The 227,365-nt window shown below is 35.4% G+C and overlaps 6 protein-coding genes and 1 long non-coding RNA gene across 36 annotated transcripts; 2 read left to right on the forward strand and 5 right to left on the reverse strand.

Moving 5' to 3' along the window:
* Positions 1-10,619: 10,619 nt before the first annotated feature.
* LOC140156005 (cholinesterase-like) lies at positions 10,620-32,342 on the reverse strand. Its single transcript, XM_072179064.1, has 6 exons — positions 31,402-32,342; positions 18,064-19,231; positions 16,175-16,413; positions 14,800-14,987; positions 13,567-13,760; positions 10,620-12,111 (listed from the first exon to the last, which is right to left on the reverse strand). Exons 1-6 carry the CDS (start codon positions 31,414-31,416, stop codon positions 11,957-11,959), a joined length of 1,959 nt encoding a protein of 652 aa, XP_072035165.1. The 5' UTR covers positions 31,417-32,342; the 3' UTR covers positions 10,620-11,956.
* A 17,351-nt stretch (positions 32,343-49,693) lies between these two features.
* LOC140156006 (uncharacterized) lies at positions 49,694-56,574 on the forward strand. The gene is made up of 4 exons (XM_072179066.1): positions 49,694-50,324; positions 52,694-52,856; positions 55,919-56,093; positions 56,296-56,574. Exons 1-4 carry the CDS (start codon positions 49,767-49,769, stop codon positions 56,534-56,536), a joined length of 1,137 nt encoding a protein of 378 aa, XP_072035167.1. The 5' UTR covers positions 49,694-49,766; the 3' UTR covers positions 56,537-56,574.
* A 1,952-nt stretch (positions 56,575-58,526) lies between these two features.
* LOC140156007 (deoxyribodipyrimidine photo-lyase-like) lies at positions 58,527-70,984 on the reverse strand. The gene is given in 13 exon segments (XM_072179067.1): positions 58,527-59,306; positions 59,940-60,005; positions 60,008-60,098; positions 60,721-60,842; positions 61,268-61,420; positions 61,805-62,003; positions 62,815-62,973; positions 63,624-63,806; positions 64,340-64,485; positions 65,377-65,575; positions 66,264-66,326; positions 67,238-67,390; positions 70,908-70,984. Coding segments are annotated over 11 exon segments (1,518 nt in total). The 5' UTR covers positions 66,315-66,326; positions 67,238-67,390; positions 70,908-70,984; the 3' UTR covers positions 58,527-59,157.
* A 2,747-nt stretch (positions 70,985-73,731) lies between these two features.
* On the reverse strand, positions 73,732-81,322 carry LOC140156008 (dehydrogenase/reductase SDR family member 13-like). The gene is made up of 4 exons (XM_072179068.1): positions 81,120-81,322; positions 76,042-76,284; positions 75,348-75,768; positions 73,732-74,164 (listed from the first exon to the last, which is right to left on the reverse strand). Exons 1-4 carry the CDS (start codon positions 81,247-81,249, stop codon positions 73,996-73,998), a joined length of 963 nt encoding a protein of 320 aa, XP_072035169.1. The 5' UTR covers positions 81,250-81,322; the 3' UTR covers positions 73,732-73,995.
* Positions 81,323-92,476: 11,154 nt separating this feature from the next.
* Positions 92,477-102,830, forward strand: LOC140156009 (uncharacterized). Its single transcript, XR_011859450.1, has 4 exons — positions 92,477-92,660; positions 98,394-98,642; positions 100,939-101,286; positions 101,540-102,830. It is a non-coding gene; the product is annotated as an uncharacterized lncRNA (long non-coding RNA).
* Positions 102,831-112,714: 9,884 nt separating this feature from the next.
* Positions 112,715-184,776, reverse strand: LOC140156010 (uncharacterized). Of its 23 annotated transcripts, none has more exons than XM_072179070.1 (58): positions 184,426-184,776; positions 173,871-174,102; positions 171,529-171,599; positions 171,289-171,381; positions 164,123-164,236; positions 162,285-162,410; positions 161,818-161,943; positions 161,058-161,183; positions 160,238-160,363; positions 159,346-159,471; positions 158,489-158,614; positions 157,603-157,728; positions 156,747-156,872; positions 156,446-156,547; positions 155,620-155,739; positions 153,086-153,196; positions 152,701-152,799; positions 151,562-151,672; positions 148,212-148,322; positions 146,404-146,502; positions 145,915-146,025; positions 144,749-144,856; positions 139,426-139,548; positions 139,176-139,304; positions 138,448-138,567; positions 138,038-138,166; positions 137,713-137,820; positions 137,183-137,299; positions 136,531-136,644; positions 135,875-135,991; positions 135,160-135,288; positions 134,810-134,920; positions 134,419-134,538; positions 134,002-134,118; positions 133,359-133,472; positions 133,065-133,187; positions 132,801-132,917; positions 130,080-130,193; positions 128,742-128,861; positions 126,320-126,436; positions 125,354-125,479; positions 124,515-124,628; positions 124,071-124,190; positions 123,066-123,182; positions 122,541-122,672; positions 121,654-121,773; positions 121,229-121,357; positions 120,910-121,020; positions 120,627-120,755; positions 118,079-118,189; positions 117,669-117,779; positions 117,208-117,318; positions 116,854-116,955; positions 115,764-115,886; positions 115,305-115,412; positions 114,732-114,833; positions 113,419-113,532; positions 112,715-113,231 (listed from the first exon to the last, which is right to left on the reverse strand). In XM_072179070.1, exons 1-58 carry the CDS (start codon positions 184,625-184,627, stop codon positions 113,053-113,055), a joined length of 6,990 nt encoding a protein of 2,329 aa, XP_072035171.1. In that variant the 5' UTR covers positions 184,628-184,776; the 3' UTR covers positions 112,715-113,052. The 23 variants fall into 23 exon arrangements, with proteins under 23 accessions (XP_072035171.1, XP_072035170.1, XP_072035178.1 ...); XM_072179069.1 differs by having other exon boundaries at positions 145,915-146,028; XM_072179077.1 differs by lacking the exon at positions 162,285-162,410 and having other exon boundaries at positions 145,915-146,028.
* A 7,931-nt stretch (positions 184,777-192,707) lies between these two features.
* LOC140156013 (uncharacterized) lies at positions 192,708-221,705 on the reverse strand. 8 transcript variants are annotated; one of them, XM_072179094.1, is made up of 26 exons: positions 221,227-221,704; positions 218,309-218,540; positions 218,042-218,115; positions 217,546-217,659; positions 216,755-216,865; positions 215,802-215,906; positions 214,832-214,939; positions 214,398-214,505; positions 212,968-213,099; positions 211,619-211,735; positions 210,106-210,231; positions 209,486-209,608; positions 209,159-209,293; positions 208,274-208,465; positions 207,675-207,824; positions 207,089-207,235; positions 206,102-206,278; positions 205,112-205,288; positions 204,556-204,669; positions 204,255-204,374; positions 203,910-204,017; positions 202,078-202,200; positions 200,920-201,033; positions 200,473-200,595; positions 199,838-199,966; positions 192,708-194,876 (listed from the first exon to the last, which is right to left on the reverse strand). In XM_072179094.1, the coding sequence occupies exons 1-26, from the start codon at positions 221,417-221,419 to the stop codon at positions 194,665-194,667; spliced, it is 3,564 nt and encodes a 1,187-aa protein (XP_072035195.1). In that variant the 5' UTR covers positions 221,420-221,704; the 3' UTR covers positions 192,708-194,664. The 8 variants fall into 8 exon arrangements, with proteins under 8 accessions (XP_072035195.1, XP_072035200.1, XP_072035197.1 ...); XM_072179095.1 differs by having other exon boundaries at positions 194,734-195,604; XM_072179099.1 differs by lacking the exon at positions 206,102-206,278 and having other exon boundaries at positions 221,227-221,705.
* Positions 221,706-227,365: the final 5,660 nt, after the last annotated feature.

A 227,365-nucleotide genomic window follows, 5' to 3' on the forward strand; every position in this document is an offset into this window, starting at 1 on the left:
AAATTATTTTGTGTGACAGTAATGAAAGAACATTTTTTAGAAATTTCAGAAGGTGCATAATTTAGATTTTTCTGCATAAAACTTTGTATTTTTAAAATCTACAGTGCAAAATTAGTATATTTGCGTGTTTATGTAAGAAGTAATGTAATTTACTGAATAATTAATTTAAGGGGGAAAATGAAAGGTTTGCCTTATCATTATAGAAACAATTTGATATTGTTTTGTTTACATTTCTCACCACAGTTAAAGGGGTATACAGTCATTTAATTTCAACACCCAAAACATACGACCAACTTATTGATCAATATTTTGATAGAATATGTAAGTTGTGATTGTGATGACTATTATACTAGTCTCTGAGAAAAATATGACCCTGCTACTGAATCATCTTCTTTATATTTTGTTTTGGGTTGATATTGTTCACCTTCACCTTGAATTAAACTTATGGAACTTTTGGTGTGAAGCTCTAAGGTTTTGTTTTCATTTAAGGATGTCAAATTGAATTCTAATTTTGCAGACAAAATGACTGTATAACCCTTTAATATTTGAATCCATTTGTAATGTGCAATAAACATTTGTATAACATTGTAAATAGCAACACCTTTGATATTTAAGAAGCTTTGTGTGTGTTAAAGCTTGTTTGTTTGTATATTTGCTATACCTGCATCTTTTGATAGTATAATTTGGGATTAGTACATCAAGCAGACCAAAACAGTGTTATAATACTATCAAAGAATAATTATACGAATGGCATATACTATAAAAGTAATGATACTACTTATCTTTTTAATTTATGCAGTTTCATTTGTCCATAATATGAGAAGGTATAACATGGCTGCAGTGGAACTAAGTGGTTCAACATTTCTTGTTTGTTCTTCCTGCTTCTAATGTTCTCTCTCTTGTTTTTTCCATGATATAATTCTGCATTCCAGTTGATAATTGAAGATATTTTAATATTTATTGATTATAGTGTGATTATCAAGGCAATTTTAAGTTGCTCATAACTTGCTTTTAATTTGCTTATTATATGGGAGCTAAGGATCTTGCATATCACTTTCAAAAGTAAGCAATAAGTGAGATGTGAACTCATTTTTGAGAAAAAGAAATTCAGAAATACTGTTTATTTTTGTTTACCAATGATCATTTGTAATGAGAAAAGGGTGATAATGCTTATGAGTATTATCTTTTGTTGTACCTTGTAATCCATAGTACATTGTCCTGGGAGTTTGGCTTTGGGAACAACCCAAAAGTTTGATAACATCCTATAAACAAGACTTTTTGACTCCTCCCTCCATTAAATGAAAGGAGTTTTGCTTTATGTCATTGAACTTTTGGTTTGTTCCCTTACAGAATAAATCCCACTTTGTATTTTCCCCAAATTTGAATAGCAAAATAGTATGTTATAAAATGTCCATGCTAATTGACGTCTGAATATTGTTTTAAGGTCAAGACTCCCTTTTTTCTTTTTTTGTGAAACCATAAAAAAAAAAAAAGTGCTTATACTTGCCTTGATCATATGTATTTCGATTCCAGATGTCTCAATATTTAATGATTCAAATCATTCTGTTATTTATTATGATAATATGAACTTGCAATAAATATGACTTGTCCATTCAAGGAAAAAAGTATACTTGTATTTTATTTAATATGTGTATTAGGCTATTTGATAATTCTTTGACTTTTGTTGCACACATTATTACTTGCTATAATGGTATATTAGAGTAACGGGCTGGTCAAATATAGGACCGGTATATTTTCACAGCTGTAACAGAAGAGGTACACATTTTTTACTGTATGTTTTAAAGATGGGTGACCCGATTGATACTTCTTAATTTTCTAATAACTCCTGTGAAATTTTAGATCTGAGATTTGAATGGTCTGAACAAAAATGAAGTAGTAACCACATCACTCATGCATGAGTATCAGAAGGTAAAAACATGAAAATATACAAACCAAAAAAGATAAATAAATTCAAGAGTCCACACGATCAGGCTCTACGTAGGATATTTTGCGGACCTTAACCCCCCCCAAATGCATGCAAACTGTTGTTTGTCTTCACCCCTCAATTTAGACATTCTTGGTCATTCATTTCTACCCTGTGTATCATATATTCCAATGATAACGGTAAAGCAATATCTTAATGCATAACAGGTGTTTCAGAAATCTCCGCTTAATAATGCTTATAAAGCACTCTAAGTCTTTGGGAGCGTTTGTTATAAATACTTAATCATTTTGGAATCCTTGCAGTAGAGTTGATTGTGGCTCAGGTGGTTATTGCCATTGCTGCAGGGTGGTGTGTCATATCTTGTAAGAAGATGTTTAAAACGGTTTACAAACATGACTTGGGAAACGACAGCGTGTTCTACGTGAAATGAATAGAAAATGACTCAACCCATGATAAGGGGTTGGTTGCCCTTCCAAGATCCTCTTTTTTTCTTCTTCTTTTTTTCATGAGCACTTCCTCCAATTTTCCTCCATTTTGAAAATGCTACATGTAGTATTGACAAATTCTAGATCATTCTACATTTTTTTTTAAATTGTGTGTTTTTGGACAGAATTTAAATGGAAATACTTCTTATTTTTAATCAAATATGTATTTAAAATGTCCTTGATACTGTCCAAATTTAAGGTTTGCTAATGGGGTCCTTTTCAATATAAAATATTTTTGCAACGCATGTTTCTTGCATCTTTTAGGAATTTATTTCAAGTCTCTTCACACAAAATAAAAGCAAATGTAGAAGGGAAAGCTGCAAACATATTGTGTAGGCCTAATATGAAAACTCCAAATTATAATATTGTGTAACAATGCATTGAACACTAAAACACATGCCTTGAACATGAATTTTTCCAGCAAAATTTATAAACCAAAGTGACTGCTTCCTTATTTATTATGCTGACTGTGTATTGATAAAAGGAAGATGTCGTCAGCCAATACAATTATTTGGATTACCTAAAAAGCAAATGAGAGCATGTATGGTTTGTTGGGGTGTGTTTTTATTTATTTTTTATTAATTAATTTATTTATTTATTTATTTATTTATTTATTTATTTATTTATTTATTTATTTATTTATTTATTTATTTATTTATTTATTTATTTATTTATTTATTTATTTATTTATTTACTTTATTTATTTAGTTGTTTATTCACCCTATCTACAACTAATATTGGTACTGTAAAACGTGATTTAAAAAAAGTAAATTTATCACTATGTAAAGATAAAATCAGATACTAGCTGTTTTCATTCATTACTTTGTATAAATATACATTTGGAATTGCAATATGAATTGTTCCATTTAACAAGACGATGGTAAGATTGTACTATCATGATTTAAGCAGTTAATATCAGAATTCAGAAACAATGTGATATGGCTGCCTTCTGTATTTTTATCTTAATGTTGTTATTTTATGTAAAGGGGTACCTTTTGTAATGTAAAATTTGGGAGGGGCACCCAATACAGAGAATATGGTATTGATATCCATTCATAAGGTGATGAATGGGTGGATGGACTTTTCAAGTAGGTTCGGTTGGTTGGGATTTTTTTTTATGGAGGCTAAAATGACCCTAACATATCATATAAGATTATTTGGATTACCTTGGATTTGGATTATGTTGCACAGATTGTGTGAAATTAAAGACATAGGCCCTAATAATAATGCGCGGACATCCTGCGCATTGGAAGTCTACATTTCTAACAGGATTGTGATTTATAAACCCCGTGTATACGCTGTATGCAAATCACAATGCTGCTACTAGCCTACTTATAGGGCCACATAAATTTGAAATTGTTTCACGTCCCCATCTTTTTGAAAAAGTGGGGAGGAGGAGTTGTTTTTTTTTTTTTTTTTTTTTGTTGTTGTTGTTTTTTTTTGGGGGGGGGTTTTGTTGGGGTTTTTTGTAGTTGTTGTTTTTTGTGGACGGCAGTTTTCATGTAAAATTTACATTGCTAGCAGTTTTCTTTTTTATTTAAGATTTTGACAAAAAAAACACTTGCAAGTGATTTATGCTGACTGACACACTTGTTTACCAGTATTATCAGTTTACAAAAGTATTAAAAACTTAATATGAAAATTGGAAAAAATATGGATTGATCCCACACAGTGAGGAGGACATCCTGCGCATGGTAAGTCTACATTACTAGCAGTATTGTGATTTGTAAACGACGTGTATACGATGTACACAAATCACAATGCTGCTACTACTTATAAACACGATAAAGGCCACATAAATTGAAATTCGTTTCACGTCCCCGTGAGAGGGAGGTTTTGTTTTTGTTTTTTTGTTTTGGGACAAAATACGGCAGTTTTCATGTAAAATCGACATTGCTAGCAGTTTTCTTTTTATTTAAGATTATGAGGGTTTGACCCCTTAGAGTTCCACAAAAACAATTGCAAGTGATGCATGCTGACTAATAAATTGTTATGATGATGTTTGTGTGGGGGTGTATTGGTGGGGGTGTGCGGGATGTGTTTTTGTGTGTGGTGGCGGGGTGTGTGTATTTTCGTGGGCATTTAACCCAGGGTATTTAACATATCTACGTATCTGATTTCGATCTTTTTGCGAGGATAACCTAACTAGCATGGTAACTATTAATTAGTACCGGTAGTAGTATTGTAGTAATTATGCGAGGACATCCTGCGCATGGCAAGTCTACATTACTAGCAGTAGTATTGTGATTTGTACATCACGTGTACACGCTGTATGCAAATAACAATGCCGCTAGTACTACTTTAAAATCGTTTCACGTCCCCATCTCTTTGAAAAAGTGGGCAGGGAGGGAGGTTTTGTTTTTGTTTTTGGACATAATACGACAGTTTTCATGTAAAATTGACATTGCTAGCAGTTTTCTTTTTTATTTAAGATTTTGAGGGGTTAGACCCCTTAGAGTTCCACAAAAACACTTACAAGTGATGCATGCTGACTAATACACTTGTTTATCAGTATTAACACTTTACTAAAGTAAACACATCACAAGAAATAAGTCCCCCTCTGAAATTATTTCTTGTGCTGTGTTTATTAAAACTTAATATGAAAATTGGGAACAAATATGGATTGATCCCACACAGTGAGGAGGGAGGTGGACGCGAAAAAAAAGGCCTAATGTAGACTTACCGTGCTAAAGGTGCCCTTGCACATTTCCATAAAAACGCGTACCACACCGATACATCCGGCATGAAACACGTAACAGCTGTCTACAAATCCCAATGCTACCACTAATGTAGACTTACCATGTTAAGGATGTTCTTGCAAAAGTTTCGCAATAGTAAATGATATTGCGGAAATTTGAAGCGTCCGGGGTGTGTGTAGGGGTGTGTGTGTGCGCACTTTTAATGGAATGCAGGCCTAACACATAGGCCTACTCTATTTTAAGGGATACCCTGCTAAGCATGTATGTTTACACCCATAGTATCAACCACAAAATGACACTTAATAAGATATGGTTATGATTCGTGTTTATATTAAAAAAGTGTTTTATTTCCGTATTATTTTAATTCTATACGTACACAATAAAGGGTCAGTTATACAAATGAGATTATAATACGACGTAATAAGTATCAAATCACAAACGTTTTGTCTGTGAACAATTTGAAGTATTTTGACACATGTAGAAATAACAAGTGACAGATATACACATTATCCATAATCACTGAAATTGCACTTTCAATATATTAGATATAAAGTGAAATTCACAGTAAAATATTTACTTAAATATTGAATACTTATTTGTTCCTAAATGTCTAACTGAATTCTATAACATCGACTTCGATCAAGTCAGTTGGAAACTAATGTTTTCTCAATATACAGTAAAAGAAAAAGTATGGACTATTTTTTAAACAGCCATAGCTCGTATACCACCAAACACCTGTCCATATGTAAAAACACAGGCATAGATCCGATAGTCCAAACTTTTTTCTTAGACTCTATAATGTCGTCTGGTATTATTTTGAATAACGAGTTTTTTATCGGGTTTTACTTGACTATTCTCTTTCGTTAGATTTAAATTAAATTCTACATTACAAAGTTTCATAAGCTTCAATATTGTTATTTGATTAGTGCACACTGCAAAAACGGTGTTTAGAAATCGGGGCAAACCGGTGCTTAGAATGTTTAGCATTTAAACACTTTATAGTGTTAGATCCTAAACACATTTCATATGATTATGTGTTTACATGTTTAGGATCTAAACATTAAATGTTTAAATGAAAATTTAACTTTCATAACAACAATCTGTCCACTTTTTCTAAACAATGTTTTTGCAGTGTATAAAAACTATGTTATCATGTCCAAAATATATCTCGTCCACAACACAAAATTACGTTTTTAAAACATTCCGATACATCATGTGTAGGTATAGCAAAATACAGTACAGTATAATGTTAGTTGAAGGGACTTTTTTCAGTTTTTGAAACTTAATTTACTAAATACGTATTTGCAAGAGCAACAAGACGTGTATTCTTGAGAGCAATGGACATCCTTTGGGAACATCGACACAATAAGTTTCACATTAATTTGTTACTTTTTACATTGGTATAAAAGTGATAATCGGATATTATTGGTAACTTAAAAAATGAACTCGAAAACGGACCAACGCATTCGACGATATTACAATTATTGCAAACGAACAAAGTGTAAGTAAAAGAATGAGCTGAAAGTCAATTCCTTTAAACATTATAAAAATAGAAATTATACTTGAATACTATATATAGTCACTAAATACAATATATCGAGTCGTCGGGGCTTAATATTTCAGATAAGATTAAACCAATCTGCCTTCCATATTGGATTAGTTTTAATATCTTTGGAGTGTCACAAAGTCGTATCTCCAATGGCTACTTACTTCATGTTATATTAGGTAAATAAGGAATACAGGAACCAACATTAATAAATTGTTCCATGAGAAGCTCTTGACGCGACTGCCCAGGGAATAGGGCTGCATAAGGGACCGTTCACAAACACTTTTAAAGGAGGGAAAAAAATGAAAAAAAATTTCATCGCAAATATTTTCGCCCCCCCTTTTTTTCAGATCTCAAAAATTTCAGAGCCCCCCTCCCTTTTTTTTTTTACATAAAAATTATGGGTTAACCCCATAGAAAATCATATAAACTCAAGTCCCGGGAAACTTTGTGTTCAATTTTTTCAAGGCGCCCCCTTAGGAGGGTCAAAACTTTTAAGGGCCCCTTTTAAGCCCCCCAACAAGTGTTTGTGAACGGTCCCTAAACTGCTCTATCAAGAACCTTGAGCTATGTGAAGGAAGTGGCAAGAAAGAATACACGGCAGCTATTTGAGTTGCGAATGTTTGCACTGACTGACATGACATGTCTGCAAAGTCGATGCAAGGACAAGAAATCCAATAAACGTATTCCGAGAATACGGATTTGTCGGGATCTCTAAGAGATTGGTATATATAATACTGATCATCTTAACATATTTGGTAGTTTTATTTCATTTCTAAACTAGAAACGTCGCAGGTTTCGACGCAAGGCGTCGATTGGGATGCCTCCACCATAGAGCGATTTAAATTCGGAAAGATTGTAACCTATAAATAATTATATAAAATTGGATCGATTGAGCCCATATATATTGGTCGAGCTATGAGTTTAAAAATATTGGACGAGACGCAGTCGAGTCCAATATTTTTAAACTCATATTAGCGAGACCAATAATTTGGGCGTAAAGCATCCAATTTTATCATTATTATGTTTTGGATGTAATATTTTCATACACTTGGATTCATCAAAACATAATGATTGTATTAGGATTTAAACTGTTCATGTGAGATCAAGTTGTAACCAAAAGTCTTAAATAATGATATTTTACAAATGCCCTTTGACCTCAGTATACATATGAACTTGAACACCACCAATAGATGAGGGTTCCCGTAGTGCAGCTATACGACCTACAGTTTGGTTGGAATATGATTTGAACTGTTCATGAGACACTTTTAATTTACAAACTTGTTGACCTCAAATGACATTTGACCTCAGTATATGACCTTGAACAGAATATATAATATGAAAGAAAGTAGCCAGCGTTTCTGACCATTTAATACCCACCTGAAATCTGAATTCAATCCGCGTATCCATTCACAAGATATAGCATCCGGAGGAACGGAAGCATGGACATTGAAAAAAAAACCCAGTATGCCCCGCGGTGGAGGCATAAAAAACCAGGGATAAAAAAACACCGTTTTGTCTCTCTGAGCATAACTTGACACATCTTCACATAATTTGCGTCATCATAAAAACATAACATATGTGGCGAGTGCGTTCAAGTTTGCAACCGTACAAATTTGTACAACTACCTGCCATGCCTGCACAACTTGCCAAGTCTGTTCAGCATGTTCAGTCTGAATCGATTCAACAATGTTTCCCATCTTGATATAGACATAGATTTTGTACTAGAATTCTGCATAGGACAAATGTAAGCTTACAGCAGATAAAACTACATTGATGTAAACAAATCGTTATATAGACAGACGGTTAATGTATTAACAATTTCATGTAGACAAAAGTATAAATTTATTACAAAATATCATATTATATAATATTTATATTATTATAATATAAGCACCGCACAAAAATGTTTTCACTTCACACTATTTTGTTTGAACTACAAGCATGTCAAGTGTAATCAGAATGCAGTACATTACGACAGAGGCAATACCTTGAACAACTCTTGTGTTTAAAATGAAAGCATGTTCCTGTATACATTCTTATGTGCCTTATTTTGACATGATATTACAACGTGATCATACATAAAGTTATTATTAATTTGGAGAAAACCATTGTGGTCTTTAATTAATAATGTCTATTTTGACATGTGACAAAATACCAAACGTTACTGTATTGTACGAAAACAATCTGCATTTGTAAAAACATTTTTGTGCTCAATGAATTTTCAATTAAATATCAATATTTTTCATAAATTACAAAATATGTAAAAATACATTCTAAATACTGTTTCCATTTTAGCATCCCGACTTGTAATCTCGCATCATTTTCTTTATCATTGTTGGCATTAAATTCAGACAAATGTGTATCTGATTGCGAGGGGGTGCTATTGGAAACATTTCAAAATGTTTGGCAAAGAGATCATTTGTTCGAATTCTTCCACATACATTCTGGTTATATATACCGCCGCTGGTCCTGCCTAACACATATCATGCAAATATATTTTTTGCTTCGACGTGACTATTGGCAAGAATGTTGATAAGTAGTCCTGTTATAATAATGCCCAACTTGTTTTTCCTCTATAAGCATACAATCCTCATCGTTGTCGTGATGCTGGAAATAATAAATGAGTTGGCCTAATATGCATTATGAAGATACCCTTTGATTTTCATCACTCTTACATTGTTTCCTCATCCATGCATAGGTTAGATTTATTTATTAGAAGCCTGTAAACATTTTACACTACCAAGAAAGTTGAACATTTCTAATCGTAAATCTAAGTAAAAAAAGTTTTATCGTAAGGTTACACATACAAAAGACAGACACGTTTCACAGCGTCATCATCACTATATCTTCATGTCAAAAATTGCCGTGACCGTCTCGGACGGAATCCACTAGTTCTTCAACAGTCACGCATGGCGATTTTGTTCGAGATAGGCAGAGCGGCTCAGGCTAAGCACACCACATGTACGATAAAATGATACGTATCTTTCCCACTACGAATGCGGCGTTCCCATTCATCAGCTAATTTTTACGATCTGCGCATGCTCATTACCCTCTTTAACGTTACTAACTCAAGAAAATTCATTTTTTGTTTTCAATACACAAACTGGAAGTTCAATCCACTGACCAGAAGATTACCATATTCTTTCAACACACACATGTATATTCAACTGCAAGTCCAACAACGCTACTACATGTTTTCCTTTTTCCAGTTATAGCTATGAATAAAATTATCTCAAGTGGCTGTCTTTTCAAATCATAAGCTCTTGTATCTATTGTATAAATGTAACTATGTGTGGTGGTCTATGTGTGTCAATTCTACAGACACAGCGAGAAAGTGCAAGCTTTCAATTGTCCTCGTAATCAGTAGGAGTATGGAATGGGAAAGACACCCCTTTAGGTGAATTTAAATACATGTTATTTGTAATCTGGCGCTTGATGTTATAAACTAGCGCTTGATGGTGCGTTTACATTTCCACGTGATTCGCTACGGGACGTATTTCTATTGGTTCGCTTCCGTCTGTACAAATATAATTATTGAGCTGGTGTTGACGATGTGCATTTCAGGGTAAAAGATGATGACGGTAAAAATGTTGGAGATCCAAACCTTTTCTCTGTGTGTGTGATTTCACGTTTTTCATTCCGACAGAAATGGTAATAAGTTGTCTAGAACTCTTGCAGGCATAACCATTACAATCACTTTCTGGTCACCATGTCAACAAAGTCTTACAAAAATACTGTTGGGTGATTTCATGATTTTGATTCAGGTACAATTTACGAAATCGCATGATCAGAGCAATTTCTGCAGCAAGAAATCACATTATGATACTTGCATAATGTCAAAAAGGTAACAATATATTTCACTAATTATGTGAACATACGTTTGATATTGATAGACAGCTATGTCCATGTGGTATTATAAGCTATACTTTGTCTAGAAAATACATGGTGAGCGCGCGCCGCTGTCATACTTAAAATACGGCGACCATTAGCACCGGTAATTATGTATAACGATTGCGCTAAGTGGCCATTACTATACCTGAAATGAGATTCATAACAAGTCCAATTCATATACATATCACTTCGGATAAATTTGTTTAACCATCTTATTTAAAGGGATGAGCGCGACAGAGGTATATTTTATTAATCCACCACAACATATTAACAGTAGAAACGTTGTGTATACTAACAAATGATATAAAAACAGTTTATAAAATATGTATTAAAACAATCATATAGTAATTAAGTATTGATGCCAAACAATCAATATTATTTCATATAACATCTGATCTATTATACACATTTTTTAACATAAGTAAAATATTGCTATGACTGTTATTAAATTCGATTAAACAACCCATACTGCCATAAGTGGCTTACTTACTTATAATATAACCTACAAGTTCAGAAAATACGATAAAATGACCTTGTATATTCCATTCTGAATATATCTATATTATACGATCTATTATATCAATTTTGCGTGGCTGTTATTGTTTTAAGTCCAAACTATTAAATAGCCACGAACTGTTCGATGCCATTCCACCGTTGGCAAAGGAACATGTTGCGGGAGAAGGGCAGTCTCACTTATTCGTAGAGTAATTTAGAGAATAAAGGTATTGTTTTTAGCCGCCATCATCTCATATAACACGCAGGCGACATCATTATTTTATGCACGACTGCGGCTAAAAACAATACCTTTATTCTCTAAACACTTCAATTCAAATTAATATATTAATCACAAGTATTCCAAATTTTAATCGAATTAAATCCTACATTTGACATGGAATTACCTTGGCCTTAGAATCGAGCAGTCCCGTTGATGCACCTCCGGTTGGTTCAAATAGCGCGTATGAGTATCGCGTCGACTCGCACGCGCTAAAGTGTGTGATATCGTGTCATATCACACGGGTAAGAACCAATAAGATTGCAAGAACATTCTCAAGTGTTTAAGAATAAATTACTAAGTATTGCAAAATTCACCTTTTGGCTAAGAGTGTAAAACATGGCAATGATTTATCCCTGGAATTATCTTGGTATTTAGCTACTTTTCTAAGCTGAACCAGAATCACGGTTTTATTTATGTCTGTATGGCTACGAAGTTCCTTTGCAAGTTTATAAAAACCAACATTATTGCAACAGTTACACACATGCTTTTTTAAACATCTTTTGTATTATATATAATCGATAATTGCACTACTCCTACATTAACTACGAAGCCTCAAGCTTTGGTCTTCATTCATGATAGATACATATTTACCCTATTCATAATTTGGTCCATTTATTGAGTGTCATTGGATGATGTTGATGTAGATTCACATTCTTGATCTTTATTGTACACGTAGTGGTTAAATTCAGCCTTCCAGTCGACCATGTACTTAGTACTCCACATATGAAATTGTTCTTTCCATATTCGCTCTGCTTCATTGATGTTCGCTGTTGAAAGACAATAACACAACATTAGTTTGACAGTAGGACGGAACTATTTTATGGAACCTTCCTCCCGTAAGTGTGTTTAGTATTTACACAAATTCATGTTTGTATAACATATTTAGAACTAAACATTATGTCAGTGTCAACTTGCTATATATCAATGTTGAATTACTGAACATTATCCACCAATACTCTAATATAGTTAGCAATTAAATATGTTTCCAAGGTGATAGTAAGAACGCGTTTTGCAAAATAAAACCGGTTTGTCTATCTATCATGCATTTCTCTCCTTCCACCTATGCTGCATGCGGCTTACCAGTATTCTAAAAAAGCGTGATGTGCATGAGATTCACTTTTAATCAATAAAATATTCAATCTATGCCAACCCTCAGATCGTTCAACTTGTTATCATAACAATTTAAATAAGTAATATTTTGCAATACCTTAGATATTTTGTTACCTAAGTGCCACAGTGAATCCTCCTATTGGCTGTGACCTATTTTGCTGTTTTTGCCTTAGTAACAAAATGTCACAGATAGTACAAACTGATTCTGTTTTGGATCATTGCTATTATAAGACAAACAATATGGTCAAAATGGGAGGAAATTTCAAGGTCAGTTTTGACCAGTGTGGTATGGAACCCAAATTTGGTCTCGGCCTTCGACTCCAGGACGATAAATCATAGATCAACTTTGAATTTTGATCCCGGTATAAACTTTGACCTCGGAGTTCTGGGATTGCACAAAGGGCTGACGTTGACCAACGTATTTTCCCAGTAAGAGACCACAAGGAGAGTAAATGCCAGTTCTACTGAGTGTATCGCTTGTGACTACAAAATAATACAATGGCTTCTTCCTCTTCTTCTGCCTCCTGCTCTTCTTCTTCATTTATCGTCGGCGTCTTCTGTATTCTCTTCTTCATTTGTTTCTTCAGTCGTCGGCTTCCCCGGCGTCTTCCGCTTCTTTGTCGTCGTCACCTTCTCTTTCTTCTTCTTCTTCTGGCTCTTCTGCTTCGTGCTGATCTTGTTAAGTTGTTCGTCCCCTCAAGTTCCGAGAATACGATAAAATGACCTTGTATATTCCATTCTGAATATTTCTATATTATACGATCTATATATCAATTTTGAGTGGTTGTTATTGTTTTAAGTCCAAACTAATAGCCATGAACTGTTTGATGTCATTTCACCGTTGGCAAAGGAACATGTTGTGGGTGAAGGGCAGTCTCACTTATTCGTCTCCTTTTCAATTATATAGCAATAACAAAACTTTCTGTTCGTAATTTACTTACTGCGATTGAACATTTAACTGATTCTTACCCAAAGGACTTGAATGTACAACATGCTGTATCACAATGAGTGTTCTCATTCGATGTTTGAAAAGCCTGCCTCTTACAAATGCACCATAAACGCCATGGATTGAGAACTATCATTGTGATACCTTGTAGTGTTATCTTTCATACCTGTCGTTGTGTTCAGCTTTGGGAGATAATCATTCCAGAATGCACATCGCTTAGCCCATGGCCAGTTTATTACTTCCGGGTTATCAATTGTGGATGTATCTAACAAGTATGTTAATTGGCCAGTTTCTTCATCAAAATAAGGCCATCCTTCAGCTTCTTCATCCGGGTCATTGGGGTTTCCCTTGTTAGGGTTTCTGTAATGCAAAACAATGGTATGTTAAAATTAAGTCATCAACAGTCAACAACATCTTTATCTAAGTTTAACATGTTTAAAGACAACATAATGTATGCGATTATGCTACAGTTTGGAATTTGTATACAGCTTCAAGGTGCCGTTTGATCTTTGACCATACTGTCATTTTCGTAAAATTCATACATTTAAAGTGCTCAAGATGTTGCACCAATACCGCAATAGGTCCCCTCATATTATTATAGCACAGTATTCCATATTATGCATAGCAATGTCTGGTCTTGTAAACCTGAATTTTTAACGAAAACAACGTAGATATATGACTGCACATTGTTTAAATTCATTGCTATGCTCTCAATTCCTTCTTCTGGGCGCTCAACTGATGTTGACTACATAGATATTGATAAAACACGCTCAGCATAGTAATAACTCATGGAACATGAGAATCATACCCATATACCTGACAGGAATCAATTTATAGCAAGGTGTGCCAACGACATTTTATGCGATATTGTAATTAAGATAACGCAAACCGATACTAAACTCAGTGTCTGTAAGGTTTCCTAGCTCTTTTTCTTATTTAGCGATGTAAAATATAACATCTATCAGAGCTTGTGGCTATTAAGATATATCGAAATAGAGAAAAAAAAATTTTTTATAGAGACAAATTTATTTCGGCAATTTTAGCTTTTGACGCAGGAACCACAACAACACCTAACTGCGATTTAAATAGTTGAGTTCTATAACATAGTGTCTATAAGATGAATGTACATTTTTTTATTAATAGTTCTTTTTAAACACACCAAGTTGTGTTCCTAACCGCTGGCAAGGGTAGTACACAGAGAAAACAGACCATGTTGGTAATACAGAAAGCCTTTGGTAACAGTGGGTAAGTTGGTAGGTTGGTGACTAACTGAGAATACGTTATCGTCGGACGTTGATGCGAACATCGTTACTGCGCAGTTCAACGTACGCAGTGACAATGTGACATCCACCAACGTACTTGGCAAAGTCTGAGAATAACCAAAAAGGGGATTTCTTACCCGGTTTTTGCAAAATTACTCCATAGCCGCATCATCTTCGCACTCAGGTGTTTCTCTTGTACGCTGAAGCCATTTGCTGCATCGAGTGGTTTACCGAAAACAAATGCCACTTCGTCACCATGTAGAACACCCATCCATTCACCCCACGGATTATTTGTGGTCCGTTGATTGAACTTATACATATATACCTGTTGGAGTCAGAATATAAACAATTACTTAAGGGGTGGGGTATGAACGTTTGGACAGTATTTATTGTGGGACATTAGAGCACATCAGACATATCGAATTGCATTCTGAATACGAAGAATGTCCTTCTGATATCAAATAATTTTGATTTTTTTAAATTCGCAATGTAATACACATTTTATGGCAAATGATTAAAAATTGATATTTTTGATATATAACAGTACTCGAAGTAAACTTTATAAATCTGATGATGTATTCTTAAAGTGTATGTAGGTGGGATAAAAGGCCGACGATCAATTGAAAATTTTGAAGATATGGAATTTTTTTCCCAAAACACCAAAAAAAATTAGGTCTTTTGGGGGGGAAAAATCCATATATTCAATATGAAAGGTCAAAATTTTCAATTGATCGTCTGCTTTTCCTCCCAGCTACATACACTTTAAGAATATATCATTAGATTTATAAAATTTACTTCGAGGACTGTTAGGCCTATATATCCAAAATGTGAAAAATATCCAATTTTTATAATTTGTCATAAAATTTGTATTATATCGTGAATTTCACAAAATGAAAATTATTTGATATCAGAACGACATTCTTCGTATTCAGAATGCAATTCGATATGTCTGGTGTGCTCTCATGTCCCACAAAAAATACTGTCGAAACGCTCAAAACGCTCATTCCAGATCCCTTAAATGACACAGAATCAAAGAAATTATGACAAGACATTATGTGTGTGATGGGATGTTAGTTTGGAGGAGAACGTGCCTCATTGGTAATAATGTATTCATCTCTGGTGCATTGGACTTGAAAGATGGAACTTAAATGCAGACCTCCTCTCTCCCTTCGGTAAAAAACAGATTTTTGTTGTCAAAAACCGAACCCATGGCCCTTTATTTTTTTTTTAAATGTACCGAAGAAATAATCAAGTTGCTGTCTGTCTTTTCTTGTGCCGATGTTGTATTTGTGTGTATGAGGAGGGGTGGGTGTGGAACGGAGGTCATTGTGTGAGATTTTCAAGTGAGTTCAAGTGAATTTCCTTGTGTCATGATCTGTGTACATCGCTAAATGTTTTTGACATTATTAAGCATTTTAGGTGTTAGGTAGCGTTCGTGAAGAGTGTCAACTGATAATTTGTGATAAGCTGTTATTTGTACAGGAGCAATCAGTATCAAAGACAAGAATTTACCTTATTTTTGGCTGCAACGTAAGCTTGAGCTAATCGATGTGAAGGGCAAACGATATTGTAGTCTGCAATATAACTCTCAGTTGCATCCCGTAATTTAAACACATCGTCAGGATATAACCAGTCTGTGTATTGGAAGGCGATAGCACTACGTCCAAACTCATTGAGATGTTTCATTGTCTTCTGGATGATCTTATGGTACATCGTCCGATTGATTGGGCTATTTGTATCTTTATTAAATTCTTTGTGAACAAAGAGAGGAAAAAGAACAAAGTACGCATTAGACAATGTGGTGTGAATTGATAGTAGAAAGAGACGTGTACGTCTAAAACAGAATGCTACGATAGATGTTTATTTTCATGATTTTATAATTTTTATCTTGATTTTTCCCATACACCTTCATAATACTACAATAGTATAGCTTAGTATAGTGGAGTAATAGACTCTACAAGACACGTAGACACTGAATACACTAACATTATTTTAAGTTTGTGTTCCAGTTATTCCACTTTGTAGTTTTTCAACTATTTTGTGGCGACGTAATATTATCATGTGCAAAAACTGCACATTATTTCTATATCGAAGGATATATTTTAGCGGTTAACCATCGATTTCAGATAGTAATTGGACAATGTTATCAAAATTGCGGCGATTTTTCTATTGTCCCGTCATTTGTGCATGAGTAGAAAAAGTTGATATTTCTATAGTTGCGGAGAAGTACAGCAATTGAAATTTCGGTGGGTATGGTGGGTGAAAGATGAACACCTTTTTCCAACATGAACAATACAATGCGCAAAATAATTAAGGTACAAGTTATGTTCATCTCATCCCTGTATATCCTAAACAAAGACAAATATGTCCAAATTTAAACAAGCAGCCAATATTCTTCTGATTTAAGACCTCATTTGTTGAAATTAGTTGAGAATTAAAGAAACGATGATCTAAAACCTAAGGAAGGAACGAAATCAAAAGTTGCACATTTATGTTCTAATTAATGAAAGCACGACGCTAGTTTTAAAGGAGTATTTCGTGATCCTAGCATCCTCTTTTTATGACATTTTTCAGTACATATCCACGAAAAAAGCATATTCCCAAAATTTCAGTTGATTCCAATTTTGTGTTTGCGAGTTATGCATGATTATGTGTATTGCACTGCTCCATAGACAATACGTTGTAATTTCGTTCTGGTGCACCAGAACGAAATTCAAATTTCGCGATATCTTTGCTAAACGAATTAATCTGCAAGAAATATTTTGTACATAAACATTATGTAGCCAGAGTATTCCAGTGATATAAAATCTCAATTTTTTTTTAGAAAAGTGGGGGGATGAGGCTGTGGATCACGAAATGCCCCTTTAATGTGCTAATCAATGCCCTGCATAAACTTTGACCTTGGAATTTATTGGATTGCACAAATGGCTAACGTTGGCTATTTTTCCTAATAAGTGTATATACCAATTCTGTTGCTTGTATCACCTTTGGTTCAATTGATTCGCTATCTGCATTACTAGGAAGCAAGACCTTGTGCAAGTCGAGGCTTCATATAAGCTGCGTGGATAATTGTTGTAATACACACCAAAAATAGAAAAACCTGTACTCATATGTGATGCGATCAAGCAAAATCAGTCGGAACTCGGAAATATTGATTTTGAGATATAGCCAAACAAAGGAATTATTTCCTTTTGTTTTCTTTTGTTTTGGAGACTCTTTAATTGCTCATATCTTTGGAACTAGTTGTTCAATTTCAATGGGGTTTTCTGTAAAATGCAGCTTTGTAAATCCTTTTTACTATCCTCTAAGAAACTGAAAATTTAATATTTCCGAGTTCCGACTGATTTTGCTTGATCGCATCACATATAACCACCTCAAAACAAACACATGTGATGGCTTACCTTCTAAAGAATATGGCATGAAGAATGAACCTTCGTTTTTGTTAACTCCAAGTAAAATATCTGTATTTTTAATTGCGTATCTCTCCAACGATGAAGATGGGGTTTCAGTTAAAAATGTGCCGTCTACAACAGGAATAAATGGGAATACATAAACACCGCTCACTACGTACTCATGAAGAAGAATGTCAAGCTTGGCATCTCTCGTACGTAAACAAGTCAACATTTCCGGTATGGTTTTATTCGGACTACCTTCTTTATGTTGTGTGCAATTCAACCGAGTTGCAAACATCATTGCACGCCTATTTGCTTCTTCAGGACTCACAATTGCCCAAGGAGTTACAGGTGAACCACTCTGGAAAATTGCCCGATTGAAAAGAGGCGAACTCAAAGGTGACAAAAGGTGGAGACCGACGCTTGCAGCACCAGCACTTTCGCCAAATATTGTAACATCGTCAGGATTGCCACCGAAGAATTTAATGTTGTCTTGAACCCATTGCAGAGCTAAAGTTTGATCCAAAAGTCCCATATTGCCTGGCGCTTCCGGTGTACCAAATGATAAGAATCCAAACGACCCTACTCTGTAATTCATGGATACAACCACCACTCCATGTGTAGCTGCTAAATAGGAACCATCATATAAAGGAAGACTTGCACAGCCAGAAACAAACCCACCACCAAAAATCCACACCATAACAGTCATACGTTCTGATACACGTGGTTCGGGTGTCCACACATTAAGAAATAAGCAGTCTTCACTCATTTCAACATTAGGATTCCATTGTTCGGATCCCTCGAATCCTTCATAAGCATCATCAAGTGGTGCCACACACGCATATCCATAAAAAGTAGCATTTATGGGACCACTCCATGGTTTAATAGGTTCGGGCGGCATGTAACGTCTTTCTCCAACAGGAGGCATGGCATAAGGTACTCCAAGAAACGCAGTCACGTGATGGTGTTGGTGAAACCCGTCATAAACGCGTTTACGTGATCCAAATATTTTACCGTACATAGTGTTAACTGTATTTTCCTGCTCTGTCTGCGCTGCTTCACATAAGATAATAATAGATATGGCAAAAACCCATCCGGCTAGGTTAATGGTACTAATTCCTATTGTGCGAGATATAACTCCAGAAAGATGCATGTTGAACGGAAGTAAATTGTACGTCTGGAATGAAAGCAAAAAAAAACATACGTTATTGTTCGCTTTAAAAACACTCTTAAAGCCATAATGTACGATCTTATGATATGAAATTAGTTTATTTTTTTCAAACCTGATTTCTTGTCATATTTGCAATGTTTACACATGTCCCAACTTACACCTAAATGGAATCAGCCAAACGTGTCCGCCATTATAGAACTCCATGTAAAACGACCAAATTAGCCAGTGTGGTTTCTTTCACTTTCCCTGTTATTTAAGCTTATAATGGACAGAAAGCCTTCCCGGTAGTTATTACTAATACACAAAAAAGAAACTTATAACGTTTCACAAGGTCATATCTTAAAATCCTGTGCAGCAAAATGAACCAAAATTACACACAGGATTACTTCAATACTCTACTCTAAACACATGTCAGTAACCAAGCAGTTGTGCAACTGACACAACAGCAAAATTGCACTGACATTGAACAGCTTCCTGGACAACATTCACAGCCCAATAATTGACACCCAGCACAAAAAATCTGTGAGAATGCGTATAAGATCCTTACACATATGATAATTTCCAAAGAGTAAGTGAAGTAATGTGGAACGGGCTGATTTCTGCTTTCCACGCACTTTCTTCAAGAAACAGGTCTTGTTCTACACTTACTCACAGATTTCTTGTGCTGGGTGCCATTTATTGTGCTGTGAATGTGGTCCAGGAAGATGTTATATGTCAGTGCACTTTGCTGTTGTATCAGTTGGACAACTGCTTGGTTACTGACATGTGTTTAGAGTAGAGTATTGAAGTAATCCTGTGTTTAATGTTGGTTCATTTAGATGCACAGGATTTTACGATATGACCTTGTGAAAAATTATAGGTTTCTTTTTTGGCTTAGTGTAGTATTTCAACATTTTGGGTAAAGAATAACACAATTAAATTTGATGAAAATCGTACATTAAGGCTTTCGAACACTTAAACATTATCATGGATGAAGGAAATCGATGACAATAAATTCCAAGCTTATAACTACATATCTATCGTAAACAGTCAAAGAACCCTTACTAAGTCTATTTTAAGTCTAGCTGAAAAACGGTCTATCAATGTTGTCTTGAAGCAAATAGTGTAGACAATTTAACACACGAGATCTCTAAAGCTTCATCGAATACAATATAGATGAATAACGGGCGACAGACATGCCATAAGTTACAGCTTTGACAATATATGTTCAAAAAGAAAGCCTGGAGACTATCGATTGTCAGTTGCTATTCCATCGTCATGCATAAACCTTCTGCCCCAATCCCGGTAATCCAATATTGCCATTAGCTTACGGGGTAAACTTAAACATTGGAGCATGGCAGTATGCATCCATGCCTATACAAATTGAATTTCACATGTACACATCATCATGGATTTTACTTGTGGTAGAATAACTTTACCAATGTGTATGCATATTGCAATTACATTAGCAATTGCGTGTCAGTTAAGTCAAGTGAAAAATCCACATAAATTATGTATGTTTCCTTATTGGAGAAAATGATATCAAAAGCAATGTCAAAAAGCGTGTGTAAGAGCTACTCAAAAAACATGATGGCCTGTCAGGCCTGAACTTAAGGAACATAAGTCCTTTTGCTAGGTTATCATATACTATATATCTGTATCAGTTTTTGATTCGGATTTCAAATATGAAAAGCAGGTTATTTGCGTAATGTTATTATTTCTTGTTTCTGCACCAAATGGGAGGTATTCCTTATAGATATTGCATGATACGTTTTGATTTTGATATCTTTTAAACTGAAAAAGACACCCGTGCATTATACCCAGACATTACACCTATTCATTTGAAGCTATCAACAAAAACATTCACTACTTGATTAAATAATAAAGTATTTCAGTATTGCAACTTTCAATTGCTTTTTTTAATCACAAACTGACAGTGGTTGATACAATGTAATCATTGGTAATATTGGCTCTTCTCTGCTCCGAGCAAAGAATGGCAAGAAGAAAATGTCATGTCCAGCGCAGAGTACCCGACTTACTAGATGTGCAACCTAACCTGCTAATTTGTTGTGACGCTAGTTGGCCATCTGCCATAGTGGTGCTATGGTATTGTGTCAAGAGACTGGCCACTTTGTAATGCCAGCCAAAATCTAACCGAATGCAATACCAAGCTACAATATTGCCACAATATCTTGAAACATGATAGATACACACTGCTGTCATGTCTGATAGGAGTTATAATAGCCTTTATGTATGATAGGAAGTAAAAGCCAAGAGCAATTCGTTATTTGGTTTATCATGGACAAAAGAAGTATGTCATTGTATGTGGGCTTATTGCTCCTTTCTGTGAAATTGACGCTATAAACTGACGTCCGACATCTTATGCGCCCTGACAAAGATACAACTTGTAGTGTAGCAACTACTATCAAATATTAGAAAATTAATTCATTCTAGAGCACTCCGTTACAAGACAAGAATTGTATAGAAATCATCACGACCCCTCTCTGTGTATGTCCCCAAAAGCTCCAAAAGTGCAACCTCGCCAGTTTCTGGAACCGAAATAGTTGAGTAGGAGAATAGCATAAAATTAGCCTTGTTTGCAGTTTTTCTATGTCCTATTCAGTAGAATGCTAGTCATGTAAAGTATCTGGTACCTTATTTATTTGCGCACTGTAGTTTGAAGATGTCATATGTAGTAAACGGAGCCTGTGATTTTCTTGTGATGCCTATGGTAAAATCTAAGCCATCTCTCGTGCATAAAACTACCAACATTTTAGTATCAGATTATCGATACATTTCTAGACAGACCGGTGTTCTCTTTGAAGTGACTATACTTGAAAGTTCTTAATTGGTCAGTTTGGTTGTGTTTTGCCATTACCTCAACATATTCAACATCGAGATGAATAATTTTATGCTTTATAGCAATACGATATTGAGCAGTGTTAGCAGAGGTCTGGAGCGTATTGTTCAATATTGATCTAGGGAAAATAATTTAATTGGTAATAGCCAAAGATTAGATCCCAAATTGTAAATTTATATTGATTGTGTGTTACTGATCAAAACAGGTGTATAAAACTGGCACATCTAGGGCAAAATATTGTCACATACGAACCAGTTTTACATTACATCAAATGTAAACCCATGCAAAAAATGATTGGAGGGTGCATAATCATAGTATGAACAAAGAAATGAAACAGCAGGGTACTGCTTTGAAAAAGAAAATCGTCCAATATTGTGCAAAACTGCAAAGGAAGTAATTTTAATAGACGATCCCTTTCATTTTCTATGGAGATGACAACCTAATTCAATATAGACAACAGCCTTTGAGCAGTCGTAATTAAAAGCAAACCTGGATAGCACATAGACTGGGTATACCTGGGCAACATTACCTAACAATCTGCGCTGTCCCTTGTGTTTAACGGATATCGAGTGGTACTTATCATTATAAATTATTAGAAAAAGAAATCAAGAACCGCTCTTAGAAATTTCATTCCTTGATTGTCGCCACTCGACATTATTTTACTGCCAAATTGAATGTTGTTGAGCGATAGATCTGTACATCGGAGTCATATTCACTACTTCAAGAATTCACATTGTATTGTTTTTATGGTATTTTTAGCGCGTGAGGAAAGCAAGTGATGCACTTGTCCGTTCTCAAGCGCGGAAATCAGGGAACGTGTCCAGGTTCGAATGTCATATTTAAACGTATTTTTACTGCACTTCGTTTCACTCTAAACGTCAGGCGGCCGGTAAGATATGTGTATTACATCTTGGGGTACTCATTTTGCCAATGCAAGTTCCTTATCCTGGGGATACTGACATTGTCCTAATGATCGGAACCAAAACAGTTTCACACCAGTCTTACTTACTAGTAAACATTTGTGGTAAACACGATTAAACTTTATTAATTGTGGGCGAAAGTTAAATGTCAGTATTTAATAATCCTCTTATTTTTAAACAAATCTCAGGTAGTCCTTTGGGACTATCAACTCCTTTTTATGTATTCTTATGCAATATTACTTTTGTTTTCAAGCCTGATTTTTGTCCGCTATTGGGTCATGACTGACCGAATGTGTTCTATATATTTTGACACTTCAAGGTGCTGTACAATTTACAATCAATTTATAAAGATCACGTTGCTCCAAAAGTTACGAACTCCCGTACATATATTGCGTTCAAGGGAATGCTTGTATCCGTATTTAACAGTTCACTATAATGAATATCAAAATATCCTATTCCATTTATCCTATTCATATGCTCGGGAAATCGGGGCACAAAACGACAGACAAATCGTCACGTAACATTAAAGAAGAAAATAACCCACCACCATGACCACTTGCTTTCAACAAGCAGGTGTAGCATCTAACTATATATAACTTTTGGACCTTTTATTGTCAGATGACGGAATATTGCTGACAGTTTCAAATGATATAAGGAATACAATACGATGAGTAGATGACAGTCCTACTTAAAGTGTCGGCTGGCATAAAAGGTAGAACAGTATCGTGTACATCTCTAATGCATCCTTCATTGTAATATGTAATGTAATTATGATGTAAAATGTAATGTATAATGTCAATTTTACCTTGTTAATTTAAAGCCTATAACAATAAAAGTTACTCAGTTGGAATTCTATCCAAGCACACGATTCGTAACTCGGTACTTAGCGCCTCAAAATACTTGTTAGATATATGCAACCATATCCACTGCTGTCATCTTGTTAATACGTGTCAAAACAAGAGATGATATCATTATTAGTCTCCTCATTCCATATCAAAATAGTAAAACAAAATCGACCGATGGTATGGAAGCATTTGCATTTTATATTTTTACAGTATGTTTCCTTGTAAATATTATATTACTGCTTCGTATTCATTCGTGTTAATAACAGCCATCACTATTATTGTTTAATTATACGAGTACAGTCTCACATTCTAATCTAATTGTTTTTGCTCTGTCAAATTAAGGTCAATAACGATTTGATTAAAGTTTAATTAATAGGAATGTTGGTTTCATATTGATTACTGTAATTACACAGGAAGAGTGACAAATCGTTATTGTATTCAGCTGTATTTTTCAGGTATAAAACTTGAATGACATCTCAAGCGTTCACGTATAAATATTTCATCATTCACAGAAATTAATTTACATTTAGGTTTCCTAAATAAATAGCTATAAAATGTCCCTCAATTATAACACCGCACAATTGTGATAAGATGTACCCGTAAAACAAAGTCCAATATAGAAACTGGTACTTGTCTCATTAAGACAGACCATCACGATATGTTAATTAGGGTCAGGGATTACTAATCTTAAATCCTAACCCTAACCCTAAAATAATTAACATAACAGTAACCCCTGACCCTAATTAACATATCCTGATGGCCTGTCTTAAAGACCCATTCAGTGATCCCAGCGCAAGTGTAAAAAAATAATATGTTTATAACTTGCTCAAAAGTGAAGGATAAGTCATTCAAATTGTCATTTGGTATTTTTGAAATGACAAATTTGGCAAAAAAGCGAAGAAAACAGCAGTACTGATGAAGTTGAAGCCCCATTCAAATACATGTACATGTGGCTAATTTAGATACTGTCAGTATCTAAATTACAGATTCGTGTAAAATGTCTTATTTTGTCTTAAATACACGGCTTTCGGCTGAACCACTCGTAGGCTATGTTAGCACATCAATAACAAAGGTACCAAAGTCTGAATTTTGATGATTTTTACGATCGTCCGGATGAGCAAATCACTGAACGGTCCTTTAAATGAGACATCTACCTAGACACTGCATGTACAGCATTGGGTGAAATGTGATCCGTCCCTGAGTAGATGATGAAATTGTTTAAACATGTTGATAGCTATTAAATATTTGTATTGAAATAAAAGTCATAGAATTAACAACTGAAGAATTTTGTCAACGGCATTTTGTACCAGTACTTTTATGTAATCATTGGTACAAACAGGTATGCTCAAATTATGTTACACAAAATACATAAATAACGAGTTGTTATTCGTTCTATTTCCTCTTATCTTTGATTTATTTCCCTGTTTTCTTTCCTTTGTTGGAAATATCAAAGGCATTTTCAAACTTTGGAAAATAATACAATGGTCGGCTTTGTGATCAGCATTAGAATCAGAATTAGAGTAATAGTAAAAATGATTATGAAATTGGCGTTTCTTGTGTTTTTTAATTCATTCTTGAAATATCTTCCGATGAAACTAAGGCAGTAGAATGTTGTGTGTTACCAAAATAACAAACCTGTTTCACATTCCAAAATATCTACATTTACAAATTTAAAGTCATGTAAAAAAAGCTTGAAGGAGAAATACTCACAGTATAAGCATAGAAATGATATTAAAAGTACGGTACTCCTCTGGTAAAAAAATCATCTAAATACAGTGCACAATTGCAAACAATGTAATTTGAATAGGTGATCCCTTTTATGTTATACGGAGAAGCGAACCGAATTCAATCTAGACAACAGCCCCTGAGCAGTAATAATTAAAAGCAAACCTGGATAGCACAGGGACTTCCAGAAAAGAAACGTAAGTAAAATGGGTACCTGGGCAACATTACCTAACAATCTGCGCTGTCGCTTGTGTCCAACGGATACCGAGTGGTATTTTTCATTATTAATGAATAGGAAAAGAAATCAAAAACCTCTCTAAGAAATCTCACTTCGTCGATTGTCGCCACTCGACATCATTTTACTGCCAAATTGAATGTTGTTGAGCGATAGATCTGTACATCGGAGTCATATTCACTACTTCAAGAATTCACATTGTATTGTTTTTATGGTATTTTTAGCGCGTGAGGAAAGCAAGTGATGCACTTGTCCGTTCTCAAGCACGGAAACCAGGGAACGTGTCCAGGTTCGAATGTCATATTTAAATGTATTTTTACTGCGCTTCGTTTCTCTCTAACCCATCATACGTCAGATAAGATGTGTATTGTGGGATTTAATTACATTTTTGCTAGACTTTGATGCCGCAGCGTTGTTAACAGCAATAATGGTTGTTATGATTATATCAATGATGTTTCAGTAATGGGTCATTATTGATGATGTTCATTATGATTTGCTTATCACTCTATCATGTTTATATGAAGAGCTTTGTTTCAAAACCCCTTACATCCACTTGCCCAAAAACTGCTTTTGTTGCAAACCCCCATATATCAGTGACTTTTTTGATGATTTTTTGATGTGTTCTCAAAAATGGGCAAGTGGATGTAAGGGGTTTTGAAACAAAGCTCTTCATATAGTATATTTTGAAGGCCACGCGGATCATCTTGGGGTACTCATTGTTGCAATGCAAAAACCTTCCTTATCCTGGGGATAAATTCGTTATCCTAATGATAAGAGTCAAGCATTGGTCACACCAGTCTTACTTACTAAACTTACTTTTAGTACTTTTGGTAAACACGATTCAACTTTATTAAATGTACGCGAAATCAATCCCTCTTATTTTTTAAATCTCAGGTAGTCCCTCGGGACCATCATCTCCTTTTATTGTTTTATCTATTTCTGTGCAATATTTCCTTTGATGGTGTGCAAATGTCCCTAAGAGGTTTTACCAATCAATTCCACTACGTTCTAGAGCAAATTTACTTTTAATATTCACTCAACTTCCCCAGCACCTTGTTCATTGAGCACAGCAGCATCTTTTCAATCCCGATGTTATTCTATATATTTGATAATTCAAGGTGCAATTAAATAAACAATAAATTTAAAGGACCATGTTCTTCCACATGAATATGTTAACAGAACTGAAAAACACATTTACGGACTCAAAATCGAACATTTATATATACTTTTCCATCGAAAACAGCAATATATCCGATTCTATTTACCCCCATCCATAATGCTCGGAAACATCGTGGTACAAAACGACTGACATATCATCACGTACCATTAAGAAGAAAATAGCCCACCACCATGACCACTTGCTTTCAACAAACAGGTGTAGCATCTTACTTTAACTTTAACAATTAGCTGAATTTGAAAGGAATGGCCCAGCAATTATGATTGTCAGGGTACGGAATGTTGCTATTAAACAGTTTCAAATGAGACTTGGTATATGACGTTGAAAGTATGAAATATAATACAATCCCGGAATAAAATGAGTCGATGACAATTGATTTACTTATACGCTATCGACATGTATCATGTGTTTCTCTCAGTACATTCTTCTTTTCTTGAAAGATGATTCAATCAACAGAGTTCATTGTCCTAACAATAACACCGGGCAATAACAGCACATCGCCATAGCTATAATGCAATGCAGTGTAATGTAATGCATAATATGTAATGTATAGAGTAATGTAATGTAATGTAATGTAATGTAATGTAATGTAATGTAATGTAATGTAATGTAATGTAATGTAATATGTAATGTAATATAATATAATGTAATGTAATGTATTGTAAAGTATTATAATGTAATGTATGTGATGTATAATTTGCAATGTAGACTATTACCTACTTAATTTAAACCCTAACAAGTTAACAGCCTACGTAATTGGAATTCTGTCCAAGCGGACGATTCACAAAGACTACTCGGAACCTAGCGCCTCAAAATTACTATATACGACACCTATCCACCACTGCTGTCAACGGGTTAATAATAATATGTGCTACAAAACAACGAGAGATGATATCATTATTAGTCAGTCTCATCACCCTTGTCAAAATCATCAAACTAAATTTTAAAAAAATGACCGTTTGTGTGGACGTATCCTACAATGTTTTACAGTTTAATAATGATTTGCAACGTTCAAATAATTATGTAAAACGCTGATGTTTTACGGAAAGGGTGTTTCCATGGTTTCTCATATCTCGCAGTCTCGCCTCAAGCAGTGAAAAGGCAAACAGACAAAGGCGTTTTTCTTTATTTCACAAAGAAGTGTTTTTTAATTAATTGCAGAACTCTTTGAATTTTGTTCTTGGAGATGTTGAGAGAATATGTCATAATGGAGAATCCTTTTGTTTCAAAAGTGCATAAAAATTTTGGTGCTCAACAAAATAAGTTACCTATCGTGCATTGTCAGACTATTGGGGTCAATAATAAAATAACTTGCACAATTTCTATAAATCTAATGAGTAATTACAGATTATCCTTCTCCTTTCCTCTTTGGTTTATCTGTTTCCTTCCATTTTCTACTGATTAATTTTGGAGAACATCAAAGGCGTTTTGGAATTAGGATCTAAATCCTCAATAAATCTTGTCACAGGAATATCTGAATACAGCCAAGTTACGCGAGCAAAATCCCTAATCAGACACCACAAATTATACTCTGAAATTAAAAAAAGGTCGTTAACATTGAAACTCAGCCAATACATCTTCATCTATGATGAGTATAGTCATTTTGAATCTGCCAAGAGGAATTAAAGAGAGACGAATATCTGGGAACTGAGGGAGGCAATTTGATCCATCTTATCATTATCGTCATATAAGTAGAGCGGAAAGACGACTCACTGGTACATGCAGTATGGTTATGGATTGATTGAAAAAAGCTTCAATTATTACAATCAGCATGGATTAAGACAAGGACTAGGAGCATATATATTTTCATGTTGAATACCTCATTGGATATAATTCTTGCAAACACTTTTATAGTGTACTACACGTTTAGATACTACATCCAGACGATAGATACAGGGTGACCCTGAAAGAACTGATTCGTCGGAAACTGAATTTTTTTTTTTTTTACTCATAAACCAAACATAACTAAATAACCGATGTGGTTGATGAATATATCAGCTATCACATACTTTTTGAATTTTGACAATTGACCGCTTCGTTTTTTAAATAAAAGAATTTTACGAAACTACCTCATTTTCAATCCGTTCCACGGAGTCAAATATATATTAATGACAATAGACGCCTCACGCGTTGATGATCCACAGTGATTAGCGCTCCGAATACAGTCGATCTATTGATATTTGAATCCGTGGAAAGGTTTGAAAATGAGGGAGTTTCGTAAAATTCTTATATTTCAAGAACGGTGTGATCAATTGTCAAAATTCAAACAAGTATGTGATAACTGTGATATTCTTCAATCACACCAGTTATTTAGTTATGTTAATTTGTGGCATTAAAATACCCACACAATTAAGTTGCTGACGATACATTGTACAGTTCTTTCAGGGACACCATGTAGAGATAGTCAGTTGTACATCGTAAATGAACATAAATATTATAATTTAGTTATTACAGCTAAAAGCGTAAAGCTTAATAGCCGGTAACTTACGCGAACCTTATATTTGTTGGTTTTAAGTTCGTAGTTATACCAGAGTAAATTCACACAGCCACGTTTTATATTCTTATATTCTTCACAAAATTGATACTATAGAATTATGGATTTGAATGATAATGGCATTTAATAAGACACTAGATAGTTTAGTGCAATTCTCCATTCATTTTTACAAATGGAATAATTTTTAACTGCTTTGCACTGATAGTTAAACAGTTGTATGAGTTGAATTGAACAACATTGGAAGATGGTGGTGTGTCTGCAATCCGTTTCAATCTTCTATTTTGCATTGCTGTCAAAATCACTTACCTATTTAACATACGTATATGCATGATACTTATTGTATAGTGGGGAAAAACGTGAATACTGGTAGATTGAGCTACAGGAATGTACATATTATCGTGTTACATTGTGTATAATAATTCATGTTCAAGCTTGTACTCAGTTGAGTTGTGCTCTCACAGAAATGTAGCTGGAATCATAGACACTATATACATTATAGTACTATAATATATTCTATGTTGTGAACATATCCCTGGGAAAAACTGTTAAATCCAGCTGAACAAAGATACCATGTACAGCTGCAAAACTACGCTTCAAGTTATGCTTTCTCAATTAATTTTTCTTCAATCATCGCTCTATCTCTCATTTTTTGTCTTTCTCTCCTCTCTCCGTCGCTCACACTTTCTCTTGTACTCTTCCTTTGCCTTTGTACCAGATTTGTATCTACCAATGCCGAATAAAATTATGTGTGTGTAACATAGCACGAAGATAGACTGTAATGAAAACTACTCTTCTAAAACTCTATTTTATGAGCGCTGAAGAAATCAGTTTAAGCATACATACCAAAATATATAATATTAATGTTATACGACAAGCACTTTAAAAAAATCTACGCAGGTATCTTTAAGTTCAATGCTGTAAACACGCTACTTTGACATAATATATAAGTGCGTCTCAGCATGTTGCATATTTCCAATTACATTTAAGACAAGTGGCGGGACAAGAGGCAAAATTGGAATAACTAGGACGAGAAAACACTGACCTCTTGAGGTCTCAGGGACCTGGGAGCATAGACTTTACGCTTTAGTCATGTTAGTGTCTTTTGACTGTTCTTATATGGATTTTTAATGATTTGCCATAAAATGTGTATTAAATTGCGAATTTCAAAAATCAAAATTATTTGATATCAGAATGACATTCTTCGTATTCAGAATGCAATTCGATATGTCTGATGTGCTCTAATGTCCCAAAATAAATACTGTCCAAACGTTCATACCCCAGCCCTTAATCGTACGCACATGAAACTTGAATTTACATTAGGCACGTTCACATTTATATCTACAAGATTGTGGTAATAAGCCCGATCATGTTGGTGTTAACAATTTATTTTCAAGTGTTGAACAATTTATTTTGTAATATATAATTATTTATATTTATAAGATAAAAATATACATTTAAGTTACATATTTTATCTGCGGTGGATGTTGTGTGGCTATCACCTATTTGTATTTTCCTTTCATGTTTCGTAATTTGATAATTTGAATGTGTGGATGATACTGATAGATAGTTGTTTGATTGCAGTGGTTTGGATGTGGGTGTGGAAGTGGTGTAAGCAGATGACGTATACAGGTATGTATGGGTTATGTGACAATTGCGGGTTATTGCTCGGGTGTTACTGTGTGTTGTATAGAATAAGTAAGGTTCTTTAGTGTGGTGCTGCAAAATGTGGGAAAAGTACGCTATGCGGGCGGGCATTGGTAGGGGTGGGATAGGGGTGTAGGGGTTTGGCAAGATAGGAAACAGATTGCTGAAGATGAAAACACTATTTTATACAATTTACCTTTATAGAACCTGATGCCTCTCAATATTAAATGCACAAATTACATTTTCTAAAATCCATACAATAACAAACATCGAGAAATTAAAATACACATCATTTACCTTCATTATGATCATAGCAATCAGCTTAGAATTCCATGTATTGGCATACACACCAAAACAGCACGGCTTAACTATTCAGCTCAGCGCACCTGCTATGTGTCGCCTCAAAGGGTCGGTCACTTGCCTTTTAATTAAGGCCCCTACTGCCTACAGGCTTTCCTAATCAGTCTGCTTCTTAACTGCTGCATAGAATTTGTTAAAGCATCAGCAGCAACACACTGACATTGCAATAAGGGCAGGTTATCAAGCGGTGATGATGAATTACAAAATAATGCGTTTCCTTTCTCAAATTAATGCATCCCACTTAGAAAAATACCGCCGCTAGATTATGTTTATTGCTTCATCCATGTACGAAAAATAATTTCACCAGTGCATCTACAACGTTAAGAAATGTTGCTGCTGGTAGAAAGAGGTACTAGTATCCAATGCAACATAAAACCACCTTTGCATTTAAACGTTGGTCACAAATACACTTGCTATGTTGGAAACACGTTGCTGTTGTAATGCAGTGCTTGTTGAAACGTAGATGGTTGAGAGCATTGGTTATATGCCAATTTTCCCCGGGCATTAAAAATCTGCTGCCATGTATTTATGAAGCTCTCAACTGGGTCGAATCGTTGAGCATTTGAGAGGTATGTTATTACAGCTAGCACAGCACAGACTGATGCAGAACTCTATGATATAACGATGCAGTGTACAAATGTAAAATTGTGAGCAAGAGAGGTCGGTCGAGAAACTCCTAGACAAGAATGACTATCAGGTTCAATCAGGTTGTGGCAGTGTGCTTACATAGTATCATATATCTTTCATGTAAAAGAAAAGCGTGCACCGTATCTCATCTGCACCTCAGAATCACTCAACAAATTTACCCCCTTACATGTGTCTTGTTCCACGAGCCGCCGACGATTATTAACTTACGAGAACGATATAAGCTTTCGGTGGAAATGGTTTTTGTAATTCAGAATAATGCCGTCAGAGTGTTTCTAGTTGTTAAATATGCTTATTACTTTTTCCCTTTTTAGTTTACTACGAGGGGCAGTCAGTATGTAATGAGAGTTGACTGTTAACCCCATTTATGAATTGTTTTCATGACATTTCTCTGTGATCACATAAACACTGTACCTTTGTCTTTCAAAAATCACATGTAAAATCTATATCACACACTTGATTGCGTAACAGCATTAGCATAAAATCAATTGTCTACAGTCACTGGCTGAAAATGAGTCGTTTTGTTAAAGGAAATAAGAGGCTGAAATGAGGTATTGTTGTATATTTGAGATTTTCTCGGGAGAAAAAGTATGGAGAGTGCTGCCTTTTGAAATAGTAGTTGGGCTGGAATGTGTGGTCAGATTCGGTTATTTTTGACAAAGACAATGCTTTTCTTTCTATAAACATTTTGATATCGCCAACAACTTTTTTTGCCAGTTCTGTTGACTAATCTCCAAATATTACAATAGGAGTCTCCCTAGAAAATATGTTAAACCGTGATTAAAATATAAGTGTCATTCTACTCTTGTTACATTTTTACCAAACGTATTGGTACAGAGAGAAAGGTCATCGTTTGAGTGAGAAATTTACTTTTTCTGTTCATTTGAGGTTGAGATCATCCATAAAAAATCACATGAATTGTTAAATTTCTATTTACATAGCATTTTGTAATGTTTTAAGCCCTATTTACATGAACTTTTCATACATTTCCAGCATGTTCTATCGGTCATCCCACCTACGCATGCGTAGTTTGTTGTTTGATTTGCATCAGTAATCATCATACTGAGTACTAGCTCTCACATGTGACCAGTTATTATTTTAATCCGTTTCGGTTTGCAGATAATTAATGTCATTTATAATAACCGCATTTTCATTTTCGCCATATTTGCAGAATAATGTTGCTTATCTTCAAGTCCTAAGTTGTTAAAGTTCAACGACATCGCATTGCCACCCAGGTTTAATAGCATGTCTCATATTTTACCAAAAGCAGACCCTGGACCTAGTGTTTATACCTGCCGAAAATTAGCCATATGCGCCATGTTCTCGTGCTGTTCTCGGACGTTTTAATCACATGTCTTTCCTGTAATTTAAAAGGCCCGTCTTTTTGCGTGATTTGACACTGACACTAGTCTAGTCTATTGATTTTAGGCTAATGTTGTTACGTAATGGGTTGTTTGACAGTTACAGTGTTTATAAGATCACGGAGAAATGCCATGAAAATATTTCATGGGTTACCAGTCATCTCCAACTCTCATTATATACTGACTGCCCCTCCTACAAGCAACGGCTAGTCTCAAAGACTGAAATAAGGGTATGAATTTACAGAGACACGTTTGCTTCAGGCTTGTGAATAATGGTGCATTGATTACACATAAATCAGGATTGGATTCACGAGATAAGGCGAACAGGTCAGAAATCCAAGCTGCATATGATAATCAAATAAATCACTTGAATATAACAATTAGTCAAACCATTTATTTGATTTCGAGAGAATGAAAATATTGGTCCAAACCTAAAATGATCTACTTGCGACGAACGGAACTTTTAAAATTGAAAAAAAAAAAAATTGAAAACGTAATTCAAAACATCTTCTTGTGATCGTTGTATATATGTGATAGAATTGAAGAGCCCCCTTTGAGAGACAATTTGAGGTGCAAATCAAGTCGAATATCGTATGTCTTATAATTGATTCTGCTTGATATTCCCGGAAGGCAGAAAATGAATTTTGTGTTGACAGAGAATTCGAATTGCGTATCATTCCTTTCAACAAAAATGAAATGACATATACCATGTATAATACTGTCCGCAATTGTTCGCAGTTGTTCGTCTTAAAAAATGATTTTTTACTACAGGGATATGCTATTCTTTTATATTTATTTTAACGTCCGCCTTTCTTAAGCAAATATTTTGTTTTCCAATTACCTTACGTATATGATATCATAATTTGCCATGCCATTAAATCGACTGTTGCGCTCTCATGCAACTACAGTCACCAATGATATCAGCAAATTTGACCAAGATATAAATACATTGTACTTGTAATAGCAATAACATAGCGAATACGTTGGGTCATTTTATGTTTCGGTAAGTCAACTTCGCAACATCTCAGTTCTATGTACTGATTTCTGTTGCTGCATTCAGTTGCATCACATGTAACCAATCAATAGAATATACCTCCAACAAAGGAAACCAATCAGACTATACTGATCTCTTTCTCACAATTCATTTTTGGTATAGATTTAGTCTATAAGCATAAGAACAGACCTAAATGTCAAAGAGAAAGTATGGATATGATGCTCACCACGCCATGCTCACCTCTGAATAGCTTGACAAAATCCGCAATCATCTCGTATGCTCCTTTGCATGTCATACATGTTTCATATTGTAATACATCGTGTAATACATTGTGATTTGTGATTTAAGTCGGTATTCTGTAATTGATTACCGGCTCCAAATTCCTCAGACAATCAGTAGAGTTCTTGACGTTTTGTAAGGATGGATTAATATTCCAATTTTTATATAGACAAAGAAGTTACACTTTAATCTATTAGAGAGCCCGCTTAACCTACATAACATTCAGTATTAGACAACTGATATTCACAAAGCATACAAAAGAATTCGCTTTACTTTCCAATTCCAGTCTACCAGTATTGCAGTACACATAGCTGCTAATAAGCAAAATTATTTTATACCAGTTTATTGTATCTCGTAGTTTTGAAGAAGTCGCGTATTCTTGATAAATTTATCAATAATCGAAGAGTTCAATTGAAACCTTGGACGTGTATTCACAAGTAGAAAAACAATTCTCCATTCTATGCAATTTTAAAGTTATTCGGAGATAATTACTTCTATAATGTTATAAATATTAAATACGCCTGAGACATTCTCATAATTATATTTTACCGTATATTCTTTTTTTTTTAAATTATATTATTGCGCTCTCATGCAACTACAGCCACAACTTTGACAAGATAAAAAAATATATACTTGTATTATAGCAGAGAAGATGTACATCTTCTCTGATTATAACAATAATGAGAATGCGTCGGGTCGTTTTATGTTTTCAGGTAAGCCAACCTCACTGCTTAATTGAGCATCTCAATTCTTCTACTAATTGCAACCATTGATAATGTGCAACTTTGACCGAGATTTAAATACATGTAATAGCAAATAGCTACAGAGCGAATGTATTAGGTCATTTATATTTTATATTTTCATAAAGTCAACCTCACTGTTTAATTCAACATCTCAATTCTTGTACGTGGTAATGCTTTTTTTTATACTGGGACCCTAAAAAAGGCATGCAGGGCTGTCACATTTTGCAAATCATTTTGTCTTCTTATTCCTATATTTTTGCTCAAATCCATCATGAACAAATGTTTTTGCTCTTATTTTGAAGAGAAATTGTTAATCTAATGAATTAATAACAAGTACAATTAAACAAATATATTAATTAATTGCAACAGCTTAATTAAGTTAATTATTCAGGGGTGGTGCCGGAAGTGGAGGAGCCGGAAGCGGAGGAGTGTAAATTTAATGGGAAGTTGGTGTGCATCAATAAAATTTATGCACTTCGGTGCCTAGACATAAAAATGCAGTTGCAAAGTGTGAATCTTATTTTTATATACTATAATTGCTTAATAGTTAATCTCAATGAACTTTAGTAATTAAGGATTTAACGAGCTTTTAATTAATGCAGTGGAATATGTCTGTCATGCAATCCAATGAGCATTAAATTTTGCATGCATGGAAAAAAAAGAATGAAAAGAGGAAAACTCTTTAAGCTTGTTTTTAATATGTTCATAGTACATAATACAAACATGACCACATTTCTGTTGCTACATTCTGTTGCATCACATATAATAGGATTTACCCTCAACAACGGACACGAATCAGACTATCTGTTTCTCGCCTCTACAAAGGAGTGATTCACAGTTCATACAGTGGTTTAGCCCGTGGTAAAGCACAATAATCTGTGGGTAAAGGAGCAGATGTTCCCCCTGTGAGGAGTCTTTCCCACCTTCTATTCCACTGCTGCATTCTGTTGCATAATAGGAGTTACCCTCAACAACGGACACGAATCAGACTATCTGTTTCTCGCCTCTACAAAGGAGTGATTCACAGTTCATACAGTGGTTTAGCCCGTGGGATAAAACACAGTAATCTGTGGGTAAAGGAGCAGCTGTTCCCCCTGTGAGGAGTCTTTCCCAGCCCTTATTCCACTGTAGGATGTTGGTCGCCCTGAAATTGAAGGTTTTTAGGCCTTTTTGTGCTTTTTAAGCCTACTTTTGACCATTTTCGTCAAATTTTCCTCCTTGAAAGTTACCTAGCCCTTCGTTCCCTACTGCCCCCTGAAAAAGTAAAGGCTTCGCTACTGAGTTCACACTTTCTTGAGTTAATCAATGGCGCTTGCTAACAAACCATTGGAAATTACAATAGGAGAACAAAAAAACAGAAACTTTAAGTACATGTATTGTTATGCAATACGACGAGAAATCAAAGAAGGCCTATTTCTCCCGGGCTATTTCTGGACTCCACAGATCATGACACGACAATTATTACTTCTCTTTTCTCGAAGTTAAAATGCAATCGTCAAGCATCTAACGGTGCTGTTTGCAGCAGTCCCTGACTCCCTTGTAGAAACTCTGCTTTGAATTACAGACAAGAAGCTATACAAGTAAAAAGGGCGGTGACTTACAGCTTTCAATGTAATAATAGTAGTGCAATAAAATCGTATGTCCCATTTACGCTTCCGATGTGTGAGTTGTGCATACGATGTTGCGGTTATTACCTCCTCTTTCTTCAGGAAACCCCGATTAGGAGTTCTGCATGTACACATAGACTGCCCTTTAGTCTACGGAATATCACAGTGGTGTACCCCTTGTCTGACAATATTCAGTTTAGGTTGCACATTTATCGAAGAAATGGTGCCTCTAAAAGAGTCGTTTAAACTGGATGTCTCTTTGGTGACTATAAAAAGAATCTTTCAAAGTATGTTGCAGCTATATATTGTGTTGAAGAATCGGTTATTATTATTATTATTATTGTTATTATTATTATTATTATTATTATTATTATTATTATTATTATTATTATTATTATTATCATTATTATTATTTAGTATTATTATCAGTATTATTATCATTACTATTATAATTATTATTAAGCCACGCTTATATAGCGCAATAACGTACAATTCATCTCAATGCGCATATGAAACAATCAAGGAAATAATTATATAATACAGTAACATGTATTACAGAGTAAAGCAGATTTAAAGTACAACATATGAGAAATACGCGTATATCATCAAATGAAAAAGAAAAACATTAGTTAGCACACCAGACATTAGTTTGAAAAGAAAACCGTAAAAAGCAAACCAGAAAATATTAAATCACCCTAAAGAACTGCTGATCACTGATGGGAATGTGTCTGAAATGAAATACCGGTATATAATTCTGGTGTCGAATTACTCTAACTCTAACAACATTATATTAACTTTCAAAATAGGCACGTATCTCTAAATATCAAACCCCGCAATCATCTCGTATGGTTCTTTTGCATGTCATACATGTTTCATATTGTAATACATCGTGTAATACATTGTGATTTGTGATTGAAGTCGGTATTCTGTAATTGATTGCCGGCTCCAAATTCCTCAGACAATCAGTAGAGTTCTTGACGTTTTGTAAGGATGGATTAATATTCCAATTTTTATATAGACAAAGAAGTTACACTTTAATCTATTAGAGAGCTCGCTTAACCTACATAACATTCAGTATTAGACAACTGATATTCACAAAACATACAAAAGAATTTGCTTTACTTTCCAATTCCAGTCTACCAGTATTGCAGTACGCATAGCTGCTAATAAGCAATTTTGTACCAGTCTATTGTATCTCATAGTTTTGAAGAAGAAAAAACTATATATAGTCGCGTATTCTTGATAAATTATTAGACTTTCAAATATATCAATAATCGAAGAGTTCAATTAAAACCTTAGACGTGTATTCACAAGCAGACAAACTAATTTTTCTATTAACCGCAATGTTAAAAGGGGGCTTTACAAGTGGACACAAGCATGCACGCTGCTTACATCGTTGCAATTTGAAAGTTATTCGGAGATAATTACTTCTATAATGTTATAAATATAATAATATAAATATAAGCGCCTGAGTCATTATCATAATTATATTTTTATCGTAGGAATATTCTTTTATATTTTATTTTAACGTCCACCTTTCATGAGCAAATATTTTATTTTCTAATTACCATGATTACCTTACTTTCCATGCCATTAAGTGGATTTCTGCGCTCTCATGCAACTACAGCCACAACTTTGACAAGATAAAAAAATATATACTTGTATTATAGCAGAGCAGATGTACATCTTCTCTGATTAACAATAATGAGAATGCATCGGGTCGTTTCATGTTTTCAGATAAGCCAACTTCACTGCTTAATTGAGCATCTCAATTCTTGTAAGTGATTTCTGTTAGTAAAAAGGATTTGATATGTGCAACTTTGACCAAGATAGAACATGTAATAGCAATAACTACAGAATGAATGTATTGAGTCATTTATGTTTTCAGTTAGTCAACCTCACTGTTCATTGTTCATTGAACAGTGTTCAATTCTTGTACGTACTGATTTGTGTTTCTCACCTCTACAAAGGACTGATTCGCAGTTCATACAGTGGTTTATCCCGTGGTGTAAAGGAGCAGCTGTTCCCCAGTGAGGACTATTTCCCATCCCCAATGTAGGATGCTGGCCGACCTGAAATTGAAGATATTTAGGCCTTTTGTGCTTTTTTAAGCCCGCTTTTGACCATTTTCGTCCTTGAAAGTTACCTAGCCCCTCTTGCCTCTAACCCCCCCCCTCTGAAAATGTCATGACTTCGCTACTGAGTTTACAGTTTTTTGAGCTAATCAATGCAGCTTGCTAACAAACCATTGGAACAATAGAAAAACAATAAAGAGAAACTGTAAGTATTGTTATGCAATACGACGAGAAACCAAAGAAGACCTATTTCTGGACTCTACAGATCATGACACTACGGTTATTACTTCTCTTTTTCTCGAAGTTAAAATGCAATCCTCAAGCATCTAACGGTGCTGTTTGCAGCAGTCCCTGACTCCCTTGTAGAAACCCTGCTTTGAATTACAGACAAGAAGCTATACAAGTAAAAAGGGCGGTGACTTACAGCTTTCAATGTAATAATAGTAGTGCAATAAAATCGTATGTCCCATTTACGCTTCCGATATGTGAGTTATGCATACTGGACTAAAAACTAGTTGTTGCTCAATAGGATGTTGCTGGTATTACTCTACTTTTTTCAGGAAACCCCTATTAGGAGATATGCATGTACACATGGACTGCCTTTAGTGTACGGAATATCACAGTAGGTTACCCCTTGTCTGACAATCTCCAGTTTAGATTGTACCTTATCGAAGAAATGGTGCCTCTAAAAGAGTCGTTTAAACTAGATGTCTCTTTTTCTACCGAAGATTTGGTTGTATGTTGCAGCTATATAGCGTGTTGAAGAATCGGTGGCCATGAAAAACGATGTTCAATTGGACTGTCCATGATCATCTGAGGGACAGGTGGCTCCGAAAAGAGTCGTTTAAAGTATTATTATTATTATTATTATTATTATTATTATTATTATTATTATTATTATTATTATTGTTATTATTATTATTATTATTATTAGGCCACGCTATATAGCGCAAAAATGTGCAATTCATCTGAATGCGTATACTATGAAACAATCAAGTAAATAATTAATATGACAAAATAACAGTAACATGCATTACAGTAAAGTACAGCATAGGAAAAATACTCGTTATATGCTCACCTCTGAATAGCTTGACAAAATCTGCTATCAGCTCGAATGCTCCTTTAAATAAATAAATAAATAAATAAATAAATAAATGTAGATATTTATATAGCGCTTTATGCCGTAAACTACCCCTAATAGCTTCCCATTGCACCTGGGTGGGGTGAGGCAAGCGAGGCAAATCGCCTTGCCCAAGGGCGCAACACGGTGGTGGGACGGGGAATCGAACCCACGCACGTTGAGCAAGCTGTCAGATTATGAGTCCAAGGCCGTAACCACTGAGCCACCGTGCTCCTTTGCATGTCATACATGCATCATATTGTAATATATCGTGTAATACATTGTGATTTGTGATTTAAGTCGGTATTCTGTGATTGATTACCGGCTCCAAATTCCTCGAGACAATCAATAGAGTTCTTGGCGTTTTGTAAGGATGGATTAATATTCCAATTTTTATATAGACAAAGAAGTTACACTTTAATCTATTAGAGAGCTCGCTTAACCTACATAACATTCAGTATTAGACAACTGATATTCACAAAGCATACAAAAGAATTTGCTTTACTTTCCAATTCCAGTCTACCAGTATTGCAGTACGCATAGCTGCTAATAAGCAATTTTACACCAGTCTATTGTATCTCATAGTTTTGAAGAAGAAAAAACTATATATAGTCGCGTATTCTTGATAAATTATTAGACTTTCAAATATATCAATAATCGAAGAGTTCAATTAAAACCTTAGACGTGTATTCACAAGTAGAAAAACTAATTTTTCTATTAACCGCAATGTTAAAAGGGGGCTTTACAAGTGGACACAAGCATGCACGCTGCTTACATCGTTGCAATTTGAAAGTTATTCGGAGATAATTACTTCTATAATGTTATAAATATAATAATATAAATATAAGCGCCTGAGTCATTATCATAATTATATTTTTACCGTAGGAATATTCTTTTATATTTTATTTAACGTCCACCTTTCATGAGCAAATATTTTATTTTAAATTACCATGATTACCTTACTTTCCATGCCATTAAATCGATTTCGCTCTCATGCAATTACAGCCACAACTTTGACGAGATGAAAATATTTGTATTATAGCAGAGAAGACGTACATCTTCTCTGATTAACAATCATGAGAATGCATCGGGTCGTTTCATGTTTTCAGGTAAGCCAACATCACTGCTTAATTGAGCATCTCAATTCTTGTAAGTGATTTCTGTTAGTAAAAAGGATTTGATATGTGCAACTTTGACCAAGATAGAACATGTAATAGCAATAAATACAGAACGAATGTATTGGGTCATTTATGTTTTCAGTTAGTCAACCTCACTGTTCAATTTGTGTACGTACTGATTTGTGTTTCTCACCTCTACAAAGGACTGATTCACAGTTCATACAGTGGTTTATCCCGTGGTGTAAAGGAGCAGCTGTTCCCCCAGTGAGGACTCGTTCCCATCCCCTCAATGTAGGATGCTGGCCGCCCTGAAATTGAAGATATTTAGGCCTTTTGTGCTTTTTAAGCCCACTTTTGACCATTTTCGTCCTTGAAAGTTGCCTAGCCCCTCTTGCCTCTAACCCCCCCCCCCCCTCTGAAAATGTCATGACTTCGCTACTGAGTTTACAGTTTCTTGAGCTAATCAATGCAACAAACCATTGGAAATTACAATAGGAAAACAATAAAGAGAAACTGTAAGTATTGTTATGCAATACGACGAGAAATCAAAGAAGACCTATTTCTGGTCTCCACAGATCATGACACTACGGTTATTACTTTTCTTTTTCTCGAAGAGAAAATGCAATCCTCAAGCATCTAACGGTGCTGTTTGCAGCAGTCTCTGACTCCCTTGTAGAAACCTTACTTTGAATTATACAGACGAGAAGCTATACAAGTAAAAAGGGCGGTGAGTTACAGCTTTCAATGTAATAATAGTAGTGCAATAAAATCGAATGTCCCATTTACGCTTCCGATGTGTGCTCAATAGGATGTTGCTGGTATTTACTCCGCTTTCTTCAGGAAACCCCTATTAGGAGTTCTGCATGTACACATAGACTGCCTTTAGTCTAATATCACAGTGGATTACCCCTTGTCTGACAATCTCCAGTTTAGATTGCACCTTATCGAAAAAATGGTGCCTCTGAAAAGAGTCGTTTAAACGATATGTCTCTTTTTCTACCGAAGATTTGGTGACTATGAAAAGAATCTTTCAAGGTATGTTGCAGCTATATAGCGTGCTGAAGGATCGGTGGCCCTGATAAAACGATGTTCAATTGGACTGTCCGTGATCCACTGAGAGATAGGTTGCTCCGAAAAGAGTCATATAAAGAATGGTGCCCATGCACTCCCATGCATGGTATGGGCCTAATTCGGAGGCTCTGGATACAATCTCCTTCTGGCAAGATTGCCATGTGTCAGATTATAATGAATTCAAATAATAATGTTCTCTTCACAACCTGTCAGCTCGCAAGAAATTAGTTTTGAAAACATGTTCGCATCGTAGATCTCCCTGTGGAAGAACATCTTCCCTCAACCAAATTCAGCCTTTGGCACTCCGTTGGAGCAGTTGGTGCCACTACTATGTTCCATCGATGGTAATGTTCCGGAGCTATATGTCAACTACTTCCTGACATGTCCAACTCCAGACTGACCCTCGTCTTCGCCGCTCCGTTAGATCTCACGACTTTGCAAATTAAACTCCAACATCTAAACCTTGTTAGCCATGAACGGTCCTTCATTCCATCTTCAGCCCACATATGGAATGTTTTCTAAGCACATATTCCAGGAATTGTGAAACGGACCAGCTTCAAAAAGAAGGTTAACAGCTATCTAGACGCCAACCTGTCAGCTTTACCGTAATGATAACAGCTGCTGATGCCTTGATATGTTTGACATAATAAAATAATGCAGCGTACACAATAAAATTAACTAGTAAATGATAACTAAAAATTATTTATTACTATTATTTATTATTATTATTATTATTATTATTAGTATTATTATTATTATTATTATTATTATTATTATTATTATTATTATTAAGCCACGCTATATAGCGCAAAAGCGTACAATTCATCTCAATCTTGAAACAATCAAGCAAATAATTAATATGACACAATAATAGTAACATGCATTACAGTAAAGCAGATTTAAAGTACAACATATGAAAAATGCTCGTATATCATCAAATGAAATTAGTTTAAAAAAATGAAAAACCTGAAAAGCAAATCGGTAAATAGTCATCCTAAAGTACTGCTGATCACTGATGGGAATGTTTCTGAAATGAAATATATAATTCTGGTGTCACTTTACTCGAACTCTAACAACATACATTAAATGTCAAGACAAGCACGTATCTCTGAATATCAAAACCCGCAATCATCTCGTATGCTCCTTTGCATGTCATACATGTTTCATATTGTAATACATCGTGTAATACATTGTGATTTGTGATTTAAGTCGGTATTCTGTAATTGATTGCCGGCTCCAAATTCCTCAGACAATCAGTAGAGTTATTGACGTTTTGTAAGGATGGATTAATATTCCAATTTTTATATAGACAAAAAGTTAAGACTTTAATCTACTAGAGAGCCCGCTTTACCTGCATAACATTCAGTATTAGACAACTGATATTCACAAGAATATGTTTAATCTGTACTTTCAAATTCCAGTCTGCAAGTATTGTAGCTCAGATAGCTCCTAATATACAACTTCATACCAGCTATTGCATCTCATAGTTTTGAAGATAGGAAGAAAAAACAACAACAAGAAGAAAGAGGTCTGGGGCCTTTCAAGCGGGCACGTTGCTTACAACATTGCACTTATTGTGTGACCCTTAAGGGTATCCGTAGGGAGAACACTTTGTTTTACGGCCAGGTCTGGCCAGGTGCATGTTTGTTCGCAGTCTACAGGTGTAACTAGGTTGTTGTATATTCTATAATTTTCCTGGTGTGTTAACTGTGATTACATCTAGACACCAGTTTATTTTTTATTTGAACGGGACCCTAATTTAATGAGAAAAACGCCGAAAAAAAAGAGGCCCGGCAAAAGCCGATTTGCAGACAATTTTGTAGCTACAGACAGCTCGTATTCCATATAACAACTACGGAAACCAATCAGTGCCAGAAGTGTTGATTTATATTTCATCCACTTAGGTTTGGCTTAACCCACTAAAAGGTAAAACTTTAAGGCTGATCATTTTAATTATAGTGTGTGTGTAAAAGTATATTTCTCAAAATGGAGGAGAGCGCCTATGACTATTGTCCGTTCTGTCTACATGGTCTATGATAATTATTTTCTTACCGAAATATATTCACTTAACACAGACCACGGTTGCCAAACAAATGAGGGCAAACCGCGGGTCAAATCATTAAAAAGTCGCCCAATATTTTTTTTATCAACCGTTGGTTTCTATGAGATAAAAAACTACCAGAAGTCGCGTAAGCCAATGTTGAGAAGTCATGCAATATTTTTCTTAACCATCAATTGGTGTCTATAGGACAGGAAATTGTCGCGAGGAAAATCTTCAAAACTCATCCTATTGACCTAGGCCTATTACATCGCGGGTTTGGCAACCCTGCAATATATACAGTTATATAACATCGCACCGCATTGTGAGGTGAACGAACTGAATGTTGACATTGTATTCAGGATTTAAAACAAGAACTGTCTTTAACCAGACAATGCGGTTGGTATAAAACATAGCGTGTGATATCATGATATCAACTTCAAAATCTAAAAACAAAAGTAAAGAAATAATTTAGGGCGAAATAAATAAACAGCGTACAGCAGGTGCTATCTTGTCAATAATGATAAGAGGAACATGAAAAAACCAGCAGCAGATGTCAGCATGCACCCCAGTAAAGAGTTAAATAAAGCAAGGAAAAATCATAATGTGCAGAAGGCCTACTTTTCGGATGATATTCACAGAAACAAAAAAAAGAACTAAAGATCTAAAAACAAAAGTAAAGAAAATGAGGGCGAAATAAATAAACATCGTACAGCATGTCATGATAATTATACACTTCGACCAAAAATTAAAAAAATACTTAACACGCGACATAAATAAACAGCCATCTATCAAGAATGACAAGAGGAACATGAAAAAAAACCACCTAATATATGAGAGCATGCACCCCAATAAAGAATTGCTTTAAAATAAAACAATGAAAAATCATGACATGTGAAATGTATGTTGATACACTTATAAATATTACTCAAGGGTGAAATAAAAAACACCTTATCTACCGATATTTCCACAGTTAAACATACTCAGTGATCACTTGTACTAAAACAAAAATAAAGAAATACTTCACAAATGATAAGAGGAACACATAAAAAATAAATAAGCGAGCATGTCCCAAAAAAATTAGTAAAAGATAAAATAATGATAAAACGTACAAGAAGGGGCAAAATATTTGTCGCAAAAACTTATTAAATGCTCATTTGCTCTAAGATATTTAATGTTTGCAATTTACTCCTAGTTTATCATTTATTTATTATTTATCTAGGCTTATATATCTTTTATTTATTTATCTATTAATTTATCTATTTATCAATTTATTTCAATATCATTATTATTAAGTGCCTATTTATAATGATATTTAAATCTATCAACATTATGCTTACGTCATCTAGGAGTTATTATCCCACTTGAAATCGCCATATTATAAACACAAATTAATAAAGAAATACCCAATGGGTGAAATAAAAAGCATGATCTATCTTTTCAAGAATGAAAAGAGGATATAACAAGAGCGATAACCGCACCATAGCTGAACCATGTGGCTTTGGCAGTATATTGTGGTAGGCCTATACCACTGTCATCATTGCATTTAAATTTCAGCTCAATTGAAGCATTTTGAAAACTTGACATTTGACCCCTTTATTGGCCCTTAATGACCTTAAATGAATTTTAAAATATTTTAAACATGTTTAGAATGTCATAAGGATCATTGCGTTTAAATTTCAGCTCAATCGGAGCATTTTGGAAAACTTGACCTTTGACCCCTTTATGACCCCTTAATGACCTTAAATGAATCTTAAAATGTTTTTAAAATGTTTAGAATGTCATAAGGATCATTGCATATAAATTTCAGCTTGATTGGAGCATTTTGAAAACTTGACCTTTGACCCCTTTATGACCCCTTAATGACCTTAAATGAATTATAAAATATTTTTTAAATGTTTACAATGTCATAAGAATCATTGCATTTAAATTTCAGCTCAATTGGAGCATTTTGAAAACCTTGACCTTTGACCCCTTAATGACCTGAAATAAATGTTTAAATGTTTTAAACATGCTTAGAATGTCATAAGGATCATTGCATTTAAATTTGAGCTCAATCGGAGCATTTTCGGTTAAAATGACCTTTTTTGACCCCTGTGACCCCAGGATGACCTCTGACGTTTGGAAATATTTTTATTATATTCTTTATGTTTTCCTCTTTCATATGACACCACTCGTGGCGTCATACCTTCGTGGCATTTAGAGATATCTCCATTTCAGACCAAATGGTTAGTCAGTTAGTAAGCTAGTAAGTAAGTAAGCTAGTAAGCTAGTAAGTAAGTAAGCTAGTAACATTCACTCATATAGGCTGATACCATTTCATGGTTCAGCAAAAATATAACAGAGCATGTCCTATAAACATGATAAAGAATTATTTAAAATCGTACAAATGTGAAACATGTAATATGACATATACTTAAGGGATCTGGAATGAGCGTTTTGAGCGTTTCGACAGTATTTTTGTGGGAAATGAGAGCACATCAGACATATCGAATTGCATTCTGAATACGAAGAATGTCTTTCTCATATCAAATAATTTTCATTTTTTGAAATTCACGATATAATGCAAATTTTATGACAAATTATTAAAATTTGATCTTTTCAAATTTTTGATATATAACAGTCCTCGAAGTAAATTTTATAAATCTAATGACATATTCTTAAAGTGTATGTAGCTGGGAGGAAAAGCCGACGATCAATTGAAAATTTTGACCTTTCATATTGAAGATATGGATTTTATTTCCCAAAAAGACCTATTTTTGTGGGGGGTTCCATATCTTCAATACGAAAGGTCAAACTTTTCAATTGATCGTCGGCCTTTCCTCCCAGCTACATATACTTAAAGAATGTATCATTAAATTTATAAAATTTACTTCGAGGACTGTTATATATCAAAAAATATCAATTTTTAATGATTTGTCATAAAATGTGTATTACATTGCGAATTTCAAAAAATCAAAATTATTTGATATCAGGACATTCTTAGTATTCAGAATGCAATTCGATATGTCTGAATGCTCTAATGTCCCACAATAAATACTGTCCAAACGTTCATACCCAGCCCTTAACATAAAACAAAATAAAACGGTCATGATAATATGACATTAAGGGCGAACACCACTAATGAAGCGTCTTGGTTGAAATGCACGTGAAAATTAATGTCTTTCTTTGCTCAATTTGAGGCCTTTTTGGCTCTCATAGTTGCCTGATGTACCCCGTTACATTTTATTAAGAAACAAGGTAGTATAGTTTCTCTCCATTGATTTTGCAATAGCGTCTCCAGGAGGGGGCTCAGAGGGGCTTTCAGATTTATGCGGTGGGGGGGGGGGGCTTAATGGCTAAAATCGCCAAAAACCGCCTGATTTTACATATCCCTCTAGCGTTGGTTGTCAGTAGATTGCAGTCACTCCTCATCAAGTGTTGACAAAGACAACAGTGGTTGTTGAAACGTACACAGTAAGTGCATTTTCTTGGATCAGATACTACGAACTCTGGTTTACTAGTTTACTCTACCGATCCTGATGAATTTGTTCAATCAATAACGATATCTGGGGACCAATCACAAGCCAGATTCATTTAAAGATGCATTACATCATGACCAATTTTAGTTAGGCCAGAAATTGGCCTAACTCTCCATAGAATCCCGTGTTAAAAAGTTATCCGCAATCCAAAGTCAGTAGTCCACTTGGGAAGCTAACAAACAGAGGGCGTACGGTGACTGAAAAGATTAGATGTGAAAATCTATCAATTGTGCACAAATAATAATCAGAGTTTTAAGCTTAAATGCAATAGCCAGAAGCACAATTGGCAAGTGGAGTACGGAGAAGTCTAGCTACACCCTGGAAGGAAAAAAAACAGTATTTGAAACGAGGAAATGTGCAATATGACTTAATGTAATACATTAGAAAAGGCTTAAAAGGCAACTATTAGGCCCTGATTCATATTTAATCATCATTTAGGCCTGTAAATTAGATTGTCTGTGTAAATTTAGCAGGATCCGACTTTTTATGACGACTTTCAAAATGTGTTACATTTCAGAAACACCAAGCTGTTTGTGAGGTGGCGTTAGCTGTATGGGTTATAGGTTGAACTTTTTACAATATTTCTGGAAAAAAATCCTGAAATCCATATATTAATTTTTACAATGGATGTCGTCATCTGACCTTCTGCTTGCAGAAAGGGGAAGTTTTGAAGAACTGAGTTGTTTTCCCGGCCCCTGTCTGTACAGAAAGTCAGTGGGGGTTATTTACTGGTGTGCACCCTAAAAGGCCCTTGTCATAACCAATGGTGGCGGCATGATTTTTCCGTGCATGAGGGTTTAGGAAAATTAAATTATATGTCTAAACTTGAGGTTGCATGTGTAAAACATGGTCTTTTTTTTAACGCATGTTTGGGGTATTGAAATGATATTTTTTGGCTTGCACAATCATGGTAAAGATCCATGTCATACATAAGAGATTATAGGACATACAATACTTGGTAGGCCTTATGATAATGCGTAAACTTTGTACCTGTTAGGGAACTGAAATCAGACTGAAAACACAAACGTCATTCGAGGCTCTGTCTCACCAGTTGCATTTACAAGGCCCTTGTTATAACCAGTGGTGGCGGATGATTTTTTCTGGGGGAAGGGTCACACAAGGTTCTGAACAGAAACGTCACATACGGACCAACCCACACTACCGAGAACCGCGAATGCCGAGAACCGCGAAAGCCGAGAACCGCTCTAGTTTTCACCTTTATTCTAAAACTTTTCGGAGATATTTCCATACTTATTATTATTTGAGTATTAAATATTAACTTAAGCGCCCGAGTCATTAGCATAATTATCTATTATAATGATTGAGTTTTGTTTTCCTCGAGCACTCCATATAAATAAATAAATCATAATAAAGGTGCATTAATTAATTATTAACATAATTTACGCAGCTTAAATCCTGTGAGTGGATTTAGTCTAAGCTATAGTGCAACTATCCCGACCATATAAAACAAATAGAAACTGACCTTTAACCCGGGGAAAATATATGATATTAGACTACATAACAATATAAATATACGTTGCTTCACAATTGTACCAGATATTATGCAGAGTACGTGGTAATGGTATTGTGTTGATAAGTTCCACATTAAGGAGACTTTTAGAAACTCTAGTGATGAGCGAGTCGTATAGCTTCGTATGTCGTGACTAAATTTATGACTCTGCAATTCAAGTTCTTGGATATATTTTGATTCATCTCAAAAAGCCCATAACATGGAGCAATGTGTTGCAATACTAAGCTTAATTGCACTGTTATCAACTATTTCCTTTGCAACTCATTTTGATGGTTCTTCTAATGATATCTACGATAGACTTGACCATTCCATCATCACTATCCTGGTGGCTCGTTTTGATTCTTTAGAACAACAGATGACAACGTTAACTCAGAGATGCAATGAGTTAGAGGAACGTAACCAACAATTGGAGGTACTTGTGGTTAAACAGACACAAGATTTGTCGGAACTGGCAGAGCAGATTGACCACCAAGAGGACAGGTCAAATTTACTGGAAAAGGCTCTAATGGGTGTACTTTCTAAACAACTCCATGCTTCTTGGAATGAAATTAGCATTCGGGCATTCAGTGACGTTAAGAGCAGCTTTCCTCAGGAAACATTGGAAGAATTCCTCGGTAACAGGGCAGCAGAATTAGTTGCATACTCGCCTTATTTTGGAGACAGTAAAACAAAGACCGCCAAAAGCACGATGAATAGTGACTCTGTTGCCAAGGCACTCAATCTCATTACAGAAACAAACCACAAGTTGACGAAAAAGGTAACCTATAAAAAGTTATTAATGCATGTAGAATAACTGTACCGGAAATATGATTTACGTGAAAGATGAGATTTACGTGAACTCTATCTGTGAACAAAAGCTAACAAAATCGCACTCTGCATTGGATTTTACATGTTTATCAGAACCAAATGCAGCAAATTTTAAATTTTAGAAGTTTAGAAGCCCGTTTTGGAGGGAAATTTTGGCTAATCTTGCATGACAAAAATCTGTTTTGTTATATTATCAATATCTTGTGGAACGTTATTTTGGACATCTTCGTACTTCGTACTTATGCCGTCCACACCACCAGTGGGCTATGTGATGGCTTCTGCTTCACAATGTCTTGCCATCTGCCTCGGTTGGTTGTTAGCCTGCTCATTTCTGTTAAGGTTGGTATTCCTCTTGCTTGCCCATCTGCTTTAGCACACTCCAGCCATCTTTTACTTGGTCTTCCTCTTGGGTCGTTCCATGTGTTTTGCCCTCAATGGTTATCTTTGGGTATCTGTTTATCTCCATCCTTTTAGTACTTCAGTCTTCTTTCTGAGATAGTGTCTAAAACTGTGTGTTCTTTGCCTAGGGTTTCCCGGATAGCCTGGTTACGTATTTTATCTAGTCTGATGACTCCAGCAATTCGGCGGAGGCATGGCATCTCGAAAGTCAGAAGCCTGTTATTGTCCTGCTTTTTGAGGATCCAGGACTCTTATCCATAAATTAGTACATAGAGGATGAGTGTTTGGTATAATTGTAATCTTGCTTGATGTCTTTTACTTTCCAGATGCTGTGGAGACTTTGAACTGCACCTACTGCTTAATTCGGTAACTCACATCTTCCTCACATGTCCCATCTCCAGATATGGTGCCGCCCAGATACACAAATGATTTTACTTGTTCCAGCTTATCTCCTCCAATTATAATATCCAGTCTGTGGTTATATTGAACTTGAGTTTTGGCAATATTTATTTTGAGTCCACAGTTGCTGTTTTCGTTGTGAACTTTGTTTACCAGTGTTTGGAGTTCTTTTGGTGATTCTGCTATTAGAACTATATGTATGTTGAAAAGCTGTGGCGGGATTACACAACCCTGCCTCACACCAACCTTTGTGTGGAACCAGTCGGCCAGTTCTCCATTGACTCTCACGGCACTGTGTGATATTTCATACAGTGATTTCAGTTGGCAGATGATCTTCTGTGGGTATCCATAGAACCTCATTGCTCTCCATAGTCCTTGTCAGATGGAATCAAATGCTTTTTGGAAGTCTATGTAGCATAGGTACAAGTTTTTATTCTTTCAGGTATTTTTCAATGATCTGCCTGCAGGGGTGATTGTTGCTTTCCCCCAGTCTGCTGGAAATGTCTCTTTCCCAGATTATCATGATTATATTGCATAGTTTGTGAATTATGTCTGTGCCTCCTTCTCCTGCAGCTTGGATTTCTTCTGATGATATAGCATCAAAGCCAGGGGTCTTTCCTTCTCTAAGTTTGTCTATAGCTGATGCTACTCCTCTTTGGTTATTTCTGGTTCGATGTCGTTGGCATCTGTGGTAGTGCTTCTGTTGCTTCCAGGTTTACTGGGTTTCCTGCATTATATATACAGTTCTTCATAATTTTCTTTCCATCTGGTTTTCACCTCCGTCTGTTCTGTTAAGACTCTGCCATCTTTGCTTTTAATGGTCTGCTTTCTGATGGTTGGCTTCTTTGTGATTACTTTAATTGTGGAATAGACTTCTTTTGACTTAGCTGCTTGGTGCGCCTTCCCCACTTTCTTGCAAAGTCCTTGGATCCACATGTCTTTACATCCCTTTGTTTTCCTCTTGATCTCACGGTTGAGAGCTTTTTAGGGCTCAAGTATAGACCTATCGGAATAGGAGACTTTACTCCGAGTTTCACGCCATAGGCGATTGTCAGACGACACGATGGAGAAAATTTGGCTTGACCACCATCCCCTTGGAATGGGAGAATATATATTCCATGGTGTTAAGAGCCAAGCAAATACAAAGTCTGACTCCCTTGAAGAGTCATACATTTCTCCGTCGACGACTCTGAATGTAGAGTCAATTGACTCTACAGGTAGAGTCAACTGACTCTCCTGTGATAATCAGGTGACTCCTTTGGAGCGTCAGTGCTAGTTTACTCCACTTATAGAGTCACTTGACTCCATTCTGGCTATCAGTGTACCAAAAACATTATAACGTCTTGAGTTTATGTGAAATGTTTGGTTGATCTTATGCATTAACAAATCTTATCCATTAAACATGTTGATCCTTTACAAAATTTCAAATGCTTTGAATATATTATTTATACCTGATTAAATAAGCTAGAAGCGTACTATACACCTGTCTCCATAGCATTTAATATTCTGATTTGATTTCAGATTGAGCATCTAGAAGGCTACATAGAGGCAGGTGGGGAAATGTCGGCAGGTAAACATATCGACCTAGATAAGCAGATGTTACAGCACCTTCTAGACAGAGTTTCTCATATTAAAGACGTCCTCAATTCACCAGATGATATTGTTACCAGAGGTGACATAAATGGTATGTATCGCGATCATCAAGTAGGATATTTTGCATGTTTTTTTTCGATGATGCAAGAAGAAGAGTAGTATTTGGTAGAGATTGTTTTAATTTATTAGTTTCTATATAAACCACAAAAAGTAAATATATCTATGAATATTCTTATTTGTAACAAAATGTAATATAAAAAAGTATACATCGTTGGGGGGAAAATGGTACAAGGAAAACATTACCAAGTCACCAGAATTTTGAAGAATTCCCACAAAAATTTGGCAGGACATTTTTAAAACCACATTTTCAACCAACATGTAGCAAAAATAATAATCAGAACACACGCCGACATTCTTTGATATTCAAGAAAGTATGGATTTGTGCATGACAGCGTTTTGTGCATAAGTTTCTTTCCCAATGTCATATGTACAAATAGTGTACATCTTTGTTTCTTTATGGTGAATTATGACAAACAATTTTCTGTCTAATGCTACCCATCATCCTGAATCTTTAAAGCAATACATTCGCATGTTGAAATTAAAGTTGTTATTGAAATGTTACAATACTGCTTTAAGTTAGGGATTTAGTTTCACAAACAGGGGAGGTGGAACTTTATACAAAATACTTTTATCCCGAGATAATTCTTTACCCCGATATAATTATCCCGAGAAAAAATTTATATTTGAAACTTGTCCCTTCTCGGGCTTCGTAAAAACAATTATACAAATAATAAGTATAGTGAAGTAAACATTATTAAACATGAGTAAATAACGTCTATTTCTTTTGCTCTGACTTCGTGACCCATTGTTTATCGCATTCTATAGCCACAGCTGAAAAATACTGAGTAATTCATCAGTACAGGGGAAGTGTTGCTCGTTTCATATCACACTCATGCCCGCAATTAAAGCAAGGTTTCCTTAACACTAACAGTTTAAAGTTATGACAAAAACAAAAATGTATCCTTTCCCAATAGTTCCTCGAAATGCACGTGCACTGCGGATGATTTTTCTATTTTCATTTTTGTTGTGTGGTCGTAAGCGTGGGATAGATACGATCTGATTGATTCGACGACTGAATCGCCTCTTACAATAATGTATAATTTGGATTGCCATATATTATGAAATAAAAGGCCTTCGCTCTTTCAATAATGTAGTTTTACCACATTTGGATTACCATTGTAAAACACCCCTCTCTCACAATAATGTAGTTTTACCACATTTTGGAATACCATTGTAAAATCCCCCCCCCCCCTCAATAATGTAGTTTTACTACATTTTGGATTACCATCGTAAAATACTCCGCTCTCTCAGGAATGCAGTTTTACCACATTTTGGATGACCATTGTAATAAACTCCGCTCTCTCAAGAATGTAGTTTTACCACATTTCGGATGACCATTGTAAAATACTCCGCTCTCACAATAATGTAGTTTTACCACAATTTAGATTACCGATATAAAATACTGTGCTCTGACAATATAGTTTTACCACATTTTGGATTCCCGATATAAAATGCTTAAGATGTATTTAATGTTGTTGCGCACAATCTAACGAAAAATGTGAAATAATAGAAAGTTAATAGAACGATTGACACGATTCGTTCGTTAGAATTCAATATTACAATCAAATAAATGAAAAACACATTTGGAATGCCTTTACCCACCAACATCAAGGAAAGTAACTCTAGTTTCAAAAAATGTCTGAAGACCAATTTATATTCTGGGCTTTACTTTAAGGATTCCGTGCATATATTTATTCTGATTACCATGCTATTGAAATTCCGAGTGAGAAAAGATGTCGTGTTGTCACCTGTATTATCATGTTCACAAGTTCACTCTACAGTTAACGATCACCTCGAGCTATTATGATATTTGTCACGATTATTTTTTTCTTCAACCATCCATTGAATATCGTCTTTGATTAGGCAGCATGCTCAGTGCATGTTATTCTGTTTAAATGTCGTCTAGGAGTTTGGTTTACACATTGAATTCGAATTCAATTCAATGCGGACTGTCTAGATCCGAGCCGAATTAAGAATGTTACGCGGTAGCGCTTTTTTCAAGCGACTGAGATTCGTGAACATCCATTGTCAACATCGTTGCATGCAAATACATCTTGCATACTGATCTACATTAATCTAATTTATTTATAACGAATCAATCTAGATCTAACTCGTGGTTGAATAGCATTTGTACTAAATTGTAGCGAGTCTTTTGTAATAATATGCTACATGTGTGATATTGAACGTGGGGTACAGGACATTCGTACTGGAGGAGGTAAAATACATAGAAGAGGAACCGACAGGTGTTTATATAAATTTATTATGCTAATAAATTAAAGGAGTATTTCGTGATCCTAGCATCCTCTTTTTATGTTATTTTTCAGTAGATATCCACGAACAAAGCTTATTCCCAAAATTTCAGTTGATTCCGATTTTGCGTTTGCGAGTTACGCATGATTATGTGTATTACACTGCTCCATAGACAATGTGTTGTAATTTCGTTCTGGTGCACCAGAACGAAATTCAAATTTCACGATATCTTTGCCATTTGAATTAATCTGCAAGAAATATGTTGTACATAAACATTATGTAGCCAGAGGTTTCCAGTGACATAAAAATCTCAACTTTTTTGAGAAAAGTGGGGGATGAGGCTGTGGATCACGAAATGCCCTTTTAAGATAGAAGGAATAGCTTTTTTGAAAGTTGGGCGGTCCAAAATGTTGATAAACCCATCTTTTCATGCTGTGATGGGTGAACTCGAGGAGGGGGTCGAAATACGGGGCCCGAAAATCACCCATAGGTCTATTCATCGTGTCTGAACAGGGTTTCTATGTTCAAGGCAATACAGCTCTCTATTTTTGTTTTACCATCACCCCGCCCATCAATGCTCAGTGGGAGTTTTCAGCATATTTGCCTTCCGTCCACCGAAGTAGGCCCTATAAATGCAGTTTCGTCAAATATATAAGCTATATAAACAGGTAGCGCCCTTCCTTTATACTACGAAACATTCAACTTGATCGCATCGTACTTTATTTATTACAGTGAAGATACGACACTAACAATTCATGTCATTTTATTTGATTTTTCATATAGGCGAATCCCGTAAATCTGCCTTTTCAGTGGCGGCAACAAGACCTCAAATGGGTAGAGATGGCGCCATGACACCTCTCTTACTAGATCATGTGTTTCTCAACAAAGGAGGGGACTTTAATGTCACTAATAGTACATTTATCTGTGAAATTCCAGGATATTACTTCTTTACATACACGTAAGTTTAAAACATGATAAAGAAAGATTGCGATTTCCAAACGTAATATCGAACGCACGCGCACGTAAACCAGTCAGGGTTTTAGTTCGTCTTTCGCGTATGGTTCAAGTTTCGTCTAAAAATAACGTTAACACTGCACTTTCTTAGTTGCTTCAAGTATTCAACGAAATGTTTTTGTTTTGTTTTGTTAATCTTTTTTCAGAATGCGTACATATTATGGCTACACGTTAGCAGTTAACCTGGTGAAAAACCGCGAGTATATCGTTGCCTTATTCAGCGACGATGATGAACGCAATGTAATGGACAGTCAAAGCGTTATGCTGGAATTAGTACCCGGAGATATAATATATTTAGCTCTTGGATCTTCAAAACAATACGGTTACTACAGTGACACGCATAATCTGTCCACTTTCAGTGGATTTCTGTTGTACAAAAAGAGCTAATTATACGCGAGCAAAACAACAGACATTTTACGTCCATCTAACGGGTTCAAATTCTGACTCATGTCAATAGTGTGATTCAGATATTACTGATGGGTCGGATTTATCTTAAAAGGTACATGTTCAACTATTTTCGTCCAACAAGTTAAAGTCAAGTCTTGCATACAAACGCCACTCTACACTTTAGCGGTGTCTTCTGCAGTGTCTCAAAATTCAGCTTCACCACAGAAAGAACTACAGGATATGTCTCATCTTCAGTAATTTGAAAAAAAAAATCCTATATTTTGAGGATGCTCCAATACCTATGGCCAGTATACATGTTACAATAATTGATAGGACACAATCATTTGCAGTGCATTGACAATACACTATATGACCTATCTTTTATCATAGATTTTAAATCTAAAATATTTACACTAATGTAATTCTTCCTGGGGATCTTCCATTAAGTATCTGATTTGTTGAAGTTCCTGTTTGTGAGTCTATAGTATTAGAGTATTAAACAGAGTTCTTTATCACTAGAGATTTCAAGACAATACTGCAAGCCTCGCTGCAAACATGTTCCATGAGCAGAATACATTGATAATGACTGAAATAAACAAAATATCGGCTTACACAATTTTTAATTAATAATATTCTGACTGGCGAAAAGGGACTTTGTGAACAAGTCTTTCAGTATTATTTTGTTTCTCATACCAGTTTTGTTTATATACTGAAGATCGATCTACAGTGTGTACTAAAGCCGCCCAATGCCGGTCAATTCATTATCCTTATTGTATATAACTACGAAACATGAAAGGTGCACACAATCTGCCAATCTAGGTATTTTATTCACAATACAAAAAATATGTCTAAAACTAACGTACAAAGAATACCCGAGTATAGTTTCTACCAGATCTACCTTCTATATGTCACTTCTTGTACAAAATACTGTTTTGGTATTATGACACTTTTGAGATTAAATATATTTACATGAATACCTATCGCTCTTTTTAAAATAAGTTACACAAGTAGTAATGTTATTGCTACATTATTTAAACTTTTCAAAAGATATGTTGAAGGAAAGATATTTTAATACTTATACACTAATACTTATTACATACTTGCAATGCATAGTTATATAGTGTTATACAAAGGATATTGTTATCAAGTCCAACAGTGTTTAAGAAAGGATTGCTTGGAACAGATTGTTAGAGTATGTAGTAATACACGACTGTCATCAAAACTTTGCCAACATTTGTGCAGAATTTTTATCTTTCAAATGACAAGTACATAAAAGCCTATTTTTACTCAAATATTCATGTTTGGCAAAAAGTGTTTGACGTCTTTTCTTAAAGCATACCTTCAAAAAAATATATTTCTATCATGATCCACAAACTGTATAATAGTGCTGCTAAATGGTGCAGCATATCAAATCTATTGTGCATTTTGTGGCAAAAGAGGCTTCATGTGCTGCTATTAACATGTTTAAGGGCTGCATGTGGACCATGGGATGCAAATAGACTACCTCTACATTAAATACTATAAAGTAAGTCAAATTTAACAGAATGACTTTGCAAGCCACTGCAAACTAACCCAGACAATGACTTGGAACTTATTTCTCATTTGAACTTGTCCCTATGCTCCAAGCAAAGCATATCAAATAAAAATAACATAAGAAAAATAATACGATCATGGTAACGATTCTACAACTTACATTTTGGCATTTATAAACTATAATAAAAACAAAATGCAATTTTTTTCATGTTAAGCATATCTAGGCTTTTTACATCTGAAATCTGAGATAAATCTGACCAGTGACCTGGTGAAGGGGGTCGAGCATTTTTACAGGACGGGCAAGTGTAGCCAACAATCAGGCTTCCCTGATCGGAGCAAACTGTAATGACTCTAATGATTCTATAACTAACATTTAGGCATGCATAAACAGTAATACAAACAAAATCCTAATGATTCTAAAACATGTTAACAGAAACAAAACAAAAATATAGAAAACCTGAAAAACTTGAATAAGGAATAGTTAAAAATAGTTGAGAGGTAGAATGATTTCACACAATTCAATTTTGAAATAATTTGCACTAGTTAAATCTTCCCATCTTCCCATAGTTTATCTCTCTTACCACCCACCCTACCAGTTTTAGTTAAGACATGGAAATAATAATTAAGATATCCATGGTTAAGAGGGTGGTCGGTATGCTCACAATGCTGTTGGCATATTCATGCCATGTGTTACCGAGTCCAATACAAAAGCCATTAATTTCAATCTACAGCAACCACACTCTGTGCATGACATCCATCCTGCAGATCAACTTGTAACAACTCTGTCTGTACCCTTCACTACATAAAAATATGACTTTTGACATCCATAAGATACGCAATTACTTGGAATGATTTTGATTATCAAAATTTTTAATCTATAGTCAGGCAAGAGCTTTTACTTGTGATCAAACACCATTGCAGGTGCTGGAACTGAGTTGACTGTACCTTATAGACTATTCCTATAATTAGCACTTTCCTACCCTTGACTGAGGTAACATAACCCCATTTGAAGTTCACATTCCCTGTGTCCCATCCTCCATAGTGGGTGTATGGATTTCAACTGGATTAAGCCATTAGCAACAACCTTATCAATACGTTTTGGCTTTATACTTTGTAACAAACTGAGCCACATTGAACTTCCTCTTACACCCATTGTAGTTCATATAGCGGATCTTGCCAAATACTGCCCTCTCTTTCCAGCCTTGATCATGAATGCCACAGATGGACCACATGCAACCTACGAAGGCAATAAAAAAGATGGTAAAACTGTGAATGACCATATAATATCATCTCTTTTGGTCAAATAGTAATAATTATCTGTTGTTTCTTTGTCTTTGTTTAGCACTACATTCTCAATGTAGCTGCGCTATATAAATGTTTAATATTTATGTATGTATGTATGTCTGCAGGGATGTAGGGGGGTGTGTATGTATGCAAGTCCTCATTCGTAAAGATCTCAGTCATGTTCATGTGTGGTATATCCTTAACTGGTTGACCTCTGATGACCATAGGTGAAATATGGGATGTGTACAATGAGAGCATTTCTAGTCCTTAGGACACAGTTACATAGTTGTGATGAATGTCTTCTGGCTTAAATTACTTCCATTTCCACCAATAGATATTTTCTGTCCCCTCCCCCTGTTCAATATTTCAATGAAAACAAATACTCAGCTGTGTTGTGTAAGTGTTTCAGCATAAGGATTTTGCCTGAGGAATCTGCAAAGTTAAGGAATCCACCAGGGATTGACTATAGTATTTTTTTTTTCTGCTTTTGTATGTTTTGCTTGCCTGGATTATCAATAGAGCAAATCATAGGCCAAACTCAGAAAACTCCTATAACACATACAAACAAACAAAATAACCCACATACCAACATATCCATTGGGGTCCCTGCCATCAAGATTATATTTATCATTGAGATAAATGGCAATTTCAGAGCTTCTTCTGGTGACTTTGTCCACTCCAAGATCTTCTTGGCCCAATACATGCGTAAGAAACCATGCATTTTACCTTCCTTAACCATCTGAATCTGTAAGAAAAAACAAGCAGAGGTAGTGAGTGAGTTGATGATTGTAACATGCCGAGAAATATATTACATTTGTACTGGTAGCTATAATAATTTTATTAATATAAGCTCACCTGGCATAATAATTCATTCAGTCATATGATGGTGGTACAACTATTCCCTAGTTCACTTTAAAGAATTACAATGTTTCAATTAGAATTTTTATGTCGCCCCATATTAAAGAAATCAGGGGAAACACTTGTGTACACCTGGACCAATTATCCAGTCAAATTCAGGAACCTTTTCTTTAGCATTATACATAAGTATGCAATCATTTCGTTTTGGGCTTCTTATAAAGCATTGACAAAACCTATAATGAATCTCAGGTTCAGATGTGTCCTGGTTATCTAGCAACCATTCCCAAAAGGTCACTTTCCAAATTTCACAACATGTGACATTTTGACATATTTAATAGTCCAGCTGCCACAGGTTGGAGTTTGATGTGCCCTTCAATTTATAGTCTTGTGGTAATGTATTGCACCTATTTGTTTCATATCCAAATATGTTGAAACTCAATGTCCAGAATTTATGTGACTTAAATTTGAATTAGAAAAATTCAAACCAAATTGGCTCATATAATATCTACCTGAGCAGCATTCCACAGGTCATCATGTGTACGAGATTGTTCCAATTGTTCTTTGGTATATATATACTCCCTCTTGTCTTTAGCATGGATCTGTAGTGAAGTCTTGGCCCAATCATTTGTTCCTGAAAAAGACAACAATATCACTTATTACTTGGGTAGTTAACATGAAATTTCCATTTATTTGCTAAAATGGGTTTTAGAAAGAATTATAAAAGGATCTTCACTGAGGAATACAGTTATTGCAATCCTGTCCAATAAACCCATATATCTCGTTGACTTGGAAGAAGGTAAAAAATGCTTCAACAATAGTTTTTTGTTATTACTACTGCATCAGTAAACATTATTTCAATTCCAAATTCTACTATAACTTTTGAGTAAGATGCATAAACCCACTGAATTCAAATGGACTCCTTATAAAAGCCTATACAACTAAATTTTACTTGCCCTCAACAAAACTGTTGTCATTGCAGAAGCACAAATTATTAGACAGTTTTTTCCGAACGACTAATACCTTTTGTAAAAGTACATACAACTGAATCTAACCTACCCTCAACAGAATCATATTTATCATTGTAGAAGCAGAAGTTATCAGATAGTTCTCTCCTTACAACTGACTCCTCTATGAATGCTTCCACTCCCTTGCTGTAGCGGCTCCTGTATGGCCGAACTGTTAAGATGGTTCTCTGTACTGACACCTGACCTGTAGATACATAACAAAAGTGATTTTAAAATATGCCTAGAAACAGATTAGACATTACATAATTCAAAAATGTGACACATGGCTATATACACCCACTTGGCATCCAGCTAATGCTTTCAAATGGAACAGGCGGTTACACATCTTTTGAATGGTGGTGGTCCCAACCTTAAGCTTGCAGATGAATTGAAAAATCATATCATCTGTGTGTTATACTAGCTGATGTTTGTGCTCAGTTCATCTGTACTATTCTGTATTAATTTTCCAAATTATTTGGTCCAATAATATGGGATGTACATGTACCAAAGAATAAGAATGTTTGTTTTGTTTGATTTTATCTCTCCTCTCCAACACATTTCAAAACAGATTCATAATATGCAATCTTACCAAAGTGAAACCATGGTGACAGGTTGCTAAGAGCATTCTTGGTAGGGTCATTCCTGTATCCATCAAAGTACTTGAGTCTATTTGTACAGAAGTCTTCCAACATTAGTAGTCCTGCTTTACTGCCAGGTTGAGCCCAGTCTACTTCAGGAACGGTTCTGTCGACTTGTAGGGAATCTAAGGCAGCTGTCCAGTCATTGGGCTGTCAATATGAACCAGACAAAGATGATGGTAAGAAAGATGAGATGAACAAACATTATGAAATAAGCTCAAATTATTAAGGTAAGTATACTACTGTTCCACTCTCCTTTGCTCCCTGATGGGCTACTCAAGGAAAATTGGACAGATGTGGTTTACTCTCATGTGTGTCCTCTCATTTAAAAGAATGTTGATGAACGATGTTAGTGCTATTAAAGCCATAATATATGATATGAAATTGTTAAATTTTTTTCAAACCTGATATTTTTTGCATATTTGTAATGTTTACACTTGTCCCAACTTACACCTACATGGAAGCAGCCATATTAGTGTCTAATAACAGGTCAACATAGCAATTTTGACATATTGTCATACTTCGCACAATAAGTCCCCGATACCAAAATAGAACTCCATATAAAAAACGACCAAAATAGCCAGTGTGGTTGATCTTTCACTTTACCTTGTTATTTCTGTTTCAAATGGACAGAAAACTGTCTTGACATTTTAAGTAAAGAATAACAAAATTAAAATTTAATGGAAATTCAAGCTATAAAATGTCTTTTCTTGGTGAAAGTTGCAGAAAAATACTTTGCAACATTATCTGAAGAGTCATCATGAGGACCCATTTGAGACAGATATGGGCACTCAAGCATACGCTGGAAAGTATGAAAACCAAATTTACCTTTACATTTATATCTTTACAGTCGTTGGTAACACTATGGTCCCCCTAAGGGACGCACCATCACCCTGATGGATAAAGCCAGTGGGATAAAATTAATGAAAATTAACATAATAATAATTTGCTGAATGTTTACCTCTGGCTTTGTCTGTGCTGGATGCGGATGCTTAATAACTGGAGGGTACTGTGTTAGATATGTTGACAAGACTTTGTGAATCTTTGGACGGATTGTACGAGCACCATATTCAAGTTTAGGAGAAGCCTCCCAACAAGGCACTATGTTGTGAGCATCAACCTGTCAAAATAAACCAATTTATAACATTTTATTAATAATGTTTTGAACAATCAATTACTATAACACACTTTTAATAATAACAAATTTTCAAATGTTCATCCTCATGTGAAACACAATTAATGTAATGTAATGTAATGCAACAGATGGCCTATCAAGTTGAGTTAGCAGTAAGTCCCATTTTAATCTAAGGTTATTTGTGAGTTTATAAGAGAGGATGATAGTGCAGTGGTGCAGGCTGTGACTCATGATCACAAGTTTTCAGGTTCAAACCACAGTGGTGCCATGCACTTGGACTGGGCTCTCCACCACCAATTGCTTCTATTCACCTTGGTGTGTAAATGGGCACATACACAAGAGACAAAACAGTTTAAAAAGAATCTTGGCAGGTTTATTTGCCATCTGTAAAAGACAAAGCAATATTTAGAACATTTGATGTATCACACAAACGTGCCAATGATTGTAACTCAATTATTGTGAATCAATCTGACCAAATGGGGCAATTATCAATTATTCATAAATTTGTGGTTTCTGTTTATAGTTGAAGACGACAGAGTATACAAGCAATCAGTCTTATTGTGGTGTTTTTTCTTTCTTTTTTGAAATTTTTTGGAAGCACATCATCATTGGCACCTAAAGTGTAACTTACTTACCTGACAGAATGGAATGTTATCAGGAAGGCCCTTTGCTACATCTTTCACCCACTCAGCAGGTACTCTCAGTGGAGAGAAATCTGTTACTACACCACCAATCTTGTGATCTTCTACAAATTTTGGAAGCACATCTTTGGCAAAACCAATAAGTAAATGGAATGATATATTAAGCTCTCCCAGTTCCTGTTCAAAATGAAAAATAATTTATCGTAAGTTGTTAACCTATTATAACCAGTAGATTTAGTAAATATAAATGAAACATCTCATCCCTAACCCAATGTAGCAATGAAAGTTTGCCATGTGTAACATTTGCTGCTGCCCCACGCCCAGATTTACTTTACCAGGAAGAATACACACAAAGCCATACAAATTTGCACTAAAATGGACCACAATTAGATTCATTTTGGTCTGAAACATGCCAAAAGGAAGGTACACATCCCACATGGGGGGGGCAATTACACACAGGTCTGCCGTCTGATCAGTGCATTACATCTACAATACATCTATATCAAATCTATAATACATCAAGCACAGAATTTAATTTCTTGAGGAACGACCGAGATGACCACGTAAAGGGACATAATATTCGATACCACAATTTTTTGTGTAGCAGAGCATGGCCTTCTGCCTCATTTTTCTTTAAATAATGGTAATGCCGTGATGTTTTAAGAAATGATACAAAACAGAGGCTTTAAACAATTGATTAAACATCCTACCTGTTCAACTTCTTGAATACCTTTTAACATAAACCCATATTGTCTGATGGTTGCCTCTAAGAATTTAGGAACCAGACAGAAGCAAACATGGAAAGGAACTTCTTGTTTTAAAGCTAGCCTCTGTGCAAACAGCATGGCCCAGTTGTCTAAATAATGCAAAAAGAACATACATATTGTTAATTGTTATAAATATGAACATTGTCAAAGTTATCTAATAAGTCGGAAAGAAAACGAAAGCCAACAGAGGCTGTAACATTTTACTAAATATTTTTTGGTCAAGTTTTTGAAAATTAAACCCATAATGTACAATCTTATATAAATATGACATTGGTTAATATTTTGGCATATTTGTAATGTTTACACAATTACCCAGATTTGTTGTGTTTGTGTATCAACAGAGCAATTTCTATATTACAAATTCCCATAGAACTCCATGTTAAATGGTCAAAATAGCCCTTGGATATTTCACTTCACCTAGTTATTTTGGGTTAAAATGGACAGAAACCTTTCCTGATAGTTATTATTAATATTATTTCATTATTTGTGGTAAAGAATAAGCAAATTAGGTGATAGTTTGAAATACAGTCCAGACACTTAATTAAGTACTACTGTCTTTAAAAGATTCTGTCTGCGGATGAAAAATGAAAAAAAAACCTGAAACCACCAATCTTTGCTCAAGATAATCAATAACATGGCAGTAAGCACAACATTTTTTTGGTCCTATAGCGCTATCGGTGCCCAAAGAGGTACCAATGGCACTTTTTATTGTACCCTGAACATTTGTACAGTGCATTCGTTTTTTATTTAAATGAAAAACAATAACACTATGCAACTGTTTATTATTAATATTACAATTTATTACATCTCCAGGGAGTTAAGAGCCATCGGTACCCAACCGGACACCGATAGTTCAATAGGACCAAATTGGATGTGGTGCCTAAGATGCAACAACCCAAACTGTCTTTATGACAACTGACCCTGGGTCAGAGTTCAGATAAGATTCTTACACCCATGACTGCAATGTGAATGACCTTTACCTTGTACCCTCTGATCTCTAGACATCCAGTAAACAATCCCATGGTTTTCGTCTGGTACATCTTTGACATCTGATATTACCCTTACACGCTTCTTATTGAATTTGAATTGGGCAACGGATGCTGCTGTTCCCAGCCGCAAATGGCTGACTTTGGAGAGGATATCATCTGGTTCTGCTGATGCACCATTTTCTGGTTTCACCTTTTATATAAATGTACCAGGAGAGAAGAAAACAATAGGTATAAGGTGAAGTTTTCTGTGTACATTGGAAGTGGATGTTGTAAAATTTTAGGCTTCACAGGGCCACAAAATGAAAAATGCTACAATTTTAACTAAACTGGTCTTAAATTTTTTTTTCATGTAAAATATACCAAATCTAGGAATGGTTTGCACTGTCTACAATGCTTTGTTACTACAGTAATAGAGTAAGATATTTACCACATCTGCATGGCAAAGCTCAAGATATCAAGAGTCAGCGCTACTGGGTTTTCTCAGTGTTAATCTTGTTTGAAATAAGGAAGCTTCATGACCCATAAATCTTTGTGTTATCAATTTTATGACCTCTCTATTTTAGTATAAAAATTATGACCCCACACATAGTTGGTCAAAGAAAATGACAGCCCCCCCTCTTTCCTAATTTTAAATGCACCACAGGATATCAGAATTGGCTTCCTGCTAAGCAGAGGATCCAATTTTCAGCTTTTTTGGAATATCGAGGACCAAATTTTACTGTGTGACCAATGTTTATGTACTCTCCACAAGGAATTACAACACTGATATTAATCTTGCAATATTGTCTAAATTTGGCATGTGTGTGAAAATTCTTCATCTTCAAAAGGTTATTTGTCTCATTGGAAGATTAACATGCTGTAAAAAACTTGTGGCTTACCTTTGGCTGTTTTGGTGAACTTTCTTCAGCCTCATTCTTTCTTTTAGACATTATTGGTGATGTCTGCAACAAGCAACATACCAAGAAAAAATCTTTAAACTTTACTCTCATAATCATTGAAAAGGCTCAAATTCTCCTGGATGTGGAATTTACAGCTGATTGTGCCTGTAATTGCCTCCAATAGTTTATAGTTAGAGAATAAAAAGTACTGTTTTGAGACCCAGCCATACATCTATTGCTTGATGGAACATGAAATGTTCAATGATGGCATCTATATCAGGCAATAGATACATGGCTGGGTCTCAAGACAATACTTTCATTAATGTTTTGAAACCTTACAACTATGCTGGATATAAATTTACATCCAATTTTGTGTCCCTTTTCATCAAGATCACTCCTGTGCTTGGAGATGACTCACTGATTCACATGCACGAAGACAAGATATGGCTCAGATCTATGTGAATAAGCCAATCACGATTATTATAGCCATTTAAAAATGTAGGATATTTAGGGTATCATCTTAGGGACAGGGCTTGATCCCTCTGCCAATGTGCTTTAATATTATATGGTCACGAGCCACAATAACAAAATGACAATCTGTACAAGGGTCAGACCGAGGCTATTGGGTTTAGCATATAGCGCACAATATATATCACCAGCCTTTTTTTTTAAATCTGAATGTATAGATTTTGAGAAGGGTAACCAAAAGTCTTCAAATCTACAATCAACTTGGAATGATTTTACAGTATTGATGATGTGATGTTATGAATAATCTATAATAAATTATATTATTGAACTACTAAATATTTCCCACATTGTTCATTATTAATTACATAATTGCCAAAGTGTGAAGTAAGCCTGTGGCAAAAAGTAGTGCTGAGAAATAAATGACAGTAATTGTCATCAAAATGTAGTATAAATACATCTTAATTTGTGCCTGAATAGATGTCTATAGATGCATAAATGTTACTTACTCGATATTGAAAAGTCGGTAATACAAACAAACACAGCTTCTTACAACTGAAGATGATACATCGACTAAGATATTGGTTCCTTCTGAAGCGTAGGTTTGTTACAACCCTAGCCAGAGTGATCAGCTAACAAATGTACGCCTAGCTAAATCATGACTGGAAAAAAAATGACACGAATTAAAATAAGTTAGAACAATCAGATTCTCTGCCCATGTAAGTTTGCTTTTAAACTACTCCCCCAAAACATTTTTTTTTCAATTGAATGTTTAGAACTTTGAAGAATAGCAATTTAAAAAAAAGTTAGAAAAAGTTTGTCAGTTCGAACGTTCGGTCGGATGAGGACAAGCAGACAATCTTTTTTCAGGGGGGCCTTACTCAAGAACTGTAGCTTCAAATTTGCACACAACAGTTACGCATGCAATGCTAGAGTATGTTGCTATCGTTTTTCGGGCGGACAGCATTGTCATTTTTTGCAACGGATAAAATTATTCTGTTGGTGTTAAAATTTGGGTGATAGTTATTTCGATGAGTCGACTGTATCTTTTGAGTAAATTTTGCCGATTTTGAACAGTCTAAAATTTTGTTGAACCTGAAGTGCAATTTTAGCAACATTTTGGATACGATCGCCCATCGTGATCAGCTGTTACTTCTAAACTTCCATTGCTTTACATGGTGTCATGTTTCAGTGAATGTGACTACATTTTGAATTTAAAGGTCTCTAGCCTCAAATGTGAAGCTATCGGTTAGCAAATTTGTGGCTAAACTTCTCGAGCAGGGGGCCTTATCAGTTGTGTTTTGGATCTGAACACTGCTGAAGCCTGAAACTAACCCTGAAAAAAGCTGAACTTGTTTAGGACACATTCAATAAGAAGATTTGACTCAAAGATACCATGAGCATTAGAACATATCGGTGGCGTCCGCAGGTTTTAAATTTGCCTATTTTGAACAGCCTAAAATTTTGTTGACAATTAAGTGCAATTTTAGCTACATTTTTCATGCGATCGCCCGTCGTGATCGGCTGTGTTTACTTCAGCTTCCATTGTTTTACACGGTGTCATGCTTCAGCGAATCCGACTAGATTTTGAATGCAATATTGGTCTCTGGCCTTGAATGTGAAGCTATCGGCGAGCAAATTCGTGGCCTAGACTTCTCGAGCAACACAGTTCCAATAATTGAAACTCCCGCTCCAAGTAATCTGTATTTAACATTATGACATTATCTGATTACTGAGTTACAGTCTATCGGTCTATTGATATCTTTTCCACAAATAAGAAACATCACAATATGTGGGCTCATTTGGGCTCTAAGGATGTTGCTGAGGAACTCTCTCAAGGACAGTTTGGGCATGCACTGATGATTTTAATCCCATTGTACCAGGGTTTGGGCGTGCGTGGATGATTTTAATCCCACAGTATTAGTCTATACTCACAAAGTTGAGGTAATTGATCTACATTGATCTCATCTTTTTCAGGTCCATGTCATTATGTTTATGATAAAGACTGAAGTCTTGCTGGCAGGACTACTGTAAATACGATTATACGATTGACCAATTCACAATAGATTTCACCCTCTATGTGTATGTGCTTGATGTGTTTAATGTGCATTCACATACACACTTAGCCGTTGGTACGAAGAAATCGTTGCTCCAAAAATGATTAAATTACACATTTGTAATCATTTTTCACCACAAAATATGATATGAAAAAACAGGTGAGCAATGTATGAAACCCCCCCCCCATACACAATTTTATCAGCAAAATTTGACTGCTGTCGACAAAACCATGTGACTGTCGGCAAATGTAGTCAAAGGTATGTGTGATTGTCGTCAAATAGTGAGAGCCATATATAACAGATTAATGTGTTACGAAATTGTGTTGTTGTAACATAAGGCTAATGAAAGTCGATTCCCAGTTTCCCGTTACCCTACTCCACTCAAATCAATTTGCTGGCCAAATATTTCATTATTTTGAATAAAATGTTGATTTCTAACAAACTTTAACATACAAATAAATAATTGTGGTTTTAAATATATCATAAATCTCTTTCTGTTGATTTTCAGGGATTTTCTTTGCAGTAGGAGCATGGTATATGGTTAATAATGAATTATTAATGAATACCTACTCAATTCTCTGTCCCGCACTTTTTGATCTGCTCTGATCTCATCCCGTAAAAAATATTGTGACACTTTTGATAATAGTTGTACAATCACCTTCATGTGGTTGTAAACTACATCTGTAAACTACAAACTGTGATTTATCACATATACATGGGTAGTTATTGGTTTACACCTGTAACAGATGCAATAATGAAATGGTATAAAATAATGAATAATGAATAATGAAATGGTCACCTACACAGTCATGAAAAATAATGTAACGGGAAACTGGGAATTGACTTTCATTAGCCTAATAGACATACTGTGAATGGTATTAGTTAAAAAAAAAAATTTGAAAATTGTTTTAACTCCTACCCCCCCCCCCCACACCCACTTTTTAGATTTCTGAGCGCCGTCCTGGCTAAAAAAATTTTGGGTCAACAAATTACAAAAAATTTCCGTCGGCAAACCATACTGTACACCCCCGAATCATATTGGTCGAGCGACGCCCCTGGGGAGAGGTCAAACAGGTTGTTAATTAGGCCAAGTAAAAATAAAAACATGTTTCTCGTCCGGGTTTTAAAAATTAGGAGGATGAGGGCTTTTTATTTTCTATTTTTATTGGAAAAGCGACGCTAAATACCTGTATTTGACACTATATTTTGGGTATTCGACATACAGATTGATATCTGAATCTGAGAAAAAGGAGGAGGCCCTTTTTATTTTATTGTTTTGAGAGGTGGACCCCTCTAGTGATCACAAAACTCTTCTTAAATGATGTATTTATGCATTTACAAAGCTGTAAAATAAGTTTCAACTTCTGAAACATCTTTTTCAACAAGTTATAACTGCAAGTTTAAAAAATAAAAGAAATTTGAAAAATCTTCAAAAAAGAGGAGGGCTGGACGAGAAACATGTATTTTTTTTTTACTCGGCCTTATTATTGTCAATATATAATATTTTGCGACATTTAACATGAAAACAATTAACACTGAAGACACCCTATGGCAACTTCTACAACTTCAGAACAAGTCCTCAAACGTTCGAAATTTGTAGTTACTACAAGTTAACTGCGAGCAACGTCGTCTATCAAGTTAAGGAGGTACTACACCCCTACCCAAATTTGTGCCTATTTTGCATTTTTCTTAAAAATTATAGCACATTGGGGACAAGTAAGATATGTATATTATAGGGGCAAGGACTACAACTACTGCACTGTAAATTTTATTTCAGCACAGACAACAGTTGTGGGGTTACAGTCAAAAATTAGGGAAAACCAATATTTGATCAATAAATCAATAACTACTTGCCGTGAGTTGCTGAATTTTCAGTACAGTAGTTGCAGTGCTTGCCCTATAATATACATATCTTACTTGTCACCAATGTGCTATAATTTTGAGAAAAAATGCAAAAAATAGGCTGATAGGCACAAATTTGGGTAGGGGTGTAGTATCCCCTTAACATGACCATGTTAATGAAGTTTAACTTAATTTTCAAAGTAACTTTAAGCTTATTATCGATCCCAAGCGCGAGCGATTTCATGGCAGCGCTCAGAACCTGATAACACTGTGAACTCACCGATTATAAATTATGTAAGTCGACTTACTGACACAATCATTATAACTGTCTTGATATTTTTAATATGAACTTTATAAACTTACCCTGGCTCAACAACCGCGTCGCGTCCCAAAAACACGCATCGTCACTTGGCTGTACACGTGAGTTACAAAATCAAAATATTAGTGTTGGACAATATCCAATACTCAATCTTCCGATGCGATGAAGTAGCGTTGAGCGATATTCAATACTTCAAACCTTCAAGATTCTAGACTATGCCATAGTCTATTTTTGATGTTAATCATGATGAAAGCATTCAGTTGAACTCGAAATTATACTGATATTAATTACATCAAAATACTAGTATAAAATTGTTATGAAAAAGTTTATATAATTATATTAGTGACAGTAAAAGTAAAGTGTACGTAGGTTTATTATTATTGAATGCAACATAATGTCATAATTGTATTGGCACTTCAATACTGAACAATTCTGATTTTAGAATCTGCCAGTTTATTAATCGCGAAATTCCATGTTAAAAATGGGAAGCTAACAAACAGAGGGAGTAGGGTGACTGAAAAGAACATATGTGAAAATCTATCAATTGTGCACACATTAATTAAATCAGAGTTTTAAGCTTATATCCAGAGTATGCACAATGGGCAAGTGGACTACGGGGTAGTCTATCAAGATTCAAGATTCTTTTTATGTGTGCTTTTATCCCGGGGCTTTTATTGTTCAAAACCTTACTAATACAAGGTACAGAACATAGGAAGCACTAAAAATTTCAGTACAGCACAATAATTTCAGTTATTTCAACAAAATACAGAACAATAATAATATAATATAAAAATAAACATAGGCGCCTATGCAATAAAATAGATTAGATTTGTACAACATTAGGAAGATGATCTCACAAGTTAATCAATGCTCTACCTGATGAATTGAATAACTGACAAAATTTAATACTGGACAGATTATCATAAAAATACTTTTTGAGAAATGATTTCCTTTCATCACTAAAGAAACTGCATTCTAAAACATAATGAAACTCATCACCAATACTATTACTATCACATTTGTCACATAATCTATATTCACTAGTGAAATATCCAAATAACTACCAGATAACAACAGGTAATTTACCCCCGGGAATTTACCATGTTTACTAAAATTCAGAACCTTCAATATCCTGCACGAAAACCTGCAGCATTGTCATGCCCCGGGGTGGGGGGGCACTCGAATATGAAAGTGACGTACCTGTGCCCACGTAAGGTCTATCAGTAGCTATCAGTGACATGACAGTGTAGACATTTTCTGAAAAAAGGGGGTCATTCCGGGTCATTCGGTGTTGGGAAGGAGAGCAAAAAATAGGGGGAAATGGGCAAATGATTAGGCTCGCACATAAATACTATACAACTTTTGATTAGAAATTGGGAAATATTTTAATCTTGCCCCTTGTGATTTTGGAGCAGTTAAAACTGCACGTTTTAAAATAAATAAAAAGTTGTCATTGTTTTGTAGCATAATTTTGGATTTTTTTTCAAAAAGATTTCAAAAACAGGGAAGTGATTTATAATGCGCTATCCAGCAAACACGAAACGTTTTTGACAGCATTCACAAAATGTTAAAAAAGGTTTATATGTCGGGTTATATAAAGGGTATAAAAACGTTTTCATAACAAAAACATCATTTGTGAAAACTTACTGCAAAATATTCTAACATAATGTTATTGAAGTGTTGACAAAATATTTGGCAAATATTGTTTGCAAAAATCATTAATTACAGTAACATTTTGACAACATTTTAAAATGTCGTTGTATAGTACAGAGCGTGTTTTAAAACCTCAGTACAGTTTACAGGAATTTGCTGACCGATGAGCCAGACATAGACACACCATAAAAAAACTTAAAACCATTAAGCAACTTTCCCCGTTTTATCTCTACATAATCATATGACCAATTTTTGCACGATTGCACGAACAAGTATATACCTGCATGCCTAAAGCCACCCAATACTTCCTGGCAACACTGATTAGTATATATTTCGATGCTAGATTATTTTTCGCGAGCAAGTCCCGCCTAGGCACGATTGCACGAACAAGTATATCTGCATGCCTAAAGCCAATACTTCCTGACAACACTGATTAGTATTTCGATGCTAGACTATTTTTCGCGAGCAAATCACGCCTAGGCACACAAGTAAATTAATACAAGTAAATTAATACACAAGTAAATTAAGCCGTTCAATTTCCCGTGAGTTTTTGACCGTAAAATTTAGATACTTCTTTTGTCTAATGAGCACGTACCCACGTACCTGGAGTTTTGAAGTCAAAAATTTACATAACTTACGAAAACGAATACGAATATTCACTTGCTTCAAGTTATTATATTAGTAAGTGACAAAAGGCTAGAATAAAAGATTGGTCACACCTAGGAGGCTAATAGCAATGACATTTAAAGGGGCATTTCGTGATCCACAGCCTCATCCCCCCACTTTTCTCAAAAAAAGTTGAGATTTTTATATCGCTGGAATACTCTGGCTACATATTGTTTATGTACAAAATATTTCTTGCAGATTAATTCGTTTAGCAAAGATATCGCGAAATTTGAATTTCGTTCTGGTGCACCAGAACGAAATTACAACGTATTGTCTATGGAGCAGTGTAATACACATAATCATGCATAACTCGCAAACGCAAAATCGGAATCAACTGACATTTTGGGAATATGCTTTTTTCGTGGATATGTACTGAAAAATGTCATAAAAAGAGGATGCTAGGATCACGAAATACTCCTTTAACGGAAACAGAAATTGAAAAGAAAGTGTTGCAAGTCCTCGAATCTTCATTAATCATGTTAATTTTATTTTGAATAGAAATCACAATAGGCATGGTAGGATATCTTTGGAATCTCTTTTCCGTCCAATTTGGTATATATTTTCGAGGTAAGCTTTCAGGCGCACATCCTCTCCTAGTTCCCCGATGCGATTTGGTGCATGCCGCCACTGCCCACTCAAATCACTGGGAGGGGTGTTGACGAGGACTAATAAGAGCGATTGATAAATTCATCGATGCCATTTTGAAATTATTTTTCTAATCCAGTCATTCTCATACTGTATTCATAAAGTTTTTGGCAAATGCATCGTCCCTTGCAAGATTGGATTCCTTTGCCACCTGACAACCTGTGAAATATCGACCTGATAGACTCGGGACGGACTCATCAACGGCACAGTAAATGGTGGTTTGAGCGCCAGCTTCAGGTGGCATCAAAAATGGCCTGCAGAGAGAAGAAAGAAATATTGTAATTACGGTGTTTTACAAGTCTTCTGGGCTTCTTCTCACCTCATACATCTCAATTTGTGTAAGTTTTGTTAATGCATGTTGTAACTTAAAATGAAGTTGCTTTGATTTTACTGATACGAACCACTATAATACCCGATGGGCCGATCCTAGTACAAGGAACAAATACGTTGTCCTCATTTTATAAACTGATACTAGCTTAAGGGATCTAGAATGAGCGTTTATTGCGTTTCGACAGTATTTTTGTGGGACATGAGAGCACCTCAGACCTATCGAATTGCATTCTGAATACGAAGCATGTCTTTCTGATATCAAATAATTTTCATTTTTGAAAATCACAATATAATACAAATTTTATGACAAATTATACAAATTTGATATTTTTCAAATTTTTGATATATATCAGTCCTCGAAGTAAATTATAGAAATCTAATGATATATTCTTAAAGTGTATGTAGCTGGGAGGAAAAGCCGACGGTCAATTGAAAATTTTGACCTTTCATATTGAAGATATGTATTTTTTTTCCCAAAAAGACCTAATTTTTTTTGGTGTTTTTGGAAAAAAATCCATATATTCAATACGAAAGGTCAAAATTTTTAATTGATCGTCGGCTTTTCATCCCACCTACATACACTTTAAGTATAAATCATCAGATTTATAAAGTTTACTTCGAGTACTGTTAAATATCAAAAATATCAATTTTAATGATTTGCCATAAAATGTGTATTAAATTGCGAATTTCAAAAATCAAAATTATTTGATATCAGAAGGACATTCTTCGTATTCAGAATGCAATTCGATATGTCTGATGTGCTCTAATGTCCCAAAATAAATACTCTCCAAACGTTCATACCCCAGCCCTTAATGGCGAGCGGTCCGAATTTTGAGCCATAAAAGTTTACGTGGTGAACTAGGCCGATCCCGGGGCGAATATACAAGTATAGTGTGGTTTGATATGGATACAAAGTAGGGCCTATACATATTCGCCGAAACGACAGACACAAACTGACGGTTCGTTTATGTTATATTATAGGTAGGCTTGTTTGGGGCCTAGGTTTAGAATAAGAATTAGGTTTAGAATAAGAATTAGGTGTAGAATAAGGATTAGGTCAAGGGCCTACAGGTAGTAGGCCTACAGCTTCATATTACGCCTACATACCATAAAACAACAATACTCGCTTGAAGCTTCCATCTCGTAAAAGCACTTCCTGCGTTTTCCATCCCGCTTTGCAACGCATTGGTCTGTACGTAACCTGGATGCAAGGAACAAGTAGTGACCCCGGTTCCTTCGAGTCTTTTGGCAAGTTCACGCATAAACAAGATATTTGCTGTTTTGGTTTGTCCGTAAATTTTGACTGTTCGTGTGCCAGGTTCTGCGTTCTTTTGACGAATATAAAAGAACTCATCTTGGTTTTTGACAGCAGAATGCATGGATGATGATACGGTAATGATTCTGCTTGGAGCAGATTCTTTAAGTTTGTTAAGAAGCAAGTGGGTCAGTAGAAACGGTCCATAATGGTTGACCCACATGATGAGGTCATGACCTTCTACCGTCACACCCGGTATTCCATCTGCAATTCCTGGGATATAAAGAAAATAATGCAATGGTGATTATTTCATTTGATATTGGGATATATAGGTCTAATTGTCCAGTGCATCGACTTAAAAAAGGCGGGCCGTGCCAAAAAATCAGGTTTGAAAAAAAGAAAAACACAATTTCATATTACAACATTGTACATAAGGCTTTAAGTCTAAATATGGTGATTCTTTGAAAGAAAGGTCTTATACATTGCGTTCAAGGATAGCTGTATACATCTTCTCTGGATGAGAAGGCCTACTATAGTAATATATACCTGCATTATTTATAAGAACGTCTAGTCTGGATTCCTCCTCCAGAAAGCGCTTAGCAAAACTTCGGATAGAATCTGGACTCGCCATGTCTAATTGTCGAAAGACTACATTCTGACTTCCAGACCTTTCCCTGATCTCCTTGACTGCAGGTCCTGCTTTGAGTGGGTTACGACAAGCCAGTATAACCCGTGCTCCACGCCTCGCTAGGTCTATGGCGGTTGTTTTACCAATGCCTGCATTACCTCCTGAAAGAATTTAATTTGAGTTAATTTGAGTTCCGGAATTTGAAGTTCATTCATTTCTTCTCCACCTTCAAACAGCACTAGACTCAATAATACTCACCCACACCTACACCTACATATCCATATTTTGTTTGTTTTTGGTCAGTTCTTTTGGTTGGATCGCCGTCGGACAAGTTTAGAACTGTCAAGCTTTCGTCAGGAGAGGCTCTGACTTCTTCAGGACAAAGTAGCTAAGAATGTGACATGTAGGCCGCCCCTTGCCTACTGGTGGCTCTGAAAAAGAGCCGTTCATTGAAGACTGCCCGTTGTCAACAGAGAACAAGCACACCTCGCCTATCTGCTAATGAAAAGGGTTTGGTGATCTGTGATTGGTTTTTGGTCAAAACCTCAAGTGTTCCCTTCATCCAATCAGAATTTTTTTGTATCGAACGAAATCTAACAAATAACAGCAAATAACGTAATTCAAGGCGAATGTGGTAAATCTGTTGAAAACTTTACCATTTTCGCCTGTTTTGTCACACAGTTGTAAATTCAATGAACTGTGATTTTGCTAAAGAGCGCTTACTAATTGATATGAGTAGGTTGCCTCGTATGCATCTTTGTGTGATTATTAAATAAATAGGCTACCCCCTTGCCTATATGAGGTCGGTGATCATCGACTGTCCTTGCTGTAAACATGGTAGATAGTGTTTATTATCTGGAGGTATCCAGGATGGACACCTTGCTATTTGAGGGCTGTGATGACTGCCTGGATCTCAATGCTATCAAAAGCTTTTTCGTGGTCGATGAATCCAAGGCACAGTGGCTGTCTATATTCACCCATCTTTTCAACAATTTGGTTGATGACGTGAAGGTGATCCATGGTAGAATAGCCGCTCCGAAACCCTGCTTGTTCGATGTCCCTAGGTTGGTTGAAGTCAAGGATGCTGGTAATCTGATTTGTGAGTAGGTGTTTGATAGTAAGCTGATGTGTATTGGTTTGGATACATAATTATCAAGATGAATAATGGCTGTTGCGTTTGTGTATATGTCCTCCATGATTTGTACATATCTAACAGACCTGAGATTTGCAGACGATGTTGCATTAACAGCTGCATCAGTTGAGTATATGGGCGGGACACATAGCTCGTAGACGACAATAGATGGACAATGAGGTTAACGTAATGGCAGCCAAGAACAGGAAAGAGAAGACGGGGAAGACAAAAACGAAGATGGCGTGATGATCTCACTGGGTACAACCTGGGCAAGAGAAGCACAGAACAGAAGCAAATGGAAGCTACTTGAGGAGGGCTACATCCGACAGTGGGTGACACAGCCTGTGAGGTGAGGTGAGGAGGTTTGATAGTAAGCTGATTGGTCTGTAATTCTTCAAGTCTTTGATGTCACCTTTCTTGTGGATGAGAATTATAAGCGCATTATTTCAACTGTCCAGTGTCTGGTTAATCTGGATACATAGTGTAAATAGCTTTGCAAGCTTTGCCTTTACTATGCGCTGCCTCCATCCTTGAGAATGTCGACTATAGCACTCTATCTTCTCCTGGTGCTTTACCTCTTTTCATGTCATTGAGAGATTTTTCAACTTCATCCTCTCCACTTGGTGGTATATTTTCTTCTGCACTCTCAACGTCTATAATTGGTGGGAGTTAATTGGACTTTGCTGGAGTAGAGATCTTGGTACAACTCTTCACCCGCTTAATGACTAGTTCTCTGTCTGAGATTATGTTTCCGTCTTCCCCCCTTCAGGGCTTTAATTTTGAGATTTTCCAGTGGCAAGTTCTTGCTTTGCTTTCTTGTAGCTTTGATGACTGCCTGGATCTCAATGCTATCAAAAGCTTTTTCGTGGTCGATGAATCCAAGGCACAGTGGCTGTCTATATTCACCCATCTTTTCAACAATTTGGTTGATGACGTGAAGGTGATCCATGGTAGAATAGCCGCTCCGAAACCCTGCTTGTTCGATGTCCCTAGGTTGGTTGAAGTCAAGGATGCTGGTAATCTGATTTGTGAGTAGGTGTTTGATAGTAAGCTGATGTGTATTGGTTTGGATACATAATTATCAAGATGAATAATGAATAATACCCATCTTTTCAACAATTTGGTTGATGACGTGAAGGTGATCCATGGTAGAATAGCCGCTCCGAAACCCTGCTTGTTCGATGTCCCTAGGTTGGTTGAAGTCAAGGATGCTGGTAATCTGATTTGTGAGTAGGTGTTTGATAGTAAGCTGATGTGTATTGGTTTGGATACATAATTATCAAGATGAATAATGGCTGTTGCGTTTGTGTATATGTCCTCCATGATTTGTACATATCCTTCATTTACTCCAATCTTTCATTTGTTTCACTGCCACTTCCACTTCTCTTACTGTTATACTTGGGAGGTCAGTTTGATCAGTTGATTTACAGTTTGTATCTGTCTTGTCCTGATTTGATTTTGAACTGTACAGATCTTGGTAAAATTCTGCACATACGTCTAGAATTTCTTCTCTATCAGTTGTGATGTTGCCATCCTTTTGTCTCATTTTGCTTATTCTGGTTTTCTTGCTGTTCAGTTTTGAAATCTGTTTTAGTCCTTTTCCGCTCATCAGGATGGTTTCAATTTCTTCATTTCTTCTCTTTCTGCTTCTCTGTCGCCTCTTCTTTCTCACTGTTTTGACAAGCTCAGCGTATTCAGTTTTCATTCCAATACACATCAAAAGAGGTGTAAGACAGGGTGATACAATTTCTCCAAAAATCTTCACAGCCTAAAACCGAGAGGAGTCAACATTGACGGAGATTATCTAACAGACCTGAGATTTGCAGACGATGTTGCATTAACAGCTGCATCAGTTGAGTATATGGGCGGGACACATAGCTCGTAGACGACAATAGATGGACAATGAGGTTAACGTAATGGCAGCCAAGAACAGGAAAGAGAAGACGGGGAAGACAAAAACGAAGATGGCGTGATGATCTCACTGGGTACAACCTGGGCAAGAAGAACAGAACAGAAGCAAATGGAAGCTACTTGAGGAGGGCTACATCCGACAGTGGGTGACACAGCCTGTGAGGTGAGGTGAGGAGGTTTGATAGTAAGCTGATTGGTCTGTAATTCTTCAAGTCTTTGATGTCACCTTTCTTGTGGATGAGAATTATAAGCGCATTATTTCAACTGTCCAGTGTCTGGTTAATCTGGATACATAGTGTAAATAGCTTTGCAAGCTTTGCCTTTACTATGCGCTGCCTCCATCCTTGAGAATGTCGACTATAGCACTCTATCTTCTCCTGGTGCTTTACCTCTTTTCATGTCATTGAGAGATTTTTCAACTTCATCCTCTCCACTTGGTGGTATATTTTCTTCTGCACTCTCAACGTCTATAATTGGTGGGAGTTAATTAGACTTTGCTGGAGTAGAGATCTTGGTACAACTCTTCACCCGCTTAATGACTAGTTCTCTGTCTGAGATTATGTTTCCGTCTTCCCCCTTCAGGGCTTTAATTTTGAGATTTTCCAGTGGCAAGTTCTTGCTTTGCTTTCTTGTAGCTTTTGTTATCTTCAAGAGTTTTCTGGATCATCTTTGTGTTGCGTGCTCGGATTTCATTTGTAATTCGCTTCCTTATGGTTTTGCATAATTTCATTTGTAATTCGCTTCCTTATGGTTTTGCATAATTCTGTGAACTCGATATGTTGGATTCCAATCGTGTTCTTCATTTCCCGTCTCTTTTTCTTCATTTCCTTTGAAATCTTGTCTATCTTCTGTGGGTCTTTTTTCCCTGTTGTCTTCAAAGCACAATCTAGTAGGATTGTGTTTGTAAGTGTCTCACAGACATCTAGGTCTTCTGCTTCATCCTTCAGGAGATCAAACTTGTTTTGCAGCTTCATCTGCAATTCTTCTTTGTTCTGTTTTAGTTTGCATTCTTCTCTTTTGTACTATAGTTTGTATCTTTCCAATGTCAAGTTGATGGAGATCCTTGCTCTTACTAGTCTGTGATCACTCCCAGTGTTAAAGCGGTTAATAACTGAGTTGTTATTGGGATGTTATAAAATTAGTGCATATATCGCCTAGCAAGATTGCAAGGACTATGTATTTTAAAATGTATATGAAAACTGGAGGTCGTCCCAGTATTGAGCCCTGGGGTACACCACTTACCATGCTTACCATGAAGTGATGTAACATTTTCATAATAAATATTGCTTTTTATTACATAGCATTGTTTTTGATTAAAACATTAAAGCATCCGTTGTGTTTAATTCGTTACAAAATTTTGGGAGAAGTCGGTACGACATGTATGCAGATGCAGATTTATACCCAAACAATTTATACATGTATAGGGGCCGTTTTTGTATAAATGAGTACAACTTTGCCTATTTTCATAGCATCGGGAACTGTTCCACCACTAAAAGCATTAACCAAAGTTTCGAGGAAAGGTGATAGGCCTATTTCATTTACAGTGATTTTAACATGTTGTTGTTGTGGTGTTGATGTTGTGGTGGTGGTGGTGGTGGTGGGACTGGTTTTTAAATAAGAATCGTAATTGCATTCTGTTGCAATACCGTAAAAACTCGATAGTAGGCCTAATATCCGGGAGTACTAATAGGCCTATCAGCATGCTATAGGCTTTTTAGCGTGCTTTGAGCCTGGTCACTGGTCAGGGCCCTATTAAAGCAAATCACACATACAATAAACACCGTATCATAATCATTGGTATAAACTTTAAATAGCCTACTCAATACAATTTATGATAGGCTAGAAGTCACATGGGGTCATAGCATAGACGATGTTAGCTGCACTGACTGTGTAGTACATAATTATCTGATGCATGTAGATATAATAGTATTAAACCAAAAACGTTGTACTTACCTGTAACGATAACGGTTTTTCCCGTAAGTTTTGCTTTACTGCGACAGTACTGTGCACGGAAGTATTTTATGTATATGAATCCTATGCCAAAAACAGCTGCAGTGATAGCCCAAATATTAGAGCCAACCATATTGGCTATTGCAGAAGTTTATTGCTGCGATCACAGCATTTAAATCACTAGCCCGGCTTGAACTTTAAAGCATTTTAGGTAACTTGAATCGCATGTACCTTAAGAACTGAACTTTATGAAATTGATAAATAGCTACACTATTAAACACACACATTGTGACCATTATCAGTGCAGCAGTGTTATATATAGTCCCGGTATATAGTCCAGTGCTTCTTTGTTGATCTTAGTTGCAGTGTACACAAGTGCTGTCTGGATTCATTCATAAGTGTCGAAGTTCAAAACTATGACCTTTGTTCGGTCGTCCGTTTAATTGTGCATGCGCGAGCCTGGGGAAACATCCCGCAAATTCGCAGCAACAAGCATAATTTATTTTCATGTCTATTTTCTTATGGTCTACGCCACACCAACTTCAAAAAATAATATTAAAAGTTTATTCGAGTTTATCTATAGGTTAACAATCACTCATAGTTTGAAATAATGGCTTAGAAATTTCCTCTTAGGCCATCTTCTTAATTCAATCCTGTGTCTCAAAGCTGCCGCTCGCATTAGTATAGTAAAATCGTGCGCGTAGTCCTCTTTGAAAATCAAGAAATTGTTTTTTTATCTCTTTTTATTTTTTTTAAACAAAAAGGCGAAAATAAAACTCAAAATTCGTATTTGATTTCAAGTTTTTGATTTTTTTGCAAATTTTGGACACGAAAATAATAAAAGAGAAGAAGAATCATAAATGGTTTGTAGCAGTGACCTTTTTGTCTACTTTTCCAACATTGGATATTTTTTGCACCAAATGCTTGTCCGAAATCCTGTACGGACACATAAACGGTAAAAACACCGCATTAGGTTTTCGATTTCTCACAAGCTTTGAGGCGCACATCCTCTCCTATTCCCCATCCAGAAGGGATTCCCATCCTGGGAATTCTGACTCAGATCGGGAAATCCTCCAAATAATGCTCAGATCGAGCGCCAAATAAGTTAGCAGTTCAGTTTTCCCAGCTTTCAAAAACAATAGGCAGAGCTGGGAATCGAACCCGGGATCTGTGAAATTCTAGAAAGAGCATTTCCAGATATCAGTTAATTTTATGGTAGGCCTAAGCTTAAAACACATTGAAAACGATCAATTGAAGTCACAACATTAAATCACCAAAGCGAATGGTAACGTATAGGCCCTAGGTATGTGGAAAAGAACTGTATAAACAATAACAAAGTGTGCCCTTCTCATAGGCTTAGGAACCGGGGGCTTGAGCCCCCTCAATAATTTTGGTGCAGGGGCTGGAATACCTTTCAGCCCCCCCCCCCCAATAATCCTAGGTGAACTTAAAAATTGTGATAAAATAGAGGGAAAAGGTGTCTTTGTGACCTACATTTTGTAAAATGTTCTGACTGCGATCTAGCACAGCATTTTTTTTTTCAAGTTTCAGGCCCCCCCCACATGTTGAAAATAAGCCTATGCTTGGCATGTCGCTTTTTTGAAATATCACCAAAAATATCAAATTTTTTAAAAACAAACATGAACATTCCAAAATAAATACCTCCCGCTGTGATCTGGAACTCGTTGCTTCCTCTCTCCAGTTATCTGTACTTCAAGTTTTCCCATATACCCCGCCCCTTAAAGGAGTATTTCGTGATCCTAGCATTCTCAATTTATGTCATTTTTCATTAGATATCCACGAAAAAAACCTATTCCCAAAATGTCAGTTGATTCCGATTTTGCGTTCGCGAGTTATGCATGATTATGTGTATTACACTGCTCCATAGACAATGCGTTGTAATTTCGTTCTGGTGCACCAGAACGAAATTCAAATTTCACGATATCTTTGCTAAACGAATTAATCTGCAAGAAATATTTTGTACATAAACATTATGTAGCCAGAGGTTTCCAGTGATATAAAAATCTCAACTTTTTTTTTGAGAAAAGTGGGGGATGAGGCTGTGGATACATTCTGCTGTTTGTAATAATTATGTCACGCTTGTCTTTGGCCCTGGTCTTTGGGGTGTACTAGTATATGATGTGGCTTATGATATTTGAATGCCATGCCATGTTTCCTGAATGCACGTCTCGCTCGATGAGAAAGTCCCTCTTTGTAAGGGAGGACAATACCTCTGGTGGTTGTCTGCGACTTGTCTTTTGCTGAGGTGTCGCATAGCCCCAGGGCTTCTTTGATTTTATTCTCTTCAACCATAGATTTTAAATACCAGGTATTTAAAATCTATGCTTCAACAAGCTTGTCTGTCTCTTCCGTGATAACTTTGTCCTTTCTGTCATTTCTGTACGAATGATACTGAGTTTGTGGTGTAGTGGGTGGTGGGATTGGAAATGAAATGAAGGTATTGATCTGTATATGTGTATTTTTTTCGGTAGACTAAAAGTTTGACTGAACCGCCCTGCTTTATAATAATGAACGTGTCAAGGAAAGCAATTATTTAGGAATGGAGTTGACAGCAAACTGGTAAATCTCATTGAGAAGATGTATGACAAACCAATCATTTGTAACGGGAAAACTCACTGTCTGGTTTGAAGTTTCAGTTAATGAGATTTGCTGTCAACTCCATTATTGATCTTAAATAATTACCTTCCTTGACACGCTCATTGCTACCCCCCAGGTGAACACAAGTTATGAATGGCCAAGTTGACCAAAAACTTAGACGTACGTGTAAGATGGCATCTTATACGTGTAAGATTGCATTTTGTGCGTTTAAAGGGGCATTTCGTGATCCACAGCCTCATCCCCCCACTTTTCTCAAAAAAAGTTGAGATTTTTGATATTGAGTAAAAATTGCCTTCAGATAACTGAGAAAAGTAGCCAGAAAGTGGGATAAATCGGGCTGTGACCATGACGAACCAACAGTCAATTCCTGCTGACAGAGTTTCGGCATATAATACAGGGCATTGTAGCACTCCGATACAAATTTAGAAAATGCCTCGTTTACGATGTTGGTGGCGAGTTCTCCTCGGCAAATAATATCGCGTATCGTTCATCACTAAAATCCAAATCTTACAGGTTTTTATTCATACGCATAAGGGATGGTCATAACACATCTACAGGATTGACCTCAGTCACGGCCAATGGAGTGATACGATTGGCGACATAAGGGTTGGAATTAAATTGCGACTGAAGTTTTTTTTTTTTTTTGCCTCATTTTGTTCAGCTAAAATTAGGCCGTATAAAATTAATGTTTTGGTTCTCGTCCAGAGGATTTGCATGAATTGATGAGGGAGGGAGGTGTTTTTTTGTTTTTTTTCAATGTAAAATTAGCATTGTCAGTAATTTCGGTCTTCTCCAACAGTGCTCGAGGAAACGATGAGGCCCTTTTTTTCAAATGTGAAATTCTGAGAGATAAACCCCCTAGAATACCACAAAAAGACTTGGAAGTGATGCTTGTTCTCTAACTTATTTATATGTATGAAGATTTCATAAATCATTCCAAAGTCTAAAAAAATTGAAAAATCTATAAAAAAAAAAAAAACAAATCTGACAAATCCCAGAAATTGAGGAGGGAGGGGACGAGAACCAAAATATTAATTTTACACGGCCTTAAAAGACTGAGGATATTTCTGAGAGTGGAAACTAATATTTTGTGGCAAGTAATACAAATCTATTTCTTATGGAAATATCACATGCATGGGTTTGTAATTGTAAAGATTATCAGCCCTACTGAAATATATGCATACTTATTTGCTTACTTGCTTCCGGACTTGCTTAAAGCCATATTATAACATTTGCTGAGGAAGACGCCCTCACTGAATTTTTAAAATTCCCTTTTTACACGATTAAATTGTACTTTATTAAACCAATATACCCTGCAAAAATCAAGACTCTAGGTGCTGTAGTTTTGTCAAAATCCGATATTTTGAATAAAACGCCGGATTCGGCGCTTTATTATTACGATGGAATTATTAGTCGAACGCATACACGACAGTACGTACACGGCGTGCGGGACGGTGATATACACAACAAAGGGTCGTACCACAACATGACCGAAGGAGTGGTACGTATTGGCGACATGTGCGCTGCTGGTAAATTCCAATTTTCTTTGCTTTGCCGTAGTTGTTCGGCTCAAAAATAAAGGGATATATCTGACAGTAAAAGCTAACATTTTATGGCAAATAAATGCTAATCTATTTTGTTTGAAAATGTTATAATATGGCTTTAATTCGAGCGGTGTCCTCGAACTGTGATGGCTTTCCATCTCTTCCTGTCCTCCATTGCTGTCCTGAAATCTGCTGCCGCCAGTCCAGTGTCTTCTTTCAGAATGTCTATGTGCGTCAGAGCATGTCTTACAGGTTTCCGGCCCATATGCTTAGGTATCCAATGAACCATTTTGATGCGGGCTCCTCTCATCTGGAACAGTGGCCAGTAAACCGGATTCTTCTTTCCCTGATCTTGAAGCTTACATTTGGATGATCTCCATATAGGTTTGCATTTGTCATATAGAAGAGTTCTTAGGATCCGGGTATAACAGCCATCCACCATCATTGCAAGTTTAGAGGTGGTGGTCCAGGCTTCACATTCATAAAGCAGCACCAACTCAACTGTTGCAGCAAAGATTCGAAGTTTGAAACTCTTGGTAAGAGTTGACTTCCATACGGTATTTTCTTAAGTTTACTGCACGCCCTCCATGCTGCTGCTTCACGTATCTTCACATCCCTTTCTGTGCTTTTCATCCAAGCGCCTTGGTATTTGAAATCATCGACCTCCTCTAGTACTACACCCTCATTTTGTTGTGATGCTTTCTATCCTGTTCTTTACTTCCGTTCATCTTCAGGCCCACTTTTGCAGCGGAAGTCTCAACTCTGTGAAGCAGTTCTTGTGCTTGTTGTATTTCCTCAGATAACAGTGCAATGTCGTCAGAACAAGCAAAGTCTGTCACCACCACTGGGCCAACTCTCCTGCTTTGCCTCTTTTCCAGGTGGAATCCTAGCTCCTTTTCACTTTCATCAATAGTCATTCTCAGTGCAAAGTCGAGGACAATCACAAACAGGTTTGGAGCAAGGGTATCTCCCTGAAATACCCCTGCTAAGATTTCAAACAATTCTGTCTCGCCACCTGGTGACCGTGATATTACTTTGGCTTTGGTGCTTTGGTATATTTTGCCAATAGCTTCAACAATGAGTTCCAGAATACCGTAGGCATGGAGTATCTTCAACATCTTGCCTCTACGGATAGTGTCGAAAGCTTTCTTTAAGTCGATGAATGTTATTATCGCTGGTATGTTGTGTGGCTTCACCTATTCAATCAGCCTACATAGTGCACGGATGTGCCCAACATAGTCGTTCTGGCAACTCTAAATCCATTCTGATTTGCGTGCACACCCCCTGGTTACACACCAACCTTTGCCCCAGCTATGGGTCAAATACATGTAGCTGAAGTAGTTCACTACCTAAAGAAGTACAAGAGATAGTATCCAGTAAACTGCAAGAGGGTGTAGTGATAAGACTTCAGCATACCGGCGAAAGACAAGAGTGTCCTGGAAACTGTGCTATTTCTTGTTTCCTTTGATTGGAGACAAAAATCACAAGAGTGAAGGGCGCAAGTAAGATGTCTTGTATGTACATTTTTCTACGGCCACTAGACAAGCGAAGAAGGAAAACTCTGTTAATAAATCTAGCTGTAGGAGTTGCGACTACAGTTATATTAGCAATCGAAAACCATGACGGCAAACCAAAACTACACTAGGTTTAGAGTCCCTAATTCAGTCTTAACATCTCCTGGTACAGACATCGAGTTGCAAAAATCACATGACGCCTTGCCTCGAAATCCAGATGGAAGGGACAAGTCTGATGAGGGTGTCTGCAGGGGAGAAACAGCTGGAAACCTTCTAAATTCTAAGAATGTCACCTAAATCTCCAGCATGAACGTACGGACAATTCGAGAACAGCAGTGTAGAGTTTCTAATCTCATTGAGTGCAATGTGGAAATATTGGGAATACAAGCGCACCGTATAATTCACGATGAACCAAAAGTACGAAAACATACTGGGCAGGACACTGATTACAACATCAGCAATTAAGAACGATGCGGGAGCTGTAGTTGGATGGGTTGGAATGCTAAACATATACTAGCCAGTGTCCCGGGCCAGTGTGAAAGATCACACAACAACAGAATTCTTATTGTAAACTTCCAGGGAACAACAACTGCTATCGTTACATATTGCCCAACCAATGTAGCTGATGAAGACATGGACACAATAGCCCGGCACAATAGAGAAACACTACGATAGTATGAGGAGAGCCACTGAATCCATCCCAACGCATAACCTCTTGATAGTAATGGTGATTTCAATGCTAGAGTTGGAAGGGAAGATGCTAAATTTACATAACATGACGTCACTAGCAGAAATGGAAAGTACCTTGTGTAACTAGCAACAGAGAGGAATCACAGTTTCGTAAGAAAACTGGAAAATTATGGACACTTACAAGCCCAGGCGGGAATAAATACAAACTGGACTATTATACTTATACAAAGAAAATGGAGGAACAATCTGCAGAACGCCGAGGTATACAATACATTTGCTACTGTGGGTTCCGATCACAGAATAGTGTCGGCAAGAGTAAGACTAAGCCTCAGAAAGAGCAAGACTTTACGAAGAAAGAACCAGTTTGATTGGAAATCCCTGAGCACGGATAGAAATGTTCAAAAGATGCACACCATAGAAGAGCGCAACAGGTTTGAAATCCTTAGAGACATATACATGATATAGAGGAAACAGTCACGGATAAGTAGCCGATTTATCGCTACCATCAAAGCAGCTGAGAAGATCAGCCCTGCAAAGAAACGATCTCGAAGGGCAGACTGTTCTCGTGATCCAAAAGTCATAAGGCAAGACACCATGTCAGGTAGATATGATGTATCAACAGGACACTACTGATGACAAACGAGAGGAGTATAAGAAGGCGAAAACAAACCTTGATGATGCGTACAACAAAGTTATTGAGGCAAATCTAAATAGCAAGTTGCAAGAGTTTGAAAGAGCACATGTCAACTCAAAACATGGTAAAAGTTTGAAACTGATCAACGACATCACTGTTAGTAAGGCATGCAGTACATACAGGTCAGTTGAAGGGAAACACGTAAAGTGAAAGGGTCGCCTATTGGTATAACCACTTCAAAGGCCTTCATGGAAGGCCACCTGACATTGATGATGAGGAAGAAGAAATAACACCGATCTTAGATGATCGCGCAACCAACAGTGCGTGGTTCATTATTATGAAATTCCTTGGTCCTTGGCCTTGGAGACAAAAGTCCTTGGCCTCGGAGGGTTGTCCTTAGCCCCGGATACCATGTCTTTGGCCTTGGCCTCGGATACCAAGTCCTTGGCCTTGTCCTTGGCATTGGCCTCGGATATGAGGTCCTCGACTACAACACTGAAACCAGCCACCTAAAAAGTGTACAGTTTAACACTTTGGTATAGGCCAATATTATAAGATAAATTCATTGAATCGGAGATATTAGTGGCCTGCACCATGTCGAGCAGTGTGGTTGTGTGGGGACCAGCAGTAATAAGCGCTTTGGGATGTTTCATTTATTATATTAAATACATACGTCCAACGTTTTATAAAAGTGATGTATCACTTGTGGGGAAATCCGTCATTATAACAGGTAGGTGAAGTATAAGTTACTAATTATGTTTAATTAAGTTCATAAATGATTATGTTGTATAGTAGAAATTGTGTTTAATAGTAAATGAAATCACGGAGAACATTATTTTGTAATCACGATCGGATCGAGCTACCTATAGACCACTTGACATCACTGTTTATAAACAAAGGCGAGGGACTCGTCTATCGAAATGCTCGAACGAGCCGCTACACTGTTCGATGGCTTTCCTGTATATGAAATGTGGCGGGCGATTTAAAATGCACGTGCCCTAAGCAGACTACGATGCGTACGCACACTGCAGGGCAAAGAACAATGGAAATTGCCATAATGCGCGCGCATACTGCCGGGCAATGACGTCAGATGCCAAGTGGTCTATAAAAATAGCAAAATGATCATTGTTACCGTAAGGTTGCTATTCCATTGTATGGTAGTAGTATCCAGGATGGATCGCGGCCCTTTACTATTCTGAACACTAACTCGAGATCATACTCTATCTGAAATGACATACTGCAGTTGCTGTACATTTTCCTATACACAATACACAGTGCTCTCACCATTGACGTGTGACCTCTACAAACAGTGTATGTTAGAGGTATAGGGCATATCCTAGTTAACGTCACTGTGTGAAAAATAACCAGCCAATATTTTTTGTACTCTCTGAAATTCTAGAAAATATAGTTTTGTAAGCTTGTAACATGTCCTAAATTTTTAGCTAATTTAGATATATCACTTGGCGGATATTTTTTGTACTTGCTGTCAATCAAGAATAATGTATACATTACATGTAGGCTAAAACTGAGACGTTGGGGCATCTGCAAATGTTCGTACCTCCCTGATATGTAAATGATAGATAACAGCAAAAACAGCTCCCATATCTGTCCATAACTTTGGTCAGTGCAGCGAGTCAGGGTATTTCAAGTGGTTGATTATTGAATGGCAAGTGTCATATTTGGGCATAAGTGCAGTCCATCATTCAATGTGGAGGATAGACGAGACTTTATCGATTGATTTTGCTGGAGTAGTTTCCTGTTAACCAGGTTTAAGTACTGCAAAGGTCGAATCATGTTTGCTGTGCAGCATAACTGCACTATGATAGGTTTACTAGGGGGTGGCGAAGCAAGCGTGTGGGCATGGTCAGGACAAAGCTTGGTCCAGGGGTCAAGGGTCCCGAGCAAAATGAAATTGAAATAAGGCCTGATAAAGGAGATGTTAAAAGGGCCCGCACTGCTCCTTGTCCATGGGTACCCGCGAACGAGATTTACATTTTATGATCAGACATTTTCTAACTGTATTTTAGCTATATATATAAAGCGCCAGTGCCGTACTAACGCTGTTACTTTCCTATTCGGCGAAGATGACAATTTTGACGTCCTTGTCTGTTTACAAACAGATCGAGAGGTAGACAAAAGACCTGTCAAAACTGTTCCGGTTGTCTACCACTCAACTATCAGAAGGATGGTCCTTAAAGACCCATTCAGTGATCCCAGTGCAACTTGGTGCCAAAAAATTAAAATTGTTTATAAATTGCTTAAAAGTAAGTCATTCAAATTGTCATTTGGTATTTTTGAAATGACAAATTTGGCCAAAAAAAACGAAGAAAAGAGCAGTACTGACGAAGTTGAAGCCCCATTCAAATACATGTAGCTAATTTAGATACTGTCAGTATCTAAATTACAGATTCGTGTAAAATGTCTTATTTTGTCTGAAATACACAGCTTTTGGCTGAATCACAGGCTATGTTAGCACATCTATGACAATGACAAAGGTACCAAAATCTGAATTTTGATTGATCATCCGGATGAGCAAATCACTGAATGGGCCTTTAATAGAGTGATTCACGGAACAGGGATTAAAAACCTGTCAAAGTGGTACCATGGTACCATAGTCCGTCAGGAAAGCCCACGCCTTCTTGACGGATTATTCTATTGTCCAGTTTACCATCAAGATTTTGAATGCAACCAGAGCACGATCGACAGTAAATAAATATTTTGTTACCGGACTAATAGAGCGCCATGTGTCAGAAACCGTGGGGTCTCATTTTAATCTATTTCAATCATAATCATTGATCAGCTTTATAGTAAGCCAAATAATTAAATCAAGGTACCAGTTATGTTCACCCTGTATATCCTAAACAAAGATGAATATGCTAAAATTAAAACCAGTAGCTAATACCTGTACCCTTTAGCTCTGATATAAGACCCCACTTGTTGAAATTGGTTGAGAATTAAATAAATTGTGTTCTAAAACCCAAAGAAATAACGAAATCAAAAGTTGCACTTTCATGTTCCTATAAATGGAAAGCACGTCGCTAGTTTTATGTGCAAATCAATGGAAACACGGCGCTAGTTCTCTTGTTCGAGAATGCTTTGTGTACAAATCAATACTAGGGCATTTAATCAGGTAATGGAGCAAAACTGCAACTTTTGAATTGGCATCTTCCTTAGATTTTGGATCATTGTGGCTTTATTTCTTGACCAAATTTAACGAGTTGGGTCTTAAATCCGGGGTGAAAGATGCAGCTATTGGTTTTTGGCTCTAATTGTGACATATCCGCCTTTGTTTAGGATAACAATAACTGGTACCTTAATTGTTTTGCAGACTGTATTAATGGAATGTTTTGCAATGCAGTACGACGCAGGCCTTGCCGTTTGAGGCGAGCGATCGCTCTCGTAACATCATAAGTACTAGTAATCGATAGATAACAAAAATAGCGCCAAAACCTTTTCCAAATAACTTTGTGCTGAGTGGTTATTAATTTAAAATAGGTTGTTTTGTCAAAACTTAAAAAATCACCATTTTTACGCAATATTCTGTACCTTTTTTTAAAAACATTCGATTTTTAAAATCTTAAATTCTTATAAGAAAGCTAAATATATGTAATATTTAGAATTCAAATCAATACGACTATATAATAACAATGAAATCATACCTAACAAATTTAACTTTCCCGGTATGGATTATTCTGGGATACCCTGTAGCTTAATCTATTTTACCCCTATCCACCTGTAGTGGCTTTACACAACCCTTAAAGGTACAGGAAAGGAAGTATGGCGTATATAATAGCATTATCATATTAGATTTAGTCATATGAAATACAAGCGATAACTGCAAATGAGGTTCATCCCAAGGATAAGAAAACACTGAGCAGTATATTACCGGGATATTACTTAGTATATAATTAACTCCCATTGTGTGCTCTCGCAAATTACCAAACTATTTCGCACTGTAAAGCAAAATAAATAAGCTGAAAATAGAGTCATACAGGTCCTATCTCCATAATCAAATACCCACCGTTTTTGTTATATTCCTTGTTTATCAGAAATTAATCGTGGCGTGAAACCCATACTTTCTGCTCACTTTAGCGGGTCGTGTTTACAATGTGTTTCACTACAATAACAATACAGATGTCGTTATCGATATGTCATGGGACGCACCAGCTAATTTGAATTATTCTATTTGTGCAAATTATCAACAACCTTTCAGCTTACTTTCACAAATACAACAATCACATTCCCTGACGTTCAACACTGACTGCGTGTTAACAAACCATAAAGTTGTTTAACGCAACATTTTTGAGACACACTGTACTGTAAACCAGCCAACTGAAAAGTGTACAGTTTGGTATAGGCCAATATATAAGATAAATTCATTGAATCAGAGATATTAGTTGGTGCACCATGTCGAGCAGTGTGGTTGTGTGGGGACCAGCAGTAATAAGCGCTTTGGGATGTTTCATTTATTATATTAAATACATACGTCCAACGTTTTATAAAAGTGATGTATCACTTGTGGGGAAAACCGTCATTATAACAGGTAAGTGAAGTATAAGTTACTAATTATGTTTAATTAAGATAATTAGTTAATTAAGGTCCCGGGATAAATGATTATGTTTTAGAGTAGAAATTGTGTTTAATGGTGAATGAAATCACGGAGAACATTTCTAATCACGATCGGATCGGATCGAGCTGCCCTCCGTATAAAACTAGCAACTGAAATGTGCAAATATTTACTTGACTAGAGATTAGATGGGAATCGAAAAGATTATTAAAGTCTTACCGTTGCTATTCCACTCTATGGTAGTGGTATCCAGGATGGATTGCGGCCCTTAACTATTCTCCACACTAACTCAAGATACTCTATCTAAATTACAGGTTTATTAGGGGGGCGTAACAAGCATGTGGACAGGGAGGACAAATCTTGGCTCAGGGGCCCCGAGCAAAATCGAAATTGAAATAAAGGCCTGATAAAGGATATGTTTAAAGGGCCCGCGCTACCCCTTGTTCATGGGTGCCCCCGAGGGAGGCTCTTAGTACATTTATGATCGGACATTTTCTTACTGTATTTCAGCTATATAGAGCGCAATGAGTCGAAAACTCTGGGGCAAAATTGAACAAAAAATGTCATGTCCATCGTCTCTTTTCACCATGTTCATTAGTGACCGAGGTTTGAATGGTAGAGATTTGCATCTCATGAATGCGCACCATCGGAAATTAGACTGCCCGCGTTTTCGACGTAATTAGCTCGTGTCTGTTGCACACCGTCGAACTCGAATCAAGTATCGAACATCCTGAATATACCTCATAATTGTTATGAGGTTTTCTTAATTTAACGGTATGAAGACATGCACGATATCCCAAGTTAAGACAAAGGTTCAGAACATCACGTTCCCGGGATCACGTTATTCGTGTTATTAGACCACGACTATAAAGATAAGCTAAGATACATGAACAGCACAGGTAAAGAAACAAATATAACACACTATAAAGTATACTGATAACAGGGAAAAAATCTTTTTTCTCTGATAAAACAACTTAAAGCTGACTTCGATGATCAAATTCAGTAGCAAATGTTAATTTGGACAAGAAAATTCAAATTTAGCAAAACATAATACTCTTTTCTCTAAAATAACCAATTCTGAAAAAGATTAAAATGAGGTTTATCCTTAGTGTAAGAGAGCACGAAATACTTATTGGATTAGAGTTCGGGTTAGGGTTAGGGTTAGGGTAAGGGTTAGGGTAGGATTAGAGTTAGGGTTAGGGTAAGGATTATTTTTGTTTGGCATTCTCTTACACGAAGGATACACCTAAAATGAACTATCATATGCTCAGCTTATATTGATGGAATGTTTTGTCATTTCAATTCGTTACCATTTTTAAAAATTAGTTTACCAAATTAAGTTTCATTTTAAAATGGAGCGAATCGTCAAGTCCTTTTCTAGAGATCATTATTCTAATGAGACACAACTTTAAGGGGGTACTACACCCCTGCCCAATTTTGTGCTTATTTTTGCATTTTTCTCAAAAATTATAGCGCATTGGCATGATTGGTGACAAGTAAGATATGTATATTATAGGGGCAAGGGCTACAACTACTTCACTGGCAATTTTATTTCAGCACAGACAACAGTTGTGGAGTTACAGTCAAAAATGAGGGAAAACCAATATTTGATAAATAAATCAATAACTGCTTGCCGTGAGTTGCTGAATTTTCAGTGCAGTAATTGTAGGCTTTGCCCCTATAATATACATCTTACCTGTCACCAAATGCGCTATAATTTTTGAGAAAAATGCAAAATTGTCCAGGGGTGTAGTACCCCCTTAAGCAATAATATTGATACGAGTAGTAGTGAGAGTGTGCCTTTTGAGCCTAGTACTATACAAAGTACAAAACATCCATTTAAAATATGTAAATCAAGTCTTTTTATAATATGTAAATTCAGTTTTGAAAAAAAGGCAATGCAATTTATCCGAACAATTGTGTAAAAACACTAGGTTTTGACAATAAAGGAATATCGACCTTGCAGGTTAAATAAAGATAAACAAACGAAATAAAACTCGAGCACTTGTTGTGGATGGCAAACAAAAGCTGGTTAAAAGTAAACAATAGTAAATACAATATATTCAAATGGTAAATTTTTATAACCTTCACGAGTCCAAAATTTGCTGTCATTAACTCCAATGGCTTAAATACTGATAAACCACAGGTTGTGTAAACCCAATGGGCAAATATAATTTACTTCACGTTTTTTTGTATTTTTGTATTTCGTGTATGTAATTTAGTATTTTAAGATCAGTATGAATGAAGCCACGTTGAAATTTTAAAAATCAATTTTACTTATACATTTCAAAATAAGAATTTAAATCACAGTTCAAATCCACACGTGGCTATATTGCTAATGTACATAAAACGTACAACTGTATGAATATTGAAATGTTTCCTGTACAGAACTAGAGATCACAAAGTACAATCAACGTATTTATTCATCCGAATAATCGTTATTTTGTGGAAATTTAATTAGTCAACAGATGTGCAGCTATACAGTAGTGTTTTAAGCTGGTTTATTTATGCATCCGTTGCAATATTATGCAAAAGTATATCGGTAGTAATAAACAGAAATCCATAAACTGGACTTGGAAAATATAATAAGTTCTAGATGCCTACATATTAATATTTTACATAATGTTTATTTTTTTGTAACTCTACATGTCAATTTTTGCAAGTACTGAGAGGGATTTTTTTTAAATTTTGAAATACCCTTGTACTATACATTTCCTACATGATTATTTATAATAATGTTCTCGTGATTTATAATTTTAAGGGTTAGTGTTGGCTGTTTGGCTTAAGGTTTACATGGTTTAGTTGTTTTAAGGGGTATAGGATTAAAGTTAAAGATGCATGAAGCATGCTTTTATTACTTGGGGTTAGTGAAAGGTGCCACAGTTTTTTTTAATTATAATTGTTAATGCAATCATGATATCGCTCAACCGTTTTTACGATTTGAAATGGAATGTTTTCCTATGTTTCGGGGGTTGATAGCAAGAAAGCCTATAGCTCACAATGTGAGTTCAGGCTTTCTGGTTTTCAATCCTCGATTTGTTTCACATTTGAATTTGTGTCTATTATGACGCGAAATACGCTTAGTTGTAGATTAATTCCCCTCCGAACTGCCTTTACAAATGCGGTTCGGAGGGGAACATGGCCTCGTATATGGGCTCTAAAATTGAAACATAAAATATGGCTTCTGTCATCCCACTCGCCTTAACATTTCTTACTTCCATATTATGTAGTCATTTAAAACAGTTCATTTTTTCTATTGCATAATTTCGTGAGTATTTTCAAACTACATCAACTTGAAACTCGGGCATGGGGCATAATGTTAATGAAAGTCTTATTGGATTTTATTTTTCAATACAGACATAAATGCTATTATGTTCAATTGTTTTGCTTTTAAGGCGCAAGGTTAATAAGTCATATTTGTATAGCTTGTTTTCTGTTTTCTGGGGGCAAATGCCTGTTATTCAAGGAGCCTTTAGGGAATGTTTTAAAGGCGCGCTTCTCGACATAATGCTTTAAGAATACAACAAACACCTCGTACAATGGCAAAACGGAGTATTTTACATTAATTTTTCTGACGTGTACTTCCTTTTTTCCTTTTGAGTTGATATAGTATTCTTATTATGTTTTTCACTTGAAACGGCTACAACTAGTAAGAAGGTATAAGTGAAGATATTCAGGATACTAAGTGTATTTTATTGTAGACTAAGTATGCCTATAACTTATATTAATATAAATGAAAATATGCCTGAAAAAGCGTCATTATATTCCTTTGGAATTAAGGTTAATTCACATAAAAATATAAAGAAAATTAAGAAAACCGGGGAAATACACAAAATATAAATAGGGTTGAAGTTAGAATGTGGAAATATGGGAACTTGGCACGGTCAAGATGTAATCTTATTTTTCGTAAAAGCCAAAGGTGCTGCCACCCTTTATACCCATTAGCAGATCTATACTAGGCCAAATGGGTTTCTGGACACCTTTGTTTGGTGAGATGCGATAAGAAAGTTATTACTTGTTGCCCGCTTCGCAATATTATAGATTTACATCCACATTTTCTCAAGTTTACAAATTAGAGAGTTTTATACTTGAAAACAAAAATTGCAAGTTTAAACTGTTATACCCTCTTTCTTGTTTAGGGTTTTATGCTTGCACGGGAAAGGGTTAACACGAAAAACGTCGTACATTCTTAAGAAACTTATTATGAGGATTTTAAGGGTATCTGATTACCGAAGTGACATTAACACTATTCAACAACAAGTTTCATTATACCCAGATGATTACTTTTGATCGAAAAGGTGTATGTTATTAACTCGATTGCAAGAAAAACACCTTTCATCTGGTTCTGGTATCGTGCATTATACAGTAAAGAAAGTGTCAAGTACTTCTGAATAAACCTTTATTAAATTCAATGATCTGGTTCGTTTTTAAGAAAAATATATTTTCTTCTTACCTTCACATCTTGTCTTTTAATATCATGCTTGAGGCGAGGATTTTTATGCTCATGTATATTTTTTAGAACTTTGTTGAGAAGTATTTCAAGATTTTGATGTATTTATATGTAAATGCACATGTAATAGCAGGTATTTACTAAGTATGCTAAGTGTGGAACGCTCCAAAGAAACGTTTGTATAATATCCTGATCCTCTTTTGCCTTTTGCATATTTTGTGTCTGAAAGGCTTTGGTTTTAAAGTTTGGGTTTTGGATAGGTTTACAAGCTCGGACAAAAACAGCTACGAAATGTTAATGCCTCTCAGCAAGGCACCCACATTTTTGTATGAATAAATAAGACGGTTAAATGTGGTTTTAGGTTACGGTTAGGATTCAAGTTTCGAATTAGATTTAGGATTATTACCTGAACTAGAGTAGTGATAGAATAAAGTTAGGATTAGGAGTAACGGTTGGAATCAGGATCAGGTAGATGGTGAACTTGAGCCTGATGGGTTAGGTACTCACCGAAAACAGCTGAAACTCTGAACGCTGCCACTAATTGCATTCGGAAAATTTATTTAGCTAATGACTTGCTAGTAATCATGCATGATTGCTTTAATAGTATTTTCTATATTTATCTATGATGAATCTAATTGCTTTCACTTGATACTTAATTGCTGAGAGTCACACATGAATAAGTTGTGACTGTTTGGTAATTGAAAAAAAAAATGTATACATGTTATGTTGTATTGTGTTCGGGCTTTTTAAATCCAATTATGATTTGCACAAATTTACATCTTGTTGGTAAAAGTATAGTTTGACACCAAATGCATCTGATACCGTTTCCCACAAGATAAAGAGTTATTAAAGTTGCCAGTGGACCCCAGGAGATATGATTCGTGGAGCATGACAAAAATTGAAATAAAACAAAGAACAAATTTGTACTGACTAATTGACCAGGTTAATCATGAAGAAACCACATCAAAATGCTAAGTAATCCGCTTTTATGCATCTTATTACTTGAAATAGCATGCAAATATCTTATTCGGTAGATTTTATTTTTAATGTCGAAGAACTCTTATAGGAACTCTTTCTTTAGGATGGTTGCTTTGCCAAAAATGATAACGTTCTATGCACCGTTGACTAATTACATGAACATTATAAATATATCATCTCCTTTCTTGTTGCTCAATTGTAAATGCGTGACTAAATCTTCATTAACTGAAACAAATTTGACAAACAGTTACTTCCTTTTCACTTTTCACCGTACAATACAGGTAGCAACTCTGGCATAGGTAAGGAAACAGCAGTGGACTTGGTAAAGCGAGGTGCCCGAGTCATTTTGGCGTGTCGAAACGCAGACAGAGCCACAAAGGCACTCAACGAGATCAGACAAAGATCAGGAAATAATCAGGCCGATGTAGTGTTTAGAAAATTAGACCTTGCCGATAGAGATTCCATTCATAAATTTGCCCAACGGTGCCTTCAAGAAGAACAATGCATCAACATTCTGATCAATAACGCAGGTAAATCAATCAATTATCCTTTTAGTTAAAATAAATGTGTAACTAAGATTTTAAAGCAATTAACAAAAATCCGTTCATCCTTTGAAATATTCTTAATGCAACTTGTTATCGTAGCTCTGATTCATTAATCCTTCGCTGCACAAGACTACTTAAGTACTACTTAAGTGGTTCTATAACAATTACAATGTGGAAATTATAATTATAATAACTTCCATTACAATAAAAAGGAATCCTGCAACGATCACGTGTGATTATGTCGTTCTATGTGTCGACCAATGTGCTATTTTTAGCACCATCATGAAAATTAATTTTTCTCGACTTTTTGTAGTTGTTACAATATTGTCAGCAAGGGTATATATTTATCATGAAAATTTATTTTTCTCGACTTTTTTGTAGTTGTTACAATATTGTCAGCAAGGGTATATATTTATCATGAAAATTTATTTTTCTCGACTTTTTGTAGTTGGTACAATATTGTCAGCTAGGGAATAAAAAATTTATTTACCATGAAAATTTATTTTTCTCGACTTTTTGTAGTTGTTACAATATTGTCAGCTAGGGTATATATTTATCATGAAAATTTATTTTTCTCGTCTTTTTGTAGTTGTTACAATATTGTCAGCTAGGGTATATATTTCAAGTTATTAATTTTATTTATATGATGCAGTCCACATCACCTCTGATTTCGGGCATATAGTTTTGCTGAAAATAATAAACAGTCATTTTAATGTATTTTATTTAATCTATCTCCCTTTCATTAGTTACAAAAATGGTAATGTCATATGCATACACAGATATCATGGTATTGTGAGCTACATATTTTCTTGTGGAGGTTTGAGACCGTTAACTCGATTCGATTGTTATATATTTATAAACTTTCGATTGCTATTGTGAACAATAAAGATGACAGAACATACCCTTGTCTAATTCCCTTCTCTGATGAAAACAAAAATTACACATTTATATCTTGGCAATCTGATGTACATTATAAATCGTATTTATCAATTTTATAAATTCATATCAGAAATTATGTTATTTTAATACTGAAGCCATATTTCAACTTCTATTAACTTGCTAAAAACGTAGCATAGCAACTGATATATTTCGCTTTTCCGTGTTATATGTCTTCAATCGTTCAAACATTTTGCTCCTAATTCTCCCTTTGATGTAACCAGGCTTTTCAGGATCAATAAAAAAATAACATTTTGTAATAGTCCATAGAGTTTTAGTAGCTTGTATAATTTTATTAATGTGATAGGTCTCTTCCAATATGATCATTCTTCTCTGGATATGTCTTTTCCTCTAGGTATTAATGTAACAGTATTTCATGGTCAGCTAGTTCCAAACTTAATTCGGGGTCATGGTTCTCCTTTTCTATCGTATTGTAGTTTGACGCAATGTTTGTTTGTCTCTTTCATTTTCTTTGTTTGTTTTATCATTATAGCTTAGTTACATCTTGAAATATTCCTTACAAAGCAAGGAACAAAGTTGACAAAAGTTGTCTGTGCAATTCCGAAAATGGAAATAAACCAAGTTGATTGAAGAACTGAAACTTAAAAAAGAAATGGTTAAGAATTTAAAGGTGAAGCAAAATCTTTGTAATGAGAATGAAGGATAAAAGTAGATTAAGAGAAACGTGCCTTCAAATAATGGTGTCAATATCAGGGCAACCAATGCGTGTGGGAACGACCCACTTTTCAACAATTTTCACATGATTGCAGAAAGTCAAATGGCTCAAAATTAAAGAGTAAACTATAATAATAGAGCATAACGATAGTTTAATCAAGAAAATATATTTATACTTACAATAGTGGTGTAATATAGCAAAACTATTTAAACTGCTATTTTCGTAATGACTATTCTATTGCACATTCAACCGCAACTTGTCGTGTCTCTGCCTTTTTGTCTTTCTTTCTATATCTTTCTGTCTGTCTCTTTCTCTGTCTATCTGTCTGTCTCTTTTTCTGTCTATCTGTCTCTGTTTCTCTCTATTTCTTTCTTTCTATGTCTCTATGTCATTGTTTCTTTCTGTCTACTCTCTAAATATAAAAGGGTGAACGTGATGAAAATGCGGAGACAATTTCATTCCAATGGAAATAAAAGAGTGAAAATTTCACAGTGGGGGAAAAGTGAAAGTCACTCTAAAAAGAGTGATATATGGAATGATTATTGCAGGCAATTTTACTCTTTAATGTTTGGAGAGTATTTCTACCCTATACCCGCTCTCTTATACTAAAAAGGGGAAAACATGAATTTGTTTAATTTAAAATGCACTTTTTCGACTTTTAAATTCCAGGTACATTTACAAGTAACGGTGGTAAAATAGAAGGATATGACAGACAAATCTGGGTCAACCATTTTGGACATTTTCTCCTCACAAATTTACTCCTTGATTTGTTAAAAAGAGCGCTCCAAGCAGGATCATTAACATTTCTTCCGTGGTCCATGCAATACCAAAAGAGTTTATCTACTTGAGAAAGACAAGTTTTCCCGAGCAACCAGATTTATTTAAATATAGCGCTAGTAAGCTAGCAAATGTGCTTTTTACGAAAGAATTGTCGAGAAAACTTGAGAATACAGGAGTGTCTGTGTTTTGTGTTCATCCGGGATACGTTTTCACAAGTATGTCACCAAAATATACGTGGTAAGTAGAGAATGTATTAATGAGGAAATGTATTAATTGATCATCACTTCATTCTTCATTAATAATAATTTAATTTTAATGGTAGTTAAAAATTTTACACCCCATAAACATTCATGAGCAAATCATGTCACTTTATTGGTCAATCACAAACAAAACGACCTATTTCACAGTTCAAAAACATATGTGCATAATGTTGTTGTGTTTATTTTTATTTTTTTATAAGTTCATTCTTTTTTATTCTTTTTTGCTACAGGCCTATCTTTACCTCAGCAAAGGCTGGCGCACAGACATCAATATACTGTGCCGTGGAAGATTCTATAACACCTTTCTCTGGCAGATACTTTGCTCATTGCCAACTTGAGAATGAATCTAAACTAGCCAAAGATGAAACATTAGCGAGAGAAGTGTGGGATCTCAGCATGCATGTTACTGGCTTACAATAAAAATGCGTCCTTATCAATAGTCACTATTTCACCATGTTATGGTAACGGTATCACCGTAACATTTACTTAGAGATAGGGGACAGACAATATAGATTGCACAAAAATGCCTTAAAGTTACATTAAACTAGCTAGCAAGGCACAGGGGACATAATTATATAGCATATCATCCATAGCGCAAGGATGCCGTAATTTTTCTTCATAATTACCAAAGTGATTTCACATGCTATGAAACTGACTACCAAAAAAACAACTTATTATGATTTCGGTTTTGTTTATATCTCAATGTTTTATACTTAACGCGAGTCGGTGAGTTTAAAGGGTAATTATAATCATGACAAAGTATGTTGCGATAACACTGGCTTAAGACTAGAAAAGCTTTAGAAAAGTTGCACATATTATTATATAAATATATTTCATAACTTTTATTTTGGAAGGGAAAAGACAAGTAGACATTTGTCGACGCATATGTATGAGTTAGTATGCCTTCCTCGAGGCAGTAAAGTAAAACTAACTTTTGTAGCTTTTTGTTATTTTCTCAAAAGTATATGTTAGGTTATAGCTAACAAGTAGAGAATTTACACAATTTTAGTGTCATTATAGTAACTTTGTGGGAAGCATGATAGAGATTGCACCTAACCTTAATACAGTTTTAAATATGGGTCCATTTTAATGTCGTGAAGACGAAGAAGGCATTGCTATCCATAACAGCTTCGTGCGATTCAATAACCTGACTCCTCATTATACCGTTCCCAAGTGCCAAGTTCACACCGTTTTGCAACAAAGGTATTGAAATCAATGGACAGGCAAATCTGGGTCAACCATTTTGGACATTTTCTTCTCACAAATTTACTCCTTGATTTGTTAAAAAATAACGCTCCAAGCAGGATCATTAACATTTCTTCCGTAGTTCATGCAATACCAAAAGAGTTCATCTACTTGAGAATGACAAGTTTTCCCGAGCAACCAGATTTATTCAAATATAGCGCTAGTAAGCTAGCAAACGTGCTTTTTACGAAAGAATTGTCGATCCGTTGATATGTACTACAATTGACACCTACATGTATTAGACTGTGTTCCTATACTTAACTAACCAAGATTGCTATCTTAGGGGAGAGCGGGGAGTGTTCGCCCTATATTTTTCTGACCAGCCTAGCGATGTCAATTTTAAGGTTAGGGATGACCTGATTAGCCCATGTGAAAGCCCTATGTCATAGCTATATACAGCCACAATCCCAGAACTATAGGCCTTACAATGGCAACAGGATAGAGCAAACAAAAAAGTTTTGCAAAGTGGCGAACTTGCCCCATATTGGGGCAGGTTCGCCCATATGGTGGGGTAAGTTCACCCTAATCACAAAAAAGGTTTAAACATTGCATAACAATAACATATTAAATGCAAACATTTAGCAAGAGTATACAGGGCATTCATTCTCTTCTGGGGAGTCACTAAATGTGTTGTAGGGGTCGGGTCAGGGTAAAATGTAGGGGTCCAAAGTGAGCTTAAACGTATCATGTTTACAACTTCGGGGAGATTATGGATTAGGACATAAACGGTGGTATGAGTAATACTCATACCACATAACTTTAAAAACATGCTTTTCAGTAGTTTGACCTTGTTTAATGGTATAATTATAAATATTTTGCATAATACGCTGATGGGGCAGGTCCGCCCTCCAGTTTGGGGGGTAAGTACGCCCGGGGAAGATGTAGGGCGAACATGCCCCATCCTCAAAAGGGCGAACGTGCCCCTTGTGCACATTTTTATATTTTCTTCAGGGTATGCAAAATACAAATCGAACAATGAGTTTATAACTGCATTAAATCTTTGACAAATCCCATATGTTCCCAATACAGATTTCCATTAAAACCATCTGTATTTATGTATCAATGATAATACAACATTATTAATGCAAGAAAAAGTTACGTTTTGGTGTCATTTTTTTGTTTTGGCTGCAGTTCGATGAACACGTCCCTATATGTCACGTAGCTAATATGAGAAGTTTATAATGACCTATGTCACCTAATTTTGCCATCACCAAGTTCCCCGATAGCTGTTGTGCTGAGAAACAATGGGTGGGCGAACCTGCCCCTAGGGCGAACACTCCCCGCTATCATTGTCCTGCCATTTGAGATTAACAGATTAACCACGATTTGGGGCGCCAAACTTATGAATGTTGTAAAGTATAAATTATTTTGTTATTTTGCCCTATTTTATGGTTTAAGTTTGTTCTCTATCAAGTTCTTGCCTCGCGTGCTGCAATGCAATGTTAAACCAGACGACTAGAGGGAGCACATGAATAATGATTTTACCAAGTAAACAATACTATGTTTGAAATAAATATGTCACTGTGACTTACGATTTATTGCATGTATTGTAAAACAATTAGTTCAGCTGATTTTACATATTTTGGAATAAATAGGCCCACATAAGTAATTTCATGTTTTCTATAGAACAACATATTTTGACATTTCAGATCATAGGGCAACATATAACCCTTTACATGCGTGTAATAATATATCAAGCTTTAACGGTAGCTAGAGCACACGACAGTTTGCAATAACAAGATTTTTAAACGTAATACAGATAAATATGTTTCAATTTTTTTTAAACCATTTGAATTTTTTTTTCTAAAACTGTTTAAAATGGTTCAAACCTGTTGGTATTGGTTTGGGGTTCTTATAGACAGTTGACTGCGACAAAATCTCAGAAACAGAATTGCAATATTAGTTCATATACGTGCGTATATGGAATAGAAATAAATCGAATTTGGAAAATTTAAGTGCACCCACATGTGTCACGCGCCATGTAATGCAATACAGAGTGTCTCAAAAAAGTGGAAATTATGTAAGTTTGCATTTCCACTGGATGCTCTAAAACGCTCAAATGAACCACAGAATAAAATAACCTAACGTTGGGTAAGGGAAGTGAACTCCATTGATTTTTTGTTTCTCATAAAAAATATGTTGAAGATACATGGCTCACACTTGGAATTAAGAGTAAAACTGTGATTTTCTGTATCATGTTTATGTTGTTTATAAGCAATATATCCGCTTCATACACGATTTTGTATAACTCCACTGAAAATGATATGTGATATGGAACTGTATTTATTTTGATATCAATGGATAGAGGAGACCAGGATATACTACGGTATAGTAATAAATGGTTGTTTTTTTTCTCAAAATAATGGAGCAGTAAAATCAGTTGACTAATCCTGTCGCTATATCCCCGCATACCAAATACACCATTTCCATGTGCAAATGCCAAATCTGGTTGAAATCATGCTATTCAATATTTTGTTCCCAGGTTTACATCGTCAATAATCATGTGAAATATTAAGAGATGAGATAATCAATTGAAGATTCAGCTGGTGACTAATTAAAAGGCCAAGTTCAGTGTACCATTTTGTTTTGCCGCTGATTTTTTTATTAGTTTCTATGGTCTTAGCATCCACTAGCAGATGTAGACCAAGTATTTCAATATGGTGTGTGGGTGTGTTGAGCCGGTTGCCAGACTACCTGGCTTTGAAATTCGCCTTTATTGATTCCATATTCCACAACAGGATAGACGGACCTTTTGGCAAATCTCAGAATCCTGTAAATAGATGTGTACATTACGGCATACGTTGACATGCGCAGTAACGATCATACACGATATCGATTGGATATCTTGGATATCCCAGCCTCCCTCAAATAGACGGCCGTCTAACTTAAACTCTAGCATATTTTGTACGGGGATGTACCGTGGATGCTGACTTTCTCTATACCTATACTTTTTGCCCATTTTGCAACCCATCGATAGTACCGATTTTTCGCAAAGCACCCAAAATAGCACCCAAATTGTTTGTTTTTAACTGAACTTTTCCAAATTCTCACTGCTCTTCACTGATAACCCACCCATCGATATACCTAAATCGCTGAAAACGTACCAGTTTTCGTATTGTATTATCACTATCAGCATCATCAGCATGATCCAAATTATATCATATTAATGCCCACCTTACCTGTACGATAGAGAGAGCCACTGAATGAAACTGAAAACATCATAAAACATCGAGATGTATATAATTATGTTTGGGGTATTTAGCTGTGCTTAAAACCAAATGCTGCAACCCCTAGTATTAATTTGGTTTGAATATACAAGTGCAACCCAAATCAGGAGCGTAACACGTAAGCAAAGGGGGTTGTCATTCAAACGGAGGAAGGTGAACCCAGTCCGGGGAAATACATCTGGTCTTTGGATATTTACCCCTCCCCTCCCCCCTCCACACACACACACCCCCACCCACACCCCACACACACCTACATCCACCCCACCCACCTATTAGTCAGTCGGTAAAAATGCACTTAGTCTGGGGAAATAGCCCACACCTTCATGACATATAGTCAGGGGTAAAATATATGGGGCTATCCATACAATATGCATGAACTAACATTATACCCAGCAAACACAAAACGTTTTCGACATCATTCACAAAAGGTTAGAAAAGGTTGCCAGGACACGTTTAAATGTCAGGTTATATAAAGGGGATATAAAGGGTATAAAACGTTTTCATAACATTTTTGACAACTTACTGCGAGCATTCTAACATATCGTTATTTACGTGTTGACAAAATATTTGTCAAAACATATTTGCATACAAAACGTTTTAACGTTTTCACGACCTATTATAACCCGAAATTTTAATGTTGTGAAAACCTTTTTACCCAAACCCAAAATATAACCTGTTTAAAACGTATTAAAAACGTTTTGTGTTTGCTGGGTAGCCTGCTAGTGGTTAAACCAAAATTCCGAAGGTTCGCTGTTCCGAAGGTTCGCTATTCTGAAGGTTCACTTTTCCGAAAATGAAAAAGGTTCTCTATTACGAAGGTTCTCTATTACGAAGGTTCTCTATTCCGAAAACAGAAAAGGTTCTCTATTCCGAATATGAAAAAGGGTTCTCTATTCCGAATATGTAAAAATGGGTTCTCTATTCCGAAAACGAAAGAAGGTTCTTTATTCCGATATAAGCCACCGTGTTCTCTTCTCCGAAAATTAAAAAAGGTTCTCTATTCCAAGGAAGCCAGAAAACGTTTAAATATCAGGTTATATAAAGGGTATATAAAGGATATAAAACGTTTTCATAACATTCAAAAACATTTTTGACAACTTACTGCAAACATTCTAACATATCGTTATTTAAGTGTTGCCAAAATATTTGGTAAAAATGTTTGCTGAAAATATTTTTCAATAACATTTTTAAAACATTTAAAAAAATATGTTTGTAGTGTGTTTTCATACAAAACGTTATAAAACGTTTTCACGACCTTTATATAATCCGACATTTAATGTCATGAAAACGTTTTACCAAAACCCAAAATATAACCTTTTTAAAACGTATTAGAAACGTTTTGTGTTTGCTGGGTAGCCTGCTAGTTGTTAAACCAAAAGAGACAAAATAGCACATTTATATTGCGACTGAATAAGTATATGTATGTTATCAAATGCAACATTTTCTCGACATAATTATAATGAGGACTCACTGAACAATTCTGATTTAGGATCTACCGGTTTATTTATTGACCGCGGAGTCCCGAGTAAAATATCTTACTTGGGGTTTCGTGGTCTAAAAACCAGTAGATCCCAAATATAGCAAACAGAGTGAGTACGGTGACGGAAAAGATCGGATGTGAAAAGTTATGCAAATCGTAGTGTTTATGTATATATGGTATATAGCTATGGAAGCAAAGAAGCGAAGAATAATTATAATGTCGTAAAAGAATATTTTATTACGCGAATTTTCGGGCCTCGCCCTTCGTCAGGTGACAAAAATAGTGTTATAATTATTTTTCGCTTCTTTGCTTCCTTCATCAAATGTCGACGCAGTTAATTTTCTGGTATATAGCTATAGTACGCACGATGGGAAATTGCGTCTAGGTCTTCTGAGACAAACCTCTTCTTCGACCTACCAATCAAAAAGAAAGCAATAAAATAGAATGAAGAAAAAGAAACAGTGGATTGGCATGGAAGAAACAAACAAACGACGAGCAGAGACAGACATAGACAGTAAAGTAAATGAAGAACGGAAACAGAGGGCTTAGACTGAATAGTAAATGGCCAAAAAACATAGTGAACATAATCATTTCAGTAAAAATCAGTAAAAAATCACAGTAAACTGTTGTATCTTGTAAAAATGTACAAAATTTTATTTAAAAAAAATAACAAACTGAAGAAAATATCGGTAGTTTTATTGTGAGAAGAGTTGAATTATTATAAAGGTGTTTGTGTGACAGATTAGAGCAAAATATACTATAAAATTATTTGATTCGTACATTCTACACAGACTGCTCAAGTTTGTAATGTCATGCTATATGTGACCGTACACCACGAATGAGCCGTAAAGTCGGTCCGGTCAATTTTGTTTTATTTCGTGTTGTGAAAATATATATCATCAGCTTTAAAATGGTATATTATTTGACTTCAAACGATATCCAGAAGCGGGGTTGTGGTTTGTTGAACTTTCCTCTTTCGACAAAATGTAACCCTTTTTCGGTTCTACAGTGTCTCTTTTCCCACATTGCTGGTAATAAATATCAAATAGCCATAATTGGCGGTCATATCAAATCATTCCCAAGTCAACGAGGTTCAGGAATGTCCTCTCATTGTTAATTAGTGGTTATATATACATACCTAGACAAAATACAATTCTTTGTAACCCACCACTTGACCACTTGATTTACCCAAAGCAAACAAAGACTAAAGCTATTTAAGAAGGCTCTAGTTATAGGGAGAAGCTATTAAAATATCCTCTTCAACAATGTTAGACTAGTGTTATCAAAATGAGATACATGGGCACCAACTTGAGGAACCTATGAATACGACCTTCATGCACATTTTACAGAATATATACAATTTAGAACATTACGGCTCATTCGTAGTTACATACAGGGTGTCCCAGAAAAAATTACCGAGCAAATAAAATTGAACGTAAGTCGAGAAATAGACATCAGAATCAAAAAATGTAAAATGTATCGCATAGCTTATTTTGTTGTGCATCACATACGAAAAGTTTATTTGATTCAGTTGACTGGTTGCGAAGAAATGAACGATTACATAATGTGTGCATCAATTCAGTTCATTCCAAGTTTGATCAACAGACGCTTTTTTCATACTCGCTCACCGTTGCCTAAAGTGGGTGTATCTCATTAAATTTAGTCCATATAATCTATTTTATAATCGGACGGTGTTATGTCATCCATGCTTTCACTGAAGATGAATAACAGTTTGTCCGTAAAACTTTGATTTCTGCAATTGAAAGCTTTTCAACTTCAATTCTTCATGTTGTGCAAATGTGTTAGATTTTAACATTTCAGACAAGAATAACAATGATCAAGTGCTTACAACTTTACGTGTGATTTTTGAAACCAGCATCATTACTGTCAAAGTTTTAAAAGATTTAAATTTTGCATTACAATTTCTTGGAAATATAATAAAAACATTTATGTGTGTGAGAAATGTTTTATGCAATAATTCTTTATGCAACATTAACGAAAAATATATATTTACAAGAATCGAGCATCATCTTACATGCAAGCTTTCATTTTCAATATCGTGCAGGTTTTCAAATTTGAACAAAACCTAATTAAATGTTTTGCAAGAAACAGATTGTTTAAAAGAACGAGGATTTCACAGAAGAAAATATGAAGCCCATTGACAGTTAACAACTAGTGTGCATTATGTTGAATGATCTTTCTTTCAATCTTGGAATGAAGTGAATTGACACATGCGTTATGTAATCGCTCATTTCTTCGCGATCAATCAACCGATTCCAGCGAAATTAGCGTATGAGATGCAGAATCAGATGGGCTCTGATTGGATTCTGATGTCTATTTCTCGACTTACGATCAAATTTGTTGGCCCGGTAATTTTTTCTGGGACACCCTGTATAGGGTTGACAAAAGTGATAAATTAAACATATATATTGGTTGCAATCTATTATAATAATTAGTGACATTGGTTATTTAAAAAATAATAATACATCATTGATTTAACTAACATTGAATTCAATTGAATATTCAATCTCTTCTCTGAAGTTAATCTGTTTTATCTCTTGATTATAATCATATTGAATAGAATCCAAAGACCGAGTGAACACAACGCTAGAATACAAAACAATAAGTATTGAAAGACATTTGGAAAATGGTGTACAAATCTTCACCTTTCCGAGTACTGTTGCTTTGTCACAGCATAATGTTTGTTTCAATTGCTGTAGACTCATTACACTTATTATAAGAATTATTTCAGATATGACATCACATCGAATGTAAGTAACATAAAATTCCAACTATACATATATTTGAATACGTCTGGTGTTTAAAAAAAATCAAAACACTTATTATATAGACCAAAATATTGACAGACTTTCAACATGAAATTGAAACTTGAGATTGTACAATTTCCATAGTGAACAGTGTGCAAAAGGTTTGAGTTGTTTGTGAGACATGTGTGTAGATAAAGAACAACCAACCTCCAAAATAATGAAATAGAAGACGATATTGAAAACTGCACAATTTTTCAAAACTCTGGTTTACATCTTGTCAAATGTCAATAAAGGTGTCTATAATAGTCTATAATAACATAATCAGTGATAATATGACCAAAAAACGCATGAACGTTGGTCCGTTTTGAAATTTAAAACTTGTACAGTTTTCTGAATCAAAGTTATTTGATGTTTTATTATTTGATATACATTTTATGCAAGATTCATCAAATTAAAAACCGTTAAAATGTCATTATCCACATGTTTATATGTTCACAAACTTCAGAACATTATTTGGAATATAGAACTGTGTAGGAGCACCGATACTATTAATTAGCTATAGCAAGGTGCATAGTATTTTACAGCTAATGGCAGTATAATAACATGCAATCATTTTACTTTCAACAACTTATATACAACTTTTAAATTACGCGACCCCCACCAGGGGAGTGCCTCCATTTCCAATCTTATCATGCTTATGAGCTTTTTTGAGCATGAAAGATATGATACCGTATGCTTTCGGTGTTCTGAGAAAAGTTTTTACGGGAATATTTATTAAAAGGTGACCAGCACAGCTGTATTGTGTTCAGTATGAACAACTTTAGCAAAATATGAAGCGATCAAGCAAAATCAGTCGGAACTCGGCAATCCCAGTTTTAAGATATGGGCCAAATAATGTGCAGGGGTGGAAATATTAAAAATAACTTTTTTGACCCCATCCAACTTCGATACTTTCAAAAATCGTGATATTATTCCAAAAGAAGCTCGGATTTAGCGTTTTGTTAGCCAAATTTCGTAGCTATATCTTGAACCAAAGGTATCGTTGAAGTTGACTTTGTATATTTACATGTAACCCTACCCATACTACCCATGTTTGCGGCACGTCCCCCATATGGCCATTTGTACTGAATACGTCATATTTCAGGTGAGCTAAAAATGACTCAATAAAGTACTCTAACTTTAAACTTCATTTTCGCCGTTTCATTCAAGGTCATATTGACAGGAGTTTTCTCTAAGGAGCTTTGAATACGTTAAAAATGAAAATGTAAGAATCATAAAATTGACATGGGCCTATTTCAGACTGATTTTGCTTGATCGCATCACATATAGAAATAATAATGATAATAACAAACAATATGGCTAACTATGATAATAAGTATTTTATAGGAAACACAGAGAACTTTCAGTTGATAAAGACGAAATGTTCATTTGTTAATCACTGTACTGTTGTCTCCTAAATACTGTATCACCATAATATTCAAAAACAAAATACATTATTGGCTACAGCCCTATTATCTAAGTACCAAATATGCCTAAAGTGAGGTTAACATAAAGCGAATTCCCATAGCCTTAAACATGTACAAACATACATTTTGTATCCAAATTTGAACATTACACTGCAAAAACAGTGTTTAGTCATTGAACACATTCTTGCCCCCACTTTGTTAACATATAGAAACTAAACATTGCGTATCAAATTCCTAAACATCAATATTCAATGGCTAAATATTATAAATCAAACATGTTTGCATTAAAAAACGTTTACAAAGTAAAGGCAAGAATGTGTTTACAAAAGTGTTTAAATGCTAAGCACTGTTTTTGCAGTGTATACTATTTAGCAAATATATAAGTACGTAATCCACGTATAAGACTTTGGAAATAAAAATGCAAATTTGAATAAACAATGACAAATGCCACTGTTTTCCTTCATATATCATTATATTCCTTCCTAAGTACCCTTGATGAACCTTAAAGGATCAGTTGAGTTTGAGGTTAAGACCAGCGGAATATGGCAGCAGCCATATTGGTCCAGTTTTAGCCCTTTAAGGAATCGGATAGCAATCTTCAGGCACATAGATGCATTTTGAATACGAGGAATGTCCTTCTAATATCAAATAATTTTGATGTTTTGAAATTCACGATATAATGCAAATTTTATGGCAATTATCAAAATGTGATATTTAGTGTATGTAGCTGGAATGAAAAAGCCATCAATTGAAAATGTTGACCTTTCATATTGAAGATGTATATTTTTTTTATTAAAAGACCTAACATGTTTTGGTGTTTGGGGAAAAAACAATATCTTCAATACGAAAGGTCAAAATTTTCATATGATGGACTGCTTTTCATCCCAGCTACAAACACTAAGTACATTATCATTAGATTTATGCAATTTGCTTAAAAATATCAACTTTGAATCATTTGCTATCAAATGTGTATTTTATCGCGAATTTCAAAAAATCAATATCAGAAGGACATTCCTCGTTTGCAAAATGCAATTCCATTATGTCTTATGTGCTTTCAGGCCCCACAAAAAATACGTGAAAACGTCGCTATCCGAGCCCTTAACTAAATAAACTGCAGTAGTTTACTTCTTAATATTAATGTTTTGATCTAATAGGAAATGAGTCATGGGGTGCAAATGGTACCCTTATGTAAAGCCTTGGGATCTTCTTTATAGAACCCATCAATTCTTCTTATGTGTCGGCTTCATTTGTCTCAATATTTGGGTGTAAATATTCCTCGGTCATGATCCCCTCTGACCCGCCTAAAAAGAATGGACTGTGGCATAAAACAACGCTATGTAATATATGAATGGTAAACTTTTAAAGTACAAACTGCCCTCTATTACTACAGAACAGAACAAACAAAATTATTTAGTGGCCCCGAGCTTTCGATCCTAGCAGAATCTTCATCGCAGGCAATTCATAAAACAAAAATTGTCAATAAAAGATATTTGGCTTTGAGCAACAACTATTTACAGCATAATAAATTATTTTATAAACATAAAAAGAACTTGTTCATTACGCTTCTCCCATTTCCCGTTTAAGTTTTTGTTTTATATCTTCATCTTTATTCATGGTGCACATAACAATAACAATAAAAACAACTAGTAATATGGCTATAAGACATATCAGTGCGATCCACCAAGGGTCCAGGGCCCACCCGCTGCCACTTTGTTTCATCGAGTTTGGATCACCCTCTGCAAAGGTAAATGCAAATAAGTAAAACAAAACAAGTAAATAATTAGATAAATAAAATGGAGAAATTAAGATCGGAATAAAGAAAAAAGACGGATAGAATAAAAGAATGAATGGATTTTAGAAAGGAGAAATGTTACAGCTTTGTTTCAAGAATAACGTTTTTTAGTCTAACTCAACGCCACTTACCTATATCACAATTGGTTCCCATGAATCCAGGTTTACAGGCACATGAATACCTGTCTAACTGATTAACACATACGCCATTATTCGTACAGGGATTAGATGCACATTTATTAACAACTGGATTGAACAAACAAAAAAGTATTTATATTATTATTTTTAAAGGTAAGTTTTACACAAACCAAGGTTACATAACTTTATTCTATGAATATTCTCCATCAAAAATCCATGAGCGAACATCAGAAATGGTTTAAAATCTATGTCAAATTCAGTGAGTAAAACACACCAATTACAAAAACACGAATTTCAGTCATTGGCTAGCCTGAAGTAGTGGCGTGGCGGGAGAGTGCAACTGCCCTCTGTAAGACGTCTTGACTATAAAAATTTTTAGGCCTTTTTTGTAATTTTTAGGCCATTTGTGACTGGATTAAAGACAGAGAATAGTCATTTCCTAATGCCAACACTTTGGTTCATTTACAAGCACATTATAATCGATTATTGCTGTTACGAGTCGTACTTGACTCAAGGCCAAAATCACCTTTTACCCGAACTCACACGAATGCACAACACAAATACACTGTTTGATTAAGCTAACAAAATATAAGTCTTTAATTGAAAGCAAGTTATGATTGGTACAATATATGACAACAAATGCAATGCACATACACAATAATCAAATATAATCACTCTTTAACTATTTAGTACTTAGCCAGCATTCTTCTTCTTGGTGATCATAAAGTTCTTGCAATGTTCTGGACGACTGATGTAATATATCCTTATTCACTTGTCCTGCGAAAATCAGCGAAGTCCAGTGAACACTTGCGTTTATGAATATCCTTGAGTATGAAATCCTCACACAAAAATGGCGTTACTTTCTCCAAACCGTTATCTCCTTGCGCTGCTTTCTCCAAACTTAACTCCTTGCGCTGCTTTCTCCAAACTTAACTCCTTGCACTGCTATGGTGCTATTTCCACCTTTCACACAATATATTCAGGAAGCAGGACTGCGATGTAGTTGTCCCCACTTATTTTGACAGTTGTGTTGCTCCATTAACCAGACTTCAGCAAATCGGCAGAAGAATATATATTCCTTTCTTGATAGAAGTACGTTCTTTGACGTATTCTAGATCTTCTCCGACAACACTGGCAGGCAGTAGTGCATTGACTACATAAAATACTTCTGGTTAGCAATTGTATTAATAAACAAACTATTGCATGATTATAAAGGTAACTTCCCCTATTTCATGATACACAATTATACAGGGTACATCGCATTGCAATATTACAAAATCATGTTCTTGACATTATAAAATACTTACTTGTATCACAGAGAACTCCTGTAAAACCTTCTCGGCAAAAACATATGTTTTCTGTTGTATTGCATGTACCACCATTCATACACACTGGATTATCACAGTCAACTGTAAGTAAGTAAGTAAGTAAGTAAGTAAGTAAGTAAGTAAGTAAGTAAGTAAGTAAGTAAGTAAGTAAGTAAGTTAATACAAGCAAGCAAGCAAAGTATGGCCGTGAGACATTTCCGAGAGGATAAAATCATTACATGATTAATTCGCCGGCTGATTCGCTATGAGCTGTTGTGGCGTGTGGTGGTGAACTCAACGACACGTAATCGTGAGTGCGCGCTGGTTCGAATCCGAACAGTCCTGATTTTTTCTCTCCTTTATTATAATGCCAGTTTGTCTGAGCTTCACTTCCTCATTTATTACATATTTTCTCAGGCATGTTTCCTTTGTGATCCCAACATTTGATATTTAATGTCTCACATTGACAGATGTCCTGCTCGGACACAGCAGATAGGCAGCCCTCGCTCTTTATATAATCTACCTATTTAAAGTCCTATTAATCTCATTAATTTAATTTAACATCAAACTCACTTTGCTCACAATCCTTTCCCATAAAACCGACTTGACAGTTACATGTTGGTTCATTGTTAACAATTTCACAAGTTCCACCATTTCCACAAAAGTAGAAATCACAAGCACCTGTAGAAAATACACAAGACGTTTTATTATGTATAATATAATGTGAAAACAAATTAGCTAGTAAGCATACAAAAGTTTCACTTATTAAAATGAAATAATAAATATTCTTTTCGTCTGTTAGTTACTCACAGCACGAAATAAAAATGTCACCTTTTGCGAAGGAATGGATACTGTTTTCATGTTTATGTGATCCAAGTTGAGGTTTACGTTTTCGGGACCGACAACTTACCAATGCTTCAAGGTCATCAATCTTATGAAGAAGACAAACCCTCCACCAAAAACAAGTTTGGTTAACAAGCCATTATATTAATTGATATTTTTCATTTGACAACCAAATGTGTTAGTACCTACCACTTGCATCCTGACATATGTTGCCACCGTACCCATCCGGACATGTGCATGTATAAAAGCCAACTTGTGGGACACAGGTTCCGCCATTGATACATGGATTATCTCCGTCACAGTTGTCTATTACTAAAACAAAGACAATAGAAATCAGTTATTGTAAGATTGAAAAAAAAAAAAATATATATATATATATATGCTTTATAAAATTTTTAGCCCTTTTTATTTACTAATTCTTTTTGCCGCCCCTTCGTTTTTGCCGCCCCTGTTTTTGCCGCCCCTTCGTCTTCCGCCGCCCCTTCATTTCGGCCGCCCTTTGCTTTTACCCTGGGGGCTGGCGCCCCAAAGCCCCCCCAAATACGCGCATGGGTTATATCAATTTGGAACGGTTGAACTGTGTGTTGAACTAAATGTTGGTTATATGTTTAATGCTGTTGCTATCAGTGACGCACTTTCAACGAACAGTACATCAAACTAATTTGCTGCATCAAATGGAACAGCGATATCTTAGCGCTATTAAGACCGGGATGATTGTTGCTTCCCATTCATGACCTGAGTCAAGTGAGTCATAAGAAACACATTTAGCCTATAGGTTGATAAACGCGTATTGTTGGGAGTGGAATTGTACAAAATAATGCACGCGGACTGAGATGTTGATGCACGAGCCTCGAAGGGGGGAGTGCATTAGACGCATCAACATCTCAGTACAAGGGCATTATTTTGTACAATTTATCGAGCAACAAGTGATACGCATTTACAACCTATTGCATTCATGAGAAACACATCCCGTGATATGTGTTACTTTTATAACAAAAATTGTCGTTAAAAATGTTGAAAAATACAAATATAAATTCATCCCCCAGAAGAAAAATGAACGCTTCCGAAAGCACTGCGAGTACTACGCGGAGTGCGCGCCAATGCAATTATACAATATTTTATGCACGGCTAGTAATTTACTAACGTTTGCTCTGATTGGTTCTCACTATCTAGGAGTGTATGAATAGCTTTTAAAAGAGCCTTGGTAATCTTATCATCAAATGTTGATTGACAACATCACCATTACAAAATCCAAGTATTTTAGGGGTTAACAACTTACTGTCTTGACATCTTGTACCCGTGTATCCTTGGCTACACGCACATTCTGGCATCCCGTTGTTAAGACTGCATTCTCCATTTTGACAGAAGTTTGAACACGCATCTAACAAGACAGATTTGAATTTTCACTTTAATAAAAGCATTTCCATACATTTCAGGATTTTGTTCAGACAACGAAATCTCATGACCAGTCTACAATAATAATGAATTGCACTCAACATGCTCAAAATGAATGTTTCAAATCATTTCAAAATACGCAGGTTTAACTACACGGAATTTAAATATTGTGAAACAGGCGACGACTTTTAAGTGAAAACTTACACATAACCACTATGAATTCAATAAAAACACATACCAAGTTCACAAAATGTTCCTCTGTATCCTGTTGGGCATGTACAGACGACTTCTCCACTAGCTTCGTCACACTGACCACCATTCATACATGGCGCCTCCCCACATGTCTTTACTGAAGGTACAAGAACATAGTTACGTTGGTTAAAACATTATGGTATGGAATATAAAGCAGCAAAAGTGGAAATGCTTGCGAAAATTTATTGTAGCTATTCAAATTCTTATACCATATTGACGATCTACGAAAATATACTATCGAATGAGAAAGAAGTTGTCTAATTTTGGAATATTTTTGTAATGCTAATTGAGAAATGTTTGTGAATTGTTCCTCATATAAATGATGCAACAATGTAACACTGGTCAAAACTGTTTTTCAACATAGCAGATGCATTATTTGCTGTCTAAGCACTTTCAGTAATCTCAGGTTCATTCACTTTGAATTTGAAGTTACATGTGTAAACTCACCATCTTCACATCTGTCTCCTGTATAACCAAGAAAGCAATCACATGCATACTCGTCATTGGAATTCAAATAACACTGTCCACCACTACTACAATAATCAGCTGGACAAGGACCTGGTTGGTAATGTGACAAATAGAACGATGAGTTACTTAATGGTTAACCTATACGTGTCATTTATGTGACAAAGTAAAAAAAACTTAAACCACCTTCTACAACCTATTTCCGGAAAGTCAGATCGCTCGCTACCCCATGTAAAAATTGTGTTATATGTCGCACATTCATGACATTATATCAGGATAGTCTCGCAGAGCGCGAAACCCCTAACTATAACTGGGTCACGCGCCTCACTGATTGGGAACAGCCAAATAGAAAGAACGATGATGACAAATCACAAATGCATCTATTTCCTTACTGATTCCACATGTGTCTCCTCGGTACCCCGCAAGACATCGGCACCAGAATTGACCCTGTTCCGTTACAATACAATTGCCGCCATTCATGCAATAGCCATCTGGACATTTCTCTGCAAAACAATAATAATAAAACAATTCTCAACCATTTATCTATCAATATATCAAGAAAACAACCGCCACAACCTACCCTGTACTCTTGCAGACCCGGGTTGCAGACACGCGCGAATGAACACGTACTACTGTTATATATATATATTAGACTTTATTTCAACACGGAAAGCCCAATTCAACAAAAGTTGTTCTTCCTTGGGGCCGTGCATAAACAAACAAACATACATGTACAAAATAACAATTACAAAAGCTTATTATCTAGACTTAAACATATTACAAACTCAAAATTATTAATTGTCAAGCCAAAATGATACTTATGGTTACATACATACCATGCTTACAGGCATGGCTTTATGATTGTTTAAGATTATTTTTGAAAGTATACAATGTTGGAGAGTTTTGGATATTATTTTCTAGTTCATTCCAGCTTACAGCACCTCTATATGACAGACTGCGCTTTTTGTACTCTGTTCTTGGCAGGGGAATAGTTACATTGCTTTGGCTTTGACGAAAATTATACCTATTGTTTACGTGACTGAAAATATGACTCAAATAAGGAGGTGCAAGATGATTTAAGATTTTGTAGGTTAAAATTAAACAATTTGAGTTTTGTCTGTCAATTAATGGTTTCCAATTAAGTTCAGCACGGACCTCTATGCTAGGTGTGTCCCATTGTGCACCACAGATAGTTCTTGCAGCCCTGTTTTGAATAACTTGAAGTTTCTTTGAAACAGTAACACCACAATTTCCCCATACAACATTACAATAATCTAAGTGCGGCAGAACAATAGCATTATACACAGTACATAAAATATCCTTAGGGAGACTATTTGCCCTGCATTGTTTGAGCATGAACATACCTTTTAGACTTTTTTACGTACATTATTGATTTGCTCATTCCAAGTTAATGTGTCATCAATAATTACACCCAGATGTTTACATTTATTAACTTTCTTTATAGTTACACCATTTATGTTGATAGATAATTCATTAACACTGTTCTTAATTGTATTGAGTCTTTGTCTAGATCCTATTAGCATAAATTCAGTTTTATCAGTATTCAGACTAAGTTTATTACTTTGTAACCAATTATTTATAATTTTAAATCATTATTAATACATTCCGTGATATCATTTGACGAGTTAGAGGCATAGTACAACACAGTATCATCTGCATACATATTAACTTTACAATGAGAAACATAATTTGGTAAATCATTTATATAAATGAGAAAAGCGAGTGGTCCGTCAATTGAGCCCTGGGGCATTCCACAAACAGTTTCTTTAAAATCTGATAGAGTCCCATTTACAGATGTACATTGGGTGCGACCAGAAAGATAACTAGTAAACCACTTAATACAATATTCACCTACTTTATACATTTTAAGCTTACTCAAGAAGATATTATGGTCTACAGTGTCAAATGCTTTCTTCAGATCCAGCAGACATAATCCAATTAAATTACCTTTATCAATTTCATTATACCAGTCCTCCGTGATGTTTATAAGAGAAGAAGAAGTGGAGTGAGATGGCCGGAAACCAGATTGGTTTATATTAATTAAACAATTTACATTTAAGTACTTGTACAGTTGATCAAACACGGCCCTTTCAATAATTTTAGAGATTACAACTAGAATTGAGATAGGTCTATAATTGCTAGGATCATTGGGGTCACCAGCTTTAAATACAGGAATCACCTTTGCACGTTTCCAGCATGTAGGAAAAGTACATGATGCAAAAGAATTATTTATTAAATAAGTTACAATTGGTGTGATTACTGGTGATGCTATTTTCAGTAGTCGAGATGGAATGTTATCTAAACCAGTAGCTTTATCATTTGCTAACTTATTGAGTTGATTGAATACATAGTCATTTGATACATTTACAAATTCAAATTGTGACTGATCAGTTTGCTGCTTTTCATTGATTTCATAATTACAAAAGTTATTTTTAGCAATCTTACTTGCAAGTTTAGGGCCTATATTGGCAAAAAAATTGTTCAATTCATTTGCTTTATCCTTAGGTTCAGTTAGTGCCAGGCCATTTTCAGAGTTAATAACAGAGATTTTTGTATTTTTACCTTTAGAAGGAACAATATGCCGTAGATGTTCCCAGCTTTTTTAATATTATTCTTGTGTGCATCAAAACCTTGTTTAAGAAACTCTTTCTTTTTATCTTTTATAAGTTTGTTAGTTTCGTTTCATACGCTAATTCTTTGATGTCATACGCTAATTCTTCACGCAAGTGGTAACGGCAGCCGTAACAAAATCGTAGACCCGGAACCGTATGATAACCTTGTTCCAATATGCTGAGCTTTATTTATCGTAGTGAAAAGTGATATAATTGTTTTAATTAATTGTTTCGAGTTGACAGAACTTTATTTTATTAAAACATGACCATATTTATATTATTGAATAGTATTAATAAATGAACTCACGTTGTTCGCATCTTTCTCCATCGAAGTCCCCGATGCAAACACAAACAAATTGATTACTTCCCGAGACAGCACAAATACCATTATTCAGACAAAAGTGAGGTGGACAGGATGGAGATGGTGTCGCAGGACCTAGGAGGAACAAAGAGAAAGGTCGTCAATCTGCCAATAAATCTACTTTGTTTTGACATATTCAAATTCAAGTGTGTTACTCTCATTCACACTTTACAAGAATGTTCTAACTCGAGTTTACCCAATTATTTATTTATTCATTTATTTATCTTACCTATTTGACACTGGTCTCCAGTATATCCATTTCGACAATAACACGTTATCTGCCCTACACTGGATAACCCACAATCCCCTCCATTCAAGCAGTAGTCAGCAGTGCAACGAACTGTACATACAATGAGGAGAAATTACTGATATTGAGTTTGGATTTTATCCTATAGAAAATGTCCTAATAAAATATAATAATATACACCTGCAATCTTCGGTACTCTAATTGGCATTTAAGGCTGTTGGAAGTACTTTCAATAAAATAAACTGTACAATAACTCAATATATCATTATATTTATTGTATAGATTACGGACATATTCTTACCAAATTGACATCTATCTCCGTCATAATCTGGATGACATTGACATGTAAGGCTATCATCACTATGTCTGGTACATGTACCTCCATTGAAACAATACAAGTCTGGACAATCACCCGGTACCAGACTTAAATCTGCAGTAACGAAATCAAATCATGAACAAGATCAGTGTAGTAATTTATACTTACCCGTCGGCAAGTTTGATTTCCATTGTTTTTAGACTTTCTTCGATGCGTTTCTCATTTTGCAACTCTCTCTGAAGGTAACTAAGACCAGAGAAGATGAGACTCATCTTCTCTGCTAAGACATACCACTAAACATACTAAAATCATCTTTGGTATTTCATCTATATCTTTGACAAGTTTGACTTACAGTTGAATTTTATTTTATAAATGTATTCATTTATTTATTTGTTTATAGTTATTCTCACCTATTTCGCATCTGTGACCAGAATACGGATGCGAACATAAACATTCATAAGCTCCCTCATAGACCACTTGACATTGGCCATTATTCAAACAGTAAGATTGTGGACACGTGGACTCGTCGACTGAAAAAACAACATTTTACAAAACATTATAATAAAGGCAATTATAAAAGAGGTTTGTGGATGTGTATCCCGGATGTGTATATGCAATTATGGCAATGGAGCAAATAAATATGGTATTAGATTTTCAAAAGACCAAGTTTTGAACGGGACACCTGTATGGAAGCATAAGCGTATCATATTTTGAGCAAAACCTAAGAATCGATCGCAATACCCTGGTTTCGCCAGCCCATTCTTGGCTTTTGGGCTGCAAAACCCTGGAATCGCTACCCGGTTTGAGTTTTGCTGAGCTATTCTTATTTTGGGGAGCAAAACCCAAGAATGGGCTGGCGAAATCCGGGTATAGCGACCGATTCTTGGGTTTTACTCAAAATGTTACACTTATACTTCCATACACCTGTCTCAAAAAACGATCTGACATCTTGGATGTTATGGCCCGAGTAGATGAGTTGACCAGTAAACACGTCACGTGTCTACATTCAAGACGCCCTCTGTTTATTTCATACAAGACAAAATAATGCACAAGTTCTGTTGCAGAGCACATAAAAGGTTTTGCACAACCTTTATTATTTTAATTTTGTGATTTATTAAGCTTGTAGCACCTTTTAAGGAAGTTTGGTAAAATATGTTAGTATTATTTGATTTGAAACCAAAGCAAATGCAAGATAGGGTCTTTGGTCTATAGTTTTGATCTCAGACCAAAAAAAGTGCGTCATACTAAATACAATAATTCCAATGGTCAGATTCCTGACAATCTCCTCATTTTATACCTATTGTTTCACAATGTTCTCCTCCATATCCTGGTAAGCAGTCACATATGTAGTTCTCATTTTCACCAAGTCCAGTTGAATAGCATACACCTCCATTCTGACATGTATTTGGCATGCAAACATTCGGATGGACTGTCGGACACAGATATGAAAAATAAAATCAGTATCACACTAAGTCACTCTTTTTATAGCAAAGCATTTGGTTAAAACATATCATTATATCCGGTTTAAAATATGGCACTATCAGGCAACAGCAAAATGCAAAATATATATGTATATTAAGGCACACCTCTTGTTTTTTGGGGTTTTTTTTCCAAATTAATACAGAAATAGCTGGATTTTCAAACTTAGCCACAGATTTCGAATAAATATGACATATTCAATCAAATGTTTGAATTTCAAAAGAAATTATCAACTCACAGACAATAACACTATAATGCTGGAAATTTGCCTTTCAAAGACTTCATTTAATTTGAAGTGATCATTATTATTGGAAAATATTCCGTGCCGCAACAATCTACTTACAGTCCTCGCACAGCAATCCTGTATATCCTGGTTCACATATGCAAGAAAATCCATTGCCATCATCATGACTATAGCAGATACCACCACTCCCACACGGGGAACTTCGGCAATCACCCACTAAAAACAGAATGAAATTATTGTTTTGTTCAGGATATTATGAAACAAATGTACAATATCTCATTCAATATAATCATAACAATTAATCTTAAAAGGAAAAATTGAGAGGTATGGGCCTTAATGAACGATCTTGAAATGGGTTCCGACTTCAAAGCCGATCTGGTTTGTATTGAAATTGGTGCTTGGAGGCTTATCCCTTCTGAGAACACGACCAGATTACGTTCTATATTCAAATTTGCTGATGCTAAATGTAAAACATCTATGTGGCTATGCATTGTGGAACTCCAGACAAGAACCCCACAATGCATGCATCCACTGTATTTATAATTTATTGCGTTTGTTTTATTTTGTATATTGTATTCATGAAAGGAATAAAGAATGAACAGTTTACCAAGCCAAAGTGTTACAATTAAACATGACAACACATAAATACAAATCCCGACCGGCACACAATCCAACTTGAAAAAAATCAAGGGAATGTGCCGGCATGGGAATCGAACCCACGACCTTCCGATCTCTAGACGGACGCCTTATCCATTAGGCTACCAGCTCCCACTGATAAACGGTAAAGGTGAAGTGAAGGAGATCATTACTGATGCTTAATCGCTTCTACGGTATAAAAAACTAAAGTATTGTATTGTATTTATGTTTTTATGTTGTTTTGTCTAACCCTTCCTGAGTTGGGCTTTCCAGCTCGTGTCCTGAATTTATATGTTCCTTCTTCATATGTTATTTAAAATATAGATTGATTGAATAAAATAAAATAATAATAAATTTGAAAAACGGTTGAGTAAAGATATCGATGTCGTTTGTCAGAAAACACCCGTTTAAATCATTTTACGTAGAGTGTAAAAACTGGTAAAGAGAAATATATGTTATTTCACTTACTTGCAATATCACAGGTTGGTCCAGACCACCCTCCAACACATCCACATTGATAAAAGCTGAGGTCAAAACCGTTGCTACAAATGCCTCCATTGTTGCATGGATCTGATGTACATGGTGACACTGCAATGGGAAATTAATTAAACAGTTTTATATATCCTAATTATGATCTACTTTAATTATGCTCTACAGTCTACTCTGAAGTACAAAGTACCGACGCGGACGCACACATTGTGCCGACTTTGAAGGCACTCATACGCGCGTTGTCACCTTGTACTTCAGAGTGGACAAACTGTATTTATTATACTCTATGTGAATAGATCTTTTCTAGGGATACAAAAGTTGGCAAAATAAATGCAATCTTTAAAATAACTGTCGTCAATATCATGCATACACCATAATCATGATATTAATCTTTATAACAACATAAAGAAAAAATAATATTACCAAAGTCCTCGCAAAACTGTCCCGTGTAGTTAGGTTGGCACGCACAGACAGTTTGACCAAAGGCTTCATCACAAGTCCCGCCGTACCGACAGGGGTTTGGAGTACATGTACTAACTGAAAATCAATTCAAGACAAAATTATAGCATGTTCAGTTGCTGGTGCATCAAGATATTGTAGTTGTTGTTCTTGTCATTGAAATTGAATATATTGATGGAAAAACCTGTCCTCGGTTATAATATGTGATGCGATCAAGCCAAATCAGTCAGAACTCGGAAATATTGATTTTGAGATATAACCAAACAAAGGAAATTTTTTCCTTTTGTTTCCTATTGTTTTGGAAACTCTTTAATTGCTCATATCTTTGGAACTTTGGTTGTTCAATTTCAATGGGGTTTTCTGCAAAATCCAGCTTTGTAAATGCTTATTACTATCCTATAGGAAATTGGAAATTTATTATTGCCGAGTTCCGACTGATTTTGCTTGATCGCATCACATAATGACTTTGAAAATGGACGGGTGGACGGTTTTTGTGTGTTGTTATATTCTTATTTTAAGCATATTTGAGATTATAATAAAGGCTCATTTATTTCTGCGCAGCCAGGTCTCGAGCCCAGGGTGGCAGCAATTCAATAATAGCAAATATAAGATTTTCTTAAAGTAAAAGGACATGGAAAAAAGTCAAACATACATTTTGTTGCAATTTGCAAATAAAATAAATAAATAAATAAATAAATAAATAAATATATAAATAAATAAATAAATAAATAATAGAAATAAATAAATAAATAAATAATAGAAATAAATAAATAAATAATAGAAATAAATAAAATTTTATTTACCTCTCTCGCAAAATTCTCCATAGTATCCCTGTCTACATAAGCAACCGAAGGCTAGAGCTCCACCGGATATTAGATGATAGCAAATGCCATTGTTATGACATGGAACTGAATCACAAGGATCGAAAGCTACAGAAAAAAGTATTTACCATATGTTTACAGGAATAAAGATATATATTATGGTAACTGTGTGAATCAACAAGGAATGGCTACGTTCATTTAATAATCCTAATTTACGACCACAAAAAATGTATTATTGATGTATCCAACCGGCTTTATAAGGGACGCACCGCTTGATTTTCAAGGGGGCATGGTCGGATATTTTGCGTAAAATTGTTGCAACTTACAAAAATCATAATTTTGGGCTTTTATGGGGGAACTGGAGCAAGAGTTATGACTGTAGAAATCCACCCCCCCATCCCCAACCCACCGAGGCGGCGCCACTGCTAGCGATTTTAAATCGCACGCAGCGACTATGTATGATATGGCATTACGAATTGATACACTTCGCCTCGCTTCCAGTCACGAAGATACTAGTACAGGACCAGCCTGTAGAATCCGTGGCCAAATCATAGAACAAAAGTTTGAGAGTCATTTTGGGATCTTTGATTGATTCTGAATAAATTTAGCTTGGGCTCACCTCCTGAAACTTCCGGGCATTCCGGTGAGGAGTCAATCAAGGTCACATGGGGGTCAAAATGTCAGAATGCACCAATTATGTCAAGTAATATATCAAAATACTCGTATGGCCATGAGGATTCCAAAAATATATAGTTTGTTATGTGTCAGACCTTTCAGGAGGGCGCTATGACGAAAAAATTTCATAGGTCAACGACCTTTTTGAATTCTGACCATAATTAACAACGTCTGATTTTGGCAATTTTGGTGTCAAATTATATGTTTTCTTGCATGAGAAATACAACTAAGCAAATTAAAAAAAACTATACAAGGGTCCTGTACTATACTAACCTTTGCCGCACTCCTTTCCAGAGAATCCAAGTCGGCAGTTGCATACAAATGAGCCCTGTTGATCTGTGCTGCATGTACCCAGATTCAAGCAGGGGTTAGGAATACATGGATTGGTCGCTGAAATAGCATTTTTAATCATCACAATGATTAGAGTAAGTTACACAACGGTATTAAAATGTTACAGTTTGTTTGTGTTTGTTTCTTATGAGAGGAACTTGTTCATGTTGGTATATCTGTGTGTGTTTCACTTTCATTGTACATATATTTCACCCGTTGACCTTAAAATAATGTGCATACAACAAAAGTGGCTTTAATGCTTTAGCGTAAAGCATCACGAGTGATATAAACTATATTAGAATGTGGTATAGTAAAGAAGCATGAATGATATTACATACACGTAAGAAAATCTTATAGTAAAGCATCACGGTTCCGTGTATATGACTGAGCAATTGTTTTTCGTTTTCAACCGAGCGTTTACGGGCATTTACGAAAATGTTTGGCAAACGTTTATGATCGCCAAGTGTTTGCCAAACGTTTGGCGAATACGGCTGTGTATGATCGGTTCTTCATTTTTATAACACGGCATACAAAACCAACACAGAGATAAACAGAAAAAGCGATTTGTTTTTCTTGTTCCATTAATAAGGAAAAATGACAAAAACGAATACGTGAACATTGTTGGATTTTTTCTTTTCTCTTATTTACAATTAGATCGAGAAAAACAAATGTAATCATTAAATGCTTTTTCATGTTTCTCGTGCTAGAAAAAAGGAAAAAACCAACATTGTTGCCCTTTTTCTTACTTGAAAATGGAGCAAGAAAATCAACATTTTAAATTAATACTTTATTCGTTTTTCTCTTATTGGTATTTGTATACTTGTGCTACCTTCAACGGAAACGATCACAGTGGGTTTGTTTTTCTTTTCTTTTCTTTTTCTTGGTTGAAATGATCATGAAAACGATAAATGATCATAGTGGGCCTCATTCATTATGTTTACGATTATTCATTTTTTTATTCACGATTGGCCGGTCATATACATGGACCATCATGAATGAACTAAGAATATTTTATAGTAAAGCATCATGAAGGGTATAAACTAAAGAAATAAAAGAAACATGAATGATATAAACTAAGTAAGAATGTTGGAATTTACTACAGTGCCATGTTCAAATTATGATAGTTTCTCTTTTATTCAGAAACACAAAAATTATGGAAGAAGAGGAGAAAGTTTCTTACAAAATACCGAAGTATTAATGTTTGAAAGTTACAATCACATCGCCTTTTCCCCTACATCTACCGGAAGCATTATTATGTAGGGGGATCGGGGACGAGCATTTTTGTTCCGGTTTTACTGAGCCTCTTTTTGCGGGCGCGAATCCCCAATAATTTCAATTTGAGACTAATGAATGAAGGTGCGTTTTGCTATTTGATGTACCAATGGGCGCAATTTTACCATAATTGAGCCGAACGCTAAAACATAAAAGGAAGATGCACGCGCTACTCCTCTACGATCTAAAACATGAAAAAAGGCACTGATTGATAGAAGTATGATGAGTGGAAGATACAACTTCAGGTTAAATAAAAACTGATAACAGAAAGATAATGGTCCCGAATAATCGATTGAAGTCACAGCATTAATAATGTGGGCAAATGAAAACTACAGGATGAGATGATTCTTAATTCTAATATTCAGAATGTGATACTCACAAATGGCTGCACCGTTAGAGTTTGCATTATTATTAACATAGAAAAGAAATAGGAACCATACAAAATGGACTTTAAACTTCGATCTCCATAACCATGGTAACAGGCATTGTTTTGCATTTACAAATTGTTCTGTATTTGTAACGAAGCATTAGTTGCATAATAGCAAAGGCTATGTCATCTGTCTGGAATGATGTATGGAGCAATTTCCTTCACATTTTTCGTACAGGTTATTTTTGATATAGGCTTACAAACAATAAATACCATAGTGATTAAAGTGTGACTTGTATAAAGGAAGATGCCTTTTTACTGCAGGTAATTCTAACACACATTTCCTGAGCTATATTTTGTATAAGGGTTATTTAGTTTGGGTTAGGGTAAAAAAACGTGTCAAAATGAGTCAGTGAAACATTTGATCATATACAACATAAACAACATACCTATTTAGCTCTCAATCTCTAAATAAAATGATCTGACGTACTTGCACAATTATTAATTCAGCTCTTTATTAGAAGTGAGTGGTAAGATTTTTCATATCCTATTACCTATCGTACATTGAGGCCTACCATTAAAACAAACTGTTTCCAAATGAGAAGCAACAAAGTGTATAACAATGCCTCAAATAGGATAGTACATTATTCCGGTGGTTCCGATACTAAAATTTCAGTTTTTGTTAAAAATAGATACAATTTTGTTTTAAAAGTTTGTCTGACTTACATGTTTCGCATCTCTCTCCAACAAATCCTGTCTGGCATTGACATTGCACCACTCCGTCCAGCGGTTCACTGCATGTACCACCGTTTTTACATGGGTTGTGATCACATGGATTTTCAGGAACTAAAAGACAAATTGAAATAAATTAATGTAATTTCTACGCGAAACAATATATTAATATATGCAGGGTGTCCCAAAAGTCTCTTACAATTTTGAGCTATTGCATCGCTCACACGAGTATTATCGTAAGGAAAATCCAAATATATATTTTTAAAAAAAGTTACTTGTACAATTATTCTAATACCAAACGTGACATAGTTATCTTTTTTAATTGCTATTTCCAAACCATTAACATATTTGGTATTTCGTTATGTTAATTTACATGGATTCAGTCAGGAACGTTTGACTTCCGTAGTTGAATTCGTTCGACCTCTCAAAGAATGCAAATACCCGAAGTTTACTTCAATGGTAAAGCCTGTGTAGGCTTTCATGTTGGCCCCTCATCCTGTATACACTTTATACTTCAAAGTTTAGGTACCGGATTTAGCAATATAAACGTATGTATGATGAAAAGTATTTGATATGTTTTCCCCTTTAGTGACAAGTATAGTATAGTATAGTATAGTATAGTATAGTATAGTATAGTATAGTATAGTATAGTATACAAAATATTAACTGTCACGAGGTGAAAGATGGATTGTTCCATTCCACGAGCCGGAACGGCGAGTGGAATGGAACAATACATCTTTCACCGAGTGATTATATTTCGACCATTACACGAATTTAAGACAGTTAATATTTGTTTTATATCACTCATGCATAAATTCTATTACTAAAATACTATTTAAGGTAGAAAATACATTTTTCATCAACATAACACCATGTTTTGCCGTGATATATTTCACATGTTGGGGTCCACCCATAACTAAATCGGCGAGTCCAAGAGTCAGCGCACGGCTTGGCGCAGGCGCACTACGCCAGAGCACATGATGGTAAAGACTATCACACGGAGAGGCTGATAGTAAAAATGGCAAATGGTAATCAACCAATGAACTGTCTAGAATTTATGTATGAGTGATATAATATAGTATAATCTTAATTTAATCTCAGTAACTCATTCAACAATAAAAGAAGTTGTTTTCCATGAGGCCGTGCTCATTATACAAATTAGCACAGTAAACATGACATGAACGCAATATTTACAATCATAACCATAATCAAAACACCATTTGTTTCTTCTTTACAGAAATCAATGGATATTTTTCTTAAGTTAATGTGTACAAGAATGTTACTCTAACGGGGAACATAGATGTCGGACATATGAGCCATAAATTGACTTACCTATTTCACAAAATTCGCCTGTATAACCATCGCTACAGTCGCAGAAGTATGTTCCACCATTATGGCTTTGAAGACAATCCCCGCCATTCATACATGGTTCTGATGCACAAGGGCCTAAAATAACAACGATAAAGAATAACTGAATAACCCATAATTCATGTATTTATAAAGATGCGCAGTGTTAGAAATGTTAGCTTTGTTTGGCAGTGCAACTTCAACAGCAGGCTATGATATCGCAGCTAACGATATCGCAGCTAACATCAAAAACATTATCAAACTGAAAATATTTTGAGTTAGAATTTTCTTTTTTTTTTCTGTTAATGTGGATTAATAGCAGATTAGTCTTGTTTAGTCAATGGCAAAATCACCACATGGCTTGATGTAGTAGTTGGTATGAGACAAGAATGCCTCCTCTCTACAATCCTATTCAACATATACCTCGAATTAGTGATGAAAAGTCCAGAAACTAGGCAGCAGAATCCAGATGGGGGACATGCACATTAATTAAAAACGTCTGTTATGTCGAAGATACAGCCCTCATGGACAATTTCCACCAATGAGTTAGCGAAAGACTGTAGTAAATGGGGATGAAAATCAGCCCTTTGAAATGCAAGATCATGTCAAAAGACACGCGAGACATCAACCTTGACAACACCGTTGAACACAAGTTGTAGTGGACGACTTTTTTCGGGTAGTATAAAGGATGTCAACCGGCGTACCAGATCAGCAGACTGGGCTTGAAAGACTTGAAAGCACCATCTGGTTGAATCAGGGTACTCAAAAGGAGGATCTACAGAGCCCTTATTCTCCCGGGGTTATTCTCGCCATCTATGGAGCTGAAATTTTGACTTCGCGTAAATCAAACCAAAACAAAGCAAAGATGACATGAGATGAGATGAGATGAGATGTCATGGTGGTAAGACTAATTGGCCAGATAAGGAATGAGTATATCAGGCGCATGATCAAAAACCAGTCTGAAAGAAATAACCCAAACGACGCTCCCTCCCAAGCCTCCCAGAACGACATTGAAACTCCAGTTAGCAACAAATTATCTACATAGTGTATATTAAGAGTGCAAACAATACAGGATCATAAAACAATAATAGATATAGCATTGGTAATATTCAGTTTATTCTCCATCCTCAGGCTGCGTGGTTATTGAACTTAACTCCTTTTTTTGTGGCACGGTATCCAAATAATGGAAGTGGGTTTTTTTAATATTTTGAACGGAAAATTTCAAGTCATGGTTCTTCTGCACACTTCGCATTATTCAACAACCGTTTCAAAAAACTTTTTGCCATCATTTTGAATTCAAAACTGTCATCTGATGCATACATTCTTCTTACATATTTGCAGAGCAGAGCATTTAAACCAACTTTATTTATTCAATGCAAATAAGCAAAAAAGCCTCACAAACATGCAAAAATGGCTTCTTACATATTTGCAGAGCAGAGCATTTGAACCAAATTTATTTATTCAATGCAAAAAAGCATTTTGAATAAACTGCAGAGCAGCAGAGGAAATATTATTTTTGGTTCCACCGTTCAAACGTCTCATTTCTTAGCTACTTATAATACCCTAAAAACTCGATAGTTAGCCTATGTGCTTACTATCGAGCGCTTTTAAAACATGCAAACATGAAGAGCCCCATCCACAAAGGTGTAAAGGGTTTTGAGCAAATCATCGATACACATAGTTATATACGAACAAGTAAACCTGCAAATGTGTGTCTCAAACCCATTAGCTCAGTTGGCAAAGCGCCGGACTTTTCATGTTTTCAAAAGCGCTCGATAGTAAGCACATGTGCTAAATCAAAACACAAAATACGGTAAAGCAAAAAAAAAAAGAAAAAAAGAGAGAGCCAGTAGTCTGTTTAAAATTATAAGGAGATACTAATAGTAATGTATTCCATGGCCCTTTCGAACGACAATCGAACGACATATGTCTACGTCTATGGACATTCAAGCGTTACTATACGTCATACTAGGCTCCCGGACTAGGCTACTTTTTTTAAAGATATACACATGTGCTACTTAAATACATGTTATTTTACCTATATAACAGATAGTGGTTTCTAATCACCGCACAAATGTCTGACGCTTTCATCTCGTATTTTGTTATGAAAATTCAAGACTCCGGCAAGATATCTAACTCATCCGGTAATTAGCGAGCACTACAGCCTAAAACATTTGCGCTATTAACATTTTCACCTCCCTATGTGCACGCTATCTACTGACTTTATATCTTTTATTCACTTTCTCAACATCATTCTGAGGAAAAATGCAGTCAAGTGCATTTCTTTTTAATAATTTAATATGAACCAAAATATATCAACCAAACAAATTTCAACTTTAGGCTGGGTTTAATTATATAAAGTGATCAACGACTATTTGTTTGTTTGCTCTATTAGGCCAATGATCTGGCTCGTAAATCCCCTCATTGGTTATCGCTAGCGGATGAATTACCAACTTTTTACTGACAGGAATGGCTTTAGAACTGTCGGCATCCCAACAGATTAGAACAATAATTATTAGGTTTTAGGGTTATGGTTAGGATTATGGTCTTAGGGGATTATAGGATAAAAGGGTTGGGATTATGATTGGGTGACGACAGTCATTCTACAAGTTTGCTCCAAGGAATGTTTGTGTTGAGAAAGTGAAGGGCAGAGGTTTTTTTAATCGCCAAAGAACACGCTAGCAGTAAAATGTTTGATTGTGTTACCATCTTGACATTCATCTCCCATGAAGCCTGAGACGCATGAGCAGATAAAAGATCCTTGTGAATCTTCATTACATGTTCCGCCATTCTTACAGGGGTTCGGATTACACTGGCCGGTAGCTAATGACGTAGTGAAATAACAACACACACTTGTTAAATTTTTAATACGTTTTGTTTGTCACATCTCTTGTTTAATGTAGTTACAATATCATTTATGTATGATCTAATTAGGTTTGACATATAGGCTACGAATTAACGGGTTCTTACCTATCTCACACGTGTTTCCTGTAAACCCATTGATGCAATTACAACCCCATCCACCAGGTGCAAATTGGTCGAGATAACACGAACCTCCAAATAGACATGGATTTGGTGAACATAGATCAAGTGCTGAAATACGTAAATGGAACAACACGTACAATAATGACGATATTTATCGACAAGACAAAGTCATTTGTTGTCAATTTCACACTTTAAAAAGCACAATACATAATTCTTCAACAGATCAACGAATGCAATTATATGGGTGACATGAAGTACAACGACATCTAAAATACCTACCTATTTCACAATTCCTGCCGCCGAAACTGGGTTGACACTGACAAGTGATACCTAGGGGTGTGATCATACAGGTACCTCCATTCTGGCATGGGTTTATATCGCATGGTCCAGGAGCTGTAGAGAAATCAGTTATACCGTAAAGATTCGCCTAATGGCACACTTTGGCACCTTTGCCATGGGGGTAAATTTCATGTGCAAATAGAGAGCTCCCTCCTCTGAAATCCCAAAAAGAATTTTAAAAGCTTCTGTGCACTTATCGTATTTTGTTGGAAGGAATTTTGCGGGAGGGCACTTTTAGGTTGTGCCTAAATTTCCACTTATGTCAAGGAACCCCATAGCGCCATTAGGCGAACCTTTACGGTATGAGTGCAATCATTGACCTTGACTGAGTGAGTGGCTTCTAATGGTCACCTTTGTTTTTGTTGGTGTATTGTTTTACTTGTTCATTATCATGTGCAAAACACACTTTATAACACTGATTTGTTGTTTGTATATTAGCCCTTACGAATATCAATTCATCGTACATATAATTGCTTTCCGATATCATTTTATACACAACTGCTCATACGCTATATACATAACCAGTAAGGAGAAGAGTTTTAATACAAAATAGTTTTTAAATACGTTTTAGAGTAACACGTACCTATTCCGCAATTATCACCAGTGAATCCGGCCACACAGGTACACACCACTGTCCCTTGGAAGTCACTTTGGCATTGTCCACCATTCAAACATGGATTAGGAAGGCATGGGTCGTTAGCTAAGTAATGAAGATACGACATATTTGTCACTACTTGAAGCATCAATAAAAGAGTCGAATAGTCCTCTTTTATCATTTCGGTACTAATTACTGTACAAGAAGACTCTGGAATAACTTTTATAACCCTCAAGAGATGTGGACTAGGTTTAGGTATAATAATTAGTGTTATGATCATGTTTTAGGTTCAATGTTTAGATATTACGGTTAAGGTTATGATTACAGTTTTTCAGGGAGGCAACCACAATTCAAAAGTCGCCCCATTACGATAAAGCAAATTGAATCGAAATGACATCAACTTACATGTTTCGCAATGCCTGTCAAAAAAGCCAGTCAGACATTGACATTCGTAGAGTGATTGTGTTGAAGGGATACAGGTGCCACCATTTTGGCATGGTTGGTGTTGACACACATTGTCTGGTGCTAAATGAAATTGAAATTGAAATTATAACACATTGAAATAAATGCTAGTGAAATGGACCCCAAATGGAATCCGATTATATTATGTCAAATTGAAAAATTGATGTGAGACTCAAATCAGAGTGGTAGGTATTCTATGTCATACATTTATGAATGTTACATTCAAACTACCATAAAGTTGGGGTAATAATAAAGTAATTGTTTGGGTAATGAAAAAAACTATAAAGAAAAAACAAGCAAACGAGGAATTCTTTTCCAAGCATTACTAGCTCACCAATTTCGCAGGTTGATCCAGTAAAGCCCTCCGGACATCTACAAAATTGAGAACTTTGTCCATCGTGAAAACATGTGCCTCCGTTCAAACATGGTTGTAAATTGCACGGAGCTGTAACAAAAAAATAAAAAATATCACAAAAATTGAAGGGTGTGTTTGTTTTGATTTGTTTGTTTGTTTGTTTGTTTTGTGTCTGGCTGCAATTAAATAAGTAGTGGTCAGAGAAAATGATGATCCATTGCATCATGACACTAGCAGTGGTCACAAGGCCTTTTGCAAATAATATTGTAATAAATATTTTGTTACTGTAGTTGTGCTCTCTACAATAATTTGATGAGTAAACGTCTTACCTATTTCACAAGTAGTACCAGAGTAACTATTAGCACATGTGCATATAAAGCTCCCATCAGGATTTGATGAACAAATTCCGCTATTTAGACATGGATTCGGCTCGCATGGATCCCCACCAGGATTAATTGCTATATAGGTATAGAATTCAATGTTAAAATTTAAAATATTAGAATGCTGGTCTCTTTGTTTCTCATTCTTCTTGTACATGTAAATGCGATATCCGTGCACATGGTGCAGGCATACCGTTAAGATTCCTCTAATGGCACAGTTGTGTTCCGTTGCCTTGGAGTAAATTTTATATTATCCCAACAAAAATTAAGGTTCCGTGCCGTTATTTGCTGGTGGGAATTTTACGGGAGGGCACGTTTAGGTTGTGTATAAAACTCCACTTATGTCAAGGGAGCCTATAGCGCCATCAGACGAACCTTGTATACCTTTACGGTATGTCCTATATCAGTATATGGCCCCAAAAGTGTGGATTCCGTTGGCTTATCATCAATAGATCTTCTGTAACTCATGACGAAAGTTCCCAAGAAGTTAATTGTTGCATTATAAGTATTTTACATGTATTAAAAGTAAGTCAACATTACCAAGCAGTAATTAATGTGATACTGCTCAATTCGTTCCTCATGCACCAATCATAAATGATCCAGGTATATGAGTGAATATTGTAATATACAAAGTTTAAAATAAAGGGAAAAAATAACGAAGTACCAATTTCGCATAGACTTCCCATAAAGCCACTCTGACAGTTACAAAAGAATGTCCCAGCTCCATCTCTTAAACATTCCCCTCCGTTAAGACAAGGAGATGGTGTACACGGATTTTGACCTAAAAAAAAGAAACAAAAAACAAAAACATAATAAAAGTATAATGCATTAAGCATCATATAGAAATGTAACAAAAATGTGTATTTATTTATTTTCATATATGAAATTATATATTTTTTGTCCTCTGGTTTTATGTGAACAATTATAATTGCACTTCTAAGTGGATAAACACTAGTGTACATATAACAAGTAAAATTTTAATATATCATAGCCATCATTATCAATAATGTCACATACAATCTTGGGTTTTTTTCACATTTTTCAATATCTCTTTGACAAGTAACTATATTGGGTTATTCCAGTTGAAATCCATACACCCCTATAGAGACATCCTCTTAATCTACCACACAGGGAGTGTGAATTTCAAATGGAGTCACCTGAATGGGTGACTCAATTTGATATCTACACCAATGCATGGGAGATTAAGGTCATAAGGCCAAGTCTTCTATAGGCGTGAGAGGGGTGTATGGGTTTCAACCATTTACAAAAATTAATGACAAGATATTTTAGTACTTTCCATTTATATTTAACTATATTTACCATTATTTTGGCATATATCTCCAGTAAAGCCATTGACACAAGTACATGAGAACGTTCCGGCCCCATCATGAGTGCATTGACCACCATTTTGACACGGAGCTGAAGTACACGGATCTTTGAAAGTGCAATAAACATGATAAAATAAATGATCCGAGATACAAGTTACATTCAGTATTTTTAGAATTAATAGTGCCTCTATATAACAAACGGCAATCATTTTTTAATCATCTTCGCGGTCTTGACATGTTTATAAATTATAAATGTGATAAGGTTGGCCATAGCACTTATAAATGCCGATATCATTTTGCGGACGATTCCACATAAATACGGGTACCTTAACATTTTAAAATAATCGAATTGAGAGGAGACCTTTCACATGACATCAACTTATTACATTTTCGAGTCCCGTGGTTCACGAACCAAGAACAACAACAAATTCAAACTTCATTTAATGTCTGCATTTGAGCAAAGTTAACAGTCAACATCACGGAAATTATCTTTCGTGTGTCTTCCGATCGATCATAGGCGATCATTACATTTCTTTTTCACATGCAACATTAGGCCTACCCCTGACTGATTTCGGTCACATTAATAATTATTATTATTCGGTTCGGATGATGTCTTGTGGAATGACTAATTACTTGTCTCTTACCAATTTCGCATCTTGACCCTCCGAAGCCACTAAAACATGAACATGTGATAATTCCTCCTGGACTAGAACAGATGCCTCCATTAAAACATGGACTCGAATCACATGGATCCGATGATGCTAAAGTGCATTTCAATAAAATAAGATATTGTAATCATTACGATATTTTGATATATTAATGTTCATGTTGATATGAGACGAACATACATTTCCAGATATAGATGAGTTGACTTCTGACGTCATTGCCTGGTAGTATGCGTGTTTGCATAGATTAATAACACATAGATTGGAAAATAATCCCACAGGCAACATGCCCACATTCCGCGGTATGGGTTTTTGCCTGACAGTATGCGCCGCGAGCATCATATTTTGCTCAGGGCTCGTGCTTTTAAAACACCCGCCATATCACAATAAGGCTATTGAATAGTGTAGTGGTTGTATACAGTTCGCTCAAACATATATAAGAGAAATTATTTTCCTTCGGGATCTAATTTTAATTAGGCAACAAACTTTCTTTGTTTTGGTTTACTTACACGTTTCACACAGCATTCCAATGTAACCTGGTGGGCAACTACATACTGCGATTCCATTACTATCACTACATGTTCCCCCATTTTGGCAGGGGTTTGGATTACACACATCTGCAAGGCATATAATAAGGAAACGGCGATAATATTTCTATTATTCGGGATGTTTGTAATATTCAATTGAATCAAAGCAAGTATGTTGAATAGATCTATTACGTTTGTTGATTAAATAAATAATCCTTCACATCAGAGGACTTCATCAGATATAAGACTAAGGTCATCTGATCCACTTATTTACTGATAAGGTGATTAATATTATCGAAATACACACCAATTCTGATTTCACAAAACGTTCCGGCGAATCCTGTGGCGCAAAGGCACGAAAATCCCTGTCCGTTTATTCCAAGAATGCAGGTACCTCCGCTCTGGCAAGGGGCTGAAAGACACCCATCTTGAGGAGCTGCAAAAGGAATAATAAACCAATTATGACTAGATCTGATGCCGAATCTGATAACACAGATGTACGTCGTAGAGTTGATAATTAGCCAGTGATTCTTAAATCCCGACAAAACTTGCTTTGCATTTTTGAAATTAATCTTGACAGCGGAATATTGCTCGCCAATCCAATCAAGAGAAATTACGTGTATGGAGAACAATACGTCTAGTGGGCCATTTTAGCAGGTGTCATAGTCCAGAAAGGCCCTTGTTAGCTACGATTTACTTATTGGAATAATTACTCACGTGCTATACCACAATCATTCCCGGTAAAACCATTGACACAGTCACAAGTGAAACTTCCTTGTCCATCTGGACGGCAAACTCCATTGTTATGACATGGGTTAGGTATACAACCATCTGTAGCTGCAGAGCGAGAAGACATTTCAAAAATCATGGAGTGTCCTGTCATTCAGACTGATATTTGCCTGCTAATATGTATTAAACGACGCGTCGGTTTGATATCCAAAGTTAATTTTAGACCAATTATGTTATAATATTAACTTTAAAGGCCAATTTAAATGGCATTAAACTACCGTACGCGTAATGGAATTTCCCTTCTTTGAATTCTCAACACCAAGCAGAGGCGTACTGACCGGTGCAGCGGAGGAAGTTAAGTTGTACCCTGGCTCAAATACCTGGACAAGTTTTAATGGGCAACTTCTTTTTGTCTCGGTTTTAGGCCACAATTGTCCTAATTTGAACACATTTTAGCGTTAGAATTGTCAATTTTTGCGCGCGAAAGCGCGTATTTGACAAGGTAAAGCCATGTTAGTAGCGGGTAACCAGGATAATTTGGTGACCACAATATATTACATTTTCCTTTCTTTTGTAAACCTGGGTTGCCCACATTCAGTGCTCACCTTAAACATGTTACATAAGTTTATTGGCGCGTACAATTATTGTTAAACAATGCTTATTAAATTATATGAAGATTACGAACACATTATCGTAGTGAAGTACCACCAACTTACATATTTCGCAGAATGTTCCAATAAACCCCTGAGGGCAAGTACAAATGAAGCTATCCTGGCCGTTATTGTTAGAAATACTACAGGTTCCTCCGTTTTGACATGGCGTGGGGTTGCACAAATCTGATGGACCTGGAATAAAATTTAAATAAATATTCTGTCATCAGAAGGAGTGTTAAAACTGTCCGCAAAATACAACCAATAAATAGAATATGGTAGCCAAATTTGATTTTTATTCAACAGTGATACTTACGTATTTCACACAAATCGCCAGAATATCCATTATTACAAAGACATATGTGATTTGAATTTCCATCTCCCAAACAATTACCGCCATTTTGACAAGGAGACGATGCACATGGGTCTTGAGGCGTTCCTGGTTGATAAATAAAAGAGGTAATTATCATGTTTATATACATTTAATAGCTATAGGATCAATTGAAATATAAGTTTGAGCATACATGGGGTGTTTTGGGGTAGGGGTAACGTGGCACAGTGACATCGCCCCGATATCTTCATAGTAGAAATCGCCATGGTAGGTTGAATCCACAGCCACCCATGACCATTTTATTCGGACCTTATGAGATGCATATTATTAGCGAAGTGACCTGACTAACGCTACTGACATAGACGGGGTAATTGATTTCTCGCTCTGTGAGCAAGCTTGTATACGACATTGCGGTCAATGGTTATACTCTCTCCACTTGAGTGAGTGCCGCTATAGCCTGCTGCGCGCTGTAGTCCATACAAGACCAACGCAATATAAAATTGAGAGTCTTAGTCAAATTTTGAGTTCAAAGCGCACGGCCAATTTTCAAAGCGCACGCTAACGACTATAATATCTGTTCAACACGTATTTTCAAGTGTATGAGACCACATCTGGTTTCTTGAGAAAAATTCATTTACGGGAGATATTCATCATTTTCTAACTCAGTATCCGAAGATTTTCGTCTGATATCAAAATCGTGCATAGCAATTCACGTGTATCGATCCCGTGTATTCATTTTTTTTTTTTTTTTTTTTTTTTTTTTTTTTTTTTTTTTTTTACTTTTTTTTTTTTTTTTTTTTTTTTTTTTTTTTTCAGAGGAAAAAAAAACATTTATTCAAGTTTAACTTTAAACAGAGGTAAACATTAAGCATACACATGATACACAATGATATTACATGATACACATGATGAAATATAATTTCATACACACAGAGAAGCTCTCACACAACGCTATGCAAGTACAGAACCTCACATTACGAGGTTCTGCCACTACACATAGCCATGCAAAAACCTCTCCGCGTGCATGAGGGTCTAAATCTTATTCTCTACAGAGTGAATTGAAAATACCCCATCTTTTATAAAATAAACCAATGTTATTGTTACATATGTAAATATATTTTTCTAATTTATAATGATTTTGCAATTCTTTCTTGAAAATGTGGATCGAAGGGTTATTTTCTTTCATTTTCATTTTATATATATGAAATCTACATAAAACTAGAATCAAATCCAAAACAATATAGCTAGGACCAACGCCAAAAAGCAGATTATCTTTTTTCCAAGAGAGATTTATATTAACTTTGTTTTCGATCCACCTTTTCACATCATCCCAAAATTTCCTAACCACATGACAATCACAAAACATATGAATCAAAGTTTCACTCTCCTCCAGACAGAAGGTACACATACTGGAATCTTTTATCCCAATTTTAAATAAAAATGCGTTTGTACCAAGGATTCTGTGAATTATTCTGAATTGAAACCACCTGAGTTTAGTACTTATTGTACATTTGAAGGGTGTATTAAAAATAACATTCCATCTTGAAGGATCAAATGTAGCTTCAAGCTTTTCTTCCCATTTTTGTACATATTTACGAACAATTGTTTTTTTCGAAACAAGAATATTGTATATTCTTCTGGAACCCTTTTTATCTTTAAAGAGAACATCAAAGTGAAATGGAATAGTGGGATAAACAAGGGTATCACCAGGTTTGTCAAAGAATTTTGGAAATGACTTTTTGATCGCCAATATTACACCACCGTATTCAACAAAATTTGTGCGAACATGAAATATACGCATAAAATCCTCCAGCAAGAGGAATTCACCTCTCTCATTTAATAGATCATTTACAAGATCAACACCATTACGAACCCAATGCTGGTAATACAAACTTTGTTTACCCACTTTAATGTTTTCATTGTACCAAAGTGAACTTTTCAGTACCTCCTGTCTGGTAGTTGGTTGATGACAGTTAGAAAAACTAAACCATGCCCAAAAAACATCTTTCCAAAATTGATTCGGTTTATCATTGTTATTATTCATGAAATTCATAATATTAGTAGATCCACCCTCAATGTCCTGGATACGGTTTATACCTGTTGTCTGAAGAAAAAGCTTTACCCACTCTGTCTCCGCATTTTTAATGATTCTACGAATCCAGGTTATTTTTAGTGCATGTATATATGACTGGACATCAACCATTCTCACACCTCCTTGACCATAATCTTGGATCATTTGATTTCTTGTAACCTTATCAATACCTTTCCATATAAATTTATATATTATTTGGTTTAAATCTTTTATTAACTCGTATTGTGGATTAGGCAAAGTTAAAATCAGAAAGGTAAGCTTAGATAAAATAAGTGATTTAACTATTGTTACACGGCCCAGAACTGTAAGATTACGTCTTGACCATTGGTGAATTAATTCATGAATTGACTCCATTGTTTTTACATAATTAATCTGCACCATTCTTTCAAGTGACACAGTGAAGTCAATACCTAGTGCTCTAAAACAGTTATTATTATGAATCCATTTAACGTTCAAATGATCACAAATTGTTTCATTGCTACCACTTTTTGACCCAATCCACACAACATTAGTTTTGTCTATATTTACCCGTAAACCACACATGTTTTCAAACGAATCGAGGATTTTAAAAGCTTCATTCATTGACTTCTCTGTGCCATCAAGAAAAAGAACAGTATCATCAGCATATTGAGATATGCGATATTCTGCATCCCCTATTCTAATACCTTTAATATTCTGATTTTTTCGAACCATCATACCTAGGACTTCCGCACAAAGGATGAATAAATAGGGACTTAGTCCGTCGCCTTGTCTGCATCCTCTACCCACCTTAAAAGATTCCGAAAGAAATCCATTAACTAGTACTGATGATGAAGCTTGATTATAAAAAACACGAATCCATTTTTTAATCGAATTGCCAAAATTGAATTTATCTAATATTTTCATTATAAATGTATGTGATACCGAATCGAAGGCCTTTTCGAAATCAATCATGAGAAAAAGGCCAGGAATATTTTTATTCCCTGCCAAACTCATCAGGTCGTACATTAAACGTATGTTTTCTCCAATATATCGACCCGTGACAAAACCTTTTTTGGTGTTCGTGTATAATATCGGACAAGCAGGATTTTAATCTGGTTGCGATGCACGACGAGGCGAGTTTATAAGATACATTTAGGAGGGATATAGGCCGCCAGTTCTTCAAAAATTGACGTGGTTTATCTCCTTTGGGTAATAAAGTGATTATACCATATTTTTGAGTTACAGAAAGTTGTCCATTTTCATACGCATAATTTAACGAACGAAGCAAATACCATACAAGATCATTGAAAATACTTTATAAAATTCCGAACTAAATCCATCAGATCCAGGTGATTTATCATTCTTGCTGTTTTTAAGAGCATTTAAAAGTTCCTTATATGTTATAGGACCCTCAAGACTATCGCGCTGGGCGTTTGACAAGATTGGAGTATTTATATTTGCAAAAACAGAGTCAACATCAGCATTATCATCAGTTTCAGATTCCGAATATAAATCTTTATAAAAATTTCTTGCCTCAGAAAGAATATCCTTTGAGTTGGTTAAAACAGAACCATCTGTACGAACTATTCTATTTATTGTTTTGTTAACTAAATTACGTTTTTCCATGTTCAAAAAATATTTAGACGGTTTTTCACCAAGCTCAAACCAGCGAGTTTTAGATCTTATCAAGACCCCCTTCATTTTATCTTTACGCAGATTCTCAAGATCGTTTTGCTTCATATTCAATTGTACATTTAAAGTGTGGTCACCCGAAGCGACCTTTGTAAATAATTCTGTTATCTCAGATTCAAGTTCTCTCTCCAATCTTCCCAAATCTTTCTTTTTGAAAGCTGAGTAAGAAATAGTTTTAGCACGAATTTCTAATAAAATCATTTCAAAAAACAGTTGATCATTGATTATAAACTGGATATCTCTAGGATGGATTGTGTTTAAATTTGACAAAATATATGGAGGTGCCGCATACTTCTCTACCACTTCTTTTATAGTTTTCTTCACCAAATTAACATATTCTGTATCCTTTAAAAGAGAGTTATTAAACTTCCAGTAGCCTTTGCCACGCTCAATGTCATTGAAATCTAGATGTATATCGACTAATGAATGGTCCGTACGATAACCTGGTTTGATATCACATTTAGATAGTTTGGAATTTAATTCTGACGATATTAAAAAGAAATCAAGACGGGCTTGTTTCAAAGTATCATGTTGCCGCCATGTATATTTGCGTAAATCTGGATTATTTATGCGCCATACATCCGTCAAATTCAATGAATTGCAAAGTTCTACCACTCTCTTTTTTGCATTTGGATTGTTAGCTCTAACATAATTGTAAGTATCAAGTGCCTCATTCATTACCAAATTCCAATCGCCGCATATAATTATATGTTCGTTATCAAACTCATTAATTACATTGTATAAATTATCATAAAACTCTGGTTCATCGTTATTGGGACCATATATATTAATCAATGTTATATTGCAATTATTTATTACAATATCAATTACAAGCATATTTCCTTTTGTATCGCACTTAAACTGATTAACTTTATATTCAAAATTATTATTGAATAATATTGCCACGCCCCTTGCGTTGCTTTTATATGAACTAAAATAGCAATCAAATCCCCATTCAGAACGAATTATATTTTCAACATCTTTTACAAAATGAGTGTCCTGTAGACAATATAAAGAATGGTTTTTCTTCCTTAAAAAAGTGAAGTACATCTCTACGTTTTTTTACATTGGCTAAACCTCGACAATTCATGGAAGCTATTGAGAAGTGTTTGTTCATGTCACTAGTCATGTAAATGTGGGAATCCTATTTGTAAACATGGGTAGGCCTACACAAAATGGAATGATATGAATACAATGTAGTCGATCACCCTCTCCGTCTTTAATTCCGTAACTGATTTTGAACATAATAAACATTTGTATCCCAATTGTATCACAATAATATATTTCATAGTTTACATCATGAACCGTGTATTCATTTTAATGTCACTGCTGCACCAAATAATTATTAGCCAGGCGATGTCGGTGTGCGTGGTTGTGTGGCTGGGATGGTGTCATATCATGATATGCGTTGTGAGTGTCTGTGTACTTACCTTGACACAGAGGTAAGTAGTACAAATGACACAAATATATCTTAACTAAAACTTAGAGGCGAATTTTATTTCTACTTGAATTTTGAATTATTAAAAAACACGTTTTTGTTCGTGGTGGTCGTTTTAACCTTACCGTTTTCACATAAAGATCCAGTGTAGCCTTCAGGACATGAGCAGACTCCTTCATTACAAGCGCCGCCATTTTGACATGGGTTGGGATTGCATTGATCAGGAGGAGGGGCTGCAGGAAAATAATAACATAATCAAATTTAAATTTTGTTAAAACAGGACTCTTATGTATCCTAACAGAGCGCTTATTCACAAGCAAATACAATTATTACATGCACACGCAATCGACTTTTTTTGTTTATTTGTGTTTTGTTTTTTGTTTTTTACCATGATCATGCTCGTGTGATCTAAGAGCAAAACGCCAAGGATCGTGGTTACACGCAGCTGGTGGTTACATAGGACATGACAAGCTATGATTATATATTCATTTGAATATTCATTTGTGCAGAGAGCCATACCTGTTCGCAGCCAGTTTCGAAAAGAGTAGGGTGTTAACCCCTGACTGTTCCCAACCAGTCCTGGTGTTCAAATGGACCCCAATGGAAATAAGCTTCAATAGAAGCTTTCTTGGGTTATCCAGGGTTGTCAGAACCCGAACAAATCAAATCAAAACATAGAAAGCTGGGATCGTTTGCTCTGTATAAGTAAAAGCAACTAGGCATGGACTTGCCAAGGTCTTTGATAAAAATGATAATAATAAATTCATGATAATGGTTGTAGAACTGTACAAGGTACAATTACGTTTTTATTGTTCTACTTCTAGAAGTCCAAATAGTTAAAAACTATTCAAGATGGGACGGGTGCTGAATGGTTTTAACGCATTTATGCTAACTTAAGATAATAATGGTTACATGCGTAGGTTAAAAGACACCAAAGGATGGTTAAACAAAGCAAAAGTCAGATCATTCGTGTTATTTTGAAATGCAAATGTGGATAACGATGGCTAATAAAGAGTTGTGTGGTATTGCATATGCAAATTTAATCCAGTACTCGATTTAATACATTTCAACTTGATTAATTTAAGAAAAATTCGGCAAGCCGGATTCTTGTTATATATTTTTTAAGCCTAAACAACATCTATTTCTACCATAATATTTCACTTGCCTAGTGAGAAAGAAAAGGGGAATGAGGCAAGTTTGAGACTGTAATATGTCAATTTGATGCTGTTCTGCTTTGAGTCAAGCCCCAGCTATCTATATATTTATTATTATCTATAAATCAAAATCATACCGGTTTCACAAAGTTGGCCTGTGTATCCATTGGAACAAAGACATGTTGTGCCTCCTATACCATCCTGGAAACATTGTCCTTGGTTCTGACAAGGATTCGGATTACAAGGGTCTGCTAAATACACACAGAAACATTATTATCATTTGTAAGATTTAAGGGGTGAAGGTCAATTGTTCAGCTTATATTATTCACAAATCTGCGGAGGAGAACCAAACAAGGATACTGACAAATAAACATAAGAAGTGATAAATACTAGTGTAATTGGAAATAGAGAAACTTGCAACCTGACTGGCAAGCGGTACTTGAAAAAGTGGCTTTCGGCAATGGATCATACACTGGAATAATCGTACCTTTTTAAAAAGTTTAGACAATATGATTGATTTTTCTGTTTCATGTGTTCATCGGGACTTGTTGTTATCTTTGGTTTGCAGTTTCTGTCACAGCTTTAATAAATTTATGCTCATTTGAATTCGGTCTTGAATTACTTACGGGTTTCACAGTGAAGTCCAGTATAACCGTCTGGACAATCGCAAACACCTTCATTGCAGGTTCCGCCATTCTGACATGTGTTCGGATTACATGCTGGTGCTGTAGTGCACATGCGCAGAAAGTAGGTAAGGAGTGACAAATGTGATTGGTGCAAAGAGGAAAAGGGTAAAGTGTAAGTTGAAATTCAGATTGTGAGGAAATTAGAATATGAAATACAAGTAGTAGCAGTAAACGGTTCGTAAATTATGAGACGCATGCAAACAAAAATGGTTACCATCAATTATAAACGATTATTGCGACGCATCAGTTTTTATAAGACATGACACAGGGTACTGTGTAATAGTAGTAATAATAACAGTAATAATAAGAGTAATAATAAGAGTAATAATAAGAGTAATATGTTCATGACAGTTCATCTGTGTTGGTATAAATCATGATTTTGATTTAAACTTTTGATCCAAACACAAGGAATTAATTCCTACCTCGGAATTTTCAGATGGTACTCCATCTTTCATCAGCGAGAGAGTGACTGTATCAGGTCGTGATCTTTTGACCTTTGACCTGATAACAGACTCGTAGACTCCTGAGAGTTTGAACCGGCCCAGAGAGCTATTGAGACAGCGCCCACCCCCTCTGTGGTGGTTTCGCTATGTAGATGACACCCATTGTAAACTTAAGAAGTGTCACTCTCAAGAATTCACTGACCACCTCAATTCGCTGGATAAGGACATTCAATTTACCACCGAAGGAGAAGAGAATAACTTGCTTGCCTTTCTAGATACGCTCACCGTTATTCAACCAGACAGATCAACCAAAGTAACCATCTATCGCAAGAGCACACACACGGATCAATATCTGAATTTTGCCTCTAATCACCCCATTGATCAAAAACTTGGAGTCATCCGAACTTTGTACCATAGGGCTGATACCGTAGTCACCTACCATCAGGATCGCGAGGACGAGAAATCTCATGTGAACAATGCTCTAGCGAAATGTGGATATCCCAAATGGGCACTGGATAAAGCGAATCAACCAAAAACTCGCAAAACGCGTGACGATAAACGCCCTAATAAAGGCCACGTAGTGCTACCCTACATCAAAGGCACCTATGAAGCCATTAGAAGGACATTTAGCAATTTCGGTGTCAGCGTGTTCCTTAAACCAACCCGCACACTAAGACAAATCCTTAATTTGTGTCACCCAAGGACAAGACAGAAAAGAAAGACATTACAGGTCCGGTATATTACATCCCATGCCAGGGCAAAACTGTAACCGGACAGTGCAAAGAATCTTATATTGGTGAAACTGAACGCTCCTTAAAAACACGGTCTCAGGAACATAGGAGGCCCAGCATTACAGCATCAGAGGTCTCTAACCACATTCACATCGAGTCTCCTGGACATTTTGTGGACTTGGATAAAGTTCACATACTCGATAGGCATAGGGACAGCAGGTGGTTCCAACGTGTGGAGTCAAGGAAGCAGTTCACATCAAAGCCAACCAACCATCTCTCAACAAAGACGGGGATCGGTTCAAACTCTCAGGAGTCTACGAGTCTGTTATCAGGTCAAAGGTCAAAAAGATTTATCAAAACATGCCGTTTATAACATTGGGAAACTTGACAGATAGTTAGTTGAATGTCACTCGGGAAAATAACTCAAATCCTTCATTTTCACCCGCACACATACACACCCACCCCAATCATGCCAATTGTGCGGTTTTGTTTACAATAAGTAAAAAGTTGGACCTTTTATCAGGTGATGAAATCGAATAGAATTCAAACCTCCTTAGATCAAATTGAATCCTACCTATTTCGCAAGTATCTCCTGAGTATCCGTTAAAACAAGCGCAGAGTCCAATACCAACCAGACACTGACCACCATTGAGGCAAGTCACTGAAGCACACGGGTCTACAGGAGCTAAAATACAAACGATAATAATGTTTTAAATTCAACATATTGCAACCATAAACAGGGTCATATCATGTGATGCGATCTAACAAAATCAGTCGCAACTCGGCAATCTTGGGGTGTTTTTTTTCAAATTATGTGTGTACGGGTGGAAAATCAAAATTGACCTTTTTTTGCAAAATAGGAAGGGAAAAACATTGTTCTTTCACACATAAATATATTTTGATGAAATTCCGAAGGGAAAATGTTAAAGGAGGACTTTTGACCCCCCCATCCAACTTCGATAATTGTCAAAAATCGTGAAATTATTCCAAAAGAAGTTTGGATTTAGCGTTTTGTTATGCCAACATTTCGTAGCCATATATTAAACCAAAGGTATAGTTGTTAAGATGACTATGTATATGGTCAATTCCAGCGAAAGCAGGACAAAATTCTCTCTATGTTAACTTTCCACTTTAAAATGTCATTAATAAAGGAAATCACGTTATTGATGGAGCATATCATGTCACGTCCAATGTGCTCTCTTTGTGCATATAGGCCTTTACTAGCAAGTCATACCAGGGGACAAGTTATGATGGCTTAAATGAATTGGCGTTACCCACGAATCCAAAGATAAAGCACCATATATGTCATTGAATGTCCTTCAATCAAAATGAAATTATTACCGTTAGAAAGACGTTTGCATGATCTCTCATCATATGTAAAACGATTGAATTCCACCAAAGTTTGTGGACTCTAGAGGCCATTAAGTCAATTTGGCTAATAATTTTGTTACCCGCGTATCAAAAATAAAATGATCGTTCTGAAAAATGTTAAGTGAATATGCCATAAATGACTATATCATGAAACGAAGTTTCGTTCTATAATTCTGAGGTCCAAGTGATTATTTTATGCAAATACGTTTTACCCATAAAATTACATAAAATCAAATTTGACGTTACCCACGTATCAACTGTTACCCACGAGTCCAGCAAATATAATTGCCATAACTTAAATTAACATTTAATGACTTTGGACACTGAATTTAGTTTGACAAGCGCTTAAAATTGTAAATCGTAAAAATACGTTCACCGCTTTAAAAAAAAGAATCTACGACGGTTTAATCTTTTGTTACCCACGAATCCCGAATAGATGCTAACCTTGAAAAACAAGGAGATTGTTTATTTTAAGTTTAAATCAGCACATATTCAAGCCATGGGTATGCTATCATTTTTACAGTAATTACAGTTTATGCACCTAAGAAACGCAAACCCCAAACGGTACTATAGTACTCATAGCTTTACCCACGAATTCGGCGTTACCCACGAATCCAAGGATTTACTCGTAAATTATATGTTTCTTATGCATCTTAACATTTTGAAAACATGCGAAATAGGTTCCAAAACATTCCTGTTTAATAGTGTCCTCTTGAAGGTATACTGAATCTGTATCATGAAGTTTTGATTGTTTATCCTAAATTACCATTTTTTGGGTAAATGCAATTGGTTAGAGAAACGGGAATCATTGAAACACAATGGAGGAATAACTGCATGATGGTTTCCAACCTTCTGTAATATTTTCTATTTTGCCGCTTACCAATACATACCTTCAAATATGTGTTACCCACGAACATTTTGGTTACCCACGAATCCCTACTTAAATTATAGTTAACAATGTATTGATAGTGTTTTAGTACATAGGAACTGTCAAACACGGTTTAATAGAATATTGCTGCATGAAAATATGTAATGATTTTACTAAAATAATAATATAAAACTGTTTGCTCTGTCTATTTGAATTTGGCAACTTCATTATTCTCAAATTTTTTATACCCAAAATACCATAATGATCCATTCTTAATATTCCACGTTGTTTGTATTTTGATTGAAATTCATTTTAGTGCCATTGCAGCCTGAATTATTGACATACGGAAAAGTATTTTTTATTTTTATTTAAAAAAATTAATAGGAATTGTTATTTTCCACGAATCCATCCGAGATCCTCATCCTGCGACGAGATACAAAATCTAACTTTATATTTATATGAAGCATTTATTCTAATCTTTCGAAATAATACAGTAATGTTAAATGACAGCCACTTTGGAAAGAGTTCGAAGAATTGACACAATCTTAACTGTACACCTGGTTCTTTCTTAAAATTTGTAATGACCAAAATATTTCTTTGTAGATATATGTAATAAAATTCTATTTTACGTTCAAAGTCTTCACCGATTTCTAGTGTATATGAGTCACACATAAAATATTGAAAGATATTAAAGAAAGTGAAATTTTATGGCGTACAACAGGTGAAAAAGGCTTGAATTCGTGGGTAACATGCATATGCGCATTTAACACTTTATTTGGTCTAGCAAGAAAAGTCATATTTCAATCCGAAGGCACTTCCACCTGATGATTCACTAGATATGATCGTCTCACTTGATAAGTCTAGAATTGAAAAGGAAAACATTTTCAAAATGGCCCCAGAGAGAATTTTGTCCCGCTTTGGCTGGTATTGACCATATACGTGTATTTTAGATGTGCTAAAAATGACTTAATTAAAGTACTCCAATTTAAAACTTGATTTTCTCCGTTTCTTTCTTTTTAATGTACCGGCGTTCAAATTGTTGTAACTTTGTAATATAAACCAATGTCGTGTTGACACGGGGTTTTCACTAATGTAGACCTTTGAATACGCTAACAATGAAAATGTAAGAATCCCAAAATTGACCTGGGCCTTCTTCAGACTGATTTTGCTTGATCGCATCACATGTAATCACGGGCTAGGCAATATTTTACGAATGTATAACCTCTTTCGAGTTTGTCAAATTGATATCTTGATATTAGGTTATTCTCCGTTAAAATGATTCACCCATCATGTTGGTAACTAACGACCTAAGTCCCAAGCAATATCTCAATGATTAATTGAAAAGAAATGAAATTGTTTCAATATTATCATATTACAGTTCTAGAAAGCAATGATATATATCACCTCTTTTTATAATACCGTGTTCTGAGGGCCAACTCACAAAAAAAGTGAAAATTTTAAGTAAAAGGAACTTCAGTTCCATTTAGAAAACTTATGTTTTCTAACGTTGTGAAATATTCACTATTATTGGAGCTGTACCTCTGTAATTTACCAGCCACTAATCGGGCACACACGATGAATAAACACCACTGTCTGTAAGCTTTTAACTTGTAAAAAGTCTGCTATCAGTTCTATGAGTATTTGATTATTTGAATCGTATAAAATAGTAAATAAATCAGACTTACGTATTTCACATCTGTCTCCAGTATAATCATTTACACAACTACAAAATAAAGCACCTTGCCCATCATGTACGCAGGCGGCGTCATTCAGACATGGACTGGATGCACATGGGTCTGCAAAAATTTTAAACATAAATATTATACAGTCATTTAATTTCGACACCCAAAACCTAAGACCAATATTTTGATAGAATAGAAAAGTTGTGATTTATAAATCCTGATTCGACTGATTTTTTTCCTATATCAATGGTTCACCTTTCCCCTTGAATTGATTTGCAAAAACAGCTTTTTGTACGAAAATTTCTAAGGTTTGCTTTTTATTTAAGGACATTAAAATATTGAAATCAATTTTGCTGGCAAAATGATTAGTTTATTGATTCCGGGTTTTTGTTTGTTTTGTTTTGTTATTGTTATTGTGACAGCATTGCTGTCTAATTGTTAATTTTTTTGCTGCGTTCCATTTTAATATCTTTATTTAGATAAAAAAATTAATCATGACTGAACTAATGTTTTTAATTGAATATATGAATACAAAACCCATCCAAGTCCATAATTTGGCCAAATTGAGTTAAGCATGGGAACGTGTTGCTATACACAGGCCTGTCATATGTGGGAAAGAACAACTCAAATTCATCCTCTGTGTCTATTGAGCATGTGAAAAATAGTATGTATGAAAGAATCAACCCAAGTCCATGATTTGAGTCTTGTAACACATTGATTGAAATCCAGTATGTATAAAAGTCCACTTGTAACACATTCATTGCTGGAGAGTGACTTTAGAAAAAAATGGGTTTAATCAAGGAAAGTGTGTGGTTTATATTACATGGCAGAATGCTTATCTACATTATACATAACTGTGTGCTTTATTTTGTATTATCTTACTGGTGGTAATCTCATTTCAACATTGTTGTCTTTGTATATGATTCAAAAAACCACCCAAGTCCAGAATTTAAAATGAACCCCACGAAGTCCCTGAAATGCTAATCGTCATTTGCACGTAAAACTTACCATATTGACCAGGTAAATCTAACTAAAGGAATTAAAATGATACACGGGTTTTTTTCTCGAAATCATTTATCATGGACTTGGGGGGGGTTGGATTCATGTATTCAATTGTCCTCAAGCTTCATGCTTTCTCTTACCTATTTCACAGTTTGTTCCAGAATATCCATTTATACACATACAGGTCCCTTCTACGCATGTGCCGCCATATAAACAAGTGATGCCCTGACACGCATTGGCTATATTTGATGTAAAAGTATCAAATTAAATGTGTTAAAATCGATTCAAATTATGTAACTAACTTTAAGGGACAACTTTAAAACTCAACTGCCGGTTCAGCACGTTTCCGTACGATTGGAGCCGGTTTCTATTGTTATTAACAATGGAATGCGGTTCAACCACCATTAACCGCCGGTCAACCAGTGGTCAAATTTTGAAGCCGTCCCTTAAACTAATGCAAGTGACACTAGTACTTTTATTAGTAACACAGTAAACTGAAGCCATATATGAAGAAGATATTCTTACCTGATTCACATCTGTCCCCAGTAAAACCAGTTAGACAACTACATTGAACATTGCCTTGTCCATCAGTGATGCAGGCACCATTATTCATACAAGGATTCGGTGAACATGGATCTGAAATCATATCATGATAAATACAACAGCATTAAGACACTTTAAAGAGGCGTATTTTTCTAGGCTGGCACAAAAGGCCATGAGATGAATTATAAATTCAGGTCAAATTCACTTTTCAGTATGTTTTCAGAATTTTGCCATATTAACGACAACTTCTAGTTGATAAGTTAATCTCCAAATCCACGGATGATTTTAATCCCCACAATCATGACAATATTAAACTGTTAACAGTGTTGTCCCGCACCACAATTATGTTGTGTATTATTTAAACATAATGTCTGTCGTTAGTAAGGAAATGGGATATGAAAACAAAATCTCTCGTGCTCTTCTCGATTCTTTTGTCATGTCCGCAGATTATACACAAGTTACCAGTTTTTGAACACGGCCCACAGCTAAAAGTAAGAGTTGATGTTCTGTTTAACTTTTCACCCGGGGGCACTTCAATATGAAATGGATATAGGTGTAGGGCTGGCGCTTTCGCACTAAGGGGCATTCGGTGAGAGCAAAATGTAAAAATATGGGGTCATTGGGTGAGAGCATGATTTTGGCATTCGGTGAGAGCAAAATGTAAAAAATATGGGGTCATTGGGTGAGAACATGACTTTTTTTTAAATGGAATCTTTGGGTGAGAGCCGAAACAGCGTCGCAAAAACCTCGAAAATCAAATTTCTAGTTCTAAATGGCTTCAAATTTCATTGTTTTTTAAAAAATAAGTAACAAAATTAGTGATAAATGAAACTTGCTGTTCAAATTGAACTTGTAAGGGTCTTTGGGTGACAGATCAAATGGAAAAATGGGGGGTCTTCGGGTGAGAGAGCATATGTTCGTAAAAAAAATATCAGTGGGGTCTTTGGGTGACAGCGATGCTGAAAAAGGGGGGTCCTAACAGCCCTACATACGCGTCACCTCCAAAGTTGGAGTGCCCCCCAGGGCTTTTCAGGGCGGTAAATTATGAATTGTTTCTGCTACGATGACCGAAGCGAAAAGTGCAACTTAATTAAGTTACTTAATTCCATCAGGTTTTTGGTTCATAACTTGGTGATTTCTGCATCATTTTCCGTCAATTCAAAGAGGCATCCTTGCGCACATTGTGATTTTGAAATCTACCGTGTTATGTCAAAAGACTGGTACTTTATTTATTGTGAATACTATATTTGTTAAAATTCATACTAGCAAATTTGAATCTTCACTACGGTATGTCATTAAAATTTGGGTCTGCTATATGAATTATCAACAAACAACAATTACGGCGGGTTCGTTTAGAAGTTCACAGGTAATATACTAGTATTGACAACTGGTTATTTACATGGTAAGTAATGACAAAATAAGACAATTCATTTCCATATGTCCTTCCAAAATTACACGTGAAAGCCATCAACTTGTATTTGATAATAGTGCTTAGCCATTGTATCTGGTAAATGTGCCAAGCCATGTGTCTGATAATTGTGTTTAGCCATTGTATCACCTTGGATCTGATAATTGTGCTTAGCCATTGTATCACCTTGTATCTGATAGTGGTGCTTAGCCATTGTATCACCTTGTATCTGTATCCATGGTATCTGTATCTGATCATTGTGTTTAGCTATTGTATCACCTTGTTTGTTTTATAGGCTATGGTTTTGTTGGAATGAAGCAGGGATACTATATAGGTATTATTATAATGCAGTCCTTTGGGTTGGAGGCTAATCAGGCTATACCTTATTGGTCTATGTTTAAATTATATTTACATGATTAGCAATGAATTAAATCCGTTAAGTTAAAAAATACTGAAGTTTAAAAAATCAGTACCATGTACTATATGTTTATTTCAAAGAAATAATATGGTTTCTAAAATCTGTAACATTACATTTGATAAGAGTTTATAGAATAGAATGTATATTAACAATTAGATGTACAAAAGCAACGTCCAGCTGAATTGTTTGCAATACAATAGTGTTAGCATGGTTAGTATATAAACTTTTACAAAAGCATAAAGCTTTGTTAGTTCCAGACAATGACACATGTAGAATGAGAACATTCATATCCATCAATATGTATATTTGAAATAATAAGCATGATAAGAGGTGTTTGATGTATACCGTATATTATGATAAATGTGTCTGATCATACCAAGCAATTGAGCAAAAAAAGTTACCGTTGATATTTTCCTGAAATTAACATTGATTAAATAAAGAGAAATTTTTCTCATTTATATGCAAACTGACCCGCACCAAAATGAGGGGGCTACAAAAAGAGACTTAAAATCTATCTTACGTCGTTGAATACGGTGTTACTTATGAGTCGGGATATAAAACAACATTATTCAAATAGGATTTTTGGTATAGAGAAAGGAAAGTACAGAATGAGTTCGATGCTAAGAATAGATCATAACGTAAGATGGATCCTAAGTCTTTGTGTAAAGGTCCGTCCCACTGATCACTTACGTTGTGTTTCGCATCTTTCCCCTAGAAACCCAGGGCGACAGTTGCATAGTACTCTTCCCAGTGCATCAAGTCTACATGTACCCGAGTTTAGACACGGGTTAGGGTCACATGAAGCTGATACTAATTGTTTGCGATAGAAAGAAAAATGTTTAATGTTAATAGAGAAAATCCGCTTGCAGACTACATTTGTAAAAAGGCACTTTAATCAGTTGACTTTGAATAAAAAAAGTAAACAATGCGAAGGCATGACGGCTAACATTGTATTAGTAATTTCAAATTGCCAAGCACTTATCTTATCTTTTATCTTATCTTATCTTATGTTTTTCTTACGTGTCCTTGTTAAAGGTCTGTGGTTCAAAAGTTATCTTTTATTTTTCAGTGGAGAAAAGGAAAGGTAGGACTTAGGCTATTTGTATAAGCATATTTCTTTCAAAACTGCATTAATTTTCTGAAAATTGACCGAATAAGCATGATAAGCTGCAAAGATAATATTTTTGCATCGATTCGAAACCTTATGAGTAAATAAAATGCGTAAAAAGCTGGCAACATTCTCTTGAAGCTTATATATTTGAAGCATCTTCCAATAGCACGTTCGCAAGATGTGGAGTTGTACGAGTAGATAGTTGCATGATAGTATCTGTATTAAACGGGCAGCTATTTCGTATAGTATTATGCAGTTAGTTTGTAGTAGAAAGGAGATGGCTTGGCATTAGAATAAGAGGTTGGGTTTGGATATTTATAGTGGTATTTGATAGGGCATTGCAAAAGAGAACTATCAGTAATTGAATGTATAAAGAATGTGTTATAGTCAAGTTGAAAAACTCACTTATCTGGCAATAGTCTCCAGTAAAACCAGGCATACACATACATATTCCTTCCACACACTGTCCCTGATTCTGACATGGCGGATCACATTGAAGTCCAATCGCTATATGAGAAAAGGGAAGATTATTTTAATATTGTATGGACAGATAAAATTCACTGTCACTTTTTACATGCAGGTACAACCAGAATTTGAACTTGAAACAAGTTTAAATTATATGTGTATTCTCGTAATCACCTATATAGCTTATATAGCTCAATTTTAACAAAAAAAGTACATCAGTCAATAAAGATATTGAACTTACATGTTTCACATAATTGTCCGGTAAACTGACCAGAGCAAATACATAAGAATTCCCCTTGGTTTTCACCGTTGAAACAATCGCCGTTATTTTGACATGGGTTAGGATCACACGGGTTGGTAACTATTGCTACAATGTAATTAGTAAAGGAACGACAAACTATGGTAATGCGGATTATACTAGCTAGCTATTGACATGAAAATCACTACATCTATTTTTTGCAACTATTCAAATCGCGATTTGGAAAGGCACTGCCAGTAACATTATTATGATTAGTGCCCATCTCTAACATAGAAATGGGGCTTACAGCTAAAATTGTCCCGTAAACTGACCAGTACATACACATGTGAATTCCCCTTGGTTTACATCGTTGAAACACGCGCCATTGTTTTGACATGGGTTAGGAACACCCGGGTTGGTAACTATCGCTACAATGTAATTAGTAAAGGAACGAGCAACTATGGTATCACTATGCGGGTTACATGGTTACTAGCTACATGAAAATCAGACATTTCAACATTGGCCAAAAATTGAATTAATAAAAAAAAGCAAGCATATAAATCAGTGAAACCAGACAAACATCACATATAACTATGAGGGAAAGCAAGTTTCAACTTAAACCAAGGCTACATAATTATGATAATTTCGACATCGTACATTACGGATTGATGTTATACAAAGTTACAATTCGTATAATTGGCTGGATAAAATGTGGCTACTACTGAATTGCGATTTGGTTCTTACAAACAGGCCCTGACAGTGCCATTATTGTACACATCTCTTACAAGAGCAGGCTAAAAGTCCTCTAACATGGTAAAAGTATACAGCCAAAATGTTTCTCAAACATAAATTAACTCACGTGTCTCACACAATTGTCCCGTAAACTGACCAGGACATTCACATGTGAATTCTCCTTGGTTTTGACCGTTGACGCAAACCCCGTTATTTTGACATGGGTTGGGAACACACGGATTGGTAACTATCGCTACAAATGCAATTAGTATAGGAAAACAAACTATTGTATCACTAAATGCGGGTTAAATGTGCTCCCAGCTTGCTTTTGACAAGAAAAGCAGATATTGCAACATTCGCCAAATAGATTAATAAAAAAGGCGAAAAAAAAGACACACATAGATATTTATCATGTTTATACATCACGCTGTCCCTGGAGCTACAATAATGACAACTATATACAGGGAAAGTAAGTTTCAACTTAAATCAAGGTTGCATCTGATAATATCGACGTCGTAGAGGGACTCAAATTATTTTTACCTAGGTAATTGTCGCCCAGATTTTTTTTTTTAAATGCGGGCTCCGGACTGTTGTTTGGATACATAAAATGGTGTCTCCGAAACTTAAAATGGATCTTTTTTCTTTGCCTTTTTGACGAAAATATCCAGATGTTTTGGAGCTTAAATTTGGAACTACTTATAACGTTTTGGAGGGTAGGAAATTTATCCAAAAGGCTCTTGGAACTTCAAATGGGGAGTCTTCGGAACGGAAAAAGAAATTGACGGTAATCTCCGGAACGGAAACAGACCTTGAAAAATGTGGTCTTGAGGGCAACACTTACCAATAGAAAGGTATACGGAGTACCCATCCCCCTTTTTCGGCATTTTTTCAAATCGCGATTTGGACAGGCCCTGTCAGTGATATTATTATATTTAGTATCCACCTCCAACATAAAGGGGCTAAAAGTCCTTTAAAATGGTGCAAAGTGTTTCTCAAACCGTAAATAAACTTACGTGTTTCACACAATTGTCCCGTATACTGTTCATTACATACACATGTAAATTCCCCTTGGTTTTCACCGTTGAAACAATCGCCGTTATTTTGACATGGGTTAGGATCACACGGGTTGGTAACTATCGCTACAAATGCAATTAGTAAAGGAACGACAAACTATGGTAATGCGGATTATACTAGCTAGCTATTGACATGAAAATCACTACATCTATTTTTTGCAACTATTCAAATCGCGATTTGGAAAGGCACTGCCAGTAACATTATTATGATTAGTGCCCATCTCTAACATAGAAATGGGGCTTACAGCTAAAATTGTCCCGTAAACTGACCAGTACACACACATGTGAATTCCCCTTGGTTTACATCGTTGAAACACGCGCCATTGTTTTGACATGGATTAGGAACACACGGGTTGGTAACTATCGCTACAAATGCAATTAGTAAAGGAACGACGAACTATGGCATCACTAATGCGGGTTACATGTTTCCTAGCTACATGAAAATCAGACATTTCAACATTGGCCAAAAATTGAATTAATAAAAAAGCAAGCATAAAAATCAGTGAAACCAGACACACATCAAATATAGCTATGAGGGAAAGCAAGTTTCAACTTAAACCAAGGCTACATAATTATGATAATTTCGACATCGTACATTACAGATTGATGTTATACAAAGTTACAATTCGTATAATTGTCTGGATAAAATGTGGCTACTACTGAATTGCGATTTGGTTCTTACAAACAGGCCCTGACAGTGCCATTATTGTACACATCTCGAACAAGAGCACGCCAAAAGTCCTCTAACATGGTAAAAGTATACAGCCAAAATGTTTCTCAAACATAAATTAACTCACGTGTCTCACACAATTGTCCCGTAAACTGACCAGGACATTCACATGTGAATTCTCCTTGGTTTTGACCGTTGACGCAAACCCCGTTATTTTGACACTGGTTGGGAACACACGGATTGGTAACTATCGCTACAAATGCAATTAGTATAGGAAAACAAACTATGATATCACTAAATGCGGGTTAAATGTGCTCCCACCTTGCTTTTGACAAGAAAAGCAGATATTTCAACATTCGCCAAAATAGATTAATAAAAAAGGCGAACAAAAGACACACATATATATTTATCATGTTTATATAACACGCTGTCCCTGGATCACATATATTAGCTACAATAATGACAACTATTTACAGGGAAAGGTTAAAATCAAGGTTGCATCTGATAATATCGATGTCGTAGATTACATTACAGATTAGGCTAGGGAGGGGGTACTCATATTATTTTTTACCTAGATAAGTGTCGCCCAGATTTCAAAAATGCGGGCTCTGGACTGTAGTTTGGAGACATAAAATGGGGTCTCCGAAACTTAAATGGGTCTTTTTTTTCAGTGCCTTTTTGGCGAAAATGTCCAGATGTTTGGAGCTTAAATTTGGAGGGGAGGAAATTTATCCAAAAGGCTCTTGGAACTTCAAATGGGGAGTCTCCGGAACGGAAAAAGAAATTGACGGTTATCTCCGGAACGGAAACAGATCTTGAACAATGTGGTCTTGAGGGCGACACTTACCAATAGTAAGGTATAAGGAGTACCCATCCTTCTTTTTCGGCATTTTTTCAAATTACAATTTGGACAGGCCATGTCAGTGATATTATTATATTTAATATCCACCTCTAACATAAAGGTGCTAAAAGTCCTTTAAAATGGTACAAAGTGTTTCTCAAACCGTAAATAAACTTACGTGTTTCACACAATTGTCCCGTAAACTGTTCATTACATACACATGTGAATTCTCCTTGGGTTTGACTGTTGAAACATGCGCCATTGTTTTGACATGGGTTAGGATCACACGGGTTGGTAACTATTGCTACAATGTAATTAGTAAAAGAACAAAAAACTATGGTATCACTAATGCAGGTTACATTGGCTCGAAAAATCAGACATTTCAACATTGGCAAAAAAAATGAATTCATTAAAAAAGAAAAAGAATACAAATAATAAATCATATAGCTACAACCTGACAGTCATATGAGAGAGTGCAAGTTTCAACTGTAACCAAGGCTGCATATTCTAATATCATATATTACTATGACGTGTTATGCTATCCAAATTTTATACAATTCGTATAATGAATGGATAAAAATATTTTGGCAACTACTCCAATTGAGATTTGGTTCTTACAAACAGGCCCTGATACTTCCATTATTGTGTACAGCTCCAACAGTAAAATCAATGATTTTCATTTCGCTCTTGTGTTTTTGAACAATTTTTAGCCGAAAAACAATTTTGCCTTTAATTTTGTACATAGCCAGAATTTCCTAAATTTGCATGGGAGCCCTCACATTATGACGTCATAGTGATATTATTTGGGAAATGTTTGTACTTATTTTGGTATCACTGGATAGAAGAGCCCCATAACTATACATTGGTACATGACGTTTGGAATTGAAGATAAGGGGATTGACCCCCCCCCCCCCCCCCCCCACTTCGTAGTCCGTGTTACAAAATATGTCTCAGTAGAGGTTTACAGCAAAACTGCTCTCAAACAGAAAAAAACTTACGTGTTTCACAATTTTGTCCCGTAAACTGTCCAGTACATACACATGTGAATTCTCCTTGGGTTTGACTGTTGAAACATGCGCCGTTATTTAGACATGGGTTAGGAACACATGGGTTGGTAACTATCGCTACAAATACAAATTAGTAAACGAACAACAAACTATGGTAATGCGGGTTACATGGGCTCCCCAGCAAACACAAAAATGTTCTTAAAACGTTCATTCAAAACTTTTTTAATATCATTTAAATGTCGGGTTATATAAAGCTCATGAAAACGTTTTTAAAACTTTATTGAAAAATATTTTGGCCAAACATTTTGAAGAATATTTTGTCAGCACTTAAATAACATTCTGTTTTAGAATTAAGAATGTTTTGCATTAAGTTTTCCAAAAAAAATTGTTTTTAAATGTTATTTGAACGTTTTTATAACCCGACATTTAAACATTTTCCGTAACACGTTTTGTGTTTGTTGGGCTCCTAGCTAGCTATTGACATAAAAATCAGACATTTCAACATTTGCCAAAAATGAATTTATAATAAAGCATAACAAAAAAGCAGTAAACCACGCACACACTGTGTAAGAATGGAAGAAAGCAAGTTTCAACTTAAACCAAGGCTGCATAATTATGATAGGTCGACTAATATTACGGATTAGGTTATCCAAAGTTACAAATCAAAATGTTTTGGCAACTGTTCAAAATACGATTTGGTTCTGTACATCTCCGACAAGAACAGGCCAAAAGTCCAAAAGAATAAACTTACGTGTTTCACACAATTGCCCAGTAAACTGATCAGTGCAAACACAAGCGAATTCTCCTTGGTTTATACCGCTGAAACAGTCGCCATTGTTTTGACATGGGTTAGGTTCACACGGGTTGGTAACTATTGCTACAAATTAGTATAAAGTGAGATTCAAACTATGGTAATGTGGGTTACATAGGCATATGAAGTTGCTAGCTTTTGACAATCACATTTACATTTCAACATTGGAACAAATAATAAAGAATATATGGGTTGGTAACTATCGCTACAAATGCTAACACATAAAACGGATATAAAAGTGTCACAAAAATTTCAACACAATTGACAAAAACTACAAAAAGATATGAATAAGCTAAACAAATGAAGCAGTGAAACGAAACGGCTTTTCTAGTCTGGCTTAAAGTGATTAGTAGCATTTATCCGCTATATATTATTACTATGCGTAGATTTCAATTTTCAATACTTACGTGTTTCACAAAATTGTCCTGTAAACTGGCCTGCACATTCACATAAAAATTCACCCACATTTAAACCGTTGAAGCAGGCCCCATTGTTTTGGCACGGGTTAGGGTTGCACGGGTCGGTTACTATTGCTACAATTAAAAAGCGTATGCAAAATCTAAACTAATGACAAGTCGTGTAGCGTGGGCAAACAAAATGTCCGAAATCGGTTCAAAACGTGTTCGTTGATTAAGGAATTCGTAAATAAAAAAATTGATTCTCATTGTGTAACATCCTCTGCAAGCTATAACTATGAGTGAAATAAATGAATCTGTTTCTGTGCGTATGTGTATCCCTCCTATGAAAAATATATTGTGCGCATTAAAAAAAAGAAACCTAGTTTTTCCATCAAAAATCCAACAAGAACTTTTTTTATCAAATCGAGAATCCCGGTTTATCGAATTTGAAAAGTGAATTTTGTGAAAAACTTTTAAAAAACTGTGTTTTTTTAAATGAAAAACCCATTCAAAAACCGTGTTTTTCGATCGAGAATCCCGGTTTCTCTCTTTTATTGTACATTACTTGCCACCCTCTCCTGCTTTATATCTGTGTTAATTAAATACATACAGTTTCCCCACATCAATTTGATATATCTTTCTCTTTCTTTACCGTTATTCCGGCTTCAGTAATTAGTATTATTGTATTTTTAAAGCTCATTTGTGTGATATGAAAACAATTCTAAAAGTGCTTTGTGTCCCGGAGTTATGTTTCCTGACGTTTTGCATACAAATTGCTACTTCGCAATATAAATTAAGGCATCTACACTATAATTCAGGCCTAAATTAAAATTAAAATAAGGCTTCTTATAAACCACGCACGATTTAAGGGGAATTTAGTATGAGGTTTTAAGGATTTAAAATCTATGAAAATTGAAAATAAGTATCTAGAAAATTCGTTATTCTTATGTTTGACCTTGTTTTATTAGGGTTTGTAAATTTATTTATTTTGTTTTCCATTGTACTATGAGGAAATTAGATAATGAATTTAGATTTACAAACCCTAATAAAACAAAAGTCAAGCATAAGAATATTTTTTTTGCTATTATGCTTATTATCAATTTTCCTCATAATACAATGAGAACAAAAGAAATAGACTTACAAACCTTAATGAAATGAGAAAGTCAAACTTAACTAGAAAAAAGTTATACTTATGTTTGACTTTGTTTTATTGGGATTTGTAAATATATTTCTTTTGTTTTTCATTGTATTATGAGAGTTGATAATAAGCATCTAAAAAGTGTTTTTTTATCTTTGAAAAATCTATTTCTTTTGATTTTTTTATTATATTATGAGAAAAACATCTAGAGAAAAGTTTTTCTTATGTTTGGCTTTGTTTTATTAGGGTTTGAAAATCTTTTTTATTATTATTTATATTTACATTATATTATGAAGGAATTATTTTTATGTGATTTTCAAAATCTGTTTTTGTTGTTGTTGTTGTTGTTGTTTTACGAGGGAAATTATCGGGAGTTGAAGTAGCATCTCGAAACAAAATTACCCTAGTGAAAAATAAAGAAAATAATTAAATGTCCAAAGCTAACGTTAAATAGGGCACCTCCGCCTAATGTCAGAGAATAATCGCAAACGAACACGTACACACAACATACATGACTAATGGCTGATCTATTTACGCCTGCAAACTACTTCCGCAAAAAAAATATTCCGACCTTTTACCAGCACCATAATTTACATCAAAGTACTAGCAGTAAATGAATAAATGAGGGACTCATGAAGGTATGGAAATAGGGAGAGATTAGTAACTTGTTATGCACACTTAAAAAAAGACAAAGAAATAGGCAACCAACCTGTGTCGCATGTGTCGCCAGAGTATTCGTCCGTACACGTACAGGTGAATGTACCTGATGGCCCATTCAAACATGTTCCTCCATTAGAACATGGATTAGGAGAACATGGAGTAGCTGGCAAGAAAACAAACAACATTACGAGTAATAATTAATATAATATAATGACAAATCTTATGTGCGTCATTTGAGATGCGTACAACATTCCCCTTACTATTCAACAGTGAATCTAAAGCTTTTATACACGTGAAGAAGTGAGCAAAGACACCAATCTAAACAACACCAATCAACATTGTATAGCAGGATAGCAAGACAATCCTGTAGTCAATCTTGGCAAAACGTGTCTGCCTTGATGAACTTCAGTATGCTATGGTCCGCCAGTTGCAGGATGGCTAGTGTGCAAGATCTTCTGTCAAATTATGCCCAGTTACGAGCAACTTGTAAATGTAGCCAAGCATGGTTGTGTTCTGGTACTGATATTCTTCAGCATCATGTTATCTGCTAAGCTCTATGACGCCTTCAGCAATGATGCCACTGGTATTAGCTAAAGCTAAAGAAGAGAAGAGAAGAGAACTCTTAAAGAACAGATTGCACAATATGTACGTATTCTCTTCATCCTGCGATAACGTTGGCCATCAGCACTAAGAATTTCTCTATCAACCTGCTCCTGGGAAACCTTTGTGGTACCACCGTAAATGACCATAATCTCTCAGCGCAGTAGACTGTAGACAACGTTATGTATCTTATTATGTTAAATAGCAAACCAAAATGAAGGTTTGTCAAGCCATAGTCCTGCTAATTCTGCTTATGGATATAAACTTTTAACTGTATTATCAACGCCATGTCAATACTCTAAACCATTTCCATTCAAATTGCCTAAAAACTGCTTTAAAATCAGGTAGCAGGATAAGATGCCAGAAGCTGAAGTTATATCCCGTGCAGACATGATGAACATTAACACATTGCTGACCAAATACTAACTAAGATGGACTGGTCATGGGATCAGAATGTAAGACACTGCATGCAATTAGTCTTCCTAAGAAAACCTTCTGAGTATGGGAGGCGATCACGTGGTGACCACAAGAAGCGCTTCAAGGACACACTTCAATGTGGATCTAAACAATGCAGAAATCCTCCCGGGGGCACTCAACACAAATGACCATACGGGTATGTTCCCCCGGAAATACCCCCTTTTTGGATTTCGCAGCTCCGAAAGACCCCTATATTTGACCAAAATACCCAGCAAACACAAAAACGTTTAAAAACGTTTTTAATAAGTTATATTTTGGCTTTTGGTTTAGGTAAAAACGTTTTAATAACATTAAAATGTCTTGTTATATAAAGGTCATGATAACGTTTTAAAACGTTTTGTATGAAAACACACTACAACAATATTTTTAAATGTTTTCAAAAAATGTTATTGTAAACTATTTTTGCAAACATTTTGCCAAATATTGTGTCAATACTTAAATAACATTATATTAAAATATTTGAACCCAGCAAACACAGAAATGTTCTTAAAATGTTTTTTCAAAACCTTTTAATAACATTTAAATGTCGGGTTATATAAAGGTCATGAAAACGTTTTTAAAACGTTACTGAAAATATTTTGGGCAAACATTTTTCGCAAAATATTTTTTCAACCCCAAAATAACATTCTGTTTAGAATGTTTTGTATTAAGTTTTCAAGAATGTTTTTGGAATGTTATTAAAACGTTTTTATACCCTTTATATAACCCGACATTTTCTGTAAAACATTTTTGTTTGCTGAGCAGTAGATTATAAAAAAATGTTTTTTAAGGATATGAAAACGTTTTATACTCTTAATATACCCTTTATATAACCCGACATTTTTCCAACGTTTTCTGACAACCTTTTATAACCCTTTTCGAATGATTTCGAAAACGTTTTGTGTTTGCTGGGTAGAGCTCCGAAAGACCCTTGGTTTTGATAATTTCAGCTGTAAAAGGCCCAAAAATTTCTCATTTCTCATATTTCTGGTTTTTTCAGGCGATTTGCAACCAACAAGCCCAGAAAGACTCTTGATTTTAACTGTTCGCAGCTCCAAAAGACCCCATTTTACTTGTTCGCAGCCCAGTTCGCAGCTCCAAAAGACACCCTTTTACCGGTACGCCGTCAGCTCCCAAAGACCCACCACCTCAAAATTCCGGGGGAACATACCCACCAAAATTTTTTGTTTTTGATGTCCCCAGTGCCGCCGAGAGCCATTACGGGCCCGGGGGCAATGTGAACACACGGGCCCCTTTGATCAGTGATGACGGTGCAGGACCTCATAAGTGTGTGGGGGTGTGTTGGGGAAGGGGGTAGCAATGGCGTAAATATCTTTGTCACATGGGGGAGGGAGGTTGGTGTAAAATCCTTGAACATATTATGTTGAAGCGGAGCAAATTTGCAATTTGAAAGTGCATGGCATTTTGCTCCCAGATTAAGTTAATAACTTCTACGTGAAGTGCAAACATTTTGCCAATTTTAAGCTAAAATGATCCAAGTATGAGGTATGAACTGTGACACTCCATACAAGGATGCTTTTAACCTCACACCGGTGTTTCCCCTCATTATAGTTTATCATCTACGCTGAATAATTACCCATTATAGCCGGACAGAACTGTTGAATTGGACAAATGCGCGCGAACCGCGCGAAAATTTGCAATTCGAATTAGCGACTTTTGCTCCCATATTGAACTTATTGAAACAAACTCCTTGCGAAGCGCGGACAAATTGCCAATTTTAAGGTAAATGATCAATAATAAACTGAAGGGCACCCCAAGATTAAGCTGCACTTTCGCGATTTCTCGAAGATTTATATCGAGGATGATCATTTTGACAAAAGCAAACAGTAAATTCAAGTGAAATATTTGAGTGTGTGCTTCAAAGGCTATCTTGTATTTTTTTTTAATGCACGTCTCTTTTCTTTGTTTTTTACGGGCCCGCTACTTTTGTTTGCTTTTTATGGGCCGTAAAAAAGCAAAGAAAACAGACCTATGGACCCGTAAAGGCAAAGAAAAGAGACCGTAGTGGTAGTCATGGTAGTGGGCCCGTAAAAAGCAAAGAAAAGATACCATTGGCCGTAAAGGAAAGAAAAGGGACCTTAGTGAGTTAGTATATAAAAAAAGCTAAATAAGCTAAGAAAAGATACCTTAATGGACCAATAAAAAGAAAAGAAGATAACTCGGAGGGCTCGTAAAAAGCAAAGAAGAGATATCTTAGGCCAAATGGACAAGAAAGGAGACCTTTGTTGGCCCGTATAGTAAAGTAAAGAAAAATAATATCTTTTCTTTACCTTTTACGGGCCCCTGAGGTCCCTTTTCTTTGCTTTTACTGCCCCATAGTAAAGTATGTTTTCTTCACTTTTTACGGGCCCCCTAGGACCCCGGGCCCCGGGGTAACGCACCCGGTTACCCTCCCTTGTCGGCGGCACTGGATGTCCCCCCCGGGAAATCCTAGCTGGCATGACCCATCACTTCAAGAGTAATAAAATCAAAGAGGCTGGGGCAAAAGGACAGCAACGCAAATACAGAGTGAACAATAGATCACCTGAGAGTATGCTGCCCAACCTTTCTTTGTAAAAGACTGTTCCACGTATGATTGGAATCATCAGTCACTCGTCTTTTTTCTAAATCTATGCATGTGTCAAGTGTCAAGTTTAGTATTAGAAACTTGGGTGATTTTACTTTAATGTTAGATTATTATGTGCGTAACATTCCCAACAATGTTAAAGGAGAATGATCCGATCATGTGTCCGATAAACAACCTCACCGTCGCCTTTTCTCCATTAAAATGGAGATTATGGTGTCGGTAGAAAGCCCACAATTGTCTTATTGACCATGTGAAGTATTGCGTAGGGAGTTAATCCACCTTTTCTTCACACAGTATGTTGCATGGCACATTTTTTATCATCGCATCAAGAGGGATTGAAATACTGATATTCCCATTCCCCTCAACCTTATCATGATTGACAAGGTTGTGCGAAAAAACAGGGGCAAAATGTTGATTTTACTTTCTTGTATTATTTTTATATTATTTATTTTTTGTATATGAGCCATTTTGGGGGACTAATTTCACTTTCTTGTCGTAGAGCGCGATATTGGGACATGATAAATAAAGGTCATTTGCCCTCATATGCTGTTGAATCGGTTAATGCTGGGTGCAAGACAGTCAAAAGTGCAAACTTTAGGAAAGTGCTTGTTGCTTTCTAGCTGTAAGAAGGCTATAATGAGTTAGGTATCAATGCAACCAAAACAAAAAGTAGTCTAGATGCCTAAATGAAAATTCCAGTAAGTGGTCTAAAGGGATTCTTGTTGCCCATCACCGAAGTTGGGATCAAAATAATGTGTTATAGTCAATTAAGGCGGTTGGAGGGGAGCTAGACCTAGCGGTGTTTGCACTCAAATATTGAGTCAAATAAAGCTGACACGCAATGGGTATGGCATGGGTTCTATAAAGGAGATCCCCATGTCTGATATAAGGGGTGTAATTTCCGCCCCATGTCCCCCCATGTACATCATTTTCTTGGGCACGCTTTCGTTTTGATATATTATTGGCCTGAACTCGTGAACCGCAAGACCTGGAAATGTAAATGCAAAAAGGTACACTGTTGTTTTATGGTATAGCCATTTTTGGTGTAGTTAGATCCCATGAATACCGGCAAATATTTAACCAGGGAAGTTATTGTGTTACGTTTTACAGTTATATGAGCCTTAACCAAATGCACACAGAGCAGTCTTAGGTAGACAGTAGTGTTAGATAACCCTGCCCCTTTTCTGGCAAAGTGGGATAGATAAAGTCCTCACCTATATCACAAGTCAGGCCAAGAAAACCTGGGAGACAGAGACATATGCCTGCATCGCAAATACCGCCATTTTGACACGGGTTGGGTGAACAGGGTCTGGAACTAAATCAGGCATTCAATCATTCAATCGATTTTTCAGCCAATAAATATTATCAAGCATTAATCCTTTAATCGTTAATTAATTTGAAGCAAAATGAAGAAAATAATACTGCAACATACGACAGTAAAATTACATACATATCACATTTTTTCTCTATTGATTTGATTCAATTATGAACAAAACAATATCGTTGTAAATTTTTTATTATTATTTGTGTAGAAGTTGATTGTTTTAAGCATATCAAATGAAAGAAATTGATTATTTTGATTGAATGACTCACGCATTTCACAGTATCGTCCTATAAAAGGTTCAGTACAGAGACAATGAAAATCAGTAGAATTGTCACCGGAAATGAGACAAAGGGCTTCATTTTGGCAAGAGTTAGGGTTGCAAGGATCGGACGGTGAAGATGCTGAAATGAAACATGGAATATAGTGTGTCAAAGGATTGAAGTGACAGAGGGCTATCAATATATCGCGCCTCTCTATGCACACGCACCTCCTATTATAATACCACACAGTAACTCACACAAAAACAGAGTATCGAAAGCTCATCCCTCTGAAAAGGACTTTAATGTATCTAGGGAAACCCTACTTATGTTTACCAACATAGAGTACCAAGTAATTTCAAATCATTGACCAACTTATTTAAGCTACTCTAATGTACACATGTTTACCACATTTCGCATCACCATGATATAAAAATATCTTTCTCAAAGACACAAATTTGACAGTTGATCCACAATGATACAAAGACACACCCGGGTGGGAGACAGCATTTTACTTGAACTTTTTATGTGGCAGGTGTCTCAAACAAACAAACAAAAAACTCACACTACACCAACAGACATGATCTGTGTATACTCCGACGACGACGAGTAATGCCCAACGTCAATTCCATATGCAGAATGTCCCTGAAAGAGCTGTATCGTCGGACAAGTTTTGGGTATTTAAATACCCGAACCAAGCATAACTAAGATATAGTTGATTTGAAATTTTGACAATTGACCGTTTCGTTCTTGGAATATAAGAGTTTCAGGAAAATACCTCATTTTCAAACCGTTCCACGGATTCAAAGATCAATCAATGACAAATAGACGCCTCATGTGCAGTGATTGGTATTCAAGATCATGGATTGGTATTTGAATTCGTGGAATGGATTAAAAATGGGATATTTTCGTGAAATTCTTATATTTTGAGAATGGAGCGGTCAATTGTCAAAATCAAAAAAGCATATTATAGCTGTTTTATTCCTTAACCGCATCTTGTGATTTAGTTTTGTTTGGTTTGGGCATTAATGTACCAAAACAGTCAAGTTTCCGACGATATAGTTCTTTTAGGGATACCCTGTACGTGTCAATTGCCCAATAATACTTAAACGGAAGGTTCTATCTGGAACTGCTTGATAATTATAATGTAAATGCAGAGGATGATTTAAGGAAGCCCCATCATGCACTGTAAAAGTGTTATCACTAGAGTTTCAACTGCCACTTTACTTTTCAAATCCCATTGAACTCTGTGCAAAAGATGTTGTTTTAGAATTTCCCGTGTGTCATTATTACTTGGTCGATTTCAGATCTAAAGTGATGTATGCATGAAGGATAATTCACACCTTCTGTAGATAACATAAATGTGAAATCGACCAACATTTTGAAGGTGTTTTTATTGTAAATATATCTGTCCAAATTCAAATCACCATGCACGTGTGTATGCAGTGGGCGGGCAGTGGTGTCATGTTCACTCACACAGCTGTGCTAACCGCAAGACTTGCTGGGAAGTGCTTAAATCAGCCTCTGATGTAAATGTGAAATATAGAATTACGTAAAATTGATGAATGAAATATGATAAAAAATGAATAATCTGATGTTGAAGTTAGAGAATGTTAAAAACCAAATGGTTAAAGTGTTAGCATGTTATGAAAATATTATGAGTGTACTGATCATGGGAGCGTGTGCATAATGGGAACGCGCTGTGATCATACAATAATGGGATAATGGTCATTGTTGTCATGAACTTGGTGCACTGAGGAAGCGGCTTACTTTTTTGGAAATATGATATAAAGCATAGACGTCTGATACAGGAGATGTTTCTCCGGGTCATTTTTGTTGAGAATAATTTACCCTCCCGGATCATCCGGACCACGTCGCCCGATCCCAGTCAGAATATAGGAGGTCTTTCAAAAATCAAAATACAAAAATGGCATTGTGAAACCTATCATCATGTGAACATATCGGAGCATGGTGATAGCGTAGTTACTTACGTGTTTCACAGACAGTTCCGGTGAAGCCGTCAGGACATTGACATGTTGCATCATTACAAGTCCCTCCATTCTGGCAGTTCGGATTACAAGTTTCTGAAATAACAGAAAAAGATAAGGTCGTGCGAATAACCAGGGCAAAAGACGAGGGGGTGGGGAATGATTATCCGAAATCATAAGATCTTAAAATATTTACATTGAGCAAAAATTAAAATGCAAAGCTTAATACAAGCCTAATCTTACCTCGAATAACCGTAACATCACTAGATGACAAACCAAACCAGAAGATCGTATCGGTCTGCCCTACTGTTACCCTGTTAGAAAAAATTATTTTGCATATCAAAAAAATTATACTTCTTTTGGAGTTACAAATCGATACAATATTACGACATGCCCTATCCAATAACCTCAACCGGAACGGTATAACATTAATGAAATGACAGACATGTTGGTTCTAAGTGTCAGAGGGACAGGTCTCCGCATCGATTTCACAACCATTCATACCTATCATCTATTTTATTGTATTATCATGCGAATTGCTCCGTGGAGTTCTCTTGGAGGGCAGAATTTTATTTAAATGAGGACGAATGACGCAGTATCGATATGGTCTATAAAATGTGGTCTTAAAGGAGTATTTCGTGATCCTAGCATCCTCTATTTATGTCATTTTTCATTAGATATCCACGAAAAAAACCTATTCCCAAAATTTCAGTTGATTCCGATTTTGCGTTCGCGAGTTATGCATGATTATGTGTATTACACTGTTCCATAGACAATGCGTTGTAATTTCGTTCTGGTGCACCAGAACGAAATTCAAATTTCACGATATCTTTGCAAAACGAATTAATCTGCAAGAAATATTTTGTACATAAACATTCTGTAGCCAGAGGTTTCCAGTGATATAAAAATCTCAACTTTTTTTGAGAAAAGTGGGGGGATGAGGCTGTGGATCACGAAATGCCCTTTTAAGATCCCCCTACAACAAACAATACAATACGAAAAGCGTTGTTTGGTGCAAAAAGCTGTCCCTTCAGCATCTTCAGTTCATGGGTACTGAATATTATAGTAACTAGAGATAATTTGCGCTCACAGAGCGCAGACAATCGCAAGGCATGTAATCCTTTAATGGCCGTTTGACCTGACCTTTGACCTTAATGTTTCCCGGGTCACGAGGTTTGTTGTCACCGAAATTAAGCCCCATACCCCTTACAGACAATGAAATTACGGTATAAGATTTGACCCCAGATAACCTTTGACCTGACCCTGCAAACATATTCTCCCTGGTCATTAAGTTTGTTGTCACCGAGTTTGAGTCTCGTACCCCTTACAGATGTCCCAAAAATGCATTTCTAAAATTTGACCTTTGACCTGACCCCTACAAAATGTTCCCTGGTCATGAGATTTGTTGTCACTGAGTTTGAGCCCCATATCCCTTACAGATGTCCAGAAAAGGAAATTGTAAGATTTGACCCAAGATAACCTTTGACCCGACCCCTGCAAAGTGTTCCAAAATATTCCCCTGGTCATTAAGTTTGTTGTCACAGAGTTTGAGTCCTGTACCCATTACAGATGTACAGAAAATGCATTTCTTAAATTTGACCTCTGCATGAACTTTGACCTGACCCCTGTAAAATGTTCCCTGGTCATGAGATTTGTTGTCACTGAGTTTGAGCCCCATACCCTTTACGGATGTTGAGATAATGCAATTGTAAGATTTTACCCCAATTGTAAGATTTTACCCCCTTAATGACCTTTGACCCCAATTCTTTGTACAACTTTTAGACACTGGCTAAAGGCGATGCAGGTATGCAAGTGACGACATTGTGTTATGTAATTTGTGGAAGAAGAAGCATTTTTAGTGAAAATCACATTTTGGCCATAATGACCTTTGGATGACCTTTGACCCCGAGTTGGTCATGTAACATTTGTCCCCCCACCCAATGGTCCTTGTGACCAAATATGGTCACATTGGCTTAAAGCATATGGCTACGATGGCTCGTTAAAAGTTTGACAGAAGAAAGAAAGAAAGAAGAACTGACCAAAAACAGAACACTCGCAAATTGGAAATTTGCGATTGTAATAAAATTCCGTTTTGACAAGTACATTCCGAGCTTTGCAGCACGTACTTTATAATCGAAGCCAGTGAATTCAATACGAGTTTTGTGTTTTTTATATATATTGCAGTTCGTTTCGTTTCTTGTGATATATACAAAGGTATTTGTTCGTCATGGTCAGAAGCAAAGGTACACGGGAAATGTGGAGTTTACATTAATTAATGAAGCCTGAATGTGACGTTAATTCGCCGGGGTTTTACATTAATATTTCCTTAAACTTAGGAAAACCCCTTCCCAGCTAAAGGGAGCACCAGATGGGAGCCCTGTGAGGCTGTGAGAGAAATAATATGTTTGTACAATAAGAATGTGTGGGTGTAATTTAACTATACATGTATAGTGCACATCTCCAGCGTCCAGCGCTGATGCATGTTGCAGTTTTAAGTATGGTTATGGTTTAGGGTTGGGGTTTAAGGCTAAGTTCGGGTTAGTATTAGGATTCGGACGGCATTCTGTAGTTAATATGTATCTTACCTAAATTGCACATCTCCAACGTCCAGCGCTGGAGGGTTCCAGAGCAATTCCAAAACCCCCATTGTTTTGACAGAAGTATCGACGTGTATGACCGAATCATCTGCTCCTTCGCAAGACCATGTTCTTAAATCCCCAGATGCAGGTGTTCCCCATGACCCTGTTGGCGCTGTGTCCACTTTAATATGAGCTTGAAGTAATAATGTTTGATACGTTGCGTCGCCTATAATTGCAACTGTATAGTGAAAATAAAAAACAATTTATAGATTAATATAAGTGCAGAGTCCGTCTAGCTTAAATAATAGAGTTTGCACTACTTGCTTTTTATGCACAATGTAGCCTATACTTACAAGACAAAGGGTTTATATGACATTTGGATTATATGACATTTATCTAAGTTCCATTCATTTTCTAGATCACTTTTGCAATTTGTTTTTGATGTCAGTACAACATATTAATTTACCATGGTTCAATATGATGTGGTCCAAAACAACTTCGGGAGGCATGTACTGTGAGCCGATGAGATAGATAGGTACCTATATATTTCCAAAGCTAATACCATAACAGATGAAGCAAATTTTTATTTATCATTCTTAGTCAGTGGGAGTGGTTCTAGTTCGTATACACATTTTTGATTGGACAATCGCAAGATTTCGGGTGCCGTTTATCAGGCCGTAGACGACCCCACGTCATCATGCGTCTTGATAATGCCTTACACGGTTGTAGAGGTGCGCGTATGTATCGCGATGTATGCGTAGACTAGTGCGGAATACGCGACGCGCTAGCAGTACGCGCAACAGAATACGTGAAGTTGTAAACAAGTTTCGTTCATTTTATAATGAGGGGAGTTTTTATGACGGTAACTTAGTTTTTGCTTTAAAAAAATTGTTTACAGTTATTAAAATAATATTTAACTGACTAAGAATGAGAATAAACGATAGGAATTTTTATTTTGCCTATCCTCTACCTATGATAGACGACATGCAGGTCAAATATTTTTATCGTAGTGGATACCGGCTGCGCCGGCATCCACTACTCAAAATATTGGACCTGCCTGTCGTCTATCATACGGTAGAGGATAGGCAAAATAAAAAATTCCTATCGTTTATTCTCTAAATAATCAATATTAATCATAGCGGGGAAACAGTTTGCACCTGCACTACTAAGGGTCTTTTAGTTGTGCAGTTTGCAGACAGTCATGAAAAAGAGTGTCCGATAATACCGGTCTGCTTCAACATTTTACTCGTTGGTCTATTCCATTCATCGCGTTCATTGGGTTCACAGCAAGAAAATGATCTGTCAGCAAAATCTCTTGTTGCGTTGTGACCTTTGTGTTGAACAAGTTGAGTAGATAATGTAAATCATTCTGCAGGGTGTATCAAAATAAAGTATACAGTTTGAAAAATGCTACTAGATTAAAAAGTATGAGGCATTTGGTCAAAATACTATAGTTGATATCTGAATCCACATTTTGTCCTCCCACGGCTGGAAAATTACTGACGTGTGACAAAAAAGACCATTTTCTTTACAGTAACTGACAGACTTAGTCTTCCACTGCATGGCCACCAGGACATGCAGGACATGAGCACCATTCCTCTGTATGCAGATATCAGCCGTCCTCAACATGGCATTCACACCATGTCTAATGAGAGGTATGTCCTGCCTGGATGTAAACTTGTGCAATTATGTGTCTCTGGAGGTCTGCAGAAGGACTGGTGATAGCCCCCACAAGAAGAAATCCAGAGGTGTAAGATCAGGGGATCTTAGGGGCCCGGCCATTCCACTTGGTGCTTTAAAGGGAGTCTCCGGCAATGACATCATTATGCCTTATACGTTAGAAAAATAATTATCAAGCACGAATCACATGGTTTTATTTAAAACAAACTCATATTTACCTTAAAAACAAAATCAAAACCGCCGTTTCTAACCATCCGGTATTCAAATTTCCCGGGCACCGAGATTGCCGGTGGCAATGACGTCCCATTAACACAATGGAGGCTGACGACAATTGAGCACAAATAACCATGACGTCATTGCAATAATTGCAACAATAATTTAAGCAAGTTTTAAAAGTATATGATTTGTAGAATGACCTGTTGCAGAATATCAAAGTTATTTTTCAATGATATATTGATTGAGATAATTAAAATTTTTGGGCTGCTTCGACCAACAATACCTCGTCTACCCTTAAAGCAATCACAAGATTGCCAAACAAATTTTTATGCAAGGCGTTCTGGTCACACGTCAGTGATGTTACAGTTGTGGGAGGACAAGACGTTGATTCAGCTATCAACTAAAGCATTTTGACCAAAAAATCTCTAAGTGTAATGACGAGAAGTATACAAAAGTATACATTTTTAGAAAGAATATGATGCAAGGAATCCAAGTAGCATAACAGATTAATGCAAAAATTAACAATTTAGTTTTTGAGAATTTGATTTTACTTTACTGACTCGAGGAAGGTACGGACTATAGCTGAATGTTTTGTAATTGAAACAATTTTGGAACTTGCAACTTTAAAAGTCATACATTGGGTTCTAGGCGTTTGGTGCATGGACGAAACAAGGAGATAGTATAATAAGTTACAAGTTGTGGTAGTTCCTGGTTATGAAGTTCTTAGTTGGCGTAATAATGCCTTGCGGTAATGACGTTTTTGATAGCCTAAGTAGCTTATTTGAGCTTGTCTCCCCCTTGTCTCAATTTTAACAAAAATCTTTTAATTCATATAACTTATCAATGAAATGTCGATATCAGTACTACCTTCCTTATTACTAGTTATTTTTAGCTTACGTGATTGAAAAGAACAGGCACTGAACTTTCACGTATAGAATTATTTGTGCATATGCAAATAACCCCAAATAATAATGTGTTGAATTGCACCAGTCAAGCGAACCAATCTTTTTGTGTGGGAAACACTTGGAAATTCGCATTAGTCAGTGTCAAATATTATCACGACATGTTGTAGGGTTAACTCACATTTTTAATTTGTGTATTATGAGCTCATGTATCATTATTTCTTTGTACATAATGATGTGTGTAGGTGTCTACAAAACATCCTTATCCTTGTCTGTAGGGAATAATGTTATAACTGGAACTAATTATTAAAAGGTAGATGCAGTATATAAACAGCATTGACATTGATAATAATATTTGACATACGAATCGAAAAATGCCATATTTTCGTGGGAGATTATGGCATTTATTAAAACTGTTTGTTTTTTTATTTTCTTTGCTTTTTATACAAAAGAAAGGGCGCATAATTATAGCTTACACTTGAAATTAATTAAGCTTGGTACACAATTATTCAAATTATTTTGTGATTGTTTGTAAGGAATCAAATTATAAAAAAAAGTGAGGTCGAATGAAATGTTATGTATGTGTGGTTGGAAACTTGTTTTCTAGGTGAGTTTGGCGCATGATGCAGTCAAACTAATTGTTGAAAAGCAGAATTTTTTTATCAACGACAGAAATAGAAAGATGATAGACAAAACAAATTAAAATACTACACGCGCACTGAGGAATTTACTTTTAATTCTTTTGGTGCAATGAAGAGAATTTCCATTTCCATTTCAATAATAATAATAATAATAATAATACTAATACTAATAATAATAATAATAATAATAATAATAATAATAATAATAATAATAATAATAATAATAATAATAATAATAATAATACTACTACTACTAATAATAATAATAATAATAATAATAATAATAATAATAATAATAATAATAATAATAATAATAATAATAATAAATAATAATAATAATAATAATAATAATAATAATAATAATAATAATAATAATAATAAATAACTTTTATGCCGCATTATATTGCTGCATACCTTATCAACACACGAAGCTCTCGCGTAAGGCCAACCAGCAATTTGCAAGGCATTATTGAAATAAATAAAGCTGACATGCAAGACCAATGGTATGGGTTCTAAAAAGAAGACACCAAAGCTTGCTGAAGGGGGTGTCATTTTCTCCTCATGTGCATGATTTTTCCCAAAAACTTACGAGATCTTACGTATTGATATATTAATGGCCTTAACTCAACAATCGCAAGACCTATGGGAATTTGATTCGTGACGTTGACTCATTCCTATAATATCAAATGTATATATAAATGGCTTAGACTGGTAAAAATATAGCTCCTCCAATATTCCATTCGCCTTAACGTGCCTTGGAACCAACAATTTGCAAAGCATGACAAATTTTGTTCCTATTAATCTTGCCATGACTTTTATTAAGAGGCCTTTGGTATTATAGAATTATTGTAATTCAAAATCATTATAAAGCCGGAATCAATGCCTAATTTTTGATGACATTTGGTGACAAGCTAAAAGCTTATTTCAGCGAAGCAAAACGTTTAATATTGAACCACATTAATCAAACTAATATCATGAATATGTTCATTACATGTCCATGTGCCAGAAATTGCATTGTCCAAGATATAAGGCTGAATGATATCGCACTGCTCAAAATGTGACATAATTATAAATGAGTGTAATATTGACGTAAATTACACTGCAGATAGTGTCATATGAAACCACACATAGAAAGGGTATGAAATAACGTGTAAATGATACATTTTTCACGTTATCTGTACTATTGCGATTTGGTAGTTCACATCATCTTGCGAATGTAGTGAGCTTTGGCAAAAATTTGCATTGGGCATTTCATATCGAGTGTGTGGTTCTTGAGTTATGTTGTTAAGAAGGCTGAAACTTTTGTTTATGATTTGTAGAATGAACTTTTGCAAAACAATAATATATATATATATTGATTTAATAAATAAATAAATAAATAAATATACAGATGGATCAGTTCATTAAATTTTATTCATATCCTACAAACTTGTTTCAAGAAGACTGCTGTCTCCTCTCATCAGGGATAGTCAAATGTAATGAAAACAAAACAAAACAAGATGAAGTGTATCTTTCCTGTGCGTAATTGCGGAATTAGCGTGCGCATTTAACTCTCTCGCGCGCGCATTTAACTCTCGCGCGAGTATAGGTTGTGTCTACGCGAGATTTTTACGCGAGATTTTTCAGTTTGAAGTTTGCCGCATGTCGGCATGCGCTAATTAGTTCAGTTTTTTTATTCAAAGATGCCATTTTGGGGTGGCGTATGATGAAGTATTTCTCCATGATGCATAAGTTGCATCGTTTGCTCACATTTGAGTATGCATTGGCATACTTCAATATTTTCCATTCGATAGTGAAATTAACATTATTGTCCTTTAGCTTCCAGATGTGTTTGGAGAGTTCTGTCTGGTGTTTGTGCTTTTCGTTTTTGAAAGATTGCTTGTGGTTAGCTAGTCTTAGCTTAAACTCGTTGCTGGTTAGGCCTACGTACGTATTTTGGCTGCTTCGACCAACAATACCTTAAACGTAATATTATTGTCTTATTGGTTGCTTCTGGAATTTTGACCGTCGAAAGAGGTTTAAATACCTGGGAAATAAAGTATTTCAAAATACATTATAAAAAATGGTAGCAGTAATACTAGATTTTAAATGTACTTGATTTATTTAATCTTTTCGTCTTCCATTCAGATTTTGCCGCCCTATGAAGGTTTCGCCGTTTGGTTAGCGCCTTCTGGTTGCGCCAATCATGACATGGTTGTCATTATTATTATATTTTATTATTATATTTTTATACCCCAATAATAATAGTGCACTTAAAAGTTATCATTGGCCTTTTAAATTGATTTTTATTATTTTGTGAATATTTCTTTGTGAATATTTCTTTTTTACACGATGTGATATGGTTGACCGAGTCGTATTTGGGGTTAACAATCAAAGACTAGAAGACGTGTCACTCGGAGTTTTCTTTACACCAACGTTTGACTAAAAATTGCTGACTTCAGCAAACTATAACCCTTTGGTTGCTAATATCCTGCAATCGTAACCGATTCAACGTTATATTGGTTTAGAAATTTGGCAATATTATTTACTTATCACAAATAGTTTGACAAAATTAATATGAACCTTGATATTTTGCATAGAATCTTATACTGACAAGTGACACTTACGTATTAGATCATTAAAAGGGGAGAAACATACCATTACAAGAAATAATCGGTGTCTTGTTGAGGTATGGTGAACAGGTTAGTTGCATTTTTCAATAGAGGTGTTTCTGGTGTAAATTTTTCATCCGTATTGTTTATCATATTCATTTAAATATGATAATATACATAAACTTGAATAATATATTAGGTTTTGCGCTGATGGAGTAGAATATCGTTCCATCCAAATCAAAATATGAATGTTGCACTTTGGTCCATTTTTAAAAGTTTGTTGAAATACCAGTGTTTCTAAATCCAAACATGTATTTCTCCTGTTCAAAATTAGTTTAACTGTCCAATATTATCTTGACCTGACTAAGACTATCTTGACCTAACCAAGATTTCTTGACCTGAGTAAGATTTTCTTGACCTGCCCAAAATTTTCTTGACCTGACTAAGATTTTCTCGACCTGCCCAAAATTATTTTGATCTGACTAAGATTATCTTGAACTGTTCAAATCATCTCGAAATGTACCAACCATCCACATTACTTAATATAAGTTTTAAAAAAAAGTTTGTTTCCTGTAGCGCGCGCATTACGTTTTTGACGGCTTATTTTGCGCATTAGATTTTTTTTCGATTTTCAAAGAAAAAAACACACCAAAAAACCGGGAAAATCGCAAAAAATAATATAAAACACTACTGGAGTAAACATTTACACATTACACAATTAACGAGCGTAGTGAAAAACTACTGGAGAAAACATCACACATTTTTTTTAATACTTTTTTAATCTGCTGGTTGAAAGGGGATCATAAATATTCTTGAATATGATTTTTTTGTGTGTGTCGGAGAGACCCATTGTAAATTCCCATTCCAATGTGCAGCAAAAAAGATATTTTTGTCATTTTAAGACATGGATTAAAAAAACGCATTTCGCATTTGACTTTTTTGACCTGCTACAGGAAAGGAACATGTTTTTGTCCTAATTGACAGTTGATTAGACTTATAAATATAATGGATATTAATGAAAGAAGAGGTCTAGACGTATATAAGCGGTTAAACTGGGATTACTCCTCATGGTCAACGCTAGATGGGATATCCGTCATATTGGATTGTCATATATAAAGACCAAATAGTGTACCTCGGTCTTGGTCATATTTCGCACTAGTATTAGCAGCGAATATGACATAGTCTAGGCTCTCCAATTATTGTGAGAAAACCTCTTTTGGGTATTCATTATATATGAACAGGTTGTAAGTGTCACACTATTGTTGGTGTGTGACTCATCGTGAAAGACCAAATTATTTAAGGTCATCATTTGCATTATTTTCATTGCTTAGCAGCCATGATAGAATGCAGCTAATAATTTTGAATTTGAAAATGGAAATATTTGTATCATACAAAAATGGCCGCTTATGCATGGATCAAGTTGAAAAATAGTCGAATCTGGGTAAAATCACATTAATGTATTCCTCTCATTATTGGGATACAGAAAAGATATAGTTTGACCTGTCTCAGATATACAGTTCTTGAGTAATAGGCATACAGACCAAATGTCAAATTTTCAGCTCTATGGGATATAAAAGTATCAGAATTTGATAAAAGTGGACTGAAATTGTTCCATTTGGAACAACATTTTTAACAAAGAATAGTTCTCAGGTGTTTTGTTACCTAGTGTAAGTAACATCACAAGGTTAACATGATTTAATGGGCTTTGACGTTTTTGTTCTGTTACCCAGGTGACGAAACACCCAAGATATGCCACACTAATCTTTTGTTTTAGTTTTTCCAAGCGGAACAATTTTCAGACCAATTTTAACAAAATCGGAATATTTTGCTTTTATTCCTTAACTCACGAACTGTAAATCTGAGACAGGACAAACTGTACTTTTTCTGTTACCTAATAATGAGAAGAATATATCCAAAATTGTTCAGATTGTTTACTTAGAATGACTAGCCTAAAAAAAACATATGAGTTCATATAATTTCATATTATTGGTCAAAAGGTTCATCCGAAGCATGTTGTGTTTCATAGCGAGCTTTACTTGATGATGAGATCAAATTCACACTTTCAAGTATACTTTTCTGATAAAAACAGGCTACCCAGCAAACACAAAACGTTTTCGACGTCATTCGCAAAAGGTTATAAAAGGTTGTCAGAAAACGTTTAAACATGTTAAATGTCGGGTTATATAAAGGGTATATTAAGAGTATAAAACGTTTTCATAACCTTAAAAAACATTTTTGATAATCTACTGCTCAGCAAACAAAAATGTTTTACAGAAAACGTTTAAATGTCGGGTTATATAAAGGCTATAAAACGTTTTAATAACATTCCAAAAACATTCTTGAACACCTGATACAAAACATTCTAAACAGGATGTTATTTTGGGGTTGAAAAAATATGTTGCGAAAAATGTTTGCCCAAAATATTTGCAATAACGTTTTAAAAACGTTTTCATGACCTTTATATAACCCGACATTTAAATGTTATTAAAATGTTTTGAAAAAACATTTTAAGAACATTTCTGTGTTTGCTGGGTTTAAATATTTTAACATAATGTTATTTAAATATTGACAAAATATTTGGCAAAAATGTTTGCAAAAATAGTTTACAATAACATTTTTTGAAAACATTAAAAAATATTGTTGTAGTGTGTTTTCATACAAAACGTTTTAAAATGTTATCATGGCCTTTATATAACCCGACATTTTAATGTTATTAAAACGTTTTTACCTAAACCAAAAGCCAAAATATAACTTACTTAAAACGTTTTTGTGTTTGCTGGGTACATGACTGAATTTCGTCACTCTCCGAAAAATTATTAAGTGATATTTTTCCACTTTTTTGTATATATAATACAGCGTCGTCGCTATGTTTCATAGTTGCAGTTGGCCCGATACAATATGATGTACGAATTCCGTCACATTCGTCAATGAGGAATATATTTCGTTTACATTGATAATGTTGATAATCAAAGCTATAGCTCATCGCTTTCGACCGGGGATATGTTTAAACAAACTTATTTAATTAATTGGTATATCCATGGATATATCCAACCCTTTCCAGCATTCCATCATGCTTTCAGATTTGCTGTGAAAAGCTTCAGTTCATGTATTTTCAGAATAATTGTTTTAGTGCTATAATATTGTCTCAATTAGTGAACATTCATTTTGGAACATTCGTTTTAGAATTACTGAACGATTACTGCTTTGCTTACAATCGTAGGTATTTGGTAAAAAGGTTTAATGAAAACAATAAAAATATGTCACCGTGATAATTGCTCACTGAAAACCGATGCTCATCTAAGTCCTGCAGCTGCTACAATGCGCTGCAATGGCAACAAGGCATTGTAAATTATTGTATACAACTCTGTGTTTGCTTAATGGAGAACATGGAAACATGTGCATAAACCATGAAAAATTCTCATAAATGTACACTAATATGCACAAATGGTAACAATTACAGAAACATGTATATTATGGTTGATGTGGTACATATCATAATTCTATTTGAACATTCCCTTTCCCTTCTACCAAAGTGACTCGACAATTCGTACTTCTTACTTTTAACATTCAATGTTTCATGAAAATCAGCTAAACATTTCAAAATGTCTTCAACTTGCAATATAAATCCACAGCTAAAGTACCAATAAAGGTACCATCACAAATTCACATCTTAGGGTCAAGCGTATTATCCGTATTACCTTTGGAAAACCCCTTCCAATTCTTTTTTGACCGCAGGGCTTATTAATTTGTATGGAAAGTGTCCTTAACGTAAGGTCAAGCTATTCAGAATAAGAGACCAATTTATATAGACAAACTATCCTATATATATGTGAAGGCCAAAAATAAGGACATTCTTCTTACCACGATTTAATAGCAATAATATAGTACACGTCTTTTAAGGTAATCATTTTAGTTGTTGTTGTTGTTTGTTATTTTATTTTAACTAAATATATATTTTATTTGGGAACGAAAACTAGATTTTGCTTTAGATGTGGTGGAGTATACAGGTTTATATTTTCATTAATTTCATTTCTATCATTGAATGTTAATACAAAACAAAATTAACACGATATGCAACACAATTCAATCAAGATTATATCATAATTTTCACACATACATAAATATAATAATACTCGTGCCTTGTAAGTTTTCTGTTTCAATTTCCGTTAAAATATCAATAATAATTGTTCCGATGTCAGTACATGCATGGGGCGTTTCTCTCGTGTAAGGGCTTTGTATTCAACACGTCATGGCACCTGTTATGTCTGGTATTAATGCTATATACGTGAAAATGCGTTTTACAATGTTTGGAGATTGAAAATGACAAACGATTTACTAATTCTTGGGGCTTTTAATCTTTTTTTGGAAGAGTTTCTTGACAAATAGCAACAGGCTTATATGTTAAACAATTCTACTTTTTGTATAAACTTATATTTAAAAATGTGCCAATTTGAATTAATACCTGTAAAACTGAAGCGTTCAAATGATGTAATTTTTTATTTTAAAGGTTTAAAGGAAGTTTCAGACTTACCTGATATTGGGTTCCCGTTTGGAGTGTACTCGCTAGCAGTGGCCAATATGGAAAATGGTGAATTCCCAGTTGCAGGTGATGTTATTCCGCCTACTGTTAAGTAAGTTTGACAAATTGTTTCTTCTTCCGATTGCGCTCTTGTTAAAACAGTACACATAAAAATCCACGACAGTATTAATCCAAGTCTTTGAAGAGTTCCCATTATAAAAATTGAAATATAAGCTTTACTATTTACAAAATACAAAATTATGACTTAAAATTGTCAAAACTTCCGGCTTCAAAATATTCCGTAGTGTATATTCACGACATGGCGGTGGTTGTTAGCAGTGCGGTGTTCAGTGCACAGTCATTTCTTATACCCAACTGATTTTCACATGTGTTGTTCAGGTTCATTCATTTGTACATTTTTATGTTGGTGAGTATAAAATTAGCGAGTTAATAATCTAACAAGTCAGTATAATATATTCGATCTATATTTTACACAGACAACTTTGGTTGAAATTAGACCGATGTGTCTTTTGTCTGTTATAAACATTACAATCTTGAACGATTTTATATTTATTTGAATATAGTAAAGTATACCAACTTTAAAGTTTATATGAATGTGTTGCAGCCTCGCGTATATGCCATTGTTGTGCTAATTAAATGATTAAAATTATAAATCACCAAAATATTTCCAATAAACATCCTTCAGTATTAATATATAGTACATTTATTAAAAATAAATTTGCTTAGCTTGTTAGCTTCCGTCTATTCTTAAAAGCTTGCTAGGCTGATGGTATGAACAGTATTAAGAAAGTCATCCACCAGTGTACTTCGGTTATATTTATAAATGCGCTTTTATAAATATGTACGTGACCACCTCCGCGCTGCCATAACAGCTTGTAGATAGTAAGTCTCGAAGTGACCTTCTACATAGCGGGTGGTCTTCCAATACATTTGAATACAAATGCGGAATGTGCAGCAAAATTGTCTATTTTGTTCAACTTTGTGATTATATTGTAAACGTGTCCGTCATTGAATATATTTCCCGTCGTCAAATACTTTCAAAATGTTGTTTCTGATAACATATTACAAATTCGGAATTGCAAAATGTGTAATAATTTTGCAATTCAATTAATAAATACATTTGACGATATTTATCTACAGAGTTGCTATGCTGTTTTTGGTCACGCTTGCTGTTCTTGGTATGTCGTGCCCATGAGTCACGTACGTGAGTATTTATAAAAGCGCATTTATAAATATAACCGAAGTACACTGTCCACGTACTTCCAAAAATTGATATTGTCACATATTCTGAGCATCATCATTTATGATTACCTGAAGGCCCGAGGACCAAGTTGTGTGCCCTGCGGAAGAGTTCCATAAAGAGCTTTGTACTCGTAATGTGTTCCATTGTAACCAACATATTGAATCTAGGACGGGCCATCCCCACTTGGTCCAATCCCACTTAGTTCACACCCATTTGGTCCAAGTCTCACTTGGTCCAGATCCAGTTAGTCCATTCTCAATTAGTCCATGTCCCACTTGGGCCATATGTTCCACTTAGTCCATGTCCCACTTGGCCATATCCCATTTAGCATTCCCACCAGGTCCATGTCCCACTAGATCCATGTCCCACTAGGGCCATGTCCCACTTGGGCCATGTCCCACTTGGGCCATGTCCTACTTGGGTCATGTCCCACTTAAGACGACAGATCTGGAGCGGATATGTTTGTTTTTTTGATGAGGATGGTTTGATCAATCATATCAAACACTTTGGAGAAATCGATCTGAACCGCCATCCCTACGTTGTTGACCTTGTCAGCACCTTCATGAAGAGTATGAAAAATTATAATTAACGTATTTAATGTAAACCGTTTCGATGCCGTATTTATCCTCTACTCGTAGGAATCACTAACAAAACTCGCACTACATAACCTCATCAATAATTCACAGTTCAATTAACCAACAACTTATTATTTACAGTTAAAAAGAACAAAACAGTGCATAGGTAACCCAAACAGGGCCAAATGGACGCAGCGTAGCGTATCGCTATAGTCGATGCGTCATGGATGTTACTTCAATAGGTGTGCAGGCGTGGAAGCCTTGAAAGTCAATGACAAAATTATGACGTGTATTGTTTTTGGGAAGCTTTTCTTTGCGAAAGGAAAATGAAAAAACTGTAAATTATATTGAGGTTTGTGCATCATATTTTACCATTAAGTCTTTACGACCGAGTTCGTGTTTTCTTTTAATCTACAAAATGAATGAAAAAGGGGTTACAAGAAAAATGTTTAGATTAGATTTAAATACAGTGTTTACTTTTTAAAGACTCATTCTACTGATCACACACAAAAACAGGTGTTTTTTTCCTGCTACAAATTACTGCGCAAAAACCAAGCGCCCTCAGGGTAATAAAATTTTGGCGTACTAGAATGATGTCGTACTACCAAATAAATATTCTAAATCCAGTGGGTGGCTTTTCGTGAAAGTCCCAGAAATATAAACTCTGGTGTTTCTTGGGCGAATGTAGGTAAACATAAAAAGTGACTGGTATTTTTCTCATTTTCCCGCAGAAAATTACAGGACTGTCATTTTGTGGTGTGCACCCATATTTTATATTCAAGTTGTACTACTTTTATCGTTAAACATTTAAACTTTCAATTAAACTTTTCTGATAAAAATAGGCTACATGACTGAATTTCGTCACTCTCGGAAAAATTATTAAGTGATATTTTTTCCATTTTTGTATATATAATACAGCGTCACATTTATGTTTAGATTTACTTGTTAATACTAGCTTATGTTTCTTTTAGATTAGATTGTTAATAGTACATAGTTGCAGTTGGCCCGATACAATATGACATACAAATTACGTCACATTCGTCAATGAGGTTTACATTTCGTTTACATTGATAATGTTGATAATCATAGCTACAGCTCATCGCTTTAAACCAAGGATATGTGTAATCAAACTTAATTGGTATATCCACGGATATATCCAACCCTTTGTAGCATTCCATCATGCTTTCAGATTTGTTGTAAAAAGCTTCAGTTCGTATTTTTCAGAATAATTGTTTTAGTTGCTATATTTTTGTCTCAGTTAGTGAACATTCATTTTGGAAAATTCTTTTTTTGAATTACTGCTTTTATTTTTGTCGTTAAGCATTCAAGACCTAGTTTCAGGATTTAGTTTTGGTTTTATATAGTAAGGTAATTCTCCCTAGAAATTTATCAATATTGTCCCGTCTTTGTAACAAAACGAAAAAAAACTGAAAGAAAGTGTTATCGGTTTTCTACTTAGGCAACTACCATCACTTGCTTTCAATTGCACCCGAGACTGCCCAAAACATTATTATTTAGGTTCCCAAATATTACCAAAATTTAAAAATTGAAGTTGTTCATCTTCAAAGAGCAAGGGCTAACATTTGCAAATCAGGAACATATTTGAACAAGCAATGTGGACAAAACTTTTGTATTAGATTCCAAGTTCATTCTTTATTAGCTATTGTTTTTGCATAAGTTACATTTCAGACATTGCAATGAAAAACTGGCAGTAGTGTGCAAACATACATACCCCTATAGACCCGCCCACCCCATCACTCTTGCATATAATATAACATGCACACCCTTATATTCTTAAATGCTTACCAAAACTAGGACACTCCTACTCATAATGTGTGTCCAACTAGGGACTTTTTTGACAACCGGGGACTTTTCGGCAACCTGGGACCCCGGCCGGTGACTTTTTATGAGTTGTATGTCTTTAATGTGCCAAACCACTACCAATCGGGGACCTGTGTTTTAAAATATGATATGTTTAAAATGCCTTTAAGGTGGTACTACACCACTTGATAAATTTGTGACTATATTTGCATTTTTTTCCAAAAAAATAATAACACACTGGTAACAAACGTTATGTATATTATAGGGGCAAGGAATCCAATTACTTCACTGAAATGTCAGTGACTCAAGACAAGCGGTACGTTATTTATGATAAGAAAAGAGGTACCGCTAGAATGTACCTCATATATAATGAACTACGTGTCTTAAATCACTGAGGTTTCTGTGAAGTAATTGAATTCTTTTACCCTATAATATACTTAACTTTTGTTACCAATGTGTAGTTATTTTGTGAGAAAAATGCAAAATTAATCTCTAAATACATGAATGCCCGAGTTGATATGCGTACATCAGCTACCCATTTTAAGGATTTTCGAACACAATTTTTTTTCTGTCCCGCTACACACAGACACACCACCACACACCACAATTGACATTATAATGGCAACTTTTATTCATTTAATCGTACGTAATGAAAGATTCTTTCAATTGCATATATGAAAATTTACGTAATCTGTATTTACAGAAATATACAAACAATAAGTATTTTAAAGAAATTTGAAGTTTGATATTAAAAATGAAAGACTTATCATTAAACTTCTATTATTTTTTTATTGTTATTATTTCAACATAATCATTGGTCAACTTTATGCAAAGTTATTCTTATATTTTTGATTAAGTAACATGTCAGCATTGAATCCATAAGATTTTATTTCGTTACAAACTATCATACATGATTTAGCACGAGATGTAAAACACCCAAATATACAAATAAATATTTGATCATACAAAGGGAATTTTCAGTGCAACATAATTCTCTTTTAATATACTTCTAGTGCCTATTTCTATTCACTGCTATGTATTCTTCTCTCGTGCATTATTTTTCACGAACTACCTTTCATAGCCCTATGTAAAACCTGGGCAATTTCAAGTGCATCATTCTGCAACGTATATGAATTTCTTTTTAATGCAGCTGTTAAACATGTAGGTGAATAGAATAATGGAAACTATTTTAGTAAATGAAAGATTAAGGTAGGAGAAACTTTTCCAAACCACCCTAATTTCCTAATATGCATATGCAAACTTCGCGTTGTGGAATGATGCGCTTGGAATTGCACGCTAAATAATGAATTATCTGAAACCTGCATATTAAACAATGTAATATCCGAAAGCGGCATGCTAAACAATAAATTTGAAGGGGGAAGCAGTAAGTCTACGCTCATGACGCTCTAATAATAGAAATACTACTTTTACGCAACTTGAATGCGAATCATAGATAACAAGTTGTGTTCTATATGGAGCAAATATTGCCATAAATTATGTTTCATACACTCTCAGATAGCGAGAACCAACCAGAGCAAGCGTTAGAAAAATCCAAACCATGCATTGATTGTGTATAATGTACACTCCGTGTACTACGCGCAGTACTTTCGTACGCGTTCACGTCGCGTGGGCTTGATTCATTTTCGGGCGGGTTGATGCATTTATATTTGGTTCTATTTTCCAATATTTTTAGTGATAAATATCGTCGTACTACCAAATAAATATTCTAAATCCAGTGGGTGGCTTTTCGTGAAAGTCCCAGAAATATAAACTCTGGTGTTTCTTGGGCGAATGTAGGTAAACATAAAAAAGTGACTGGTATTTTTCTCATTTTCCCGCAGAAAATTACAGGACTGTCATTTTGTGGTGTGCACCCATATTTTATATTCAAGTTGTACTACTTTTATCGTTAAACATTTAAACTTTCAATTAAACTTTTCTGATAAAAATAGGCTACATGACTGAATTTCGTCACTCTCGGAAAAATTATTAAGTGATATTTTTTCCATTTTTTTTTATATAATACAGCGTCACATTTATGTTTAGATTTACTTGTTAATACTAGCTTATGTTTCTTTTAGATTAGATTGTTAATAGTACATAGTTGCAGTTGGCCCGATACAATATGACATACAAATTACGTCACATTCGTCAATGAGGTTTACATTTCGTTTACATTGATAATGTTGATAATCATAGCTACAGCTCATCGCTTTAAACCAAGGATATGTGTAATCAAACTTAATTGGTATATCCACGGATATATCCAACCCTTTGTAGCATTCCATCATGCTTTCAGATTTGTTGTAAAAAGCTTCAGTTCGTATTTTTTCAGAATAATTGTTTTAGTTGCTATATTTTTGTCTCAGTTAGTGAACATTCATTTTGGAAAATTCTTTTTTTGAATTACTGCTTTTATTTTTGTCGTTAAGCATTCAAGACCTAGTTTCAGGATTTAGTTTTGGTTTTTATATAGTAAGGTAATTCTCCTAGAAATTTATCAATATTGTCCCGTCTTTGTAACAAAACGAAAAAAACTGAAAGAAAGTGTTATCGGTTTTCTACTTAGGCAACTACCATCACTTGCTTTCAATTGCACCCGAGACTGCCCAAAACATTATTATTTAGGTTCCCAAATATTACCAAAATTTAAAAATTGAAGTTGTTCATCTTCAAAGAGCAAGGGCTAACATTTGCAAATCAGGAACATATTTGAACAAGCAATGTGGACAAAACTTTTGTATTAGATTCCAAGTTCATTCTTTATTAGCTATTGTTTTTGCATAAGTTACATTTCAGACATTGCAATGAAAAACTGGCAGTAGTGTGCAAACATACATACCCTATAGACCCGCCCACCCCATCACTCTTGCATATAATATAACATGCACACCCTTATATTCTTAAATGCTTACCAAAACTAGGACACTCCTACTCATAATGTGTGTCCAACTAGGGACTTTTTTTTTTTTTTTTGACTTTTCGGCAACCTGGGACCCCGGCCGGTGACTTTTATGAGTTGTATGTCTTTAATGTGCCAAACCACTACCAATCGGGGACCTGTGTTTTAAAATATGATATGTTTAAAATGCCTTTAAGGTGGTACTACACCACTTGATAAATTTGTGACTATATTTGCATTTTTTTCCAAAAAAATAATAACACACTGGTAACAAACGTTATGTATATTATAGGGGCAAGGAATCCAATTACTTCACTGAAATTTCAGTGACTCAAGACAAGCGGTACGTTATTTATGATAAGAAAAGAGGTACCGCTAGAATGTACCTCATATATAATGAACTACGTGTCTTAAATCACTGAGGTTTCTGTGAAGTAATTGAATTCTTTTACCCTATAATATACTTAACTTTTGTTACCAATGTGTAGTTATTTTGTGAGAAAAATGCAAAATTAATCTCTAAATACATGAATGCCCGAGTTGATATGCGTACATCAGCTACCCATTTTAAGGATTTTCGAACACAATTTTTTTCTGTCCCGCTACACACAGACACACCACCACACACCACAATTGACATTATAATGGCAACTTTTATTCATTTAATCGTACGTAATGAAAGATTCTTTCAATTGCATATATGAAAATTTACGTAATCTGTATTTACAGAAATATACAAACAATAAGTATTTTAAAGAAATTTGAAGTTTGATATTAAAATGAAAGACTTATCATTAAACTTCTATTATTTTTTTATTGTTATTATTTCAACATAATCATTGGTCAACTTTATGCAAAGTTATTCTTATATTTTGATTAAGTAACATGTCAGCATTGAATCCATAAGATTTTATTTCGTTACAAACTATCATACATGATTTAGCACGAGATGTAAAACACCCAAATATACAAATAAATATTTGATCATACAAAGGGAATTTTCAGTGCAACATAATTCTCTTTTAATATACTTCTAGTGCCTATTTCTATTCACTGCTATGTATTCTTCTCTCGTGCATTATTTTTCACGAACTACCTTTCATAGCCCTATGTAAAACCTGGGCAATTTCAAGTGCATCATTCTGCAACGTATATGAATTTCTTTTTAATGCAGCTGTTAAACATGTAGGTGAATAGAATAATGGAAACTATTTTTAGTAAATGAAAGATTAAGGTAGGAGAAACTTTTCCAAACCACCCTAATTTCCTAATATGCATATGCAAACTTCGCGTTGTGGAATGATGCGCTTGGAATTGCACGCTAAATAATGAATTATCTGAAACCTGCATATTAAACAATGTAATATCCGAAAGCGGCATGCTAAACAATAAATTTGAAGGGGGAAGCAGTAAGTCTACGCTCATGACGCTCTAATAATAGAAATACTACTTTTACGCAACTTGAATGCGAATCATAGATAACAAGTTGTGTTCTATATGGAGCAAATATTGCCATAAATTATGTTTCATACACTCTCAGATAGCGAGAACCAACCAGAGCAAGCGTTAGAAAAATCCAAACCATGCATTGATTGTGTATAATGTACACTCCGTGTACTACGCGCAGTACTTTCGTACGCGTTCACGTCGCGTGGGCTTGATTCATTTTCGGGCGGGTTGATGCATTTATATTTGGTTCTATTTTCCAATATTTGTAGTGATAAATCCTATAATTAATGAACACAAATAATTCAAACATCTAAGTAGAATAATTGAGCTTCAGTTAATGAAAAAGTTCAAAATATTGCTATATAGACAGGGGTGACCATAATATGTACAAGAGGACATAAACACGTAAACGCATAATATCATGATCATACTTTATAATCCTGCATAAATCATAAGATTTCACTGTTGTGTGTTTCAATACAAGTTAAGTAGATTTTACTGTTCAAATATAAAAATAAATATAATTCGAGTTGATATTATTAAGATGTATTTCTCATCTTCACTGCATATTCGCCGTCGTAGTGTAACGTCAAAATCGATCCTTGCCAGATCAAATGGTTCTCGCTCCCTGTGTTCGGAACCACGATCGAAATGATCACAACATTCGTTGCTAACAGGTATACAAACCAAGCGTGAGTTAGTATGCCAGACGTATGGCAATTGATACCATTGATAGACACTGTAGTTAACTTACAATGCAGTGATTGATTTTCCTGACCAGTTACATGCAGCCTTGCCTTCAAACCAGGTCAGTGGCCTGACAGTGTTTTAATTTAAGACACTTTTCCTAAATGTTCAAACTAAAATAATGAATACAGAAATTAATATTACCTAGGCTTATTGGGTTTTTTTTATAATTGATATATTCGAAATATATGACGTATAATGTACTCGTGCAAATGCATTCGTCAAGATATCACACTTGCCATGAAGTCATTGCATTTTAATAGCTCAAGGGCGTGCGATTATCATGACTAATGCATTGCATTCAGTTCATTATCTTTATCTCAACTCTCATTATTGCTTTTGACAAGTCGCGTTTTAATCATATTCTGTTGTAATCATATGATTTTACATATTCATGCTTTTGTCAATTGAAAGCGATTATCAACTACATTTATCACAAACTTGTAAATGACAAGGACTTTCAGATTAATAACAGGAGTGATTTCCCATAAAATATTCAAATATAACAAAATTTTATATAAATAGTATTGAAATCAGCATTTCAACAATCAAATACATGCAAATGATTCAAGTCCGGCAAAGAGAACCATATTTTTAGGGTTTGATGGCTTCATGTATATTGTGTTTCTTTGCTGATTACTGCCCTTTGTGTGGTACTTAATTAACGGTACCCTTAAGAAGTTTACTATGGCGGTACAAATTCAAAACTTTTGTCCAAAACCAAGTCAAAATATTCCTCTGCACACACAGATTCAGAAAATGTGTAGTTATGAGCAAAAATGTCAAAGGCCAAATTTTGGATTCTACAGGTGTCATAACAGAAAAAAAGATCAGATTTTGATGAAGTCTCAGATTGTTCTACATAATGCCAATTCTAATAAAGAATAGTTTGCACGTCCTAAAAATGTGCTATGTAATATAATATAATATAACACAAAAGGTCAACATAAATATAGGACTCACAGGGTAACAATCTTTCTGTGTAATCAACATGATCAAGGCAGTGAGTCATTCTAGGTAGTAAAAACTATTATTTATTTGATTTGTCAATTGGCGACCATTTTCATCAATATCAGAGCATGTTCCCCTGTAGACACCAACACTTTGGATTTTCCCTTTTTGTCAGAACTCGGGAATGATAAGTCATAGATAGGTCAAACTATACATTTTTATGAATCTGTGTGACCAGAGAAATATTTTGGCATGGATTTGGACAAACTTTGACCAGTTTTTACCCGTATGTAAACTTTGACCTTGAAATTTTCAAATTGTCCGTGGCTGACAATTTTACACCCACCCGAATCTTATTTTCTACCACCCAAACAAAGAGCAAAGAAATACATAAACTGGCAAACCTACCTACCCTGGCTCTGCTGCCGGAGTATATCTGTTGTTCGGTGTTGAGATTACCATGGATTTTAAATGTTAAAATCTAAAGCTTTCACACATCCATAACATTTATACTCATATTGATCAATGCACCTTAAGTATCATTAATATATTACATTTGTAGATACTGATCTAGGCAATCGTGCTCCTCTGTTTTTGTCTCTATATGTTACACATATCACAATGAAAATGAAAGCTATAAATAGAAATATGACTAAACCTATGAGAGCTATCCACCATGGCTCCAACGAGAGGGCTCCGATTTGTACTTTTGTACTCCTGGCGGCCGGATCCACGTTGCTTATGATTGAATTTGCTGTGAAGTAATCAAAATCAACTTTTGTAAAATATACAGTGAATTGAAACATCAAGGCAGCTTATTGCCGCACGGTTATCAATATCATGTGTCATCACAGATCTGTGATCACATCATGCAGCATGCAGCAGGTATGTGAGTATCAATTCTGTATAGTATTTGATGTTTCACAATATGATTTTATTGACAAGTTCCACAATGACTAGGCTATTTCAACAATGGAAAGAACGTAAGTATTGTAACTTTAATACGAAAGACATACCTACAAATAAATATATTATTATGTAGACCATCTTGATCCTATCTAGAACAGATTAACACTTTCAATTATAAATAATTTTTGCAGGTTGATATGCAGTTTAAAATTAAGCACATGCATTTTATGTGAAGAGTGGAATTCTACGGCGTTAGTCTCACATGCTCATCATTTATTTGCGCATGTTAAGAAAGTTGTTGCAAAAATAAAATAACAACAAGTCAACCCGTATTAAGATTACAAAAACATTTTTCATTTCATGGTCTTCATCTACTCCGCTCGAATTGTAGAAGATTCTCTCCTGCCGATGACCTTACTTTCCTCGGCGGGTCGTTTCTCCCGCCAACATGAAAACATACGAGAATGATGATGAAGACGAAAAATAGCAAAAGTATTAGCCCAATCAGCGCTACCCACCACGGGTCAAGGACCCAGTCTTCAAACAACTGCTTCTGTGCAGTATTTTGAGGAACTGAAACGAAAGGAAATTACATTGTAACTACTCTAAAACGTTCAACACACGAAAGACATAAGCTTTACACTACAGGGTTGACATTAACTAATCTGAAAAGGGTGTGTCGGGAGATGGTGTCAATTGTTGTTGCCTAAAAAGGCGGATTTAAGTGTTTAAAGCCCTAATTCGTGGTACATTGGATGACATAGGGAAAAGTTAGCCAATAGTTAGCCTTCAAAGTGAAATAAACCTACTCATGTTACCGTCTGGCCATTGTCTGGCCTGCTGTCTGATCTTTCCCTGGGAAATAGGGTTTTCAAATTTGGGCCTTTAAGGAGGCTGCATTTGAGTTGGTGGGGCAATATTTCGGAATTTATATAGCATTGTTTCAGTTATTATTCAATTTGTTGAGATGATACTTCGTCAGCAATTGGGGTTTGTCAGAGCTAAAAGTACCTGTAAATGCACCACTTTTGAAAATGGAAGGACCATAAAATTTAGGTCTTAAAGGCCCATATAAAATTAACAGATGTGGAAATAGGAGTATAAGTGACCAGTAGATACCAGTTGTAGTCCTACTAATTCATGGCATATTGGATGGCCTAGGGGAAAGTTAGCCCATATTAGCAAGACTATCCTTGCCTTCAAGGTGAAACAAACCTACTCATGTTACCCTCTGGCCATGGGCTGGCCTGGTGTCAGATCTTACCCAGGGAAAGATGACATTCCAATATATGCCTTTAAGAGTGGTGCGCAGAAGCCCCTAGGGTCAAATGTTATATACTTACAGTACAAAAACAACTGCGTGGATTTCTCCTTGTCATACGAACTCACGCTGTTTCTATGGGTACAGTTTATCATTTGACACTATTTAAAGAGCCATGTTTTAAAGCTCCACTCCATTTTCAAAACTGGTACATTAGAAGTGCAGTTAAGTTCTGACGAGAACACATTGGTTTTAAGTTAAGGAAATCAAACTTGTATCCCCTCACCCCACCCCCACAACCCGCTCAAATTCGGCCTCACTAAATCCGCCACTCAATTAGGCAAATTCATTTAAAAAATAATTTTAAAAAAAGCGCAGTGATTTATAGTGCGCTACGCACAGGCACAACGCCTAGACGTTGATCCACAAGCCTCAGCACACTTTACAGGATTTCATTATACTATGAACACCATAATGTAAATTAATAGAAAGCAAAGTACATTTTCTATCAAAAAATTATTTGACACCATCTCCCGACACACCACAATTAATATTTAGCCGGCGGTTTATACAGACCCTTTTCAGACTAGTCTTAGCACTTCTTGCAAAAAATATCCCATACTTAATATCTACTTATATAATGTCAAGACTGTATTATTAACAATATTACTGCAAGTTGAGCACCGCAGAGCACTAATCTAGTTTGCATTTTGTGCATTTTATTTAGCAAATTGCATGAGCTTTCCGCTAGTCTCAAACGATCAGATGTGATTTATAAGTAATCTACCACTATGTTTAAGGCTTTATAAACTGTAGACTTTGGTTACATAGTTAAAATGGAAGCATTTAGCACACAGAAAGGGTAGAATAATTATAAATACATTTCTGATTGGTTGATAGCGTTCCGATTTAGAGCTTCGTCCTCACACCGTTCCCATCTTTTGTAATAAAAAATACATGTATCTAAACAAAGCTTAGGCATTGTTAAGAGCACTAAATTCTCGTGATACACAATACGATGCGCCGCCAGCGTTTGCTCTTGCCAGCCCAATTTATACCTCTTGGGTCAGCATCGCCATTCTAGCCACCAGTGGATTTTCACGCTAGTGTGATGATGATAATAATAATCTTACTATAAATAGGGAAATGTTGTATGTATCTATCTATGTATCTATGTATCATGGAAAGGCTCCGTCAGTTTCGATCCAAATGTCGCCAAATTCATACGGGAGATCGATGAATATACGGGAACGTGTTTAAACTTTATTTGGTTGAAAACGGTCAAGAATTGGCCTCAAAATCAGTGAAAATGTGGTACGTTGCTATGCTGGGTAAACAAAAAAGGGAGTCAGTTGTCAAGCTAGCCCGTGCGCGTCGTACGGGCGTATCTAATGCCAAGGCGCTCGCGTAGCGCAGCGATAGCGCGCGGGTAACGCAGCACTACGCGACAAACGACGCAGAGTCGCGCAATGAATGATAATACGGGTGAACGACCGACCGTAGGCGTAATAAATACGGGGAAAAGATGTGTGTTAAAAAGTTCAAACAACATGAAGAGGTAGGCCTACTGTAATTAAAAAAGAAAACAAAATGAGGACAAACAGGTAGGCCTACGAGTATGTGGGTTAGCCTATAGTTAGTCACAGTAAGAAAATGAAAACGGGAATAAAATAGGCTAAGAAGGAAAGAATAATAAAATCTAATAAAATTAGAAGATTTAAATAAAAAAGGCTATTAAACTGAGGACAGAACTAAATAAATAACATGAAAACGTGAAATCACAAGCTAAGCAGCAAATAAGAAATGAAGTCAACAGGGAAATGTACGAAAGGACAGATTTAGAAAATAATGGGAACGGGATTGAGTAAATAAAAAACATGGTAACGGAAATTTGCAAGCTTAGCAGCAAAATGTTTTTAAAAAATGGAACAAAATTGGCCCATGTAGAAGAAACTAAAAAGAAAGAAATAAACTAAAATGGAAACTTAGGCTTAACGAGGGTCAGACTCAGATAAATGAAATTTACCTTTTCAATGATTCTACCTGTTCAGTAATTCCTCCCGTTTTAGTGAACGCTCCCATTTACTCACCTAGCGGGGACCGGCGCGTAGCGCGGGTGTCCCGCTAGTAATAATAATAATAATAATAATAATAATAATAATATTAATAATAATAATAATAATAATAAAATAATAATAATAATAATAATAATAATAATAATAATAATAATAATAATAATAATAATAATAATAATAATAATAATAATAATAATAATGTGGAAAACAGCTCCATGAAGGATTCCGTGTGAATCACACTGTGATCAACATAGATAGGAAATTTATTAAAAAAATATAGTTGTAAATTGCTGCGTTTGTGTGCATTTGCGTATAACATCATTATATTGACATTTTAACACACAATGACATATGTGACTGGACGCGGCGAATCAGCCGTAAAGTCGGCCCCGGTCAATTTTTTTTTTTCGTGTTTAGAAAATATTTACCATAAGCTTTAAAATGGTATATCATTTGACTTCAAACGATATCCAAAAGCGGGGTTATGATTTGTTGAACTCTGTTCCTTCGACAAAATTGTATTTTTATCGGTTCTACATGTGTCTCTTTTTCTACATGTCTGGTAATAAATATCCAACAGTCGTAATTGGCGGTCATTTCAAATCATCCCCAAGTCAACGAGGTTCAGAAATATCCTCTCATTGTTCATTGTTGATTATACATACCTAGACAAAATACAATGCTTTATTATCTACCACTTGAACAGGATTTAGCCAAAGCAAACAAAGACAAGAACTATTCTATAGAAATAGGTAGAAGCTTATTATCCTCTTCAGCAGTAGTATTATTGATTGATTTAAACAGCGTTTGATAAGATACTTGTCGCAACGAATTGATACACCTATGAATACGACCTTCACATACATTTTACACTTTAACTCAAAATACAATTTGCCGAGTTTACGGCTGATTCGCCGCGTCCACTCACATATGTTCTTGTGTTATGATTCGTATTACGCGGACTTTGGATGTCGATATTTTCCCATGATGCACTGCATTTTGGGTCCTCCCCAGCAACCGCTGGAGGCGCATCGTATAAGTTTGTGAACCGACCAAATTATCCACTCGTCTTTCTAAATGCAAGTGTGTGTCAAACAAACCGATAGAAGAGTAATAAGGTAACGAAAAAAAGAAACCCTGTTTTTTGGGTTTGTTTTTTTTAATTGGAAATGACCTAAAAAATCACACAATTCTGTAAATAATTTGCAATTTGAGAAAATACAAAATAAGAATTTTGTTCCTGAAATTTCCGAAATTTTGGTCGGCATTCATTTGTACAGGAATTTTTTTTCCAATTTGTTCAAAATCTGGGTCAGTCGGGCCCGTAGAACAGGGATTTCTTTTTTCGTCGTCTAATCAATAACATTCTGCATTGGCAAGTGGGAAATGGTGAATCAACGGTGGAAACACCGAGATGATATTGGACCATATACCGCTTTATGCAAAAATGTTTACAAAGCGAATAGTTACCTCCTTCCTCACACGTGTTTCCTTTGAAGTTAGTTTTACAAACACAAAGAGCTTTCTTTTGTACTTGAGAATTGATGCATGCATTTGTATTCTCACTACAAGGATTTACGGCTGGACCACAGTAATCATCTAAATGAAACACAAAAATATTAATAACATTTTATTTTCTAATCAGTATAGTAGTTAAATTCATCAAATATTATTGGTAAGTGCAAAAGCAGCTATTTTCTTCCTAGGAACTACATGCCTGCATTATGTATCTCATTGACCTAATCCGGGTCGTGCTGCCTCTGGTTATGGACCACAAGTTGTGACCACAAGTGTGAAAATGCACTCTTTGTTTAAGGCAGTTGTAGAGTAATGTGGCTGATTGAGTTGCTATTCGGAACTATAGGTTACTGAGTGATATATTATACATCATCCATAGAATGTGATTTTAAAATGCGCATGTGCGTTAATCAAAGGCTTCAGAATATGTGCTTCTGCACTCATTACGACAATCACACACATATCATTTATGGGACAGATTGAATTTTTCATCCGCTTTAGAATGAATGAATGAATTAATTTATTTAATCTTTCTTTATTCTGGATAGCTATTAATGGTGCTTAGGCACATGAATCTGTGGACTTACCTCCAATATCTGTTTCACAAACTGTACCAGTATATCCACTGCGGCAATCACAACTATAACTGTTTACTAAGTCGATACATTTTCCATTATTCATACATGGTTCGCTTACACATTCATCAAAATCTGAAACATATGTTTAAAGTATTTGAAGATCATGAATTTATATTATTATTATCCTGGTTATCATCAATCATCATCGTCGTCGTTATCATCATCATGCCTCGAATTAAGTAGCAGCATATTGTAACTCCAAAATTTGAATGTGGGCTGCAAAATTGCGATACAACATTTTAAACGATGTAAGCATCCATTGGGTCTCAAACTCTCCTTGCACGTAAACTTCTTCATCGTAGTAGTAGTAATATATATAATCAAAATCACACAACAAAATGAGGTCTGAAAAATAAAGATGTTTGCATTTGCAATCAATGGTCAACGGAAGCCTACCTTGATCACAGTATGTACCGTAGAACCCATTGGCACAAATACATGTTACACCACCATTTAGGTTGTCCAAGCATCTGGCTCCATTCAAACAAGGGTTATCAGCACATGTGACAACTAGAAAAGATAACAAAACATTAATAAATATTGATTTTGAATGAAAGAATGGTACACAGGACTGCTTGCTGACTTAATATTATCAGTCCCATCTTGGTTTCCCCTACATATATGTGACGTGTCATGTCAAAAGCAGACACTTTTGGGCAGGTTATCAATTTTGAGGTTTTTACATATCTTTTAAAAATATAGAGACATCTTGCTCCACAACGCCGTTTTCCCCAATGAAATCGGACATTCCTAAGCGAAGATATTGAGTTCGTAAGTTATAGTATTATAAAACTGGAAATTGAGATATCGGCCTTTGAAAATATTATTGACAATGTTGAGAGTAGGAACTACCTTGAAAAATGTCTCCAAAAATACAAGATGCCAGTTATATTCCAGTCTGAAACTATCAGACAATATTTTTAGCATTAATAACATCACAAATTCGCAACAAACCCAAATTGTGAAAAAATCACCCCGGGCAGATTTTTGGCTATTACTCCATTTAAGATCCTGCCCAAAAGTGTCTGCTTTTGACATGACACGTCACATATTACCCTAAAACACGCAATCTCATTTCAGAAATTTTAACAGATTTTATACATGTATTGTATGTATCTACTCAAAAGTATATCGGGGTGCTGATATGTTCCGGGTTTTGTGAGAACGGACCTTAACCACTATCATCATCGACGCTTGTCCCATCTACTGTGCTTCTATTGCAAGAGCATGATTAACCCTAACACGCCTAACACGTACTACAAAACACTACAAACAGCTTCATGGCGCGTTTGTGCATCCCACGGGATCTGATGACGCAATCCCCCTAAGTGATTATATGGGCACGAATTCGCTGGCCCGGGCAGCGTAAGACCTGTGGCTAGGTGTCAGCGGCCTACTGCTTGGCATGCGAGGGGTCTCGGGTTCGAATACCACCCAGAGCCAACAACTTCTTTGTTCGTTTTCTTTATTTATTTCTCCCTTCCAGTCGCCAAAAAGTCCTTCGGAGGTTAGGGCTAATTAGTTTTGTATGTCAATATATTTTCGTTATCTTACACTCGGCACATGTTTCTCCAGTGTACGCTGGTTGACATTCACAGCTGTATTCGTATTTATCATTGCCAAGTTCTTGCTCAGTACACGTTCCACTGTTCTGGCAGGTTGTGTCTGTACAGGGAGCTGTATAGGTATGAGAATAATATAACAATACACAAACTATCATAATATCCCTAATTGCGATATCAGGATGATAGGATAAAATTATATTATATAAAGTAAACAAACAACAATCCTGTGCGCAGTGGCGTAGCTGCCGGGGGGGGGCAATTTCCCTGGCAATGCCTATTTGGGCCCCCCCCTAGCGCAGGGCAAAATAATAAAGGAGTGAGAGAGATGGAAAAAAGGGGAAAAGAAAGAGAAAGAGAGAATCCATAGGCCAACGATATAAGGTGCGGATAGAATTTGAACAGTTTTAAAAATTGGGTCAACCTTTTTGAGGAAGGGGCGGCAAAATTTTTGTTTGGTGGATTTGGGCCCCCGCCCCATACAGGCTTGCCACCCCCCCCCCCCCCTGGAAAAAATCCCAGCTACGCCACTGCCTGTGCGATTTGTACCCTAAAACATTCACATATGTGACATGAATAAGAGACAATACTAATTACAGCTACATATGAATGAATGATAATAACATTGTCTTACGCTATGGAATAGAGTTGGACAGTAGTTTCACCGCTGTGTGTGTGTAAATTAAAATCTTTTTTTTGTAGACCTAAGAAACATGTATAAATGTAGTAAAGTAGTTTGAAATTGGTATCATTGTGTGACGTTTTTGTGAAAGTTTGCTGCCTGAAAATTATATATGATAATGTTTTACTTTTGTGTGTTATACTTGGTTTTGTTAATCATTTAATTGTTTTATTTTATTTTATTTTAAAAACACCTTATATAAACAAGCCGTTCGAAAATTCAGTTAGGCATGTGACTCATATTCAATTAGGCAAATAAGATTACCCAATCAACAAACCCATTGACTTTCCTTAAAAAAAAACGAACAAAAAACTTCCCATATGCATGAACCTAGTGCATTTGGTAAGAGGCAGCTATTCTTGAAAGTCTCATTATTGCAGTGAATATAAGCTTGCGATTGGATAAAAAAAATAGTAGTAACAAGTAACATTAACATTGATGAAATCAACTAACAATCAGGCCTGGTTCAAAGGATCTATCATGATCTGGGAAATTAACTGTCAAGAGTAAAAGTTTGAAAATGTGTTGCCCTACGCATCGGTTATTAATATAACTGGCTGCAGATAAACATCTTCACCAGCATGGGTCAGCTCAGATCTAGAAAAGCAGAAGTATCATTCCAGAAAATATTGCATAAATGTATTATTTCTTATCAGAAAATATATAATATATCCATGGTTCATGAGAAAATCGGGAGATGAGAAACCTTGAATCTCAATACTGAATGTTTCATACCGTATACTTAGTTGTGCAGACTGTGTGTGTGTGCGGGGGCGTGTACAGTCACGCGTAAATGGAAGATGCCCTGGTTTACAAGTGAATAAGGGTAGGAATAAGAAAAGGATACAGACAGTCAGGTTGCAACTTGCAAACTTGAGTGCTCCTAATAATAGACATATCAAACTATCGGTGGCTTAGAAAAAATACGGGTTGCCAAAATAATACATAAATATATTAACTTCCATTCCCAAGATAATCACCCAAGCCACCCATCTCCTATAAACCGTGCAACCCGGGCGTGCAACATGGCATCGCTTAAGCCAGTGATCTCCTTCCCATTAAAACCCGGCAAAATTGCGTAAGACACAAAGGCGGTTATTATTATGACGTCATAGTGATATTAACTGTAAATCACCACTTACCAAAATGACATTTTTCTCCAATATAACCATCAGTACATGTACAGATTGGTCTCCTCGTTCGTTCAGTAAGGGCACATTGGCCATTGTTTAAACAGTAGTTTTCACATGCTGAAAAATAATATATCATTCTTTTAAAGCCCGTCGTAAACGTCCATCACACAGTGACGCTCTTATAAAATCAAAACGATTTATTCTTTGATATGATTGATTTCAAATCTTGACTTGACATAATTATTATAATAAACAAGATATTGCATTCAACAATGTTCATGTTTTAATGCATGACATTGCTTATACTGTTTAAGGCCTTTAATTATTAACAGGTGGGACTTGGTTAAGACTCACCAATTATTGTTTCACAGTTGTCACCCATAAACTCTCTACTGCATTCACATCTGTACCCATCGGCTTCATCTATACAATTACCATCATTCAGACACGGAAGACTTGCACATTCGTTGACGTCTATCAAATTACAGAAATTAGGCACCATTAGTTGTGCGTGGAACTTGTACTTGCTGGTCATTTAAGCATTAACTTAGTCCGTTTTATGCCCTAACAATTTGGGTGCAATTGTGCACCCAAACTTAAACCTTAAGTTAACCCTGAAACATGATATGATGGTACGAAGGTTGTCCTTACTTACCGGTACTTGTTTCACATAATTCTCCAACAAAACCTTGAGCACATTGACATTCTATTCCGTCTTCAACTAGTGTACACGTCGCTCCATTTGTGCAAGGATCACTGCTACATGGATCTGGAGAACATGGGAAGGATACTTAATTAAACATAATATTTATCGACAGATATCACAGTAATTGAATGGCGCGCAAAATGTATTTTAATTTGTCAAAACGAGCTTGTCATACTTCGTCGTGTCAAAACGAACTTGTCATACTTCAGTTTTTATGCTGTATGTTCCCCATAATGTGAAAACTAAGTTTCCAAAAATATGCAACTTAATATATTTAGCGCACCAGCTTTCCCAATAATGTACAACCCTAATTTCACAAAGGCTAGTCTTAGCTAGTGTGTTTTATACTACCATTCTGTAAACGTTTTCCTAATTCCATCCTGTGATATTTTGAGATGAGCATACATTCTGACGTATGCACTCAAAAGTCTCAACAAAGACATGAAAGATGACAGTATACATGAACCAATGAAATGGCTTAGGCTTAGGTTAGCTTTCTACTTACCCGTTTCACACCGTGGCCCTGAATAGCCCTCCATACAATTACATATGTATGTGTTTCCTGACTGTTCACAAGTTCCACGATTCAAACACGGACTGGGTAAACATGGATCGCCAACTGATGGAGATGATGTAGGTATGGTGGTAGCCCGGATGGTAGTAGGAATGGGTTCAGTAGTTACTATAAAATAAAGATTGATGTTGCTAAAATGAATATTGAAATGGTATGTAATAATGAGACGATGTACAACGGGTTATGTTGACTATGAACCCTAAACAATTCTTTTGTCTCATTGTATACGGATTCTGTAGGAACTCTTGTTCAAACTGAATCAAAATATTAGAATAACAAGTTAGCTATCAAAATAAGTGTAACTTACAAGGAAATTATATAAAGTACCAGAAGGAGATGTTCAGGAATGATGGCATTTAATATGTATTTAAAATTCATCGAATTTAGGAAAAACGTGACCGCTTGTGTGATAGTCTTTTCATGTTTTACGCATTTACAGCATATTCTGTTAAAATTGTTAATAACATAGAAAATTACCACAAACGACATTTCAAATTGCTTAAGAAAAAGTTTATTTGATATAGTTTGTTCTCCAAAAAATATATGATATCATATCTAAATCGACTAAAAAAGTGGAGTTAGGTAAACAACAAAACAAGTTTGCAGTGAGCATTTCTTGAAAGTCAGATCATTCGACACCGCATATAAAATGTGTGTAACATTTCTACCTTATTTTCGAAAAGTCATGCCACTCCATGTTTTGAGAGCTTTTGAGCTCGCGAGTCGAGACCCTAATTACCAAGGTACTAGAAAATCTTGGGTTGTATTGAATTATGTCTCCGTCTCATTTGGAACCCGACAATATTTTCACCTAGGCAATTTGACACATCCACAATGGCCAATTCTATACAATGTTTAATGATTGTGAAGTTATTTAGATACATATTAAAGTGCAGTGCCATAGTTATATTTCTATCCTACCTGGGGTTTCACAAAGTATTCCCGTATGTGTATCTGAGCATTCGCAATCAAAGTTACTAGTACCAATACCAGGAGAACATTTTGCATTGTTCATGCAAAGATTCGGAACGCACGGATTGGGTTCCTGCGCTTGTGTAGTAGTAGGCTGTTGGGTTGAGGGTGATGACGGTGTGGCTACTGTGATTGAATACGTTAGTAAGGTTAAGATGATCGTGAGATGGTTTGTAAAAGCACTAAAAAATGGGAAAATATTTTAACTAATGGAATTGTAAACATTTCGTTGTGCTTTTGGTTTCGTTACAGATTCATGCTTTTGTTTTTAGGTAAAATTTCATAAACGTACCATGTGAAAGAGCAATTTTTACAATTTTGCTTCAAAAACTCCATGCTCAGCTAAAAGAAGGTCTTCCGCGCAACTGTTCTTGTTTTTGAGAGAATAATTTCAAACTATTCAACCAGATTAATCCAAAACATACCTTGGAGCAACCAACGTTGCGGTCAGTACCACTGACCTTCAGCTGGGTTGTGATGTTAAACACCTTTACGTGATGTTAAACACCTTTACGTGATGTTAAACACCTTTGATGTTAAACACCTTTGAAGGTGTTTAACATCACAACCCAGCTGAAGGTCAGTGGTACTGACCGCAACGTTGGTTGCTCCAAGGTATGTTTTGGATTAATCTGGTTGAATAGATTGAAATTATTCTCTCATTGTATGATTCCCAGATGATTGAGAGTATTCACAATCTGTTCTTGTTTTTGTTTTTGTTTTTGTTGTGTTTTTGTTTTTTGAAAAAGACTGAAATTACAATACCCAGAATGTGTAAAATTAACCAACAGGCAAAAACTCGTCAAAATGACCATTGTTATTTCAAGTTACTTACATGTTATTTAAATATAAAGTATGAAGCAGAAAATTACCATCTTTATACACAGATATGCATGCAATTATATTAGCAATGAAAATATAATAATAATTTAGTACCTGGAGTTTCACAGTTTACACCCATAAAGGAAGGAAGGCACAAGCATAGATAGGTCCCACCAGACCGTGGGTGGCATAGACCCCCATTTATACAGGGATCAGAATTGCATGCGTTTGGTGGCTCCGTAGTAGGTGATGGAGTAATTACTGCGATGATGAAAAGAAAATGCAAAGTGATGACATGAACGAGACAGGAGTTTTAAAGGTTTTAAAGATGTTGCCATTTCGAGAAACTCATTATTTACACTGAAGAAATAAAGACCAAATAATCAAATATAATTGATTCACATATTAAATGATGAGATATCAAATTGTATTAGTTGTTTTTGACGGATATCTCAATCCAGTATTTTTAACCGACTGAATTATTAACAAACTGAAATTCAGAGGTGAAATTGACCCATACTTGATAATGCAAATGAATGCGTAATGAATGATAACTTATTTCAATAAAATGTGCGTAGTTATATTTTATAGAAGCTTATCGCTCAAATACAACCACTTTGTTTGAAATAAATGAAGGAATTTTTGAAGGCGATATTTTATTAAATCATTACGTTAAAGAAGATCGGTTTGAGTGTGGTACCTGGTGTTTCACAATATGGGCCTGTATGTGTGACAGGACAAGAACATATGAGCACTGTACTCGCAATAGAGGAACAGATTCCACCATTCATACAAGGATTCTCGTTACATAGATTGGTAGGAGTTATTATCGGTGGTGAGGTTGGTGTCACTATGAGCAGTGAAGAAAAAATTGGTGACAGTCCAGATCATTCACATGAAACAGGTTATATTACTGCTATCTTAATTGTAAATATTAAAATGGTGAATACTATCATAAAGGCTATCTAGAACTTTAGTTTAATCATTTACCAGAATAAGAATGCTCGATTACATTTCTTTATACTTTAGATCAATTTTTAAAGAATTGTCATGTGTCGTTTATCCAAATCCACTATTGTATCACGATATTTTGATACAAGTTTTAATTGGGAATGGGTATTTGAACTATGATATATTTCCAGGGTCTGTACCACATGATCATAAAGCTTTAAAGCCTAGTCTGTTGGATTTATTTTAATCATTTCCTACATTAATATTAGTTTTCCAATATCAGAATGAAAATTAAAGGCTTTAAATTAGGAATTTTTAAATTATGAAACTAGAAAAAACAAATGGTACCTTTTTCTGTTTCACATCTGTCGCCAATGTGAGTAGCAGGACATAAGCAAATATACTCTTGACCCCCGAACAAACATGTGCCCCCATTGAGGCATGGGCTAGATGAGCAAGGATTGGAAGGAGGTGCAACAGTGGTAGGTGAAGGTGTTATGTTTGTCGGAAGAGTAGGTGATGGTAAGATGGTAGTAAGCTCTGTAATGATGACACATTAAATGAAATAAAAATGGCAAATACTCCTTATGTTAAGACAATTGGCACTTTCAATGTTAGAGGCAATCAAAGAACTTATATGGAAAACTAGAAGTGGTGATATAAGTACATTGTAAGCAATATAATTAGTTTAAGATCAGATCAGATTGCAAAATCAAGCCAAAACATATTTTAGTCAATCAGAATGACAAAGAATATATTTTGTTTCCCATTGTGGCAGCAACCGAAACTATCAAATGAGTAAATGAACATATTGGTGAAAGAATCCGATTCAGACGCTTTACTGAATCCGGATTGAGATCAAAGCGTATCTCTTTTCCACTAATCATGAATGAAAAAGACGGTCAGTCGGAATGAATAGCGTATATATGATGAGTTAGTGAATGAGATCACCTGCAAAGCTTTGACACGCAGAAGTGAAATGATATGCTTATAGCTGATAAATGATGAGACATTTGTTTACATTTAGGACGTCCTCAAGTATATAAATAAACTGCTCGATGTATTAACATCATTATCGTGAACATCGTGAAGGTTATTCTTATTATACATGTATGGAATGGTCATATCTAAAAGAATAGATCATAGAAATGGTCATATCTAAAAGAATAGATCACCAGAGAACGTCCTGTAAAAATATCACACCAATTATCAAGGCACCGCATAATTCTGCACCTCTTGTTTCGCAGTTGATTCCAGTATATGTAGACGCACAGAGACACACATGCAGTTGACCATCTTCTTGTGGCATGTCGTCATTGTGTCTATTGAAACATGTTCCACCATTCAGACAAGGTGATGAGCTACATGCTATAAATACAAAAATTAAACCTAAAAGTATAATTTTGTTATACTTCAGTAATTTTTATGTTCTTCGTCAAAGTCAATCGTGGTGCCAGTTGATATCTTCGAGACATCGATCCAATTAGACGTCAAACTGTGTCAGCGTTGAATATTTGTTCTATGTAACATGAAAAACACTAAAAGAATCAATTGTCTTACCTTTCATTATACATGGCTGATTTTGAAATTGACTCCCATCTGGGCATGTGCATTGGAATGACTGTCCACCATCTTGTAGCTGGCATTGACCATCCCCGCATGGGTTTGGATTGCACAGATTTGCTGAATGTGATGAGAAATGGTTTGTAACACTGTTATATTCAGTAGGCTGCCATCACAAGGAATATGTCAAATCATAGTTAAAGGCACATTCAACTGGCAACTGTTTCATTTCATTGCTTACATTTTTCAATTTATCACAGGATAAAGTAATGCAAGTCATAATAATAACGTAAAACAATAATTATCTGAGATATAAATTGCGGAGTTTACTGATTGCTAATTAAACTAATTATCTAAAAGAAGGGAACACAATTACACTGAAGCAAACACACCTTAAAGGCGCTGACATTATACCTTGTTAAATATTTTGGAGATATAGCATTACACATAATGCCTTTTCCATACTCCTTCAGTATCAATGATATTGTGTTCATATGTTATTCCTTCCTTCCATGTCTCAAATGTGATATACAAAAGTAATACCCAAGCATCAAGGATATGTGGGTTAGAAATAAAAATCGTAACATTATATTTACATTTATACAATTTAAGCTCACCGATTTCGTTGCAAATTGTTCCCATCCATGGAGTACGGCATTGGCATATAAAATTGGCGCCTGCTGAATTGTAGCATGTTCCCATATTCAGACACGGGTTCGCATCGCATGGCAATGGTACAGTAGCTAAAAAAATAATCGATACATATATTTTACCATAGGCGTAGATCCCAGGGGATTGGGGGATAAATCCCCTACCCAATATTTTGCAGGGGGATGGTCCATACAATCATCCCCCTGTATGTGGGTTTCTGACCAAATTAACCTCTTATTTCATTACTTTAGTTTCAATATGGCAAACGTTTTTGCGCGCTTCGCGCGCATTTGTATCAACAATTTTTTCTCTCCCCAAACATGCCAAAAGATGCTGGATTCACTATGCTGCAAGAGATTCTTTCCAAGCCCACCCCCCCCCCCCTCATTTCAAAAAGAAATCTACGCCACTGTATTTTACGCTTCTTGCTTCAGTCGCAATTCAGTTATTGCAAATAATAATTTTTCAAACTAAAATAATCAACTATAGAAAAAATATTAAATTCGTGTACATCGTGGAACATTCAACTACGCTTGTTACTCCGCGACTAATCATGCCAACTACACGCGCGTACAACGCTACTCTACGCGTCCATATTAGCGAGGCTATCTGCGTACAACTGCTTACTACGCACAGCCACGCAAAGAGTATGTTCCACAATGTACACGAATTTGATAATTTTTCTATAGTGCTATACTGATGGATCCTAATGTATATAACGCATGCAGGGTGTTACTAAGTGCACACAAAAATGGTTGTATGGACGTATTTGCCTAATTTAATGAATGGCATCTGGAAATTGTTTTAAAGCTGCCAAAGATATAGGAAAATCAGCAGGAACAACTAGGAAATGTATTTATTCGGATGACATCATAACCCATATTTAAAAATACTTTGAGTAGTTTGTTTGGACCCTCAGAAGATCAACAAGTAGTAAATCCTTTGAAGCTGAAGAAATTATTACCAAAGCGGACACACAAATGGTTATATGAACGTATTACGCTAATTTAATGAATGATATCTAGAACTTTTTAAAGCTGTCAGGCGATTGCATTTTACTCAAATGAACAAAATGATGATTAATTTCCATTAGGTCAACAGTACTGAAATAAACTGAAATAGATGTTACTTGATATTTAATTTGTATTTTATCCTATTATACCGTTTTTCTTGTATTATATCCTACTCTAATAGATTGCTTGTCTATATCATGTATATTTGAATATTTTGTACTTTACAATTGCTTGCTTTGTAAAATCATCATATGTTTGAGTTTCAGTCTTTTTTCACCTTCGCTCTGCTTTCCTTCTGATTGTGTTCCTAAATTTGTTGAGACACTTTGTAATAATGCGCAATATTAAGGCTCCGTTTATTTATTTATATTTATTATAACATTGGACAGGTAGCCTTACATAATATAGTAATGTTAGATACAGACTGACCAATGACTCCACATGGGCACCCGAGTTCTCAACTTACTTTCGCAATTATTTCCAGTAAATCTTGCAGTACATTCACACTGGTATCCAGTAGATAACTCATTACATGTACCACCATTCCGACATGGGTTAGTAGAACATTCATCCGGTGTCGGTGCTGATTTATATGAAAGGGGTGATCAAGAGTGATTATTTGGGGAATATGAAGTGAAATACAGTTGCGTTAGTATGTAATTAAGCAAAGAAAAACAAGGTTTGTCTCAGAAATGCGCGCATAGTCTTAACATCTTTGTTTGTAAATCGCATGAAGCAAACGATGGCTACGATGGTGAACCCAAAATGCAATTTCAAACAATCCGTCGCATCGAATATATATTTTTCAGCTAAAACAAAAATTGCATACCACGTACGGCTTTTTTACAGTTTCTTGTGAAACAAATATTTTTTCAAACTTATAGCTTCACCAATTAAAAAAGACATCGAGTTAGTGAAAACCCAAAAGTTTGATGACGTCCTATAGGGTCAAAAAGCTGATCTTTCGGTTTGGAATTTTCGGCATTTCACACTTACGTTTCAGGGAAGGAGGGAGGGAGAAGGAGGGAGAGGAAGGGCAACATCCTAACGAAAGCGCTTTCGTTTATAGGACGTCATCGAACTTTTGGTTTGGTCCCTTTGGGTAAGCATAAAATTACAGATGTGTTAGGTTGAGAATAAAATCAATAAACAATATCTTGAATTGCTATTTCAAACAACTTGAATTCCAACACAAAATATCCACAAAATATGCACTCTTCTTCCATAGCAGCCAAAATAAAAGAATTTCTGTAAAACAAGTATTTTGATAATTCGCAAATTTAAAATGAAACAGCAGGATTTGTCAAGGATATTGAATATGACTGAGGAGTTAACTGAAATATCAAATCAGTTTCGAGTGCTATTTTAAGTATTCCAAACCGCTAGTGTCTGTTTTGTTGCCGTTTACTTTTCCTTATCGCGTTTCTCAACCTATCTTCTATTCAGATTGTCTTGTAATGATTCAACCGCCTCATATAAGTCTTTGGTTTTGATACAGTGGTAACAATTGTAAATATATTGTGCCAGTTTAAGGAAAACTCCAAATGTTTCATTATAAATGATAAAGGGGTACTTATTTGAATTATAGCAGCAAACGTTGGTAAAAAAGTAAAGGTATTATGATCCCATATTTATACGAACAATGAATATAAACTTTATGGTGTTGAATATGCATGATGTTAATCAAACTCCTCGTTTGATTAACACGTGACCACACTGTGTATTTCACATGATCCCTTTTCATATTAAAGCCTCAGTGCAGTACATGTTGAAAAGATGATATACCGTATTCTGGAAAGAACTAAGTGGACTTACAAAATGTTTCGCAGAGATCGCCGCTATAGCTCTCAGGACAAGAACATATATATCCTCTTGGAACACTGGTGGTTCGTATACACGTTCCTCCTGAATAGCATGGGTTGGGGTTACAAATTGAAATATCAAATGCTGAAAGAAAGAAAATAGGAGAAAACGAGAGGGATGGTTTCAATATGTCATTATTTGGATCTTATAACTGATGTTATGATTTTATAATTTTTTTTGCGATCATGTTTATGTAAAGATGACTACTGTTGCTGCTATATTTAAACATATATCGCTAAAATGTGTGGTATACAACGATAAGCGTGATGAATAATTATTTATAAAGTGATTATGAATCTAAGAGAGGAGAGCATTGCGAGAAGCAATAAGACTACATTGCATCGCCGCTTACTTCCAAACTAGTCGAATGATTGTACGTCAGCATGACTTATATCTGCATCTGTCTTCTTCTCTTCTTTGTGGTGAGATGTATCCCTCGGTGGCCGAGTATTATCACATCCATGGAGCAAGTGCGGTGCAGAAAACACAAAAGGTGCAAGAAATAGATGAAGGTGCTGTACAGTGCGGCTAAAAACTCCAATGATGCTTAAGTGATGATGTTGGCCAGGCCTCCTCTGAATGCCTCACAGGATGGAGTGGTGACCAAGGAAGCTGGAAGAGCATTCCACATCCGGGTGGTACTGGGGAAGAATGCATGTTGGTACACCAAGAAGGAGGCTCGAGGGATCACAAATCTTAGGTTGTGACCTCTTGTACGTGATGACAGTAGCACAAGGTGGCATGGTGGTATGTCCACAAGACCACAATAGCTCTTGTACAGGAGAATTCAAGCAATGGCCTGAAAAGTGTAGTATAACATCTGGCTTTGATCTTTTGTAGGCAGCTTCGCTGAAGAAATGCTTGAGTGCTGTTGACTTTCTTGCAGATTTTATCTACATGGGTGCTCCAAGACAGGTTGCTGGTTATGTTTACACCAAGGTATTTGGCACAGTCTGTTTTCTTGAGAGTTTCATTGTGAATGGTGTATGGAAATGAGATGCAGTTACTCTTGTTGGAGATGGTGATGACTTCGCATTTACTTGGGTTGAAATCCATCAGTCAGTCCTGCTCCCACTCCTGTAAGTTGTCCAAGTCTGCTTGCAAGGCTGCAGCATCAGAAGTATCATGAATGGTGCGATACATGAGGCAATCATCTGCAAACATTCTGGTAGTAGATGAAGCCATCGAAGGAGGTCATTGATAAAGACCAAAAAATAGCAGAGGGCCCAGGACTGTCCTATTTGGATTTACTTCCATTCCTATAATTCTTATCTGTTTCAAATCCACACTTTACTTTTGTTCATCATGAGCTAAAATAACATGACGTCTAAATTTATCGTGTAGCTAATGCAACCTTATAAAGGTGAGGTATTGGAACTTACCTTGACAATTAGGTCCAGTCCATCCTGTCACACATGCGCAGATAGGGGTCCCTCCTGTACACGTCCCTCCATTTTGGCATACGATTCCAGCACATGGATTGGTTGACACTTATTTTAATTTGAATAGAAAAATCAAAATCTTTTTATTACCAATATATATTGCATACTATAATACTAAAGGCATATATACTGTAACATTGCATACCACTTCAAATTGCTATAGATAAGAGTTGACGTTAGGGTTAGATTTGATGGTTTCGGGTTATATCTTCATTTGTCCTCATTTTAATTTGCTTCCATTCCTTCAATCCTTTTCACTTTATCTGTTTTAAATCCACACTTTACTTTTGTTCATTATGAGTTAAAATAACCATGACGTCTAAATTTATTGTGTAGCTAATGCAACCTTATAAAGGTGAGATACTGGAACATACCTTGACACGTAGGTCCTGTCCATCCTGGCACACATTTGCAGATAGGTGTCCCTCCTGTACACGTCCCTCCATTCAAGCATACGATTCCAGCACATGGATCGATTGACACTTATTTTAATTTGAAAAGAAAAATCACAATCTTTTTATATCCAATATAAATTGCATACTATACTCATGGCATAAACATTGTACCAACATGACCAAAGCATATTATACACTTTAAATTGTTATAGATTAGAGTTGAGGTTAGGATTAGAACTGAATGTCGTGGATGTTAGCACCATCAAAGTGAGGAATCTGAACAGAAATGTATAGTACGTGCACATGATGATGTTAGGCCTCGTATCCATAGGCTGTTCCTTGTGGCGTGTGCCTTGTTCCGTGTTCACTTTTTCCCATGTGACCTGCCACACAGACAACCTATGGATACGGCCACTAAGCAAAACAAAGGTTCGTTGTCTGTGTGGCAGGTCACATGGGAAAAAGTGAACACGGAACAAGGGCACACGCTACAATGGAACAGTCTATGGATACGAGGCCATAAAGACATTCATACAAGAATGCGAGGCAATTGTGTATGGACATTTATGTAATGTAAAGATGATTGTGAGGTTACTGTTACTGGTATATTTTCAAAATATATCGATAAAAATGAGTGGCAATGTTCATATGCAACAATAAGCGTGATGAATAATAATGTAAAGTGATGGCAGCGTTGTTATAAATGGTATTGCGAGAAGCGATTAGACTACATTGCCGCGCCACTTGCTTCCAAATCCAAACTAGTCGAATGATTATACGTCAGTATGATTTATATCTTCATTTGCTGCCATTCCTTCAATCCTTTTTCACTATATATCTGTTTTAAATCCACACTCTACTTTCATTCCTGATGAGTTAAAATAACCATGACGTCTAAATTTATTGTGTAGCTAATGCAACCTTATAAAGGTGAGGCACTGGAACATACCTTGACACGTATGTCCTGTCCATCCTGTCACACATGCGCAGATACCTCCTGTACACGTCCCTCCATTCTGGCAAAAGATTCCAGCACATGGATCGAATGGTGGTGCTTATTTTAATTTCAAAAAGAAAAATCACAATCTTTTTATATCCAGTATATATGATATACTTTTAATATACTATAATCAATTACTCTACCGAGGTATACTACTTGAAATTGCTATAGATTAGCGTTGAGGCTGGGGTTACAATTGAAGGGTTTGGGGTTTAAATATTTACAATGTATGTATTCGCTGTCGTAGTGCACGTTAGTAACCATTGGTTACTGCTCCAAGCCTGGGCTCATACACCTGTTCCGAATTTTGATATGACATAGGCTTTGTGTTGTGATCATTTCGATCAGTGGTTCGGAACAAAGAAAGCGTGATCCAGTTGGCCTAGCAACGGTCATATTGTAACGTGCACTACGACAGCGAATTATCTTTCACATGCAAATCAATCAATTTTAAATTGATGGACCACGTATCATGGCTTAATTTGCTATTTCAACGTTTTGCCGGTTTTCATTCTGAGCCGTTTGTAATAACCGCGCTTTAATTAAACAAAATACACATTTAAAAAAACCCAAATATATCACGAATTTGGCAATTTCACTTGCAGGTAATTTGATAATCATTTTGCATCACAAAATCAATGATCATGTTGTCACGGTACTCTGCCCGCTAATAGCCAACCATTACACCATATAGCTGGGAGGGATGGGAACAAACTGGAGGCCAATGAGGCCTTTGCGGTTTGCCCCCCAGGTTAAGGTTATGTCACAATGTTACTTCTTCTCTGTGAGATTTTATGTCTTAACTTTATATTCCTGCTAGTTTTGTTCCTATATACATGATATAGTTCTGGTAGTACTTTTTTTGCGAATTTGTGTTTTAGAAGTTTCAACTTTAAACATACTTTGACAATATGTTCCTGTATATCCTGCGTTACATTGACAATTTCCTCCAGTACAAATACCACCATTGAAGCAGGTCACCGTATCGCAAGGATTGGTGCCATCTGGTGGATCTTGAAAAAAGAAGTAAAGACGATGATAATAACAGTTTGAAAATGATGGTCAGTATTCGCTGTCGAAGTGATGATGTAACAGGATTATTTACCATAGCAATAGATGAATAGAATTTTTTATGTCGTTAACAATGGACATTATACTCCGACTACCGTGTCTAAAACCTTTTCGTATTCAATGAGGATCTTCATTGCCACAATCTTTTCAGCATAAACTATAGCACTACTTAGCTTAGAGGTTTATGCTCCAGGAGGACTACATGTTGAAGGAAATTCAAGAAATCTCAAATATTCGACCTTTGTCTTCTAAAGATTTGAGGTTCTGACCGCGGGTTCTGACAAGAGTCTGAACCCAAATCTTTAGTAGACAAAGGTCGAATATTTAAGATTCCTTGAATTTCCTTCAACATATTGCTCCTGGAGTGTAGCTTATAAACCTCTAACTGCTATTCGTGACGTTATTTCGTCAAGCTTCAGGAGCATGTTGAAGGAAACACAATTTTGCGACAAAGATCAACACACTTTAAAAGATTCTTTTCAGTGCCACAATTTAGCCAGCCTACCCAGTAGACAAGAAAAAGCCTACTTTTCTAAAACTTATAATTACCGTTTTTGATTAATAAAATTTTGTTTACTTATAAACTGAGTTACAACTTGGCATGATAGAAAGGAATACTTACTTGTGCAATGTTGGCCTGTGTATCCATTATTGCAGAGACATCTGTAAGTAATAGGCTCACTCATTATTTGGCAATTCCCGTTTGGCAGGCATGGATTAGGATCACAAGGATCCGCTGAAACGGTAGATAAATATTAGGTTAATTTTACTAGATCCAAATGGAAAGATATCTTTATAAAAAAACCAGTAAGTAACAAAATAAGAAATGGTAAGTTAAGAGGAAGTAGTTAGAAAGAAAGACTTTGTGAACAGTAAACTCTGCCAGAGTCGATATTTGATAAATAAAAATTTGTATTAGTCATGATGAACGCATTCAGTTGAATTTATACACATTTTATCACAAGTAAAGTATTCAATAAATGGTCATAAACAGGGTTTATACAATTAGTGACAATAAAAGTAAAGTATACGTGCATGTCTAATGCAACACATCTAAATAATAAAGTAAGTATAACGTAAGTAAGTAATCATGGTAAGTAAAAGTAAATTAAACTTACTGTAGGAAACTTCTGCAGAGGTGAGTCCAAAATATACAGTATCTTGCTCATTTTCATTCACTATAATCGTTGCTCTAATGAAAGGAAAATTAAATCCATATAACTATGTAGCACAGATTAAGAGCATACTATGGTTTAAAGAGAAAGCAACCAATATGATCTGTAGTCGGAATTGACCAGACTATAACAATGTTTCCTTAAATCCTTTTCATTGTGTGAGTGACGTAGCCTATAACGTATTTAAATGTATTTCTCGACGGAACTTACCTAAATTCTATGTCACCTGTAATTAGTTGGGGTAGAGGTGGTAACCATTCAAAGGTTCTCGTTCCCGCCAAATTATCACGTTTATCTAAAAGTGAATTGCTAGCAGATCCACAATATGTAGGGGAAGCAGTATTTTGAACATTCCACACGCCTACCGGTGCTTCGTTAGCCCCACCACGAAACCTCGCTTGAATAAATAGAAGTTTGTATGCTTTAATAGCTCCAAAGGTAACTGTTAAAAGAAGACAAAATATTAGAAATTAAAACATCAGATGCTAAGATAAGTTGAGATACGCGTCACACGCGATACAAACCAGTGTTAATCATCTATACTCTACCGACAACTACTAGTAGTAGTAGTAGTAGTAGTAGTAGTAGTAGTAGTAGTAGTAGTAGTAGTAGTAGTAGTAGTAGTAGTAGTAGTAGTAGTAGTAGTAGTAGTAGTAGTAGTAGTAGTAGTAGTAGTAGTAGTAGTAGTAGTAGAAGTGGTGGACACTACTACTAGTAGTAGTAGTAGTAGTAGTAGTAGTAGTAGTAGTAGTAGTAGTAGTAGTAGTAGTAGTAGTAGTAGTAGTAGTAGTAGTAGTAGTAGGTGGTGGTGGTAGTGGTGGTAGTGGTGGTGGTGTAGTGGTGGTGGTGGTAGTGGTAGTGGTAGTGGTAGTGGTAGTGGTAGTGGTAGTAGTAGTAGTAGTAGTAGTAGTAGTACTAGTAGTAGTAGTAGTAGTAGTAGTAGTAGTAGTAGTAGTAGTAGTAGTAGTAGTAGTAGTAGTAGTAGTAGTAGTAGTAGTAGTAGTAGTAGTAGTAGTAGTAGTAGTAGTAGTAGTAGTAGTAGTAGTAGTATCCAAATTATTATTTTCATTTATGGCTTCAAAGACCCATACATGAACTATGATTCACTGCCCGGGTATTTGTGTCTTTTCATTAGACATGAATGTTGATATCCGCATATAACACTGGTGGTTTAGATCTTCGAAAGTCAGACAATCTGTCCTGATTAATAATATCTCTCGCAAATTGCTTCGTATTGTAAGGTTCGATATTTCTGTTAGCTATAATATAATACCGTGGGCCGAGTGGTATATTCTTGTATTTTCCGGTCTGTTTTCATCATTTAAAAGTGCAATGATCAACAAGATAAAAAAAGCAAATAACGTGTCTAAACTCAAATTATAACTTGAGTTTACAAGTTTACAAATAAAACCTTAATCTGTCCACGCTAGACAAGTAACTACTGAATTGATGAAGCCAACACTTTTAGAACACTGAGTAAGTTTCCCAAGTTGGGTAAAAGTGTCATTTTATGATTTTACTCAACCGGTGGGTACCATAAACAACCCTCATTTTACCAAATGTTGGGTACAGTTATACCCGACAGGTAAATTAACGAAAAATAACGCAATGTTAAATGTTGGGTACAATTTACTCAATGTAAAATGTTTTACCCAACCGGTTTTTTTACCCAGTGTCCTAACAGTGAATATTAAAATAGTCTAGTTTTAGTTGAACAGATTCAAGTCATGGAGAGAATTCCCACAGTCTGTCATGAGTCACGATTGATCATGCATGTATGATTTTGGCGTGGACGCATATACCTGACGTATTCCAAACTTGAATTTTCTAGTGATTACGTGACCCGATAAACACGACAATCTTTATGCATGAAATAGTTTTACGGCGTCAAATTCATAACATTTGGTTTTTTTTACATTTTACCAGTTGCATAAACTTTTCATTAGATATGAACCAATTTCTGAATGGATGTCTTCCTCAGCCATATGACAATAATTATTGATAAACAATTTTAAATGATCAACCGCTTCACGTTCAAAATTGGTTAAATTTCTAAACATGCTTAAGGGATCGGATATCAACGTTTGCCCAGTATTTTTTGTGGGACGTGAGTGCACATCAGACATATCGAATTACAATCTGAATACGAGGAATGTCCTTCTGATATCAAGTCATTTTGATTTTTTTTGGCGATATAAAACACATTTAATGCAAATTATAAAAAAAATTATTTTTTCATATTCCTTTAAGTACTACTACTACTACTACTACTACTACTACTACTACTACTACTACTACTACTACTACTACTACTACTACTACTACTACTACTACTACTATTATTATTATTACTACTATTATTATTATTATTATTATTATTATTATTATTATTATTATTATTATTATTATTATTATTATTAGTGTTATTATTATTATTATTATTATTATTATTATTATTATTATTATTATTATTATTATTATTATTATTTTATATAATTAATAATACCCTCATCTTTCCGAAACTGATTATATACTGCGCCAAAAAAGTATCCTTACACTTGGAATAATGATCACAATTTCAACACTGAACCATATTGGGGTAAATTTGTTTTGTTTTTTTCAATAGATGCACTATCTAATCCGACACATTATGACACCCCATTGAATCCAATGTGACTTCAAGGAGCAAAGTTACAAGCATTTGATTACACTAAGGTCCAGTTTTAAAATATATTTATCATATTGATTAGAATCGTTACTTTCACTGAATGGGCTTTTAACACCTAACGCGGTTACATTAGATTACATTATCCACGGCCAAGCATAAACCTATAAAGGCATATAAGTCACCAAAATGTACAACGAATTAGCAGGGTTGTTTTTCGGAGATTCTAAAAACTACCATGAGTAGTCAATCTGTCTTGAAAAGTGGGCTGGGGGAATTCAATAAGTGACTGAAAAGAACAAAATCGGCGAATTTTGTCAAAAATTGGGGAGGGGATGTTTCCGTATTCCACCCACCCCAAGGATTGACGCCCATGACCATGAGCGTAAAACAAATTATGTTCTGCACCACTTTTTTTTCTGGTACTTATGCTTAAGCTTAATGATTCCTATTTCCTACTTACCTTGAACAGTACTACCAGTAGTAAAGAGACTTGGTCTTGCATTTAGAGTGAATCCTCCTGTTGCTGCTAATTCGTATGAAGGCTGACTATAAATCCAATCTGTATTCAAATACACACAGTCTGGCTGTCCACTTGTTGCAGTAATTGTAACGGCGATTAGAAGCCACAAGAATATCAGTTTTCTCATCATCATGAATATGGCAAGTCAGTTATAAAGACGACAGTTTATCACTTAAAAAATAATTTCCCGGTTACAATATATATCCGTACTAAAATAACCCGTGGTATATCACAAAAATAAAACCTGAATAATTCTCATCAGGAAACTGCAGGACACGGCGAAGAAATTTCTGATACAAATGTGTCACATTTTAATTTCCTTATTTTGATTCGCCAAAGTTTCAAACTAAACCATGATACAATGAATTAGCTGAACTTGAACCTTTAACATACACCATTGACATTCGCCCACACACAGTTATATAGAATTGTATTGAATTATTACGAATACATGTGACGTATAAATATAACAGTATTGTAGTTCCAAATTTGTTCAAAACCAGTGGTGCCTGTTTAAGAACCGTGAAAAATATTACAATTGTCTTTCGTAAACATCAAACTTGAACAATTAGAGGTCAGGTCACAAAAACAAAGGCACAACTTGAATAGCAGAATATACTATTTATTTATTTTTCGGCTGTAGATGGCGTATGGTTAGTAATGTTTCTTGCAATAACAGGGGTATTTTGGGGGCTCCCTGGTTGAAGGTATACGGGGATGTGCCACGGTGTAGGGGTGCCTTTCCAGCGATTTGGGTTTATTGATGGGTTGGTTTTCAGTACAGATCAATGCGCTGAGTACATTTGTTTCAGTTTCAGTTTATTTCACCTTTAAATAATTATTACAGGTTGCCCAATCATGGCAAATTTGGGTGCTTTTGTTGTGTTTTGTGTGAGTTTGTGTGTAAAACCAGTATACTCATGAATTGCAAAATAGCAAAAAGTAGATACAGGCAGAGACCTCGCAAAAAATGTTTAGAAAGTTTTTTTCAAGCATCTATATCTCATATTATTTGTGACATGTTCATATCGTATTGTATATCAATGGACAGCTAATTTATTCGCCTTTACAATGAAATCACATTTCAATTAATCACCCTTTTTAACGGCTAAGTACAATATGTCTTGTGAATGTAGTGGGGTCTCAAACAAAAAGTGCAAGCAGGCCATTCGGCTCTGTTCGGGCGAGTGTTGTCACATTTTGGCACATTCTGTTTGAGACCCCACTACATTCACAAGACGTGTACGCAGTCGTGAAAAGGTGATTGTTTCATTATGTGGTGTCATTGTAAAGTGGAATAAATTTCCTGTCCATTGAAATGCAACACGATATAAACATATCACTAATAATCTGAGATATAGATCTTTGTAAAAACGTTCCAAACTTTGACGAGTATTATAAAGAGAGCGAGAGATAGAGGGAGGGAAAGGGAGCAGAGGGAGAAAGGGAGAGAGGGGAGAGAGAGAGAGAATGATTTTGCATACAACCTTTTCACTAATTACTAGTATACAACTGCACAAGATATAGTATAGCATCCGGGTATAGCATATACGTCATTTCACTATATTAGATATTATTTTACAGTCCTTTCACTATACAAGATATTTTTTGCGGGTAGCATCAGTACGACAACGATTTCCTTCTTAGGCTGTCGATGTCCACAGATTTATACGAGATACCCAGCAAACACAAAACGTTTTGCAGAAACTATTTAAGTGTCGGGTTTATAAAAAACGTATTACTAACATTCAGAAAACATTTTTGAAAACCTAAAGTGTTGACATAATATTTTGCAAAATTGTCTTGTGTATTCATATAAAACATTTAAGAATAAAATGTCATAACCTTTACATAACCCGACATTAAATGTTATTAAACCGTTAAAACCAAAACGCGTTTTATAACACGTACACTATACCGTTTTAAAAACATTTTTGTATTCTCAGGGTTGATCTGCCAACATGTAATGCTCACTAAGAATGCTCTTTTATATACCAGTTGATGTGTAACACCCGTCTCTAAAACCACATCTCAGTTGCAATTTGTTTCGTTACCGTAGCACTTTAACTTTTCTTATACACAAACAAAATCAACAGACATCCTAGTAAACACATAACCTTTTCGTTAAGCTTGACATTGACTCCTGTTTCCTACTTACCTCGAACAGTACTACCAGTAGTAAAGAGACTAGGTCATACATTTAGAGTAAAGAATCCTCCTGTTGCTGCTAATAATTCGTATGAAGGCTGACTATTAAAATCCAATCTGTATTCAAATACACACAGTCTGGCTGTCCACCTGTTACAGCAATTGCAACGGCGATTAGATGCCACAAGAATATCAGTTTTCTCATCATCATGACATGACCATACTAAATGTGACTTCTGATGCTAGCCGTAGGTGCTGCAGCTCTTTAACTTCTAAATCATAACTTTTATTTCGCTTACCATTATTATACTCTTCTCTGATTATTGAAGATGTTCTTCAGGACTGTTCATTAAATTATTTTCATTAAACTATTCAAACTAATCAAATGGTTATGCGTATGTGACAGACGTTTCGACAATTATTATTAGGCCAAATAAAAAAAATAAACATGTTTCACGTCCCCTCCCGCTTCCTTTTTTGAGGTTTCCTCAAATATATTTTTATTTTTTATTTTTTTTTTTACTTTTCAAAAAATATGTCTAGGAAGTTGGGATGCTTTCTATAGCCTTGTTAAGATACAAGAAACATTTTAGTAAGGTTTTGTGATCATTAGAGGGGGTGTAACTCTCATAACAACAAATAAAAAAGGGCCTCCTCCTTTTTCCAGGCATTATTGTATACGCTAAAACAGCTCGAAATTTGGGTATTTACACCAATTTTGCGATAAAAAATAGAAAATAAAAAGCCCCCTCTTCCTCCTTTTTTTTGAAACCCCGGACGTGAAACATGTTTTATTTTTTACTTGGCCTTATCGAATACTTTTGAAATAAAGACGACCATGATCGAATATCATAATATCATTACAGTATTGTTCTCTTTATTTGTACTCCAATCAGCAAAGTATGAGCTATTATGAATAAAAGACTTGACAAAGAATATTGGCTCAAATACAACAAATCTTTTAGGAGGAATTCATCTGGTCTAAATTTTATGTCGTTACCATTCCGCGACCTCACCATGGTACAATGTTGTAAGCGTTTCATGGAATATTTTGAGGAGACAGCAACTGCGATAGGCAGCAAACTTCCGACGTCGATGACAGCCTAATAAAAGAAGTTGCTCAAGATTATGTTAAAGCAATACATTTCCATAAGATATAAATTTGTATTTCTTTTCCACAAAATGTTAGCTTTTTAGTTTGCTTAAGGGATCTAAAATGAGCGTTTATTGCGTTTCGACAGTATTTTTTATGGGACATGAGAGCACCTCAGACGTATCGAATTGCATTCTGAATACGAAGCATGTCTTTCTGATATCAAATAATTTTAATTTTTTGAAAATCATAATATAATACAAATTTTATGACAAATTATAAAAATTTGATATTTTTCAAATTTTTGATATATAACAAACAGTCCTCGAAGTAAATTATATAAATCTAATGACATATTCTTAAAGTGTATGTAGCAGGAGGAAAAGCCGACGGTCAATTGAAAATTTTGACCTTTCATATTGAAGATATGGATTTTTTCCCAAAAGACCTAATTTTTTTGGTGTTGTGGGAAAAAATCCATATCTTCAATACAAAAGGTCAAAATTTTCAATTGATCGTCGGCTTTTCATCCCACCTACATACACTTTAAGTATAAATCATCAGATTTATAAAGTTTACAAGTACTGTTAAATATCAAAAATATCAAATTTTAATGATTTGCCATAAAATGTGTATTAAATTGCGAATTTCAAAAATCAAAATTATTTGATATCAGAATGACATTCTTCGTATTCAGAATGCAATCGATATGTCTGATGTGCTCTAATGTCCCACAATAAATACTGTCCAAACGTTCATACCCCAGCCCTTAAGTTGGCCTACATTACACAATCATGTACAAATCAGAATTTTGAAAGACAGCAAATTGAAAATTTTGACCTTTTGTATTGAAGGGGTGGATTGAAAAAAATCGTTTTGGGAAAAAATGTATATCTTCAATATGAAAGGTTAAAATTTTCAATTGATCGTCAGCATTTCATCCCAGCTACATACACTTTAACATGTTTAAGTACATATCATTAGGTTTATAAAATTTATTTCACGGACTGTTAAATATCAAAAATATCAATTTTTAATCATTTGCCATAAAATGAGTATGTACATCGCAACTTTTTTTTTTTAATCAAAATTATTTGATTTCAGAAGAACATTCTTCGTATTCAGAATGCAATTCGATATGTCTGATGTTTTCTCATGTCCCACAAAAAATACTTTTTTTTAATTGATTTTTAAAAAGTAGACAAAAATATCTAGGACCCCGTGGCATAGCTAGGGCGTGTGGCGCCCAGGGCTAAGGATACATATTGACGCCCCCCCCATTCTTGAAACAATTTCGTGAGAAAATTTGAACAAATACGGTCTACCACTAATTAATTTTGGTTATAATGAAGTTGAATATCGGTCTTAACTTGATCTTTCAAATGATTTTGTGCTGAAATGCGCCAAAAATCTGACTTTCATCGCTTGGAGGGGCGCAGAATCGATGCTGAATTGGTCAATTCGGCGCCCCCACCACCTAAGGGTGGCGCCCAGGGCACGTGCCCCCATCTTCTTCTTCTTACAACACAATAGCGATACCATCTACTTATCGCTGCTCCACACCACTCCACGCCATACATAAATTCTCCCAGTCACATTTCCCCAATATGAATTTTTAAAAAAGTAAAATTTTAATTTTTACTTTTTTTAAAGTTTGACAGAGGCGGGGTTCGAACTCACGGTACACCGCTTTGGATACTCTATGAGCCTAGCGCCTTAGACCGCTCGGCCACTTGTCTTGTTGGTATCCATCTCAAAACTTATTATTTGAACATATAATACCACGTGACAAGCAAAGGCAGAAAATGTACCATATTTTGGAATTTGATTTGCCTAAAAACATTAATGTGTATTATAATAGAGCTATCATTATTTATATTGTTGAATATTGTTGCATACAGACAATTAATACGAGGGTACTATGATACACATAAATCGATTTTGATTTCGGCCACGTGCTCTGCAGTACATCGCGTCGGTTGCGAAGTATGGCCAGTCAGTCTACCATTTTTCTGGCATACACGTTCGATGTTTTTATCATTTATTTAAAAAATCCACATTAGACCCCAATTGTTTTTCAGGAAATAAAAGATTAGATTACCATAAAAAGGAAACAGTAATCTTTGGTGGGGTCTAATGTAATTTTTACATAGAATTTTCAACGTTTTTTCTATCCTTATTCTTGCTCAATTAAAAAATATTTTGGCCTATATAAAATTGAAATAAAATTCTCTGCCAAATAAACGACATCAAATGTGCCACAATTTGGTATCACGAATCGATGATTGCAGTAAATATTCATATATTCTTTTATACATAGGATGCTTCAATTTTGACACAAAAAATATTTCATTGAAAACCCTCTCACTCGGCTATTTAAATAAGGTAACCACGCTTCCCTAGAATGTGCAATAAATTAGCATTAATAATTAATTTTCTTATTTTAGCAGCATTCTAGAAACTCTTGCCGTTTGACGAATTGAGGAGTATCGCTGCTCCAAACTGTTGTCTACAAATCTTACAGCGGAAAGTATACTACATGTCGCAGACAATGAACATGATGAATGCCAATAAACTAAACCCAGCGAAAATCATCTTTCCTACTAAACCACATCATCCGTAATAAGATTGAAGCCTTGCGATTGTAAAGTCAAGTCTTTCAATGACAATCTCTAACACCTTGCTAATTGCAGTTCATGTAAAAAAGAGCATTGGACACCGCCTATCAGAAACCTTCAGTGCAGCAACCCTGCCCTGAGCACATCGCTATGGTATAATATGCAATGTACGGAAGTAACTAAGGGCCATGCGGGTTGCTTTGTAACGCAAGAAGTCAGT

The sequence above is a fragment of the Amphiura filiformis genome, chromosome 6 (assembly GCF_039555335.1).
Source record: "Amphiura filiformis chromosome 6, Afil_fr2py, whole genome shotgun sequence".
NCBI classification, from domain to species: Eukaryota; Metazoa; Echinodermata; class Ophiuroidea; order Amphilepidida; family Amphiuridae; genus Amphiura; species Amphiura filiformis.

What these genes read in the sequence shown, in the direction of transcription:
- LOC140156013 (XM_072179094.1), bottom strand. Translation starts at nt 221,419, where the DNA reads ATGATGATGAGAAAACTGATATTCTTGTGGCTTCTAATCGCCGTTACA. An exon ending in GACAGGACCTACGTGTCAAG is followed by an intron (nt 214,506 to 214,831) that starts GTATGTTCCAGT and finishes AATTAAAATAAG; the next exon opens with TGTCAACCAATCCATGTGCT. An exon ending in CGGTACATACTGTGATCAAG is followed by an intron (nt 200,596 to 200,919) that starts GTAGGCTTCCGT and finishes CATATGTTTCAG; the next exon opens with ATTTTGATGAATGTGTAAGC.
- LOC140156010 (XM_072179069.1), bottom strand. Translation starts at nt 184,627, where the DNA reads ATGGGAACTCTTCAAAGACTTGGATTAATACTGTCGTGGATTTTTATG. An exon ending in TGATGTTACGGTTATTCGAG is followed by an intron (nt 171,382 to 171,528) that starts GTAAGATTAGGC and finishes CTGTTATTTCAG; the next exon opens with AAACTTGTAATCCGAACTGC. An exon ending in TGGAAAGGAGTGCGGCAAAG is followed by an intron (nt 125,480 to 126,319) that starts GTTAGTATAGTA and finishes TTTTTTCTGTAG; the next exon opens with CTTTCGATCCTTGTGATTCA.
- LOC140156006 (XM_072179066.1), top strand. Translation starts at nt 49,767, where the DNA reads ATGGAGCAATGTGTTGCAATACTAAGCTTAATTGCACTGTTATCAACT. An exon ending in ACCACAAGTTGACGAAAAAG is followed by an intron (nt 50,325 to 52,693) that starts GTAACCTATAAA and finishes ATTTGATTTCAG; the next exon opens with ATTGAGCATCTAGAAGGCTA. An exon ending in TATTACTTCTTTACATACAC is followed by an intron (nt 56,094 to 56,295) that starts GTAAGTTTAAAA and finishes ATCTTTTTTCAG; the next exon opens with AATGCGTACATATTATGGCT.
- LOC140156005 (XM_072179064.1), bottom strand. An exon ending in ACGTTGCAGCCAAAAATAAG is followed by an intron (nt 14,988 to 16,174) that starts GTAAATTCTTGT and finishes TGACTCCAACAG; the next exon opens with GTATATATGTATAAGTTCAA. An exon ending in AGTAATTTTGCAAAAACCGG is followed by an intron (nt 13,761 to 14,799) that starts GTAAGAAATCCC and finishes TTTGCATTACAG; the next exon opens with AAACCCTAACAAGGGAAACC.
- LOC140156008 (XM_072179068.1), bottom strand. Translation starts at nt 81,249, where the DNA reads ATGGTTGGCTCTAATATTTGGGCTATCACTGCAGCTGTTTTTGGCATA. An exon ending in CGTTCTTATAAATAATGCAG is followed by an intron (nt 75,769 to 76,041) that starts GTATATATTACT and finishes TTTATATCCCAG; the next exon opens with GAATTGCAGATGGAATACCG. An exon ending in GCGAGTATTGTTGTTTTATG is followed by an intron (nt 74,165 to 75,347) that starts GTATGTAGGCGT and finishes TTCTCTCTGCAG; the next exon opens with GCCATTTTTGATGCCACCTG.